The 288,358-nt window shown below is 42.4% G+C and overlaps 3 protein-coding genes across 6 annotated transcripts in view; 2 read left to right on the top strand and 1 right to left on the bottom strand.

Moving 5' to 3' along the window:
- Positions 1-292, top strand: part of LOC142761269 (uncharacterized) — a 3,789-nt gene extending 3,497 nt beyond the window's left edge. The window contains exon 3 of the mRNA XM_075864451.1: positions 1-292. This exon is cut by the window's left edge and continues 417 nt beyond it. Coding sequence (XP_075720566.1) covers positions 1-105 — 105 coding nt within the window. The 3' untranslated portion in view covers positions 106-292.
- Positions 293-27,563: 27,271 nt separating this feature from the next.
- On the top strand, positions 27,564-31,593 carry LOC142761270 (uncharacterized). Its single transcript, XM_075864452.1, has 3 exons — positions 27,564-27,740; positions 29,084-29,187; positions 30,960-31,593. Exons 1-3 carry the CDS (start codon positions 27,641-27,643, stop codon positions 31,479-31,481), a joined length of 726 nt encoding a protein of 241 aa, XP_075720567.1. The 5' UTR covers positions 27,564-27,640; the 3' UTR covers positions 31,482-31,593.
- A 76,125-nt stretch (positions 31,594-107,718) lies between these two features.
- Positions 107,719-219,757, bottom strand: RGS17 (regulator of G protein signaling 17). 4 transcript variants are annotated; one of them, XM_075864454.1, is made up of 5 exons: positions 219,476-219,756; positions 166,335-166,472; positions 148,416-148,493; positions 118,954-119,188; positions 107,719-109,672 (listed from the first exon to the last, which is right to left on the bottom strand). In XM_075864454.1, exons 2-5 carry the CDS (start codon positions 166,451-166,453, stop codon positions 109,484-109,486), a joined length of 621 nt encoding a protein of 206 aa, XP_075720569.1. In that variant the 5' UTR covers positions 166,454-166,472; positions 219,476-219,756; the 3' UTR covers positions 107,719-109,483. The 4 variants fall into 4 exon arrangements, with proteins under 4 accessions (XP_075720569.1, XP_075720568.1, XP_075720570.1 ...); XM_075864453.1 differs by having other exon boundaries at positions 148,416-148,505; positions 219,476-219,755; XM_075864455.1 differs by lacking the exon at positions 148,416-148,493 and having other exon boundaries at positions 219,476-219,757.
- Between the last annotated feature and the right edge of the window lie 68,601 nt (positions 219,758-288,358).

Here is a 288,358-nt window from a genome sequence, read left to right on the forward strand (position 1 = left end):
ACCAACCACAATGTACCATCATCAGCTACTACTTTGTTTGAACTATTAACTATCATAAGCCTTCAAAAACCAGCACTACCTGCCATCCGCCAACACCATTTGTAATCAGCTGCTATCAACTTCCAGCAGAAGCCATCACATACCAACAGTAACCATCAAATATCATCAGCTGCCACCACAAAATGCCAGTCAACAGCCGCCAGTCAGCCATCACCTGCTGCCTTTATTTTATTTTTTTGTTTATTTATTTTTGATATTTTTATCTATATATATTAATTTTTTTTATCATTTTTTTACATAGTTATATATTTATTTTATTATTTATTTAGTTAATTTTTATGTATTTATTTTGTTATTTTTTATAGGTATATATTTTTATCATTTATTTTTATGTATTTATTTGTATATAAATTTTTTTATATAGATATATATTTATTTTTAGCATTGATTTATATTTATTTTTATGTATATATTCAGAAATATTTTTTTATTTATTTTCTTATATAGTTCTATATTTATTTGTATTATTTATTTATATTTATTTTTTTGATGTATTTATTTTTTATCATGTATTTTTAATAGTTTTATATTTATTTGTTATGTATTTATTCATATATTTATTTTTTATAATTTATTTATTTTATATATTTATTTATATATATATATTTTTATATTTTTGTATATAATGTACATATTGTATATATTGTAAATAAGATTTATATATTTTTATACCAGCTCTGGAGTCCGCTGTGTTTATAATATTCCTGTATAAAGCTTATCTGGCCCAGGAGATGGTGATCCTGTTGTCTGATCCAGTAACAAGCTTTGATCTACTTCCTGACAAATTGTCATATTGTTTGCCTTCAGTCAACACTACGGGGAGCTTACTCTAAAAAGATTCAATGAAATAATAAAGTAACGTTAAAACCAAGCACACCATTATTTTTCTTGTGAAATTCTAGATAAGTTTGATGTGTCACATGACCCTCTTCCCATTGAAAAAACTAAAGTTGGATACAAAATGGCCGACTTCAAAATGGCCGCCATGGTCAACACCCAGCTTGAAAAGTTTCCCCCCTCCCATATACTAATGTGCCACAAACAGGAAGTTAATATCACCAACCATTCCCATTTTATTTAGGTGTATCCATATAAATGGCCCACCCTGTACTCACGGCAGTGTGGCTCTTACGATTTCATTTCGGTGAAAGGAACAGGTCCCATCACGAAGCAGGGGCCCGTTCCTTACATCAGAATAAAACTGTAAGGGCCCGCTGGAGAGTGAGATGTGCCCGCCCCTCCTCCACAACATCGTGTCAGCGTGTGGGGAGGAGACATCACAGCAGCGGGAGTTATGAGCTCAGCCTCGGAGGATACGTCCAGCAGCAGAAGCAGTCATCGCCTTCAGTGAGTACTAAGTTATGTCTGTGTCCGGCTGCTGCTGCCCGGAGCCTCCTGAAAAAATCTCCTCCTGCCCCCATAGAAAGTAAATATCTTACCCACGTCTGTATTATGTTAACACCGCAGCATAGGATTGTATCAGCTCTACGGCTCTTATCTCCCGTCCTGTGTAACATGTGACAATAAACCTGTCTTCTCCCTCTGTTTACACAGGACAGGAGAAAAGAGCCGTCATGGAGCTGATAGTGATACAATCCTATGCTGCAGTGTAAACTAATACAGACGTGGGGAAGATTTTTGCTTTCTATGGGGATGGGGTAGAGTTAGATGATAATGGGGGCAGGGAGATGATAATGGGGGCAGGGAGATGATAATGGGGGCAGGGAGATGATAATGGGGGCAGGGAGATGATAATGGGGCAGGGAGATGATAATGGGGGCAGGGAGATGATAATGGGGCAGGGAGATGATAATGGGGGCAGGGAGATGATAATGGGGCAGGGAGATGATAATGGGGGCAGGGAGATGATAATGGGGGCAGGGAGATGATAATGGGGCAGGGAGATGATAATGGGGCAGGGAGATGATAATGGGGGCAGGGAGATGATAATGGAGCAGGGAGATGGCATTGGGTAGGGAGGGAAATGATGCTAGAGTGGGAAGGAGATAATAATGGAGGGAGGATGGCACTTGAGTAGGGATGCACGATGCATCAAAACTTCGATACGTTTTCGATACCGTGCACCCCCAAACGGTTCGATACCGTTATTTCATGTATTTCGATACTAAGCTGTGCGGCCGCACAGCTCAATATTGTAATACATGAATGTATGAGAGCGGAGCTGCGGCTGTGTAATACAGTCACGGCCCCGCTCCGGAGTCCTGACATGTGCGCGCTGCCAGGATTATGTGATGCGGCCAGCGCTGCACTAATGAGCGGTGGCACTGAAAACAGAACATGGCGGGCGCACTACAAAACACCCCCACATGTTCTGCCTTCAGTGCCTGAACTGCCGCTCATTAGTGCAGCGCCGCCCACATCACCTCGTGCTGACCGCGTGCGGGGCGGGGCAATGGTTGTATTACACAGCCGCAGTCCCACTCTATAAAGGCAGAGATCAAAGAAACCTCTCATCTCCGCCGCTATTCCCCTGAATGCTGCGATCAAAGCTGACTGCAGCATTCAGGGGAAAATGAGAAGGGGGATGCCCTTTGGATCACGTCACAGGAATCCCTGTGACACGATTGAGGGACATACCATATATGGGCAGACAGCCCAAGGTCCAATGAAGGACCCCAGGGCTGTCTTACCATATTTCCTGTTAGGGCATACTGAGGTCTGTCCTAACAACTGCCTGTGTACTATCCGTATATAGATATATACCAGCAGGGCCGCCATCAGGGGGGTATTAGGGGTACTGGTGTGAGGGGCCCGGCCAAACCTAATTGAAAGGGGGACCCGGCAACTGCCGCGACTTGCCATTGGTAGAAAAAAACGGGCCCCTACAATGGGGCCCGTTTTTTTCACCACAGAATGTCGTGAGCTGCTGGGCCCCCCTCTCGTCATGGGGGCCGTCGAACCGCCCGCCCGCGCGACCGATTGCGCGCACAAGGAAACTACCGCGCGTGCGCACTCGCGAGCGTCCGCGAGCACGCACCCACGAAAGCCCGCACTCGAGACCGCCCGCCCGCAGCTGTCAAACGACGACGCGTAAATTACAGGTCGTCTGCACAATACGTCGGCAAACCCATTCAAATGAATAGGCAGATGTTTGCCGACGTATTGGAGCCTTATTTTCAGACGTAAAACGAGGCATAATACGCCTCTTTTACGTCTGAAAATAGGTTGTGTGAACCCAGCCTTAATCTGAAATCAATGGGAGCCAGTCGCGGAAAAAAGAAAAAGCAGCACGTCCTTTCTTGCCGCGGTTCTGCCTCTGACCTCCCATCGAAATCAATGGGAGGCAGAAAATGCATTTTTCGCTGGGTTTTTTGTCTGCTGTCCTCAATCGCCGCGGGCAAAAAACGCGGCAAGATAGTGTGGGCAGGTCAAGATCTGCCCAGAAAATTTAGCTGTAGGGGGCCTTGAAATTCCTGATGGCGGCCCTGTATACCAGTACATTAAAGTTTAAAAAATAAAGTAAAAACATAAAGTAATGTTAAATAAATAAAAAATACACATACACCTTTTTTACAAAACACATTAAAATAAGTCTCAATACATAAAATATACACATTCAGTATTGGCGCGGCCGTAATAACCTGCACAAAATTTTTTTTTGCATCATTTATGATGTGTATGCTGTAAAAAATAAAATAAAAACTTCTTTCACTTAATAATGTGGGGCACGAAGTGTGATGAATTTAACCTCCATGTGCCTCACATTAATAGTAATTAACCCCATCATGTACCTTACACATTAACCCATTATAATTGAGGAACATGATGGGGTTAATTACTATTAATGTGAGGCACATGGAGGTTACATTTACCATCACACCTCGCGCCTCACATAAGAAATGGAAGAACTGTTTTTTTTTATTATTACTGTTGGCAAAGTATCGCTTTGTTATCGAAATTGCAATACTACACAAAGCATCGGTACCGAAGTCCAAATTCTGGTATCGTGACATCCCTCCACTGGAGGAGGCATTATACAATGGGGGGGGGGGGGTAATAATTGGGTGAAAAGTGAGGATATCTGAAGGGAGGGGAGAAATTATACATGGGGAGGGGTAGAAGAATGAGAGAGTATACCTGGGTAGAGGGAGAAAGCTTATACCGGAGGCATAGTTAGCAACAGTCCTGAATCTGCAGGGACTGTCCTGAATCTACAGAGGCAGTCCCGGCAAATTACTGTCCCAGACGTGTCTCAGCCACTGCCATATTCAATTGTATCTGCGTCCACAGGATGCAGATACAATTGAATACTATGGCAGAGCAGGAAAGTATCAGCTTCCTGCTCTGCCATTCACCCATCCAGGAGCGGAATCCCCGGCCAGAGAGTTGCCGACACTCTGGCCGGGGATTCCTCTCCTAGAGGTAGCCCCTGAGGTCACTGTCCATATATGGACAGTGAGGTCAGGGTCTCCTCCTGGACTGGAATCCCCTGTAGTTAGCGCCGAACATACCCCCTGTAGATAGCGTGATTGCAAATAGAGAAAACTTGGACCAACGGCGCTGCTATATGAAGGTGTTGCACTATGAAGATTTAGACGACCATCTAAGTAAAAGTTTTCTCTATTCGCAATCACCCTCTCAACTGACAACAAACTTTGTTTGGCTGTGTTTCGGACCTGGCTGCAGCTTTCCATGCCTATATGACACCTATTGGTGTCCACCACCCGAGGTGAGCGTAATTGTCACATCCATCGTGGTCTTCTGGTCTACCCGTCTCTGATTTTGTACTTTGTGGCGCCGTGTCCTTTTTTCCATTATTTTAGTCTATTATCGGCTGGACGTGTACATGGAGTCCTTGAGTGTCTGTTCCTGGCAATCGAGAAGCTCTTCTATTGGACACAGTTTTTTTGACTGTTTAAGAGCCTCGGACACTGGCTGCCCATACAGCTCATCTTTATTCGTCTGCTCTTTCTTCACCTATCATCATGATGGAATCGATATTGGAGAGGGTCAAATCTCGTGATTCACTTCTGTTGCAAATGACTGATATGGACTCAGAAAATAACATTCCGGTTGTCCCCATCAATCCTTTTAATGAAGAGCAAACCAGGACTATGACTGCTCTGTTTTTACGTTTGGAGGATCTTCTGAAAGAGGAGGCTTTCCAAAGTATTGATTGCCATTTTTTAAATGTGTACATATCTTAAAAAATGGCCCCTAGAGGCCTCAGACTTTTGTTGGATTCCCCTTTTCCTACTGATTCTGATTTCAGTTCTAATTGGTTTAAATATTTGGAGCACTGTAATTTAGGCTTTATTGACCGTTTAGTCTATAAGAGGTCTAAGTTAATTTTATCCTCTGCATCTACTATTGAGGGTCTCATTGATCAATTTGTCCCTTTTTCTCTCCACCCTGATTTAAAAAAACTCGAAAAGTCAACGCTGGATCATCTTAAAGTATTTGAAAAAACAACTATTTCAAAAAAGATGCGCAAACTCACACGAGATAGGAATGACTATATGAACAATAAAATTTGAGATTGGACATCTATACAACCTCCAACTACTAACACCAATATCATCAACAAGAAAACTTTCCTCCCCCTATATCCCTCCAAATCATCAATCATGGTCAAATCGTCACCCAGGTCTAGTCCTGGCATTAAATTCAACATTCCCATCACTTCCTCCCGGTCATCAGTCCGGACTCTAGGTACCTCTTCTTTAAATATCTCTAACCAGTTAGTACCAATCATTAGTGATACATCTTCCATAGCCAAACCTGCTCCTATGCCCCTCACCCACAATAGTCCAATTAGTATCACTATAGATCCAAAATCCCCAGGTCCTATTCCACAATTTGCCTTCAAATCCTGTGATCTCGATGCACACCTCCTTCTCTTCAACCTCCTCCCTGCCACTCCTCTAGGTCCATCTCCCAATTCCTCCATGTCCAATTATTCTACCAATACCACTATCACCTCTGTTCTTTCACCATCCCTTTTAGACCTGACCACTCATTTTGTAGGTTCTTCTCCCATTATGGTTCCCCAAAATTTACCCTCCACCTCTGGCATGATCAATCCTATTGATCCCTCTTTTTTAGGCCTTCTCCCTGTTCCCACTATGCCTCCTATCACGCCCCTGTGCCAGTCCCGGGACGCTCAGGGAACCTCATTCCTATTTTCCGCTAGTACAGAGAGTACACTCAAAAATAAAGCTAGGGCTAGATATAGAGAGTGCAGAGGGGGGAGACATCATACCAAAAGTTCTACCACTGTCATTGAAAAAGAAACACAAACTAGTGCAGATGAAATTAGTCTGTTGTCAAAAGGGCTTTCTTTCTGTCCCACTTCATCTCCTGATGGTTTTGAACTTTTCATGGATCTAAACAAATTCATGCGTAAAATGACTTTGCTACGTCATTTTGCTATTTCCCCATCACCAATTGGGTCCAACCAGACTACAATGGATATCACTACACCAGTCAGGACCAATCTTCAACCAAAATCCTCATTCTATCTTCTATATCATAGGGGTCCGGCTTTGGAAACTTTTTCCAACCCGGTCAGTACTGATTTCAAATCTATCAAACAGCCTATTGCTTCTATGGATAATCTGTCTTTTTCCCAACGGAGAGCTCTTAAAAATTTACAGAAAAACCAGGACATCATAATTAGGTCCGCAGATAAAGGGGGAGGTATAGTTATACAAGATAGATCTGATTATTTAAATGAAGCCCTTAGATTACTTTCGGACGACCTGTATTATGAGAAACTAAAGTATAATCCTATTTCTGAATTTGAAATCGAATACAAATCTTTGATAGAAACTGCATTTAATAATAATTTTTTGTGTAAAAAAGAAAAAGTGTTCCTGACTGTTCCGTACCCAACCATTCCATTCATGTACCACCTTCCAAAAATCCATAAAGCTCTTCTCAATCCCCCGGGTCGACCAATAATTTCAGGAATAGGTTCTCTGACGAGTAATCTATCACATTTTATAGATATCCACCTTCAACCTTTAGTCTCTAAACTACCTTCCTTTCTTAAGGATTCAACACATCTTATAAGGGATTTATTCGAATTACAGTCTACATGCGATCTGTCTAACATCAGTTTTCTCACGGCCGACGTATCTTCACTTTACACTAATATCCCACATGTACAGGGTCTACAAGCCATTTCTGATCACCTTTCGACAGATTTACGATATTCAAATGCTCAGCTCAATTTCATCATGGAGTGTGTAGATTTTATCTTGACACAATGTTTTTAGTTCTGATGGCAACTTTTATAGACAATTAAAAGGGTGTGCGATGGGGACACGTTTTGCCCCTTCATACGCAAATTTATATATGGGGGCTTTCGAGGAAGCCCTTATATTTAGTGAGCATGTTTTTAGAGATAAAATTTTACTCTATAGACGTTTTATTGACGACCTGTTTTTTATCTGGAAAGGCGACTCCGCTACCGCCAGTGCTTCTATAGAATATTTGAACAACAACATCTTTGGTCTCACTTTCACTCACAATTTTTTCAGATATAAGTATTGATTTCCTTGATTTAACAATCGGAAAGAACAGTGGCCTTTTTACGACTAGGACTTATTTTAAAACGGTTGACGTGAATAGCTACCTTGATTTTAAAAGCGCGCATTATTCCCCATGGCTTAAAAATGTTCCTTTCGGTCAATACCGAAGGATTAGGAAAAATTGTTCCGATGAATCCATCTTTGATAGAGAGTGTGGGATTCTCAATCAAAGATTTTTGGAAAAAGGTTTTCCAAGAAGCCTTATTAGGGGTGCTGAGTCTAAAGCCAGGGCTATGACACAAAATGAATGCATCCAATTGAAGACTTCAGTTACAAATAGAAAATCAAATCATGAAGCATATAGAACCAACTTTATAACTTCATTCAATAAAGGAAGCAACATGATTACATCCATCCTCAGAAAACATTGGCATATCTTAACAAATGACCCTTTTTAAAAATCTCTGATACCCGATAAACCAAACATTATGTTTAGACGGGCCAAAACAATTAAGAATATAATAGCCCCTAGCAGAATGCGCAATATAAAAAAGAAAAACTGTGGTCTATTAACGGACCTAAAAAGCTCGTTCAGTTGTGGTCTAAATAGGTGCCTTTGTTGCAATAATATTACCAACAAATGCATGGAGTATCACTCCACATTAACGGGTGAAAAGTTCCCGATAAGAGATTTCCTTAATTGCGGGAGTTCCTTTGTTATTTATTTACTTCAGTGCACATGCGACCTTCAATATGTGGGTCGTACCACACAAACATTAAGGAACCGTATCAATAAGCACAGGTCCAATGTTAATAAGGGATTCTTGAAACAAAGTGTATCCCGTCACTGTACTTCCAAACACAATTGTAAATTTTTGGATATTAAGGTTACTCCAATTGAACAAATACCACCAGATATACCGGATAGATTCATTAGGCTCAAGCAGAGGGAGAACTTCTGGATCTATAAACTGGGAACCCTACATCCAAATGGCCTAAATGACCTTACAGAATCCTCCTTAGAATAAAAATGGTAGATAGCGCTACACACAGCCCCCTGTAGATAGCGCCACACACAGCCCCCTGTAGATAGCGCTACACACAGCCCCCTATAGATAGCGCCACACACAGTCTGTAGATAGCGCCACACACAGCCCTGTACATAGCGCCACACACACCCGCCTGTACATAGCGCCACACACACCCCAGTACATAGTGCCACACACCCCTGTAGATAGTGCCACACCCCCCCTGTAGATAGTGCCACACAACTCCCCTGTAGATAGAGACACACACAGCCCCCTGTAGATAGCGCCACACACAGCCCCCTGTAGATAGCGCCACACACAACCCCTATAAATAGCGCTCCACACCCCCTGTAGATAGCGCCACACACCCCCCCTGTAGATAGTGCCACACACCCCCCTGTAGATAGTGCAACACACAACCCCCTGTAAATAGCTCCACACACTGCCCCCTGTAGATAGCGCCACACACAACCCCTGTAAATAGCGCTCCACACCCACTGTAGATAGCGCCACACACACCCCCTTGTAGATAGTGCCACACAACCCCCCTGTAGATAGTTCCCCACACCCCCTGTAGATAGTGCCACACACACCCCCCTGTAGATAGTGTCACACCCCCCCTGTAGATAGTGCCACACCCCCCCTGTAGATAGTGCCACACACAACCCCCTGTAAATAGCTCCACACACAGCCCCCTGTAAATAGCTCCACACACTGCCCCCTGTAGATAGCGCCACACACACCCCCCTGTAGATAGTGCCACACACCCCCCCTGTAGATAGTGCCCCACACCCCCCTGTAGATAGTGCCACACACACCTCCCTGTAGATAGTGCCAAAGACCCCCCCCTGTAGATAGTGCCACACCCCCCCCTGTAGATAGTGCCACACACAACCCCCTGTAAATAGCTCCACACACAACCCCCTGTAAATAGCTCCACACACTGCCCCCTGTAGATAGCGCCACACACACTCCCCTGTAGATAAAAGTCTAAATGCTAAACTCTAGCCACAGGTAGGGTTCTGGTGGAAAGGTGTCTGAATTACCTAACAGGTCTGGTCTAGGATCTGAATTTTTTTCTGCTTTGGTGTCTGAATTAATTTTGTTGTGTGGTTTTTACACAGATAACGTGTGTGCAGCGTGTAAAGAGAATGCAAAAGCATCATCCAGGCATGCCCGTTGCGGTGGGAGATCTTAGGGACTACATTTTGGTGAGTGGCTCTGCTGTGTATAGGGCTTCAGTGCAATGATTTTTGTTTATATTGCCCTCCTACACCCTGACAGATTCTATGCACACACACACACACACACACACACACACACACACACACACACACACACACACACTCACTTTCCCTTTTTGCCCCCCACAGAGCCGCTGTCTCTTGTCTCTTCTCTGTCACTCCACAGAGCCCCAGTTAGGTTGCGTCTCCCTCCTGGCTACCACTGCTACCTTCAGTTCTCCCAGCCCTGGCACTTAGTCTCTCCCCTTTGCCCTCCGACACCCACCTCCTGTCTCTGCCCTGCTCCTCCAAAGAGTTTTCTTTTTAATGTGCCCTACCTCCCGCCCCTTTACATTTCACCCCCCCTCCTAATAACGAGGGGGGCCCAGACTCATTGGCAGTATGGGGCCCAGAAATTCCTGATGGCAGCCCTGCCTGCACCTATATCTAGAACTGACCGCAGAATCCAGGCATAGACTAGTGTAGTGAGGGTCGCGCGTGCCTTCAGATCTCATTATTCTGTTGTATGGTTGTTATGAAAACAGCCGAGCATCTCTCTCTGTGAAGGTGGTAATGTATGGCGGCTCTAACACTGCTAACAATCAGATTTGGACCACTCTAATGCCCATTCTACCTTCATCAGGTGGAAGAAGATATACCCCATGTCACACCTTTACTTCAAGCCATCACTAAGTCCTAGTGACACTTGTTTTTGGAACGTTTCATGGAGATGACACTACAAATATGCCACAGGTCATACTTAATGCCACACAAGTGGCACAGAATGAGACAACGGACTGCTTCAAATGTAAGTTCCAAGCCGCAGGGAAATATGATTGTTTATAGAACTGTCCAGTGATCAGATATTTCTGGAATAAAGTCATTGCCATTACTAACTCCTATTTGATCAGTTAATGCCCCCCCTCTATATGGCCCCGACCCATTGTGGACCATATCCGGCTACATTGACCCTGGCAATGTAAAGGATCTACCAGGCACAACTTCTGTGTATACGCCCATAGGTAATCAGTCTGCACCTGAGTCTATGTCTCTGAGACTGACTCCAGCTTCCACCACTCAGGATGGCAGGCTTAGGAGTGGAAGAGCCTATCGCAGCCTGGCCAGACTAAGCTAGCTCCCGCCCTCTGTCTATTTATACCTGCCTTTCCTGTTCCTCCTTTGCTTGTGATTCTTCTTGTGTGGTTTCCTGGCCCAGCTACAGCTTCTAACTATTTGATCCTGCTCCATACTGACCCTGGCTTTCTGACTACTCTCCTGCTCTGCGTTTGGTACCTCGTGCACTCCTGGTTTGACTCGGCTCGTTCACCACTCTTGTTGCTCACGGTGTTGCCGTGGGCAACTGCCCCATTTCCCTTTGCTTTGTGTTCCCTTGTCTGTTTGTCTCTTGCACTTACTGAGCGTAGGGACCGCCGCCCAGTTGTACCCCGTCGCCTAGGGCGGGTCGTTGCAAGTAGGCAGGGACAGAGTGGCGGGTAGATTAGGGCTCACTTGTCCGTTTCCCTACCCCCGTCATTACAGGCAATTTTATTTTCACACCGGTCTGCTGCCGTAAAGTACTGAATTTTATAACAGCTGCCAGAAACAAAGAAAATTTGCAAACGCGGCTTCACCCCACAGCCCCCCATTCAAACTCATTCCAGAAAAACTATATTACAGGCATAGACTGGGTGGAGGCATCATTGCTCAAAGGAAAAAGAGGAACCCCCCCCCAGTGCTTCCTGTTTTCCCGACAGCATATAGTGTATTCACTAATGCCCTGGGGGATATCCTCCTGTACCTCTCACATGTAAACACCTGATACATCTGTATATTTCTAAAATTTTGGATCTTGACAGATATTATCCTGTATCTAAGGTTTTCCGTGTTTATTGTAACATTTTCAGCACTTTCCTTATCCAATCCCAGGAAATCTTTCTCCAGGCCTCCAATCCGCTGTAATGTTCATAATTGCCACATTTGCCATTACCGGAAGTAGGCCGCACTTAGTTTGCATATGCGTTCCACCGACCGGAAGTTGTCATCGCAAAACCGGAAGTATCATTATCCAGCGGCTGGCGTCCCATACATGCAGAAAAAGCCTTGGGAATACGACTGGGGAGCTCATGGGGGACCGGAGCCAAAGTTTCTTTGGGACCATTCAGCTGAACCTCCGAAGAGGCGCAGGGGAACAGCCAACCCAAAGCAGCAGCGGAGAAGTAAGGATATCGTTCGACCTCTACTGCGTGGTAAGTGTACTAGACTGTTCCCAGAGCACATCTCTACTATGCCCCATAGGGACAGGAAAAACACTGGATTGAGTTAGGATGAAGAGGGGCTTTTAACCTCTCTGTGTTTCCTGTCCCTATTAGGGTGTGGAGTCAACCTCCTGTGGTGCTGTCATAGAGGATGACTGGAAAAACCTATGGTTTCTGTTTGTTTCAGTTTGGGTTCCGTTCATGGGTTCCCCTGAAAGAAAGCTCAGACGGAACACACGACCGGAGCTCTGACGCAGATGTGAACGAAGCCTAAAACAGGAGATAATTATTACAGATCTGAGTCCGGCGCTGTGGCACACTGCCCCCCTTCCTCTGTGCCCCATGCAGCTGCCCCAGAGCTGGCCCTGGTCATTATATATTATATAGTAATAGGAGTTTATAAACAGATGGATACAAGATCATACAGGGGTCTCTCAGTTTCCAATGGCCTCAGGTTATGATATTTTTAGGTTACATTGATTTAAAACCAGAAGTGAGCCATCTTTATTGACGTGTTTAAGGATTGAGGAGTGCCCTCTCATGCAGCAGGGCTTGGGTGGAGCTGCGACCTTCGCACCCCCTACAGCTGCACCCCTGACCAGAGACATGTGTTGTGTGGAAGACATTGCTGCAGGTTGGTTTTTTGCCACTTTTGCCAGTGTAGGACTTATTTAGAGAAGCTTATTAGACATCCGTGTGCAGTCCGTTAAAAATTCGGACGGCACATGGACCCATGCAATTCAATGAGACTATTCACAAGTCTGTGCTTTTTGACGCAGCGTGTCCGTTGCGTGACATTCTGTGCATGTCCTATTTTAGTCTGTTTTTTGCAGACCACTTCGTCTATTGAAGTCAATGTGTGCGTGAAAAACACGGACTGTACATGGATGACATCTGTGTGCTCTCCGTGTTTTTCACGCACCAGTTGCAAAAGAAATGATGAGAAAAAAAATAACAGGAACACTGATGCCCCACGGAAAGCACACGGATACGACGCAAAATGGAAAAAGATTAAATTCGGTCAGTTTTTTGCGGACGATCGCGTTCGTCTGAATCAGGCCTGATAGTGATAGCAGCCTCAGGTTTTTACTTACTGCACTTGCTCCTCAGCCATTTACATGACCATATTGCTCCTCTGGGTATTTAAGCCATCAGGGAGTGTATGAGACCCTCCACCGTCTAATTTCAATGGTGATGGTCCACGAGTCAGTATATGATTGGCCAATGCGGATAGAAAACACTGGTGACTCTGAAAATGAAACCTATGAAGAGAAGAATCCAGTGATGAAATATCCAGATCTACTGCTCCCTGCTCTAAGCTCTTCCCATAAAATCATTGTGTTCATTGTCATCTACTATTTGGCCACCACTGGTCTATACGGTCACAAAGAGTTTTCAAGCTACGATTTTGTGGTAGATAACAGCTGAAATAGGGGAGACAACTTCTTTTTTAATCACTTTGTTTTATTTTATCCTCATTCTGTGCTGCTTAATTTCATAATACATTTTTTATGTCTTATAGAAAATACAGTAGTGTATATTAAACTTTCAAAATACACAATATATTGATATTTTAATTATCTGCCAGTGTCTAGCTACTGTGGGAAAAAGTGAAATTATATGTGCTAAGATGGTCATACATAGTAATGAATGTTGTGTAATATTCTCTAGTGGATAGTAATGCTACACGGGAGATAAATTTTGCTTACATTTGTCCGCAATGGGACTAGTATTATGAAAGGTTAACTTGTTCTCGCACCATGACATAATAGCACATCGTGGTGCGGGGGATGAGTGGAGCTGAGCCTGCTCCGTACGCTGCAGGTGTCAGCTGTGTATTACAGCTGACACCCGGGACTAACGGCCAGGAACAGCAATCGCGCTGTTCCTGGTCCTTAAATGCAGCGATCAATCACAATCACAGCATCTAAGATGGTTTAAAAAATAGAGCATAGTAGACATGACTACTGAGAAACAGGCAATGGGCACCAGCATTTTTTTACACTACGTAGCCATATAGCAGAGATAATTCTGTGTGTCCTATATGCGGAAGTTATTATGTAGTTATAATTCTGACCTGGCTTGTGAACAACAGATTCTAGTTCAGTGTTCTCGTCATTCACGCCTTCTCTCGTGACAGGAAAAATCCTCTGGATGATCTTAAAATCTCTGCTATAATCCCAAGCAACAATGAAATTGGAATATTAATAAAATACATTTGTATTAAATTTTCAGTAGTGCAATGGTCGCACGCGCTTCTTGAGTCAGCAAGAGATACTGGGTGCACGTTCTGATCTCTACGCCTCATATGCAATTATAGAAAGTAGCTTTCATATAAACAAATCACATATATATCAAAACATCTACAGTTAGTCATTTCTTCAAGTGCACACTATAGGGTCCAAGGTGAAGGATAGGAGATGTGGAAGAGAGCTTATGGGGGGGGGGGGCTGAGCTTTTCTCTGTATGGGGCCCAGATATTTATCATGGCAGCCCTGCCTGGGTCAAGTGATATTACTAATAGTACTTATTAATTCTAGGTATTACAATGTAGCATGAGCGGTACAAGTTCTCAGTAACTTACCAATGACTAATAATGTAGTGGAGAATCAGGCAGAGAATCATGATGGCTATTCCGGGCAAGGTAACCTGTCTTGAACTGTTAAAGAAGAAAACAATTCACATGAAAGAACATTCAATTCCAAAGTCTTGTTATACAGATCAGACATAAGAGAGAATAATTGATTATATGTGTAAAGAGGTCTTCACTCCTCAGTGTCACCTATGACCGGTCTATGGGGTAAGATGGTGATGTTCACAGTCATGCTTTGGGTGGAGATCTGGGGTTCCTTGTATAAAATAATTGCAATATAGCACATGTATTGTCCAGCCCTGAGTCCATAATCCATAAATACACACTGCGCCGCATGTAGAAAATCTTCTAATAGATGTTGATGTTTATAAGGACCAATCAAAGTCCTCAGTTAATTTTTTGTTGGACAGTTATGAAAAACGCTTAGAAACTAGCACCGCAGGTTTTTCCTGCCTCCCATTGTTTTCAATGGGGTGTCAGAGGCGGAAACCACAGCAAGAAAGGACATGCCGCTTTTTTTCCCCCGTGAGCGGCTAAAGGCTGCCCGGGAAAAAAACAACAACTTTGCCTCCCATTAAAATCAATGGGGGGGGGGATTTCTGATGTTTTTTGGCGCTGATTCCGATGCAGTGTTCGCGTCAAAATCAGCACCAAAAAACTGTGTGAACTGGGCCAAATAAATTAGTCTAATTCTGTACTGACCTGATTTACATCACACACATATATGACATTATATTATCCATTCTGATGTAGGAGCATAACTACAGGAACATGAAATTTACGAGATGTTAAAATGGGAATTTTCTTTACGGAAGTTATAGATGTGGTTTCGCTATATGAGCCAAAGTGAGGAGTCGCTAACAAGCAGCAGCTCCGCTGGACCCAGTCAGTACATGTATTTAACATGGCTGCATGTAATAGGACTTCCCCGACCACTGCAGGAAAATGTATAGCTGGCTGTATAATCGCGTGGAAAATCAGCTGTTTGCCAGTGGTCTCAGGAGCTAGACCCATGGCGATCAGCTGATCACCACAGCAACTCTTAGATCAAGGGGTTGTTTGTGCTAAGGGACCCTTTAAGCTAACTTATCTAATTTCTGTATAGAACTTTTTTCTTGACCTACTGATGTGAGAAGCAAAGGAAAAAAACCAAAAACACAATTCATGTTGCATAATGTCACTTTATTAACTGTACAATGTGCACACAAAAAGACACAGTATTTCCTGCGTAGTTATTAGATATTGGTTACATAATTATACACCGAGAAGGAAGACAGATTGTCCATTATATAGATTGGAAAACACAGCATGACATTTTGCACAACAGCTGACACATGCCGTCCACTATCTCATAGGATATTTCAGAAAATCTAAGTCTATGTTCACACTGAGTTTTTTGCAGGCGGAATTTCCACCTGTAAAATCTGCTCCGATTTTTCCTGAGCGTTTTTTTTACAGGAGACGCGTTTTTTGAAGCGATTTGTGACGCGGTTTTCTGACGCGGTTTAGACACGGTTTTTTAAAACATCCCTCAGGAAGGCTGTACTTCCCAAGAGGGCAAAAACTCCTCCCAGCCTTCTTCCAGTCACCATTATACACATTACTGCTGGAGAAACTGCGATAGACCAAAATCCTGAAGAGCGTAGCAGTGTGGCATTACCACAGCCACGAATAAAGGTGAGGAGGCGTGAGATGCGCCTCCTCATGAAGGTGGTGATCAACGTTGTGCGCTGGCTGGCTTTCTGGCTTAATTCAGTACCTGGTTCTTTATACATTTTTTATCCCTATGAATTGTTTACCTTTATTTATACCACCATAGGATCCCATATATGATTCTCCAATAACATCATACCTAGGTTTTACCAATAGGGGTTTAAATTGTACTTTATGGCCAGTCTCTGAACTTTTATTAGGTTCATCCCATATTTACGATGGTCTGTTGATCATCGTTATATTAATCTCCCTGTGCATCTTTTCCATGTTTATGCATTGTCCCATAGTCTATCTGAGGTCCGCTTTAGGTCTCCATGGTTACTAGACGCTTTGTCGTCATACCTCAGCCCGATTGGTTGGGCTGTCTGGGGGCTTGCCACGGTCCCGATACGTCACTGCTGTGATGTGTCTACTTGTGATTGGTGGGGAGTTGACAGCTTCGTCGGTGCAGGGGGAGGGCTCTAGCCCTTCATATGCTCCCAGTATCGCCGGCTCGTGTGCGGCCATTTGTATCAGAGTCGTGCACGAGCCGGGTGAAACTATTTCAGCACAAAATTGTGCTTAAACCGGCATCCAACTCATTCATACAATCCCTGATGATGTGTCACGTCTATCAGTGACACTGAAACGCGTAGGGTTGTTATAATCATTGCAGTAGTGATCAGAGTGCTCTCTAAGAGTAGTCTTACAACCAGGACTGATTTCTTTCACTCTGATCTCGTACTGTGAGCCCGGTGGGCTGGAATCATTCATTTTTCTCAGCAAGTTACATCAGGGCTGTATACTATAAGAGGAGAGTGTCACTTTCTCCTATCCCTGACCACTTTGTCTGAGCCTGAACATATGTTGTAATTGGGCTATATGAGCCATATTTTTTATATATTCTACTATTAAAATTCTATTTTAATCGTTCTATTCAGGCAGTTAATCTATCTAGTAAGTGAACGGCATCTGTATTACTATCAATTGTATTCATCACATGTCGTAGGCTTAGTTTCACTTTCATGTGTGATACTGACTGTTATACCATGTATAGAAGCTTGCGGCAAAGTTGGCTTAGATACAGGGCGCCAGCAGACAGTATCATACATGGCCATACAGACATTTATACAAACAAACATACATACATGCAAACATACATGCACATATACACATACAAACATGACAACATACATACAAGCAAACATACATACAAGCAAACATACATACAAGCAAACAAACATACATACAAGCAAACATACATACAAGCAAACATACATACAAGCAAACATACATGCAAACATACATACATACAAGCAAACATACATACAAGCAAACATACATACATACAAGCAAACATACATACATGCAAACATACATACATGCAAACATACATACATACATGCAAACATACATACAAGCAAACATACATACAAGCAAACACATACATGCAAACATGCAAACAAACATACATACATGCAAACATACATACATGCAAACATACATAAATGCAAACATACATGCATACATACATGCAAACACCCATACATGAAAACATACATACATGCAAACATACATACATGCAAACATACATGCGCATATACACATACATGCACATATACACATACAAACATGACAACATACATACAAGAAAACATACATACAAGCAAACATACATATATGCAAACATACATACATGCAAACATACATACATGCAAACATGCAAACATAAATGCAAACATACATACATGAAAACATACATACATGCAAACATACATACATACATGCAAACATACATACAAGCAAACATACATACAAGCAAACACATACATGCAAACATACATACATGCAAACAAACATACATACATGCAAACATACATACATGCAAACATACATAAATGCAAACATACATGCATACATACATGCAAACACCCATACATGAAAACATACATACATGCAAACATACATACATGCAAACATACATGCGCATATACACATACATGCACATATACACATACAAACATGACAACATACATACAAGAAAACATACATACAAGCAAACATACATATATGCAAACATACATACATGCAAACATACATACATGCAAACATGCAAACATAAATGCAAACATACATACATGAAAACATACATACATGCAAACATACATACATGCAAACATACATGCACATATACACATACATGCACATATACACATACAAACATGACAACATGCATACAAGAAAACATACATACAAACATACATACAAGCAAACATACATACATAAAAACATAAAAACATGAAAACATACATACAAACATACATGCACATATACACATACATACATGACAACATACATACATGAAAACATACATACAAGCAAACATACATACATACATACATACATGCAAACATACATACATGAAAACATACATGCACATATACACATACATGCACATATACACATACAAACATGACAACATACATACAAGAAAACATACATACATACATACATACATGCAAACATACATGCACATATACACATACATGACAACATACATACAAAAATAAACTCACCTAAGACGTTCCCACGAAGAGCTGAACGGTCCCATCACTTTTCTTCTCCCATTCACAATAACATAGCGATGGGCGCAGATGACGTAATCACGTGGGCCTGATATGATTACGTCATCTGCGCCACAACGCATTGTTACTATGAATGCGAGCGGCGCCAAGAAGAAGGAAGATGGCAAGTGATGGGACCGTTCAGAGCGCCGTTAGAACGTCTTAGGTGAGTTTATTTTTTTTATATATTTTTAGTTGTTCGCCTGGTGCTGATGCAACACCGGTGCGGCGGATACAGAAATTACATGTAGTGACAGGGGGGGGAGAGAGAAGTTGTTTGCCGAAACAGGGTGAATGTAATGTAGTGTAGTGTAGTGTAGTGTAGTGTAGGGTTGATGACATTCACGGTAAGTTCGTCTCAATCGGGCTTACCATGCCCGCTTGAGACGAACATTCTCCCTATGTTGCTAGAACTACAGTATCTAGCAACTTCAGGAGCGCGCACACTGCAGAGCGTAGCGGCTTGATTGACATCAAGCCGCTCACGCCCCTTTTTAGAAAAGATAACCAGCAAGTGTAAAAAAAAGGCACTTAGGAAATGAATTTTTAAATTTTTTTAACAGCAAATGTTTTCAAATTAATTTCCTACTTAGAATGTGTAAAAAAAAAAATTTGCGTCAACTTGGGACAACCCCTTTAACTTTTGTTCAATTTGAACATTTGCTGTGTAATACTTTCCTCAGACATATCTGTAGTTTTTTTTCCCCAGGAGAGAAAGAAAAGGGAACCATTCGCAGTGCTTCTGCTCGGTGTCCAGCGAGATATCATAGCTTACACTTGTTCTCAGAGAGAGCATCGGATAAGTAAATAAATAGGCAGGAGTTTGAAGGTCAGAGGCCCACAGCAATTTCTTCTGGATGTATCCTCACTACGGGCGCGAGGACTGCATCCCCATCACCCTCTCGTAGAGTCAATCGGCTACAGGTCAGCCACAGGTCCCAGATAGAGCTTCTCCTTCAGAACATCATAGACCGCACGTGCTACGCCATCGGGCGTTTTCATTTTTTTTCTAATAATAAAGGACTTTTCTATTATTTGGAACTTTTACTATTTTATTTTTGTACAACATTTTTTTTAACTTTTTTTTAATGTTCTTTTTTTTTTGTTCCACTAGGGACTTGAAGATCCAACTATTTGATTGTTTTTATAATACCCTGCAATACTTTCACACTGACAGGCATCATATTAGGTCCTGCCTCTGGCCTTTGTTAAGCCTCCAGTTGTCATAGCAACCATCGGCAATCCGCAATCACTAGGGGACTTGAACCAGCGATCGTTGAATCGCTTGCACTATATATTGCAATACCAGGGCCATAGCTGTGTTATATCAAGTCCAGAGCCAGAGAATCTATGGGGTATTGTCAAGAAGAAGATGAGAGACACCAGACCCAACAATGCAGACGAGCTGAACGCCGCTATAAAAGCAACCTGGGCTTCCATAACACCTCAGCAGTGCCACAGGCTGATCGCCTCCATGCCACGCCGCATTGATGCAGTAATTCATGCAAAAGGACCCCCGACCAAGTATTGAGGGAATATACTGTACATACTTCTCAGTAGGCCAACAGTTCGGTATTAAAAATGATTTTTGAAATTGGGCTTATATAATATTCTAATTTTCTGAGAGACTAAATTTGGGCTTTTCATTAACTGTTAGCCATAATCATCAACATTAAAAGAAAAAAATGATGGAAATAGATCACTCTATGTGTAATGAATCTATATAATATATGAGTTCCACTTTTTGAATGGAATTATTAAAATAAATTAACTTTTTGATGATATTCTTAGTCATTGAGAAGGCACGCACGCACGCACGCACGCACATTTATACATATACACACACTGCCTCAATTTTTGATCTAGCACTCCTCCCATTCTGCCTTTTGTGATTTTAATTAGTTTAATGCTGGTTCCTACCATCCCCAGATATATGTAGGCTTATTCCCAGTTCTGGGTCTATGTGCAGCGTAGGTTCCCACCTTATAGAGGTCGCCTTGTCGTGGCAGGTGGGCTCACACAATTTGATCAAAATGTGCGCTAAGAACCTCGCTATTGTAAGTAGGTTTAGCAGTAATGCATATTTATTTATATTTAGCGGCTTAGGTGGCATTAGTGTTCGCAATGTGTTGTCACCATTTTCCTGTGTGCTGTATAAATTTGCAGTCACAGGCGTACTTGCACCCGTATACATGCTTTCTTTCATTTTGTTGGAATGTGCTATTCAAATTTTTGTGTTGTTTATGTGATTCATATATGTGGGGTTAGTGACTGCCTCCATTTTTGATCTTGCACTCCTCCCATTCTGCCCTGGGTGATTTTAATTAGTTTAATGCTGGTTCCTACCATCCCCAAGTATATGTAGGCTTAGCACCAGTTCTGGGTGTATGTGCAGCATAGGTTCCCACCTTATAGAGGTCGCCTTGTCATGGCAGGTGGGCTCACACAATTTGATCAAAATGTGCGCTAAGAACCTCCCTATTGTAAGTAGATTTAGCAATAATGTATATTTATTTATATTTAGCGGCTTAGGTGGCATTAGTGTTCGCAGTGTACTGTCACCATTTTCTTGTGTGCTATATATATATATATATATATATATATATATATATATATATATATATATATATATATATATAAAAGTCCCCAAGAGGTGCAGAATGTTACAAAAGGGGGATAAGAAAGAAAACTGTTTATCAGTGCGACACCAGCCTGTGCATAACGGATTGCTTCACAGCGTAACACACATCTATGGATAATTGTATTATTTACCCCATTATTATACCCTCTTATTATGCCCTGATGTACTTGGCACAGATTACATATGCCCTACATTATAAACTGTAATACCAGCAAAACTCAAACAAAACTACTAAGCAAAATCCATGCTCTTAGCCCTACCGAGTGCCCAAACAGCAATTTATGTCCACTAGTAAGGCATTACCATACCCGGGAGAAACCGCTTTACAATTTATGGGGTAAGATTCTCCAGTGGCACTAGCTGGGCACAACATATTGTGCGGTGAATTGGCATATCAGTGGAAAAATTGCAATTTTCACTTTGCACCATCCACTGCGTATTAATTTCTGAAAAACACCTGTGGAGTCTAAATTCTCACTACACGCCTTGATAAATGCCTTTAGGGGTGTAGTTTCTAAAATGGGGTCACTTTTGTTTGGTACATCAGGGGTTTTGCAAATGCAACATGCCGTCCGCAAACCATGCCAGCAAAGTCTATGCTCCAAAAGTTAAATACCGCTCCTTTTCTTCTGAATGCTCCCATATATTTAAACACCCGTTTATAACCACATATGGGGTGTTACTGTACTCGGGAGAAATTGCTTTACAAATGTTGGGGTGGTTTTTCTTCTCTATTCTTTGTAAAAAAGAAAAATGTTGATCTAAAACTACATCTTATTGGAAAAAAAATAAATTTTTCATTTTCATGGCTTAATTCTAATTAATTCAGCAAAAAACCTTTGGGATCAAAATTTTCACTATACCCCTAGATGATTCCTCAGGGGGTGGAGTTTCTCAAATAGAGTCACTTTTGGGGTGTTTCCACTGTACTAGTACTACAGGAGCTCAGCAAATGTGACATGGCGCCCAGAAACCGTTCCGAAATCCAAATGGTGCTCCTTCCGTTCTGAGCCCTAACTGTGTGTCCAAACAGCCGTTTATTACCACAAGTGGGTTATTGTTTTTTTCGGGAGAAATTGTTGCAGTGCTTTTTCTCCTTCAGTCCTTGTGGAAATGTAAAAAAATTAGCTAAACCTACATTTTCTTTGAAAAAATGTCGATTTTCATTTTTACGGCCTACTTCAATAAGTTCTTTAAAACACCTGTGGGGTCAAAATGCTCACTGTACCCCTAGATAATTTCCTCAAGGGGTGTAGTTTCCAAAATGGGGTCACTTGTTGGGGGGTTTCCACTGTTCTGTCCCCTCAGGGGCTTTGCAAATGCGACATGGCCTCTGCAAACCATTCCTGCTAAATTTGAGTTCCAAAAGCCAAATGGCGCTCTTTCCCTTCTAAACCCTGCCATGTGTCCAAACATCCGTTTATTACCACATGTGGGGTACTTTATAACTTAGGAGAAATTTCTTTACAAATTTTATGGTGCTTTTTCTCCTTTAGTCCTTGCAGAAATGAAAAAAAATTAGCTAAACCTACATTTTTTTTGAAAAAAATTACATTTTCATTTTCACAGCCTAATTTCAAAACTTTCTGCAAAAAACCTGTGGGGACAAAATGCTCACTATACCCAAAGATAATTTCCTCAAGGGGTATAGTTTCCAAAATGGGTTCACTTGTTGGGGGTTTCCACTGTCTTGTCCCCTAAGGGGCTTTGCAAATGTGACATGGCCACCGCAAACCATTCCTGCTAAATTTAAGCTCCAAAATCCAAATGGCGCTCTTTCCCTTCTCAGCCTCGCCGTGTGTCCAAACAGCCGTTCATGACCACATGTGGGGTATTGTTTTACTCGGGAGAAATTGTTCTACAAATGTTGTGGTGCTTTTTCTACTTTAGTCCTTTTGGAAATGTAAAAAAATTAGCTAAACCTACATTTTATTTGAAAAATGTAGATGGTGGGTCAAAATGCTTTCTACACCTCTAAATAAATTCCTAGAGGAATGTAGTTTCCCAAATTGGGTCACTTTTGGGGTGTTTCCACTATTTTAGTACCAGAAGACCTCTTCAAAGCTGACATGGTGCCTAAAATATATTCTAATAAAAAGAAAGCCCAAAATCCACTAGGTGCTTCTTTGCTTCTGAGGCCGGTGTTTCAGTCCATTAGCGCACTAGGGCCACATGTGGGATATTTTCTAAAACTGCAGAACCTGGGCAATAAATATTGAGTTGCATTTCTCTGGTAAAACCTTCTGTGGTACAAAAAACTTTTGATTCAAAATGAATTTCTGGAAAAAAAAATTAACTTTGTAAATTTCACCTCTACTTTGCTTTAATTCCTACGAAATGTCTAAAGGGTTAAAAAACTTTCTAAATGCTGTTTTGAATACTTTGAGGGGTGCAGTTTTTAAACTGGGGTGACTTATTGGGGGTTTCTAGTATATAAGGTCCTAAAAGCCACTTCACAACTGAACTGGTCCCTGAAAAAATAGCCTTTTGAAATTTTCTTGAAAATGTGAGAAATTGCAGCTAAAGTTCTAAGCCTTGTAACGTCCTAGAAAAATAAAAGGATGTTCAAAAAATATGCAAACATAAAGTAGACATATGGGAAATGTGAAATAGTAACTATTTGACATATGGGATATATGAAATAGTTACTATTTTATGTAGTATTACTATCTGTCGTACAAGTTGATACATTGAAATCTAGAAAAATGCTAATTTTTTAAATTTTTAGCTAAATTTTGGTGTTTTTCACAATTAAATACTGAATGTATCAACCAAATTTTACCACTGACTTAAAGTCCAATGTGTCACGAGAAAACATTCTCAGAATCGCTTGGATAGGTAAAAGCATTCCGACGTTATTACCACATAAAGTGAAACATGTCAGATATGAAAAATGAGGCTCTGTCAGGAAGGTCAAAAGTGGCCAAAGCGGGAAGGGGTTAACACCAAAAAGATAAACAAGTTAAAAACGTTGTATACACATGGAGCTCATCTCTGTTTTTTTAGTGAGCAGCCCCCCTGCAGGACTCTACTAAATGTTAAATTTTTGTGATGCTTTTGACTATGTGTTACTGTATTATATATCATGTTTTTTAAATGGTCTTGTCCTATTTTAGGAATTATTATATGTTCTGATGTTCTTATCCTATTTTAGACATTATTGTGCGCATTGAAGTGGGGCTCTTAGATGAGCTTCACAGATTATCTGGTAGGTCTGATTCAGTTTGGGGTTCGTGCACTTCACAGTGTATCCTATTGTGGATCACTGTTTGTTTATCCTTGTATACAATGTTTTTAACTTGTTTGTCTTTATGGTTTTTAATAAACATTTTGGCTATTTTTTATATCTTTTAGATATGCGTGCTTGTCTTCTTTCTATGGTAGTTTCATAGGGATCAGGCCGTTCAAACCTAAGGCCCTATTCACACGACAGGGATTCTTGGCCATGTGACGGCCGTTCTTTGAAATGGGGCTATTCACACGGCTGATTTTTTGACGGCCCAGTTCTCCCGGCCACACGGCACCTATAGAAGTTTATGGGGCCGTGTAAAGCACGGCCGTCACTCGGACGTGATCCGTGTGACGGCCGTGCATTCTGCCGATCGCTCTCTTCCCCTCCTCACAGTGCGAAGTGCATGTGAGGAGGAGGAGGAGGGTATTTTGTTGCTCCCTGTAGGAGCAGAATCCCTAATCCCCGGCCACAGCTTTGGCCGAAGCTGTGGCCGGGGATTCCGCTCCAGGAGAAGTCCGACTTCAATGTCCATATATGGACAGTGACGTCAGGGACTTCTCCTGATACGGTCCCCTACAGAAATGTAGGGGGGTGCCATCTATGGGGGGTGGTTATATACATGTAGTGCTGTGTAGCACTACATACAGGGTTCTGTGTGGCATTACCTAGAGGGGGGCTGTGTGGCATTACCTAAAGAGCAGCTGTGTGGCACTACCTACAAGGGGGTCTGTGTGGCACTACCTACAAGGGGGTCTATGTGGCCCTACCTACAAGGGGGGCTGTGTGGCACTACCTACAAAGGGGGCTGTGTGACACTACCTACAAAGGGGGCTGTGGCATTATCTACAGAGGGCAGTGTGTGGCATTATCTACAGAGGGCAGTGTTTGGAATTATCTACAGAGGGCAGAGTGTGACAATATCTACAGAGGGCAGAGTGTGGCATTATCTACAGAGGGCAGTGTGTGGCATTATCTACAGAGGGCAGGGTGTGGCATTATCTATAGACGGAAGTGTGTGGCAGAAAATTTACAATTTGAAATTCATCTGTTTTTAAAACGGACAGGGAAAAAAAATATGCAAAACAGGTCAAAATCGGCCATTAAAAACGGAAACTCGGCCCGGAACGGAAACAGCTGCAAAACAAACCTGAGAAAAACTGACCAAAACAGAAGTTTTGGTCCGCTTTTTTCGGCCATTTTGCATCCGTTCCGTTTCCTCTTTTAACGTCTAATTCCGACCCATTTTACATCAGTTTTTTTCCCTGCACCTCTACTCAATGAGATTGATAATGCAAGAGCATAGAGATTAATAGTCAGAATGTACAAAAAAAGGGTCACTTACATATTATCTACAGCTGTAATAGATAGATGTAGCAGAGCTGAATTTATCATTTAACTGTTCATTTTATAGACAGTGAAAACGGTTAATATAACTCTCTAAGTTTTACCTGCAGTCCTATGTAACACCACAGATGTGATATCACCTGTGACATCTGTATGTGACTGTTAACATAATCAATGTTACCTTCTATTATATTCTCATTGTTGTATTCAGATGCATGACATCTATTACAGTTTATCATGTCCTGTTGCGCTATTATCCAGGAAATTGCAATGCCCTGCCAACATTTGAAGACGGGTTATGTCACAGCTGGCAAGGAGAAGTATGGAGCAGGCTCACGGGCATACTAAGCGGGTTTCAGCTGTATGTTACTGCCGGCACTTCACAGCAATCCCTTTTTACACTGCAACCTCTGTTTAACCTCTTAAATGTTGTGGTCAAAAGCCATTAGAAAGAGGGGCGGACCCCTCTGACAGGCCATCGGCCTCCCGCGATGCGATTACGGAGTGCCAATGGTTGTCATAGCAGCCTGGGGCCTAATGAAGGTCCCCAGGTCTGCCATATTTCTACCCTTATTAATCCCTGACAGATGGCGTAAAAAAAAAATAAAAAAAATTCAAAATCCCAGAATTGCGTTTTTTTGGTCACCTCATATCCCACCAAAAAAATGTAATAAAAAGTAATCAAAGTCTCATGTACCCCAAACTTAGTATTCATAAAAATTAAAGCTCACCCTTTCTAGTTTCCCAGTACATTATATGGTACAATAAATGGTGCAGTGAAAGAGCTACAACTAGTTCCGTAAAAAACAAGCCCTCATATTGTTATATCAACTGAAAAATAAAAAAGTTATGGCTTTTGGAAAGTGGGAAGAAAAAAACAAGGGGTCAAGGGTTTAATTAAGCTCAAATTAGTCTAAGCGTTGTGTCTATGTCTGAATAAGTCTGGGCGGTAGAGCTCGTAGACTCCTTCTGAGAGGCTTTGACCAAACACATTCCCTGTTACTCAACACATTACATGATAGGCCAGTCAAGTGCAAGTACATAGTGGAATATACTATATTATACATTCTAGGGGGCACGGAAGGGGTGTGTCCTCTTATGAATATTTATGACAAGTCATTTTAATTTAGAAACTGGTGAAAATGAAGGGAATCCCCCTCACATTGTATAATATATAATTATCATATCTTGATTGGTTTTAAAACATCCAACAGTATTTTGATGACAAGGGCTCTTTAAATAAGAGAATACATCCCTGCAGAAAGTAGTTCTGGCCAGTAAGCGATGACATTACAAACAGTCTCTATGATGTAACTTTCTAAAAGTTCTATCTCTATGGAAACTAAACATTCCGCCAGTAACCAATATACTTACATAGTGACAGTTTATAATAGCATCACTTCATTTTTACGTCACTGTGAAGTGAGGAGCCAAATACCTACAGTCGCGATAATGACCGGACGTAGAGCTGCCAGACCTAACAAGGGAGCCAGATACCAGGATCTTGTATCCGATGGTTTATTGACCCTTGTATTGGAGAAGGAAAAAAAACGTAAGTGTAAAACATTTTTTAATCAGGTATGAATAGGACCAAAAGCGTAGCTGGCAGGGGGCCGGTGACCCTGGGCTCCTTTATATGGTAATGCCCACCCACCAAAGCTCTGAATAGCAATCAAAATGCTTTCCAATTGCAACAAATAGTTCTGCCTTGTCGCCCTTAGTAACTACCACCGCCGCCTCGTTGTTGCTTTACTACAAAACAAATTGTCCCTGCATCTAGCAGGCGCACCGCACACTAGGCACATCTGCTAGAAGACGTGGACCTGAGGCGCGCGCTACCTGCCAGAGAGGAGCAGGAGACAAGTAGGGGAATCCTGGCTGCTGCCAGCGGCGCGCTGCTCTGTAACTTCTGCCCCGACCAACATCCCAAAAATTTTGAAATATGCCAGTGGTGCTCTGAATGCGATTACTCTGGGGTGGGGGGGGGGGTGGTCCTGGAAACGCTGGATGTGATTATAACAGAGGGGGGGGGGGTTGCTGGATATGATGATAGTGATTACTCTGTGGGGCAGTTGGGGAAAACTGGGTGTGATTATATCAGGGAAGAGGGGTCCACTCAGGCCACAGATTTGTTTTGCCCCCCATGTGTTGAACCCTTAGCTGTGCCTTTGTGTGGAACTTAATATGTCTCAGATTATCAGATATTACGGACTACCAGGTGGTTATAGAAAAGTATATAGAACTCACTTATTAGGGTAGAGAAGAATTTCCGAATACTCTACATATTTTCCACTATTAGCTGCTCATCCTTATAAACTAAAATTCATAAAGAGAAGACGGAGGCTAAAGTATTATTTAGAAAGAGCCGCCATACTTCCAGAGATCGGTGAGCCAGGGCTAGACATAGAATTCCTCTATACATTATAATTCCCCAATAGTTGCCCGCCACACAGTATAATGCCCCCATAGCTGCCTCTACATAGTATAATGCCCCCATAACTGCCTCCACGCTGTATAATGCCTCATAAAATAATAATATACATATTCACTTAACTCCGTTCCAACGACGAGAAGAGGAGACCCCTATACTCCTCTGGTCTGTGTGGCATGGCGAAGATAGGCGCGGTGACATCACTGCCTAGTGTCTTGCGATACATAGTGAACGAGCATAGGAACCTTTCGGCTCCCTGCTCTATCATTGGATTTAACTGTTTCTGCGTCCTGAAGAGGCAGATACAGTTTAAAACCGAAATTCGCAAGATGACGTCGATTAATTGCGCTGAATTTTTTTCTTTTAATTGCCCAGCCCTATTTCACACTATAACATAACAAGGTCCTGAAATCCTATTTCTTGTCTATTATTCCTATAGAACATAAGGGTTTTTTCTTTTTCAGGCCTGAAAACCAAAAAGGAGAGAAAAAAGAGCCAGGGAGAGCAGCAAGTACCACCAGCGAGCTGCCCCCTGAGAAGAGGACAAAACGCCACTATTAATGATGAGGTCATACAGAGCACTAATAATGTCTTCACTTCTGTGCGGGGGAGGGGAGATGACGACCCCACTGTAAAAGCACACCTGGACAATTACTTGAGGGGATGTAGTCAGGAAACATTCACAAACAGCTCAGTGTATATATCAATAGGAGGAGAACGTCTCTTTGACCCAGGACTGAGTCATTTGTTTATTTTTCATTTCCGTTTTTCACTCCCGCCTTCCAAGAGCCATAACTTTTTTGTTTTTCCTTCAATAGAGTGGTGTGAGGGCTTATTTTTTTGCGAGAGGAGTTGCAATTTCTAATGGCACCATTTAAAGCACCATATGATGTATTGAAAAAACTGTCTTTGGGGGCTGAAATTAGAAAAAAAACTGCTGTTTCTAAAACATTTTTGTTATTCTGCAGCTCAATACGATTAGGTGATATCAAATTTATATATATATATTATATATGGTTTATTTTATAACTTTTTTTTTTCAACTTTTTGTTTCATCACATTCCGAGAGTCATAACTTTTTTGTTTTTCCGTGGATTGAGTAGCGTGAGGGCTTATTTTTTGCGGGACGAGCTGTAGTTTTTATTGGTAACACTTTTTTGTACATAGGATATTTTGATCACTTTTTATTACATTTTTGTTACAGTTAAGGTAACCAAAAAACAGCGATTTTGGCAGTTTACATTTTTTGTTTGTTACCGCATTCACCGTGCGAGTTAAATAATGGTATATTGTAACAGTTCGGACTTTTACGGACACATCGATACCAATTTTGTTTCTTTTTTACATTACTTTAGAAGAAAAATGGAAAAAGGAGTTATTTTTGAATGTTTAATAGTTTTATTTTTTTTCACTACTAAATAACTTTATTTTAAACATTTCATTAATCCCCCCAGTGGACTTGAACCAGCGATTGTGAGATCACTGGTACAATACACTGCAATACTAATGTACAGGGTTCTGTTAAGCCGTGCCAGAGGCAGGGGTTAGAAAGTGGCAAACGAAAGGCAGTCCTGGAGGCCTTCATTAGGCCCCTGGGCTGCCATAACAACCAACGATCGCATTGTGGGGGGGGGGGGGCGATCAGTGCAACATTTGAGGGGTTAAATGACCAGGCACAGCGCGAATGCTATTCCTTCCTGTTAGTCCCGAGTGTTAGCTGTAAGGGTATGTTCACACGCAAACTAAAAAACGTCTGAAAATACGGAGCTGTTTTCAAGGGAAAACAGCTCTTGATTTTTAGACGTTTTTTAAGCCACTCACGATTTTCCCAGCGTTTTTTACAGCAGTTTTTGGAGCTGTTTTCTATAGAGTCAATGAAAAACAGCTCCAAAAACGACTCACAATGGCCCCGTAACAAAACAGCCCATCGGAACAGAACGCCGTTTGTCCCATTGAAATCAATGGACAGATGTTTGGAGGTGTACTGCTTCCGATTTTTCGGCCATTTTTCGGGCGTTTACAGCCCGAGAAATGGCCGAAAATTGGCCGTGTGAACATACCCTACTACACAGCGGACACCTGCTGAGTATGGATCGTGCTCAGCCCGTGGGCACGCTCCATACTTCCCTGTGACGCTTATCACGTACATGTACGTGATAATGCATCACGGGGGTTAATAACAGGTTGTGTCTGATTGGATAAACATAAGACAGTGACATCTTATGCTGCATAGGTTAACAATGGCCGACATCAGAGGGGTCAGGATAGACAATCATAAATATAGATCTGCAGGGAATAAAGGTTTAAGTAAAGTGTCTGTAATATGTTTTCTTGTTCCAGGTGGTGACCTCCCCGGAACATCAGGGGAGAAAATCCAAAGTCACCTTAAGTCATACAAACCACCACCTATCACAATCAAAAACTACCAGATGCCACCAATTATCACCACCACTCAACATCAACTACCACCAAATGCCACCAATTACAACCGGTCACCATCAAAAGCTACCAGATGCCACCAATTATCACCACCACTCAACACCAACTACCACCAAATGCCACCAAATGCAACTTGTCACCATCAAAAACTACCAGATGCCACCAATTATCACCACCACTCAACACCAACTACCACCAAATGCCACCAATGTCAACCGGCGACCATCAAAAACTATCAGATGCCAACAATTTCCACCAGTCACCAAGAACTACCACCAGATGCCACCAATTTCAACCACCAGTAACCAACTTCGACAAACCAACCACAATGTACCATCATCAGCTACTACTATGTTTGAACTATTAACTATCATAAGCCTTCAAAAACCACCACTACCTGCCATCCGCCAACACCATTTGTAATCAGCTGCTATCAACTTCCAGCAGAAGCCATCACATACCAACAGGAAACATCAAATATCATCAGCTGCCACCACAAAATGCCAGTCAACAGCCGCCAGTCAGCCATCACCTGCTGCCTTTATTTTATTTTTTTGTTTATTTATTTTTGATATTTTTATCTATATATATATATATATATATATATATATATATATATATATATATATATATATTAATGTTTTTAATCATTTTTTTTACATAGTTATATAATTATTTTATTATTTATTTAGTTACATTTTTATGTATTTATTTTGTTATTTTTTATAGGTATATATTTTTATCATTTATTTTTATGTATTTATTTGTATATTCATTTTTTTATATAGTTATATATTTATTTTTTATAATTTATTTATTTTTATATTTATTTATATATATATATATTTTTATATTTTTGTATATAATGTACATATTGTATAGATTGTAAATAAGATTTATATATTTTTATACCAGCTCTGGAGTCGGCTGTGTTTATAATATTCCTGTATAAAGCTTATCTGGCCCAGGAGATGGTGATCCTGTTGTCTGATCCAGTAACAAGCATTGATCTACTTCCTGACAAATTGTCATATCGTTTGCCTTCAGTCAACACTACGGGGAGCTTACTCTAAAAAGATTCAATGAGAACTGAAAATATCCCTATGCAGTTAGCTCTCCCTACTGGTGTCTACTTTATCTGAAATCACAGTGAAATATTAATTTCAAATCCACATTAGGCCATGTTCACATCACATTTTGTAAACTCCACTCAGCGTGTGCGCCAGGAAGGTATTAGGTGTACAAGCTAAGCATATTGATCTGGCAACATTAGCCTGACAAAGGCCAAAAGAGTGCCCTTTTGGCCTCTGTCGAGCCTGTAAAACATAAAGTATGGAATAGTATAATAGACTGTGCTATTTCATGCAACAGTATCAAGTAATAAACATATATACCATGTACATAAAAAACGTATATACCATGCACATAAACGTTATGTGCCGAGCGGCACGGGCCCCCTCATGCCCGGTAGCGTCGCTAGCACCGGAGGGTGCCCCGTTGCTAGCAACTGAGACATTCATTTGTATCTGAATACTCAGAATGCAGATTCACCTTAATAATATAGGCTGCAGGCCACGTTAATCCTGCAGCCTATCAGACGCTGGGACGAAGTCCCTGTTCAGGCCGGCGTTATGACGTCATTGCATCACGCTGGCCTACGCAAGCATCACTTCTTAGACGGTAGAGCGACCCGTCCGTCGCTGGGCTAGGCAAGTAAAGACATTTTTTTTTGGGGGGGGGGGGGGGGCTGGCTGTGTGGCACTATCTACAAGGGGGGCAGTGTTGCACTATTTACTAGGGGGCTGTGTGGCACATTCTACTAATGGGGCTGTGTGGCACAATCTACTAGAGGGGCTGTGTGGCACAATCTACTAGAGGCGGGCTGTGTGCCACTACCTACTAGGGGGCTGTGTGGCGCTATCTAATAGGTGGCTGTGTGGCACTACACAGGGGAGGCTGTGTGGTGCTAACTACTAGAGGGGCTGTGTGGCACTATCTACGGGAGGGCTGTGTGGCACTATCTACGGGGGGTCTGTGGCACTATAAAGTAGGGGGCTGCGTGGCGCTATCTACTGTGGGGGCTGTGTGGTGCTATCTACTAGAGGGGCTGTGTGGCACTATCTACTAGGGGGGCTGTGTATTGCACTAAGAGGGGGGCTGTGTGTGGCACTATCTACAGGGGGCTGTGTGTGGCACTTTCTACAGGCGGCTGTGTGTGGCACTACTATTATTGTGGGGCCTAAAGGGGGTACTATTATAGCGTGTGGCATCGAGGGGGCATTATTTCCATCTGGGGCACTATAAATGGTGAGGTTTTTGTAGAGTATGGGGTGGTGCTAGAAAAGCGAGAAGCCAAAGATGTTTGTGTTGCAAATTCTGCAGAGGCGATTTGTAGTCGGGAGAAGGTGTCAGGGCAATCCGGGACGGATGAAGAAAAGGAAAAGTGAGCAACTCCAATCTGAGAAGACGTCAGTGGAGAGTCACTGGATTTCACTCTATTGTATTAAAGGAGTTTTCCCATCTTAGACATTTATAGCATATCCACAAGAAATGCCAAAAACTTCTGATAGATGCGGGTCCCAGCTCTGGGACCTGCACCTATATCTAGAACTGACCGCAGAATCCAGACGGAGACTAGTGTAGTGAGGGTCACGCGTGCACGCAGATCTCATTATTCTGTTGTATGGTTGTTATGAAAACAGCCGAGCAGCTCTCTCTGTGAAGGTGGTAATGTATGGCAGCTCTAACACCGCTAACAATCAGATTTGCACCACTCTAAAGCCCATTCTACCTTCATCAGGTGGAAGAAGATATACCCCAAGTCACACCTTTACTTCAAGCCATCACTAAATCCTAGTGACGCTTTTTTTTGGAACGTGTCATGGAGATGACGCTACAAATATGCCACAGGGTATAAATGAGACAACGGACTGCTTCAAATGTAAGTTCCAAGCTGCAGGGAAATATGATTGTTTATAGAACTGTCCAGTGATCAGATATTTCTGGAATATAGTCATTGCCATTACTAACTCCTATTTGATCAGTTAATGCCCCCCTCCCCTCTATATGGCCCCGACCCATTGTGGACCATATCCGGCTACATTGATCCTGGCAATTTTATTTTCACACCGGTCTGCTGCCATAAAGTACTGAATTTTATAACAGCAGACAGAAACAAAAAAATTTGCAAACGCGGCTTCACCCCACAGCCCCCCATTCAAACTCATTCCAGAAAAACTATATTACAGGCATAGCTTTCAGCTTAACCTCCGAAGAGGCGCAGGGGAACAGCCAACCCAAAGCAGCAGCGGAGAAGGAAGGATATCGTTCGACCTTTGCTGCGTGGTAAGTGTACTAGACTGTTCCCAGAGTACCTCTCTACTATGCACCATAGGGACAGGAAAAACACTGGATTGAGTTGAGATGAAGACGGGCTTTTAACCTCTCTGTGTTTCCTGTCCCTTTTAGGGTGTGGAGTCAACCTCCTGTGGTGCTGTCATGGAGGATGACTGGAGAAACCTATGCTTTCTGTTTGTTTCAGTTTGGGTACCGTTCATGGGTTCCCCTGACAGAAAGCTCAGACGGAGCACACGAGCGGAGCCCTGACGCAGATGTGAACGAAGCCTAAAACAGGAGATAATTATTACAGATCTGAGGCTGGTGCTGTGGCCCACTGCCCCCCTTCCTCTGTGCCCCATGCAGCTGCCCCAGAGCGGGCAGACAACATGTACTCTCACCTTCTAGTTCCTGCAGGGTACTGATGTCTACAGGTTCAGCGGAGGCATCAGTCTGAACCTGCAGTTCTGGTGGAGGACCCCACTGCTCCTTATTGGTGGAGTTCCCAGATGACCTCGCTTTATTCTGGCCCTGGTCATTATATACTATATAGTAATAGGAAAAAACACCAGCAGAAAAAATGGGACATAGATAACTTCAAAACCACAAAAAAGGCCATACTTACTAAGTGGGTGGGTGAAAACCCGTTCCCAGCAGGACGCAGACAGGTCAAAAAATGCTGCAGAAGGAGGGTGCATTAAATAGGGATAGCCCCTCCCACTAGTCTTTTTCTGCTGGTGTTTTTAAATTAGGAACGAAAAATTCTAGTTAGGGACTCGCAAGGCACTGGGGACCCTTGACGTTGGGTTGCGAGCTTTGCGTATTTTGGCCAAAATAACAACTAATACCCCATGTTTCATGGATATTTTTACTATGTATACTTTTTTTCAGGATGCGGCCAGGTCTTATATGCTGGGAGGGCATGATGTGCTGGCGTTTCGTTTGGCATGCAGAGCAGTCCGCCTTAGCTAACAGTAGCGGCGTTACAAATAGGCTGTGATTCGGCAAGATATGCTATGCCTGACGACCAGCACATTATCCCTCCACGTATTACACATAGTACTGACACCCCATGTACTATTCACAGCACTGACCCCCATTCATCACACATTTACTTTTTATTATATTATCACACAGTTCTGACACTTCCATTTACACACACATTTCCTTTTTACCATACATTCACACCCTAGCACTACACTGACACCCATTTATTGCACACTTGTGAGCACTTAGTTCGCCACTCCCCTCACTGCTAGTGGGAGTGACTATCACTATTTAATGCACCCTCCTGCAGCATTTTTTGACCTGTCTGCGTCCTGCTGGGAACGGGTTTTCACCCACCCACTTAGTAAGTATGGCCTTTTTTGTGGTTTTATAGTAATAGGAGGCTATAAACAGATGGATACAAGATCATACAGGGGTCTCTCAGGTTCCAATGGCCTCAGGTTATGATATTTTTAGGTTACATTGATTTAAAACCAGAAGTGAGCCATCTTTATTGACGTGTTTAAGGATTGAAGAGTGCCCTCTCATGCACCAGGGCCTGGGTGGGGCCGCGACCTTCGCACCCCCTACAGCTTCACCCCTGACCAGAGACATGTGTTGTGTGGAAGACATTGCTGCAGGTTGTTTTTTTGCCACTTTTGCCAGTGTAGGACTTATTTCGAGGAGCTTATTAGACATCCGTGTGCAGTCCGTTAAAAAACCGGACGGCACATGGACCTATGCAATTCAATGGAACTATTCACAAGTCTGTGCTTTTTCACGCAGCGTGTCCGTTGCGTGACATTTCCTGCATGTCCTATTTTAGTCTGTTTTTTGCAGACCACTTCGCCTGTTGAAGTCAATGTGTGCGTGAAAAACACGGACTGTACACGGACGACATCTGTGTGCTCTTCGTGTTTTTCACGCACCAGTTGCTAAAGAGATGATGAGAAAAAGAAATAACAGGAACACTGATGCCCCACGGAAAGCACACGGATACCACACGAAATGGAAAAACATAAAGATGGTGATGTTCGCAGTCACGCTTTGGATGGAGATCTGGGGTTCCTTGTATATAATAGGAAGCGATGGAGATTTTTTTCATTTATGGAACAAGAGGGAGAATAAAGGAAACTGACACTTACCTTACCTTATCTGCCATGTCCTTAGTCTTTCCTGCACCTATAGAATAATTGGAATATAGTACATGTATTGTCCAGCCCTGAGTCCATAATCCATAAATACACACTGCGCCGCATGTAGAAAATCTTCTAATAGATGTTGATGTTTATAAGGACCAATCAATCCTCAGTTAACTTTTTGCTGGACAGTTTTAAAAAACGCAGCGAAAAACGCTTGGAAACGCTTGATTTCAATGGGGTGTCAGAGGCGGAAACCACAGAAAGAAAGGACATGCCGCTTTTTTTCCCACGCGAGCGGCTAAAGTCTGCCCGGGAAAAAAAAACGCCTTTGCCTCCCATTAAAATCAATGGGGGGGGGGGGGGAGGGGCGATTTCTGATGTTTTTTGGCGCTGATTCCGACGCAGTGTCCGCGTCAAAATCAGCACCAAAAAACGGTGTGAACTGGGCCAAATAAATTAGGCCTAATTCTGCACTGCCCTGATTTACATCACACACGTATATGACATTATATTATCCATTCTGATGTAGGAGCATAACTACAGGAACATGAAATTTATGAGATGTTAAAATGCTAATTTTCTTTACGGAAGTCATAGACGTGATTCCGCTATATGACCCAAAATGAGGAGTCACTAAAAGGCAGCAGCTCCGCTGGACCCAGTTAGTACATGTATTTAACATGGCTGCATGTAATAGCACTTCCCCGACCACTGCAGGAAAATGTATAGCTGGCTGTATCATCGCGTGGAAAATCAGCTGTTTGCCAGTGGTCTCAGGAGCTAGACCCAATGGCGATCAGCTGATCACCGCAGCAACTCTTACATCAAGGGGTTGTTTGTGCTAAGGGACCCCTTTAAGTTAACTTATCTAATTTCTGTATAGAACTTTTTTCTTGACCTACTGATGTGAGAAGCAAAGGGAAAAAAAACAAACACAATTCATGTTGCATACTGTCACTTTATTAACGGTACAATGTGCACACAAAAAGACACAGTATTTCCTGCTTAGTTATTAGATATTGGTTACATAATTATACACCGAGAAGGAAGACAGATTGTCCATTATATAGGTTGGAAAACGCAGCATGACATTTTGCACAACAGCTGACACATGTCGTCCACTATCTCATAGTATATCCAGAAAATCTAAGGCTATGTTCACACTGAGTATTTGCAGGCGGAATTTCCGCCTGTAAAATCTGCTTCGATTTTTCCTGAATGGTTTATTACAGGAGACGCGGTTTTTGAAGCGGTTTGTGATGCGGTTTTCTGACGCGGTTTCGACACGGTTCAGTGCCATCTGATGCGCCAGGACACCACCATGAGGAGGGCCATCTCTCCCACGTACGTAAAGGCTGCTTATCACATTGTGGTGAGTTTATAAAAAAAAAAAAAGCCTTTTGTGTGTTTTGCCTTTTTGACCATCGATTAAATTTGTATGATATTAGTGGGTATGGTCAAGATAGGCTTGTATATACGTGCTAATTTTATTCTCTCTCTCTCTTTTACAGATTTTTGGCAACTGGGGAGAGTTAGGGCATGGCCCCACGTGGCGGTTTTCCTCCGCAGCTGTCCGCATCAATGCCGCACAGAATCTGCGTTGCAGATTCTGCGGCGGATCTGCCCAAAATGTGCAGTAAATTGATGCGGACTAGCTGCTGCGTACTGCGGTAAAAGTGCTTCCCTTCTCTCTATCAGTGCAGGAGAGAGAGAAGGGACAGCACTTTCCCTAGTGAAAGTAAAAGAATTTCATACTTACCGGCCGTTGTCTTGGTGACGCGTCCCTCTTTCGGCATCCAGCCCGACCTCCCTAGATGACGCGGCATTCCATGTGACCGCTGCAGCCTGTGATTGGCTGCAGCCGTCACTTAGACTGAAACGTCATCCTGGGAAGCCGGACTGGAGACAGAAGCAGGGAGTTCTCGGTAAGTATGAACTTCTATTTTTTTTACAGGTTGCTGTATATTGGGATCGGTAGTCACTGTCCAGGGTGCAGAAACAGTTATTGCCGATCGCTTAACTCTTTCAGCACCCTGGACAGTGACTATTTACTGACGTCTCCTAGCAACGCTCCCGTAATTACGGGAGCCCCATTGACTTCCTCAGTCTGGCTGTAGACCTAGAAATACATAGGTCCAGCCAGAATGAAGAAATGTCATGTCAAAAAAGCAAGACGCATCCGCAGCACACATAACATGTGCATGACATCTGCAGACTTCATTGCGGAATTTAGAATCTCTATTGAAGTCAATGGAGAACTTCCGCAATGAGTCCGCAACCAGTCCGCCACTGGTCCGCAACATCCATTGTATGCTGCGGACACCAAATTCCGCACCGCAGCCTATGCTCCGCAGCGGAATTTTCAGCCACGTCTAAACGAAGCCTACTAAAAAGAAGTGGAAAGCAATGGAGAAACGGCTCCGCTGCGGATTAACGCTGCGGAGTGTCCGCAGCGGAATTCAAGAGCAATTCCGCCACGTGGGGCTTTGCCCTTACGCATCTCTGCACCTCCAATTCCGGGTAGGTAAATCAACCATCTTCGGAATTGTGAGGAGTACATGCCACGTGATCTGGCAGCACTTACAGCCCATTTCGCTGCCCAGTCCGACCCAGGAGACTTGGTTGCGGGCAGCAGCAGGCTTTCAGTCTGTGGCCAATTTCCCGAACTGCATAGGCGCCGTCGACGGTAAGCACATACGTGTGCAGCAGCCACCGCACTCAGGATCACATTACATCAATTACAAGAAGTACTTTTCTGTGGTCCTGATGGCGGTGGCTGATGCCTCGTATAAGTTTGTTGCTATTGAAGTCGGCGCCTATGACACTAGTGAGGACTCCCGCGCGCTACTGACATCGACATTCGACCAGCGAGTGCTGGTAGATCAGGTGACTCTGCCCCCTCCAAGACCTCTTCCGTCGGGTGAACCCCGCAACGGAAAGTCAAACTGAAACCACTGAAAACGGAGTTCTGTTCCGACGGGATGTTTTATTACGCGGCCAATTTTCAAAACGTCCGCGTAAAAATACGGTCGCAAAAAAGTGCAGGTCACTTCTTGGGATGTTTTTGGAGCCATTTTTCATCTACTATATTGAAAACAGCTCCAAAAATGGCCTTAAAAAAAGCCGCGAAAAACGCGTGTGGTTTAAAAAACGTCTGAAAATCAGGAGCTGTTTTCCCTTGAAAACCGCTCCGTATTTTCAGACGTTTTTGGTTAAGCGTGTGAACATACCCATAATGTCTCTCTCCTAAAAAAGAAAATGAATCCAATATTCTTTCCACACTTATTAAATTATTATATTTTATGAGAGCTTATTGCGTGGTTTTCATAGATAGCCATAAAGTAATGTACACCGCACTGATAACGCATTTCCATTCGGGTCAAATACCCCTTGCGATTCCGTGTTTACACACCGCTTTTCTTTTTATATTCTTCAGGCTCCAGCATGGACAAGATAAGAACCATATTGTATCGTATCTTGCAGCTTCCTCCATGAACTCATTACGACGACAGTGTTAATTTTGGAGGGAAAACAGATGTTTAAAGAGACTCTGTTACCACAGTATAAGTGGCCTATATTGTGCATGATGTCAGAGGCGTAGCTAGGTTCTCCAGCACCCGGGGCAAAGATTTAGTTTGGCGCCCCCCCAACCTCTTTCCCGACATCTCCTTCCCCCTCGCCGTGTTTTGTTTTCTCTACCAATCAATGACGTGCCATTTCTTTTCCACAATTCTTTTTATGTAACTCGAGCATAAAAACATTTGTACATTTTACAAGCAATATAGTTCTATACACAACACCAGAACCAAGCTCAGTACATAAATACAGCACCAGTACAAATACAGCTCAATTTAGTGCAACCCCTGCCGAAAAGGTGTGTACGGCGTAAAACTACAGCTCCCGGCATGGCCCGAACAATGGTAAGGATATGCTGGGAAATGCTGTTTCACAAAAAATAAATCATATCTTAACCCCTTCCCGCTCCTTGACGTACTATTACGTCATGGCAGCTGTATCGTTCGCGCTCCATGACGTAATAGTACGTCACGGGAGTAACGGCCGTTTCGGCCGTCCTCCCGACACATACAGGAGCTGTGACGCTGCTGTCTTGTTCAGCAGCTGTCACAGCTCCTACAGCGGGGACCGATCGCTGTGTCCCCGCCGATTAACCCCTTAAAAGCCGCGTTCTATAGAGATCGCGGCTTTTTAGGGGTTAAGCTGCCATCGCCGGCCTGCTACGCGATAGCGGCCGGCGATGGTGACTATGGCAACCGGACACCAAACAATGGCGTCCGGCTATGCCATAGACGGAAGCCTAGTGGGTCCTGACAACGTCAGGACCCACTATGCTTGCTGTCAGTGAGTAGCTGACAGTTCTAATACACTGCACTACGCATGTAGTGCAGTGTATTAGAATAGCGATCAGAGCCTCCTGCTCTCATGTCCCCTAGTGGGACAAAGTAATAAAGTAAAAAAAAAGTTAAAAAAAGATGTGTAAAAATAAGAAAATAAAAGATTTAAAAGTAATAAAAGTAAAAATCCCCCTTTTTCCCTTATCAGTCCTTTATTATTAATAAAAATATATAAACAAACAAATTAACTATACATAATTGGTATCGCCGCGTCCGTAACGGCCTGAACTACAAAACTATTTCGTTATTTATCCCGCACGATGAACGCCGTAAAATAAAATAATAATAAACCGAACCACAATCACAATTCTTTGGTCACTTCACCTCCCAAAAAATGGAATAAAAAGAGATCAAAAAGTCGCATGTACCTAAAAATGGTACTGATCGAAACTACAGTTCGTTACGCAAAAAATAAGTCCTCGCACGTCTTGATTGATTGAAAAATAAAAACATTATGGCTCTTAGAATAAGGTAACACAAAAAGTGAATGATTGTTTACAAAACGTATTTTATTGTGCAAACGCCATAAGACATAAAAAAAAACTATAAACATCTGGTATCGCCGTAATCGTATCGCCCCGCAGAATAAAGTGAATGTGTCATTTATAGCGCACGGTGCACGCAGTAAAAAAAAAAGAATAAAAAAACAATAGTAGAATTGCTGTTTTTTAGTCACCACGCCACTTAAAAATAGAATAAAAACTGATCAAAAAGCCGCATGCACCCCAAGAAAACTACAATGGATTCCTCAAGGGGTCTAGTTTCCAAATTGGGGTCACTTTTGGGGGGTTCCCAATGTTTTGGCACCACAAGACCTCTTCAAACCGGACATGGTGCCTAATAAAAAAGAGGCCTCAAAATTCACTAGGTGCTCCTTTGCTTCGGAGGCCGGTGCTTCAGTCCATTACTGCCCGAGGGCCACATGTGGGATATTTCTCAAAACTGCAGAATCTGGGCAATACGTATTAAGTTGCGTTTCACTGATAAATCCTTTTGTGTTATAAAAAAAATGGTATAAAGAGGATTTTCTGACAAAAAAAAAAAAGTCAACTTCACCTCTACTTTGCTCTAAATTTTTGTGAAACACCTAAAGGGTTCATAAACTTTCTAAATGCTGTTGTGAATACTTTGAGGGGTCTAGTTTCTAAAATGGGGTATTTCATAGGGGTTTCTAATATATGGGCCCTTCAAAGCAACTTCAGAACTGAACTGGAACCTAAAAAAATAAATAAATGAGGCAATACTTCGCTTCTTACATTATACTGATAATGAGCCGTGCCCACCCCGAGATGACCCCAGTTTTGACCGTTTGTATAAACGGAGACCCCTATTAGACCGTTCCAGTGCCCGGTTTTCCCCAGCATACACCCCGAGAAGTGTATTTCTATTGATGAGTCCCGGGTACATTTTAAAGGGAGGGTTCAATTCCTCGAGTACCTGCCGGGTAAGAGGGCAAGGTATGGCGTGAAGATGTATAAGCTGCGAGAGTGCATCAGGGTATACCTACAGGTTTAGGATATATGAAGGAAAGGCCACCCCCAAACCAGACTGGACTACAATAGGTACATGGGAGGGATGGACTTGTCAGATCAAATCCTGAAGCCCTACAGCGCTATGCGGTGTGGTATAAGAAGCTGGCCGTGCACATCATACAGATGGCTTTGTACAATGCGTACGTGCTACGTCGATGTGCAGGCCAGACGGGAACTTTCCTGGAATTTCAAGAGGTGATTATCAAGAACCTAATCTTTAGTGACCAAGAAGGGGGGGCACCCAGTAGTTCTGGAAGCGGGGCCACACGCATCGTACCAGGGCTGCAACACTTTCCAGGGGAAGTTCCCCAAACTGGCAAGAAGGGAAAAAGTCAAAAGAGGTGCAAAGTCTGCTATAAGAGGGCGATAAGGGATGACACAATATATCAATGTGACACGTGTCCCGAATAACCAGAGCTCTGTATGAAAGAGTGTTTTAAAATTTATCATACATCCCTTGGTTTATAATTTACCCCAATTTTACTTACCCTGATGCACTCCACACAGCTTATCCCCCCTCGTCTTTCCCCTCTGAGCCCTGCTGTGTGCCCAGGCAGCTGATAACAGCCACATGTAGGGTATTGCCATACCCGGGAGAACCCACATTACAGTCTATGGGGTGTAGGTCTCCGGTCAAAATGCTCACTACACCTCTAGATGAATGCCTTAAGGGTGTAGTTTTTAAAACGGGGTCACTTCTTGCGGGTTTCAACTGTACTGGTACCTCAGGTGCTTCTGCATACATGACTTCGCACTAGAAAATCCCCAGTAGGCCAAATGGTGGTCCTTTCCTTCTGAGCCCTCCTATGGGCCCAAACGGCAGTTTATCACAACAAATGGGGTATTGCGGCCCTCAGAACAAATTGCGCAACAGAATGGGGTATTTTGTTTCTTGTGAAAATAAGAAATTTTCAGCCAAAACTACATATTATTTGAAAAAAATAATTTTGTTTTCATTCCGAGCCCAATTCAAATTAATTCAGTGAAAAAACTATGGGTCAAAATAGTCACAACACCCATAAATGAATTCCTTGAGGGGTGTAGTTTCCAAAATGGGGTCATTTGTGATTGGTTTCTATTGATTTGATACCTCTGGGGCTCTGCAAATGCGACATGGCACCCGAAAACCAATCCAGCAAAATCTGGACTCCAAAGAACACACAGCGCTCCTTTCCTTCTGAGCCCTCCCATGGGCCCAAACGGCAGTTTATCACCACAAATGGGGTATTGCCGCACTCAGGACAAATTGGGCAACAAAATGGAGTATTTTATTTCTTGTGAAAATAAGAATTTTTGAGCTAAAATGACATATTATTGGAAAAAATATTTTTTTTTTTAATTCCCAGCCCAATTCAAATAAGTTCTGTGAAGAAACTATGGGGTCTAAATGGTCACATTACCCATAAATGAATTCCTTGAGGGGTGTAGTTTCCAAAATGGGGTCACTTCTGGTGGGTTTCCATTGCTTTGATACCTCTGGGGCTCTGCAAATGCGACATGGCAGCCGAAAACTAATCCATCAAAATCTGGACTCCAAAGAACACACAGCGCTCCTTCCCTTCTGAGGCCTCCCATGGGCCCAAACGGCAGTTTATTGCCACAAATGGGGTATTGCTGCACTCAGGAGAAATTGGGCAACAAAATTGAGCATTTTGTTCCCTGTGAAAATAAGAAATTTTGCTAAAAAATTACATCTTATTGGAAAAAATGTCATTTTTTTAATGTCACAGCCCAATTGAAATAGGTGCTGTGAAAAAACTGTGTGCTCAAAATGCTAACAACAACCATAAATGAATTCCTTGAGGGGTGTAGTTTCCAAAATGGGGTCACTTTTGGTGGGTTTCTATTGCTTTGATACCCCTGAGGCTCTGCAAATGCGACATGGCACCCGAAAACCAATCCAGCAAAATCTGGACTCCAACAAACATATAGCGCTCCTTTCCTTCTGAGCCCTCCCATGGGCCCAAACGGCAGTTTATCACCACAAATGGGGTATTGCCACACTAAGGACAAATTGGGCAACCAAATGGGGTATTTTGTTCCCTGTGAAAATAAGAAATTTTGATCACAAATGACATTTTATTGGAAAAAATGACATTTTTTTCATTTCACAGCCCAATTCAAATAGGTGCTGTGAAAAAACTGTGCGGTCAAAATGGTAACAACAACCATAAATGAATTCCTTGAGGGGTGTAGTTTCCAAAATGGGGTCACTATTGGGGGATTCCTACTGTTTTGGCACCTCAACACCTCTTCAAACCCGGCATGCTGCCTAAAATATATTCTAATAAAAAAGAGGACTCAAAATGCACTAGGTGCTTCTTTGCTTCTAGGGCTTGTCTTTTAGTCCACGAGCGCAGTAGGGCCACATGTGGGAAATTTCTAAAAACTGCAGAATCTGGACAATACATATTTAGTAGTGTTTCTCTGGTAAAACCTTCTGTGTTACAGAAAAAAAAATGAATAAAATTGAAATTCCGCAAGAAAAATGAAATTTGCAAAGTTCACCTCCACTTTGCTTTAATTCCTGTGAAATGCCTGAAGGGTTAAAAAACTTTCTAAATGCTGTTTTGAATACTTTGAGGGGTCTAGTTTTTAAAATGGGGTGTTTTATCAGGGTTTCTAATACATAGGCCCCTCAAAGCCACTTCAGAGCTGAACAGGTACCTTAAATAAAAGGCATTTGACATTTTCTTAAAAATATGTGAAATTGCTGTTTATGTTCTAAGCCTTGTAACGTCCAAGAAAAATAAACAAATGTTCAAAAAACGATGCCAATCTAAAGTAGACATATGGGAAATGTGAACTAGTGACTATTGTGGGTGGTATAACCGTCTGTTTTACAAGCAGATGCATTTCAATTCTGAAAAATGCAATTTTTTCAAAATTTTCTCTAAATTTTGCAATTTTTCACCAATAAACACTGAATATATCGACCAAATTTTACCACGAACATGAAGCCCAATGTGTCACGAGAAAACAATCTCAGAATCGCTTGGGTAGGTTTAAGCATTCCCACGTTATTACCACATAAAGTGAAATATGTCAGATTTGAAAAATGGGCTCTGAGCCTTAAGGCCAAAACTAGGCTGCGTCCTTAAGGGGTTAATCGTGCTGCAGATCATACAGTGACTGCAGTGCTGATTAGAGGCAGAATAAACATTTACATTAAGTGCCTCACCGGTGACGTCTCAGATTCTAGTTCTTTTTCTCCATCCGGTCCAGACCTCTATGATGACTTCTCCCGGTCACAGCCCATTTCTGCAGTTTGCCGCTCAGATGTCTTCAGCTTCTCACTTTTCCAACATTTCTACACCTATAAACAAAGATAAAGTTCTCATTATACCACACACTATGCCCCTAAATATAATAGCGCCATACACTGCACCTCTAATTATAATAGCACCATACCCCATGTCCCACACACACACACACACACACACACACACACACACACACACACACACACACACACACACACACACACACACACACACACACACACACACACACACTATGCCCCCTGTAGATAGTGCCCCCATATAGCCCACCCCTGTATATAGTGTCCCACAAATAGCTCCCCCTATAGTGCTCCACATATGGTCCACTCCTGTATATAGTGCTCCACATATAGTCCACCCCTGTATATAGTGCTCCACAGATAGCCCACCCCTGTATATAGCCCCCCCTGTAGATATAGCCCAACCCTGTATATAGTGCTCCATAGATAACCCACCCCTGTATATAGCCCCCCCCTGTAGATATAGCCCACCCCTGTATATAGTGCTCCATAGATAGCCCACCCCTGTATATAGCCCCCTGTAGATATAGCCCACCCCTGTATATAGTGCTCCATAGATAGCCCACCCCTGTATATAGTGCTCCATAGATAGCCCACCCCTGTATATAGTGCTCCATAGATAGCCCACCCCTGTATATAGTGCTCCACAGATAGCCCACCCCTGTATATAGCCCCCTGTAGATATAACCCAACCCTGTATATATTGCTCCATAGATAACCCACCCCTGTGTATAGCCCCCCTGTATATATAGCCCACCCCTGTATATAGTGCTCCATAGATAGCCCACCCCTGCATATAGCCCCCTGTAGATATAGCCCCCCCTGTATATAGTGCTCCATAGATAGCCCACCCCTGTATATAGGCCCCCTGTAGATATAGCCCACCCCTGTATATAGCTTCCCTGTAGATATAGTCCACCCCTGTATATGGTGCTCCATAGATTGCCCAACCCAGTATATAGCCCCCCGTGTAGATAAAGCCGCCCCATGTAGATAAAGCCCCCTCTGTAGATAAAGCCCCACCCTGTAGATAAAGCCCCCCCCCATAGATAATGGCACACACTTTTTATTAGAATAAAATAAACAATTTAAACTCACCTTAATCCCGCTCCCACGCAGTTCGGCAGCCATGGAGACCTGCTCTCTTTTGCGCAGGTCTCCTGGGGGTTGAACGAAGCGTCTATGAAAGGCGCTGATTGGCTGGGCAGGATGACTTTCCCTGTCACTCAGCGCCTTTCATCGACAGAAGTGCGATAGCGCTTCTATGGTACAAAGGAGCTGAATAGCCGGGAACGGAACGTACCCGGCTATTCATTGCTTCTAATTGTACCTGTATCCTATAGACATAGGTACAATTATAGTGCAGGAGGAGGTGGCGTTGGCGCCCCCTCTAAGTTGCACCCGGGGCACATGCCCCGCCTGCCCTCCCTAGCTATGCCCCTGATGATGTGATCGGCGCTGTAATGTAGATTACAGCAGTGTTTTTTATTTAGAAAAACTATCATTTTTGACGGAGTTATGACCTATATTAGATTTATGCTAATGAGTTTCCTAATGGACAACTGGGCGTGTTTTACTTTTTGACCAAGTGGGCGTTGTACAGAGGAGTGTATGACGCTGACCAATCAGTGACCAATCAGCGTCATACACTTCTCCCCATTCATTTACACAGCAGCATCGTTTTCTTACTAGAACACGATGTGCAGCCACATACCCACACACACTAACGTTACTCAAGTGTCCTGACAATGAATACACGTTACCTCCAGCCAGGACGTGATTGATGTCTATTCAGAATCCTGACACTTCTGTAGCGTTTCTGTGAGATTTACAGCAAGGCAAGCGTAATCTTACGAGATTATGATGTAACCTGTCATTTAAAAGGAGATTACGCTTGCCTTGCTGTAAATCTCACACAGACACTACAAAAGTGTCAGGATTGAATAGACATCACGTCCTGGCTGGAGGTAATGTGTATTCATTGTCAGGACACTTGAGTAACGTTATAGTGTGTTTATGTGGCTGCACATAGTGATGTAAAAAGATCACTATATGCTGTGTAAATGAATGGGGAGAAGTTTATGACGCTGATTGGTCACTGATTGGTAAGCGTCATACACTTCTCTCCACAACGCCCACTTGGTCAAAAAGTAAAACACGCCCAGTTGTCCATTAAGAAACTCATTAACATAAAGCTAATATAGGTCAAAAAGTAAAACAAGCCCAGTTGTCCATTAAGAAACTAAAGCTAATATAGGTCATAACTCAAAAATGATAGTATTTCTAAATAAAAAAAACACTGCTGTTATCTACATTACAGCGCCGATCATATTATGTACAAGATAGGCCACTTATATTGTGGTGACAGAGCTTCTTTAAATAGAAAAGATCAAGATCAGAGTATAGTTTATAAATACAAATCGCTGTATATGCAGTTCCAGTATTTATTATTTCCTTTTTTCCACTCTTTTTTTCTTTCTATTTCTCTCCCTCTCCTAGACGCTGTATTTTATGTGACTTTGTTACAGGGATTACATATAAAGCCGTAAAATAGCAATATATAAGACCTGGTCAGATGCGTGTCTGCATTCCATTTTTCGCATAGCGATGGTTTTACTTTTAGCTTTAACTTTTGTTCAATTTGAACATTTGCTGTGTAATACTTTCCTCAGATATATGTGTAGTTTTTTTTCCCCCCAGGAGCGAAAGAAAAGGGAACCATTTGCAGTGCTTCCGCTCGGTGTCCAGCGAGATATCATTGCTTACAGCTGGTATCGTGGTCTTGTTCTCAGAGAGAGCATCGGATAAGTAAATAAATAGGTAGGAGTTTGAAGGTCAGAGGCCCACAGCAATTTAGTCTGGATGTATCCTCACTATGGGCGCGAGGACTGCATCCCCATCACCCTCTCGTAGAGTCAATCGGCTACAGGTCAGCCACAGGTCCCGGATAGAGCTTCTCCTTCAGCACATCATAGACCGCGCGTGCTACGCCATCGGGCGTTTTTCATATTTTTCTAATAATAAAGGACTTTTCTATTATTTGGAACTTTTACTTTTTTATTTTTGTTCAACATTTTTTTTTTACTTTTTTTTTTTGTTCCACTAGGGACTTGAAGATCCAACTATTTGATTGTTTTTATAATACCCTGCAATACTTTTACACTGACAGGCAGCATATTAGGTCCTGCCTCTGGTCTTTGTTAAACCTCCAGTTGCCATAGCAACCATCGGCAACCCGCAATCGCTAGGGGACTTGAACCAGCGATCGTTGAATCGCTTGCACTATATATTCCAATACCAGGGCCATAGCTGTGTTATATCAAGTCCAGAGTCAGCGCAGCCGTCTACCAGGGAATTTTAGAGCACTTCATGCTTCCCTCTGCTGACAAGCTTTATGGAGATGCTAATTTCATTTTCCAGCAGGACTTGGCACCTGCCCACATTGCCAAAAGTACCAATACTTGGTTTAATAACCGCAGTATCACTGCCCTTGATTGGCCAGCAAACTTGCCTGACCTAAACCCCACAGAGATGAGACACCAGACCCAACAATGCAAATGAGCTGAAGGCCGCTATCACAGCAACCTGGGCTTCCATAGCACCTCAGCAGTGCCACAGGCTGATCGCCTCCATGCCACGCCGCATTGATGCAATAATTCATGCAAAAGGAGCCCCGACAAAGTATTGAGGGCATATACTGTACATACTTCTCAGTAGGCCAACAGTTCGGTATTAAAAATCATCTTTGAAATTGAGCTTATATAATATTCTAATTTTCTGAGAGACTAAATTTTGGGTTTTCATTAACTGTTACCATAATTATCAACATTAAAAGAAAATAATGCTGGAAATAGATCACTCTGTGTGTAATGCATCTATATAATATAGGAGTTCTACTTTTTGAATGGAATTACTAAAATAAGTTAACTTTTTGATGATATTCTTATTCACTGAGAGGGACTAGTGTGTATATATATATATATATATATATATATATATATATATATACACACACACACACACACACACACACACACACACACACCCCTCCATTTTTTATCTTGCACTCCTCCCATTCTGCCCTGGGTGATTTCAATTAGTTTAATGCTGGTTCCTACCATCCCCAGATATATGTAGGCTTATTCCCAGTTCTGGGTGTATGTGCATCGTAGGTTCCCACCTTATAGAGGTCGCCTTGTCATGACAGGTGAGCTCACACAATTTGATCAAAATGTGCGCTAAGAACCTCCCTATTGTAAGTAGGTTTAGCAGTAATGCATATTTATTTATATTTAGCAGATTAGGCGGCATTAATGTTCGCAGTGTGCTGTCGCCAATTTCTTGTGTGCTATATATATATATATCTATCGGGAACAGCATATCTATAAGACTACAATCTGTATAGCCACTGGATAGGATTAGATACAGCGGCTCAGCAGACAGTATCACACACATTGTAGAATTAGATATAGCAGTCCAGCAGACAGTACCACACATGATAGGCTTAGGTCTAAAAAAAATCCACTCCATCAATGGGTCGATATATAATCGCCACAACCTATTTAGAGCAATGAATAAATCGTGAACAGATATCCCAAGGCAAGTGAACACTCCCCAGGATCGACATTGGCCACATCAAAATGGCTGTATACATAAAGGATGAAGATATCCTGAAAGTGAAAACAAGACTATAGTCATCATTTAAATACATTCAAGGGGTAATCAATATTAAGACCATTCGGGTGAAGTGAATTCAATTTATTGATCCACTGACCCCGCAATCTTAGGGACAGGCTTGTTATGACGGATGTCAGCTTAAATAATAGTCTCAGCAGGGGTGAACAGCCGGACTTGACACGTGGGGGATGTTTCCCCTGTCTGTCTTGTGAGAGTTGTGCTATAATACTCAAGGGCAATGCAGTTATACATCCTGCTACTGGTAAAGCCTACAAAATTAAATCCTACTATACCTGCAGAAGCGATTTTGTTATATATGTGCTACAGTGCCCATGTAATTTAATTTACGTGGGCGAAACTACAACTGAGTGTCGATTGGGGTTAAATAACCATAAATCCAGTATACGTATAAAGAAAATTGAACTCCCTGTACCACGACACTTTGTGGAGATGGGACATACTGTACAACAACTTAGATTTACTATTATTGACAGGGTTTCTTCCTCTGAAACGTGGAGGCAATAGGGAATTGATCCTTAAACAACGGGAAGTTCAGTGGATCAATAAATTGAATTCACTTCACCCGAATGGTCTTAATATTGATTACCCCTTGAATGTATTTAAATGATGACTATAGTCTTGTTTTCACTTTCAGGATATCTTCATCCTTTATGTATACAGCCATTTTGATGTGGCCAATGTCGATCCTGGGGAGTATTCCCTTGCCTTGGGATATCTGTACATGATTTATTCATTGCTCTACATAGGTTGTGGTGTAAGGAAATAGAGAGTAATAATTATACTGTAACAAATTTTAGTTTATTAACCTGACTCCTCTTTCTCTTTGAAAGATTGAAGTCTGGGTTTTGGTATTAAAGGACACTCACCAACTGGACTAAGGAACACTGAACACATGTGGTCGTTTTTTTCTGTCCATAGGATTGTTATTGTATAAAAAATTATTTCCGTGTAGTCTGCAATGCTGTATTGACTCTGCACAACTCTGTTATTTCTGCTATGATTCCAATAGCTTAATATTATATGGGATGATTCATGATCCCTCTGTCCTCTGATTCATGGATGTAGGTTCTGTATATAGGAGGTTTGATCTAATAATGTAGGACTTGTCTTCTTAGCCAAAGATCCTGGTATTGATTACCACCGTATACCTCTGTGCTGATTATATATCGACACATTGGTGGAGTGGATTTTTTGAGACCTGAGACTCCGGCATCTCTATATGTGGGTGATCTTTTGTCTCTAGGGACGTAAGACATTAAGTATAGCCAAGCCTACTGTTTAAAGAGGCTCTGTCACCAGATTTTGCAACCCCTATCTGCTATTGCAGCAGATAGGCGCTGCAATGTAGATTACAGTAACGTTTTTATTTTTAAAAAACGAGCATTTTTGGCCAAGTTATGACCATTTTTGTAGTTATGCAAATGAGGCTTGCAAAAGTCCAAGTGGGTGTGTTTAAAAGTAAAAGTCCAAGTGGGCGTGTATTATGTGCGTACATCGGGGCGTTTTTAATACTTTCACTAGCTGGGCGCTCTGATGAGAAGTAACATCCTCTTCTCTTCAGAACGCCCAGCTTGTGACAGTGCAGATCTGTGACGTCACTCACAGGTCCTGCATCGTGACGGCCACATCGGCACCAGAGGCTACAGTTGATTCTGCAGCAGCATCAGCGTTTGCAGGTAAGATCGACTTACCTGCAAACGCTGATGCTGCTGCAGAATCAACTGTAGCCTCTGCTGCCGATGTGGCAGTCACGATGCAGGACCTGTGAGTGACGTCACAGATCTGCACTGTCACAAGCTGGGCGTTCTGAAGAGAAGAGGATGTTACTTCTCTTCACAGCGCCCAGCTAGTAAAAGTATTAAAAACGCCCCGATGTACGCACCTAATACACGCCCACTTGGACTTTTACTTTTAAACACACCCACTTGGACTTTTGCAAGCCTCATTTGCATAATTACAAAAATGGTCATAACTTGGCCAAAAATGCTCGTTTTTTAAAAATAAAAACGTTACTGTAATCTACATTGCAGCGCCTATCTGCTGCAATAGCAGATAGGGGTTGCAAAATCTGGTGACAGAGCCTCTTTAAGTATGTTATACTCAGCTTTTACAAACTCCGCTATTACAGCAGAACACACTATCCATGACTTGGATATAATCTCTGTACTTATATATCCATTTAGATTATATATATTGGTAGTCTGCCCTAAATAAAGATAGCGCGATATAACACACTTACCTGAATACGACTGCGCGGCTGATCGGGCCTTTGATAGTGTTGAAGTTACGTCAGTCACCACAGTGTTGTGCATTGTCCTAGCAACCAAATAACATGTGTAGCCAGTGGCGTAACTACCGCCGTAGCAGCAGTAGCGGCTGCTACGGGGCCCGCAGCATGAGGGGGCCCGTGTCGCCCGCCGGCACGGGCCCCCACTATGGCCGGAGGCTCCGCTAGCAGCCGCTATGGCTGCTACAGCGGGACGCCACTGTACACTACGGCAGAGCAGGGAGGTATCTCCCCGCTCTGCCATTAACTGGTTCCCGACCGCTGGCTGTATTTTTACGGCCAGCGGTCAGAGACGGGTCCTTAAAACCCGAGCCATAGACTTTCTACGGCTCGGGTTTTAACTTGCTGCCCGCGCGATCGGGCAGCTGAATGTCGGGTCTCCGGCTGTCAGTGACTGCCGGGGACCCTGAGGAGAGGATAGAAGCAGCTTTCACTGCTTCTGTCTTCTCCGATCACTTGTACACAGCGCTCAATGCGCGCTGTGTACAGGAATAGAGACAGCAGCAGCGGCGCTGTCTCTATTCCTCCCGGTGATCATGTGACTGGTCACATGATCACCGGGTGCCGTTAGTGGCAGACTGCTGCTGGGTCTTACTAGACCCAGCACAGCCCAGTTAGTGACAATCGTCACTATGAGAGGGCTGATTTCCCCTGTAACTGGGGCTGCTGTGCAGCTCCAGTTACAGTGGAAAAACATGGTGTAAAAGAAAGAAAAAATATATATAAAGTTCCCCAAAGGTCTTCTTTGACCATTGGGGGACAGACCATAGTAATAAAAAAATAATAAAGTAAAGTGCAAAAAAAATTTAAATAATAAATACACATAAAATACCCACCCCCCAAAAAAAAAAACGTTCCCCCCCGCCAATCATTGTTGAATTCTAGCGCTGACCCAATTACCCTAATATAGACATGTAATATATAAAAATTTACGGTAGACAATGACGATCACAAATAAAAGGTCTATTTTAGGGTAAAACTATGTTATTACCAAAAAAAAAAATAGCTGAAATGTAAAAAAGCTTATTTTTTTACTATTATTTTCAAACTTTATGAATAAAAATTCTAAAATAGCAAAAAAGGTGTGTATAAAAACGATAAAAAATGAAACCTGCATTGTCTACGGAAAAAATGTCGCAAAAATCACGTCGTTAGCCCAACAAATAAAAAAGTTATAGCCATTTAACTAACACGTGCTAAAAATGGCTAAACGGTGTCTGGTCCTGAAGGCGCAAAATAGAGCAAAATACATGTATCCCCCCCCCTCTCCACAGGACATGTATCCCCTCTCCACAGGACATGTATCCCCTCTCCACAGGATCTCCACAGGACACGTATCCCCTCTCCACAGGACACGTACCCCCTCTCCACAGGACACGTATCCCCTCTCCACAGGACACGTATCCCCTCTCCACAGGACACGTATCCCTTCTCCACAGGATCTCCACAGGACAGGGGATACATGTGTGATCGCTGGCATTGATAGGGAGAACGGGGGAGTGAAAGTCCCCTGAAGTTCTCCATGACTAACCTCTGACTTCCGGCGTCTGCGCAGCTCAATAAAAATGAAAGGAGCGCAGGTCACGCATGCGCACAAGCACGACCGGCGCTCCATTCATTTCTACGGAGCTGCCGACACAGACCCCGGAAGTCCGAGGTTTGTGATGGAGAACTTCAGGGGACTTTCAGTCCCCCGTTCTCCCTATCGCTGCCAGCGATCGCACATGTATCCCCTATCCTGTGGAGATCCTGTGGAGAGGGGATACATGTATTTTGTAGGACACACTGTGGGTCGCATTTTTTTGGGAGGGGGGACGCTGTATGGCGTTCCCTACAGGGGGGGGTGGCTCTATGGCGTTCCCTACAGGGGGGGGGAGCTGTATGGCGTTCCCTACAGGGGGGAGCTGTATGGCGTTCCCTACAGGGGGGGGAGCTGTATGGCGTTCCCTACAGGGGGGGGGAGCTGTATGGCGTTCCCTACAGGGGGGGGAGCTGTATGGCGTTCCCTACGGGGGGGGGGGCTCTATGGCGTTCTCTACAGGGGGGGCTGTATGGCGTTCTCTACAGGGGGGGCTGTATGGCGTTCTCTACAGGGGGGGCTGTATGGCGTTCTCTACAGGGGGGCTGTATGGCGTTCTCTACAGGGGGGCTGTATGGCGTTCTCTACAGGGGGGGCTGTATGGCGTTCTCTACAGGGGGGGCTGTATGGCGTTCTCTACAGGGGGGGCTGTATGGCGTTCTCTACAGGGGGGGGCTGTATGGCGTTCTCTACAGGGGGCTGTATGGCGTTCTCTACAGGGGGATGTATGGCGCTATCTACAGAGGGGGGGCTGTATGGCGTTATCTACAGGGGGGGGGGGCTGTAAAAAAGGCACTATCTACAAGGGGGGGGGGGGTTGTGTGACACCCAGGGGAGGGGGGGCCCCAGTCAAAAGTTTGCTATGGGGCCCAGTCTTTCCTAGTTATGCCCCTGCGTGTAGCCCTTAACCAAGGGACAGCTAGGGCTTGGGCATGCGCAACTCGGCGCTTGAGACGCCGAGAATCTTGTAGTCGACACATGGGATATTTTGTTCAGGAAATCTTAGCTTGTTTGGATTGGTGAGTGCCAGCTCTTTTGAATTTTAATATTGATTACTGCTGATATCTAATTAACCCCTTCCCGACATTTGCCGTACATGTACGTCATGGAAAGCATTGACTTCCCGCAAAATGCCGTACATGTACGTCAAATGTTTGGCACCGGCTCAGAAGCTGAGTCGGTGCCATCATCACCGGATCTCAGCTGTATCTTACAGCTGACATCCGACTGTAACGGCGGGGACCGAAATTAGCTTCGATCCCCGCCATTAACCCCTTAAGTGCAGCGCTCAAACGCGATCGCTGCACTTAAGGTGTTTGCAGCTCATCGGAGCCCCAGCAATGAAATTGCCGGGGTTCCGGTGGCTGCAATGGCAACCGGAGGCCTAATACTGGCCTCCCGGTCTGCCTAGCACCGAAGCCGGTCAAGATCCGCCCGGCGGCAGAGCCTGATCGGCTTCCGTAGCTGCCGGCAAGATGGCGCCGGGTCAGGAGCTGATCCGGCGTCATCAGCGGTGGAAGTCAGCTGTACTGTACAGCTGACATCCACCTGTAACGGCAGGAACCGGAGCTAGCTCCGATCCCTGCCATTAACCCCTTCGATGCAGCAATCTAAAGCGATTGCTGCATCGTAGCGGTTACTAGCAGATCGCCAGCCCTGACAGGCAATCGGGACTGGCGACTGCTGTTATGGCAACAGGAGACACAATGGTCTCCTGCTCTGCCATTACGGAAGCCGATTTAGGCCCCGCCGGGAGGCGAAGCCTAATCGGCTTGCTGTCAGTGAATGACTGACAGATCTAATACATTGCACTACATAGGTAGTGCAATGTATTAGAAAAAAAATAAATCTGACCGTTGGACCTTCAAGTCCCCTAGTGGGACTTGAAGAAAAGTGTAAAAAAAAGTGTAAAAAAGTGTAAAAAAAAGTGCAAAAAATAAAAGTTTGAAAACAATAAAAGTTTCAAGTAATCAAATAAAACACAATCCCCCTTTTACTCTTATCAAGTCCTTTATTATTGAAAAATAATAATAAACCATATGTATTTGGTATCGCCACGACCGTAACGACCTGAGGTATCAAAATATTGTATTATTTATTGCACGCGGTGAACAGCGTAAAAAAAACCGTAAAAAACGTTACCAGAGTTTCTGTTTTTTAGTCACTTTGCCCTACAAATATTAGAATAAAAAGTGATCAAAAAGTCGCACGTATCCAAAAATGGTACCTATAAAAACTATAGCTCGTCCCGCAAAAAACAAGCCCTCATACACCTCCGTCGACAAAAAAATTAAAACGTTATGGTTCTCACAACTTGGCGACAGAAAAAAAATACATTCTTTTTAGAAAAGTAATTTTATTGTGAAAAAAGTTGTAAAACATAAAAAAGTGCTATAAATTAGGTATCGCCGGAATCGTACTGACCCACAGAATAAAGTTAACATGTAATTTATAACGCATGGTGAACGCTGTATAAAAAAAATGAAAAAAGCTGTGCCAGAATTGCATTTTTTTGTTTACCTGGCATCCCAAAAAATAGGATAAAAGGTGATCAAAAAGTCACATGTACCCCAAAATGGTACCAATAATAACTACAGCTCGTCCCACAACAAACCAGCCCTCATACCGCTACGTCTATGAAAAATAAAATTAGTTATGGCTCCAATAAGTCAGGAAATAAAAAAATATGCAGTTGTGCCCGAGGGGAAAATTTCTTCAGTTTGAAGAGGCGATTTATCAAGGACCTAAAATTAGGGAACCAGGAAAGGGAGGGCCCAAACATATCCGCTGGAAGCGACGGTGCCCGTATTATACCAGGACAACACTTACCAGCAAAATTCCTCAAACTACAAAGGTGCGGAGTGTGGACCAAAAGGGGGATAAGAAATGACACCATTTATCAGTGCGACACTGGCCTGTGCGGAAAGGATTGCTTCACAGCGTAACACACATCTATGGATTATTTTATTTTTTTCATACCACCTGACTATGCCCCTTATATACTCCGCCCCACTTACATGTACCCCCACATTATAAAACACCAGCAATACTCAAACAAATTTAGTACCAAGCAAAATCCGCTCTCCAAAAGCCAAATGGTGCTCCCTCGGCTCTGAACCCTACAGCGTCCCCAAACAGCAGTTTCCTTCAACATATATGGCATCGTCATACCCGGGAGAACCCTTTTAACAATTTTTGGGGTGTGTGTCTCCAGTGTCATAAGCTTGGCATGACATATTTGCCACTGAATGGCATATCTAGGGAAAAATATAAATTTTTAATTTGCACCATCCGCAGCGCATTCATTTATGGAAAAGACCTGTGGGGTGAAAATGCTCACTACACCTCTTAATAAATGCCTTGAGGGGTGCAGTTTCCATAATGGGGTCACTTCCCAGGGGTTTATTTGTATTATTTCACATCTGAGCCTCTGCAGTTGTGAACCAATACTTTGTAAATCGCCAAATTAGGCCTCCATTCCGCATGGTACTCTTCACTCCTGAGCCCTGTCATATGTCCAGGCAAAAGATTAGGGCCACATGTAGGGTGTTTCTAAAACCGGGAAACACCGCATAATAATTAGAGGGCTGTCTTGTTATGGTGGCACAAGCCGGGCACCACATATTGGCATATCTATGGAAGAAAATCCCATTTTCACTCTGCAACATCGAGTGAACATTAATTTCTACAAAACACCTGCAGGGTTAAAATGCTTACTACACCCCTTGGTAAATGCATTGAGGGGTGTCGTTTCCAAAATGGGGTCACTTCTGGGGGGGTTTCCACTGTTTTGGGCCCACAGGCGCCCAGAAACCAATCCAGCAACATCATCACTCCAAATGGCGGTCCTTTCCTTCTGAGCCCTGCCGTTTGCCCAAACAGCAGTTTATGACCACATATGGGGTATTGCCGTACTCGGGAGAAATTGCTTTACAAATTTTGGGTTCTTTTTTTCCTTTATTTGTTGAGAAAATGAAAAAATTTGCGCTAAAGCTACGTCTTATTGAAGAAAAAGGACTGTTTTTATTTTCACTGCCTAATTCTAATAAATTCTATGAAACATCTGTGGGGTCAAAATGCTTACTACACCTCTAGATGAATTCCTCAAGAGGTGTAGTTTCCTAAATGGAGTCCCTTTTGGGCGTTTTCATTGTTTTGTCCCCTCAGGGGCTTTGCAAATGTGACCTGGCCTCCGCAAACCATTCCTGCTAAATGTGATCTCAAAAAGCCAAATAGTGCTCTTTCCCTTCTAAGCCCTGCCGTGTGTCCAAACAGCCGTTTATGACCACATGTGGGGTATTGTTTTACTCGGGAGAAATTGCTTTACAAATTTTGTGGTGCTTTTTCTCCTTCAGTCCTTCTGGAAATGAGAAAATATTAGCTAAACCTAGATTTTTTTTGAAAAAATTTAGATCATTATTTTCAGGGCCTACTTCTAATATTTTCTGCAAAAAAACTGTGGGGTCAAATCGCTCACTATACCCCTAGATAATTTCCTCAATGGGTGTAGTCTCCAAAATGGGGTCACTTGTGGGGGGGTTTCCACTGTTTTGTCCCCTCAGGGGCTTCGTAAATGTGACATGGCCTCCGCAAACCATTCCTGCTAAATGTGGACTCCAAAAGCCAAATGGCGCTCTTTCCCTTCTAAGCCCTGCCGTGTGTCCAAACAGCCGTTTATTACCACATGTGGGGTATTGTTTTACTCGGGAGAAATTGCTTTACAAATTTTACGGTGCTTTTTCTCCTTCAGTCCTTGTGGAAATGAGAATAAATTAGCTAAACCTACATTTTCTTTGAAAAAATTTAGATTATCATTTTCACAGCCTACTTCCAATAATTTATGCAAAAAACCTGTGGTGTCAAAACGCTCACTATACCCCTAGATAATTTCCTCAATGGGTGTAGTTTCCGAAATGGGGTCACTTGTGGGGGGTTTCCACTGTTTTGTCCCCTCAGGGGCTTTGAAAATGTGACATGGCCTCTCAAACCATTCCTGCTAAATTTGAGCTCCAAAAGCCAAACGGCGCTCTTTCCCTTCTAAGCCCTGCCGTGTGTCCAAATATCCATTTATTACCACATGTGGGGTAGTGTTTTACTCGGGAGAAATTGCTTTACAAATTTTGCGGTGCTTTTTCTCCTTTAGTCCTTGTGGAAATGAGAAAAAAAATCGCTAAACCTACATTTTCTTTGAAGAAATGTTGATTTTAATTTCCTGGCCTACTTCCAATAATTTCTGTAAAAAACCTGTGCGGTCAAAATGCTCACTACACCCCTAGATAATTTCCTTGAGGTGTCTAGTTTCCCAGATGGGGTCACTTTTGGGGGATTTTCACTGTTTTGGCACCGCAAGAGCCCTTCAAACCTGACATGGTGCCTAAAATATATTCTAACAAAAATAAGGCCCCAAAATCCACTAGGTGTTCCTTTGCTTCTGAGGCCGGTGCTTCAGTCCAGTAGTACGCTACGGCCACATGTGGGATATTTCCTAAAACTGCAGAAACTGGGCAACAAATATTGAGTTGCATTTCTCTGGTAAAACCTTCTGTGTTATAAAAAAAATTGTATTAAAAATTTATTTCTGCAAAAAAATATGAAATTTGTAAATTTCACCTCTACTTTGCTTTAATTCCTGTGAAATGTGTAAAGGGTTAAGACATTTTCTAAATGCTGTTTTGAATACTTTGAGGGGTGAAGTTTTTAAAATGGGGTGACTTTTTGGGGGTTTCTAATATATAAGGCCCTCAAAACCACTTCACAACTGAACTGGCCCCTGTAAAAATAGCCTTTTGAAATTTTCTTGAAAATGTGAGAAATTGCTGCTAAAGTTCAAAGCCTTGTGAGGTCATAGAAAAATAAAAGGATGTTCAAAAAACGATGCCAATCTAAAGTAGACATATGGGGGATGTTAATTCGCAACAATTTTGTGTGGTATAACTGCCTGTCTTACAAGCAGATACATTTAAATTGAGAAAAATGCTAATTTTTGCAATTTTTCACTATATTTTCGTGTTTTTCACAATTAAATACTGAATGTATGGACCAAATTTTACCACTATCTTAGGCTGGGTTCACACGTGGCGGAATTTCACTTAAATTCCGCTGCGGACACTCCGCAGCGTTAATCCGCAGCGGAGCCGTTTCTCCATTGACTTCCACTTTAATTTAGCAGTGTTCGTTTAGACGATGCGTAAAATTCCGCTGCGGAGCATAGGCTGCGGAGCGGAATTTGGTGTCCGCAGCATGCTCTGTCTGTTGCGGAGCAGTGGCGGACTCATGGCGGAATTTCTCCATTGACTTCAATGGAGATTCTAATTTCCGCAATGAAGTCCGCAGCTGTCATGCACATGTTATGTGTGCTGCGGATGCGTCTTGCTTTTTTAACTTGACATTTCTTCATTCTGGCTGGACCTATGTATTTCTAGGTCTACAGCCAGACTGAGGAAGTCAATGGGGCTCCCGTAATGACGGGAGCGTTGCTAGGAGACGTCTGTAAATAGTCACTGTCCAGGGTGCTGAAAGAGTTAAGCGATCGGCAGTAACTGTTTCTGCACCCGGGACAGTGACTACCGATTCCAATATACAGCAACCTGTAAAAAAATATAAGTTCCTACTTACCGAGAACTCCCTGCTTCTGTCTCCAGTCCGGCCTCCCAGGATGACGTTTCAGTCTAAGTGACGGCTGCAGCCAATCACAGGCCAAGCACAGGCTGCAGCGGTCACATGGACTGGCGCTTCATCCAGGGAGGTCGGGCTGGATGCCGAAAGAGGGACGCGTCACCAAGACAACGGCCGGTAAGTATGAAATTCGTTTACTTTCACTAGGGAAAGTGCTGTCCCTTCTCTCTATCCTGCACTGATAGGGAGAAGGGAAGCACTTTTCCCGCAGTCCGCAGCAGCTAGTCCGCATCAATTTTCTGCACATTTTGGGCAGATCCGCAGCCGTAATCCGCAAACCCGGATTAGGTGCGGCATTGATGCGGACAGTTGCGGAGGAAATCCGCCACGTGTGGCCATGCCCTTAAAGTCCAATGTGTCACGAGAAAACAATCTCAGAATCGCCCGGATAGGTGAAAGCATTTCAACGTTATTACCACATAAAGTGAAACATATCAGATTTGAAAAATGAGACTCTGTCAGGAAGGTCAAAAGTGGCTAAAGAGGGAAGGGGTTAATGTATTACACTGATTTATATGCACATGTTTGATACAACATGATTTAACAGCTTCTTATACCTTATGTCAAGATTTTACTCTTAAACATATTTGTACTGTATTTTGATACACTGTTACACATTGCGACTTTTTGCATGATTTGTATAATTGCCAATATATATAGCACTTGTTAATTGAGCTATGTTCTCTCTCTATATATATACACCTGTGTGTTGTTTTCACAAATTGCTTGAAAATGCTTACATTGAGGAAGTAAAACGTTGCATTTGCTGGATGAATAAATTAGATTTTTTGCTTTGAGTGCTGCTTCCATGCTCTATTTTCTTATATCTTATATATATATTTCTATAGATATATATATATCTATGAATGTAGCCAAGTTTATCTTGACTGATAACTTTCTGCAGCGTGATATCACACAACAGGAGCCATTGAAAAAGTCAAGTTAAAGTTTCTTGTCACTGTATATTTAATGTGTTAAAAGTCAAGATACAGATGGCTACAGCTGTATATATATATATATATATATATATATATATATATTGTCCAGACACAAATGAACACAGCACTCCACAAAGCTAAATATTAGGCCATGTGCACGTTACTAGAGGATGATTCAACTCACCAACTTGAATATAGAAGAAACCATAGGAAAAGGAACAGCACCAAGACATCAATGAAGATGAAACTCGGTTGTTTTATTCACCTCAAGTGAGCGATTTTTCGGTTCACCACAGAACCTTTCTCAAGCTGCTACACCGTGCAAAATACCAGGTATAAATAGGAAGTACATACCGTGGTTTGCAAAAGCATGATTAATCTATAATTTGTATAAAATCAAATGCAAAATCTATCATCTCTCTCATTTAGGAGATTCGCTATTAGGTATATACAAATTTCACAGTGAGTTACTATTTAGATGAGACATTAGAGTATATAATATACAAACATACAAATAGTGTATAATTACCAATGTAACTATATTGGAGAGGTACAGAGGCCAATAAAAAATAAATATACATACATTGGATTAAATAATACAATACCAGGTCTAGAGGCATCACAATACCGGCTTCCGAACACATCTACTGCGTGGAAATCCGGTAAATGGAATGCATAGACCCATGGAGACACTACTACGCATGTGCCAATACTGTTCTTGCATTCCAACATTCCTGCGCTTGCGCCAGCTCCGCCGCTTGCATTCCGAGCAAAAATGCACTCCTAAATATATACACATAGACATATATGAAAAAATAGACACAAGATTCTAGTATTCGTTAGTAATGTTTCCATGATCTATAGTAAAGAGATAAAATAACATTCAAATATCTTCATATTCTGGCGCATTTATTAGTAGTGTTTCTACGTTCTAATAACAATTAAATCTCCTCATACTCTGGCAAAAAAGGACTAAGATTTAGTACAAAGCCCTATTTATTTTAAATCATTATGTAAACCATTAAGTCCAACAGGGCCTCTGTTCCTTTACAAAAAATGGCCATTCGCTTCACAACAAGTGTTTATCTGTGAAAAACGGAAACGAATGATTACTCCACACACTATATGGACAAGTCAATTCAAAATCAAAGATAAAAATACACATGGACTAAATCCAAATCAGATTTTAAATCCTACAAGTATAGGGACTGACTATAGCCAAGAGATCCAACACAAAACCATGGCGTTACCCCCTACTAGTCTAAATATGTGGAAAATATGAGTATTCAATATTTAATCCCCAACCTATAGATCCACTCCAGCTCCTTCCTTCTAAGGGCCAATTCTCTATTTCCACCCCATCTCTTTGGGGGTACTGGATCTATAATCCTAAACTGTAGTTGTGACACCCCATGTTTATGTTCAAGAAAATGTCTGGAAACTGGTAGGTTGTATCTTTTTGTGTTGATATTTGATTTATGATTCCTTATTCTAAGGGTCACTTCTGTGGTGGTTTCACCAACATAGTAAAGTCCACAGGGAAAACATATATGGGGATTTCACAGACCCTGACACTTCCATATATGGACAATGATGTCAGGGGATTCCATGGGGTCTCGGAGCAGAGCCTATATTAGCGGTCTTCCCAGGACTCTGGTTCTGGGGGAAGCCCCTGACAATACTGTCCATATATGGACAGGGATGTCAGGGGATTCCACAGAGTCCCGGAGCAGAGGCTATACTAGCGCTCTGCCTGGGACTCCGGCTCTAACCCCAGCACTGGAGTCCTTGTCAGAGCACTATTAGCAACTGGCTCCTGACATCACATAGATTCTTCTGATAGTTTTCGGTCCGCTGCTAGGGGGGAGAAAACTACGTACAGGCGCTGTGATAGCGCGGGAGTGGGCATGCGTGGTAAACACTGCTAGTGTGGGAACCACGCATGCTCAGATACCAGCAGTGTTTACCACACTAGCAGTGTTTCTCTCCCCTAGCAGCAGACCGGAAACTGTCAGAAGAAAGGGAGTATCCAGTCCACCACTTCCCTCAGTGTACAGTGATATCAGGAATGACGTACCCGTACATTGAGCCAGTCGGAAAACGGAACTCAGATCTTTGACGGGCTAGCGCCGGTAGTAAGGATTTTGCTACTGGAGACGCATCGCGTGACCAGCACTGGAATTGGGTGTTAGAAGATTAAATAAAAATGTAAGTATATTACAAATTACATTATTTTTATATGTGCAGTGAAATAGAAATTAGTTAATTGGTTCCGGAAAACCCCTTTAATCCTGACCAAATCCCCAACTCCATTTTCTGAAATGCAACCCTAAACTTGCAAGGAACCTCCAACATGCTTCATTGTTGCCTGCAGACACTCACTATTGTAACGCTCTCCAGCCCTTTGGTGAACAAACTGCCTTCTGTTATAGCCAAATATTTCACATTTTGACTCATCAGTTTCTATGTTTTCGTGCATAGTTGGGTCGCTTGGCCTTGTATGTCTTGTATGTCTTTTTGGCAATTTTTCCATGAAAACTACTTCTGGACGGACTTCTCCGAACAGTAGATGGGTGTACTTGGGTACCACTGGTTTCTGCCAGTTCTGAGCTGATGGCACTGCTGGACATCTTCCAATTTTGCATGCTGTGTCTTTGATCTCCTGCACTAAGTTTTCTTTGCTGACCACTGCGTCTACACTCCTTAACTTTGCTTGTTTCTTTGTGCTTCTTTAAAAGAGCTTGAACAGTACATCTTGAAACCCCAGTCTGCTTTGAAATCTTTGCCTGGGAGAGACCTTGCTGATGCAGTATAACTACTTCGAGTCTTATTGCTGTGCTCAGTCTTTCCACCTCTGACATGAACCTGTCTTCCACAACCTCACTTTTGTAGCAGAGTTTGGCTGTTCCTCACTCAGTTTTAAGCCTCCAACATATCTGTTTCTGTTACAGTTAATGACCATGTTTCAACCTACATATGAAAATTATGATCATTATCCTGATTATAGAAAAAAACTATTAACATTTCATACACACAGATTATAGTATGCTGAATTTGTTAAGGATCTGCCAGGCACAGCTTCTGTATACACGCCCATAGGTAATCAGTCTGCACCTGCTTCTATGTCTGTGAGACTGACTCCATCTTCCACCTGTAAAGGATCTGCCAGGCACAGCTTCGGGGTTAACTCCCATAGGTAATCAGCCTACACCTGAATCTACGTCTCTGAGACTGACTCCTTCTTCCACCACTCAGGATGGCAGGCTTAGGAGTGGGAGAGCCTATCGCAGACTGGCCAGACGGAGCTAGCTCCCGCCCTCTGTCTATTTATACCTGCCTTTCCTGTTCCTCCTTTGCTTGTGATTCTTTCCGTGTGGTTTCCTGGCCCAGCTACAGCTCCTAACTATTTGATCCTGCTCCATACTGACCCTGGCTTACTGACTACTCTTCTGCTCTGCGTTTGGTACCTCGTGCTCTCCTGGTTTGACTTGGCTCGTTCACCACTCTGTTGCTCACGGTGTTGCCGTGGGCAACTGCCCCTTTGCTTTGTATTCCCTTGTATGTTTGTCTCGTGCATTTACTGAGCGTAGGGACCGCCGCCCAGTTGTACCCCGTCGACTAGGGCGGGTCGTTGCAAGTAGGCAGGGACAGAGTGGCGGGTAGATTAGGGCTCACTTGTTCGTTTCCCTACCCCCGTCGTTACATAATCACAAGCCCATATACCTACTCTACCCTGGTCCCTCACACTACTATTGACCCCCTTGAGACCCTGGTTCAGCAAATGCAGGGTCTCTCCCTACAGGTCCAGGCCCTGGCTCAGAGGGTCAACCAGCTTGATGCTACCATGGTAGTGCCCCTCACCTCACCTCTTGAACCCCACCTCAAGTTGCCTGACCAGTTCTCAGGGGACCGGAAGACTTTTCTCTCCTTTCGGGAGAGTTGTAGGCTCTATTTTCGTTTAAAGCCCCACTCCTCAGGTTCTGAGAGCCAGCGGGTGGGTATAATTATGTCCCGGCTCCAGGAAGGGCCCCAAGAATGGGCCTTCTCCTTGGCTCCTGACGCCCCTGAACTTTCCTCCGTTGATCTTTTCTTTTCTGCTCTCGGACTCTTATGACGAGACTGACAGGACTGCCTTTGCCGAGAGTCAGCTGGTGACCTTACGTCAGGGTAAGAGACCTGTTGAGGAGTATTGCTCTGACTTTAGGAAGTGGTGCGTAGCTTCTCGGTGGAATGACCCTGCCTTAAGGTGCCAGTTTAGGTTGGGTCTGTCGAACGCCCTGAAAGACCTGCTAGTTAGCTATCCCTCTTCTGACTCCCTAGACCAGGTTATGGCTTTAGCGGTACGACTTGACCGAAGTCTCAGGGAACGACAACGTGAACGTTTTTGTGTTTTCTCCTCTGACTCCCCCATGATGCCTCCCGAGGTTCCGTTGCTTCGTTCTTCCACGGAAGACTCAGAGGTACCTATGCAACTCGGGGCCTCCGTGTCCCCCCAACAACGTAGAGAGTTCCGCAGGAAGAATGGTCTCTGCTTCTACTGTGGGGATGACAAGCATCAAGTGAACACCTGTCCTAGGCGTAAGAATAAGCAGCCGGAAAACATTCTGCGCCTAAGTCATCCGCGGGGAGGTCACTTGGGCGCTCAGGTATTTCCCGTAAATATGAAACGTAATAAAATCTTGCTTCCCTTTCAGGTCTCTTTTGGTGGTAGGTCTGCTACCGGCAGTGCCTTCGTGGATTCAGGGTCGTCTGCTAATATCATGTCTGTGGAATTTGCTATGTCTCTAGCTATGCCTTTGATTGATTTGCCTAAACCTGTCCCGGTAGTGGGTATCGACTCCACTCCTCTTGCTAATGGTTATTTTACACAGCATACCCCTGTTTTTGAACTCCTTGTTGGCTCCATGCATTTGGAGCAGTGCTCTGTACTGTTGATGCAGGGATTATCGTCCGATTTGGTTTTAGGCTTTCCCTGGTTGCAGTTGCATAATCCCACGTTTGACTGGAATACTGGGGATCTTACCAAATGGGGTAATGAATGCTTGACGCCATGTTTTTCTCTTAATTCTATTTCTCCCCCTGAGGAGGTGAACACGCTACCTGAGTTTGTTCAGGACTTCGCTGATGTTTTCTCTAAGGAGGCCTCTGAAGTGTTACCTCCTCATAGAGAATACGATTGCGCTATCGATTTGGTACCAGGAGCTAAGCTCCCTAAGGGTAGGATATTTATTCTCTCTTGTCCCGAACGTGAAGCCATGAGAGAGTATATCCAGGAATGCCTGGCCAAGGGTTACATTCGCCCCTCTACTTCTCCGGTAGGTGCTGGCTTCTTCTTTGTAGGGAAGAAGGATGGTGGTCTTAGGCCATGCATTGACTACCGTAACTTGAATAAGGTCACTGTAAGGAACCAGTATCCCCTTCCTTTGATTCCTGATCTCTTCAATCAGGTTCAGGGGGCCCAATGGTTCTCTAAGTTTGATCTACGGGGGGCGCATAACCTTATCCGCATCAAAGAGGGGGATGAGTGGAAGACTGCGTTTAACACGCCCGAAGGTCATTTCGAATACCTCGTCATGCCCTTTGGGTTGTGTAATGCTAGCGCGGTCTTCCAGAATTTCATTAATGAGATTTTAAGAGATTACCTGGGGGTATTTCTTGTAGTGTACCTTGATGACATACTTGTGTTTTCCAAGGACTGGTCCTCCCACATTGAGCATGTCAGGAAGGTGCTCCAGGTCCTTCGGGAAAACAAACTGTTTGCGAAGACCGAAAAATGTGTGTTTGGGGTGCAGGAGATACCATTTTTGGGTCAAATCCTCACTCCTCATGAATTCCGCATGGACCCCACCAAGGTCCAGGCTGTGGCGGAATGGGTCCAACCTGCCTCCCTGAAGGCGTTACAGTGCTTCTTGGGGTTCACTAATTATTACAGGAGATTTATTGCTAACTTCTCGGTCATCGCTAAGCCTCTTACGGACCTCACTCGCAAGGGTGCTGATCTCCTCCGCTGGCCTCCTGAGGCTGTCCAGGCTTTTGAGGTCCTTAAGAAGTGGTTTATCTAGGCCCCGGTGTTGGTTCAGCCCAACCAAATGGAGCCATTTATCGTGGAGGTTGACGCGTCCGAGGTGGGAGTGGGGGCGGTCTTGTCCCAGGGTACCAGGTCCCTCACCCATCTACGTCCCTGTGCCTACTTCTCCAGGAAGTTTTCGCCAACTGAGAGTAACTATGATATTGGCAACTCTTAGCCATTAAATGGGCATTTGAAGAGTGGCGCCACTTCCTGGAGGGGGCTAGGCACCAGGTAACGGTCCTTACTGACCACAAGAATCTGGTTTTCCTAGAATCTGCCCGGAGGCTAAACCCGAGACAAGCTCGATGGGCGTTACTTTTTACCAGATTCAATTTTTTGGTTACCTATAGGGCTGGGTCTAAAAATATTAAGGCTGATGCACTGTCGCATAGCTTCATGGCCAGCCCTCCTTCGGAGGAAGATCCTGCTTGTATTTTGCCTCCAGGTATAATCATTTCCTCTATTGATTCTGATTTAGGCTCTGAAATTGCTGCTGATCAAGGTTCTGCTCCCGGGAACCTTCCTGAGAACAAGCTGTTTGTTCCCCTGCAATTCCGGATAAGGGTACTTAGGGAAAATCATGACTCCGCACTATCTGGTCATCCAGGCATCCTGGGTACCAAGCACCTCATTGCCAGAAACTTTTGGTGGCCTGGGTTGCCTAAAGACGTTAAGGCCTGCGTCGCCGCTTGTGAGGTTTGTGCTAGGTCCAAGACTCCCAGGTCCCGACCAGCGGGCTTACTACATTCTTTGCCCATTCCCCAGAGACCTTGGACCCATATCTCCATGGATTTTATCACCGATTTTCCTCCATCTCAAGGCAAGTCGGTGGTGTGGGTTGTACCCAATGCTAAGACGTTAGCTACCTTGTTTGTCAAACACATCCTGCGTCTCCATGGGGTCCCTGTCAATATTGTTTCTGACAGAGGGGTACAATTTGTTTCTTTGTTTTGGAGAACCTTCTGTAAAAAGTTGGAGATTCATCTGTCCTTCTCCTCTGCCTTCCATCCTGAAACTAATGGCCAAACCGAGAGGACTAATCAGTCTCTAGAACAATATTTAAGGTGTTTTATCTCTGACTGTCAATATGATTGGGTCTCATTCATTCCCCTCGCTGAATTTTCCCTTAATAACCGGGTCAGTAACTCATCAGGGGTCTCCCCCTTTTTCTGTAATTTTGGGTTTAATCCAGGGGTTCTCCTGCGTTTCACCTGGTAGTTCCAACAATCCCGAGGTAGAGGTCGTTCATTGGGAACTGTGCACAGTCTGGGCCCAGGTTCAGAAGAACCTAGAGGCGTCCCAGAGCATAAAAAAAACTCAGGCAGATAGAAGACGTTCTGCTAACCCCTTGTTTATGGTCGGGGATCTGGTGTGGCTATCGTCAAAGAACTTGCGCCTTAAAGTCCCGTCCAAGAAGTTTGCTCCCCGGTTTATAGGGCCGTACAAGGTCATTGAAGTCCTCAATCCTGTCTCCTTCCGACTGGAGTTGCCCCCATCTTTTTGAGTACACAACGTGTTTCATGCCTCCCTTCTTAAACGCTGCTCCCCGTCCTTGGCTCCCTCGAGGAAACCTCCTGTCCCCGTTCTCACCCCTGAGGGGGTAGAATTCGAGGTGGCCAAGATTGTGGACAGCAAGATGGTCCAAGGCTCCCTCCAGTACCTGGTCCATTGGAGAGGATACGGGCCTGAGGAGAGGACTTGGGTACCCGCCCGGGATGTTCACGCTGGGGTATTGGTCAGGAGGTTCCACCTTCGTTTCCCCAATAAACCAGGTCCATCTAGAAAGGGTCCGGTGGCCCCGCATAAAAGGGGGGGTACTGTTAAGGATCTGCCAGGCACAGCTTCTGTATCCACGCCCATAGGTAATCAGTCTGCACCTGCTTCTATGTCTCTGAGACTGACTCTATCTTCCACCACTCAGAATGGCAGGCTTAGGAGTGGGAGAGCCTATCACAGCCTGGCCAGACGGAGCTAGCTCCCGCCCTCTGTCTATTTATACCTGCCTTTCCTGTTCCTCCTTGCTTGTGATTCTTCTCGTTTTGTTTCCTGGCCCTGCTGCAGCTTCTTGCACCATTTGACCCTGCTTCATATTGACCCTGGCTTACTGACTACTCTCCTGCTCTGCGTTTGGTACCTCGTACACTCCTGGTTTGACTCGGCTTGTTCACTACTCTCCTGCTCTGCGTTTGGTACCTCGTACACTCCTGGTTTGACTCGGCTCGTTCACCACTCTTGTTGCTCACGGTGTTGCCGTGGGCAACTGCCCCTTTTCCCTTGCTTCTGTGTACCCTTGTCTGTTTGTCTGTAGGGCACTTATTGAGCGTAGGGACCGTCGCCCAGTTGTACCCCGTCGCTTAGGGCGGGTCGTTGCAAGAAGGCAGGGACTGAGTGGCGGGTAGATTAGGGCTCACTTGTCTGTTTCCTTACCCCCACCATTACAGAATTGCTAAAGTTTCGATTCAATGGAAAGCTACATTTTAACATATTTAAACGTTTCTATCCCTTTTACCACTTCACTCATCTAGACTAGATGTTTAGCTTTTTAAGTCTTTCAAAATGTATATTCATATAGAGTAGCTTGTTTTTTCAGTTTACTTAATTCAGAATATGGGAGCAGATTAATATTTACTTACTGAAATAGGTCAGGCTGACATCTCTGCTGTGTGTCATTCAGTTTCCCTCACAGGTGAAGGAAATGAGTATTGTTCGCTTGCTTACACAGGCTGGTATGTGTACTCATTTCTCTAGAATTCCTACCTAACTGATTAATTGTAACTTAGGAGTTAAGGGAAGGAAAAGGCTTGTTTACAACAAATAAGTAAGCAAAGGCCATGACAATTTTGTACATTTATTTAATTCTTAGGCTTCGTTCACATCTGCATCAGGACTCCGTTCATGGGTTCCGTCGGACCTTTCCATCAGGGGAACCCATGAATGGAATCCAAACTGAAACAAATGGAAACCATGGGTTTCCGTTTGCATCACCATTGATTTCAATAGTGACGGATCCAGTGCCAATAGTTTCCGTTTGCCACCGTTGTTTAAGCGTTCCGTCGTTTTCACGGAATCGATACCGTAGTCGACTGCGCTATTCATTTAGTCAAAACCACGGAACCCTTAAACAACGGTGACAAACGGAAACCATTTGCACCGGATCCGTCACCATTGAAATCACTTGTGATGCAAATAGAAACCTATGGTTTCCGTTTGTTTCAGTTTGAATTCCGTTCATGGGTTCCCATGTGAACGAAGCCTTACAGAGGTTTTCTTTGACCTTTTTTTTTTAAACAGCGTAATATGTTTAACAACCGAGGGGGTTAAGGCAGGAATAATGTATAGGACATGTTGATATGAGTAGAGGACAAACTTAGTGGGAGCAAGACCTACTGTGTATGGAAATAAAATGTCAACCAAGTGGAGTGGCCAGTGGAACCACCAACTTTAGGGTGAAGCAAGGAGTGGGAAAACACGCATTCAAGCTTTTGTTTTTGCTTGGTAGGGGACAGGGCCCTAATAGGGTATATGGACATTCTTTTTTACTCTGATGTTTTCACTCAGGGGTTCTTGCTGGTCAGACGGCCATCGATCAAACATTTATGGCATATCCTAAAAAAAAACCTTTAATGAGCATTTAAAATACTTTTGTTAATATCTGGATAAATAGTGACCAGGGGCCACAGAGCAGTGTGATATAGCAGACTTAGGCTACATGCACACGACTGTTTCTATTTTGCAGCCCGTAAACAACTAATCCATTGTCCGTTTTTTTGTGGTCCGTGTGTCATCAGTGTGTCCTCCGCATCCATTCCATACGAGACCGAGCCGCAAACACGGGCAGCAATAGGACATTCTCTGAGTTTTGCGGCCCTGTCCCATGGCCCCCACACAGATCCGTAAAAACACGGTAGTGTGCATGAGGCCATCGAAATTAATCAGTGTGCTATCCGTTAACAAAACGGATAGCCCACTAACGAAAACAACAGTTCTGTGCATGTAGCCTAAGTGGAGGAATTATTTTGGATAAATTATGTATGTGAAATAAAAAGGTGGAGGGCATGGTCAGCCTTAAGGGTGTGCGACCGATGCAGTCGAACGGGGTGCATCATCTGTCATTGCTGAAGGGGGCACCACTGGCCCTGCACACCAGGAGCTTGTACCCCCAAAACCATACTTGGTTACTAAACACATATAAAAGCAGATGCAACGGATTCAGCTACATTCTCTAGTTGATTGATTTGGTAGTTGGATTTGGGCACTGTATGATTGTATAATACAGTACCGCACATGTTGCCAGCGAACCTAAGTTCTGTCCAGGTGGAGGGGGAATATTTATTAGGGTTCTGAATAAATGGTCTCACATCTGTTCAATAAGATGCATCAATGAGAACTTTTTGCCATTTGTGTACAGAATCAGACAGATTTTAAAGGGCTTTTAACAGATGAAAGATGAATTCAATTGAGAGAAATGGGAAACAGGACATGTGTGGGATTTTTCTAAATTGTTTGCTTGTATTTTATTCAAGTTGTCAATTTAATACAAGGCCAGCAGGTGGCACTCATGTGCCATGGTTGAATCTGACCTCCATGAAATGAAATCAATGTGCAGCAAGTGTTCTTATGTAGGCAGTATATGAAAACATTCATTTATTCACAAACAACAGCTAACCGATAGTCAGTGATTTCCCATGAGCCATGAAATAGATTTATTGTAGTTTTGAGAAAAGCGATTTGGCAGCGATCATGGATGAATGTTATACCTACTATATGCCTTCAGGATAGTCAAGCTTAATAAGCAATGCAAACTTGTAAAATACCTGTGTATGAACTGCACTTACATCTTGACATCTGCACCTATCCTATAAGTTACACATTGAGTGCTATGATTTACGCATTTTAAAGCCATACTCCAGGTGAGGTAAGTGTGTAAGTGTGTGTGTGTGTGTGTGTGTGGGGGGGGGGGGGGGGGGGGGCTTAAATCAAATTGAATAGTTAAACTCAGTTATTGACCTTAACCCCTTAAGGACGCAGCCTAGTTTTGGCCTTAAGGCTCAGAGCCCATTTTTCAAATCTGACATATTTCAATTTATGTGGTAACAACGTCAGAATGCTTAATCCTATCCAAGCGATTCTGAGATTGTTTTCTCGTGACACATTGGGCTTCATGTTCGTGGTAAAATTTGGTCGATATATTCAGTATTTATTGGTGAAAAATTGCAAAATGTAGAGAAAATTTTGAAAAAATAGCATTTTTCAGAATTTAAATGCATCTGCTTGTAAAACAGACGGTTATACCACCAAAAATAGTTACTAGTTCACATTTCCCATATGTCTACTTTAGATTGGCATCGTTTTTTGAACATTCTTTTATTTTTCTTGGACGTTACAAGGCTTAGAACATAAACAGCAATTTCTCATATTTTTAAGAAAATTTCAAAAGCCTTTTTTTTAAGGTACTTCTTGAGTTCTGAAGTGGCTTTGTGGGGCCTATGTATTAGAAACGCTGATAAAACACCACATTTTAAAAACTAGACCCCTCGAAGTATTCAAAACAGCATTTAGAAAGTTTTTTAACCCTTCAGGCATTTCACAGGAATTAAAGCAAAGTGGAGGTGAAATTTGCAAATTTCATTTTTCTTGCTGAATTTCAATTGTATTCATTTTTTTTTCTGTAACACAGAAGGTTTTACCAGAGAAACACTACTAAATATGTATTGTCCAGATTCTGCAGTTTTTAGAAATGTCCCACATGTGGCTCTACTGCGCTCGTGGACTAAAACACAAGCCCTAGAAGCAAAGAAGCACCTAGTGCATTTGGAGTCCTCTTTTTTATTAGAATATATTTTAGGCAGCATGCCGGGTTTGAAGAGGTGCTGAGGTGTCAAAACAGTAGGAATCCCCCAATAGTGACCCCATTTTGGAAACTACACCCCTCAAGGAATTCATTTAGGGTTGTTGTTACCATTTTGACCACACAGTTTTTTCACAGCACGTATTTGAATTGGGCTCTGAAATGAAAATAATGTCATTTTTTCCAATAAAATGTCATTTGTGATCAAAATTTCTTATTTTCACAGGGAACAAAATACCCCATTTTGTTGCCCAATTTGTCCTTAGTGTGGCAATACCCTATTTGTGGTGATAACCTGCCGTTTGGGCCCATGGGAGGGCTCAGAAGGAAAGGAGCGCTATATGTTTGTTGGAGTCCAGATTTTGTTGGATTGGTTTTCGGGTGCCATGTCGCATTTGCAGAGCCTCAGAGGTATCAAAGCAATGGAAACCCACCAAAAGTGACCCCATTTTGGAAACTACACCCCTCAAGGAATTCATTTATGGTTGTTGTTAGCATTTTGACCACACAGTTTTTTCACAGCACCTATTTCAATTGGGCTGTGACATAAAAAAAATGAAATTTTTTCCAATAAGATGTAATTTTTTACCAAAATTTCTTATTTTCACAGGGAACAAAATACTCAATTTTGTTGCCCAATTTCTCCTGAGTGCATCAATACCCCATTTGTGGCAATAAACTGCCGTTTGGGCCCATGGGAGGCCTCAGAAGGGAAGGAGCGCTGTGTGTTCTTTGGAGTACAGATTTTGCTGGTTTGGTTTTCGGGTGCCATGTCGCATTTGCAGAGCCCCAGAGGTATCAAAGCAATGGAAACACACCAGAAGTGACCCCATTTTGGAAACTACACCCCTCAAGGAATTCATTTATGGGTGTTGTGACCATTTTGACCCCATAGTTTTTTCACAGAACTTATTTGAATTGGGCTGGGAATGAAAACAAAATTATTTTTTTCAAATAATATGTAGTTTTGGCTGAAAATTTCTTATTTTCACAAGAAACAAAATACCCCATTCTGTTGCGCAATTTGTTCTGAGTGCCGCAATACCCCATTTGTTGTGATAAACTGCCGTTTGGGCCCATGGGAGGGCTCAGAGGGAAAGGACCACCATTTGGCCTACTGGGGATTTTCTAGTGCGAAGTCATGTATGCAGAAGCCCCTGAGGTACCAGTACAGTTGAAACCCGCAAGAAGTGACCCCGTTTTAAAAACTACACCCTTAAGGCATTCATCTAGAGGTGTAGTGAGCATTTTGACCGGAGACCTACACCCCATAAACTGTAATGTGGGTTCTCCCGGGTATGGGAATACCCTACATGTGGCTGTTATCAGCTGCCTGGACACACAGCAGGGCCCAGAGGGGAAAGACGAGGGGGGATAATCTGTGTGGAGTGCATCAGGGTAAGTAAAATTGGGGTAAATTATAAACCAAGGGATGTATGATAAATTTTAAAACACTTTCATACAGAGCTCTGGTTATTCGGGACACGTGTCACATTGATATATTGTGTCATCCCTTATCCCCCTCTTATAGCAGACTTTGCACCTCTTTTGACTTTTTCCCTTCTTGCCAATTTGGGGAACTTCTCCTGGAAAGTGTTGCCCTGGTACGATGCGTGTGGGCTCGCTTCCAGAAGTACTGGGTGCCCCCCCTTCTTGGACCCTAAAGATTAGGTTCTTGATAATCACCTCTTGAAATTCCAGGAAAGTTCCCGTCTGGCCTGCACATCGACGTAGCATGTACGCATTGTACAATGCCATCTGTATGATGTGCCCGGCCAGCTTCTTATACCACACCGCATGGCGATGTAGGGCTTCAGGGCTTGATCTTACAAGTCCATCCCTCCCATGTACCTATTGTAGTCCAGGATGCAGTCTGGTTTGGGGGTGGCCTTTCCTTCATATATCCTAAACCTGTAGGTATACCCTGATGCACTCTCGCACAGCTTAGACATCTTCACGCCATACCTTGCCCTCTTACCCAGCAGGTACTCGCGGAATTGAACCCTCCCTTTAAAATGTACCAGGGACTCATCATTAGAAATACACTTCTCGGGGGTGTATGCTTGGGAAAACCGGGCACTGGAACGGTCTAATAGGGGTCTCCGTTTATACAAACGGTCAAAACTGGGGTCATCTCGGGGTGGCCACGGCTCATTATCAGTATAATGTAAGAAGCGAAGTATTGCCTCATTTATTTATTTTTTTAGGTTCCAGTTCAGTTCTGAAGTTGCTTTGAGGGGCCCATATATTAGAAACCCCTATCAAATACCCCATTTTAGAAACTAGACCCCTCAAAGTATTCACAACAGCATGTAGAAAGTTTATGAACCCTTTAGGTGTTTCACAAAAATTTAGAGCAAAGTAGAGGTGAAATTTACATTTTTTTTTTGTCAGAAAATCCTCTTTATACCATTTTTTTTATAACACAAAAGGATTTATCAGTGAAACGCCACTTAATACGTATTGCCCAGATTGTGCAGTTTAGAGAAATATCCCACATGTGGCCCTAGTGCGGTAATGGACTGAAGCACCGGCCTCCGAAGCAAAGGAGCACCTAGTGGATTTTGAGGCCTCTTTTTTATTAGGCACCATGTCCGGTTTGAAGAGGTCTTGTGGTGCCAAAACATTGGGAACCCCCCAAAAGTGACCCCAATTTGGAAACTAGAGACCTTGAGGAATTCATTGTAGTTTTCATGGGGTGCATGCGGCTTTTTGATCAGTTTTTATTCTATTTTTTAGGTGGCGTGGTGACTAAAAAACAGCAATTCTACTATTGGTTTTTTTTTCTTTTTTTTTTACAGTGTTCACCGTGCGCTATAAATGACATATTCACTTTATTCTGCGGGGCGATACGATTACGGCGATACCAGATGTTTATAGTTTTTTTTTATGTCTTATGGCGTTTGCACAATAAAATACGTTTTGTAAACAATCATTCACTTTTTGTGTTCCCTTATTCTAAGAGCCATAACGTTTTTATTTTTCAATCAATAAAGCCGTGCGAGGACTTATTTTTTGCGTAACGAACTGTAGTTTCGATCAGTACCATTTTTAGGGACATGCGACTTTTTGATCTCTTTTTATTCCATTTTTTGGGAGGTGAAGTGACCAAAGAATTGTGATTGTGGTTCGGTTTATTATTATTTTATTTTACGGCGTTCACCGTGCGGGATAAATAATGAAATAATTTTGTAGTTCAGGCCGTTACGGACGCGGCGATACCAATTATGTATAGTTTATTTGTTTGTTTATATATTTTTATTAATAATAAAGGATTGATAAGGGAAAAGGTGGGATTTTTACTTTTAATACTTTTAAATCTTTTATTTTCTTATTTTTACACATCTTTTTTTAATTTTTTTTAACTTTATTACTTTGTCCCACTAGGGGACTTGAGGGCAGGAGGCCCTGATCGCTATTCTAATACACTGCACTACATGCGTAGTGCAGTGTATTAGAACTGTCAGCTACTCACTGACAGCAAGCATAGTGGGTCCTGACGTTGTCAGGACCCACTAGGCTTCCGTCTATGGCATAGCCGGACGCCATTGTTTGGTGTCCGGTTGCCATAGTCACCATCGCCGGCCGCTATCGCGTAGCAGGCCGGCGATGGCAGCTTAACCCCTAAAAAGCCGCGATCTCTATAGAACGCGGCTTTTAAGGGGTTAATCAGCGGGGACACAGCGATCGGTCCCCGCTGTAGGAACTGCGGCAGCTGCTGAACAAGACAGCAGCGTCACAGCTCCTGTATGTGTTGGGAGGACGGCCGAAACGGCCGTTACTCCCGAGACGTACTATTACGGCATGGCGCGCGAACGATACAGCTGCCATGACGTAATAGTACGTCAAGGAGCGGGAAGGGGTTAAAGGGGCTCTGTCACCAGATTTTCAAACCCCTATCTCGTATTGCAGCAGATCGGCGCTGCAATGTAAATAACAGTAACGTGTTTGTTTGTTTTTTCAAAAACGAGCATTTTTGGCCAAGTTATGAGCATTTTTAGAATTATGCAAATGAGCCTTTCTTAAAGAGGCTCTGTCACCAGATTTTGCAACCCCTATCTGCTATTGCAGCAGATCGGCGCTGCAGTGTAGATAAGAGTAACGTTTTTATTTTTTAAAAACGAGCATTTTTGGTCAAGTTATGACCATTTTTGTATTTATGCAAATGAGGCTTGCAAAAGTACAACTGGGCGTGTTTACAGTAAAAGTACAACTGGGCGTGTATTATGTGTGTACATCGGGGCGTTTTTACTTCTTTTACTAGCTGGGCGTTGTGAATAGAAGTGTATGATGCTGACGAATCAGCATCATCCACTTCTGTTCGTTAACACCCAGCTTCTGGCAGTGCACAGACACAGTGTGTTCTCGAGAGATCATGCTGTGACGTCACTTCCTGCCCCAGGTCCTGCATCGTGTCGGACGAGCGAGGACACATCGGCACCCTGTAGAAATCCCAGGATGGCGTACCTATCTAAATATCGGCCCCAAGTTGGTAGACAGAGCACTTAAATAATAAAGGATCGGTAGAGTGGTGAACAGTTCATAAACATATTCCAATTATGTCTCCTTGGCAGTCTGTTTTAGTCTTGAGAGAGACAGACACCTCTATATGTATTGTCCTGCTAAGCCCTTTCACACTCCTCTCCAAATTAATTTTTCTCTTAATAGGGGTAGCTTACTAGCATCCACCAGGGAAACATTAGGGTGAGAAACAACCCCGCTTGGACACGGTTTTTCATTTCAATTTTGGTTAATAATAGTGTTGATTTATTACATCTAATAGCTGTATTTCAAGGAAGTCTGTTACCTCCTCCTGAAACTCATGGACCATAATATTGTAGTGAAGTGGATTTAGTTTACCTGATACCCAAAGAGAACTGTGTCTAATATGTGTCATGTTAGTGCTGCACTTTTAGATCTGATGGTTTATGTATAATTTTGATTTTAAAGTGGAAAAGAGCATTAAACGTGTCAATGAGTTATGTACCCTCCTCCATACCTCCTAACCATCCCGGATTCGGCGGGACAGTTCTGGATTTCGGGCGGTGTCCCGCTGTCCCGGGTGGTCGGTGGTATGTCCCGGACTCCCGGTGTCAACTGTATCTGTATGCTGAAGCAGGGAACGGTCAACTCCCTGCTTCAGCATTAGTACAGAGGACTCCCCGGGGACAGCGCTACTCTAAGTGCTGAGCCCAGGGAAGCCCTTGACGTCACTGTCTATACATGGACAGGGATGTCAGTAGCTCCTCCTGGAACGAAATCCCCTGCCAAAGCGTTGCCGACGCTCTGGCCTGGGATTCCAATCATAGAGGGAATTCCTGACGTAACTGTCCATATATGGAGAGTGAAGAAGGGGCTCCTCCTGGAGCAGAATTGCCTGGTGTGGCCGATGCTCTGGCTGGAGATTCCGCCCCTAGAGGGAGTCCCAATGGCTACAGGGGGTATCACTCTCTTCATGGACATTATGGCACTATCAACGTGGGTACTGCCACTTTATATGTGGGCACTGGCACTAGGGGCAGTTCAGGGGACATTATACTGTGTGGGGGCAGCTAAGGTGGCATTATAGTGTATGGGGAAGCTAAGGGGGCATTATACAGTATAGTGGCAGCTAAAGGGGCATTATACTGTATGGGGGAAGCTATGGGGGCATTATACTGTATAGGGACATTATACTGTATGGGGAAAGCTATAGAGACATTATACTGTATGGGCAGCTGAGGGGACATTATAATGTATGGTGGCAGCTGAGGGGGCATTATAGTGTATGGGGAAGCTATGGGGCATTATACTGTATGGGGCAGCAATGGGGTCATTATACTGTATCGGGCATTATACTGTGTGGGGGAAGCTATGGGGCATTATACTGTATAGGGACATTATACTGTATGGGGAAAGCTATAGAGACATTATACTGTATGGGCAGCTGAGGGGACATTATAATGTATGGTGGCAGCTGAGGGGGCATTATAGTGTATGGGGCAGCTATGGGGCATTATACTGTATGGGGCAGCTATGGGGTCATTATACTGTATTGGGGCATTATACTGTGTGGGGGAAGCTATAGGGGCATTATACTGTATGGGCAGCTGTGGGGGCATTATAGTGTATGGTGGCAGCTAAGGGGCCATTAAACTGTATGGGGGCAACTATGGGGACATTATACTGTATGGTGACAGCTAGAGGTCACTATAATGTATGGTGGCAGCTAGAGGGCATTATACTGTGTTGCTATGCGTGCCACATATGTTGTCCCTCTTTGTGATACTTGAAAGTTCGGAGGGATGGAGGAATCCCCGGCAAAAGTGTTTCCAATGCTCTTCCCGGGGATTCCACTCCGGGAGAAGCACCTGACATCACTATCCATATATGGACAGTGACGTAAGGGGCCATCCTAGGGAGTTCCAGTGGCGGTATGTACAGGGAGGGGAGGTGTGGCACTATCTACAGGGTGGCTGTCAGTACCTACAAGGGGGCGGGTGTGGCACTATCTACAAGGGGGCGTGTGTGGCACTATCTACAAGGAGCTTGTTTGTGGTACTATCTACAAGGGGGCAGTGTGTGGCACTATCTACAAGGGGCGGTGTGTGGCACTATCTACAAGGGGAGGTGTATGGCACTTTCTACAGGGGGTTGTGTGGCACTATCTACAAGAGGGGGCCTGTTCATTATGTCACCATATATTCTCATTAGCCTCAGTTATACAATCTGTTTTAGTCAGGTAATTACCTCTCTGATTGATTGGTAGAGAAGGCAAACATGGCTAGGGGGAATTTAATGCCAGGAAAGAGGTTCAGGGGGGAGGAAATGGAATCTTTGCCCTGGTGCTGGAGGACCTAGCTACGCCTCTGGTTGAGCTAAAGTAGGAGAGCCGGGCAAAGACACTATCATTTTGCTTTAGCCAGTGAAAAATCTTTTTACAGCCGCTTAACCTAGGTTGCGAGAAGACAAGCTGCTGATTGGCTGGAGTGACTGCTAGTAAGCACTTCGCTGCTGTGTAGGAAGAGACACAAGTCATGAAGTAAACAGACCTCGCCCCAGGTAACGTGACTGTCAGATCCCACAGTACTGCTTCTCATATATGACGTGTCTCGTGGATATAATGATGCTTTGTTTGGAGATGAAATACATGTTTCCAGACTGTACTGATCATCGATGTTTTCAGTGAAAATCATTAACTTTCTTTATTAGTTAAAAGATGTTAGAAAATGCGACCTTGCTCACCTCTTCCCTTTTGGCAACATCGTTTTTGACCCTGGTGGGATTAAGTGTTCACTTCAAAGTCAGCTCTGCTACATTACCTGTTTTGCCTACATCCCCCTCCAGCAGCTAAACAATCATTAACCCCTCCTGTGCTTTGCAATTTCTTGCTGTTCCATTGGATGCTGCTGATGAACTCTGCTATTTAAATCCTGTCTGTCCTATCAGCTTTTGCTTGAGGATCATGTATTGTTCGCAGTATTCTGTCTGATTGTGAATCTGTCCAGTGTTGTGGATTCTGCCCCTCGCCTCTACGGTAGTTCCTAGTCTAATCGTGATCGTGTTCCTGGTACCTGTGCTCCTGGTATTGACTCTTGGCTTCTGTGTTTGATCTTCTGATCTGCTGGTGTGATCGTGCTCCAGTCCTGCAGCTGTCTATGTACCAGTATGTGACCCGTACCTGCCTGTGCCATAACTTGAACCCTATGATGTGATACCACCTCCTCCTGGGCACTGCTCCTGATATCTCCTGGTTCCGACAATGGCTTCTCCTGAACTCTGGCATCTCCTAGTTCCAAGTCTAGTGCCTATGCCTGGTTTCTTCTCTGGGTGTTTCGTGGTTCCTTACTAGGTGTGCTCCTGGTTCCGCTTCTCTTTGCCACTCTGGAGTTTGCCACGTCTTATTTTTGTTTATGAACTGTTCGGTTACCCCATTGTGCATTTCCATCCTTGTGTTGTTATCACTGCTGCTTCCATCTGCCAACTGGTTGCCGTCCAAAGATCCACTACCCAAGTTAATTACTTTGCTTTATCCTGAAATCTGTTTATGTATTCCTGTAGCCTGTCTGTTGTCAATAAAGCATTGTTACAACAGACATGTTCAACAAGCGACATCATTCAGCAGAGCAAGCGGAGGACAATTTGTCAACGACATGGAGGAGTTTCCTGTCAGGTTATCTGGCTACAAGTCTTATCAGACACTGTGTGCTGCAATTCATCATCAGGAGGTCAGAGTCGCCATAGTCTCTGTGGGGTGGAGGGAGTGGGGGGGGGGTGTACCAGACACGCGTCTGACCTCTAACCAGCTGAGTGACGCTATCTATTGGATTTTTATTGTCTTTAGATAATAACCGAAAACCCTCTCCCAGACTATTTTTGAAGTGCAACTGATACTAGAGGTTACAGTTATTAACAGTGGCTGTACACAGTTAAGGTATAAACCCATATATAATACACATAAGTACAGTATATACCTATATTTAATACACACAGGCACAGTACAAACCTATTTATAATACACACAGGTACAGTACAAACCTATTTATAATACACACAGGCACAGTACAAACCTATTTATAATACACACAGGTACAGTGCAAACCCATATATTATACACATAGGTACAGTATATACACATATACAGGGTGGGCCATTTATATGGATACACCTAAATAAAATGGGAATGGTTTGTGATATCAACTTCCTGTTTGTGGCACATTAGTATATGGGAGGGGGGAAACTTTTCAAGCTGGGTGTTGACCATGGCGGCCATTTTGAAGTCGGCCATTTTGTATCTAACTTTAGTTTTTTCAATAAGAGAGTCATGTGACACATCAAACTTATCGAGAATTTCACAAGAAAAACAATGGTGTGCTTGGTTTTAACGTTACTTTATTCTTTCATGAGTTATTTACAAGTTTCTGACCACTTATAAAATGTGTTCAAAGTGCTGCCCATTGTGTTGGATTGTCAATGCAACCCTCTTCTCCCACTCTTCACACACCGCAGAAGAAATGCTAGCACAGGCTTCCAGTATCCGTAGTTTCAGTTGCTGCACATCTCGTATCTTCACAGCATAGACAATTGCCTTCAGATGACCCCAAAGATAAAAGTCTAAGGGGGTCAGATCGGGAGACCTAGGGGGCCATGCAACTGGCCCACGACAACCAATCCACTTTCCAGGAAACTGTTCATCTAGGAATGCTCGGACCTGACACCCATGAAGAATGGCCCCACTATCTTTGTACCCCATATACCACACCATACCATCAATTTTTGTGCTCCAACAGTCTTGGAGGGATCTATCCAATGTGGGTTAGTGTCAGACCAATAGCGGTGGTTTCGTTTGTTAACTTCACCATTCACATAAAAGTTTGCCTCATCACTCAACAAAATGTTCTGTGTAAACTGAGGGTCCTGTTCCAATTTTTGTTTTGCCCATTCTGCAAATTCAGTGTGCCGATCTGGGTCATCCTCGTTGAGATGCTGCAGCAGCTGGAGTTTGTAAGGGTGCCATTTGTGAGTAGCTAATATCCGCCGAAGGGATGTTCGACTGATGCCACTCTCCAGTGACATGCGGCGAGTGCTACGCTGTGGGCTCTTGCTGAATGAAGCTAGGACAGCCACTGATGTTTCTTCATTAGTGACAGTTTTCATGCGTCCACATTTGGTCAAATCCAACACTGAACCAGTTTCACGAAACTTGGCAAGCAGTTTGCAAACTGTAGCATGGGAGATGGGTGGTCTCGTAGGGTGTCTTGCATTGAAATCTGCTGCAATGACCCGGGTACTGCGTTCACCAGACATCAACACAATTTCTATCCGCTTCTCACGTGTTAACCTCTGCGACATGTCAATGGCTGTAAACAAAGAGAAACTTGTAAATAACTCATGAAAGAATAAAGTAACATTAAAACCAAGCCCACCATTGTTTTTCTTGTGAAATTCTCGATAAGTTTGATGTCACATGACCCTCTTCCCATTGAAAAAACTAAAGTTGGATACAAAATGGCCGACTTCAAAATGGCCGCCATGGTCAACACCCAGCTTGAAAAGTTTCCCCCCTCCCATATACTAATGTGCCACAAACAGGAAGTTAATATCACCAACCATTCCCATTTTATTTAGGTGTATCCATATAAATGGCCCACTCTGTATAATACACAGACACAGTAAATACCCATATATAATACACACAGGTACAGTATAAAAAGCATACATAATACACACAGGTACAATATATACCCATATATAACACACATAGGTACAGTATATACCCATATATAACACACATAGGTACAGTATATGCCCACATATAATACACACAGGTACAGTATATATTCATATGTAACACAAACAGGTCCAATATATACAGGTACAGTATATACCTATATATAATACATAAAGGTACAGTGTGTATTATACATGGGTATATACTGTAACTATAGGTATATACTGTACCAGTGTTTATTATATATGGCTACATACTGTATCAGTGTGTATTATATTTGGGTATCCTGTCTGTTGGGCTGCAACAGACATGATTATATCTGATCGCTTGACCGTAGACAATGAACTTTCTGATCAGGGTTGCCAACCGTCCGTAAATTTACGGCTAATCCGCAAAAAACAGTTGCTTTTTTCTGCCATCCGCAGTGTCCGGCAGAAAAAAATCACTGTCTCGGATTTAGCCTTATTCTCCCGGAACATTGCACTGTGCATACGCCAAAAAGGACATGCACAGTGCAAAGGGAAGAGTAGGCCGCAAGCATATTTTCAATCTGAGTGAGTAAGCGGTCTGAGTGAGGTTGGTGCCGGGAGTGGACCAATCCAGTCACCTGACTTGTCATCTGACCTTATGTCAGTGACGTGAGGTCAGGTGATTGGACTGGTCCACTCCCGGGCTGCACCGACCTCACTTAGACCGCCGCCGCGTGACCTTCTCCTAAATGTGTCACGTCAGCGAGAGCGGTAGCGGTAAGCTACCGCTCTCCACTCTGGGGCCTATGTGCCACTATCTACAAGAGGGGGACTGTGTGGCTGTGGCACTATCTACAAGGGGGTAGTGTGGCACGATCTACATGGGGGGCAGTGTGGCACTCTCTACAAGGGGCAGACTGTGTGGCACTCTATAAGGGGGGGCTGTGTGGCACTCTCTACAAGGGGGGGCTGTGTGGCCCTCTCTACAAGTGGGACTGTGTGGCACTCTCTACAAGTGGGACTGTGTGGCACTCTCTACAAGGGGGGGCTGTGTGGCAATCCTTACCAGGGGGGCTGTGTGGCACTATTTACAAGAGAGGCTGTGTGGCACTATCTACAAGAGGGTGTGTGTGGCGATATCTACAGGAGGCTGTGTGTGGTACTATCTACACGGGGCTGAGTGTGGTGCTATCTACAGGGGGCTGTGTGTGGCCTTATCTACACGGGGCTGAGTGTGGCGCTATCTACAGGGGGCTGTGTGTGGCCCTATCTACAGGTTACACAACTGGGGCATTATTACTGTGTGGTAGCATGGTTACTGAGGGAACACTTTTATTGTGTCGAGCTCTGAGGGATCATTATTACCATCTGGGGCACTGTGGATTACGAGTTTGTTTAGAGGATGGGGTATAGGTGAGGAGGATGCTAGAAAAGCGAGAAACCAACATGTCTGTGTGTCAAATTATGCAGAGACGAGTCGTGGCTGGAATACATCGAAACACAGTGGTTTGGGCCGAATGGAGAAAAATAGGGAAAGTGAAGGACTCAAATCAGAGAAAATATCACCTGTGAGTCACGGGATATAAATGTGCTGTAATAGCTTATATCGTCTGCAGAGCTCCTGTGTATAACTGGCATCTACAACCATATGGTGGTAATCTTATATGGTCTGCAGAGCTCCTATGTATAACTGGCATCTACCTGTAATGTCAGGATAGGGAGACAGACAGGTGAGCCCTAATCTACCCGCCACTCAGTCCCTGCCTACTTGCACAGCCCATCCTAGGCGACGGCATACAACTGGGCGACGGTCCCTACGCTCAATATGTACACGACAGACAAACAAGACGAGGGAACACAAAAGCAAAGAATGTGGGGCAGTTGCCCACGGCAACACCGTGAGCAACAGAGTACTGAACGAGCTGAGTCAAACCTGGAGTGTACGTGGTAACAAATGCAGAGCAGGAGAATAGTCAGTCAAGCCAGTGTCAATATGAAGCAGAGGTCAATGGTAACAGCAGAGCCAGGAAACAGTAGAATCACAGGCAAAGAACAAGCAGCAAATGAAGGTATAAGTGGACCAAGGGCGGGAGCTAGAATCGTCTGGCCAGGCTGCGATAGGCTCTCCCACTCCTCAGCCTACCAGCCTGAGTGGTAGCAGATCGAGTCACTCTAGCAGACCTAGGAACAGATGCAGGCTGATTAAACACGGGCGTCGACACAGAAGCTGTGTCAGGCAAATCCTTCACACTACCACTATATGTTCACTATATGGTGGTAATATTGGTCTTTGCATGCTGTTTTTTATTCAGCAACAACATGGGGGTATTTTTCAGTCACAATGAGGTTATGGTATGGCGGTATTATTCAGTAACAGTATGGGGGCATTATTCAGTCACTATGTGGTTATGGTGTGGTGGCATTATTCAGTAACAGTATGGGGGTATTATTCAGTCACTATGTGGTTATGGTGTGGCGGTATTATTAGGACGTTATATTGTGTTATTGGTAATATTGGTCTTATAATAGTGAGTTGTGCTCAGTTACAGGATGCAGGTAATATTTCATCTGATATAGTGGTATGATTTAATAACTGTATATGTGTAAAAATTTTTGTGGGTGAGGGGGGACATATGTTTTGGGACTTACAACACTCCTGGATGTGCTAGAAATCAGCGATGCAGTTCTCTGCACACCGCCTTCTGAATTGATACAATAATTCAGTATTTGTGGCCCCGCTTTTAACTTTGCCCAGGGCCACACTTTGTCTATAAACAGGCTTTGGCGGTAGCTGTGGTGGGAGTGAGGGTGTGGAGTGAGTGGTGAGTTACTCAACAATCACAGCCCTTCTTGCAGCTAAGTTGGCGTGGGAAAGCTACAAGCGGAGCTGTGATTAGTGAGTCACTCCTAGCACACTGCACAGTGCTCAGGCAATGATTTTGTAATGTTTCCATAACAATTTTGGTCTGTTCATGATTTTTAGATCAGTTGTCCAGAAATTACTGAAGTGGAGGTTGGCAACCCTGTTTCTGATGTGTATGGGGTTTGAAGCTGTCCTATTTGAGGTATGTGCCCCATAGCACTCATGCACACAACTATATTACAGATTTGTATGGTACGGATTGGTAAAATGGTGCTCATAGATCCACACTATACCACCATGTGTCTCCGATTTTTTTTCGTCATGGGTTTTGTATGAATCTGCATAAAAATTAATGCAGAATTCTGTATCATGTTGGTATTCTCTTCTAGAAGGCACCTCAGGGAGGCACTAAAGCAGGTTTGCGGGTGTCACAGCTATGGATGTTCTGCGGAGGGAGCTTCATGTTATCATATTCATATTACAGGCTTGGCTACATTGGAACAGAAAATCACTGTAAAACAAGGAGAGATTGTGGCAGAATTTTTGTGTAATATAATGGCTTATGCTGCGTGCCGGTGATTCGTGAAGTATTTGCACCCAAAAGAATAACTATTTGTGCCGGATGTGCCACTTTGTATTTTATGTTAGCCAAGTGGTTGTGGTTACAGGCAGAGCAACAGTTTAGTCACATTACAGCGCATCTGCACGCCACCAACAGTCTGGCATAAGATCTAAGCCAAAGCTTAACTAAATGCATCACATATTCTCCTATATGGCGTGCAACATTTGTGAAATTGATCGTAAAACAAAGTCCAAAGCTCTCCTAAATAAAATGACTGACACAACATTGATACATGTGGGTCTTTGTTCTTTCGCCTGTAATTCGCCGGCTTGTCAGATGCTAACAAATCCTGACACTTCTGACTCTTTTCTTTGAGATTTCTAGCAAGGGAAACGAAATCTCGCGAGATTACGGAGGTAAACGAGATTTCGTTTCACTTGCTGGAAATCTCACAGAAAAGATTCAGAAGTGTCAGGATTCTGAGTACACATGACGTCCAGGCTGGATTTCATGTGTATTCATTATCAGGACACTTGATTAACGTTAATCTCTGTTTATGTGGCTGCAGATCGCTGCTGTGTAAATTAATGGAGATGAGTGTATGATGCTGACTGGTCACTGATTGGTCAATGTCATACACGTAAACACGCCCAGTTAAGAACACAATACACGCCCAGTTGGACATAACGAAAAAAAAAAACGCCCAGTTGTCCATTTCAAACCTCATTTGCATATATATATAAAATAGCTCATAACTTGGCCAAAAATGAACGTTTTAAAAAAATAAAAAAACTTTACTGTTATCTACATTGCAGCGCCGATCACATGCAATAGGAGATAGGGATTTGAGAATCTGGTGACAGAGCCTCTTTAAGGGGGGATTCACACGAGCGTGTATTCGGTCCGTGCGGGCCGCGTGGTTTTCACGCGGCACGCATGGACCAATACAAGTCTATGGGGCAGTACAGACAGTCCGTGCTTTTTGCGCAGCGTTTGTCTGCTGCGCAAAAAGCGCGACAGGTTCAATAACTCTGCGTATTTCGCGCATCACGCACCCATTGAAGTCAATGGGTGCGTGAAAATCACGCGCACCACACGGAAGCACTTCCGAGGGACGAGCGTGATTCGCGCAACAGCAGTGAAAAGGATGAATGAAAACCGAAAAGCACCACGTGCTTTTCTGTTTCCGAACATCCAAACGGAGTGTCTTTGCGATTAGCGAAGCCGGACAAGCGTACCGAACTTCACCGGGTTCGGCCAAAGTCGTTTTGGCCGATCCCGGCAAAAAAATTATCGGTACGCGACGTCAGGAGATAGTCACTGTCCATGGTGCTGAAAGAGTTAAACTGTTTCAGCACCATGGACAGTGACTTGCGATCCCAAAATACATTAACCTGTAAAAAAAACCGAAGTTCTAACTTACCGATTACTCCTGTCTCCTTCCTGCAGTCCGACCTCCCGGGATGACACTTCAGTTCAAGTGACAGCTCCAGCCAATCACAGGCCAAGCACAGGCTGCAGCCAATCACAGGCTGCAGCAGTCACTTGGACTGCTGCGTCATCCAGGGAGGTGGGGCCCGATGTCAAGAGAGGCGCGTCACCAAGGACGCGTCACCAAGGACGCGTCACCAAGGCAACGGCCGGGAAGTTCTCGGTAAGTAGGAACTTTATCTTTTTTTTTTACAGGTTTTTCGCTGTTGTGTTCGGCATTCACTGTCGAGGGTGCTGAAAGATTTAGCTCTTTCAGCACCTTGGACAGTGACGGGCGTTGACAAGCCTCATCTCTATGATGCCGGCTGCGCGAAAATCACGCAGCCGCGCATCAGACACGCATGACACACGCAGCTGTCAAATGGTTTTTGCGCTCGCAAAACGCTGCGTTGTTTGCGCGCGCAAAAACGCAACGTTCGTGTGAATCTCCCCTAAGGTTGCCCAATGAGGAGGAATCTTAGTCCTCATGTAGCATGTTGTGGTGAAGTGTATTTATAGGAATGAAAATGTATTGTTCTCTGCAGTCTTATTTTCTAGAAAACAGTTTATGGTTTGTGGGCTTTCCATTGATTTATTTTTCAGATATTTTACACATTTTCTTGCCCTTCTCCATTGCCCTTATTATTCCCTTGGAAAATTCAATTTTTCCACCTTACTGATTGCTTACATGAACCCATTAGTTAGAAATCTTTTCCTATCTCCAGAGACATGCGTACTGAGGATTGATGTGAATTACCAGTAAATGGGATCAGTAGAGTGATACCATGCTGATGACAGCATGTTATCTAAAAGTAAAATCTGGGCTTCATCACAATGTAGTCTGGTTCGGTGCTTGCACACATTTTACATTGTATTTAGCATGCACTAAAAATGTCATTAATATACAAAGTTATTAGGGCAAACAAGGGATTTAATATTGGCTCAGACTTGCCTTTATTTCAAGCTCATACATCTCACAATGCAGGGGTGATTCTCTACAGAACACCACATTTTTTACATAATATTCAAGCAAAATAATAAACAGTTTCATTTAAGGCCCTGTTTACACAGAGTTTTTTTGCAGGCAGGAAAATCTGCCTCAAAATTCCTTCAGGAATTTCTTTGACCTGCCTGCACACCGCTGTGAAAAATCCTTTCTCTGCCTTCCATTGATTTCAATTGGAGGTCGGTGGCGGACCCGCGGCAAGAAAAAGCATGGCGCTTTTTTTATCGCGAGCAGCTAAAAAACACAGCAGAGAAAAAAAGTTAATAGGAGGCAGTTTCGGACATTTTTTGCCACTGATTTCGACATGGTTTCCGCGTCACAATCAGCGTAAAAAAAAAACTGTGTGAACTGGGCCTAAAGACGAACTGTCAGCTTTCCTTAAACGTCTGTTTTAGTGAATACTACCCTATATTACCCATGAAGTTACAATTCTGCAGCATATTTTCTTAGAACACTGAATTATGCTGTTCCTCTGTTATTCCTTCAGAAAAAAATATGAATAAATTGATTACTAGGTATTACCATTCCCCTTGCCAATAAGATGTGTCCTTATACACCATGACACGGTCATCAATGATTAGATAGTGGTGGAATGTATAGAGACATGTCCCATTGACAAGACAAATAGATACACCTAATTGTTAGTCTATTCATACACTTCCAGGAGGAATAACAGAGGAACGGAACAATGCTGAGTTCTAAGACAAGATACATCATCATGAAATAAAAATTCTGGAGCAAGTAGAGCGCTGACAGGTCCTCTTTAACAAATGCTCTACTAAATAAACACATTACTAATTTGCCTTTACGTACAACACTAAGCAGTGGAACAATTGGAAAAGTTTTCTTTAGTGAATAGAAAATTAAAAAAATGGTTGAGATTTGTATATTAATGTGTGTTGTTATTGGTTTTGCTCAGAATCAGATTTTTATTTTAATCTGTGTTTATTACAGAACTTTATGAAAAAAGAAAATTAACTAAACCGGTAAATGTATCTGATGTGTGTCATAGATACATCGACAATAGCACATAAGAGACACCATTATGTTAGCTATAAGACACTTTGGTATATATCAAGTTTTTTGAAAACTTAAATCTATTGTCCATGGGCTGTATCTGGTATTAGGCTGGGTTCACACGACCACATTAACGTCCGTAATGGACGGACGTATTTCGGCCGGATGTCCCGGACCGAACTCAGTGCAGGGAGCCGGGCTCCTAGCATCATAGTTATGTACGATGCTAGGAGTCCCTGCCTCTCCGTGGAACTACTGTCCCGTACTGAAAACATGATTACAGTACGGGACAGTTGTCCTGCAGAGAGGCAGGGACTCCTAGCATCGTAGATAACTATGATGCTAGGAGCCCGGCTCCCTGCACTGAGTTCGGTCCGGGACTTCCGGCCGAAATACGTCCGTCCATATATAAAAGTATATATATATATATATATATATATATATATATACACACACATACACACACACACACACACACACACACATATATATATATATTTAGCTAGCTTTACTAATTAGTGGTCCCTTCTACAGTGTACAACAGGTCTGATCTGGCATGGGCTGTGTGCACTTTATACATTTGGTATATATTTGCAACAACTTGGACTTTCTTTCCAAATTAAAGGTAATACAAAAAAGTACCGCTAGATTCTTTATCAACATGGCACACGTGCTTGCAGCATTTTGAACTGAACGTGTTCTGTGAAAAATTTGGGGCTGTTTTTTTAATAAATGTGTCCCTTTGTTAGAGGTGCAAAATCTGTAAAAGGGTTCCCCACCTTTCATATTCCATTTATACTGGTGTCGTCTTATGTGGCAGAGGGGCCCCTCAGATAACAGGGTGACCGCTGCTTCTGCACCCGCTATAGCTATACCTCTGCCCTTTGTATTTATATGAGGTTGACCTCCCTAAAAGATACAAGGAAGAAGTGGCATTAATGATGTTATTAATAAACACTCTCATAATAAGTAATCATTTTAACTGCCTCTTATAATAAAATATATTTTCAGACTAGGATGCAAAGGGAAAATTCCAAACTACACAAGGCTTTAAAATTATATCTGAGCTCGCGTACATTTTTTTTTTTACTGTTTGTACTGACTGGGCGAGCATCAGTGAAGAAGCCAGGCAGAACAAGTCATTTGTAGGGCCTGTCCAGCACCACTGTTTTCAAAATGATGATGTGCATTGCGTTTATGATATCACCTGCTTTCCAGAGCAACATTTTTGTCTGTCTCTAAATTTGTAGAATCTCCAAACCTTCCCAAAATAGAGCTCATTCTACTTACCCCTTCTACTAAAATTTCAACACCTTAAATGTTTTTTAGCAGTGCAATGATACCATTACTCCTGCAGTCTTGCGGTCATAAAAACTCAACCCTGTCCTTTATTTTTAACAATCAATAACTCGCCAGTCATTCCTGTCCATCCTCAGAATATACTTTCCTTCCTAATGACACTTCTAAAACCCTTCTTCATGCCCTTATCGCCTCTTACCTTGACTATTTCAACACCCTACAATTTGGTCCCAACTTCTATTCTACTGCATCTTCCTCTATTTTATACTACTATCCAGAATGCACTTTATGCCTGTGCTGACGTAGTTAACAGTTGGGTCATTGATTCTCTCAGTATTATTTTTATCTACCTTGTTGTCACCATCAAGACTCATGAGAGTAGCGCAGATTCATTGTGTCACTATTAGATTTGGCTATGGCTAAATCGGGGGGCGGAATCTAAGGTATTTTAAAACGCCTTTCATGGGGTTATGAACTTTGTGTAGGGAATTATAAGGTCATGACCCCCAGAGTAGTCTCCAATAACATCTACTAACAGATTGCAGGTGGTATTTCCAAAGCCATGTACCAGAATCAACAAACAGCAACGTGGTTGTACAAAATGGAGGTCAGGGCTGGCAGAGTTCATGCAACATGATAAGGCAAAAAACAGGTCAGGGCAGACACCGATCCAAAGGCAGATACAGTAAACAGTCTGGGTCAAATACAAGATAGCAAATAATAAACACCTCAATGGACAGAATCCAAAGAACCTTGTTGGTCAGTAAAGGTTTGAAAGTTCTGAGCAGGTTTATATAATCAGAAGTGATCAGCCACAGGCTGAGCAATGACCTGCTGATGTAGGCCTGTCCCTTTAAGATGTAGCAGAGTTCGCATGCACATGAGACAAGGAGAGGGACGTCAGCAAAATATAGGTATGTCACCTCCAGTTGTCCATTGAGAAACTCATTAGCATAAATCTAAACTAGCTCATAACTTGCTCAAAAATGATCGTTTTTCAAAATAAAAACCACTGCTGTTATCTACATTCCAGCGCCGATCAGATTATGTAGGAGATAGGGCACTTATAATCTGATGACAGAGCCTCTTTAAAGGAACAGTGTCACCAAAATTTTTTTTTTATATACACACACACACACACACACACACACACACACACACACACACACACACACACACACACTGCAGCAACATGGAGGAGATTATACATCAGTAAGTAGAAGTGGAGCTGAGAATCCAGCACTGGGGTGAGATATAACTTACCAGGTAGCTGCTACAGTGTCTGTCTGTGTCACCTTCTCTCTGCTCCCCTCTCCATGGACTTACAGTGAAGGAAATAAGTATTTGATCCCTTGCCGATTTTGTAAGTTTGCCCACTGTCAAAGACATGAACAGTCTAGAATTTTTAGGCTAGGTTAATTTTATCAGCGAGAGATAGATTATATTAAAAAAAAAACTGTAAATCACATTGTCAAAATTATATATATTTGTTTGCATTGTGCACAGAGAAATAACTATTTGATCCCTTTGGCAAACAAGACTTAATACTTGGTGGCAAAACCCTTGTTGGCAAGCACAGCAGTCAGACGTTTTTTTTTGAGTTGATGATGAGGTTTGCACACATGTTAGATAGAATTTTGGCCCACTCATCTTTGCAGATCATCTGTAAATCATCAAGATTTCGAGGCTGTCGCTTGGCAACTCGGATCCTCAGCTCCCTCCATAAGTTTTCGATGGGATTAAGGTCTGGAGACTGGCTAGGCCACAACATGACCTTAATGTGCTTCTTTTTGAGCCACTCCTTTGTTGCCTTGGCTGTATGTTTCGTGTCATTGTCGTGCTGGAAGACCCAGCCACGAGCCATTTTTAATGTCCTGGTGGACAGAAGGAGGTTGTCACTCAGGATTTGATGGTACATGGCTCCATCCATTCTCCCATTGATGCGGTGAAGTAGTCCTGTGCCCTTAGCAGAGAAACACCCCCAAAACATAATGTTTCCACCTCCATGCTTGACAGTGGGGACGGTGTTCTTTGGGTCATAGGCAGCATTTCTCTACCTCCAAACACGGGAAGTTGAGTTAATGCCAAAGAGCTCAATTTTAGTCTCATCTGACCACAGCACCTTCTCCCAATCACTCTCAGAATCATCCAGATGTTCATTTGCAAACTTCAGACGGGCCTGTACATGTGCCTTCTTGAGCAGGTGGACCTTGCGGGCACTGCAGGATTTTAATCCATTACGGCGTAATGTGTTACCAATGGTTTTCTTGGTGACTGTGGTCCCAGCTGCCTTAAGATCATTAACAAGTTCCCCCCGTGTAGTTTTCGGCTGAGCTCTCACCTTCCTCAGAATCAAGGATACCCCACGGGGTGAGATTTTTCATGGAGCCCCAGATCGATGTTGATTGACAGTCATTTTGTATGTGTTCCATTTTCTTACTATTGCACCAACAGTTGTCTCCTTCTCACCCAGCGTCTTACTTATGGTTTTGTAGCCCATTCCAGCCTTGTGCAGGTCTATGATCTTGTCCCTGACATCCTTAGAAAGCTCTTTGGTCTTGCCCATGTTGTAGAGGTTAGAGTCAGACTGATTAATTGAGTCTGTGGACAGGAGTCTTTTATACAGGTGACCATGTAAGACAGCTGTCTTTAATGCAGGCACCAAGTTGATTTGGAGCGTGTAACAGGTCTGGAGGAGGCTGAACTCTTAATGGTTGGTAGGGGATCAAATACTTATTTCTCTGTGCACAATGCAAATAAATATATATAATTTTGACTATGTGATTTTCTTCTTTTTTTTAAATATAATCTATCTCTCACTGGTAAAATTAACCTAGCCTAAAAATTCTAGACTGTTCATGACTTTGACAGTGGACAAACTTACAAAATCGGCAAGGGATCAAATACTTATTTCCTTCACTGTATATATATATATATGTATATATTGTGATAGATAGAGATAGGAGAGCAGGATTAACCTCTTCTATGTGTGCAGTGTATAGAAGACATGATAACAGTTAGGCTCTGCCCACTAGCTCAGAGACAACTGAGAATTAGAGAGAGCCTGCAGAGGGGAGAACAGCTAAAAAAAAAATGCCACATACAAGTACTATAATGTCCAGACATACTGTTATTCTTCATGTACACACATATGGCAGTTATTCTCAGTTATTCTGAAAAGTCCCCTGAACATTTAGGTATGCATTTATCAGCTACTAAACTACTCTAGCTCTTCAGATGATGAGTATAATTGGGGAGAAGGGGTAATTTTGTCATCCCTTCTGTGGACACATTGCAATTGACAACTACCTTTGAAATATCCTGTGTTTGCCCCTGGATAAGGTACAGATCCATGCCAGGGCCGGCATCAGCACCTGGCGAATCTGGGCCAGTGCCGGGGTCCACTACCCTTGGGGGGCCCACTCAGCTGCCGGGTGCTGTAGCTACTGTCGTCACGGCATCACTCTCCGTATATAGTATATATGGACAGTGATGTCAGAGGGAGAGAAGGAGACCCAGGCAGAGCGCTAGCGGCTCTGCTCCGGTACTCCGTCTCTGATCCATGTGATAGCATTTTTGGTTTATAGACATGTTAGGCTTCGGTTAGGGCTCCGTTCTGACATTCCATCTGAGATTTCCATTGGAACGGAGCCCTGATAGACACAAACAGAAACCATAGGTTTCCATTTCCATCACCATTGATTTCAACGGTGACAAATCCAGTACCAATGGTTTCAGTTTGTCTCCATTGTGCAAGGGTTCCGTCATTTTGATGGAATCAATAGCGTAGTTGACCATAAGTTTCCGTTTCCATTACTATTGATTTTAATGGTGATGGAAAAGGAAATCTATGGTTGTCGTTTGTGTCTGTCAGGGCACCATTCCGATGGAAAGCTCAGACGTAACGTCGGAACGGAGCCCTAGCGCATATGTGAACGAAGCCTAATATCTTAAAAATCACTGCAACCCCTTAAGCCATTGTCTTCAGAATCAGAAGTCAACCTAAGCTAAGGCGGGATTCACACGACCGGGTCGCGTCCGAGCAGGGCCGGGCAGATCCGGACAGTGACATCAGCGGCAACTCCTGAAGGGGAATCCCCATGTGTTCGGGGATTCCGCTTCAGGAGTTTCCCCTGATGTCACTGCCCAGATATGGACAGAGACATCAAGCGCTCTGTCCAGGAGCGGAATCCCCGAACACACGGGGATTCCGCTCCTTCAAGGAGCTAAAGTGCGGCTAGCACATAGCAGAGCGGGGAGATACCTCCCCGCTCTGCTATAGTGGCGTCGCTACAGTAGTAGTAGCAGCAGCAGCAGCAGCTGCTGCAGCTGCTAGCGGCGCCATCAAAGGTGTCGCCGGGCCAGGGCGCTTTTAAAACAAGCAGGAGAAGGGAGCCAGCGCAGCGCTCCCTTCCACCTGCTGTACACCCCGGCCCTGCCACACCGTGTACAGCGATGCCATTCGTCAGAATGGCATCAACTCCTCCTCCTCACATGCACTCTGCGCTGTGAGGAGGAGGAGATAGAGCGCAAGAGCCGGAAAACCCGGCCGTCACTCGGGACACATCCCGGTGATGGCCGGGTATTACCCGGCCCCATAGACTTCTATGGGAGCCGGGCGGCCGGGTACCCGGGCGAAAATAGAGCATGTCCTATTTTTTGACGGGCGGTTTTCCCGGCCGTCAAAAAATCGGTCGTGTGAATAGCCCCATTAGGGGTCTATTATTCCTAATGCAGCCGGGTGCCGGCCGATTTATGAACGGCCGGCACCCGGCCGGGAAACCCTGCCGTGTGAATGAGGCCTTAGGCTCTGTTTAATTTGTCTTTTTTCCTGGAGAATTCCTTGAATGTATATTTTTTTTATATATCATCAGTATAGTGAAGTGTAGAAACCAATGTGATATCATGGTTTGAACCACTGAGATCTTAGGTTCAAATGTAAGTGCAACATCTGAATTTATTCCCCGTGTTTAAGGCACTCCGGTTTTACTCCCTCACTCCAAAAACATAATGAAAGGCGAATTATTCCTGTGTGTGTGAGATAGGAAAATTATATTGTGATCTCCATTGGGGACAGTGAACAATGCAGAATAAGAAAGCATTTTATAAGTAACAGGAAATAAATATTAGAATCATTCCCAAACCATTAATAGGCTAAGTAGGAGATTGGTTATCTTTTTGTTTATCAGGGACATTCTTCTCCTCATCAGAATGAAACATAACACTTTCAAGTTACTAACTGACCTAAATCAGTGAACATATGTTTTAAGAAGACAGATTAATAAAAGAGTAGCTAGGTATTTCGGAAAGATGTTTTGGCGCCAGCAGCTGTCAGTAAAAGCATTAATTAAAAGTTAACATATTTTACATGCTCTGTGTGCATCTCATGTTTACTTTGTTGACCAAACCTTGTCAAATTAAGGAAAGTCTTACAGGGAAAAGCAATCTCCACCATCTTTAATTTGTTGCTCTTTAATCCAAAAAATTGACATCACTTTTTTTTTTTTCTGGCATTTTTTTCTTTGTTTTGTTTTTCTTCTGCTCAAGATGGAAAATTGTGGATGATTATACCAGATAGTAAATAATTGATTTTAAGAGCAAATGCAGGTGCAGAACGGAATTTGTCATTTATCACAACAGTTATCTGTAGTTTTCTGTAACTGCTGGCAATCCTACCAATATAAATCTTAAAGGGGCTGTTTCCTATAAACAACCCCTCCTGTAAAGATAGCCGCCCCAACAATCAGTTGATCGCCAAAAAAACTGGGTCCACGGACCCCCGGTAATTAGATGGGGAAGCTCTGGCTGTCCAAACAGTTTCCCTGTTGCGTAATACATGGACAGACCTGGTTGAGCAGAGCAGGAGCCAATTTTATTTAGGGTCTCCCCACTCTAGCTCATTAAGGGAGGTCCTGATTAGGAGACCCTCCTAACATTTGTATGCCCAAATAGGTAATATGGACAGGGCTGTCTTAATGAGATGACTGCTTTAAAAAAAAACAGTACAACTTTAGAACTACACGACTTTATCCATACTTTATGCCATTGATGTCAATATATAAATAAAATTGGGGGAAGTTCTGTCATTATTCAAAAAACTGAGGTGACATATGATCCATCGAATCCATATTTAAACCTATTGTACCATTGGCTTCAATTTTTTTAAAAAATGGTATAACCTACGTTTTCTCCTGACATACCAAACAAAGTATGCAGGCATATATCATAAGAGTGACTACCATCTTTAAAAACAAGATTACAATACTCAAGGGTCCCACATACTGTTTCTGAATAGTGGTCCTTTGCTGTCTATGTCCACCTTTTATCTACAATTTATATAAATTTTTATTTCTGGATCAAACCCGATTTAGTAGTAATCATAATTGGGCACTTACACTGTTCAGCCATAACATTAAAATTACCTGCCTATTGTCTGGGTCCCCATTGTGCCGCCAAAACAGCTCTGACTCATTGAGGCATTGACTACACAGACCTCTGAAGGTTTCCTGTGGTATCTGGCACCAAGACGTTAGCAGCAGATACTTTAAGTCCTGTAAATTGTGAGGTGGGTCCTCCATGGATCAGACTTGTTATTCCAGCACATCTCATGGATGTTTTATTGGATTGAGATCTGGGGAATTTGCAGGCCAAGTCAACACCTTGATCTCTGTCATGTTTCTCAAACAATTCCTGAATGATTTTTGCAATATTTCAGGGCACATTATCCAGCTTAAAAAGACCACTTCTTCCATTAGGGAATACTATTATCCATAAAGGGGGTGAACTTGGTCTGCAACAATGTTTAGGTACATGGTACGTGTCAAAGTAACATCCACATAAATGCCAGGACTCAAGGTTTCACAGCAAAACATTGCCCAGAGTATTACACTGCCTCCGCTAGATTGCCTTCCCCTTATAGAGCATCCTGATGCCATCTCTTCCACAGGTAAGTAATTTACCTGGCCATCCACATGATGTAAAATAAAATAATGACCAGGCCACCTTCTTTCATTGTTTCATGGTCCTGTTCTGATGTTCACAAGCCCATTGAAGGTGCTTTCGGTGGTAGACAGGGGTCCACATGGGCACTCTGTGTGTTCTAACATCTTTCTATCATAGCCATCATTAACTTTTTCTGCAATTTGTGCTATGCTACAGTAGAATTGGACCAGATGGGGTAGGCTTTGCTTCTCAGGTGCACCAATGAGCTGTCGGTGCCCATGACCCTGTCACCAGTTCACTGGTTATCCTTTATTAGACGGCTTTTGGTGGGTATTAACCACTGCATATTGGGAATCACTTGCTGCCTAACTAATCCCCCCCCCCCTTGACCGACGTCATTGTAACGAGATAATGTTATTTACTTCACCTGTCAGTGGTTTTAATGTTATGGCTGAACTTAATGGTTCTGATAAATGATGTGTCTCAGATCATCATATCTGCTTGGAGTTTCACAGCAGAAAATGAGAAGTAGCCTATATTGCATTTGCTGAGCTATATACAGCAATTAGGTCTAACCATATCTGAGACAGAAATTAGGGGATAATGTCTAGTAATGTTAGACTTTAAAGGGACTGTCCGGTGAAGCAGGGAGCTCACTTAGATTTGATCGTTATTAGCTGGATCCTGCATGTCAGTGTCACACAGGACCAGCTTTTAGCTGAGCCGTCAGTCCAGCTGACCTGACGGAATGTCTTTGAAGACAAGATACAGCTTCTATGTATACAGGATCCATAAAATCTGTATGTTAAAAAGTAAAAAAAATAAAATGTATCCAAGTCAATTGTAAAGTTGTGTAAAATCACCTAAAACAATGTTTTATTAAAAATATAATAATTTGGAGTTCAAAGCCTTTCATTCTATTTTGTCAGAAAGACAACCAGCAATGCAAATAATGTTATAGCACAATGACAGTAGAGGCCGAGGAGAGGCCGAGGAACCCATAAAGTGATAATCTGCAGGGAGCAGAAGAAAAACCAGAGGAGCTGTACAGAACTGAGGTGTGGATCCTCTTTGTCACAAAGGATTAGCCAAGCCTAATATAATATAGGATACTAAGTCCTTCTACAAGTAGATTTGGGATTTGGTTCAATAATTATTTCCTCTTTTATGACAGCTAATAAGAACTCATGCACAAAATAAGATTGGACAGAAGATCTTTGAAATTAGAGTCAAACATGGCTGTGAGCCCGTACAAGGGATGCAATATACTAGATAAATGCAAAAAATAAAAGAAGGCAAAGCAGACTGACAAGAAAGAAAATATGGACAAAGAAGCCACGGGGCTAAAAGATATAGAAGCCACAGGAGAAATAAACTCAGTAATAGCGGTCAGACAAACCTAAGACATTGGACTTCTGGGGAACTCAGTGGCAAAGGGGGAGGGTCCAACGCTGTAAGAATCATAAAAAGAGTAAAATATGTAGTAACTATAATATCTAATTAGCGACCACGTATTGCGTATCTCCGAATGGCTCCTCCCCATTAATTGCTTGCATTGCCCAGTAAGAATAATACAATCTTAATGTCACCCTACCATATGTCCTGTTCTGCTGCGTCTGTTACTCTGAACCCAGAGAGAGCCTATTCGTATAAGGCTGTGGCCAGAAATGTCACAAGATTTAGTTGGCCTGCTTAGTGACTATTTTATCCACGCTGTGTGCCCCCTGTAGATAGTGCCCCTGTAGATAGTGCCCATGTAGATAGAGCTACAGTGCCTATGTACACAGTGGTGCTTGAAAGTTTGTGAACCCATACATTTGACCTAAAACTACAGCAGATTTTCACACAAGTCCTAAAAGTAGATCAAGAGAACCAAATCAAACAAATGAGTCAAAAATATTAGATTTGGTCATTTATCTATTGAGGAAAATGATCCAATATCACATATCTGTAAGTGGCAAAAGTATGTGTACCTTTGCTTTCAGTATCGGGCGTGACCCAGTTGTGCAGCAATAACTGCATCTAAGAGTTTCCAGCAATTGTTGATTGGTCCTGCACATCGGCTTGGAGGAATTTTAGCATCAACAACTCTTCTTCTGAAGTCCTCAGAAATCTCATTTGTTCGTGCCATGATACACTTCCACAAACGTGTTGTGACTTTGATAGATTCCTGTTCTTTAGATAGAAATGGTCTCCCACTCGCACCTGATTGTCATACTATTGATTGAAACATCTGACTCTAATCTCACTTTCAAATTATCTGCTAATCCTAAATGTTCACATACTTTTGCAACTCACAGATATGTGATAGTGGATCATTTTCCTCAATAAATAAATAACCAAGTCTAAATTATTTATTACTCATTTGTTTGATTTGGTTCTCTTTATCTACTTGTGTGAAAATCTGATTTCGTTTCAGGTCAAATTTATGCAGAAATCTAGAAAATTCTGAAGGGTTCCTGAGCTTTCAAGCACCACTGTAGATAATGCACCTGTAGGTAGTGGCACACTCACCTGTCCCCATTCTTGCAACATCCTCTCCTCCAGCGGTGCCGGTTTGGTCTCTTCTGACCAGGCCTGTTCCAGTGGAACGATGACATCATCGCACTGCCTGCATCCCAAAAAAGCGTTGAATGGTGGCGAAGGGAACCAATTAAGATAGTTTTGCTTAATTCTAGGGGCCTTAACACCCCTTAAAACACAGCCAGGTGTTTTCCATTATATGTAAAGCAAATTCTGATATCCTGTTTTTACGGGAGACATATTTCAGACATTCCCATATACCAACCCTATCCCATACTTCTTTTTCTGTATGGTTCTACACTAATTCCTCTGTTTCTATATGTACTGTTTTAGCCATTAGTAAACACATTACTTTTACCACCCTAGTTCACCAATCAGACCCAGAGGCCAGGTATATTTTTGTGAAGAGAAAATTGGCAACTCCCTGGTTACCGCAGCTAACTTGTATGCCCCTAGTAGATACCAGAACCTAGGGGGGGAAACTGCAATCCTTTGTTGAGGGGTCGTGAAAGTGAGAGGTGATTTACATTGCATTTTAAACACGAACCTTGATGCCACTTCTATATCTATGTCTGTATCACAAAGCTGTCAGGAAAGTAAAGCAAGCTTAATCTGATCTCCACGTTGTAGACCCTTGGAGAGTTCTTTACCCTGATATCAAGGATTCTACATATTATTCTCATGTCCATGACAACTACCACTAGATAGCTCAGCTTTTCATATCAGACAGACACTTCCCTGAGGTTACAGCAACAGAAATTGTCTCAATTTTTGTTTCTGAATACGCCTGGAGTCAATGACTTTCTCCACACCCTATCTTGCACAAAACTTTTGGTCCTGGTCTCTAAATGAAACTTTATTGGGTGATCCCAGTCATATCTCTCTTCTGGAGGGCAAACTTAGGGAGTACTTTTGCTCCAATGACATTCTGTAAACCCCCTTACTCATTGTCTGGGAAGTGTAAAATTCTCAGAGGGGAGCTTACTGCATTAGGCAACAGGGTCAATAAATTGCTGTCAGTGAAAAGAGCTATTTAGAGGCCAAAATTTAGAGACTAGTGCTGCTCCCAGCTGGGAGTTTGTTCTTATATATCTCTGATATATGATACAATTAACCTAGAGTCCAAGAAAGCATACTTACCCTTCTGCTGCTTTGTTAAGAAGATTGTTGTCAATGATACACTGTAACAAACCCTTAGCTATGAACGGGACTAGGTCAGGATAGTGTTCTTCAGAACATGTTTTCTACTTTTATGGTTGTATTAAATGTCTATCGTTAGCAACAAACAGAATTTAAAATAAATGGTGTGTAACTGTAAAATAATTAGATGAAAACATGTGTGTATATATATATATATATATATATATATATAAACATATATATCTATCTATATATATATCTATATATATATATATATATATCTATATATGTGTATTCACATTGGAATGCCATTTTAAGTTCATATATAGACCTACATAAAAAGTTGAGTGAATTTGTAAATACATTTCATTACTTATTTTGTACTGATCCTTACGGTCTGTATTGCAGTCCAGAGCTGCTTTCAAATTTCTGTTGCTTGCTATTGGAAACAGTCAACAAGCTTGTTAGCAGACATACCCCTAACAGCTGAGCTAAGATCCTATATTGTAGTGGGACAGATTCCTGTACATTTCCTGGTTTAAAAACTACACTTACCAGAATGCAAATCACAAGCGCATGTGGAGTCCGAAAGGAAAACTGGGATATTTCAGCTATAAAGCTTGAGGAATTGTGAATGCAGTTTAGTATTATAAAGCAACCTATAACTGAGGCTATAACTTTAAATCAGTGGAAGACAAGTAACGCAATGTATTTATAAAGTTACTGAACTTTTTATGTAGATTAATTCAATATTTGTAAACTGTAAAATGGTGTTAAAAAATTGAGATATTAATTGCATGAACCATTGTCAAGTACAAAACATGTCACCCCATCTGTGCAATTGAGCCATTATTTCTCTCAGCACACAATCTGTAACACTAAGAACGTGAGCAGTTTAAAGAAATATACTTTATTATATTATAAAAGGTGCAAAACTGTTTTTAAGCATAACATTTCAGAACGTAATATAATATGGTTTATATACTTTTCTATATCTGTTTTTCTTTTTCGCTTGTTTCACATCTTAATTAAATTTACAACAATAGTGACAAATCCACTTTTACAGCGCAACAAAGTACATCCATTTGTGATAATAAAACAAAAATCTTGCTAAGGTTATAATGCTGAACTTCCTAGCAGTGAAAATTAGATGGCTAGACTAATGTCACAAAGCCCTTACATCATTTTAAGTACTGTACTCATTTTATTGTTTGACATACATTTAAAGGGAAATACAACTCATATTTCCATTGTAATAAAAGCACCAGCAATTCCCATCATGAAAAATTCCAAAACCAAAGTGCTATCAAATAAATAAATATAATGGAAATTGCTAGAATACTGTAAGTTATTTGGTTTGCAGATATAAATGTTTGGTTGAAGAAAGTGCACAGTATATGCCAAATGCTAAACTGAAACAATGTAGGATAAAGTAGGCCTACCTTTTGCTCCGCCAACTTTTGTCTTTCCCAACTTTATTCGGTTTCAGTAAAAAGTCAATTCCAATTACAGTGGTCTTTTGGTAAAGTCTCTAATATATAGACTACTACAAGACTAAATAGAATCATCAGATCTCCGAGTGTTGTGGCATATGACAAAACTTCAGATCTTACTGATCCAGTTCTTCACTGCAAACTGCACCAACACTGAGTTTATTCTGTTTGGGTTCAACCAAACCTTCTGTTCTACTATTTAAACGGGCTGTTATTTTTAGGGGCCCACTCAATATGATGTTCGAATCATTAATTTTACATCCTGCCATTAAAAAATTAGGATATGCACATGTACATGTCTGGTTGTATCAATATAGCATCCTTGGCATAACTGGCACACCAACCAATTACCTTATTGTGTTGAGACATCAAAATAGCCACAGTGCAAAGGCAAATGGCTTAAATCTAGCACCATCTGAATGCGGAGCTTTGTTTTAAAAAAATGAGATTGTTGGCCTCAATTTTACAAGGATAGACAGGTAAGAATGCACACATACACACATATATACACCCACTTTATAAACATTTCAGCATATTTCAGGTACTGCCCTTCTTTCTGTTAGGACTTTTTAAACTGAAAATGTTGTCAAAACAAAAATAGTAATGGCTTGAATGTGGCCTGAGACACAAGAAAAACATTTGTTCTTCTGAAGCTCATGAACAAAAGTAGAGATAAATTGCGTACCTAGTAGCACAATTGAGGTCAACTAATCTCTAGAATACAAAGGTGCAGTCATACTTACAAAAAAGTGCAAAAAGGTTTAAAACATAAATAATAAAATCAAACAGTGATCTCACCAACCTATCATTTTAAGTAAAATTTTTAGAGTAGGCTGCAGGTGATTGGACAGTGCAATCACGTAGTAAAAAACATTAGTAGTAAACAGAACAAATAAGGCAATAGAATATTCATATTATGACCACAGTAAATAGCAAAGGTGGTCTGTTCATTCAACCAACATGGGCCACGACCCCTTATATAAGTGTCAGTTGATTCATACAGTATAAGAGTTAACTATGTAAATCACATGGTCTTATTATCAGGCCAGGGTTATTCAACCAGAATATAAAGAGCCTATATATCACATTATTATTTATAGTGGTACCCACTTTTGCATGCACAAACTTGCTATAAATTTTTGCAAGCAGACTTAAAAAAAATTAATATTTAAAATATAAATGTTCACGTTTGCCAAAAAGGTATTAAAAAGGCAAAAAAATAATAATGCCCTTATCACATTGGTGCTGTATTTCTTTGCATCAGGCATTTTAATATTTTCGATGGCAAGCATAGTGTAGTGAAAGACTGAAACCCACCTGGAAATCAGACAGAACTAAATATGACTCAATAGTATCCATCAGGATTCATTTTGTATATCATACCGTTATGATTCAATAAAAATGGAAGCTACAATGGTAGTGTGAACAGATATTTGTTTATCATTTTTGCCATAGAATTTATTGGGTCAACTATAGATAACTGACTTACTATAGGGATTGAAAAATACTACTTAATTTTTCCTTTTGACAGTCCCTACTTGTTAGAAACTTCGTAATAATCTGATTGTAAAGTGTCTCCCTACTGAGACCCCCCCCAGCGATCAGCTGTAATCTGTTGGGAAACATGGAATTAACTCTTCATTTACCCAGCAGCACCACCATAGGGGAAACTAAGCATTACACAGTGCCCATTCAAATCAATGGGTTGTCTTTGCAGTGCAAGACAGGTCCTCCAGATCCAGAGACACTCTTTGTAACCACTCTTCACTCTGGCCAAGAGATGAGGACCCTAAACAGAGGACCCCCCTCTATTACCTCAGAATTTACAAATAGGGTGTTTGAAAACGGGTTTTCTGAAGTAGACAATTTATCATTTAGGAGTTGTTGTTTTTTTTTTTCTCTATTTTTGTTTACGATAACATTTTTACAGTAAATTGTTGATCTAAATGATCCACTAAAAAAAATAATATACCAATACATATACGACCAGTGTCATAAAAAAGTAATTCTCAAATTAAATGAAAGAAAATAAGTTTGACTGCACCTTTTAATATATGTTCTTAAAAAGATGTGCCCTTTTACTTAAATACTTTAAGGTCGGACACCGCAACATAACACATGTGCATTTTCATAACCAGTAAAGAATACTCTGGTACAAGCACAACCCATGCAGTTTTACTTTCCTCAGCAGTAATAATAAATGCCTTGTAATAAATAGAAATATCATGCATTCAAAGCTCTTAAAAGTATTAGGATTTAGAAATTATGAATGAAATGTTAAGCCATTAACATTATCATTTATTTTGTCAAAAAGGAAGGGACAAATTCAACGCCGAGCTCATGCCCAGATTTTATCATTCCTCTTTGGAACAACGTTGAATGTTTCAGCTGGTTAAAAATGGGAAACTTTGCAGGTCCCATCATATGGCACAGTAAAGCTTTCCTTATTATTCCTTTTAAAGGGAACCTGTCACCCACATTATACTGCCCTCACTGAGCACAGCATAATGTAGTGACAGACACGTTGATTTTAACGGTCTGAAACTGATGTGCTAATGAGAACCCTTTTATGAGAACTTAAATTCAGAGAACAGGCAATGAACCCGGCATATTCTTGAGCTGTCGCTAGCTCCACCCACTATCCGCTTATTGACTGATGTCTTCCTATTACTGGGCATAGGGACAAATCTGTCAATCAGTAAAGAATGGGAAGAGCGAGCGGAAAGTGGGCAGAGCTAGCGGCAGCTCATGAATACGCCAGACTCATCTTTGGTAGCTCTACCCAGCAGAGGGCAGCAGAATGTGGATGAAAGTTTCCTTTTAAATGTAAGGTCCAGTACTGTAAATAAATGCCTTTACTAACTACTTCCATTAGTAAGTATAAATTCTGCCATCATTTCTGCACATATTTTCTAATGTCTATACAGATTTCATACCTGTAATTTGTTATTGCGCACTGAGCAGCATAACATCTGACACCAAAAAACAGAAACACACAGCAAATACAAGTTCATTTAGGAAAAAAATAATTACACTACAGTATTGTATCTGTAGTTAATATAATCAAAGAATTAAAAAAAATACTAGGAAAATTTCTATTTTTCACATTCTTGGAAAAAATTAAAAATATATTTTTTGCTACGTACATATATATTTTAACTGAGTTCATTTCACCATCATCTAGTGCCCAGATAAAATCCTTATGAATATAATATTGAATAGCACAATAAAATTTTCAGTCAAAACTTTTTATACTAAAGAAATGATTGTAATAAATATATTTTTCACGTATCTACAACTGTATAAATAATAACATTTTAAAAGTACTGAATATTAAATTCTGAATATTCAATAGTCTCAGTGTAAACAGAATCTATTCTTTATCTTCTTTTCATTTATTGTTTCTTTAAATGCTAGCTTTTTTATTTTCAATACTAATATAAGTAAAATATTTGCATAGGGAGCATATAATAGCCCTTTATATTCATTTCTCCTGATTTCTGTACAAGATACAAATGTAAAGTATTTATGGTACACATTGTCCTATATGTGAAATCATGCAAACGAATATATAATGCTTCAAGTAATATTGCTAAACCTGTATGAATAAAATAAAAAAAAACAAACCATAAAAATAAAATAAAAAAATAGAGGTAGTAACATGTAAATAACAGTAACATGTTAAACAATGTGAAGCCCAGTCTGCTACTTAGATTCATGCAATGAATTTTTTCGTTTTCCTTAATTTTCTTTCCACTATTGTTGATAGTAGAAATTGAAACATGAATAACTGTATTATATCTATGCTTTATGTTTTACTAATGTCAGAAAGTAAATCTCAGCAGTCAAGTGTCTATGTGTGTATACCTATAAAAATAGATAGATACGCACACATTTAACTATAAAAGGCAGGATAAATAGACAGTCGAAAAACCAGTGAAAAAAACGTTAATTCGACAGTACAAGAAAAAACACTGGTTTCTGTATTTAAATTCAGAGTGAAAAAAAAAGTTACATTTGGTTTTCTTGCTGACCTCTACAGCTTCACTTGTTAGAGGAGAGGTACAATAAACGAAAAAGCTGAAAGACTAACTTTAACTTTTACGTTTATGTAACTGTCAAAAAGGTAACGCTTTTGTCAAACTTAAACCAAGCATTCAAAGCATTTTTCACACAATATTAATTTAAAAGAGATTTTTTTTTTCATTAAAATGTTTCAATTGCTACATATAGGTAAACATTTTATTATATTTTATTCAAAATATTAAAGTATCAAGCTCTTTGTTATTTCATTTTTTTCTTTTTCCGCTGAAATACATTGTTAGACAACGCTGTTAAAACTGGATGACCAGTTTTATTAAATCATTTTATGTATGTGACATCTGAAATGTACATAAATGTTATTTTTTTATAACAACAATAAATAATGTCAGCTCAGAAATTTGGTCATCCAGATATATATCCTTTATATGGTTTGTGCTTCTTTGACATTGCAAACTCTGTAACAAAAATAAAAAAAAGCCACATTTGGCAGTGAATATCTGTGAGTAATCCAACTTCTATCTCCTTTATTTTCAGCACGCGTTATAAGATTTCTTGTGTATTGGCTTGACAATATCCCTTGTCTTACACCGCTAAAAATAATATCACTTAATTTTATAATACACATCTGTCAAGTAGGGAAATGCATAACAAGCCAAGGTCTGTTTCCGCTTTCAATGGAGTTTCACAGAAAATAGTGCTAAGTACATGTTTAATGTAATTGCCTATATATTGCAATGTGTGTGTGTGTGTGTGTGTGTGTGCGTGTGATTTAACACATGCAGTATGAGATAAAACAATTTGTATTTTCATAGTCCGTCAAATAGATCATGATGTCTTATGCTCAAGTGAATTGTGTATAAAACAAACGTGGCAATTCCAGTGTTTTTTTTTTTCTTCCTCACAAAATCAAGCGTGAAAGACCTTGGGGAAATGGAGACAAAAATCAGTTTTCTTGTTTATTCTTCACAGTAGCCTGAGTAGTGCACAACTGGAGTTCTCCAGGAACTTAGCGTCTGATGTTATTAAACTACATATTTGTTCTGTTGAGACAAAACCCCGTATAGTTTGTCCAAAGATTTCAGCTAAGAGTCAATGGTAGAACCTTCTGTACTCTCAAGAATAGTCTTAAATACTTGTGAGTTCAAAAACCTTGGAAATGAGTCTCTGTGCATCAGTGTATAAATCTGAAGTTGGGCATCTTCATACATGTGAGGTGTTGGGTCTAGCAAATTCCTGTTGATCACTTCCCGAACTCTGGAGTCAAGACTGACCTGTGGATACAAAATCGAAGTAATACAAGAATGATAGTCTTGTAAGTGGGTTGAAGATGTAGAAAAACAGAGGTAGAACTGTTAGAAAAACATAAGGTAAATCTCTACACAGTTGTTTATCAGTCACATGACCCACTTTGAAAGTGTTCTGTAATAAAATGTATAAGGCCCGGCTGCCATACAAGGCCTGGATCACGATGGTTGTGTAACACAAGCCTCCTGCTTAAAGGCTATGTACACCTTTTGAATGTATTTTTTTTTGTAATTTAATGTTTGTGTTTTAGATCACATCTAAGTTCATAACTTAGATGTGATCGATATTAGCTGGATCCTGTGTGTCAGAGACGCGAATGACCAGCTCTAGGCCGAACCGCCAGTTCAGCTGAACTGAAGGAATTGGCTAAGAGAGAATGATACATATACAGGGTGGGCCATTTATATGGATACACCTAAATAAAATGGGAATGGTTGGTGATATTAACTTCCTGTTTGTGGCACATTAGTATATGGGAGGGGGGAAACTTTTCAAGCTGGGTGTTGACCATGGCGGCCATTTTGAAGTCGGCCATTTTGTATCCAACTTTAGTTTTTTCAATGGGAAGAGGGTCATGTGACACATCAAACTTATCGAGAATTTCACAAGAAAAACAATGGTGTGCTTGGTTCTAACGTTACTTTATTCTTTCATTAGTTATTTACAAGTTTCTGACCACTTATAAAATGTGTTCAAAGTGCTGCCCATTGTGTTGGATTGTCAATGCAACCCTCTTCTCCCACTCTTCACACACTGATAGCAACACTACAGAAGAAATGCTAGCACAGGCTTCCAGTATCCGTAGTTTCAGTTGCTGCACATCTCGTATCTTCACAGCATAGACAATTGCCTTCAGATGACCCCAAAGATAAAAGTCTAAGGGGGTCAGATCGGGAGGCATTTCTTCTGCGGTGTTGCTATCAGTGTGTGAAGAGTGGGAGAAGAGGGTTGCATTGACAATCCAACACAATGGGCAGCACTTTGAACACATTTTATAAGTGGTCAGAAACTTGTAAATAACTCATGAAACAATAAAGTAACGTTAAAACCAAGCACACCATTGTTTTTCTTGTGAAATTCTCGATAAGTTTGATGTGTCACATGACCCTCTTCCCATTGAAAAAACTAAAGTTGGATACAAAATGGCCGACTTCAAAATGGCCGCCATGGTCAACACCCAGCTTGAAAAGTTTCCCCCCTCCCATATACTAATGTGCCACAAACACGAAGTTAATATCACCAACCATTCCCATTTTATTTAGGTGTATCCATATAAATGGCCCACCCTGTATATACAGGACACATAAAATCTGTATCGTAAAAAAATAATATTTAATTAAAGTAAATTACAGAAGGTCTTAAAAACACAAAAAAAGAACATTCAAAAGTGTACATAGTCTTTAAGTGTTAGTGTTGATTATAGTAGCAAATCAGATCACCTCTTTAATTTTCTGACTTGTCCTGAAAAAAAGCCAAAATCTGATTGGTTGCTATGGGCAAGACCAATACTTTTTGTTACAACAATTTTTATGCATAAAGCTCATTGAGTACTTCCACAACCATTTTGCCATGATTCATTTCGGATGTAACGTAAGTGTTTGGCCAAGTCCTAAGGGGCAGTACATGTAAAACAAGGATCTCTTCATACAGGCAATTTGCTTTGTGTAAAATGTAATCCCATTGTGAGAAATAAATTGCAAAAACATAAATAAATGCTAAACATATATTATACAAGGAATTATAATAAAGGTGTCATTAATATTACCCCCTGTGACTTCACTAATCAAAAAGGCAATTATTTTTAGGATAGGATATGCCATAAATGTCTGATAGGTGTAACTCCCAAAGAAAGCCATGTGCTGTTTCCGTAACTCGGGAGCTAAGGAAGCAGTGTAGCTCTCTGTGCTACGCGATTTTATTAACTTAAATTGACTTCTATGGGAGTTAGGGAAACATAGGTCAGCGAGCTTGGCCTTTTCTGGGACCCTGGGCAACTCTGCATTCTATGGATATGCCATAATTGTCTGAGATGGGAATACCCCTTTAAACTCATAATATATCTGTCTCTTAAACTTTCCCTAATTGTGGCTGTAGGCAACCAAAATGTTATTTAGATTAAAAAACTCTATACTATGTATATTTTAAACTGACAAATATTGGTGACATGAGGCCTACTTGAGATGGGTTGCTAACAGATTTGACGTGGGGCTAAACTGGGGACCAAAGTCTTAGGGATCCCCTGGAATTCACCCTTTAAACTCTGTATGGAGATGTGGACTTTACTGCAGCTAATCCCCAGGACACTACCCCCGGAGTAGTCTCTGTTAGCAACAGTTAGTGATTAGATGAATTGGAGCCACAAATTTGCAACGTCAAGGCAGCAGACAGAAAACTTAGTCAGATGGGCACAGGTCAGGGCAGGCAACATTCAGTCAAATTCGAGAGTTGGGCAAATGTTAAGTTGGGCAGCAGACAATAGACGTGGTCAAATAACAAGCCGGGTCAAAGGCCAATGCACAGTGTAGGAACCAAATTAACCTTATTGCTCAGGCACTGGGCAATGTTGGAAGGGTCCATAAGAAGTCTGTGAGGACTGGCCATTGGCATCATTTTGGGGCACACACACTTGAAACAGCAACAGGAGAGCAGTGTGGGTGAGCGATATACCACGCATAGAGGCCCCAGGCTGGAAAGTGGCAGAGGAGAGGAGGATACCAGGCATGTAGGCCACGAGAAGGAGGACGGCAGAGAAGGTAATGGCGGGACGGAACAGTTGGAAATTTGTTGGATTTTTGGATTGATGGACGCAGACTTCCAGGTATGATTTCTTATACACAAACAAGTGCATTATGTGGAAATGTTTAACAATGTTTGATACATTCTCTAGTAAAATTCATAAGTAACTAAAAGTAGTAAACATGTATTTTCATGAAATTTTAGATGAGCTCAAAATAGTTGTCCCAATAAAGCCGTTTTACTTATAGACATTCATGGTGTATCTATAGGACACGCCAAAAATATCTGATGGGTCTGATGACTCACTTGGCTGTTTCCATATCTTCTATTCACCATAATGGCAGATGACCACTCATCTCTCGCCTGAAACGGATCAGACACTTATGGCATATTCTATCGACATAATAGAATGATAGAATAAAAATGATAGAAAAACCCCTTGAAATCCAATAAAATATTGCTTGCTGTGCGATGTTCTAAAAAACTTTCTGAAAGGCTCATAGTTTTTAGGAAATAATAATAAAACACAACAGATTTGCAGAATTTTGGGTAGGAGCCAGCATTGAAGGAGGAGTGAATGAGAGGCTTTTAGGATTGGTAATTTTCAGAAACTTTGAACTTTAATGTCAGCTCTTTCATATCCAGGTATATCATCTGGAGTTAGTTCTGAAACAACTTTGATAACTTTAGTTCTGTAGCTGTCTATAGAAGCTCTAGGAGGAGCATTATACAGGGCATATCACAATGCCCGTAATTACGAGTCGTAATTACGGGCACGGTCGTGTGCATGGGGCCTAACAGCATTGCAGGGAGGAAGCACGTGGCAACACTGTGTGCAGGAGGAATGCGATGAGAGAATGTGTGGATGTGGATTAACTAAAATATTCAACTGCAATATTCACCTAAGAATGTTTGTACTGCCATATCAATTATAGGGAGGTTGTCCCCATGTTCCTATCTTTCAGTAGCACTACAGTGTACTATTTATCCACGGGTATCGCCACCAGTTACTGCACACATATAATCGCAAGAATCTCAGCTCTCCTGTTTCAGCGCGCTTCGATTGCATTTTTCTGCTGCCTTCTCAGGGCAGTCACAGGAGTTAGCAGGAGACGTATCGTATATATTCAATAAGAAATGGCATTGCTATCTTGTTATGAAATCACTAGCTCGGGCAATTGGGCTTACAATTGAAATAGCATGGGCTCAGTCAGAGAAAATCATGCTGATTTGCATTTTGCCGCTTTCTTCTTGATGCCCTAGGAAATAGCCAGAAAACCAGCGAAACACGCATCGGCACACATTTGCTTCTTTTTGACGTGCTGCATCAAAACACAAGAGCTCAGCGGTCAGGGATAGATAATTCTCTCTTAGTATTTATCAGGACAGCGCCTCATTTTAATTCACATAGTGATAACACATTAAAGTACATCCAATATAGGTTATATTTGAGCTAATCAACATTTCTTGTTCTCTGATTCCATTCCCCTTACCCATGGCTATTTACTTATACTAAGAAGGTGGAGAACAAGGTGGAGCATTTCATCTGGTGATCTTACGCTTTTTGAACAGTATCCATGTGCAAAAAGTGTTGTCATTTAGCAATACGCAGAGGTGGTAAGGAATATGATATGATGATGATATGTCACTATTAGTTTATATGTCATCCTGTATTTCAAGAAAAGATTGCTGTCGGTTCCAGATGTATTAGATATATAAAGAGTGCACAGCAAATGTTCTTTTTTTTATAAGGATGGGGAGTCAAAAAAAATAAAGTTTTTTGACAGTACAACAGGAAGGGTACACTCCTACATACCGGATTTGCTTAGGAAAATATACGCAGCAAATCCAGAGGAAGCCACAGGGAAATCCAAAGCGACAAATCTGTACCAAAACTTGGAGATTTTGCTGTAGATTTGCTGCTGCAGATCAATTAAAAAACAATCTGTATACTCTTCCGAATCTTCTGCCGCTCCCATGGTAACTATAGTCTGGTCCCCCATTGATCTCTTTATCTTGACCGCCTTTGCATGTGGTTGGCTGCATCGCTCACGTGTCTACATAAAACTTCATCACTGGAGGCCAGGATACAGAGATCGGCAAGGGAGCAGGCTAGAATTACCATGGAAGTGGCAGAAGACTGGGAAGGTCAGTATAGTGTTTTTATTTAACTAGGGCAGCATATTATAAGTGACAGCTCCGCATTAAAATGAATGTTCACACTTTATTATCATGACGTTTTTGGTCCGAAATTTTGTGCTGGATAATTTCTTAATATACCTTTATAGTGGTTGGAACTTTTTTTTTTTTTTTAATGATACAGAATTTTAAATGCTCTGCATAAACACAAAATGAAAAGTTGCCAAGCTGGTTACCTGCAGTCGCTACTAAAGGGGGCATGGGAGCTTACTGCATACTGTCTTATTATTGAGTTTAATGCTTAACAGTTTGTAGTAAATTCCCCCCCCAAAGTGTATAAATAAAAAAATCCCTTATAGGACTAAAAAACAAACAAAAATTGAAAAAAAAAAACGGCTTAAGAAAAACACTTGAAAAACATACAACTGTAATGCATATAAAGTTTATTTAATGTCGTACATTGACATGAAATAAAATAATATACACATTTTCCTCTAGTGGTGGCTGCAGGTATTTAGCATGCTGTTTTTTTAACCCCTTAATGACCAGCCTATTTTAAACCTTAATGACAAAGCCATTTTTTAAGTTTTTCCATCGTCGCATTGCAAGAGCTATAACCTTTTTATTTTTGCGTCGACATAGCTGTATAAGGTCTTGTTTTTTGCGGGACAAGTTGTATTTTTTAATAGCACCATTTTGGGGGACATATTATTTATTGATTAACTTTTATTAACTTTTATTTGGGGGGAAATAGAAAAAAACCTGAAATTTCGCCACTTTTTTTCGCGTCTTAAATCTACGCCGTTTACCGTGTGATATAAATAACACAATATCTTTATTCAGCGGGTTGTTGCAATTGCAACGATACCAAATTTGTATAGTTTTTGTATGTTTTACTACTTTTACACAGTAAAAACGCTTTTTTTTTAAAATTCTTTGTTTTTGTGTCTCCATATTTGAAGAGCCGTAACGTTTTTTATTTTTTCGCCGATGCGGTTGTATGAGGGCTTTTTTTTGCGGGAAGACTTGTAGTTTTTATTGGTACCATTTTGTAGTAGATGCGACTTTTTGATCACTTTTTATCACATTTTTTTAAAGTCAGGATTCACAGAAAACAGCAATTTTTCCATAGTTTTTTATTACATTTTTTACGGCGTTCACCATGCGGGTTAAATAATGTAATAGATTTATAGTCGGGGTCGTTACGGACGCGGCGACACCAAATATGTGTAACTTTTTAACTTGATTTTGTTTTTTTAATAGTAAAGCATTTTGTAAGGGGAAAAAGTGGGTTTTTCATTTTTTTTTCACATTTTTTTTTTAATTAACTTTATTAAACTTTTTTTTAACTTTTTTACTAGTCCCACTAGGGGACTATAATATGCGATTCTGCGATCGCAATTATAATACACTGCAATACTTTTGTATTGCAGTGTATTACTGCCTGTCCGTTTAAAACGGACAGGCATCTGCTAGGTCATGCCTCCGGCATGATCTAGCAGGCATTCGCTCCAGGCAGACCTGGGGGCATTTATTAGGCCCCCGGCTGCCATGGGAGACACAGACACCCAGTGATCATATCGCCGGGTGTCGGTGGGGGAGAGAGGGAGCTCCCTCCCTCTCTCCAAAACAACTCAGATGCGGTGCACGCTATTGTGTACCGCATTTGAGGGGTTAAACGTGTGAGATCGATACTAATATCGATCTCACACGGCAGAGCAGGGACGCCCCCAGCCCTCAGCTACCTCTGGCAGGGAGATTTGCTCTGTTTACTTATTCCGATGCCGCGACGTAAAAAGTCTATGGCATCGGAATAAGGCCCGTTAGTGGCCGCCGTGAAAAGACTATGGGCCGGTCACTAACGGGTTAAATCTATGTCTTTGCAGGGATTTGGTGGTTTGTATCAGAAAAACTCTGACTGCTATAAATATCCATTAAAAAATTAATCAGCACAAAATTTTAAGTATTTGTGGATTTAAAAGGGTTGTCCGTTTTCATCAAATTAATGTAATTTTTTGTATAGATAAAAGCTACACAATTTTTCAATATACGTTCTGTATCAATTCTTCACAGTTTTCAAGATCTCTGCTTGTTGTTATCCAGTAGGAACCTCCATTGTTTACTTCCAGTGGATACAATTCTGTCCATGGTCATGTGATGGACACACAGGTGCTGGGATCGTTAGAAGACACAGCTCTGATACACAACTGTAACGAGCCATTCACCTGTGTGTCCATCACATGACCATGGACAGAATTTTATCCACTGCAAGTAAACAATGAATGTTCTTACTGAATACCAACATGGCGTATACGGTGGCTATAAAAATTAGAACAAGGACGGAGAATAAAAAGGCGCTACATAGGGTGAATACGTCAGATTAAAGATGGCTTTCTCTGTTGACCGTGGTAAATGGAGGCTCATCTTAAGTTGTTGTGAATGGATGGGCGCAACACTATTGCAGAACGAGGTAATAGGAAGAATGCTATCGATGTCATTTTCCCTACGTCGTCAGGTGCCAGCCTCGCCGGGAAGTAAATGCACACTATCTCATGCTTACTTGATGAAGGAGTTCTGTTTCCCTGAGACTCCTGTTTTATTGTGTTTTATGCAATAATTATCTTTTACCAAACATCCTACTGAGTGGTGGAAGTTTTGCACCTGGATGGCGTCTATTTCTTACAGTGGATCTCCATCTGGTCTCCATTCCTTTCACCTACCTACTAAATAACATCAAGCAGAGATTCTGAAAACGTAATTATTACAGAAAGAATATTGGAAAATTGTGTAGCTTTTAATTATACAAAAAATTAAATTAATTTGCTAAAACCGGACATCTTTAATATTAAATTGTTGTTCCAGGGTGGACATTCACTTTAAGGTCAGCTGCTTATGGTTTACACTTGGTGGGTGAATGTAGTGAACATATGGACAAATTTGTCTAATATCTTTCAAAAGAGTATTACCTTTATTAGATTGAGCATGTTCACTAGTTATTTCTTATTCTGCTGTATTAGTATAATTTCTGTATTTATACCAGATTCTGTGTTTTTCAAAATAAAGACAATAGCCATATTATTGGCATCTAAAATTTACTTTATTGATCCAGTTCATCATATTTCATGGCCTTCCATTTCAGACCTTATCAAAAAGCAATAGTTATATAACGCATATTCTACTTTTAAACATTTTCACTAGAATTGTTCTAGATACTGTTATGAATTGAACCGTTTCAAAGTAGAATAGAAAATGTGCGTAAGCAAGGCATAGGAGGCATATTATTCAGGCCATCTACTCACCATCATCTTCAATGAACATACATTGAGATATCTTTCGCCTACTATTACTTTCATGCAAAAAAAAGGCATTATTTGATTAAAGGGGTTGCCCAGTAGTGGACGTAGCGGCGATTCACAGGTATTTCAGCCTTCTTCTCCCATTCACTTCAATGGGAGAAGGCTGCAATACCTGTGAATTGCCACTACATCCGTGTCGATGCTTCACAATGAGCAAGTAGAATTGAAAGGGAAGCAGCGCTTGTACGAGCGCTGCACCCTCTTCAAAGCAGCTGATCGGTGGGGTCCCAAGAGTCGGACCCCGACCCATCAGATATTGATGGCCTATTCTGAGGATAGGCCATCAATTTTTAGGGACTGGACAACCCCTTTAACCCCTTTGGGATGAAGCCATATTTTGATTTTCGTTTTTCACTCCCCGCATTCCAAGAGCCATAACTTCTTTCTTTTTTCGTCACTAGAGTGGTGTGGGGGCTTATGTTTTGCAGGAGGAGTTGTAGTTTCTTCTGGTACCATTTATAGTTCCAAATAATGTACTGGAAAGCTGAAACAAAATTGTTTGCGGGCTGAAGTTGGTAAAAACGGTGATTCCTCAATTGTTTTTTGGGTTTTGTTTGTACGGCTTTCTCCGTGTGATTAGATGGTTGGAAATTACGAAAACAGCCTAGCTCGCTGAGCCATGCTGTTTTCGTAACTCCCATAGAAGTCAGTTACGGAAATAGTGTAGCTCGCGTGCTACACTGCTGTGGGGAGTTACGGAAACATGGTCGGAAATTAGGAAGTGGCCTGGGAGGCAGCGGGAGCCAAGAAAGGTAGGACAGGGTTTAGGGGGCCCCGTTCTAGAGATAGGTGCGGGTCACAGTGGTGGGACTCGTATCTATTTGACATTCATGGCATATCCTATGGATATGCCATAAATGTTCCTGATGGGCAAACCCCTTTAAGTACAAAAAAGTTTTTTTCTAAAAATCTACTTTACGCATCCAAAAACATTTTTATATCACAACTTTATTTATTCATTATGCATCATAAAAGTTGCAAAGGACATAACTAACTTACTAACAGAAAGAACTTACCTCCTTAGGTGAAAGTATAGAGATATAATCTTCGTATATATTCCTAGCCTTTTCTTCAACAAGTTTCTTGTTTTCTTCATTCTTTAAGTCTTCACATGCCAGCCAGAAAAGTAGATTTTCTTCACTGTATTCTGTGCGTAAAAATTCTCGGAAGAGATTTCTTCCTGCAGGACTCTTCATCATCTTGTCAAAATTGTGGGACCAAGATACAATTTCTTCAGTGGTTGGAATTTGGCTGAAAGTCAAAATGTCTTATTAATATATTCTTGTATGCACTGTGAACATTTACAGTGATTATACTGAGTGTACTATCAGTGCTGCTAAATTGCATCATACACAGATATCTATTGTAATCATGTAGGCTAGTTTATCTGAACGTCACAGATTCTTGAGTGATAATAAAATATTACAGTATGTTTTTGCAGCCTCGATTTAAAAAAAAGAATATTAGCGTACATGCCATAGAGGCAGCCCATGCAGCTGCTATGGAGCCTAATCGAAGGGGCCTTCTGGTCTAGTTTAGGCTAGCCTTATCTATCCACTTTATGGATTGTGTGAACCTTCACATTAGGACAAGTCCTTTTTATATGCCCATTTAGAACATATAGACATCACAGAGGAATTCTTCTACTTTTCACTCCCTCCCGCTTTGAAGGACTGTATTACATGGATAACCACTCATTTCCCACGCCATGTAATATCACGGTTGCCAACACCTAATTTTTCTACTTCACCTTTTGCTTCAGTGAACTCATAATATATTACGTTATTTATGATACACATAATCATCTAAAAAATAACCGCTGGATTCTTTGATATTTAAGAGATAATTTCTTTACACAGATGACAATGATGTATAGATGTAAATGTCCAAAGTCAGGGAATTAAACGTTTCCACACATTCTCAGTAACATAGATATTGGTAGTAAGACATCACGGCTAATATGAGTAAAAAGTCACTTCTATTTTTATTTTTTTGCATTTCTCTCAAGGTTATACATTGTGATGACTCGAAGAAAGAGTTGTTATTTACATTGCCTACTCACAGAGCAAAAAGCTATGATATATATATATATATATATATATATTTATATTTATTTTAGTTATGTTATTTAAATGATGCTAACATATTCTGCAGTGCTGTACAGAGATTGTAGTCACACACATTAGTCCCGGTCTTCAATGGGTCCCACAATCATTCCTAGTCCTCAATGGGGCTCACAATTTAAATTCCCGATCTCAAACACAAACTAACTTCCAATTTAATGAGTTGCCACTTAACCTACATACAATATCCATGCAGATGCTGTAGTTCCTAGAGAGAAATTAATGTTTTAGAATAGAAACACAACATAAAGTGTATAAACAAAGAAAATCCCTTATGGCACTAGAAATATATAATTTATTTTTTTTTAAAAAAAGCAGCTAAATAACATGAAAAATATTATGTATTGCATATAAAGTTAATTAGTCATATGTCAAAATGAAATTGTAATTTAAAATTTTTCGTTAACAATAATGTAAAAGGGAAATGTAACAGCTTATTTGTGTTATATATTTTATTATATGTGCATCAAGAAATGATAACTTGCACCAAGGAATAAAAGCTGAAGTATAACTTAACAGCCATCTTAACAGGGTTAACCTTAAAGTTATCCTAGCCACTAAAACTGGTTGTTATGCCCCAAAGTCATGTATGCTTCTTTACTCAATCCTTTATGTGTCTCGGATATGTCTCAATGTCTCTCTCAATGACATAGAGACTCTCTATGTCATTGAGAGAGTCATTGAGACATATCGTCCTTGGACTGGGAACTCTCCAAATCAGTAGAACAAACTGGTCCTCACTTCTTTTTCTTGCCCTTTCGTATTCTAGTTTTAAGATCTACGGTTATCCATGCTAAAGTTAATGAACTGGACATAGGACGTATTGCATGCACATTAAAATAGGTTGTGTGAACCCAGCCTATGTCTCATCACCATTGGATTTGTTTTGTATGGATTGATAGTTTTGTATTGTACTTGTTCTCCAATAAAAATCTATGGGTGCTCCAAATTTATAGAAGCACTCCAGCAAAAACACATTTTTGCATAACTGTACCTTCCACCTGATTGTCTATCAAGCTGTGAACTTTTTTTTATGTATATTGTACTCACTTCCTCGCAGTTCAGCCTCCTGCCCATGTAATTTAATCATATAGGAAGTTCTGATGACTGAGATGGTAACCCATGGAGTGAACAGAAAGACATGTAATGCACAGGGGGTCAATATAAAATCATGTGACCCAATGGAAGAGAAGGATTCCATGAATTTTCATAGTAAGGAATAACTAAATAGGGTAATACTAGCGGAGTTATTTATATTGTGTGAATAGTTACATAATAATTTTTTATTATTTTTTACCCGGAGTGTTTCTTTAATCTGTAGATCATTCAGCTAAGGCTTCATTCACATCTGCGTCGGGACTCCCATTCATGGGTTTCGTCTGAGCTTTTCCGTCAGGGGAACCCATGAACGGAATCCAAATGGTTTCTGTTGGTCACCGTTCTTTAAGGGTTCGACTACGGTATTCATTCCATTGATTCCAATGGATTCCAGATCCATCACCATTGAAATCAATGGTATTGCAAAAGGAAATCTATAGTTTCCGTTTGTTTCAGTTTGGATTCCGTTCATAGGTTCCCCTGAAGGAAAGCTCAGACGGAAGACATGAACGGAATCCCTATGCAGAAGTGAACGAAGCCTTACACTTGTAAGAGGATGGAATTTCTAAGAGCACTGGGGGCTCGGTGGGCATTGCATCTCAAGGACCCTGAATAATGTAAACTGATGATATTATATGTAAGAAGTTTTATAAAACCAAAGGTACGCGTTAAATTCTACCGAAGGAACAGAAAATAATCCTCCCATAAAATTAAAAAACAAACATTTTTTAAAGGGGGCACCCAGCTGGGGGCACATTATGTGTGTCCATCTGTCATTTCATCAAAACCTCATTTACGTAGGTCTAACAAAGGTCCATTTCTGTATATAATTTTTTTTAATTATTTTCTATTTTGCAGAACAAGATATTTTGAAAGCTATTAAGTATTTTTTAGGACTGTGTAAGAAATTTTAAAGTACTGCTTTTCAATATAATTCTCCTTAGGCTGGAATCACACATTCAGTTTTTGTGGTAGTATTTTTATGCATTTTTTGGAGCCAAACACAGGAGTGGATACAAAAGAGAGAAGAAATATCACTTTTTCCTTTATACTTTTTCCTTCTTTTTGCAACCATTCCTGGTTTGGCCCCAAAAACTGCATGTGTGATTTCCCCCTTAGGAGAATGTTATTAAAAAGTAGTACTTTATAATTTCATACATAAAAATTACACAGTAAAATTGCATTGTTTATAGAAAATAGTAAAAAATACTTTTCAATAGCTCTCAAAATATCTTGCTGTTCTGCAATGTTTTCCATGAAACAACAATCTTTATTCAACTTTATGCTTTCTCTTAGACAGTTCACTACATACATTAATAAGACAAAAACTTTTAACATTTTGAATTTCCACGCTGTCATACGTTGCTCAGATATCAACACTTCTCCCAAAAGTGAAATATTGAGTCACGATTTTCAGAATTGCTGCAAGCGTTTTTCTTGTGTAATTACATACATGTGCATGCAGTTAGCTGGTATACATTGCGCTCTGCTTCAAGAGAATGTTTTCCAAATGATAATTTACTGTCAGTGGGCACATACCGGTAGTTTAAGATCTTGCTTTGTAAACATATATTTGATTCCCAAGAAACACTAAGTTTAAAATAGCTGTTTTTAAACAGTCTGATCTCTGAATTTTGGCTGCCTTTCTATATGAGGTTAAACTGTAATTTGGTTATAGGCCAAAATAAAGAAGTGCTCTACCTTCCCAGAGCATGAGGATTTCCCAGACTCAGATGCTGTGGGAACTTTGTGGAATCCAGAAGCATAACGCGTGCCTCCGTGAATTCCACAGAAAGTGCAATATCCCAGGACGTACAATGTTTTATTCAAAAGTGCATGTTTTCACATGAGAACAGGTGAGGATGTTGTTGATAGATTAATATCACAGGCGGAACGTTTAAAAAAAAACCTTTAAAAAGACATTTAAAAGCTCTAAGAGTCTATTCACTTTGCGTTTGCAGTGTCCGTTTAGCGTATGTGTATGCCTATACAGTGGCATACATTGGAGGCTTACATTGGAATATCCTTCCAATGTACGGTATAGCTCTGATGTACACAGCGAACACACTGTGAATAGAGCTTAATTTCGAGGTGAACTCTAATTATCGCTAGTATGCAAAATTTATATTGTAAACAATTAAAGACATAATTATAATAAATTATTGATAATAAATAATAAATGTATATGTAGAACAAAATGTAATGTTATGAGTTGCTTTTTTAAAAGTTATAATACAAAAATAAATCCAGCTCATATCAACAATGCTCTAGAGTTTAAAAAAAGTACAAAAAAAAAGAGCAACTAAATTGATGAGACATGCTGAATCTGTTATGAGGAAAGATTAAAATAATTACATTTATTTAGTCTTGAGAACAGATGTCTATGGGGAGACATGCTAAATTTGTACAAATATATAAATGTTTGTATGGTGTGGACAGTTAGAAGTGTTGACTTGTAAACAATAAACCACCAATGGAGCTGTTTTATTTAGGAAACAGTAACTAGTAACTTCATAGCGGTACTGGGGATGTTGACAATGCAGAAGTCACCCTTGAGCTAAGTGTGCCAGTGAGTCTGTGCCGAGATGAGCTCGGCTCTGTAGCTAAGAGTGCCACCATGGGTCATAAAAAATGTTCCAGACGAACTGCTCCAGGCGGCAAGGGGCACAGGGGACAACTACGGTTATACTACCTGTAGCAGGGTGACACGGCGGCAATGAGCACAACTATGGTTACACTACCTGTAGCAGCGTGTGACATGGCAGAAATCGGCACAGGGGACAACTACGGTTATACTACCTGTAGTAGGGTGTGACATGGCAGCAATGGGCACAGTGGACAACTACGGTCATACTACCTATGGCAGGGTGACATGGCGGCAATGGGCAAAGTGGACAACTACAGTTATACTACCTGTAGCAGGGTGAGATAGCAGCAACGGGTACAGGGGACAACTACGGTTATACTACCAAGGTGATCCCGGGATGGAGGTCAGCAGATGGCCAAAGCTGGAGATCGACATGCGGCAGAAGTTGTGAAACTTCTCCAGTTGCTGCCGCAGGTCAGCGTAGAGTGAGGAAATGCCCCTTCCTGGGCCGTTGGGAGACAATGGGGTGAACCCAGTACCTCCTCCTCTTCCTCAACGACTCTTCATCCAGCATAGCTTGTGTAATGACGGGGTAGGGAAGCAGACAGGTGAGCCCTAATCTACCCGCCACTCAGTCCCTGCCTACTTGCAACGGTCCATCCTAGGCGATGGCGTACAACTGGGCGACGGTCCCTACGCTCAATAAGTGCACGACAGACAAACAGACAAGGGTACACAGAAGCTAAGGGAAATGGGGCAGTTGCCCACGGCAACACAGTGAGCAACAAGGGTAGTGAACGAGCCGAGTCAAACCAGGAGTGCACGAGGTACAAATCGCAGAGCAGGAGTGAAGTCAGTAAAGCCAGGGTCAAAAATGAAGCAAGGTCAATAATCATAGCAGGAGCAGCAGAGCCAGGAAACAGAAAAGAATCACAGGCAAAGGATGAGCAGGAAATGCAGGTATAAATAGACAGAGGGCGGGAGCTAGCTCCGTCTGGCCAGGCTGCGATAGGCTCTCCCACTCCTAAGCCTGCCATCCTGAGTGGTGGAAGATGGAGTCAGTCTCAGAGACATAGACTCAGGTGCAGACTGATTACCTATGGGAGTATCCACAGAAGTTGTGCCTGGCAGATCCTTTACAGTACCCCCCCTTTTATGAGGGGCCACCGGACCCTTTCTAAGTGGACCTGGTTTATTGAGGAAACGAAGGTGGAACTTCCTGACCAATACCCCAGCGTGAACATCCCGGGCGGGTACCCAAGTCCTCTCCTCAGGCCCGTATCCTCTCCAATGGACCAGATACTGGAGGGAGCCTTGGACCATCTTGCTGTCCACAATCTTGGCCACCTCGAACTCCACCCCCTCAGGGGTGAGAACGGGAACAGGAGGTTTCCTCGAGGGAGCCAAGGACGGGGAGCAGCGGTAGAAGTGTCACTCTCTCAGACTTAGGAGCAGGTGCAGACTGATTACCCACGGGCGTCGACACAGAAGCTGTGTCTGGCAGATCCTTTACAGCTTGCTGTCTGAATCGCAGAGAAAGGTGCCAGTCCAAAAGAGCTTGATCCACACATCTGTAGGGCATCCTTGCAATGAAAGTAACGCCAGAAATCAAAGCCATATCAGCCGATAAATCCCACAGAGCTCTGACAAAGCACAAATGCCAGAGATAATGGCACCAGAGCGATCATGTGGCCCTTTTAAGATGTTGGGACATGTTTGTGACATCATTTGCAGGCTCCCTCTTTTTTTGCGGATCCGTATATACGAATGCACTACGGACCATATTTGCGGACAATGGGCCGTATATCCGGATAATTTGCTGATGACTGCGGATCCGTATTTGCGGGTAATTAAAACAATTATAGTTGTGTACATGAGGCCTAAGCTTAAGACTCAATTCACACAGCAGTTGCAGTAACTAAAGAAACTTAAACAGTTTACAATTTAACAGTACTTTACAATCTAATTATAATAAATACCAGCACAACCTTGAGAGAGGTTGGAAGAATTTAAAGTTACTGATGTCTGTCGGGAATGATGGCCGCTGATGCTGCTACCATCACAGATGGACACACAGGGCTTGTTCAACTTTAGGCTACATTCACACAAACGTAGCTCTCCCGGGACGTGAAAAACTGCAGTTTTCCACGTCCGAGGTGGACCTGTGCGGGATGCATTGTCAGGGATCCCCCACAGACTAGTCTATGGAGGGAGGCGTGACACGAAGTAAAATAGGACATGTCCTATTTTTCAACATATGCTTCACACGGTCCGTTGAAACAACGGACGTGTGAACGGTCCCATGGAAATACATGAGACAAGATTCACGCTCATGTGAATGAGCCCTAAGCCACCCAGTGGATATACATTGCCTCTTAAGGGACCAACAGTTTTCCTTTTCTCTACATGAGGCAACTTCTGCTTCCCCTTCCCTTTTTCATTTTCTCCCCGTTGGCATTGGACTAATCACACTTGTCGGTGCGGTCACCTCCCAACAGGTCAGTGTAAAGCTCTCATGAGATCTCACACTCATGTACTGCTCCTCCTACTCCTAACCTTTAGGCCATGTGGCAACCTGGTCCTATAGCAATCGAGAGATGCAGCCAGAGGCAAATAGCCATGCCTATCTCAGGTGCTGCATTGGCAGAGATTGATAGAGGACCCACACACAGACAACAAAAACACACACTGACAGTCACACATACAACTGATACCTGACACACACAGGTAGCTATCTGATTACTGCTGCAGCGACCTTTTACATGCCTGTACAAAAAAATATGGTGAAAAGCTGCTCCATGTGAAACCCCCTCAAAAGACAAGGGGTCACTCCTTTCATCTGAAGAGAAAAAGGTTAAATCTTCAATGACAATAAGCCATCTTATCTATGAGAGCTGTGAATCCGCCGACCTCAGAAGCTGGTTTGAGCAGTACCAGTTGTTGTTGTTGAGAAAGGCTTAGATAATTTCTTAGAACAGATCAATATCAACGCTTCCTTAAAGCGACTCTGCAGGTTTCCCCTTACTATTTATCTTAGTATATGTGTGCCGATTACCTAATCACTGGTGGTTTTGTAATCTGTACTTATAAATATTCTGTCCTTGCTTTAATAGAAATCAGCTCTATATGCACTGACTTTCTGGGGTGCTTGTGATGGATTAGTGTTTATACACAACAGTCAATCAGTAGAGGCAGAGCTGCAGTGTGGAGGGAGAGATCAGCAGCCTCAACCAATCATGAGACAGGAGGTGATTTTTTAGACTACCTCAAACTCCCAGTAAGCACTATAGTTCTATTTAGAGAACACAACTCTGCACTAGCAGAGCAGAACTAAAGAGAAGCCAACCAGCAAGCACTGAGGAAAACAAACAAGAATTACCTATAGGTGACAGTCACTTTCCATTTATTCCTGTATTTTAGCTAAAATATACCTCACTTTTCAAGTGACTCTACAGAATAAACTGTTATATATGTGTACATGAGGAATAACACTAATTTAGCTGTTTTCTCCCTGCAGGTTTTAGCTCTAATTCTCAGTTTTCCCTCAGCTAGTGGGTGGAGCCTAACTGCTATCATGTCTCCCATACATTCCACACATAAAGATGAGAACATGCTGCTCCCCAATCTCTCTGTAGCACACCCACAGAAATAACAGCAGCAAGGAGGACATCAGACAGCAGTACTTAGCAGTGTAGCTGTGAATCAAGCACTGGGGTGAGATATAACACTTACTAGAATTAGCAGCAGCTTTGGGTGTCTCTCTGCCTCTCTTTATCTCGTCTCCTTTTCCTTCTACTCTTCATAGACTTCTATTCGCAGTATGTAGCCTGATCTCTCAGTGAACTGATAGTCCATCTCCTCTCTCAAGACAAATTTTAGCAGTAAATAAAGAGTGAATATTCAGTGAACAGGGAGGGGGAGAAGTTGCTGATGAGTGCAGTAAGAGGCATTTTTCTCTAATAAGATATATTACACATTTTCTTATATTTGATTGTACTATTGGTTTATGCAAAGGATTGTTGAAAGGCTAGTGACCATTTAAATCATTCCTACCTTGGTCAGAACTTAGGCTGTTACATGATTGCACCTCCCAACTGATACATGTGTATGGGATGGCAATTTTCACATGAATGACACATTTCCTGTTGTGGGAACAACATATGTCATGAAGCTAACAGCCACCAGCTGCAACAATGTTGAAATCCTACTGTAGTAGTGAACAAAGGGAACAAAAAGCATTTACAACTAGAAAACACATACAAACAGTATGTAATAGCTGATAATATTTTGACCCCTGATGTGACTTGGTAGCTCCTGCTACCTTAAAAAATATAGTGTAGGGTTGGGCCAGAGGTTCATAACTTTTCCCATGTAAGGCTATGTTCACACGGGGTCTTTTGCCGAGTTTTTTGACGCGGAAACCGCGTCGCAAAACTCGGCAGAAACGGCCCGAGAACGCCTCCCATTGATTTCAATGGGAGGCGTCGGCGTCTTTTTCCCGCGAGCAGTAAAACTGCCTCGCGGGAAAAAGAAGCGACATGCCCTATCTTCGGGCGCTTCCGCCTCCGACCTCCCATTGACTTCAATGGGAGGCAGGAGAAAGCGTGTTTTCTGCCCGCGGCGCTCAATGGCCGCGGGCGAAAAACGGCGCGATCATTGCTATTCACACGGAGTATTTTGGGGGAGGAATATCTGCCTCAAAATTCAGTTTGGAGCTTTGAGGCAGATATTCCTCCCCCAAAATACTCCGTGTGAACATAGCCTAAGAGCCCCTGTTTTTCCTTAAAAAGGAGGGACACACCGAACCAGAAACACCTTCCTATTTTCCTTCTTATTGTATTTCTATTTATTATTTCAGTGCTTTACTCCTGCCCCCCCCCCTTCCTTGGTTGCTACTAGTTCTTACCAGTAAATACAGGTCAGCTGTGCCGCTGGCTCGAACATCTTCTGGAACCTTCTACACCAGCACAAGATCTGTCTGATTGGTAGGTTGAGCTTTGGTGGAAATCTACTGTATATTTACTATAAATACCACTGCCAGCAACAGTTTAATCAGTTTGCCTTAGAGTCACTTCAAGAAGAAGGGTCTACTCAATGATGGAAAACCTCCTCAGAAAGCTGATTGAGAAAGCGTAGGGCTCAGAAGGGGAAGAATGGCTGAGGAGGTGCCTGGAAGATACAGCTGTCCATTCATCTACTTCCACGGAAGTTCAGAGCCAGTGAAGACGCCTCGGAGGCGAACCATTCTGATGAAGAGATGACGAGGGCCACTAAGAGGTCGACCCCAAAAAGATATGGACGACATTTTGTGACCATCAACATCCGATGACGACATCAACGACATTGAGAAGCTGTTGCAAGACGTGCACCTGCATGATAAGATGTAAGTGCCCGAGGAGCCGTCTAGTGCATGCCACTCCACTGATCCGTGCCATGTTCACATACGCAATGGCAGTCAGAATTCGTTAAGACAGATTCTTTGAATCGGTCTACTGACGCCGCTGGATATGTTGGATATTTATATCGTAGGCCGATAACGTTGGATGTACAGTCCCGGCCAAAAGTTTTGAGATTGAAACAAATTTTGGTTTTCCTAAAGTTTGCAGCTTCAGTGTTTTTAGTTCTTTTAGTCAATGTTTCTATGGTTCACTGAAGTACAATTATAAGCATTTCATAAGATTTAAACTTTTATTTACAAATACATCAAGTTTATGCAAAGACAGTGTTGACCCTTCCTTTTCAAGACTTCTGCAATTCGCCCTGGAAAGTCGCCCTGGCATGCTGGATATCAGCTTCTGGCCCAAATCCTGACTGATAGCAACCCAGTCTTGCCTAATCAGTGCTGGGAGTTTATCATCATTTCTGTCTTTTTGTTTGTCCACTCATTATTTGACTATTAACCACAAATTCTCAATGGGATTGAGATCTGGGGAGTTTCCTGGCCATGGACCCCAAATTGAAATGCTTTGTTCACCGAGCCATTTAGTTATTACTTTTGCCTTGAAACATGGTACTGCATCATGCTGTAAAAAGCATTGTTCATCGCCAAATTGGTCCTGGATCGTTGGGAGAAGTTGCTCTTGGAGGATGTTAAGATACCATTCTTTATTCATGGAAGTATTCTTAGGCAACATTGTGACTGAGCCCACTCCCTTGGATGAAAAGCAACCCCACACATAAATGGTCTCAGGAGGCTTTACTGTTGGCATGACACTGGACTCATGGTAGCGCTCACCTTTTCTTGCCCGGACAAACATTTTTCTAGTTGTCCCAAACAGTCTGAAAGGGGGCTACAGCAGAGAAAATAAGTTTACCCCAGTCCTCTGCAGTCTAATCCCTGTACTTCCTGCAGAATGTCAGTCTGTCCTTGGATGTTTTTCCTGGAGAGAAGTGGCTTCTTTGCTGTCCTTTTTGACACCAGGCCAGCCTCCAAAAAGCATTCGCCTCACTGTGCATGCAAATGCACTGACACTTGCCTGCTGTCATTCCTGAACAAGATTTGCATTGGTGTTGAACCGATCCTGTAGCTGAATCCTCTTTAGGAGATGGTTCTGACACTTGCTGGACTTTCTTGGGCACCCTGAAGCCTTCTTCACAGCAATTGAACCTTTCTCCTTGAAGTTCTTGATGATCTGATAAATGGTTGATTTAGGGGCAATCTTACAAGCAGCAATGTCCTTGCCTGTAAAGCCCTTTTGATGCAAAGCAATGATGACTGCACATGTTTTCTTTGAGGTAACCATGGTAAACAGAAGAAGACAATGATTTCAAGCACCATCCCCCTTTTAAAGCAACCAGTCTGCTCTTATAATTCAATCAGCATGACTGAGTGATATCAGCTGCCTTATCCTCATTAACATTTTCTCCTGGGCTAACGAGAAGATCACTGAAATTATGTTATCAGGTCATTTTGTGGCAGGGCTGAAATGCAGTGGAAATGGGATTTTTGTGATGAAGTTAATTTTCATAGCAAGGAATAACTTTGCAATTAATTGCAATTCATCAGATTACTCCTCATAACAATCTATAGTTAAAGTGTAGCTAAACGCTTGACAAGCTTCTGACATGTCATAGTGACATGTCAGAAGGTTTGATTGGTGGGGGTCTGAGCACTGAGCACTTCTGACATGTCACTATGAAATGTCATGTCATGTCAGAAGTTTGTTAAACGTTTAGCTACACTTAAATGCTAATTGCCACTATAAAAAACCGAAGCAGCAAACTTTGTGAAAACCAAAATTCAAAACTTTTGGCCAGGACTGCACTATTGCAACTGTGGAATTGTTTACCAATAATTAGCTTTTCATCATTTGAATTGTCTTTATTTAGAATATTGTTTATATTGGCCTTTTTGCGGCTCTTAGAATTGGCAAAATAGTTGCACATAGTAAGGCCTTTTTGTTTTCTATTTTCAGACATTGTTCCTCAAATTATGTTAAGATTTTTATTAGGAGATCTAAAACGGATCAAATTGATAAGGGTTCTTGGAATAAAATTAATGAATTTGTTGGTTCGGTTTTATGCTCTGTTAGAGCTTTTCAGAGTTATTTGTCCGTTAAATTGTGTTTTAAAGAGGCTCTGTCACCAGATTTTGCAACCCCTATCTGCTATTGCAGCAGATAGGCGCTGCAATGTAGATTACAGTAACGTTTTTATTTTTAAAAAAAACGAGCATTTTTGGCCAAGTTATGACCGTTTTTGTAGTTATGCAAATGAGGCTTGCAAAAGTCCAAGTGGGTGTGTTTAAAAGTAAAAGTCCAAGTGGGCGTGTATTATGTGCGTACATCGGGGCGTTTTTAATACTTTCACTAGCTGGGCGCTCTGAAGAGAAGTAACATCCTCTTCCCTTCAGAACGCCCAGCTTCTGACAGTGCAGATCTGTGACGTCACTCACAGGTCCTGCATCGTGACGGCCACATCGGCACCAGAGGCTACAGTTGATTCTGCAGCAGCATCAGCGTTTGCAGGTAAGTCGATCTTACCTGCAAACGCTGATGCTGCTGCAGAATCAACTGTAGCCTCTGGTGCCGATGTGGCCGTCACGATGCAGGACCTGTGAGTGACGTCACAGATCTGCACTGTCAGAAGCTGGGCGTTCTGAAGAGAAGAGGATGTTACTTCTCTTCAGAGCGCCCAGCTAGTGAAAGTATTAAAAACGCCCCGATGTACGCACATAATACACGCCCACTTGGACTTTTACTTTTAAACACACCCACTTGGACTTTTGCAAGCCTCATTTGCATAACTACAAAAATGGTCATAACTTGGCCAAAAATGCTAGTTTTTTTAAAATAAAAACGTTACTGTAATCTACATTGCAGCGCCTATCTGCTGCAATAGCAGATAGGGGTTGCAAAATCTGGTGACAGAGCCTCTTTAACCCCTTCCCTCTTTAGCCACTTTTGACCTTCCTGACAGAGCCTCATTTTTCATATCTGACATGTTTCACTTTATGTGGTAATAACGTCGGAATGCTTTTACCTATCCAAGCGATTCTGAGATTGTTTTCTCGAGACACATTTGACTTTATGATACTGGCAAAATTTGCTCGATATGTTCAGTATTTAATTGTGAAAAACACCAAAATTTAGCGAAAAATTTCAAAAGTTAGCATTTTTCTCAACTTAAATGTATCTGCTTGTAAGACAGGCAGTTAAAACACACAAAATTGTTGCTAACTAACATCCCCCATATGTCTACTTTAGATTGGCATCGTTTTTTGAACATCCTTTTATTTTTCTAGGACGTTACAAGGCTTTGAACTTTAGCAGCAATTTCTCACATTTTCAAGAAAATTTCAAAAGGCTATTTTTGCAGGGGCCAGTTCAGTGGTGAAGTGGCTTTGAGGGCCTTATATATTAGAACCCCCAAAAAGTCACCCTATTTTAAAAACTTCACCCCTCAAAGTATTCAAAACAGCATTTAGAAAATTTCTTAACCCTTTCGACGTTTCACAGGAATTAAAGCAAAGTAGAGGTGAAATGTACAAATTTCATATTTTTTTGCAGAAATTAATTTATAATCCAATTTTCTTTATAACACAGAAAGATTTACCAGAGAATAGCAACTCAATATTTATTGCCCAGGTTCTGCAGTTTTAGGAAATATCCCACATGTGGCCGTAGCGTGCTACTGGACTGAAGCACTGGCCTCAGAAGCAAAGGAGCACCTAGTGGGTTTTGGGGCCTTATTTTTATTACAATATATTTTAGGCACCATGTCAGGTTTGAAGGGCTCTTGTGGTGCCAAAACAGTGGAAATCCCCCAAAAGTGACCCCATTTGGGAAACTACACACCTCAAGGAAATTATCTAGTGGTATAGTGAGCATTTTGACCCCACAGGTTTTTTACAGAAATTATTGGAAGTAGGCCGTGAAAATTAAAATCTACATTTTTTAAAAGAAAATGTAGGTTTAGCGATTTTTTTTCTCATTTCCACAAGGACCAAATTTGTAAACCAATTTCTCCCGAGTAAAACAATACCCCACATGTGGTCATAAACGGCTGTTTGGACACACGGCAGGGCTTAGAAGGAAAAGAGCACCATTTGGCTTTTGGAGTTCACATTTAGCAGGAATGGTTTGCGGGGGCCATGTCATATTTACAAAGCCCCTGAGGGGATAAAACAGTGGAAACCCCCCACAAGTGACCCCATTTTGGAAACTACACCCATTGAGGAAATTATCTAGGGTATAGTGAGCATTTTGACCCCATAGATGTTTCATAGAATTTATTAGAATTGGGCAGTGAAAATAAAAACAATCCTTTTTCTTCAATAAGACGTAGTTTTAGCGCAAAATTTTTCATTTTCTCAACAAATAAAGGAAAAAAAGAACCCAACATTTTTAAAGCATTTTCTCCCGAGTACAGCAATACCCCATATGTGGTCATAAACTGTTGTTTGGGCACACGGCAGTGCTCAGAAGGGAAGGAGCGCCATTTGGAGTGCAGATTTTGCTGGATTGGTTTCTGGGCGCCTGTAGGACCAAAACAGTGGAAACCCCCCAGAAGTGACCCCATTTTGGAAACTACACCCCTCAATGCATTTACCTAGTAGTGTAGTAAGCATGTTAACCCTGCAGGTGTTTTGTAGAAATTAGTGGGCACTCGATGTTGCAGAGTGAAAATGGGATTTTTTTCCATAGATATGCCAATATGTGGTGCCCAGCTTGTGCCACCATTATAAGACAGCTCTCTAATTATTGTGCGGTGTTTCCCGGTTTTAGAAACACCCTACATATGGCACTAATCTTTTGTCTGGACATTTGTCCAGGCTCAGGGGTGAAAGAGCACCATGTAAAATTGAGGCCTAATTTGGCGATTTACAAAGTATTGGTTCACAATTGCAGAGGCTCTGATGTGAAATAATAAAGAAACCCATGAGAAGTTACCACATTTGGAAACTACACCCCTCAAGGCATTTATTAAGGGGTGTAGTGAGCATTTTCACCCCACAGGTCTTTTCCATAAATGAATGCGCTGTGGATGGTGCAAATTAAAAATTTTATATTTTTCCCTAGATATGCAATTTCAGTGGCAAATATGTTATGCCCAGCTTATGCCACTGGAGACACATACCCCAAAAAATGTTGAAAAGGGTTCTCCCGGGTATGACGATGCCGTATATGTGGAAGGAAACTGCGGTTTGGGCACGAAGTAGGGTTTAGAGCTGAGGGAGCACCATTTGGCTTTTGGAGAGCGGATTTTGCTTGGTAGCAGATTTGTTTTTGAGTATTGCTGGTGTTTCCGTTTATAATGTGGGGGTACATGTAAGCTGGGCAGAATACATCAGGGGCATAGTCAGGTGGTATAATAATGGGGTAAAAAAACAATAAAATGATCCATAGATGTGTGTTACGCTGTGAAGCAATCCTTTCTGCACAGGCTGGTGTCTCACTGATATATGGCGTCCTTTCTTATGGCCCTTTTGGTCCACACTCCGCACCTTTGCAGTTTGGGGAACTTTGCTGGGAAAGTGTTGTCCTGGTATAATACGGGCAGCCTCGCTTCCAGCGGATATGTTTGGGCCCTCCCCTTCCTGGTTCGCTAATTTTAGGTCCTTGATAAATCGCCTCTTGAAACAGAAGAAATGTTCCCCTCGGGCCGGCACAACTGCATATTTTTTATTTCCTGACTTATTGGAGCCATAACTAATTTAATTTTTTCATAGACATTGTGGTATGAAGGCTGTTTTTTTGTGGGATGAGCTGTAGTTATTATTGGTACCATTTTGGGGTACATGTGACTTTTTGATCACTTTTTATCCTATTTTTTGGGAGGCCAGGTAAACAAAAAAACGCAATTCTGGCATAGTTTTTTTTTGTTTTTTTTATACAGCATTCACCATGAGTTATAAATTACATGTTAACTTTATTCTGCGGTTCAGTACGATTCGGGCGATACCTAATTTATATAACTTTTTTATGTTTTACAACTTTTCGCACAATAAAATTACTTTTGTAAAAAGAATGTATTTTTTCTGTCGCCAAGTTGTGAGAACCATAACTTTTTAACTTTTTTGTCGACGGCGCTGTATGAGGGCTTGTTCTTTGCGAGACGAGCTATAGTTTTTATAGGTACCATTTTTGGATACGTGCGACTTTTTGATCACTTTTTATTCTAATATTTGTAGGGCAAAGTGACCAAAAAACAGAAACTCTGGTATAGTTTTTACGTTTTTTATACGCTGTTCACCGCGTGCAATAAATAATATAATATTTTGATACCTCAGGTCGTTACGGTCACGGCGATACCAAATACGTATGGTTTATTATTATTTTTCAATAATATAGGACTTGATAAGAGAAAAAGAGCGATTGTGTTTTATTTTAGTACTTGAAACTTTTATTGTCTTCAATATTTTATTTTTTTCACATTTTTTTTACACTTTTTTATACTTTTTTTTTAAACTTTTTTTCAAGTACCACTAGGGGGCTTGAAGGTCCAACTGTCCAATGTTTTTTTTCTAATACATTGCAGTACCTACGTAGTGCAATGTATTAGATCTGTCAGTTATTCACTGACAGCAAGCCGATTAGGCTGGGTTCACACGAGCACATTAACGTCCGTAATGGACGGACGTATTTCGGCCGGAAGTCCCGGACCGAACTCAGTGTAGGGAGCCGGGCTCCTAGCATCATAGTTATGTACGATGCTAGGAGTCCCTGCCTCTCTGCAGGACAACTGTCCCGTACTGAAAACATGATTACAGTACGGGACATTTGTCCTGCAGAGAGGCAGGGACTCCTAGCATCGTACATAACTATGATGCTAGGAGCCCGGCTCCCTGCACTGAGTTCGGTCCGGGACTTCCGGCCGAAATACGTGCGTCCATTACGGACGTTAATGTGCTCGTGTGAACCCAGCCTTAGGCTTCGCCTCCCGGCGGGGCCTAATCGGCTTCCGTAATGGCAGAGCAGGAGGCCATTGTGTCTCCTGTTGCCATAGCAGCAGTCGCCAGTCCTGATTGCCTGTCAGGGCTGGCGATCTGCTAGCAACCGCTAAGATGCAGCGATCGCTTTCGATTGCTGCATCGAAGGGGTTAATGACAGGGATCGGAACTAGCTCCGGTTCCTGCCGTTACAGGTGCATGTCAGCTGTAACATACAGCTGACTTCCACCGCTGATGACGCCGGATCAGCTCCTGAGTCGGCGGCATCTTGCCGGCGGCTACGGAAGCCAATCAGGCTCCGCCGCCGGGCGAGTCCTGACCGGCTTCCATGCTAGGCAGACCGGGAGGCCAGTATTAGGCCTCCAGTCGCCATTGCAGCCACCGAAACCCCGGCAATTTCATTGCTGGGGTTCCGATGAGCTGCAAACACCTCAAGTGTAGCGATCGCACTTCAGCGCTGCACTTAAGGGATTAATGGTGGGGATCGAAAGCTAATTTTGGTCCCCGCCATTACAGCCGGATGTCAGCTGTAAGATACCGCTGAGATTCGGCGATGATGGCACCGGCTCAGCTTCTGAGCTGGTGCCAAACATTTGGCGTATGGATACCGCAATTTGCGGGAAGTCATGGCTTTCCATGGCGTACTCATACGGCAAATGTCGGGAAGGGGTTAAAGAAAGGTTTTGCTTATTTGAAGTTTGATGGTTTAAATTTGTCTTCCCATTCATTTAGAATAGGTGCAGCATTGGAGGCAGCTCGTATGGGTTTAAATGACGAGTTAATTAAAAAGATAGGTAGATGGGAATCGGACAGATTTAAGATCTATGTCAGACCACATCAGATTGACAGTTAATTAATTCTGTTTTTTCTTAGGCAAGAAGAATACGTTTATCTGAATCCTAGGACACTCTTTCATATTCTGGGCTCAAAAAAGAGCTATGGTACTATCTTATTCACAAAATCATGAATTTGATGATTCTGTAATAGTTAACTCTTGGTTTGGAGTTAAGAGGTTATACCTCTTGTTAAATCTAAGGTTGGTGTGATTAATCATCCAGATTATATGAATAATTCATTGTGGAGGTAATGATGGGGGTAGAGTCAGAATCTTAGGCTACACTACATTCAGACGAGCGTGGGTGACCTCGGACGTCAAAAACTGTCGTTTTTCCTGACCGAGGTGCGCCCATGCAGGATCCCCCATAGACTAGAGTCTAGGGAGGGATGCATAATATGGAAGAAACTAGGACATGTCCTTTTTTTTCACGGCCCATTCACACGCTCTGTTGAAACAATGGTCGTGTGAACGGCCCCATTGAAATACATGTGGCCGGGTGACGGCCGTAGTTATAACGGCCGTCACACGGACGACTTATACACTTGTTTGAATGAGCCTTTAGACTTGCTACATGAGATGAAACATGATTTCTTGGTGCTTAAGTGTGTATTTTCTGATTGATTTTTTATCTTCTCAGAGACTGTGCCCAGATTGGTATGGGCTGCAAAGGACACTACATTTTTGGATAGGATCAGGAAGAGATTGAATCATAATATTGAGAAATTCTTACCTGATTTGGGTGGCTTCTCCTACCATCATAGAGTATTGGAGGGATTTACCAGTGGTTTATATCGTTCAGATGCATTACATCTGTAAAGTAGGTCAGGACATTTTTAATGTCGGACTTCAAAACATGATTGAAAAAAGGCTTGCGGTTTTGTGGGGGGCCATGTCACATTTGTTCCATGGCTTCTGGGGTTTAGTCTCTCAGTTAATACTGGGTGAACCAGGTTTAGAATATTGGGCTGGCCATGCTGTTCATATTATTTTTAACATGATCGTTATGTTTGTGTTAAGATTGTGTTAAAGTTGAGATTCTTTTACCCCTTCAAACTCCATTGTAGTTACCCTTAATAAAGCACTGCGGCATATTTTACCATCAATAGTTATATGTGTCTTATTCATTTAACTCCTTAACGCCGAAGGACGGATATATCCGTCCTCAGCAGCTGCTAGTTCGCGCAGGAGGACGGATATATCCGTCCTGTGATGGCGCGGGTACTGAGACTGTACCCACGCGATCAGCGGCAGGAGCACGGCTGTTATACACAGCCTGGCTCCTGCTGCAACTGCCGGAATCGAAGCGCGCTTCGATTCCGGCAGTTTAACCCATTAAATGCCGCTGTCAATAGTGACAGCGGCATCTAATGTGTTTGACAGAGGGAGGGAGCTCCCTCTATCACCCGATCGGCGCCCCCGCAAACAAATCGCGGGTCGCCGTCGGGTTTCCATGACAGCCGGGGGTCTAACAAAGACCCCCAGGTCTGCCTTCAGCATCTGCCTGTTAGGTGATGTCGGAGGCATGACCTAACAGATTGCCTGTCAGTTTTACACTGACAGGCAATAATGCTTTGGTATACTAAGTATACCAAAGCATTATATATGCGATCGGCCCATCGCATAGTGAAGTCCCCTGATGGGACTTTAAAAAAAAAAATGTCAATCAGTTAAATAAAGTTTGTAGAAAAAAATAATAATAATTACAGTCAAAATCAAATAAAACTACTTTTTTTGCCCAAAAAGTGGTTTTATTCAGTAAAAGTGTCAAAACAAATCACACACACACACATATATGGTATCCCCACGATCGTAACAACTTGACCAATAAAATTAACACATTAATTAAACCGCCGGATGAACGGCGTCCAAAAAAACCGCAAAAAACAACGGCAAAATTCTCTCTGTTCTCCCATTCCCCCCATAAAAAATAAAATAAAAGTTAATCTATAAGTCCTATGTACTCCAAAATAGTACTAATGAAAACTACACATTGGCCCGCAAAAATCAAGCCCACATACGGCCACATCGACGGAAAAATAAAAAAATGACGGCTCTTGGAACGCGGCGATGCAAAAACAAGTAATTTTTTTCTAAAAGGGTTTTTATTGTGCAAACGTAGGAAAAACATATAAAACCTTTACATATTTGGTATCCCCGTAATCGTGCTGACCCATAGAATAAAGTGAACATGTTATTTACGCTGCATAGTACACGGCGTAAATTTATAACGTGAAAATTAATGCTGGAATAGCTGCTTATTTTCAATTCTCTCCTAAAATAAAGTTAATAAAAGTTAATCAATATATTGTAAGCATCTAAAAATGGTGCAATTACAAAATACAACTTGTCCCGCAAAAAACAAGCCCTTATACGGCTATGTCGACAGAATAAAAAAAAAGTTACGACTCTTGGAATGCAACCGTGAAAAAACAAAAAATAATCCTTGGTCATTAACGTGCAAAATGGCCCGGTCATTAAGGGGTTAATTAATTTTATTGTTTATTTATTATTACGCCAATCAGCTGAGTTCTCTGGTTCCGTGTGGTATGCCAATGAATGACAATATGTAAGACTAAAACAAGGGGTTACATATTTGCATATGGTATAGTCAGGGCCGGCCTTGATTCCGCTCCTGGACTGAGCACTTGATGTTTCTGTCCATATATGGACAGTGACATCAGAGGTAACTCCTGAAGCGGAATCCCCATCCACAGAGTTGCCGATGCTGTGACCGGGGATTCCACTCCAGGAGAAGTAAGTTATGTCACTGTCCATAAATGGACACAGATGACAGGGGCTTCTTGTGCAGTGGAATCCCCGGTCACAGCGTCGGCAACGCTGTGGATGGGTATTCCGCTTTAGGAGTTGCCCCTGATGTCACTGTCCATTATATGGACAGAGACATCAAGCGCTCTGTCCAGGAACAGAATCCCTGACCACAGGGGGATTCCGCTCCTTCAGGGAGCTACAGTGGCGCTATCTACAGGAAGGGGGTGCTATCTACAGGGGGACTGTGGTCTGTGTGGTACTACCTACATGGGGGCTGTGTGGCACAACCTACAAGGAGCTGTGTGGCACTACCTACAAGGGGGTTGTGTGGCACTACCTACAAGGGGGCTGTGTGGCACTACCTACAAAGGGACTATGTGGCACTACCTACAAGCGGGCTGTGTGGCCCTACCTACAGGAGGCTGTGTGGCACTACCTACAAGTGGACTGTGTGGCACTACCTGCAAGGGGGCTGTGTGGCGCTATCTAAAAGGGGGCTGTGTGGCACTACCTACAGGAAGGCTGTGTGGCACTACCTATAGGGGGCTGTGTTGCACTACATACAAGGGGCTGTGAGGCACTGCCTACAAGGGGATTGTGTGGCACTATATACAGTGGGAATCTGTGAGTGGCGGGCTGATGGTCATTTTAGTGAGAGTGGCGGGCTGATGGTCATTTTACTGTGAGTGGCGGGCTGATGGTCATTTTACTTTCAGTGAGGGGGGGGGGCTGATGGTTATTTTACTGCGAGAGGCGGGCTGATAGTCTCCAAGTGGTTTCCATCTCTGAGCTCCAATTGAAATTAATAGGAGGCAGAAAATACCTGCGGCGCCCGTTTGGAGTTCTTTTTTGCCTGCGTCTTTTGAAATATCTTCAGCAGCTTAAAAAAAACGCAAAAAAAACAACCCGTCAAATAACGGTGTCGAACATTTTCTTTCTTTCCTGCTCTAAACTATTTTTGGTAGGCGTGCCCTGAGGAAATTTAATTTTTCCAGTGGTGCCTCGAGTCCAAAAAGGTTGGGAAACTCTGTACTAGGCTAAAGGATCATGCGGGCCTATGCAAGGATCCTGTCGTGGAGCAGCTCAGTTCATCGTGGGACAATTTTTTTTTTTTGAGCACTGTCTACAAGCGTGAGGTGGGGGCTGTATGGCACTGTTTACCAGGAGGAGGTGGGGGATTATGGCACTGTCTACAGGGAGGCTGTATGGCACAATCTACAGGGGGGCATTATCTACAGGGGGGGCTAGGTGTGGCAGCCAGGGGATGGGGCATTATACTGTGTGGGGGCCACTAAGCGGACATTATGCTGTGTAGGGGTACTACAGGGGGCAATATACTGTGTGTGGCACTTAGGGGGCATAATACTGTGTGGGCAAAATTAGAGGACAAAATACTGTGTCCTTGAGGGGTTATAATATATTATATTATTAAATATTATTATTATACTGTATGGGGCACTAAAGGGGCATTATACTGTGTGGGGGCACTATATAGGGAATTATACTGTGGGGGGCATTATACTTTTTTTCTGGGGCATTTTTTTATGATGGGATGGGGTGCTGAAAGATAATTTTGCACGGGGGCCATCTGTCCTAAGGCCGGCCCTGGGTATAGTTAATGATTTTTTGTGACAAACTCGTTTTTAAAGGGGATTAAAGCTAAGAAAAGCCACTTATTACCAATAAAACATACACAGACCTATACTTTTATTGTGCAGTTGCATGTCAAAAGTGTGTCCTTCTGCACAAAAGCATGATACAAAAATAGCTATGAAAATATTCGGCTTAAGTTATTAAAAATCTCTAATAGTATACCAAAGCAATCAATTACAGCTTAGCTTTAATTTTTCCAGAGCAGTTAAAAGAGGCTCTGTCCCCACATTATAAGTGCCCTATCTTCTACATAATGTGATTGGCGCTGTAATGTAGATTACAGCAGTGTTTTTTTTATTTAGAAAAACAATCAATTTTGACAGAGTTATGACCTATTTTAGATTTATGCTAATTAGTTTCCTAATGCCCAATTGGGCGTGTTTTTACTTTTTGACCAAGTGGGCGTTGTGGAGAGAAGTGTATGACGCTGACCAATCAGCGTCATACACTTCTCTCCATTCACTTACTCTGCACATAGTGATCTTGCTAGATCATGATGTGCAGTCACATACTCACACATTAACATTACTGAAGTGTCTTGAGAGTGAATAGACATCGCGTCCAGCCAGGAAGCGATGTCTATTCACAATCCAGACACTTCGGTAACGTTTGTGTGGGATTTACAGCAAAGCAAGCGTAATCTCGCGAGATCACGCTGTAAACTGTCCTTTACAGCATGATCTCGCGAGATTCCGCTTGCTGTTCCGTAAGTTCCCCACAAACGTTACCGAAGTGTCGAGATTGTGAATAGACATTGCGTCCTGGCTGGAAGCGATGTCTATTAACTCTCAAGACACTTCAGTAACGTTAATGTCTGAGTATGTGACTGTACATCATGATCTAGAAAGATCACTATGTGCTGAGTAAATGAATGGAGAGAAGTGTATGAGGCTGATTGGTCAAAAAGTAAAAACACGCCCAGTTGGGCATTAGGAAAGTCATTAGAATAAATCTAAAATAGGTCATAACTCTGTAATCTACATTACAGCGCCGATCACATTATGTAGAAGATAGGGAACTTATAATGTGGTGACAGAGCCTCTTTAAGAGATAAAATTTGCGCTCTGATTGGTTGCTATGGTTAAAACCATTAGAATGGGCCTTATTTATAAAACCGTCTAACAGTAAAACCATCTTTGTTACCTGTAGCAACCAATTCAGAGCTCAGGTTTCATTTTTTAAGAGCAGTTTATGAATTGAAAGCGGAGCTCTAATTGGCTGCCACGAGCAGCAAAGACAGTTTTACTGTTTGCAAATTTTGATACATGTGTTTAAATCTAACTTTTCCAGCCTTTGATAACGTTGTAAATTATTGCTGGCCTTTGTTCTATGCCCTATAACTCAATTTACTTTTTTCTGCACTATGTGCCTCAGCACTTGTCGACCCCGCTCTGTAACTTTAGGCCTTGTTCACGCGGCGTGTATTAAACGCGTTTTTGCCGTATTTCACTGTGCTTTTGAATAAACCGGAACTCAGGCTCTCAATGCATTCCTATGGGAGCCAGAACGAGGAGAGCCTTGCTTCCGATTTTCAGAAAAGCAGCGATTCCAGACCAGGTCAGGTAATACAACCATTACCACGCTCCTGACAACAAGCGTGTGTGCGCGGTCAGCATGAGGTGATGCGGCCGGCGCTGCACTAATGAGTGGCGGCGCCGGCACTGAAGACAGAACATGGGGGTGTTTTGTAGTGTGCCCGCCATGTTCAGATCATTAGTGCAGCGCTGGTCGCATCACATCATGCTGACTACGTGCGTGCACTTGTCAGGACTTAGGAGCGAAGCAATGGCTGTATCACACGGCCGCAGCCCCGCTCTAACTGCATTCAAGTGTTACTATACTAGGCTGTGCAGCTGCACAGCTTAGTATGGAAATAAATGAATTAATGGTATTGAACCGTTTGAGGGTGCACAGTATCGAAACAGTATCAAAGTTTCGATGCATCATGCAACACTAGTACATACAGTGCCAAGTTATTGCCTTACATTGCAAAAATGCCATGCAGTGGACAGTCACCTATCAAGCTACTCACCTCTTACATAGTTGACTGCTCTTCCCAGCAGGGTCTATACACTCTCTGCTTCTTCACAGCTAACCGTGGGACTGAGTTCATGACATCATGTCACATAATTCTGCTTGCAGATGGGAGTTTCCGGGCACCTGGAGATCCCCCAAGTATGTCTTGTCAGAGCCTGGCCTCCTAGCTTATGAAATAAAAAGCCTCAATCTTACTACACTAGTTGCTTTCCTTTATCATGGGTGGGTAATCTATACAGGAGGACATTGACAGCTGGATAGAAGCAAGCATCAGACCATGCAGAAGAGAGGTCTTGGATGGAAACAAACAGTAGCAAGGAGCAAAGTATTTTATTACTATTAGATTATAGTAACAGTGGATTGCAAGTGGAGTTAGACTTTAAAGATCCATCTTAAAGCCATTATTTGAAGATTGCACAATCAGAAATTTTCTAACATACATTAAATCCAGCCCTTTACAAACATGGGTGGGTGATTCCAGTGATAAAGCAGGAATTAAAATTCAGCTGTTAACCAAATCCAGAAATGTTATCCTGCAATGTTGTAGTCTGTGTACGCCACTCTGTGCAGGAGCCGTATATTTAGAGTCAAAGATGAGATCAGAACCTGTCTTGTTATATCAGAAAAGGTTTTCCTCATACCAAAGGACTAGATCTGATACTGTCCTCAGCTCTAAATATACGGCTCATGCATTGAGTCTTAATATGGCTATGTGACTAAGCTTTTATACATCATCAAAGACAAACCAAGGAAGGAGAAAGTTGGTGTTAATTACTGCACGCTTTTCCAAATTTGATATGGCCAGTAATAGCACGAGGATTACATAAAATATTCCCACACTTGGATATTAAGAAATGTGTGATTCCCTTTTGTCTTGCTTTGATCAAGCCAAACCACATGATGCTATTTCCACAACTTTCTCACATCACTCACCTCCTTCCAGGGGCGTAGCTAAAGGCTCATGGGCCCTGGTGCAAAAGTTCTTCTTGGGCCCCCCAAATTTCTTCTCATAGCTGAGGGCCCGCAGCTTTCAGCTGCATCAATGGGTCTCCTAAGTGACTCAATGATGCAACACTAGCAGCGAGGGGCATCACTAAGGTCTTAAAACGTCAGGGGCAATAGCCCCAATGTATAAACCCACCCAAAAAAAATGAAATGTGTGTGTATATATATATATATATATATATATATATATATATGAGACAGCATATCTATAGCACTACGACCCTATAGCTATTGATAGGATTAGATACATTGGCTCAGCAGACAGTATCACACATGATAGGCTTAGATACAGGGCCCATTCACTGACATTGCGGCTCCAGCGCTGGACCCCGGAAACGTAAGTATAAGAATTGTTTTGCTTTTTTATGTGTTACAAATTCTTTTTGGGTTTGTGTTTTTTTACAGGTGCGGATGTTGGACTACTTCAGATGTTGGACTACTTTGATGGCGCCGTTTTTTTATTCTCAATAAAATGGTTAATGAGGGTTCTGTGTTTTTTTTTTTTATTTCAATAAAATATTTTTTCTGTGTATTTGTATTTTTTTAAAAACTTTATCATTACCGCCTTAGTAATTGTCGACTCCACACAACCCTCATTAACCATTTTATTTGAAATAAAAAAAGCCGTCATCGAAGTAGTCCTCGAATCCGAAGTAGTACAATGACCGAACCTGTAAGAAAACACAAGCAAACAAAAAACACATTGTAGGCTTAGATACAGGGCCCATGTGTGATACTGTCTGTTGGACTCTGTGTCTAACCTAACACGAGCTAGGCTTAGATACAGGGTCCAGCAGACAGGATCACACATGGGCCATGTATCTAGGCCTACCATGTGGTTGGCTTAGATACAGTGCCCAGCAGACACCCGCCAGGACCCCCGCTAATCAGCTATTTTGAAGGGGGAGCAGTGCTCGTACGAGCATTGCTTCCCCTTCATTCCGGTCACTTGTTCACTCTGTGAAACGCCGACACACCGCGATTGGCTAAGAGAAAGATATGATAGATAAGATAGATAGATTTTCTTAGATAGATTTTTAGATAGATAGATATGAGATAGATAGATAGATAGATAGATAGATATGAGATGGATGGATGGATGGACGGACGGACGGACGGACGGACAGACGGACAGACAGATAGATAGATAGATAAATATGAGATAGATAGATAGATACTGGATAGATAGATAGATAGATAGATAGATACTAGATAGATAGATAGATACTAGATAGATAGATACTAGGTAGATAGATACTAGATAGATAGATAGATACTAGATAGATAGATAGATACTAGATAGATAGATACTAGGTAGATAGATACTAGATAGATAGATACTAGATGATAGATAGATAGATAGATAGATAGATAGATAGATAGATAGATAGATAGATAGATAGATAGATAGATAGATAGATAGATAGATAGATAGATACTAGATAGATAGATAGATAGATAGATAGATAGATAGATAGATAGATAGATAGATAGATAGATAGATAGATAGATACTAGATAGATAGATAGATAGATAGATAGATAGATAGATAGATAGATACTAGATAGATACTAGATAGATAGATAGATATACTTTGTCTGTTATGCTAAACAGCCAGCCCTGAAGTGTGACTGCTCAGCATGACAGACTTACACACAGTGAAGGGGTTAATAGTTGCATTACTAGTTGCTACTTACATCTGGTGTGGGGTCAGAGAGCAGCAGGAGTCAGAATTCCTAAGCTGTGTAACAGCGGACACTGAGGCTCGTACTGCCAGGCAGGAGCCGGTGTGCACATCATCTTCTTGCTGAAGCCATTCCTTTCCCTCTACACAGGCCACGAGGAAGAGGGAAGCAGCTAGAAGCGAGCTGATTGGTTGGATAGCATAGTGGGCGGGCAAGAGTCTTCCCCCTCCATGCAATGACTATTTCACCGCCTACTGGGTCTCTTTTGTACCCCAGCGGGGACCCAGCAATGCAGAGGAATCATTGTAGCACTACTGTGCTAGTGTGGTGAGGGGGGCCTGCGGGCCTCCCTAGCTGTGGGGCCCGGTCGCAGTTGCGACCGCTGTGACCCCTATAGCTACGCCACTGCCTCCTTCTGTTTTTCAAGTATTCCCAATTTTGATAAAGAAAGCATCAATGCATACTTAATGCCTTGTTGAACAGAAAGTTTATATACAGTATACTGTTATATTACAAAGAGCCATATATTTCTTGAAAAGTATTATTGGTCAATTCCCTTGTTTTTTCCCCCATAACTATATACATAACTGTCTCTTTCAACCTGTGTCAACCTTTGTTATCAACACGGTTCATGTAGCAGCCACAGGCAACATCCAATATTTAGTGAAATTCGATAGAAAGCCTGTTACTGGGGGCTATGGATGAACCATACAAGACATGTGAGGCCATTACTCAGGACTGGGCAATTATGACCTAAATCAAAATCATGATTAATTGAACATGTAACCTTCATGATTAATGAATGATTATTTAGACCACACCCCTTTTGCATGTCACACCCCTTATTTGCATGCTACACCACCCAATAGTTACCCCCCCCACAGAATAATGCCCCTATAACTGCCCCACACAGTATAATGCCTCTATAGCTGCCCTCTACACAGTATATTTCCCACCATAACTGCCATCCACGGTATAATGCCCCAATAACTGCCCCCCCCAGTATAATGCCTCTATAACTGCCCTTCACACAGTATAATGCCCCTATAACTGCCCTCCACACAGTATAATGCCCCCTATAGCTGACCTCCACAAAGTACAATGCCCCCTATAGCTGCCCTCCACACTGTATAATGCCCCCTTAGCTGCCCCCACACAGTATAATGCCCCCCGTGACTGCCCCCACACAGTATAATGCCCCCCGTGACTGCCCCCACACACTATAATACTCCATAACTGTCCTCCACACAGTATAAAGTCCCGCTCAGCTGCCCCACGCTGTATAATGCCCCCATGACTGCCCCCACACACTATAATACCCCATAACTGTCCTCCACACAGTATAAAGTCCCACTCAGCTTCCCCACACCGTATAATGCCCCCATAGCTGCCCCCACACAGTATAATGCCCCCCATGACTGCTCCCACACACTATAATACCCCATAACTGTCCTCCACACAGTATAAAGTCCCCCTCAGCTGCCCCACGCTGTATAATGCCCCACAGCTACCCCATGCAGTATAATGGCCCCATAGCTGCTCCCACACAGCCCCAATAGTGCCCAATAGAAAACATACTCACCTAACCCCGTTCCAACGATGAGTTGAGGAGATCCCTCTGCACCTCGAGTCTGTGTGGCTCGACGCAAACAGGTGCAATAACATCACTACCTCGTGCCTGCCTGCGCCTAGCCATGAGGACTGGCGCTACATAGTATATGGTAGCGTAGAGACCTTACGACTCTCTGCTCTTCCGTTGGATTCAACTGTATCTGTGTCCTGAGGACGCAGATACATTTGAAACTGGGGGAAAAAAACGTAAGAAACGGAATGAAATGCACAAAATGACGTTGGTTAATTGCGCTGAATTTCGGTTTAGTTGTTTCTTATATTAATTGCTCAGCCCTACCATTACTGCATAGTTATTAGGCAAATAGCTTTATTATGATGACAATATTAAAATAAGTAGATACTAATATATATATATATATATATATATATATATATATATATATATATATATATGTTTTTCTATGATTATACTTGTATTGGCTTGTCATTATAAATACACATCATATGAGTTAGTAGACGCCTGTAACCAAGAGCATGTAGTTGGTTCAGCAGAGAACACTGCTGAATGCTGAGGCTGAGAACAGATTTAAAAGTCTTTCATCCCCCTCTATATGCCTAGAGGTTAACCTAAAAAAAGAACTGCACAGGAAAATTCCCATTAAGACTTAAATCATCTGAATTGTTAATATACTGCATAGTAGCATTAAAATAGAAACTCACCATTCTTCTATAACTTGTATATTTTCCATCTTTGTCGTGTGGGGTGTTCTTCCTGAATTTTCACCTCTATCTTCATTCCTAACAGTGAGGCTGCAATGTAGTACAACACTTTATTTTGTCTAGAGAAAGTTAAGCAATTTAAACAAAATCATTAAATGCACGTGTATTCAATATATACCCAAAGGATTATATTTCACCAATTTAGCTCACCAGATAGTAAAACCAAATAAAAAAAAAAAAGAAGTAAAACAGGGCTGAAAAAAACCCCAAAATTCTGTTGAACGGATTGTTTGAGACTATATAATCATGGTTCATGTATGTAGTATTAGCGATGCAGGTTTTGATTTCAATTTATATATCCTCCAGGATACAGTATATAACATGTTGTATGTGAAAAAGAGTTCATGCCCATGGCCGTATATATGGAGTTAGTCGGAGCCTGTATGGCAGCGCACGGATTCTGTACAGCTCCGTGTTCAGGGCTCTGTGGCTCAACTATCAGGCTTCTTTTCTATACATCTTTTGTGACAAATCATTGTATAGAAATGGACGTAAGAACAGATTGATGATTTCAGTGGCGCTTTTGTGTCTGTTGCGATATAAAAGAAAAAAAATTCCGATGGACAGGAAAACGCTTCATGCAACATTTTCCTACATGGCAAAAAAGTCTGAATTTCTATATAAAGAGGAAATGGATGTTACGTATGTCAACCAGCACTTCTGTTTCTTGAACCTATTTCTCCTGCAGAATATACACAAATAACAGTTACAAATAAGTAGACACAAAACTAAATCTGTCTATAATACCAAGGCACCATAAAGATGGCAGAATTATCAGTGTGAATGGTAAAGGACAAATCACATGAATAAGAAATGACCACAAATGTTTTTTCATAACCAAAAACGTTTAAACAACAAGCACACACTACAAGTATCGCACAACTACATAAATAACAAGATGCCAATAACTTATAGAAATTCACTTCAAAAACAAGGCTGGCAATAAATCTGTTGTCTGTACAGTATATTCCGACAAATGTTGTGGGATGGTTTCTGCACGAAAAATGGATGACATTATGGTTCCTCTGAGCACAATATTATGTCAAATACCACTTATTTACTACTGGTGAATCATTGTGTCAAAGTATACCACATGCGAGTGTATTATTGCAAATGGCGACTCACTAAGCGAGGGTTTCCTCTATGACATCTATATGCCATCATTTTGACACAACCCCTTTATGTGTAGCTTCAAACCAAACCGACATTTTAAAGCATTTTAAGAATTTGTGGCTGCGGATGCCACAAATGGTAGTACACTAGTGGCTAGCAGTGCCATTGTTAGACTGTATAAGTTAGTTAGTCAGTGGGTATCAGGCTCAGCCAGTGTGTCGGTATCTATCAATCTGAGTGTCAGCGTGAGACTTTATGTCACTGTGAGCAGAGGAGTAACTTGGAGCTCCTGGGCCCCAAAGCATAATCTGTAAATGGTCCCCCACCTATAATGTGGCATTTATACTATTTATGTCAGCTTATGTGGCAGTGGCCTTTGGGCCCCCTCATACACCAAGGCTTGAGTGTGACTGCTACTTCTGCATCCCCTATAGCTACTCCCTTGTGTATCTTGTCTTATATCTACTTTTGTTATCTGTTTGAAATGGTAATAGCAGCAGGTGTATCTCCATTCCCTTAATAATTCCTACAAGTGTACTCAGCAGGCAGCCATGGCAACTATTATTATTATTATATATTATCATACATTGGTACAGCACAGTTTAATTTCACTGCAGAAAAACCTTTGTAGCTGCTAGGAAACAGCAAATAACTGTAATATCAGCAGGAAGATGTCAATTTAAACAGATATATCTAAGTTTGCATTACGTTAATAACGGTGGTGTAAATTGCAGCCTTCAATCAGAAGTATACCTCAGGAAATCCTTTAGACATACACCTCGGATGGTAGGCTGAAAGATGATGTGAACAGAGCCTAACAGTGCAGCTTTCATTTTACCAGAGTTTAAAAAACGAAATCTTAGACCTCATTCATTGCTGTGGGCAACAAGGCCAGTTTTTTTCTTAAATAGTTTTGATAAATAAGGCCTACCTTAACCCCTTAAGGACGCAGCCTTGTTTCGGCCTTAAGGCTCAGAGCCCATTTTTTAAATCGGACATATTTCACTTTATGTGGTAATAACGTCGGAATACTTAAACCTATCCAAGCGATTCTGAGACTGTTTTCTCGTGAGACATTGTGCTTTATGTTATTGGTAAAATGTGGTCGATATATTTAGTGTTTATTTGTGAAAAATTGCAAAATTTAGAGAAAATTTAGAAAAAATAGTCTCTGAATTTAATTGCATCTGCTTGTAAAACAGATGGTTATACCACCCAAAATAGTTACTAGTTCACATTTCCCATATGTCTACTTTAGATTGGCATTGTTTTTTGAACATTCTTTTATTTTTCATGGACGTTACAAGGCTTAGAACATAAACAGCAATTTCTCATATTTTTAAGAAAATTTCAAAAGCCTTTTTTTTAAGGTACCTGTTCAGTTTTGAAGTGGCTTTGAGGGGCCAATGTATTAGAAACCCCCATAAAACACCCAATTTTAACAACTAGACCCCTCAAAGTATTCAAAACAGCATTTAGAAAGTTTTTTTTAACCCTTTAGGCATTTCAGAGGAATTAAAGCAAAGTGGAGGTGAAATTTGCAAATTTCCTTTTTCTTGCTGAATTTAAATTTTATTCCATTTTCTTTTCTGTAACACAGAAGGTTTTACCAGAGAAACACTACTAATTATTTATTGTCCAGATTCTGCAGTTTTTAGAAATGTCCCACATGTGGCTCTAGTTTGCTCATGGACTAAAACACAACAAAAGTGACCACATTTTGGAAACTACACCCCTCAAGGAATTCATGTATGGTTGTTTTTACTATTTTGACCACACAGTTTTTTCACAGCACGTATTAGAATTGGGCTGTGAAATTTAAAAAAATGATTTTTTTTCCAATAAGATGTCATTTTTGATCAAAATTTCTTATTTTCAAAAGAAATAAAATACTAAATTTTGTTGCCCAATTTCTCCTGAGTGCAGCAATACCCCATTTGTGGTGATAAACTACCGTTTGGGCCCATGGAAGGGCTCAGAAGAAAAGGAGCGCTATGTGTTCTTTGAAGTCCAGATTTTGCTGGATTGGTTTTCGGGTGCCATGTTGCATTTGTGGAAAACCAGAAGTATCATAGCAATGGAAACCCACCAGAAGTGACCCCATTTTAAAATCTACACCCCTTAAAGAGGCTCTGTCACTACATTATAAGTGCCCTATCTCCTACATAATGTCAATTTTGACCAAGATATTACCTATTTTAGATTTATGCTAATGACTTTCTTAATGCCCAACTGGGCGTTTTTTAGCTTTTCACCAAGTGGGAGTTGTAATAGACAACTGGGCGTGTTTTTAGTTTTTACCAACTGGGCGTTGTGAAGAGAAGTGTATGACACTGACCAACCAGTGACCATTCAGTGTCATACACTTCTCATTGTTCCAGCGCAGTGTGATTGTGCAGTGAAAGAAGCTGGGCTCGAACAATGAGAAGTGTATGACGGTGATTGGTCAGTGTCATACACTTCTCTTTACAACGCCCACTTGGTCAAAAGCTAAAAAACGCCCAGTTGGGCATTAAGAAAGTAATTAGCATAAATCTAAAATAGGTCATAAGTTTGTCAAAATTGATAGTTTTGCGAAATAAAAAACACTGCTGTAATAACTTATAATGTGGTGACAGATCCTCTTTAAGGCATTCATCTAGAGGTGTAGTGAGCATTTTTATCCCACAGGTATTTATCCCACAGGTATTGTCTAAAAGGTAATGCGCAGCAGATGGTGCAGTGTGAGATTTGCAATTTTCTATATATGTATGCCATTTCAGTGCCCAATATATTGTGCCCAGCATGCGCCACCGCAGATATACACCCTATAAATTGTAATGTGGGTTCTCTTGGGTACGGCAATACCCTACATGTGGCTGTTATCTGCTGCCTGGGCACACGGCGGGGCTTAGAACTGAAGGACCACCATTTGGCCTACTGGAGCTTTTCTGGTGCTAAGTCGTGAATGCAGAAGCCCCTGAGGTACCATTACAGTTGAAACCCCCAAGAAGTGACCCCATTTTAAAATCTACACCCCTTAAGGCATTCATCTAGAGGTGTAGTGAGCATTTTGACCCCATAGGTATTGTCTGAAAGGTAATGCACAGCAGATGGTGCAGTGTGAGATTTGCAATTTTCTATATATCTATGCCATTTCAGTGTCCAATATATTGTGCCCAAAATGCGCCATCGGAGATATACACCCTATAAACTGTAATGTGGGTTCTCCTGGGTACGGCAATACCCTACATGTGGCTGTTATCAGGTGCCTGGGCACACAGCAGGGCTCAGAAGGGAAAGGTGAGGGGGATAAGCTGTGTGGAGTGCATCAGGGTAGAAATCTAAGGGATGTATGATAAATTTTAAAACACTCTTTCATATAGAGTTTTTCGGGACACGTGTCACATTGATATATTGTGTCCTCCCTTATCCCCCTCTTTGAGCAGACTTTGCACCTCTTTTGACTTTTTCTCTTCTTGCCAGTTTGGGGAACTTCTAGTGGAAAGTGTTGCCCTGGAATGATGCGTGTGGCTTCGCTTCCAGAAGTACTGGATGCCCCTTCTTCTTGGTCCCTAAAGATTAGGTTCTTGATAACCACCTCTTGAAATTCCAGGAAAGTTCCACTCTGGCCTGCACATCGACGTAGCACGTACGCATTTTACAATGCCATCTGTATGATGTGCATGGCCAGCTTCTTATACCACACCGCATGGCGCTGTAGGGCTTCAGGACTTGATCTGACAAGTCCACCCCTCCCATGTACCTATTGTAGTCCAGGATGCCGTCTGGTTTGGGGGTCTCTGTACTGGTACCTCGTACAGGTACATGGGTACTGGTGTGGCCATGTATTGTTGTCAATACAAGGACATCTCTCTTGTCCTTGTACGTGGCACACAATATGTTGCTGCTAGAATGTGCCCTGCTCTCGCCCCTTCTATTTTGCCCAAGCAGAGTCTTAGGGAGGCCTCTCAGATTTTTTCTAGCAGTGCCGCATGCCACAGTACTTCTGGAACCGAGGCACTTGAAGAGTGAGACGCTGGTATAAAAATTATCCAGGTAGAGTTGGTAACCCTGGTACAGCAGTGGGTGCACCAAATCCCACGCAATTTTTGCATAACTCCCAGTATGGGGGGGGGGGGCATTCTTGGGGCTGAATACAGGTGTCCTTCCCTTCATATGTCCTAAATTTGTAGGTATACCCTGATGCACTCTTGCACAGCTTATACATCTTCACGCCGTACCTTGCCCTCTTATCTGCAGGTACTGGCGGAATTGAAGCCTCCCATTAAAATGTACCAAGGACTCATCAATAGAAATACACTTCTCGGGGGTGTATGCTTGGGAAAACGTGCACTGAAATTATCTAATAGGGGTCTCAGTTTATACAAACGGTCAAAACTGGGGTAATCTAGGGGTGGGCACTTCTCATTATCGGTATAATGTAAGAAGCAAAGTATTTCCTAATTCTTTTTTTTTTAGGTTCCAGTTCAGTTCTGATGTTGCTTTGAGGGGCCTATATATTATAAACCCCTATCAAACACCCCATTTTAGAAACTAGACCCCTCAAAGTATTCACAACAGCATTTAGAAGGAAAGTAGAGGTGAAATTGACATATTTCTTTTTTTTTTTGTCAGAAAATCCTTTTTATTCAATTTTTTTCTGTAAAACAGAAGGTTTTACCAGAGAAACACAACTTAATACTTATTGCCCAGATTCTGCAGTTTTGAGAAATATCCCACATGTGGCCCTAGTGTGGTAATGGACTGAAGCACCGGCCTCCGAATAAAAGGACCACCTAGAGGATTATGAGGCCTCATTTTTATTAGGCACCATGTCCAGTTTGAAGAGGTCTTGTGGTGCCAAAACAGTGGAAACCCCCCAAAAGTGACCCTATTTTGGAAACTAGACACATTGAGGAATTCATTGTAGTTTTCTTGGGGTGCATGTGGCTTTTTGATCAGTTTTTATTCTATTTATAAGTGGCGTGGTGACTAAAAAACAGCAATTCTACTATTGTTTTTTTATTCTATTTTTTTTACAGCATTAACCGTGCACTATAAATGACATTCACTTTATTTTGCAGGTCGATACGATTACGGCGATACCATATGTTTATAGTTTTGTTATCTCTTATGGTGTTTTCACAATAAAATACATTTTGTAAAAAATTATTTTCTTTTTGTGTTGCCATATTCTAAGAGCCATAACTTTTTTATTTTTCCATCACGAAAGCCGTATCAGGACTTGATTTTTGCGTAACGAACTATAGTTTCGATCAGAACCATTTTTAGGTACATGCGACTTTTTGATCTCTTTTTATTCCATTTTTTGGGAGGTGAAGTGACCAAACAATTGTGATTCTGGTATGTTTTTTTGTAGTGCAGTGTATTAGAGCTGTCAGCTACTCACTGACAGCAAGCATAGTGGGTCCTGACTTTGTCAGGAACCACTAGGCTTCCGTAGATGACATAGCCGGAAGCCATTATTAGGCGTCCGGTTGCCATAGCAACCATCGCTGCCCGCTATCATGTAGCGGGCCATTGATGGTGGTTTAACCCCTAAAAAGCCGTGATTGCTATTGAACGCGGCTTTTAAGGGGTTAATCAGCGGGGACACAGCGATCGGTCCCCGCAATAGGAGCTGTAGCAACTGCTGTACGAGACAACAGCTGTTATAGCTCCTGCATATGTCGTGAAGACGGATGAAATGGCTGTTATTCCCGTGATGTACTATTAGGTCATGGAGCGCGAAAGATACAGTTACCATTACCTAATAGTACGTCCAGGAGTGGGAAGGGGTTAAAGGGTTATTCCCAAGTTGAGTCTTTTATTTTTTATTTTTTTTATAATGAATCCTAATCAGAAATTGAATTATAAATCTATTCATGTTAACATTTTTATAAAATTCCTTCACTAAAGACCTTTTTTTTCTAACTTGATAACTCAGTTAGTGCTGGTTATCTTTTATAAAAGTGGGCGTGAGCGGCTCGATGTCAATCAAGCCGCTCTGCACTGTGCACGCTCCCGTCGTTGCTAGATAATGTAGTTCTAGCAGCATCCGGAGAACGATCGTCTCAACCAGGCATGGTGAGCATGGATGAGACCGAACCCCCCTCAATTCACTACATAGTTTTATCTAGTAACACCTTTACTTTCAAGGCACCCATGCCACTCCTCACTGCAACCCCCGCCATCCTTCTCTCTAACCCACGTCCCCCCTCGCAATAAGCTGTATACCCACCCCTCACAGCAACACTTCCCCCACACCTGTAATAACTCTAGCGGTGGCACCACCGCCCCCCCCTCTTCATCAGCTGCTTACACCCCCTTTGCTGCAACATGCAGTACCTGGAGCCGACCGCTGATATATCCGGATGAGCGGTGGCTGGGCCGGCATCTAATGCTCATGCGCTGATATGCACGTTCAAGATTAGAATGATATCCTCTCCTAAGGATGGAGAGGATATCATTGCGCATGCGCGGCCACCGCCATCTGAAAACAGCGATGGCCGGATCCCTAGACAACGAGCAATAAACAAAGAGGGACATGGACAGCGATATGGAGGACGGATAGCACGAAAACGACATCATTTTCATAAATTGCTCAACTTATGAAGATGGGAATAACCCTTTAAGTGAAATATACAACCTATAAGAACACTGGAAACCACAAGACAGCTATCTGGCAGTAACATCCCAGGAAACCATGAATTGCATAGATGCCGGAAACATCACAAATGCTAAATTATTTCTTGTGGAGAGTTAAAGGGGTCAAATTCAGACCCTTTTAAAGGAAATTTATAAACAGAGATAAGACAAAATATAAATATTTAGACAGCAGGGCCAACTGAATGGAGCAGACATTGTAATAACTGTATACAAGTGGTATGTATTTTTTTTATTTTTAAGCCAACTAATCTGATCCTTACATTTCATTGTACTAGTGAAGTATAAGGGTTCCAAACTAATCCTAAAAAAGCCTTAAATGATGTGGGCATAAAATTCACAAGTTCACATTTTCTATTATACACATTGTCAAAATGTTGGTGATTACAACTCTAGGGTACCAGAGAACGAGAAGGCAGTGATGGCTTACAGTCTACCTCATGGATTTAAGTCGAAAAAAGAAAGAGAAAAAATATTTGTGGAGGCTGATATGGAATCACATCCCCAATCCCTTAAAACTTATTTCTCACCATAGATGTTGTGTAGGTCCAACACCAAACTATAAGGTCACATTTGTTGGCCCCACGACCTGATATCCATACAGTGTTTCATACGGCAGTCTTAACAATAAGAAAGTCTCTTAATAAATGTGTCACATCTTCAAACCGGGCCGTGCGCCAGAATTGTGGCACATCGACCGTGGCCATACGCTATCAATTCCCCATATAGGCGATAAAAAAACACATACTCACCTCTGTGCTCCTCTTCTCCCCGCCGGCTCCTTCATCACTCCATTTGCACTCGTACAAGGCTCTGACTCCGAGCAGCGTCAGGGCCTTATATGCAATGCAGCACTTCAACATTATCAGTGCTATGTCGCATACAACGGCCTGACACTGCCTGGCATCATTACGTTGTATGAGCAGCGCTGGAAGATGAGGGAGAAGGGAGGGGGGAGAAGAGGAACAGAGAGGTGAGTATATTTTTATCAATGTAATTTTTTTAAAATGTATTTAATTTATTCAATGGGGGTCAGGGGGTAGTCTGATAAGGGGAAGTCCAGCGTGGGCCCCAGCTTGATAGACTGCATAGAGTGAAATCCAAGCCAGCTTGGGGCTGGCATAGATTTCCATTATAATTTACCAGTTTTCTGGACTAAATTATAATAAATTATAATTATAATACATTTTAATACATTTGGCAGAAAACTGGCGAAGAAAGCTTGATAAATTACCCCCAAAGTTTGGTTGCTGTGAACCAAACATTCTCCTGTGCACAAATAATTCTATTTCTTTTCTGGATATTGATTATGGGATCGCTATTTTTCCAAAGCTGACGGTATATATATAAACATTGTAGATAACGTATACTTCTTCAAAGTTTCATTTAACTCAACAGAGCGATTTCAAAGATCAAAGTTCCCTCTAAGCATTTATAGCTAGTGAAGGACATGAGTACTGGCGATACAGAACATCAAACAATTAATTTTAAATGAACACTGCCCTTCTTTGTTTATTTTTATTTATTTTCTCTCGGTAGTTTTCATGTTTTTCTTTTGCAGCGGATGGGGAGGGGGGAAGGGAGAGGATCTTTATGTCCTGTAATATATATATATATATATATATATATCAGATAGATAGATAGATAGTTATATATATAGATAGATAGATAGATAAATAGATAGATAGGTGTCACGGAGCGGGTTAGTGGACCCACTAGGCCGTACCGCCGCAGCGGGGAGGCAGCTGGCCAAACAACAGGACACCCCAGAAATACAATGTCCCGCACAAGGGTACCTGAATAGTCCAGCTGGTGGCCGCAGCTCTGGCACAGATGAGATGGGTGCAGCAGATGGCGCTAAACGTGGCGGATGACACAGGAGACGCAAGTTGTGCCAGACGTGGCGGATTCCTCCGGACGTGGCAGATAACACAGGACGTGGCGGATTCCTCCGGACGTGGCAGATGACACAGGACGTGGCAGATGACACAGGACGTGGCGGATTCCTCCGGACGTGGCAGATGACACAGGACGTGGCGGATTTCTCCAGATGTGGCAGACAACACAGGACGTGGCGGATTCCTCCAGACGTGGCAGATGATGCAGGACGTGGCAGATTCCTCTGGACGTGGCAGATTCCTCTGGACATGGCAGATGACACAGGACGTGGCACGACTTGATACTAGGGCAAAGCACGGGAAACAGGAACGGGGAACAAGGTATGGGTAACAACAGGAACGGGAAACACTAAGGGACCATTTGCAAGACAGACTGGGAAAACTAACAACGCTCAGGCATCGAACTAGGGGGCTGGACCCCTCTTATAGCCCAGGGTACTCACGGGTCAAAGGTCGTTCACGATGTCCGGTGCGCGCTGCCCCTTTAAGAGCGGGGGCCAGCGCTTGCCGACTCGTGGCTGCGGCTGTCAGCGGGAGACTGGAGCTGACAGCCCGCAGCCACGGACATTACAGTATCCCCCCTCTTACGCCCCCTCTTCTTGGGACCGGAGCGAGAGAGAAACTTCTTTAGAAGAGTAGGGGCATTGAGGTTCTCCTCTGGCTCCCAGGACCTCTCTTCGGGACCAAACCCCCTCCAATCCACCAAATACAAGGTCTTTCCTCTCACTCTCTTGGTGTCCAAGATCTCCTTTACCTCAAAGATGTCGCTGGGAGCAACCGCAGGGCTGGGAGTCTTGGAATAGCGGTTTAGGATCACAGGCTTCAGGAGGGAGACGTGGAAGGAGTTGGGAATCCTGAGGGTAGGAGGCAGCCGAAGCTTGTAGGCAACAGGGTTGATCTGCTGCAGGACCTCGAATAGTCCAAGGAACCTGGGAGCGAACTTGTATCAGGGCACCTTCAAGCGAATGTTCCGAGAGGACAGCCAGACTTTAGTCCCCGGAAGATACTGAGGCGGCTCTCTTCTTCTCTTAGTATCTGCCTTTCGCTTCATGCGATCTACTGCCAGCAAAATAGAGGACCGGGTCTGTTGCCAGATTTGCAGGAAGTCCCCATATGCAGAGTCAGCAGAGGGAACTTGAGATGAAGTCGACACAGGAAGAGGGACTCTGGGATGTTGACTGTACACGATGTGAAACGGAGTGGAAGTGGTGGACTCACTTGTGTGGTTGTTGTAAGAAAATTCGGCCCATGGTAGAAGCTGTACCCAGTTATCGTGCTGTGAAGAGATGAAATGGCGGAGATAATTTTCCATGATCTGGTTGATCCTCTCAACTTGCCCATTGGACTGGGGGTGATAGGCAGAGGAAAAGTCCAATCTCACATCCAGGAGTTTACAGAGGGCTCTCCAGAACTTAGAGGTAAACTGAACCCCCCGGTCGGACACAATGTGAAGAGGCAAGCCATGCAAGCGGAAGATGTGCTGAATGAAGAGACTTGCCAGGCGAGGAGCAGAAGGTAGGCCGGTCAACGGGATAAAATGAGCCATCTTAGAGAACCGGTCCACCACCACCCAGACAGTGTTACATCCTGCTGAGGGGGGAAGGTCTGTGACGAAGTCCATCGCAATGTGCTGCCAGGGGGCATTGGGTACAGGCAGAGGTTGAAGCAGGCCGGCAGGCTTGGAGTGAGTCACTTTGTTAGAGGCACACACCGTGCAAGCAGAGACAAAGTCCAGAACATCCTTAGGTAGCGTGGACCACCAAAAGTGACGAGCAATCAGGTCTCGCTTTTTACGGACACCGGCGTGCCCAGCAAGTTTAGAACTATGTCCCCAGCGGAGAATTCTTCTCCTGTCCGCCAACCGAACAAATGTCCTCCCAGGAGAGATGTCTCTAACCTGCAGAGGATTAGCAGTAACGATGAAGGACGGGTCTATGATGGTCTGGAGGGACTCCACCGTGTCTTCCGTCTCAAACGATCTGGACAGGGCATCGGCCCTCACATTCTTGTCCACGGGACGGTAGTGGAGCGCAAACAGAAAACGGGTGAAGAACAGCGACCACCTGGCTTGACGAGGATTAAGTCTTTGAGCGGACTGAAGGTGAGGTTCTTGTGGTCGGTGAAGATCAGGATGGGGTGAGCAGCGCCCTCCAGAAGATGTCTCCACTCCTCCAGAGCCAATTTGATGGCCAGCAGCTCCCGATCTCCAAAGGAGTAATTGCGCTCAGCAGAAGAAAACAGTCTAGAGTAGTAGCCACATACTACAGCCTTTCCTTTGGAGCTCCTCTGGAACAGAAGTGCACCTGCACCGACAGAGGAAGCGTCCACTTCCAGTGAGAACTGCCGAGATACGTCAGGATGATGGAGGATCGAGGCTGAAGTGAAGGGACTCTTCAGGCTATTAAATGCAGACTCTGCCTCTGGAGTCCACACTTTGGCGTTCACACCCTTCTTGGTAAGGGTCGAGATGGGAGACGTCAGAGAAGAGAAGTTAGGAATAAACTGTCGGTAGAAATTGGCGAATGCCAGGAACCGCTGTATGGCCCTTAAGCCTTGGGGACGTGGCCACTCCAGGACAGCCTTCACTTTCTCAGGATCCATCTTGAGGCCTTGATTCGAGATGATGTAGCCCAGGAAGGGCAGAGAACTCTTCTCAAAGACGCACTTCTCCAGCTTGGCGTATAAATGATTCTCCCTCAATCGTAGCAGAACCTGACGAACATGCCTCCGATGAGTCGTCTGATCTGGGGAGAAAATCAAAATATCATCGAGATAAACAACAACACAGACATAGAGTAGATCTCGGAAGATGTCGTTAACGAACTCCTGAAACACTGCTGGAGCGTTACACAGTCCGAAGGGCATCACCAGGTATTCGTAGTGCCCGTCCCGGGTGTTAAATGCCGTCTTCCATTCGTCACCTCGGCGAATCCGGACTAGATTGTAAGCCCCACGCAGGTCTAGCTTAGAAAAAATTTTGGCCCCTCGTATGCGATCAAATAGCTCAGAGATGAGTGCCAACGGGTATTTGTTCTTGACTGTGATCAGGTTGAGGCCCCTGTAGTCAATGCAGGGACGAAGGGATCCATCCTTCTTTTTAACGAAGAAGAATCCGGGGAGGAGGATTTTCGTATAAAACCCCTCTCCAGATTCTCCTTTATATAGGCCGACATGGATAGAGACTCAGGCAAGGAGAGAGGATATACCCGTCCACGGGGAAGAGAGGCATTAGGAACCAGTTCAATGGGGCAGTCATAGGTGCGATGTGGAGGCAGCGTCTCAGCCTCCTTTTTGCTGAAAACATCTGCATACTGAGCAAAGGGGGGAGGCAGTCCCGACAGCGACTGAGGCAGAGAAGGCTTGACAGGATGGATCTGCAACAGACAACGACCATGGCACTTGGAGCCCCATTGGAGAACCTCTCCAGAATTCCAGTCCAGGACTGGGGCATGTAGTCGAAGCCAAGGCAGGCCCAGCAGAACAGGATTGATGGCCTTGGGCAAAACAAGGAACTAAATAAATTCAGAATGAAGTACTCCAACCTGGAGCTTCAACGGCTTGGTTTTAGAGATAATGGGATCAGGCAGAGGCAGTCCATTAACTGAGGCAACAGCCAAAGATGTCTCCAGGGGAACTGTGGGCAGCTGAAGATGATCCACAAGCTCTTTCTGGATGAAATTTGCAGCAGAGCCAGAGTCAAGATAGGCAGAGACTTGATGCGTCCTGTCGCCGGATACCAAGGTCACAGGAATAGTCAATTTGGAAGCGAATTCTCTGTTAGATTCTGTTCCACCTAGTGTTGTCTCTCCAACCAATCCTAGGCAATGGGGTCTCTCCGGCCTCTGGGGGCACAGACGCACAATATGGCCTCCATGGCCGCAATACAAACAAAGTCCAGAAGTGCGTCTGCGTTGTTTCTCCAGGGTAGACAATTTAACATAATTACTCTGCATCGGGTACTCTGGTGGGACGACTGAGGAGGATTGCGGGACAGCAGAATCCAGCATGGGAAGTTCTCTCCCCCGGAGAACCTCTTGGGAACGTTCCCGGATCCTCATGTCGACACGGGAGGCGAGTAGGATAAGGTCGTCTAGGGTAGATGGCAGATCGCGAGCAGACAGCTCGTCCTTGATCCCTGAAGACAGTCCCTGCCAGAATGTAGCCACCAAAGCCTCGTTGTTCCAGGTCCATTCAGCAGCCAGGATACGGAACTAAATGGCATACTCGCCCACAGAGAGGTCTCCCTGGTGTAGGGTCAGCAAGGATGCAGCAGCCGAAGAAACTCTCCCAGGTTCCTCAAAGATCGCGCGGAAGGTCTGTAAGAAGCACTGTAAGTCCCGGGTCTCTGGTCCCTGATGTTCCCACAGAGCATTGGCCCATGCCAGGGCTTTGCCGGTAAGGAGAGAGATGATAAAGGCGATCCTGACGTCATCCGAACAGAAGGACCTGGCATGTAGTCTGAAATGGATCAGGCACTGATTCAAAAATCCCCTGCAGGACCTCGGATCTCCGTCATAGCGTGGAGGTAGCGGCAAGAAACACAGCGGGTTGGTACCGGTACAGACAGGAAGTGTAGCAGGCGGAACCGCAGGAACGGATGCGGTGATGACTGTGGACGGAGCAAGCAGCCGATGGCCTATGGCGTTCACCGACAGGAGGAGCTGGTCTTGTCGTGACTGGAGATCCTCCATCTCAGCCAGCATGGCTTGTGTAGTCAATGTCTCAGGTTGACCAGTGGGGGCCATGGCCTGAACGTACTGTCACAGAACGGGTTAGTGGACCCACTAGGCCGTACCGCCGCAGCGGGGAGGCAGCTGGCCAAACAACAGGACACCCCAGAAATACAATGTCCCGCACAAGGGTACCTGAATAGTCCAGATGGTGGCCGCAGCTCTGGCACAGATGAGATGGGTGCAGCAGATGGCGCCAAACGTGGCGGATGACACAGGAGCCGCAAGTTGCGCCAGACGTGGCGGATTCCTCCGGACGTGGCAGATAACACAGGACGTGGCGGATTCCTCCGGACGTGGCAGATGACACAGGACGTGGCGGATTCCTCCGGACGTGGCAGATGACACAGGACGTGGGGGATTCCTCCAGACGTGGCAGACGACACAGGACGTGGCGGATTCCTCCAGACGTGGCAGATGACACAGGACGTGGCAGATTCCTCTGGACATGGCAGATTCCTCTGGACGTGGCAGATGACACAGGACGTGGCACGACTTGATACTAGGGCAAAGCACGGGAAACAGGAACGGGGAACAAGGTACGGGTAACAACAGGAACGGGAAACACTAAGGGACCATTTGCAAGACAGACTGGGAAAACTAACAACGCTCATGCATCGAACTAGGGGGCTGGACCCCTCTTATAGCCCAGGCTACTCACGGGTCAAAGGTCGTTCAAGATGTCCGGTGCGCGCGCTGCCCCTTTAAGAGCGGGGACGAGCGTGCGCGCGCACCCTGCGGGCTCCGGCGGAGGTGAGTGGATGCAAGCGCTGGCGTCTCCTGAGGAAGAGGCTGGGGCCAGCGCTTGCCGACTCGTGGCTGCGGCTGTCAGCGGGAGGCTGGAGCTGACAGCCCGCAGCCACGGACATTACAATAGGTATAGATATCTATCTATATCTATATATATATCTATCTCTCTCTCTCTCTCTCTCTCTCTCTCTCTATATGTATATATATATACTTTCTATAATGATGAACTGTATGATTGTGTATTGAGCATATAATCTTAATAAAGTACAGGGTGGGCCATTTATATGGATACACCTAAATAAAATGGGAATGGTTGGTGATATTAAATTCCTGTTTGTGGCACATTAGTATATGGGAGGGGGGAAACTTGTCAAGCTGGGTGTTGACCATGGCGGCCATTTTGAAGTCAGCCATTTTGTATCCAACTTTAGTTTTTTCAATGGGAAGAGGGTCATGTGAGACATCAAACTTATCGAGAATTTCACAAGAAAAACAATGGTGTGCTTGGTTTTAACGTTACTTTATTCTTTATTCAACACCCAGCTTGAAAAGTTTCCCCCCTCCCATATACTAATGTGCCACAAACAGGAAGTTAATATCACCAACCATTCCCATTTTATTTAGGTGTATCCATATAAATGGCCCACCCTGTATATATTTAAAAATGCAAAAAAGGACACTGCCCTAATAATCATCCATACATCAACCAGACACACGGGGCCATATAGCATCCAGATGAATATTATTATACAGCGGTTAATGTCTGTATCCCAAGTGGTCTAGGCAATGTAGTGGTTAATGCAAGACTACCCAGTGGTCTATGGCAATGTAGAGGTTAGTGTCAGTATTCCTGATGGTCTATGGCATCGTTGCGGTTCTTGTCAATATCCCTGGTGGTCTCAGACAGTGAAAAGATTAGGGGTTAATGTCAGTTTAGAAGGTTGGTTATGTTGGCGAAAAGATTAACAGCAGAATACCTGGTGTTCTAGGGCTTTAAAAGGGTAAATCTCAGCATACCTTGTGGTTTAGCTCAGTAAAGGGTTTAATTTTAGGATCCCTGGTGATCTACGACAAAGAATGGGTTCATTTTATGATCCCTAGTGGTCTGGGGCATTGAAGGGGTTAATTTTAAGATCCCTGGTGTAGGGCAGTGAAGGGATTGATCATTGGGATTCAGTGGTTACTCATATCTCCAGGTTGCAGCATTGTCCATGCTGTAACAGGAAGCGGAAAACTGATTGTCCAGTTTCCATTTCTGTCCCCACACTGATCATAGAGATAAGTGCAGGGAGAAGATAGAGAGGAAGGAGCAGCTACACAGTTCTCTCTATGATCAATCAGAGCATTTCAGGAGTGCTCTGCATGATCATTAAGGGGAGCTCAGGAAGTCTGTGCGGAAACAGAGCTGGGGTAGCTTCTGAGAAGCGTATATGTCCTGCCATGCAGCTTAAACTTTTAGGGTATGTGCACACACACTAATTACGTCCGTAATTGACGGACGTATTTCGGCCGCAAGTCCCGGACCGAACACGGTGCAGGGAGCCTGGCTCCTAGCATCATACTTATGTACGATGCTAGGAGTCCCTGCCTCTCCGTGGAACTACTGTCCTGTACTGAAAACATGATTACAGTACGAGACAGTTGTCCTGCAGCGAAGCAGAGACTCCTAGCATCGTACATAACTATGATGCTAGGAGCCCGGCTCCCTGCACTGTGTTGGGTCCGGGACTTACGGCCGAAATACGTCCGTCAATTACGGACGTAATTAGTGTGTGTGCACATACCCTTATTGACTGCCCACTGTCTGTTGATGGCGGGTGGTGCAAGTCCTCAGTCTACAGCGACATCTCTTGTCGTCGCTGTAAAAGATAATAAGTGCTCCAGTAAGCGCTCATTCTCTAAGTAGGGGCTGTTACTAACAGCTCTTGTTCTTAAAGCTGCCTCCTCAATACACCCTGATCAGAGGAACCTCCAATCCTGGATGCTTAACCCTTTGAGCACCACGGTCCGTGACTGCGGCATGATCAAAGGGGACTGCTCCTGTCGATCGCAAAAATAAATAAATGAAAAAAGTGATTATTTAGTATCAAATAAAGTTTATTGTGAATATTATACAGAAGAAAACAAACCTACACATATTAGGTATAACCTGAGTAATTAATTACCCGGTTATTTAGTGTAAAACATCAGTAGTGTAAAAAAAAAACAACAAAGAAAACAATGTCGAAATTGCTATATTCACGTCGAAAAACAAATTATATAAATTTTACGGTAATTTGTAAGTACCCCCAAACTGCGCCGAAAATAAATAAATCCTCCCACATAAAACAAAGCCCCATACAGCCACGTCAATGAAATAATAAAAAAGTTATGGCTGCTGAAACGCGAAGAGGCAAAAACGAAAAAATGAAGCTGGTCATTAACGCCCTTTCTGGCCTCGTCATTAAGGGGTGAGAGAGTACAGTGCTGGAGAACTCCACTTTCCTCTGCTAGGTCGTAGACTAAGGCAATTTCAAACCTTGCAGCATGCTTAAAAGTGACTAATTTCACTTGAATATATATATAATTTATGTGTGATAGGTGGGGACCCCGCAATTATGAGGACAAAGGGGCCCAGGTACTTTCATCCATGTATTGTAGCTCAGCTAAGTGATTCCATTTCGTAAATGGCGGGGGCACCAATGGGCCAGATAAGTTATCAAATATCCTGAAGGACTTACCATGAGCAGCTGCAACAACAGCACCAGCAAAAGCAGCAAGTATTCGGCCTTTGGTTCTCACCAGGAGCTTGTGGTACCGTAGAGGTTTCTTCATTTTGTGATTGCTGCCTCTTTCTCATTTCAGCAATTCCTCTGTGTCTGTGAAGAACAAAAGGAGATTAAAGCATTAAACCACAAAAAGTATAGAAGAAGGCTCCAAATCTGTAATGGCAGGAAGGAGGAGGGAAAGTGAGCCCTAATCTACCCACCGCCCTGTCCCTGCCTACTTGCAACGACCCGCCCTAGGCGACGAGGTACAACTGGGCGGCGGTCCCTACGCTGGCTAAGTGCACTGGAAGACAAACGGGGAACACGCAAGGGAAGGGGCAGTAGCCACGGAACGCCACGAGGAAACGGGGCGGTGAACGAACAGTCAGGACCAGGACGAAGTGAGTACACCCGAGCGGGCACGGAGACAGAAGCAAGCCAGGGCAAGCAAAGCAGGTCAAGCAGAACTGCAGCAAGGCAGAAGCACGGCAGAAGCAGGGTGGAGCAAGCAGCAGTGGGGCCAGGAATCCAAAAGAATTACAAGCACTGAGGGAGAGCACAGGGCAGGTAATAAAGGGCAGGGGGCGGAGCTAACTCCGAGAGACCAGGCCGCGATAGGCTCTCCCACTCCTGAGCCTGCCACCCTGGTTGGTGGGAGATGGTGTCAGTCGAACAGGTCTGGCCTCAGGTGTGGATTGATTAATCCCAGGAGTATAGCTAGATGAAGTACCTGGCAGATCCCTAACAAAATCATTTTTGCAGTTTATTCTTTCGAAGTGTGTCTAAACAATTTAAAAATAGTCATATGATTGCTTGTAAAATTCAAGAACTCTGAAGTTTCCACTATCTGAGTTTACTGCAGTCTGTAGTCTGCTAATCAGACATTAACAATACATTATACTCACATACAGTTATACATACATATACAGTCAGACAAACTGGAGCTACACTATCTAAAGATATCACTTGATCAATGCATTTGGCAAGATTTTAAATCCCTAAGGACGAAGCCAATATTTGGACTGTGGATCACAGGAATATTTTTTATTTTTGTCGTTTTATTTTTAGCTTTTGTGTTTTGCAAAAAGAGAATTTTCTTTAGACTCCACTTTGTGTGCATACATACTTACTTTGGCATTTTTTTTTAAAATCAATTGTGCCCTTACACACATACCAGACACAATGCCTAAATAAGCATAACATAGTGACCATAGTCATAGTGCCCATATAAACAATCCAGCAAGTGTGTGCATATAAACATAACAGCCATAGCACCCACAAAGTACTATCGATAGTGTCCAAAAAATTTAGCCATTTTACATATATACCAATCACAGAGCCCAAATAATGGCAGACAAAAAAATATAGAATTACAGCCAGTATACCATGATAATTTTGTTATACAACTAAGCGTATTGTCCAAATAATGCTAGCACAGTCACCTATGAGAGGCCAGTTAGAAGCTGCTCATGTGTCACTTCCACTTACGATCATTACAGTTCAGCACAAAAGAATGGAGTATTCCCCAGGTGACCATGGAAAATGCCTAGTAAATGTAAATGGTCACTTACTTTTCAAACAATTTATGTTAGTCTAATAGTATACCTGATATAGATCAACTTTGTAATTTACTTACTGTTAAAATTTCGTTGTTTAATACATGCAAATTCTGTGTGAATTTACTGCCACTAGGTGTCTCCCTTCCTTTAATCTGTTGCCCACCCCCTGCCATCCATAGTTACAGGGAAGAATTGATGAACTGCAGAAAGGGGGGGTGTGTGTCTTTGCTGCTTGCCAATAGAAGTCTATGGAGAGGGGGTTGGAGCAGGAAGAGGGAGCAGAGTGCGAAAGAGACAAACACGCTGCCTATATAAGTCTATTGAGAAGGGAGGGGCAGCAGGAGAAGGGAGCAGAGAGAGGAGACACAGACAGATACTGGAGCTTCCTGGTAAATTATATCTCACCCTTGTGCTGAATTCTCAGCTACACTGCTTAATACTGCTGCATAATATCTTCCATGCTGTTGCAGCTTCTATATATATGCGATGTATAGAAGACATGATAGCCGTTAGGTCAGAGACAACTTAAAATTAGAGACAGAGCCTGCAGAGAGCAAAATTGCTAACAATTTCACAATACAAGTCATATAATGGCCAGAAATAGTGTCATTCCTCATGTACACACGAGAGCTTTTTCTGTAAAGTTAGGTACGCTTTAAGGAATCACCTATGGTACTGCCTTTTCCTGTATAATTTTACTTAGGCTTTATCTTGGGTCACACAAAGAACAAGAAAAGAGGGCAGGACGTAGCTCTAAGCTTTGGGCCAGAAAACAAAGTTAAAAATCAAGGTAAATTCACATGCAGCAAACATTTCTGCAACTAGGGTTTGTTTCTGCAGCATGTGCATGGATTTATGCAAGGCCGAGTCTGACATTTATACAACAAATCTTCCGCGTGTAACACCAATACATAGTATACTTGTTTGACAGCGAAATGGAGACTTTTATAGAATTTATAAATTTTGAAGTGAGCAGCTTTACATAAGTGCCACTTTGTTTCAATAATTATTTATTATGTTTTTTTATTTTGTTTTTTATGCGCAATACAAGTACTGACTCTAGTCACTTTACCCTTTTAGATCATCACCAGCCAATTGCCTTAATTTAAAAGCCAATATTCTTTATTTAAAGGGGTTGTCCACTTTGAATAATCCCTTTTTTTAAGGGTCCCCCAGTGATAAGCTGTCCTACCGCCGGGCCCCCCATATGATTAGATGTATTCTGTGGGGTATTGTAGCAGCAAGTGCTCAGCTCAAGTCCAATTTGCTTGAACTGCATTGAGCTTACCATACAGTAGCTCTAGGACATGCGTTTAGCAGACAGTTTTAAATGGTCTCACCAAACGCAATATCTGAATGTGGTGTTAAGCTAGAATTACTTTTGTTCCAGAAATTTACTTTGAAAACAGAAAAAAGAAAACATTATTACATCATGTGTTTATTTTTGTGAAAGGAATATAGACCTATTGTAAATATATGTGTACACAAATACATTTTACCAATCAAAGGCAAATTACCAGAAAGCGGTGTAATATTCTAGGTTTTATTTTGGCACTTCAGTTGGCAGCACTTTATTTCCCACACGCGATGCATCCAAATATTAATTATAAGAACACAACAAACGATTATGTCATTATGGAAATTTGATTCAATGTGTTGGGTTTCATACAAAAAGAATCGAAGTACAGTAAAAAATAGTGTAGTACCGTGTTAGCCAGAGACAATACCCCATACCTACTATACTTTTGTCTTTTTTGACACAAAAGTATTTAACATTTCATACAAAAAGAATAAATGATGGGACATTGCAGGGAAAGAAATATGCCTCGCAGACTTGATTCATTGCCTCCAAATTTCAGCTGCTAATTACATCATTTCTTCTAGTATCAAAATGCTCCTTCACTTCAAAAGAAACATTTGTTGATCTGTTGTGTGTTTTTTTTTTTTTTTTTTATAAATAATGATCTGGGGTTTAATTATGATGATTTATAGCGAAGACGAAATGCAATACTGTCACGGTACCGTTAAACTCAAAAATTATATTGCAGTCAGACTTGGCGCAAGCTATCTAGTAAGCAACTGATGAGGTCTGCAGGGCAAACCATAAAATGACCCTAACTGTAGAGGAACCCTACCTACAGCTGGACTGCCACCCTGATAAGAGCGATCTCACTATCAGGAACCTCCTATTAACACTGAGCGTTCCTTGTTAGATGGTCCGAAATAAGAGAATGACCACTGGGCAGCTGCTGAGTGGCAACATGAGTAAAACAGTACCTGAAAAATAAAAGATAAACCAGAAAGCAGGTAATAAATCCAGAAGGACAATAACAGTAAAAGGTTAACCAGAAAGCACATAATATATCCAGCAGTACAAGTAATAGGTAAATTAGAAAGTGTGTTACAAATCCTACAGGATATTATGCACTCCGCACTAAACCAAGGAGAACCCGGGTTTAAAAAAAAAATAACAAGCAGTACACTGAAGTACACAGATAAAAGTAGTAAAATGTAATTGCTGGGTCTGAACACGCAGAACAACACAGAGAAATCCATATGCAACCCAGTCTGCACACAGGAAAGACAGTAAGGCCATGGCCAGACGTGGCGGAATTGCTCTGTAATTGTGCTGCGGCCAGTCCGCTGCGGAAATCCGCAGCGGACATTTTCTCCATTGGTTTCCATACCTTTTTAGTTAGGTTCGTGCACACGTGGCGGAAAACTCCGCTGTGGACCATAGGCTGCGGTGCGGAATTTGGTGTCCGCAGCATACACTGGCTGTTGCGGACGTGTAGCGGACTTATTGCGGAATTTCTCCATTGACTTCAATGGAGATTAAAAATTCCGCAATGAAATCCGCAGATGTTATGTGTGTTGCGTTGCAGATTGGTTTTACGAACAGGATATTTCATCATTCTGGCTGGACCTATGTGTTTCGAGGTCTATAGCCAGACTGAGATGGAATGTTTTAAAAGACAGCAGGATGTACTCTTCACCTGAATACGCAACGGCTAATCCGCATCAATTTACTGCACATTTTAGGCAAAGGCACAACGGAATCTGCAACGCAGATTATGTGCGGCATTGATGCGGACAGTTTCTGCAGAAATACGCCACGTCTGGCCATGCCCTAAGGGTAGTCAGAGTGACTTCAAACTGAGGTCCAAACACTGAAATGCTTAGAGAGTTGCAGCAGCATAAACCAGGTAGAATAAACAATTACTGGCACACGAGGAGGCACATTAAATAGGGTGCTGCCTAATATGAGTGAACGCTCGGCCTGATAGCTGATTGATCCGGCTTCTCAGTACTCTAGCATGCTGGTCAGATCGATCAGCTGGAAGCAGGTCAGACTGTGAAAAATACATATATTTTTAGTAAATTCTATGCTTGTACATAGATCATAAAGCCCACAATTCTTTCTTTTCCTATCATTTGATGAGTAACAAGCATATGCATCCATCATTAGCAGTCATCTGTTCAGGATCTCCTGCGGGGCTTTACAATTTGTTCCCTGGATGGCATACATGTTCTAGGCTCTGTTTACATCTGCATTGGCAATGCCATTGTATTTGCAGATTTGAAGGTAGTCGTTCTTGCTGCTGGAAACTTTAGTGTCAGAAAAAGAAAAAGGTGTCGCCCATAGCAACCAGATCAATTCAATTCCATCTTTAATTTTTCTAGTACTGGTTAAAGAAAGAAAGAAGTGACCTGATTGGTTGTCATGGGTAACAGCTTCACTTTCTCCATTAGACCACGTTCACACGTGGCAGAATTTTTCAGCTGCAAATATTGGTGCAGATTTGGGGCAATTACACAACGAATCTGCACCAACGTGCAATTACACAACGAATCTTCACCAACATTTGCATATTTGACAGGTAATTCAGACGTTGCAGATATCACAGCGGACTTGCCACAGATTTCAGTTTTTGCATTGCAAAGGCTAAAATCCGCAGTGAAATTCCGCTGCTTCTCTGCAACATCATGTGCATGCCTATGGAGGGGAAATTCTGCACCGCAGCCTAATTTCCACACAGTTATTTTCCGCAACGTCTGAAGTAAGTTTCCTAAAAATGTATAGAAACAAATGTAAAAAACGGCTGCTGCAGAATTCCAATGTGGACTGTCCGCAAATTAATATATCAACCATATTTAAGAAGAAATCTTAAAGGGATTGTTTCAAGACAACTCCTTCTTATATGACCTATTAGGGTATATGGATGTCATGGATGTAGGGTGGTCCCTCTTGGGTTCCACCTCTATGAGTCTTAGTGTAAAGCCGTTAATAAGAGTATCTCTGGCTCTTGTGGACCCAGTTCATCCATGTATTGCATCGTTGGCCTTTTATTTGGCTGTGCAATAATAATAGATTGGCACCCGCAGCTTTCCGGAACAGCTATCACTGGGGATTCTAGGAACCAGGCCTGCGGTGATTAGATGATCGCTGGGACATCTCATTTAAAGAAGCGTTTGTCTTTATGAAAAAACTATTTAAACACTTTTAAATAAAGAACACGTAGTGTGTACATGAGTATTTACATGGGGCGGAATAATGCGTCATATAGCCGCACTGTTAATGCACCAAGGAAAAAGTAATTAAGAACTGCATGTAAATACATGCGTTGTCTAAAACTGTAATTGCAATTCGTGAACATGCAGTTCTGACCCAATGCAGTTATGGCGCAGCTCACTGCCCTTGTGCATACACGCTGAGTAAACCAATACAATTATATAGATGATAATAAGTGCAGGAAGGAATCCTGCATAGAATTTCTAGTGAAATATTTGAAAATGTAATGACACGTATAAACATATAAGGTCAGGATTTGAGATTCCTCAGTGGATCTGTGGAACTCCCAGCTCTCTAAACCCTTGAATAGCATTAAGGCAAATATGATTCAGATCTTTTAACACAGATGTAAAATATTGCAGACCATTAAGCTTTTATTTTAAACTGTTATAAATTCAGACATCTAAAAATGATGTTGATTTCTGTTATTTGCATTGCAGAACTGCTCATCTAGTTAAGTACTATGAGAATGTAATATGTAGAAGTGTACATAAAAAAAACACTGGAGAGTTACTATGCAATAAAGAGGGAATATCTCTCAAAATGACTATATACAAGGGTGAGTCAAAAATTAGAATCAATAGAATCAGTTCACTTGCACGCTCAATATTGTCATCAGTCATCATCAGACAGGCTTTCGGCTCCTTCCTCATGGCTGACACTTGTGCGACCTTCCTTGAACTTCTCTATCCATACATACACACTTCTACACAACAAAACACTTTCTCCATACTGTGCACAAAGTCTTCGATATATATCGGCACTAGACACACCCTCAGACCTCAAAAAACAAATCACTGCATGCTGGTCTTCTTTAGTGCAAATCACAAGTGGGGCAGCCATTGTTTCTCGCACCGAAGTCACAAACAAACAAACAGACGTAACATGTGACAGGGGAGACAGCGACCTCGTACCAAAAGCGCTGATAAGACATTGCGCCCAACAGAAGCGTTAATATATTCGGAGTGTGGATAATTTTTTACTCACCCTCGTATTTCCTCCATCGGGCTGTAGTGTAGTAAACATACATTTAGAGGATGACTTATCCAGTTGTATTCAGGCAGATGAACGATCTATTATCGTTTTCAATGCACATTTAAGACCTTACAATTGCAAAAACATGTTTTGCTTGATCAAATGATTTCATTTTAGTGGATCCTGACAATTTTGATAGGTTATACCAACAATCCGATTTCTTTGGGGAATGGTCAATGAGTACCTGACATCTCACGTTGGGTGAAACTAGGAATCGGCAGGTTATCTTAGTGACAACTAATATGGCCATTATTACAACTTTCACAGGGACTGTCATCCAGCTTTAAAGGGGTTGTCCATTACTGGATAGGTCATCAGTATATCATCGGTGCAAGTCCGGACGCCGCACCGATCAGCCACTCCGGTGGCCTGCAGGCACCGGATGTTATTTATGCAATGTACGGAGCCGGAAGAAGTTGGCTCCGTACATAGCATAGTGGCCGTGCTGCCGAACTCAGTCGCTATTCCGTGGCCGGAGCCAACTGCTTCCGGCATGTACATCCGGTGCCCAAAATCAGCCGGACCGGCTTAACGGTGCGGGGTCTGGGTGTCGGGCCCCCACAGACACCTACTGATAACCTATCCGGTGGATAGGTCATCACTTGTCTGGTAGTGGACAACCCCTTTCTTAATTAAACAGATATAACTGCCAATCTCAAGGAATGCTGAAGGACTTTAAATGTAGTTTAAAAAAAAACAAAAACTCTTAAAGGGTTGTTTGAGCACCACAACAGAATATATTTATCTTATGACACACCTTTTAATCATAGAAAGAAGGTGTTTCATTCAGTCAAATTGCCACATGTGTATAAGATCAAGTGCCTAGCCATGGAGTCCTCCTTTACAAACATTTGTGAAAGAATGGGTTATTCTAAAGAGCTCACTGAATTCCAGCGTGGTACTGTAATAGGATATCACCGTTGCAAAAATCAGTTTATGAAATTTCTTCAATCCTAGATATTCCATTATCAAGTGTGATAAAGCAAGGTGAAAGCATTTAGGAAAGAACACTGAAAGTTACAGAGCGGGGTCGATGAGTGCTGAAGCACATAGTGCATAAATATTGTTAACGCTCTGCTGACTCAATAACTGCAGAGTTCCAAACCTGGCATTAGCATCTACAATGCACAGCGCCGGTAGAATTATGGCATGGCATGGGCTTCCATGGCCGAGCAGCTGCATGCAAGCCTTACATCACCAAGCACAATGCCAAGCGTCAGATGGAGTGGTGTAAAGCATGCCGCCACTAGACTCTGGAGCAGCAGAAACGTTTTCTGTGGAGTGACGAATCACGCTTCTCTATGTGGCAGTCTTATGGACGCGTCTGTGTTTGCCGAATGCCAGGCGAACATTACCTGCTTGACTGCATTGTGCCAACTGTAACGTTTGGTGAAGGAATAAGGCTATGGGGTTGTTTTTCAGGGGTTGGTCTAGGCCTCTTAATTCCAGTTTATGGAAATCCTTATTCTTCAGCATACTAAGACATTTTGGACAAATGTATGTTTCCAACTTTGTGGGAACAGTTTGGCGAATGCTTTTTTCTGTTCTAGCATGACTGTGCCCAGTGCACAAAGCAAGGTTCATAAAGGCATGGTGTGCTGAATTTGGTGTGGAAGAACTTGACTAAAGCATAGTGGTGTTAACATTATACGCTAAGGCTTCTTCACTCTCATATGAGACACAATATTAGCACAAAGACTGCTGGCTTCTGTCAAAAAGATAAATATGCAGCTATGAAAATTTCAAGAAGGGCAACCCAATTAATTAGAGGTATGGAAGATATGAAGAAAAATTGTCAAAACGACATATATTTACACTAGAGAAGAAGAGGCTAAGGGTGAACACTATGACGTCCATATGTCCTAATAGGCCAAATTGACAGGGGTTGACTTCATGAGACAACACCAGAAAAGGGTTAGACATCTTCCTTGAGATACACAATATACAATGTTAGGGGTATTAATGTAGAATGTTGATTCAAGTATCTGTCCAATTGCCTGTAGGGGGTAGGGAAGAAATTTTTCCCCTCTATGTCAAATTTATGCTTTTTATCGTCATCTGGATCAACTGTAAATATGTACATGTAATATGAATTTACATTCAATCATGATAAGTAACCGAAGAAAAAAATCTAAGCAAAGAATATATTAGCGTTCCCAAATGCAATACAAATGAGTCCTACAGACAATATTTGAGAAACTGGGATATGTACTAGAACATTATTCTGTGTTACAAACAGTTTGAAAGAATATCGAAACAATAGCTGATAAGCTCAGTACATTTGGGGTAAAAATTGGAACCCCTTTGTCTATTAGGGTGGATATACCCTATACATTTTTTTACGGCTATTCTGTAGGACTGTGTTTCAAGTTAAATTTTGAAGCTCATACTAAAAAAAAGAACATTTTTATCCTCTTTGTTTTTCTTCTACCTTCATACCAGATGAAAGTGGGGACCGAACAAATTTCAACAATGTTTCTTGCAAAATTAGTTTTCAAAGGAATACAACTGAAATTGTTCCCCACAAATTTGTAATGCATATTAAATGTTGTCTCCCCCATCCCACCATACAATAATTAAAATCTATGCCAGTATTTTTAAAATAAATATATATTAAAACCCAGTTTAATAAAGTGAGAAGACACTAGGTGGCAATGTTATCAAAGTACGATTCCAAGATCTACAGGTTTTTACCTCTGCATTAGACTGTCCGAAGAAAGATGCTTCTCCTTTATAGTAGGTGAACATGACTTTATCTATGATCAGAGTATATTAGCAAGCTGTGTGCAATTTTCTAAGAGTGCAAGTATAGTGTATGTATGTTGTATGTACTGTATTTTTCAGTTTTTTTTTCGTAAGGATAAAAAAATGTCTCCAAATCCTATTGTCAATTTGTCTATTATGAAATATTGAGGCATCTGCAAAACCTGCGATAGTTTTATATAATTAATTACAATTCTCTCACGAAATTATTGAGAAATGTAGGGTAAATTAAAATAAATTCTACTATTTATACATGGGCAAAACAATGCCTTTTCAATGGTCTATTAAGAATTTAATTTGGGACCATGATGCTTTGTGGCAATATGCAAAAATCAAATACCTCCTAGCTTTTCAGTTCCCACTCAAACTTGTACGGAGGATTGGAAGATAGACGCATCTAGATGCCTGTCAAATTTTTGGCCCTTGGTTGTAACTACATTGTAGTTAAAGGAGTTATCTTGTAATGGCATATGGGCATCAGAGAGGCTCTATTAGCTGAAGCAGAGAGCCGAGGCCCAAAGTAGCTCTTGTTCTGGAGGACTCAGCATGACCATGTATTACATGGGCGCATAATGACTTCAAAGGGAATTGACATGCCAATACTACTAGCTGATCTCTGGGGCCACCAGCAGCTGAGCATCTAGCAATCAGCTCATGTTCAGGGGAATTGCCTCAAGAAACGGTGTTGCCTTTTTAAATTATGCTTAATGATTAACTTATATAAATATATGACTGCCACATACAAAACATATAGTGAAATCCTGTTCAATGTAAAACCCCCTCAATAATCAAGGGGGCACTCCCTCCGTCTGGAGAAAAAAGGTTCAACCTGCAGAAGCGACAAGTCTTCTTTACTGTGAGAACTGTGAATCTATGGAATAATCTACCGCAGGAGCTGGTCACAGCAGGGACAGTAGATGACTTTAAAAAAGGGTTAGATAATTTCCTAGAACAAAAAAATATTAGCTCCTAAGCTCCTATGTGAATGTGTACAAATGTTTCCCTTTCCTTTCCCATCCCTTGGTTGAACTTGATGGACATGTGTCTTTTTTTCAACCGTACTAACTATGTAATTCTGAAAATATAACTTTTTTTATTTTATTTTTTATACTTTTCAGTTGTTTTGACATTAGGTAGCATAACCAATATTTTTTTTAATAGACAACTAGATAGATTTTTTAGTTATTTGGTAATATATGCAATTTATATCCTATAAATAAATGTATAAGCGTATCGTATGACAGATACAAAAGGTGACTGATGGACCCCATTAACATATAGTTATATTCCAGTTATAGTTATATAGTTATAGTTATATTCCACTTCTGTTGTTTTAAAAGCAAGAATAGAACTGCATGCTGTGCCATTGTTGCTATCAAACCTGACACAAACCTCCACAACATCTCAGACGGAGAGGAATCCTAGTTCTGCTTGACACATGAATTTGTTCAGCCAATGACATGAAAAGAAAAGCAGATTCAGGTTCTTCTCTTCCTGGAACCAGCTTAGAAAATAGAAAAAGGTAGCAGTTAGTATTGCTTGGTAACAAAACTAATTGCACCCTTTTATTAAATTTACATGACTAGGGTATAGTAGATGTGACCAATTGATACTCCATATGCTTATGGTGGGTTTAGGCGCACAGATATATCTCATACTGTTCCCATGCCAATCTCTATCAAGCAGTGGTAGACAGGGGTGTAGCTAAAGGCTCATGGGCCCGGGTGCAAGAATTCAGCTTGGGCTCCCTTACCCCTCCGCAACACCACCATCATCAGACGCCTGTGCTCGCCTATGCCCAGACGCCTTGCCCACCAGCCCCCATAGTATAATGCCCCCACACAGTATAATGCTCCCATAGCTGCCCCACACAATATAATGCCCCATAACGTATAATTCCCCCCCATAAAAGCCCCATACCGTATAATGCTCCTCATATCAGCCCTCACAGTATAATGCCCCACATAGCTGCCCCATACATTATAATGCCCCCCATATCAGCTCCCCACACAGTACAATGCCCCATATGAGCTTCCCATACAGTATAATGCCCCCCATATGAGCTCCCCATACAGTATAATGCCCCCCATATGAGCTCCCATACAGTATAATGCCCCTCCATATCAGCTCCCCATACAGTACAATGCCTCCCATATCAGCTCCCCATATGAGCTCCACATACAGTATAATGCCCCCCATACGAGTTTCCCATACAGTATAATGCCCCCCATATGAGCTCCCCATACAGTAAAATGCCCCCCATATGATCTCCCCATACAGTATAATGCCCCCCATATGAGCTCCCCATACAGTATAATGCCCCCCATATGAGCTACCCATACAGTATAATGCCCCCATATCAGCCCCCCATACAGTATAATTCCCCCATATCAGCGCCCATGCAGTATAATGCCCCCCATATCAGCCCCCCATACAGTATAATGCCCCCATATCAGCCCCCATGCAGTATAATGCCCCCCATCTTATCAGCCCCCATGCCATATCAGCCCCCAGGCAGTGTAATGCCCCCCCCCACAATATCAGCCCCCCATACATTATAATGCCCCCATATGTGCATAATAGAAAAATAGCATAATTACTTACCTATCCTCGTTTCCACGCCAGGTGGAGGATCCTTTGCCTCCTCCGATGTGTGCTATGAGTGACTCGGCGCAGACAGGCGCGATGATGTTGCTACATCCCGCCAGCCTGCGTCGAGCCGCTCAGGGCACAGTGAATGCTGGATCAAGGAGACGTCAGCTCCTTGCTCCAGCATTGAATGGAACCGGGACCTCGGTGAGTGACTCGCAACCCCCCGGAGGTCTTCACACGAATCCCCAGGGGGACGCGACCCACAGTGTGTAATGTATTGTGCAGTTTGCGGTGGAGAGGAGGGGGGGCTGTCATTTAACAGGCCCCCCCTCTCCACCGCAAACAGCACAATACAACGCAATACATTACAAGGCAACACAATACATTACAATACATTACAATACATTACAAGCCAACACAACACAATACATCACAATACAGACTCTGCAGCTCACCTGGAGTCCTCCGCACCGACTCTTCCACTGCACTGGCTGGAAGACGTGTCACGTGAAAACACGGTCACATGGTACACTAAGTACCGTAACCAGGAAGTGCCGGCTTCACGGCACAGAAAATTAATTTAACAAGCATGCTGTATGCCAACGTGGGCCCATGGGCCTCCCAGGCTTAGGGGCCCGGTCGCAACTGCGACCGCTGCGACCCCTATAGCTACTCCACTGGTGGTAGATGAAGAGATTATGATGTACTTATCTATAGGCCAAAAATAGCTATTTATACTCAAGAATGAATCAAAAGATATTAATATACAACAAAACACATAAAAAATGCATATGCATTTTTTACAAAGTCAATCACATTTTTATTCAGATGAGCAATGGCATATTTTTTTCTGACTCTAAACTGAGTCTTATTTATCCTGAAGGTGTTTTTTTTTTTAAATAACAGCTTTTTGTATACATTAAGTCGAGTATCTATCAACATGATAATTCAATCATTTATATGCTCTTACAAGGAAAATTAGGGATTAAGACGCCTCATACTGCTTGATTTGGACTAGAGGACCACTAATAGATGGATTTTTTTTTTTTGTCTAAATCTGACTACTCCTGAAACGGGGGTTTCTATTGCTAGTCTTTCAATTGTTGAAGTGCTATTGATTTTAATAATGACACCAGGTTGTATGTTGCACTGCTTTATCCTTTGGCCCATGTAATGTTTCTACTCTATACACTGCAAAATTATTCCAGATTATCAACAAAATTTGTTCATATCATAACTCTATATATAGGACAATTTCTAGGCACTACAAAGAGTCATATAACTCATGACTATAATTTTAAAGAGGTTCTCCACTTACCATATTTTTTTTTATTTAAGTAGTCCAGTTACGAGATAAATGCATGTTTAAAGTTCTGTCAAGCATTCTTGTCCTTTCTCTACTCTCAGTGGCAATTCTGCCTTGAGTACGTTTTTTTGCACACAGATCCTGAAAACGGCCACCATTACTTTCATACAGTGATGTTATTTATGTGGAGTCTGCATAAACAAAATCTCAGAATGCAGATACTGTAACCTACACCATACATAAACATTTTTTTTCGTAAGGATAAAAAATTTCTGCAAATCCTATTGTGCAATTTGTCTATTATGAAATATTGAGGCATCTGCAAAACCTGCGATAGTTTTATATAATTAATATAGAAACGGTGTTGCCTTTTTAACCTATGCTTAATGATTAACTTCTATAAATATATGACTGCCACATACAAAACATATAGTGAAATCCTGTTCCATGTAAAACCCCCTCAAAAAACAAGGGGGCACTCCCTCCGTCTGGAGAAAAAAGGTTCAACCTGTAGAGGCGACAAGCCTTCTTTACTGTGAGAACTGTAAATCTATGGAATAGCCTACCGCAGGAGCTGTCACAGCAGGGACAGTAGATAGCTTTAAAAAAGGCTTAGATAATTTCCTAGAACAAAAAAGTATTAGCTCCTAAGCTCCTATGTGAATGTGTAGAAATGTTTGCTTTTCCTTTCCCATCCCTTGGTTGAACTTCATGGACATGTGTCTTTTTTCAACCGTACTAACTATGTAATTCTGAAAATATAACTTTTTTATTTTATTTTTTATACTTTTCAGTAGTTTTGACATTAGGTAGCATAACCAATATTTTTTTTAACTCTATATATAGGACAATTTCTAGGCACTACAAAGAGTCATATAACTCATGACTATAATTTTAAAGAGGTTCTCCACTTACCACATTTTTTTTATTTAAGTAGTCCAGTTACGAGATAGTTAAATGCATGTTTAAAGTTCTGTCAAGCATTCTTGTCCTTTCTCTACTCTCAGTGGCAATTCTGCCTTGAGTACGTTTTTTTGCACACAGATCCTGAAAACGGCCACCATTACTTTCATACAGTGATGTTTTTTATGAGGAGTCTGCATAAACAAAATCTCAGAATGCTCCATCGGATACTGTAAACTACACCATACACTAGATGTAAGCAGTAAGGAATATTACTGTCCACAATCTGACAAAGTATGGTTACTAGGGCAATACTATCTGGCAACACCACTCAAAACATTCTAGTTGTTACCATTGTATCTCTATAAAACTATTAAAAAATTGGACTAGTACTATACATAAAGCAGGGGAAATGAAAAACAGTTTGGCTTTGAATCAATAGATTCCCCATCTGATATAGCAGTATTCAGCAAAACAAAATGTACGGACTTTTATAAAATTTGAAAACTATCTTACCTAACAATTTAACAGAGGCTCTATAGTGCAAACAATTTTCTTTATCTAAAGTGATAAAGAAATTAATGAACAGCCTGTTTTTGTATTAAATATCTACTACCACATGACAGTTTTAGTATGATGTCAGATGACACCACTGCAATAAAGATTTGGAATCTGATGAATGTGCAGTCTTTTTCCTAATCTATATTTAGCTAGTGTCATATTAACCGGAAAACTATGAGCTGATTCGAACCATTCCCAAATCCAGAAAAAAACAAAAAACATTCAGTATATTGTTAATAATGGGCTTGAGCTAAACATAAAGGGAAAAGTATTATTTTTTTTGTCTATGTTTTGTGTACTTGTCACACTTATCGTATTTTCAGACTATAAGACGCAGTTTTTAGCAAGAATAAATCCTCCTAAAAACTCGCTGCGCCTTATAGTCGGCAGTCAAGGGACCTGGCTGCACCAGACCCCCTGGCCGCTTCCTTAATTAACCCCTTCCTGGGTGATGTTTGGAGCAGCCTCACGCGATGAGCCCGCTCGATACACTGCAGGTGTCAGCTGTGTTTTACAGCTGACACGTTGCTCTAACGGCCGGGAACATCGATCGTGCTGTTCCTGTCCATTTAACTAGTTAAATGCCATGGTCAACAGCGACCACTGCATTTTTACGGGTTTTCCCATGAAGGTCATTTATGTTAGATAGATGCGGGTCCCACATATGGGATCCGCACCTATCTCTAGAACGGGGCCCCCTAAATCCCGTTCTAACTTTTTGTGCTCTTCTGGCCACTGAATTATTACATGGTCGAGTTACGGAAATAGCGTAACTCGCTGAGCTACGCTGTTTTCGTAACTCCCATGAAACTGAATAGTAGTTATGGAAATAGCGTAGCTCGCATGCTACGCTGCTTCCGTAACTGCTATTCATTACTATGGGAGTTACAGAAACAGCGTTGATCAGTGAGATACGCTGTTTCCGGAACTCGACCATGTAATCATTCAGTGCCCGGGAGAGCACAAAAAGGTAGAACGGAGGTTAGGAGGCCCCGTTCTAGAGATAGGTGTGGGTCCCAGAGGTGGGACCCGCATCAATCTAACATTTATGACATATCCTGTGGATATGTCATAAATGTCCTTCATGGGAAAACCCAAGGGGAATGCCCCCTCCAACAGCCCAATGCCCCCCTGCAACTCGTCCCACAAAAAAAAGCTCTCACACCGCTTAATCGATGAAAAAATATAAAAGTTATGACTCTCTAAATATGATGAACAGTACAATTTTTTTTTTAATAAAATGTTTTTTTCTTTGTAAAAGTAGTAAAATATTAAATAATTTTTTCCTATTTTCAGTTGTCTAAAACCTGGGTGCGTCTTATAGTCAGGTGTGTCTTATTGTCTGAGAAATACGTAATTATTTCACATCTTTAATCAAAATTTAATATAAGACAAAGACAGCCTGAGTAAACTTCTAACAGTTTCTAAATGATTATTTCATTTATTGAGGGGAAAAACACCTATTTTACTCATGTGAAAAAGTAACTGCCCCCTAAAACATAATACCTGGTTATTCTGAGCTGTGCCCCCTCTAGGAACAATTGAGCAATTGAACTCTCACTGAATAAACTGACGAATGTCAACATAAACTAAAATAAAACTCATGGCAAATAAATAAAAAATGTACTTATCAACTGATAGGGAATGAATAAGGCTGGATTCACACGAGCATGTTCGGTTCGTAAAGGACGGAACGTATTTCGGCCGCAAGTCCCGGACCGAACACGCTGCAGGGAGCCGGGCTCCTAGCATCATAATTATGTACGATGCTAGGAGTCCCTGCCTTTCTATGGAACTACTGTCCCATACTGAAAACATGATTACAGTACGGGACAGTTGTCCCACAGCGAGACATGGACTCCTAGCGTTGTACACAACTATGATGCTAGGAGCTCGGCTCCCTGCAGTATGTTTGCTCAGGGACATGCGGCCGAATTATGTTCCGTCCTTTACGGACCGAACATGCTCGTGTGAATCCAGCCTTACTGTAATTAAATTCCAGTATATTCTAAATTATCTCTCATACTGATCTCTACAACAGAGTAAAGGCCCTTTTACTTGGGCTGATAATCAGGCGAACTAGCGCACTTTCTGATCACTGCCTTATGTAAACATGCTATCAGCCGACAAAAAGCAAACACTCATTTGTCCGCTGATCGCATTTACGGGCATAAAAATCATTGGATGTTGGCAGCACATGTTCCCGTGTAAACAGGGGATGTGCTGCTGACAATAATGAAACTGTATGTGCCCAAAGGCTGGGTTCACACACACTATTTACGGACGTAATTCGGGCGTTTTAGCCCCGAATTACGTCCGAAAATGCGGCTCAAAAGCGTTGGCAAACATCTGCCCATTCATTTGAATGGGTCTTACGATGTTCTGTGCCGACGGTCATTTTTTTTACGCGCCGCTGTCAAAAGGCGGCGCGTAAAAGTGCCTGTCACTTCTTCAGACGTAAATGGAGCCATTTTCTATGGACTCCATGGAAAAACAGCTGCAATTACATCCGTAATGGACGCAGTGAAAGACGCCTGCACATGCCATTACGGCTGAAATTACGGTGCTTTTTTCTCCTGAAAACAGCACCGTAATGTCAGCCGTAACGGACGCTGCCGTGTGAACATACCCAAACAATCGCATTAAGGCTGGGTTCACACGACCTATTTTCAAGTGTAAACGAGGCGTATTATGCCTCGATTTACGCCTGAAAATACGGCTACAATACGTCGGCAAACATCTGCCCATTCATTTGAATGGGTTTGCTGACGTACTGTGCTGACGACCAGTAATTTACGCGATGTCGTTTGACAGCTGTCAAACGACGACGTGTAAAATGACTGCCTCGTCAAAGAAGTGCAGGACACTTCTTTGAAACGTAATTTGAGCTGTTTTTAATTGAAGTCAATGAAGAACAGCTCAAGATTACGGGCGTCAAAGACGCCTCGCAAAATGCGAGGAGGAACTTTTACGTCTGAAACGACGCAGCTATTTTCTCCTGAAAACAGTCTGTCTTTTCAGACGTAAAAAGCCAGTTCTCGTGTGCACATACCCTTACAATCATTTCGTCACATACAAGTACTAATGATTGCTCCATGTAAATCTAATTAAACGAGCGCCGATCGGCCTGCTATATCGTTGATCGCCACTAGTTACTGGAAGAAAATTTGCCTGTGTAAAAACACTCAGAGTAGTAATAAATAGATTGACAGAGGAGAAACTATCATAAAGATGAAGACAGCTGACCCTATTGGTCAGCCATCTTTGATATCCAATTATCGATTGCAGTTGGCGACAGACTGATCTCAAGTTATAGGTGGCAGTTGTTGCTAGTCTTTCACAATTCTGAGGAATCCAGGCCTTCTCAATTGTAGTAAATTAGCCACATTAAAGAGGTTTTGAGCATGAACTGCCTATTTAAGGTTTCTGGTACCGTGCAGAATTTATGGTTTGATCTATTATGGCAAGTTGCCCAGGCATTGAAGACACATAGGCATCCCTCACCATCACACTACCTCCACCATGATTACCTGTAAGTATAATGTTCTTATTGTGAAATGCTGATGCAGATGTAGTGGGATCCATGTTTTCAAAAATACTGTCCCAAAAGTCTTTGGTTATCAATATGATTTTGTCTTGTAGATCTCTCATGGATATCATTTTTGTCTAGTCTGGTTTTGGTTATATGATGAAAGCTGACCTTTTGCGACTTCCTTGATTTTGTGATTACGACGTGGTGTGCTGCTTGTTGCCACATTTTAGCCTACTACACTTTGCTGGAAAGGTACTACTTACATTCAATACGAGTGCCAGTAATAAACACTGGTTGTGTCTGGTCCCCTTAGTGACCAGCCCATTTTAGGCCCTAATGACCAAGCAATTTTATTCGTTTTTCATAGTTGCATTCAAAGAGCTATACCGTTTTTATTTTTTCGTCTACATAGCTGTATGAGGACTTGTTTTTTGCGGGATTAGTTGTGCTTTTTAATAGCACCATTTTTGGGTACATATAATTTTTATATTCACTTTTATTAACCTTTTTGGGGGGGATTATAAAAAAAAACTGAAATTCCGCCATTGTTCTATGCGTTTTTAAATTGACGCCGTTCACTATGCGATGTAAATAACATGTTACCTTTATTCTATGGGTCGGTACGATTACGGCGATACCACATATTTAGAGGTTTTTTTATGTTTTACGACTTTTGCACAATAAAAACACTTTTGAACTAAAATTATTTGCTTTTGCATCGTCGCTTTCCAAGAGCCGTAATTTTTTTTATTTTTCCATCAATGTAGTGACTTTTTGGGCTTGTTTTCTGCGGGACAAGAGGGAGCGCACTCCCTCTGTAAACAAAGTTAAATGCCGCGGTCGCTATTGACGGCGGCATTTAACCGGTTAAACGGCTGCGATCGAAGTAAACTTTGATCGCGGGCGTTGGAGCAGGAGCTCAGCTGTCATCAGACAGCAGAGCCCCGGCTCCTGCCTGCACGGGAGACCCGTGCAGGACTTAGACTAGGCTGACGTGAAAAGGCGTCAGCCTAGCCTAAAGCCCATTAGTGACCGACGTAAAAAGGCGTATTAGTGGTCACTAAGGGGTTAATTGAACCCAATTATCAACTACTTATATTAAATGGTTACTAAGTAAATAAAGGGATAAATTACTTTTTCAGGCCATGTTCAGACGTGGTAGAATTGTTGTTGAATTCCGCTGCGGACAGCCCACTGTGGAATTCTGCAGCAGCCGGTTTTTACATTTGTTTCTATACATTTTAAGGAAACATTGTTCAGACATTGCGGAAAATAACTGTGGGGAAATTAGGCTGCAGTGCAGAATTGTCCCTCCACAGCATGCACATTATGTTGCAGAGAAGCAGCGGAATATCTCTGCGGATTTCAGCCTTTGCAATGCAAAAACTGAAATCTGTGGCAAGTCCGCTGTGATATCTGCAACGTCTGAATTACCGGTCAAATATGCAAATGTTAGTGCAGATTCATTGCGTAATTCCCCCAACATTTTCAGCGGAAAAATTCTGCCACGTGTGTACGTGGCCTCACACAGGGCCAGTTGGTGTTGGATAACTTTTTTCCTTCAATAAATACAAGCATCTTTTAAGAACTTTATTTTGTTTTATATTGTCCCCTTAAAGACATGGACAATTTTCGTTTGTTCATTTTCATTTTTTCCTCCTCGCCTTCCAAAAGTCATAACTTTTTTAGTTTTTTGCGGGACAAGTTGTAGATTTTCATGTCACCATTTATTGTACCATATAACGTACTAGGACATGGGGAAAAAATATTTATGAAGTGAAACAGAAAAAAACAGAGATTATCCCATTTTTTTGTGGGGTTTAGTTTTTCCATCAGGCGGTATAAATTCGGGGGTTGATCTACGGGTTGATACCATTATGGCGATAACAAATTTATATGGTTTTTCTTTTTGTTTTAACACTTTTATTTAAAAAAACTACTTGCTAAAAAAATTGTTTTGTGTCACCACATTCTGAGAGCCATAACTTTTTTATTTTTCTGTCGATTGAGCAATGTAAGAGCTTTTTTTTGGAGGGCGAGCTGTAGTTTTTATTGGTACTATTTTGGGATGCATGTGACTTTTTGTTCACTTTTTATTACATTTTTTGGGGAGCTAAGGTGACCAAAAAACATCAATTTGGGCGTTTTACAATTTTTTACTTATTTCTATGGCGTTTACCGAGTGGGTTAATCAATGCTATATTCTAATAGTTTAGACTTTTACAGACATGGCAATACCAGTTATGTTAACTTTTATACATTTTTTAACAGTTTTGGAACATTTAAAAAAACTTTTATTTAATTGTTTTTTATTTGTCGGCCTAGGGGACATTAACCAGCAATCGTTGGGTTGCTGACATGATATGTTGCAATACTAAACTATTGCAGTATATCGTTTCTAACAGTGTCATATGAAGCCGGAGGCAGGGCTTCATAGGAGTACAAAGATGGCAGATCTTGGGGCCTTCATTAGGCCCGGGCTGCCATGACAACCATCGGCACCCCCCGATCGGGTCGCAGTAGGGCCGATGACACATCGGAGGGGACCGTTACCGTATTCTAATGCTTTAGATGCTGCGGTCACGATTGACTGCGGCATCTAAGGGGTTAAATGGGCGAAATCAAAGTGATCTCTGATTCCGCCACTTGAGTTGAGGTTTCGGCTGTATTACACAGCCGTCACCTGCTAAGTATGGAGAAAGCTCAGCGCGTGAGTCCGCTCCATACATTACATTAACGGCTGCCACATACATGTACATGACTTGTAATTAAGGGGTTAAATTTGTTTGAAGATATGAAACAATGACGTATGACGAATATGCAAAAGTAGAAGAAATACTTTATCATGGTACTGTAATACTATACTTTTTCTAAAACTATAATACTAGAAGCATGAATAGGTGTTGCCATGTGTCTAATGGCATTATGCTTTTTTGTTTCATAAATAGAGCGGGTGAAACTTTGGAAATTTGCCTTGTTGGTATTTGGCTAATGGGCGAATTTTATACTATGGAGCCCTCTTTACCACATATAAGGCAATTGACGCGGAAATACAAATATTCTAGTATTTCCGCCTCCATTGAACTTTATACGACTTTGTAATAAGTTTGAAAAAATCTAAACTTCAAATATTGTAGTTTAGGAAAGGTGGAGTTAAAACAAAGGAATTTCTCTTTATGCATCACGATGTCTACATTACTTAAATGGGCAGTATAACGTTTGACAACATTGAGGGTATATTCACACAGCCTATTTTCAGCCGTTTCTCGGGCCGTACATGCCCCAAAAAATGGCTGAAAATACGGGGGCTAAACGCCTCCAAACATCTGCCCATTGATTTCAATGGGAAAAACGGTGTATGGTTCCCAAGGGGCGCTTGTTACTCAGCCGTTTTTAAAGACGGCGCATAAAATAACGCCCCGTAAAAAAGAAGTGCATGTGACTTATTGAGCCATTTTTCATTGTGTCAATAGAAAAACAGCTCCAAAAACGGCCGTAAAAAACGCATAAAAAAACGCTTGATGCATAAAAAACGTCTGAAAATCAGAGGTTGTTTTCCCTTGAAAACAGCTCCGGATTTTACAGCCGTTTTTTGTTAAGCGTGTGAACATAGCCTGACAGGGCACATGTAAATCCCTGTGTATATTTATGAAATCCATGGATGAAACACATCTAAAAAAGAATCCTACGTTCCATTGCTGTGGTTTCCATGATGAGCACTGTGGCACTAGAATGAAAAAAACTAATAAATATTTCACACAATTAGAGATACTTTTATTTCATGACATCTAATCACTTATCGTTACATACTTTACATGCAGACTTTATAGTATTCTTTAAACTTTAAACATAATCATACTAATAACCAATACCTCTGTCAGCAGTCACATAATTACACATCAATTTATACTTAACAAGTATTAGAAAAACGTATGAATAAAAAGCACCCACACACCAGCAAATCCATATCTAACATATTCTTCTGTTACTCTTAGTTTTCACAGTGGGACTCCTGTCACAAGAGGTACATACACCCTCACTTTTTGTGCTACTCTCTAATTTTTAGTCCATCATCATAGCACCGAATACAAAAGGTAAATTGCTGCATATAGTTATTTTTCTTTAAAAATCAAGTATATTCTATTTAAAGAATGACCTTATTTTTACTTCACAGTGAGTTTGATTTTGTATAATTTTACCTATTCATTAACTTTGTCCATAACAAAGCTACACATTCTGCCCCTGTAAAATGTATAATAAAAATAATTTTGTTACTTTACAGTACTAGTTGGCATGTAGCATAGCAAGGATATTTCTTCAAAGAACTATCCATTCCCAGCAAAGCTTAACCACCTTCATTGTCTTCTGACAGATACTGGAGCAGTTTTATGACTGTGTCTGGGTCTAGAAAGTGTAGAAAACAATGCAAAATTTTGGTGCAAGTTTGTTGTCTCCCCCTCCCTAGACACGTTTTAAAAGTGTTGCTAATAGGGGGCGTGGCTTATCGGGAAAAAAGTGTGGTTTTTCTGGGAAAAAGAGGCCTTGGCTTTAAATGCGCCGAAGTGCACAAAAAAACTGGCGTAAAATTCTGGCTCATGGTAACCAAAATCAAAAGTGGTATAAGGAAGAGAAAAGTGTCTAACAGGTCATGCAAGATGCGCCAATATTACCATGCAGCATGCACCACTGTGATAACTGTAACGCATATTATGCCAAAGTTTACACTGTCTAGCTATTAGACAGTGTTAGTAAATGTGGGCTACTGCCTATGAATCAAAGCGATAGTAGCTAAGTAAACTGAATAGAAGTGGGTATTCCCAGGAGGTTTTGTGTATATTTCCGGGGGGGGGGGGGGGGGGGGGGGTCAGGGCAGGGTTTTAAAAGTGTCTGGCAAATGGGAATGCAAATGTTGGGAGCTGTGAAAATTGAAAAAACCGTCTGGAAAATGTAATTCTTTTTATTGTAGATTTTGAATTTATGCCTCATGTTAAAATAATTGCCGCATATATCGGTGCCTTAAGTGCATTTTAACCCTTTTAGCTTTAAAGTGGTAATGTATGGCATATCCAGTGGATATGCCATAAATATCTGATAGATGCGAGTCCCACTCTGGGACCTGCACCCATCTCTAAAACGGTGCCTCCTGACCCACGTCCTACTTTCTCTTGTTCTCCAGACATTGACTGATGAGGTGGTGGGGAGTACAGAAACAGCCGAGCTGGCTGAGCTGCACTGTTTCTGCAACTCCCATAGGAGTGACAGGGAGTTATGGAGACAGCATAGCAAAATGAGCTACACTGTTTGCAGAGTTTCCAAGTTCCGTGCTACGCTGTTTTCGTAACTCTTATTCACTTCTATGGGAGTTATGGAAACAGCATATCTCATCAAGCTCTGCTGTTTCTGTTCTCCCAACCACCTTATCAGTGGCCGGAGAGCAGTGGGAACAACAAAAGGTGGGTCAATGGCCATTCTAAAAATAGGTGTGGGTCCCCTGTAAATATGCAATAAATATTAAAAATGGGAAAACCCCTTTAAGGACCTGTAAACAAAATTTGTTTCAGTGGTCATTACTCTTTTATTTTTTCTTCATGAGACTTTGTATTTTGAAAGATACATACATATAATGTATTAAAGTACTTTTGTCAATTTTTGGGTGGGGGAATAGATAAAAAAAACAGCATTTTCACCAATGTTCTTTGGGATGTATTTATTATTATTCTTGATCTTCTCTTAAACATTGTTTGGAAATATTAAGTAGAAACATGAGAAATTCAAGAATGGATAAAAAGTGTGGCTTTTAATATACGACTACAATTCACGTTGGGTTCGTGGACCCACTGGGCTGTACCGTCTTGGCGGTAAGGCAGCAGGCCAACAGGACGCAGGTCAAAGTCTATAGTTCGTATAGGTACCTGTGGCAGCTCGGACAGTAGCACGGCAGGCTTGGCAGGAACTTGGCAGCAGGTGAACATCAGGCATGGAGAAGCAGGACAGGCGTGGTATACAGCACAGCACGGCACTAGATCAGGATACAACTATAGGATACATGAGCAGGAACACTGGGAGCAGGAAACACTAGGAGGCCATATGCAAGTAAGCCTAGGAATACACAACAAGCTCAGGCAAAGAACTAGGGGGCTGGACCCCTCTTATAGTCCAGAGTACTCACAGGTCAAGGGTCATGAATGAGGTCTGGTGCGCGCGCTGCCCCGTTAAGAGTGGGCACGAGCGTGCGTGCGTGCGCACCCTACGGGATCCGGCTGTGGTGAGTAGCACTGACTTCTTCTGAGGAGGCTGGGGCCAGCGCTTGCCGACTCGTGGCTGCGGCTGTCAGGGGGAGAACGGAGCTGACAGCCCGTAGCCACGGACATTACAGTATCTCCCCTTTTACGCCCCTTCTTCTTGGGACCAGAGCGAGAGAGAAACTTTTTCAGAAGAGCAAGAGCATTGAGGTTCTCCTCTGGCTCCCAAGACCTCTATTCAGGACCAAATCCCCTCCAATCCACCAAATAAAAGGTCTTTCCTCTCACTCTTTTGGAGTCTAGGATCTCTTGAACCTCAAAGGTGTCTGAAGGGCCGCTGGCGACAACCACAGGGCTGAGTCTTGGTGTAGCGGTTCAGGACCACTGGCTTCAGAGGGATACATGGAAGGAGTTGGGGATCTTGTGGGTAGGAGGCAGCCGAAGCTTATAGGCGACAGGGTTGATCTGTTGTAGGATCTCGAATGGTCCGAGGAACCTGGGAGTAAACTTGCATGACGGCACCCTTAGTCGAATGTTCCTGGAGGACAGCCAGAACTTTGTGCCAGGAAGAAACTGAGGCGGTTCTCTTCTCCTTGTGTCCGCCCTCCGTTTCATACGGTCAACTGCCAGCAGGATGGAGGATCGAGTCTGCCGCCAAATCTGTAGAAAGTCCCTAAAGGCCGCGTCAGCAGCTGGTACCTTGGATGAATCAGGAACCGGAAGAGGTATTCGTGAGTGTTGGCCAAGGACTATGGAGAACGCAGTGTTCCTTGTGGACTCACTGGTATGATTGTTGTATGAGAATTCAGCCCACGGAAGCAACTGCACCCAATCATCATGCTGCCTAGAGATGAAGTGACGCAGGTAGTTCTCCAAGATTTAATTGATCCTCTCGACCTGTCCATTGGACTGAGGATGGTAGGCCGAGGAAAAGTCCAACTTCACACCTAGAAGTCCGCAGAGGGCTCTCCAGAACCTCGAGGTGAACTGAACCCCCCGATCAGACACAATATGCTGCGGCAAGCCGTGCAGGCATAAGATGTGTTGGATAAACAGCTTGGCCAGTTGAGGAGCAGACGGAAGGCCGGTCAGAGGAACGAAAGGCGCCATTTTCGAAAATCGATCCACCACCATCCAGACACTACTGCATCCAGCAGAGAGGGGCAGGTCAGTAACAAAGTCCATAGCTATATGCTGCCAGGGAGCATCGGGCACAGGCAATGGCTGGAGCATACCAGCGGGTATGGATTGAGCGACCTTCTTAGCTGCACACACAAAGTCCATAGCATCTTTGAGCAGCGTGGGCAACCAGAAATGATGGGCAATCAAATCCCGGGTCTTACGGATCCCCGCGTGACCTGCCAGTCTAGAGGCGTGTCCCCAGCGGAGGACTCTCCTTCGGTCAGCCATGCGCACAAAAGTCCTCCCTCGAGGGACGTGCCCAACTTGCAGTGGATTGACTGAGACAATACAGGACGGGTCGACAGTGGCGGATTAAGAAGACCATGGGCCCTGGGTTATTACCCAAACTTGGGCCCCCCTTCTCCACCGCCGCCCTGCCTTGCCGTAACTATTGCTAACACTACCTTTTTGTACAAGCATTAACAAATGGGTGTTACGATTCCCCTTTCACAGGGCTGTGTCCCTACATACTGACAGTATCACACTGTGCAGGGACACGTCCTTCTGACAAGGGGAATGGTAACACCAATATTTCTATCGTCCTGGGCTGCACAAAGACGTTATGTGGAATACAAGGATTTCCTATAATAAACATGTCAGGAGAGGGGACAGATGCTGTACAAATCCAGTGACTCACAGGTGACGACGTCTCAGATGCTAGTAGTTTTTTTTCCTCTTTTCTTCTCCATCCGATCCAGAGCTCATGACGACTTCTCCCGGCCATGACCCATTTCTGCAGCCCTTAAATATAATATCACCATGCACTGCGCCCCTGAATATAACTGTGTTACACACTGTAAAGTAAACCACCTCATACACAGTGTCCCCTGTAGATAGCGCCAACCCCCCATGTAGACAGCGCCACACACACACACACACACACACACACACACACACACACACACACACACACACACCTGTAGATAGCGCCACACACACAACTCCCTGTAGAGAGCGCCACACACACAACCCCCTGTAGAGAGCGTCACACAGTCCCCTATAGATAGCATCACACCGCCCCCTATAGATAGAGCCACACAGCCCCCTATAGATAGAACCACACAGCACTCCCCCTTGTATATATAGAGCCACACAGCCCCCTATATATAGAGCCACACAGCGCTCCCCCCTTGTATATAGTGCCACACAGCGCTCCCCCCTTGTATATAGTGCCACATAGCACCCCCCTTGTATATAGAGCCACACAGCCCCCTATAGATAGAGCCACACAGCGCTACCCCATTGTATATAGTGCCACACAGCGCTCCCCCCTTGTATATAGTGCCACACAGCGCTCCCCCCTTGTATATAGTGCCACATAGCGCTCCCCCCTTGTATATAGTGCTACACAGTGTCGCTACAGTGCAGCCCTGGGATGACATTTTATCCCATATGTCTGCTGCAGTCTGTGATTGGCTGCAGCGGTCACATGGGCTGAAACGTCATCCCAGGAGGCCAGCACGGACAAAGAAACTGAATTCTGGGCAAGTATAAGATTTTTATTTTTTCTAAATTACGCTTTTATATAACATCTGTTATTTGTTGCGGGTTTTACCTCCCCATTGAATTAAATGGGGAAAATCCGAAACAAATGAGCAGCGTTTACGCAAATACAATTGACATGCTGCAGAATAAAAAACCGCTCCGCAGGTCAATTTCTGAGCCTTTTTCCCCACTTATCATTTACGCAGCGTGTGATGAGAATTGCTCACATCTAATCTACTCTGCTGCTACTGTATTAGGGCTTGTCCACACTTAACGGAGTTGCTGCATATTTTCCGCCCGGAAAATACGCAGAATACACCGTGTTCCAAATTATTATGCACATTGGATTTAAGTGTCATAAACATTTAATTATTAGTTTTCAATTAAACTCATGGATAGTATTGTGTCTTAGGGCTCTTTGGATCATTGTAATCAATCTCAGACACCTGTGATAATTAGTTTGCCAGATGTGCCCAATCAAAGGAAAACTACTTAAGAAGGATGTTCCACATTATTAAGCAGGCCACAGGTTTCAAGCAATATGGGAAAGAAAAAGGATCTCTCTGCTGCCGAAAAGCGTGAAATAGTGCAATACTGTAAAGGATCTGCCAGGCACAGCTTCGGGGTTAACTCCCATAATTAATCAGTCAGCACCTGAATCTACATCCCTGAGACTGACTCCAGCTTCCACCACTCAGGCTGGCAGGCTTAGGAGTGGGAGAGCCTATCGCAACCTGGCCAGACTCAGCTAGCTCCCGCCCTCGGTCTATTTAAGCCTGCCCTTCCTTTCCCTCGGTGCTTGTGATTCTTTTCGTGTGGTTTCCTGGCCCAGCTACAGCTCCTTCTATTTTGATCCTGCTCCATACAGACCCTGGCTTACTGACTACTCTTCTGCTCTTCGTTTGGTACCTCGCACACTCCTGGCTTGACTCGGCTCGATCACCACTCTGGTTGCTCACGGTGTTGCCGTGGGCAACTGCCCCTTTCCCTTGCTTGTATTCCCTTGTATGTTTGTCGTGTTTGTCGTGCACTTACTGAGCGCAGGGACCACCGCCCAGTTGTATCCCGTCGCCTAGGGCGGGTCGTTGCAAGTAGACAGGGACAGAGTGGCGGGTAGACTAGGGCTCACTTGTCCGTTTCCCTACCCCCCGTCATTACAAATACCTTGGACAAGGTATGAAAACATTGGATATTTCAAGAAAACTTAAGCGTGATCATCGTACTGTGAAAAGATTTGTGGCTGATTCAGAGCACAGATGGGTTCGTTCAGATAAAAGGCATTTTGAGGAAGGTTTCTGCCAGACAAATTAATATGATTAGGAGAGCAGCTGCTAAAATGCCATTGCAAAGCAGCAAACAGGTATTTAAAGCCGCTGGTGCCTCTGGAGTCCCGCGAACCTCAAGGTGTAGGATCCTCCAGAGTTTTGCAAGTGTGCATAAAGCTATTATTCGGCCACCCCTAAACAATGCTCACAAGCAGAAACGGTTGCAGTGGGCTCAGAAATACATGAAGACTAATTTTCAAACCGTGTTGTTTACTGATGAGTGCCGTGCAACCCTGGATGGTCCAGATGGATGGAGTAGTGGATGGTTGGTGAATGGCCACCATGTCCCAACAAGGCTGCGACGTCAGCAAGGAGGTGGCGGAGTCATGTTTTGGGCTGGAATCATGGGGAGACAGCTGGTAGGCCCCTTTAGGGTCCCTGACGGTGTGAAAATGACCTCTGCAAAGTACGTAGAGTTTATGACTGACCACTTTCTTCCGTGGTACAAAAAGAAGAACCGTGCCTTCCGTAGCAAAATTATCTTCATGCATGACAATGCACCATCTCATGCTGCAAAGAATACCTCTGTGTCATTGTAGTTTCATCAAGGAAGCCGCTGCAGATGAGACCCGTCCAGGCTCCTCAAACACCATTCGAAAAGTCCGGAGAAAGGCTTGGAAGTCACGGGTCTCTGGTCCTTGTCTCTCCCAGATAGGGTTCGCCCATGCAAGAGCCTTGCCATTGAGGAGAGAGATGATGAAAGCGACCCTTGCGTCCTAGTATACAGGCTGAAATGGATCTGGCACTGGTTCAAAAATTCACGACAGGAACCTGCATCTCCATCATAGCGGTCCGGAAGAGGCAAAGAAAAACGTGGGTCGACACTGCCAGGTGGTGTAGCCTGAGGATCAACACTGCCAGGAGGTGTAGTAGGAGGAATGGCAGCTTGTGCCTCCTGCTGACGAACGAGAATGTTCAAAGCCTGGAGGAGTTGGTCCTGTCGAGAATGGAGGTCCAGCAAATCCACCCGCATCTCCTGTGACGTCGTCATGGTCTTGGATCGACCAGCGGGGTCCATGGCCTGAGCTTACTGTCACGTTGGGTTCGTGGACCCACTGGGCCGTACCGTCTTGGCGGTAAGGCAGCTGGCCAACAGCACGCAGGTCAAAGTCTATAGTTCATATAGGTACCTGTGGCAGCTCGGACAGTAGCAAGGCAGGCTTGGCAGGAACTTGGCAGCAGGTGAACGTCAGGCATGGAGAAGCAGGACAGGCGTGGTATACAGCACAGCACGGAACTAGATCAGGATACAAGGATAGGATACAGGAACAGGAACACTGGGAGCAGGAAACACTCGGATGCCATATGCAAGACAGACTAGGAATACACAACAAGCTCAGGCAAAGAACTAGGGGGCTGGACCCCTCTTATAGTCCAGAGTACTCACGGGTCAAGGGTCGTGAACGAGGTCCGGTGCGCACGCTGCCCCTTTGAGAGCGGGCACGAGCGTGCGTGCGCACCCTATGGGATCCGGCTGTGGTGAGAAGACGAGGAGGTGGCTGGGGCCAGCGCTGGCCGACTCATGGCTGCGGGAGAACGGAGCTGACAGCCACGGACATTACAAAGATTGATCTCTTTCCTATTTGAATTGATGACTATAACCTGCACAGGGATATAGTCTACACAGGTGTTGAACTGGAAGCAAACAAGTGGGTATTGTACAAGTCATGAAATTGTGATGGGGGCACCAAGACCTCCTTTCCCGAGTGGTTAGGAGTGTGATGATATCAAGCAGCACCTGAAAGGGGTCTAATTTTTATCTTTGCTATGGGGCCCCACTGATTAGACTATGTTCCTGTATATTTTATAACTAGATATAAAAACTCTCTATGGAGTAGATCAGACAGCATTCAAGAAGCCTCTACAATCAGTTGTTCTTCAAATACAAAATACAATGTACACAAGGGAGAAACTGTAAAACCACTTAACTATATCAGCCCTAATTGTTGCCTCGTTTGTCTGTTTTTTGTTGACCCAACTCTCTCTCTCTCTTTGGGATTTTTAGATTCAAAGAATAACAACTGCAAAAAAAAATTCTGGTATGTAACTACACATCTAAAAATATGACTGAGTTTTGCAAACACAGAAAACTAATACCATAAGCGGCTTTTTTCAATGAATCTTCAAGTCTTAAAGCGTACCTAACTTTACAGGTGACTTTTTAGAATAATCTGTATTATGTGGATACATGAGAAACAAGACTAATTCTAGCCATTATATGACTTGTATATGACATTTCTTTTAACAGTTTTCCCCTCTGCAGACTCTATATCTAATTCTCAGATTTCTCTGAGCTGGTGGGAGGAGCCTAACTGCTATCATGTCTTCTATAAACAGCACACAGAAAAGAGGAGAATCCTGCTCTCCTATCTCTATCTGTCACATATATAGAAGCAGCAGCATGGAGGAGATTATACAGCAGTACAGACATTCCACGGGATGTCTATTCACAATCCCTGCACTTCGTTACTCTGTCTGTGGTAGTTACAGCAGAGGAAGCGTGATCTCGCTGTAAATGACAGGTTACAACGAGATTACTCTTCCTCTGCTGTAACTACAATAGAAACAGTAACGAAGTGCAGAGATTGTGAATAGACATCCCGTGGAATGTCTATTCACTGTCTAAACACTTCAGTATTGTTAATGTGTTAGTATAAGACAGCACATAAGGATCTAGCAGGATCCCTATGCGCTGACTAAATGAATGGAGAGGAGTGCATGATGCTGATTGGATAGCGTCATACACTCCCCTGTACAACGCCCACTTGGTCTAAAGTAAAAATATGCCCACTTGGGCATTAAGCAGCTCATTAGCATAAATCTAAAATCACTAATAAAGTGGTAAAAATAGATAATTTTTTTAAATAAAAAGCACTGCTGTCGCCTACATTATAACGCCAATCTCCTTATGTAGGAGATAGGGCACTTATAATGTGGTGACAGAGTCTCTTTAAAGCACTTTGACCTACTGCGTTATAAATCCATTTCTGACACTACTAATCAAACATTTTTGAGGTATACTTTTTCCTTATCCAAACCTTATCTAACTATTGGTTCATTGTTGTGCTTGTAAGAATTTTAGCTCTAAAGACATTAGATTAGGCTTAAAAACTCAGAGATCATGTAAGGGATTAAAAATACTTTAAAATGGATAAACATGATTTCCAAGCAAATAAAAATTCGATACGATCAGTTTGGTTTGAAGAAAGCTGATTTAAAGTGTGTTGGTAGTTGTCTTATGTTTAATGTGATATTGCCTGGAAGAAAGACAGAAGTTTCTATCTCATTGAAGAGGACCTGTCACATCCTCTAACATATAAAACAAACTGGATACCTAACCAGCCGCTGAGGTACTGAGTGAAGCACAGTTTTTTTTCTTGCTCGCATTTCACATTTCCCTGCAATCGGGCCCGTTATTTTCGGTGACCTGTAAGAGTAGACTGTCAAGACTATCAAACGCATGAAAATTCATCATGTGTAGCCTCTCCCATTGCTATTCCATGCAAAAATAGGTAAAATCAGTGCTGCCACACAGAGGTTTTCCAACAAGTTAGAAACACTTTCTGTGCATTAAATATATGCTAATAAATGTCCCTGAGAAAAGATCCATTTGATCTAATTCTTGCCATTGATTCAGGGTAAAGTTGGGCCCATTATAGCCAGTTTGACTTTGCCATCTAAAATTGGAACACTTCTCGCCTAGACACTTATTTTATGTAATAATTAATTATTATTAGATTACCAATGTACTTGAAATTGGGTTTGTCGATTCCTTCCATTCTACAGCCCATCCCCAAACATCCTCATAAATAATGATACAAATACTGAATGGAATGAATAGCTAAAGCAGCCATTTTATTAAATAAACAACATAGAAGTTAACACATTACCTCTACTCCATGAGATCTTAACACCCCAACCACAATCCCAACATATCCCAAAGATCAAATAACATTGCCAGGAGTGATAGTTGTGGCGCTGAATGGGTGCCCGACAGGGGCCCCTGACCTCTGGAGGCCCAAAGCAATTGTGTTGCTTGGGCAGTGGTAAAGACCGACACTGCTTGTCCCTCCATGTTACACAATTCTGCACCATTTTTTCTGTGCATTATTATTTAATATCATTTTCTTACTTAGATTTAAAATAGACAATAGTGAAGACAAAACTAAAATGATCAGCTATTTCATTATGTGGCCACAACAGTAATATGGTGTTTAAGAATACTGATGAATAGTCACATTACTGAGGAGAAGTGCAATTAGAGCATATACTGTATAGTTGTGGTTACTTTAATTATAAATGACATTCTGTTCACATAAATATATAAAGTAGACATGCCAAAAAAACATCTCAAGAGAATTATTAAAAACTATCGCCTACAGGTTTGAAAGAAGCTTTACAATCAATTTGTACTATTTTTTGGATGGTCAATTTTTGCTTTCACTTTTTGTCACCCATAAATATTGTTATTAATTTTGGTTGTTTTTGGCCTTTCACATAGTATTAGTTAATATATTCATTATAAAAATTTGTTTTGTTTCTAATAAACCCCATGAGTGTCATAGAGGGGAGTGTCCCACTTAGCAGAGAGAATTCTACAAACCGCAATGAAAAACTTAGTATATCTGTGTATTGCACAGATAGTCTATTGGTTTCAATAGGTACTCATTGGCCAGAGGTGGCCCTACAGAGGTTCATTACTTCTTGATTCACCCATAGATCACATCTGAATGCTGAGGGTGCCAGCAGCAGTACACCCTGTGATCGTCTTAACAGGGAACCCTTCCTACAAAAAGCGATTGTCCAAAGTGGACAACCCCTTTAACCTAATGTAATAGCAATAAAAGGGATACATAGAAAAAGTCCACACACTACAGATTACTTAGAGACTCAGTGTTTTCAAGAACGCAAAGCAAAACAGAATACTCCAAAATACAAACATATAAGTTATAACAAGGAAAGTGGTTCACAAGGGTTTTTTCGGGGGCTGACCCAGATTGGACACAGCATGGAGTCCAGGAAAAGATGTGGATCCACATAATATAAAATGAAGACATGGGACACTGAAGAAAAACAGAATTTATAATGTATATCAGAAAACTGTATGATTTCATAATCTATAAATAAATTAATAAAAAAAATAAAAAAAGCTGATTATTTTTAAATTGACAGTCTTATTGAAAGCTATGGAGGGCTGTATTCATGGGACATGTCTGATTAGAAAGGTTGTACTCATTAATGTCTATTATTCCTACAGTCAAGGATAAAAGAATTAGAAAAGTTATTCATGTACTGTTTCAGTTGGGAAAAGTTATGTTTGATATGCTGCGCTAATGGAAGAGTTGACCTGTGCAGAGACGTCCTGAGGAGCTAGCGAAAAAAAATACCAGAAATATCAACTTGAAAATGCCGTGCTGAGCCATCAAAATAGATTCAAAGGGTTATCTCAAGATCAACATGTATCACCTAACTACAGGGTAAATTTTAAATGTGTGATCGCTTGGGGCCGCACCGCTGGAATCTCCACAGATCACTAGAATGATGGTTCCTGAGACCCCTAATCCCCCTCACTGCACGACTGCAGTGAGGAGGAGTTTAAATGGAGCGGTGGCCGAGCAAAAGTATTAATGTTGTTTTATTTAAAGCTTCAAGGACAAATGATAAATGTATTGCTGATACTGGCTTGTTCTTATTCTTTTTATGTTCTCTACAGGCAGAAGAGCATTCATATTAATTGGAATAAGTGATCACAATAAAATAAATCCTTTAATCTACTCATAAACACTAAGGTCCTATTGATATGGATAATGCAGGGACAATTGCAGAATGGATATGAATGGGGTTGTGACAATGTGGATCATACATAGGAAGAACACCTCTGTTTAAATTGGTGTACAAGTGGAAGGCCTGAGACTGGACTTATGTGTTCTGGGTTATAAGAATGTGGTTAGGGTATTGTTCTTACTTATAAACTTGTGTAAAAAATGAAAAAGCCATGGCAAAGGTAATAAGATTTATGTTATAGTGTTTATTAAAAAAATAAAAAAATATATATGTATATATATATATATATATATATATATATATATATATATATATATATATATATATATATGTTAGGTCCAGAATTATTTGGACAGTGACACAATCTTCATGATTTGGGCTCTGCATGCCACCGCATTGGATTTGAAATGAAACAAATGAGATGCAATTGTAGTATAGACTTTCAGGTATTAATTCAAGAGGTTGAACAAAAATATCCTGTGAAACGTTTAGGAATTGCAACCATTTTTCTACTCAGCCTCCTCATCTCAGGGGCTCAAAAGTAATTGGACAAATTAACATTACCAGAAATAAATAGTTTTTTTAGTACTTTGTAGAGAATCCTTTGCAGGCAATGACTGCCTGAAGTCTGGGACCCATGGACATCACTGGATGCTGGGTTTCCTCCTTTGTGATGCTTTGCCAGGCCTTTACTGCAGCTGTCTTCAGTTGTTGCTTGTTTGTGGGTTAAGTTTCTGCCTGCAAGAGGCTCTGTCACCAGATTTTGCAACCCCTATCTGCTATTGTAGCAGATCGGCGCTGCAATGTAGATTACAGTAACGTTTTTATTTTTAAAAAACGAGCATTTTTGGCCAAGTTATGACCATTTTCGTATTTATGCAAATGAGGCTTGCAGAAGTACAACTGGGCGTGTATAAAGTAAAAGTCCAAGTGGGCGTGTATTATGTGCGTACATCGGGGCGTTTTTACTTCTTTTACTAGCTGGGCGTTCTGACGAGAAGTATCATCCACTTCTCTTCAGGACGCCCAGCTTCTGGCAGTGCAGACAGCGTGTTCTCGAGAGATCACGCTGTGTCGTCACTCAAAATGGTCATAACTTGGCCAAAAATGCTCGTTTTTTAAAAATAAAAACGTTACTGTAATCTACATTGCAGCGCCTATCTGCTGCAATAGCAGATAGGGGTTGCAAAATCTGGTGACAGAGCCTCTTTAAGTTTTGTCTTAACAAGTGAAATGCATGCTCGATCGAGTGGAGATCTGGTGATTGACTTGGCCATTGCAGAATATTCCACTTCTTTGCCTTAAAAAACTCCTGGGTTGCCTTCACAGTATGTTTTGGGTCATTGTCCATCTGTACTGTGAAGCGACGTCCAATCAACCTTGCTGCATTTGGTTGAATCTGAGCAGAAAGTATATCTCTGAACACTTCAGAATTCATCCGGCTGCTTCTTTCTTCAGTCACATCATCAATAAACACTAGTAACCCAGTTCCTTTGGCAGCCATGCATGCCCATGCCATCACACTGCCTCCACCATGTTTTACAGAGGATGTGGAAGGTAAAGGGAGGGAGAAAAAACTGGACCCCAAATTGGCGCTACTAAAGAAGGCAATTGTCCGGCATAATATGAAGTAATAAATTAGATTTAATATTGGCTAAGCGTAGCCACATTATACAAAATATATTACTTCATATTATGCCGGACAATTGCCTTCTTTAGTAGCGCCAATTTGGGGCACAGTTTTTTCCCCTCTTTTTACCTTCAAAATTTTGTGGCAACAGTTCCCTGTTGCTGCTTTTGTCCTTAGCTGCAGCTATCTCCACGTGGATTATCGTTCATGCTTACACCAGAGTTGTGGCTGGGATCGCACAACACCCATAGGTGAGCACATCCTGTTTTCACCTTATTCCATCCCTCCCTGGGTTACCTGCACTATGTGGTGCAGTGCATTGTTTTTTTTCTCTCTCCTCTAGTTTTACAGAGGATGTGGTGTGCTTTGGATCATGAGCCGTTCCAAGCCTTCTCCATACTTTCTTCCTCCCATCATTCTGGTACAGATTGATCGTAGTTTCATCTGTCCATAGAATGCTTTTTAACCTTAAGCAACGATTGTTGCATTGATATGTAACAGGTGTTCGTTCACTAAATGGGTTAAATAGTATCACTGCCTGAATGAACGATTAAAATACGATTTTTATTGTAGAAAACCTTACTAAAATTAGGGCTAGATAGCCAATTGTACTATAAAGGCGTAAGCACGGTAGACCATACAGAGGAGGAACGGTATTGATACTGTTGTTAGCACAATGCTGCCAAACAACGATTCCCCCTATCTGTATTATAATATAACACCTGGTCAATCCGTGCCACTAACACGTGTCCCTACGCATTTCCGCACCGCTATTGGTCACAGTGCTTCATCAGGGGTCACACTGATGTGATATTCAACACATCTAAATTAGATTGTATGGCCGGGAGACACCTATTGCGTGTCTCATGACATTCACCCGGCTCGTGCATGACACTAGTCAGCTGGTCGAACACGAGCCGAGTGAGATGCCAGACATATGTAGTACTGGCCCCTCCCTCCCCGGAGTGACGCGGCGGCCAGGCAGCCAACCCGTGGCGAGCCACGCACACGACGCGGCCCGATCAGGGCCGGCCCCCGGGCGTTCGCTGTCACCACAGGGGGGAGGACCACAAAAGCGTCCCTGGTAACCAGGGATCACAAGGCGGCCATGTATCACTGACCTGAGATAAGTGGCCAAGGAGAGGACCCAAGACAGGAACGCAGCGATCGAGAGCCAAATAAATGGCATACTCGATCGCCGCGTGTGCCATCCAAGAAATGGGAGACACAGCGGTCCTTGAACCAATGAAAACGGCACACTCGATCGCCGTATGTGTCTTAGGGGAAACCAGGGTGAGGGGGGGGGGGAGAGGTTTTTCCCATTCACTACAAATAATCGAGAGGGGACACACACACGGCGTCCTCTAGCGGTACAGGTCACCGCGAGGGGTCTCGCAAGGAGAGAAAGACGCAAGATGAGGGTAGATGTGAAGAAGTGACAGAGGGGCAATGTACCACTAGAGGACGCCGTGTGTGTGTCCCCTCTTGATTGTTTCTAGTGAATGGGCAAAACCTCCCCCCCCCCTCACCCTGGTTTCCCCTAAGACACATACGGCGATCGAGTGTGCCATTTTCATTGGTTCAAGGACCGCTGTGTCTCCCATTTATTGGATGGCACACGCGGCGATCGAGTATGCCATTTATTTGCTATCGATCGCTGCGTTCCTGTCTTGGGTCCTCTCCTTGGCCACTTATCTCAGGTCAGTGATACATGGCCGCCTTGTGATCCCTGGTTACCAGGGACGCTTTTGTGGTCCTCCCCCCTGTGGTGACAGCGAACGCCCGTCATGTGCGTGGCTCGCCACGGGTTGGCTGCCTGGCCGCCGCGTCACTCCGGGGAGGGAGGGGCCAGTACTACATATGTCCGGCATCTCACTCGGCTCGTGTTCGACCAGCTGACTAGTGTCGTGCACGAGCCGGGTGAATGTTATGAGACACGCAATAGGTGTCTCCCGGCAATACAATCTAATTTAGATGTTTTGAATATCACATCAGTGTGACCCCTGATGAAGCACTGTGACCAATAGCGGTGCGGAAACGCGTAGGGACACGTGTTAGTGGCACGGATTGACCAGGTGTTATATTATAATACAGATAGGGGGAATCGTTGTTTGGCAGCATTGTGCTAACAACAGTATCAATACAGTATCAATACCGTTCCTCCTCTGTATGGTCTACCGTGCTTACGCCTTTTATAGTACAATTGGCTATCTAGCCCTAATTTTAGTAAGGTTTTCTACAATAAAAATCGTATTTTAATCGTTCATTCAGGCAGTGATACTATTTGTCCATAGAATGCTGTTCCAGAACTGGGCTGGTCTCTTTAGATGTTGTTTGGCAAAGTCTAATCTGGCCTTTCTATTTTTGAGGCTGAAGTATGGTTTGCACCTTGTGGTGAACCCTCTGTATTTGCTCTCTTGAAGTCTTCTCTTTATGATAGACTTAGATACTGATACACCTACTTCAAGGAGAGTGTTCTTCACTTGGGTAGATGTTGTGAAGGGGATTTTCTTCACCATGGAAAGGATTCTGCGATTATCCACCACTGTTGTTTTCCATGGACGTCCCGGCCTTTTGGAGTTCACGAGATCACCAGTGAGCTCTTTTTTTTTTTCAAGAATGTACCAAACTGTTGATTTGGCCACTCCTAACATTTGTGCTATCTCTCTGATGGTCTGTTTCACTTGCATTGAGAGCTCCTTTGACCTCATGTTGTGGGTTCACAGCAACAACTTCCAAATGCAAATGCCACACCTGGAATCAACTCCAGACCTTTTACCTGCTTAATTGATGATGGATTAACGAGGGAATAGCCCCTGCAGCACATTAAATGGCTTTTGAGATAATTGTCCAATTTCCTTCTGGTCCCTTGAAAAAGGAGCAGCTACATATTAAAGAGTTGTAATTCCTAAACCCATCCTCAAATTAGGATGTGAATACCCTCAAATTAAAGCTGAGAGACTGCACTTTAAACCAATATTAATGATATAACTGTATATTCAATATGTTTTGGTAAACAGCTAAAATGCCAAAACTTGTATCACTGTCCAAATAATTCTGGACCTAACTGTATGTATGTATGTATATATATATATATATATATATATATGTGTATATATATATATATATATATATATATATATATATACAGGGAACTAATACCTATTTGACGCACTAGTGGAATAGCTCATTTAACAATTGAAATAAAAGAAGGTTGGGCAGATTGCCAAATAATATAACTATATTTTACTAGAAATGTATTATATGTTAGTTAGTAGGGGCAAAGTTTAGTGTTAAATTGGCTTATCAACTGGTTAAAATGAAAGTTATTAAATTAGCTCTTTGGGGATAATTATTAGAATTTTTGGGAAGAAAATATTTGAAATATATTATCTCATGTGTTGGTTGCTCATGTGTAATAGATGTCTATAAAGTGAATATTTAGCTTTCACACAAGGACTAAATAAAAACTTCTGCTCTACAGGATATCCTTCTCACCCAATATCCATCATAATAGTGATAGAAGTTATAATTTTTCAGATGCAGAAAAGGTGAGCGGATGGTTTCTACATGTGTGGTTCCCATCATGAAGAAAAGAGGAGGAGGAGGAGGTGTGATGGTGCCTTACTGGTGACACTGTTGGTGATTTATTCAAAATTCAAGGAGTATGTAACTAGTATGACAACCACAGGCTTCTGCAACAACATGCCATCCCATCTGCCATCATTTGTTTTTCAACAGGATAATGAGCCCAAATACACCTCCAAGCCATGTAAGGGCTATTTAACCAAGAAGGAGAGTGATGGAGTACTGCGTCAGATGACATGGCCTCCACCATCACCCGACCTAAGCCAATTTGAGATGATTTAGGAGAAGTTGGATCGCAGAGTGAAGGAAAAGCAGTAAATAAGTGCTCAGCACCTCTGGGGACTTCTTTAAGACTGTTGGCAAACCATTCCAAGTGACTAACTCATGAAGCTGATTGAGAGAATGCCAGGAGTGTGCAAAGCTGTCATCAAAGCAAAAGGGGACAACTTTAAAGAATCTTAAATATAAAACACATTCTGGTTTATTTAACACTTTTATGTTTACAACTTAATTCCATATGTGCTTATTCATAGTTATCATGTCTTCAATATGGTTCCACAATGTAGAAAAATACCAAAAAATCATGGAATGAAAACGTGTGTCCATACTTTTGACTGATACTGTTCATATAGTTGTAAGTAAATGAACCATTTGGAGTTACCAGGATATCTGCATTGATTACTAATAAAATTACAATCTCAAAACTTTTGCCATTCATCGTGCCAAACAAGCCTATTTCACCTCCGTCATTTCCATACTATCTAATTGTAATGACGGGGAAGGGAGACAGACAGGTGAGCCCTAATCTACCCGCCACTCAGTCCCGGCAACACCGTGAGCAACAAGAGAAGTGAACGAGCCGAGTCAAACCAGGAGTGTACGAGGTACCAAACGCAGAGCAGGAGAGTAGTGAACGAGCCGAGTCAAACTAGGAGTGTACGAGGTACCAAACGCAGAGCGGGAGAGTAGTCAGTAAGCCAGGGTCAATATGAAGCAGGGACAAACAGTTCAAGCAGCAGCAGCAGAGCCAGGAAACAGGAGAATCACAGGCAAAGGAGGAGCAGGAAGTGAAGGTATAAATAGACAGAGGGCGGGAGCTAGCTCCGTCTGGCCAGGCTGTGATAGGCTCTCCCACTCCTCAGCCTCCCAGCCTGATTGGTAGAAGGAGGGGTCACTCGATCAGACTTAGGAGCAGGTGCAGACTGACTAACCACGGGCGTCGACACAGAAGCTGTGTCTGGCAGATCCTTTACACTAATAATCCAAGACGACTCCTTCATACTTTCACCCCCTCCTTAGTCCTAAACTGCAGATGTCTATTACAGATCTCAGTGCTGAAGACCTGGTCATTTATTTTAGAGATACATTTTGTAAAACATCCGACATTATATTAGCTTATAGTCCCCTAGTAGCATCGATCCACTTCCCTCCCACACTCCCTCTACTTCACTTTCAGCATTTGACCAAACAGAAGAAGAAGTCTCTCATCTCCTCTCTTCTTCTCGTTCTACTACTTGCATTAGTGGTCCTATTCCATCACAACTCCTCCAGTTTCACTTCCCGGCTGCCACTAGTCACCTAACTAAAATATTTAATCTTTCTCTTTCTTCTGGGATCTTTCCCTCCTCGTTTAAACATGCCGTTATAACCCCATTGCAACTACTGCTGACTACTGACCTGTCTCTAATTTACCTTGATCTCTAAACTCCTGGAATGCTTGGTCTACTCTTGCCTATTCTGCTCTCTCTACTAACTCTTTTCTCGACTTACAATCTGGTTTCCGCACTCTACAGAAAATGCCCTTACTAAAGTCGCTAATGATCTCCTGACAGGTAAGTCTAAAATGAATTACTCTCTACTGATTCCTTTGGATCTCTCTGCAGCGTTTCACACTGTAGACTACCACCTCCTACTCAATATGCTCCACTCTATTGGCCTTAAGGACACTGCTCTCCTTTGGCTTTCTTCCTATCTCTCTGACAGCTCGTTCAGTGTATCATTTGCTAGTTCTTCTTCTTCTATAACCCCATTACTGAAAATAACATCTCTTGACCTGTCCTGCTAACTACCGACCTGTCTCTAGTTTCCCCTTAATCTCTAAACTCCTGGAATACTTGGTTTACTCTTGTCCAATCAGCTATCACTCTTCTAATTATTTTCTCAACCCCTTAGACTCTGCACTCTACAGAAAATGCCCTTAATAAAGCTGCTAATGATCTCTGACAGCTAAATCTAATGGTGATTACTCTCTACTGATTCTTCGGGATCTCTCTGCAACGTTTGACACTGTAGGCCACCAAATCCTGCTCAATACACTCAACTCTATTGGCCTCAGGGACACTGGCCTCTCTTGGTTTTCTATCTCTCTGACCGCTCGTTCAGTGTATAATTTGCAAGTTCTTCTTCTTCTTCTCTTCTACACGCTGTTGGGGTCCCTCAGGGTTCAGTCCTAGGTCTGCTCATCAGTTCTCCCTACATAGCTCCTATTGGACAAACTATCATCAGATTTGGCTTCCAGTACCATCTCTACGCTGATTACACCCAATTATATATCTCTTCCTGTGACATCACCCCCAATCTATTACAAAACACCAGCGATTGTCTGTCCGCTGTCTTTAACAACATGTCCTCTCTATATATGAAATTGAAGCTTTCTAAAACTGAGCTCCTTATGTTTCCATTATCTACTAACCTACCTGAAGCTGCTGTCTCCATCTCAGTGTGTGGTACCACCATAACTCCTAGACAGCATGCCCACTGTCTTGGGGTTATGTTTGACTCAGATCTTTCCTTTACTACTTATATTCAATCACTTGCACGCTTCAGTCACCTTTTTCTCAAATACAACTTCAGAATTCACCATTTTCTTACTGTGGAAATTGCCAAAGTTCTCATTGTCACTCTTATTCACTCTCGCCTTGACTACTGTAACTTATTAGTAATCGGTCTTCCCCTCACTAAATTCTCCCCTCTCTAATCTATCCTGAATGCAGCAGCCAGGATCATCTTTCTGGCCAATCGCTACACCAATGCTTCTACCCTTTGCCAGTCACTGCACTGGTTGCCCATTCCATTCAGAATAAAATTGTAACTTATTACTGTCACCCACAAAGCTCTTAACAGAGCTGCACCTTCTTACATCTCCTCCCTCATCTCTGCCTACCACCCTACCCGTGCTCTATGTTATGCCAACGACTTGAGATTACCATGCTCCAGATTCCGAACCTCCCACTCCTTTCTCTAAGATTTTTCTTGTGCTGCACCAGTCCTCTGGAATGCAATACCCCAGACAATCAGATTAGTTCCCAACATTCCCACTTTTAAGTGTGTCCTAAAAACACATATATTTAGACATGCCTATCACATTCCCTAATATGACTCCTTTCCTCCCCCCCCCCCCCAATTACATTAGTGATCAGAACCTGACCCCTTCATTCAACAATATCCTCATACTCCTTGCCTTATAATGCACTTCATATCTGTCACACACAGATACTGGCTGGTGACGGGCTCATGCAGTTTATGTGTAGTACCCTATGATAATTTTAAAAAAAATCGCTGGACCATTGTACTAAGCAATTTTTACATTTTGTGTCTTCCCTTTTTCATCATAGATTGTAAGCTCTTGTGAGAACGGCCCTCACTCCTCTTGTTTGAATTGTTAAATGGTAACTAAACGTTTGCAAACTTCAGACATGTGATAGTGACATGTCAGAAGTTTTGATAAATGGGGGTCCGAGTACTAAGATCCCCACCAATCCCTAAAACGAAGCGGCTGAAGCGCTCGTGTGAGCGCTCAGCCACTATGTGTCTGTTCGGCTCTTTCCTGAAATCAATGTATCATAGTACGGACGCAATAGAATGTCTATGAGCCCATACACCGCTACATCGGCTTTCCAGAAGAAGCCGAACAGAAAAAAAGCAGCTGATAGCTTACATGAGCGCTTCAGCCGCTTAGTTTTAGCGATTGGTGGGGTCCCAGTGCTCGGACCCCCTCCAATCAAAACTTCTGACATGTCACTATGAGTAACTAAGCAACTAAGTAACTAAGTTTGTCAAACGTTTAGTTACCCTTTAATTCATTTTGTCACTATGTAATGTCTGATATTGTCTGTACATGCTCCCTCTTAATTGTAAAATGCGGCGGAATATAATGGCACTATATAAAAATTATTATTATAATAAAATGTTGTCTAATTGTTTTTGAAGTCACAACTATAGACAAACACAATCTAATTGGCAAAAGGTGTTTCAATTAAAGAGGAGATATGAGGTGTGGGTTTCACAGGTGCTTTGCCTATTAAATAAAGGCACACAAAGCCTGGTTACTGAAAAATATGTTAGTGTGAACCATGCCTTCAGGCATATAGCTTTCAGAATACCTCAGGAGACATGTTCCAAAGACGCATGAAGCTGGAAAACGCGAAAAAAGCTTTGCTGAAGACCTGTGTGTACATCGATCCATGGTTACAAAAATTGTACACAAAACGTTGCTACTCTCCCTAGAAGTGGGCATACTGTTTAGATCCCTCCAAGAGCACCATGGACAATCCTGAAAGTGGTAAGAACAATCCTCTGAATAAAGTTAACATGTCATTTATACCACACGGTGAATGACGCAAAAAAAAAAAAAAATGGAATTAATGGTTTTTTTCCAATCCCCACAAAAAAAGAAAAAAAGTTTAGCAAAACATTATATGTACTCCAATTGTGTCATTAAATAAATACGACTCGTCCCGCAAAAAAACAAGACCTTATACTTCTACGTCGATGGAGAAGTTAAAAAGTTATGGCACTCGGAATGCAGTGATGAAAAAACAGAAAAATCTCTGTGTCCGCAAGGCCCAAAATAGCATGCTTGAAAGAGGTCCCAAGGTGGGACAGAAACGTTGCATTGTACCTGCCATGTTGGCATAATAAACCACTTTTTCTTCATTTTTGAACATCGGAGTGCTGCTGGATTTACTTTTGGGATATATATATATATATATATATATATATATATATATATACAGTGGAGGAAATAAGTATTTGATCCCTTGCTGATTTTGTAAGTTTGCCCACTGTCAAAGACATGAACAGTCTAGAATTTTTAGGCTAGGTTAATTTTACCAGTTTGAGATAGATTATATAAAAAAAAATAAAAAAAATCACGTAGTCAAAATTATATATATTTATTTGCATTGTGCACAGAGAAATAAGTATTTGATCCCCTACCAACCACTAAGAGTTCAGCCTCCTCCAGACCAGTTACACGCTCCAAATCAACTTGGTGCCTGCATTAAAGACAGCTGTCTTAAATGGTCACCTGTATAAAAGACTCCTGTCCACAGACTCAATTAGTCAGTCTGACTCTAACCTCTACAACATGGGCAAGACCAAAGAGCTTTCTAAGGATGTCAAGGACAAGATCATAGACCTGCACAAGGCTGGAATGGGCTACAAAACCATAAGTAAGACGCTGGGTGAGAAGGAGACAACTGTTGGTGCAATAGTAAGAAAATGGAAGACATACAAAATGACTGTCAATCGACATCGATCTGGGGCTCCATGCAAAATCTCACCTCGTGGGGTATCCTTGATCCTGAGGAAGGTGAGAGCTCAGCCGAAAACTACATGGGGGGGACTTGGTAATGAAATCAAGGCAGCTGGGACCACAGTCAGCAAGAAAACCATTGGTAACACATTACGCCGTAATGGATTAAAATCCTGCAGTGCCCGCAAGGTCCCCCTGCTCAAGAAGGCACATGTACAGGCCCGTCTGAAGTTTGCAAATGCACATCTGGATGATTCTGAGAGTGATTGGGAGAAGGTGCTGTGGTCAGATGAGACTAAAATTGAGCTCTTTAGCATTAAGTCAACTCGCCGTGTTTGGAGGAAGAGAAATGCTGCCTATGACCCAAAGAACACCGTCCCCACTGTCAAGCATGGAGGTGGAAACATTATGTTTTGGGGGTGTTTCTCTGCTAAGGGCACAGGACTACTTCACCGCATCAATGGGAGAATGGATAGAGCCATGTACCGTCAACGTCTGAGTGACAACCTCCTTCCCTCCACCAGGACATTAAAAATGGCTTGTGGCTGGGTCTTCCAGCACGACAATGACCCGAAACATACAGCCAAGGCAACAAAGGAGTGGCTCAAAAAGAAGCACATTAAGGTCATGGAGTGGCCTAGCCAGTCTCCAGACCTTAATCCCATCGAAAACTTATGGAGGGAGCTGAAGATCCGAGTTGCCAAGCGACAGCCTCGAAATCTTAATGATTTACAGATGATCTGCAAAGAGGAGTGGGCCAAAATTCCATCTAACATGTGTGCAAACCTCATCATCAACTACAAAAACCGTCTGACTGTTGTGCTTGCCAACAAGGGTTTTGCCACCAAATATTAAGTCTTGTTTACCAAAGGGATCAAATACTTATTTCTCTGTGCACAATGCAAATAAATATATATAATTTTGACAATGTGATGTTCTGTTTTTTTTTTAAATATAATCTATCTCTCACTGGTAAAATTAACCTAGCCTAAAAATTCTAGACTGTTCATGTCTTTGACAGTGGGCAAACTTACAAAATCAGCAAGGGATCAAATACTTATTTCCTTCACTGTATATATATATATATATATATATATATATATATATATATATATTTGATTGTACAGCTGTCAGCTATCACCTCTCGACTTTACCATTAACTATTTTAATAAAACAGGGAGATAAGCACCTGCCAGACAATATTTTGCCTCCTGTCTCAAGGAAACTATAGGATCATACAGGTGAAAATACAACCTGTCATATCTCTGATTGTCTTCCAGGCCCCATAGACATTAGATTGTCAGTGAATCCCACAGAAAATGATAGGGAGTGCAGACTAAAATCTAATATTTATGGCAAGCTGAAGAAGAGAAAAATTGTTTGACTGTGTGACTGCTCAGAGCAGTCTGCTGCAGGCTGTATGAATATGCATATGGTGTTGGCACCATGGACAGGGCGGGTTATAATAGATGTAAAATGAATAATTGTACCAGCATTTAGGGGCACCCATATGCTGTTCCCCATTACTGCTTGTCATGGACTTCTCTCATGATTAAGTGGTGTGGTACTATTTCCGAATTGTATAGAAGTATTATTTGCATATAGCACTGTTATACGAGCAGTGTATGGCACGTTTATGTAAGCATAAAAAATGTTTTGTCTCAAAATAATTTGGCCTGGCCCATCGTTTTATTGCATTATCCATAATAATTCAAAACTATAATTTATTTCTTTAATTTTACAATGGCATAATTCTTTCCTAGAAAATAATTTAAAAAACAATAGTTGCAAATTTTCTGCCTGGTTTTTATTTATTGTCAGTGGAGGAGGAATACAAATCTTGATCAGTCGTGTCCGATCCCACATGTAGGCACATGCACACACACACACACACACACACACACACACACACACACACACACACAAACACAAAACTGTATACCAATTTTGCATGAATATATCAAGAAGATTGTGTAGTTGTACAGTTGCATAACCTTCTTATATCTCGTATATCGTAGGTTTTATTTTTGCTTTTCTGGGCAAGCAGGTCTCATTTTGTTCATAGGTATGTATGTTGTGATTTGATGTTTTTTTCCCCCATTTTTAACAATATGTGAAAGACAGCTTGTACGCTGTAGGGGCAATAACACATCTATCAATAGACCCCAGTCAGTATTCACACTGGGTTGTTGGTAAAAGTAAAACATTTGTACAGGAAATAGCAAGTGCTGGTATTTTTGCATAATAATGTTTCTTCCTATTTGGATTCCAAGGAACATATTGAGTTACAGGAGGTCGTTTTCTGTTGAAGGTCCCGAGGCCTAAGCGGCACTGGTGGTTTTGTGGTGTTCGGGATTTTTTTCGCGATTAAAAAAACTCCACAAAGATGGCCTGTGTAAACACACCCTGAACCTTACCAGTATTTTGGGGTGAAAAAGGTGGGCACCTTACTTACAGGGTAAGGCCCATTTTATAACACAGTTTTTTGTATGTGATAAAACTACAACAGATCTAGCCTGTCAACAGCTTGTCCTGTTTTTTATATTGTAAAGACATCACATTGTTGTGCTATACTCCTTTCAAATAAAAAAATCAACCATTATTTGCTCCAAACTATAAAGTGTGATATGGCGCCAACTTTTCTGGCTTAAAGTGATTGTGTGTGTAAAGTAAAGAGCATATTTAAGATCCTCATAGTAAAGTACTAAAAGGGGTTCTTCAGTTTAGAAAAAACATTTTCATTCACCCTATTAGGATATTCTGTGTTAATATTCGGGATCCTCATCTCTTGGTCAGAGTGGAAAGCGGTTACAAAGAGAATCTCTCATTCTAGAGGACCTGACCTGTCTTGCATTACACCGACAACCCATTGAAATGAATTGGCACTGTGTAATACTGAATTTCAATTTATTAAGACTGGCGTTTCATATGCCAGCCTCAATGGAAAGAAATGTTGAAGTAAAATGTGACACATTTATTAAGAGTTGCATCTTTCGGTCGGGCTGTGCGCCATAACTGCAACCGTGACCATGTGCCATCCATTCCTCCCACATCTGCCATAAAATTAAAAAAACACAAACTCACCTCACTGCTCCTCTTCTCCCCCTCCAGGTCACTTCAGTATTCAAGCGTGGCTCATACAATTTCTTGACGCTGAGCAACGTCAGGGCCTTATATGCGACGCAGCACTTTAACGTCATCAGTGTTGTATCACATACAACGTCCTGACTCTGTTCGACATCAGTAGGTTGTATAAAACGTGCACCATGCTCAGAGGACCCAGAAGGGAGAAGAGGAGCAGTGAGGTGAGCATAATGTTTTTATTTTATTTAACTTAATGTCAATGTTCGTGAATACCTCGGTAAGAGTGATCTCAATATAGTTCTATTTTACCTATACTGTAAAAAACAAACACAGGCTGGGAGGGCAAAACCATTTAATTTTAAGAAGGCCAATTTCCCCAGGATGAGGGCTGCAATTCAGGATATAGACTGGGAAGATCTAATGTCAAATAATGGTACAAATGATAAATGGGAGATTTTAAAATCTACTTTGGGTAATTATAGTGCAAAATGTATTCCTACAGGTAACAAGTATAAACGACTAAAATTAAATCCCACATGGCTTACACCTTCTGTAAAAATGGCAATACATGACAAAAAAAGGGCAATTGAAAAATACAAATCTGCGGGTACAGCTGTAGCCTTTTTAAATGGTAAAGAGCATCATAAAATCTGTAAAAATTTAATAAAATCAGCAAAAATACAAAATGAGACAGGTGGCCAAGGATAGTAAAACAAAGCCCCAAAAATTATTCAAGTATATATATATGCAAAGAAGCCAAGGTCTGAACATGTAGGACCCCTAGATAGTGGTAATGGGGAGTTGGTCACAGGGGATCAAGAGAAGGCAGAGTTACTAAATGGGTTCTTCCACTCTGTATACACAACAGAAGAAAGAGCAGCTGATGTAGCCGCTGCCAGTGCTGTTAATATATCAGTTGATATACTGAATTGGCTGAATGTAGATATGGTCCAAGCTAAATTAAATAAAATAAATGTACACAAGGCCCCGGGACCAGATGGGTTACACCCTAGAGTTCTTAAAGAGCTTAGTTCAGTTATTTCTGTCCCCCTCTTCATAATATTTAGAGATTCTCTAGTGACTGTTATAGTGGCAGGGGATTGACGCAGGGCAAATGTGGTGCCTATTTTCAAAAAGGGCTCTAGGTCGTCCCCGGGTAATTATAGACCAGTAAGTTTAACATCCATCGTGGGGAAAATGTTTGAGGGGCTTTTGAGGGACTATATGCAGGATTATGTGACAAAAAATAGTATTAGAAGTGACAGCCAGCATGGTTTTACTAAGGACAGAAGTTGTCAAACCAACCTGATTTGTTCTTATGAAGCGTTGAGCAGAAGCCTAGACAGAGGGGCCGCTGTGGATATAGTGTTTTTGGACTTTGCAAAGGCATTTGACACTGTCCCTCATAGACGTCTAATGAGTAAATTAAGGACTATAGGTTTAGAAAGTATAGTTTGTAATTGGATTGAGAATTGGCTCAAGGACCATATCCAGAGAGTTGTGGTCAATGATTCCAACTCTGAATGGTCCCCAGTTATAAGTGGTGTACCACAGGGTTCAGTGCTGGGACCACTATTATTCAACTTATTTATAAATGATATAGAGGATGGGATTAATAGCACTATTTCTATTTTTGCAGATGACACCAATCTATGTAGTATTGTTGAGTCTATGGAAAATGTTTGTAAATTGCAAGCTGATTTGAACACACTAAGTGTTTGGGCATCCACTTGGCAAATGAAGTTTAATTTAGATAAATGTAAAGTTATGCATCTGGGTACTAACAATCTGCATGCATCATATGTCCTAGGGGGAGCTACACTGGGGGAGTCACTTGTTGAGAAGGATCTGGGTGTACTTGTAAATCATAAACTAAATAGCAGCATGCAATGTCAATCAGCTGCTTCAAAGGCCAGCAAGATATTGTTGTGTATGGCATGGACTCGCAGGGCAAGGATATATTATTACCACTTTACAAAGCAGTAGTGCGGCCTCATCTAGAATATGCAGTTAAGTTCTGGGCTCCAGTTCATAGGGGTTTGAAAAAATACAAACAAGAGCAATGAAGCTAATAAGGGGCATGGAGAATCTAAGTTATGAGGAAAGATTAAAAGAATTAAACCAATTTAGCCTTGAAAAGAGACGACTAAAGGGGGACACGATTAACTTGTGTAAATATATTAATAGCACATACAAAAAATATGGTGAAATCCTGTCCCATGTAAAACCCCCTCAAAAAACAAGGGGGCACTCCCTCCGTCTGGAGAATAAAAAGGTTCAATCTGCAGAGTCGACAAGCCTTCTTTACTGTGAGAACAGTGAATCTATGGAATAGTCACCGCAGGAGCTGGTCACGGCAGGGACAGTAGATGGCTTTAAAAAAGGCTTCGATAATTTCATAGAATGAAAAAATATTAGCTCCTATGTGTAGAGGTTTTTCCCTTACCTTTTCCCATCCCTTGGTTGAACTTGATGGACATGTGTCTTTTTTCAACCTTAATATGTAACTGTGTAACTATTGTGTAACTATGTAGCTGTCCGATGGAGGGTGGTGTGGGAGCTAGTCTGATCAGAGAGGGGAGGGCAAGGTAGGGGCCTTTACCAGCAGGGAGACACTTTGTAATCTGCTTATTGTCAAGGACCCTTCTAACAAGTAAGGATTGTACAAAGTGACAAACTCCTTTAAGTTCTCCAGTTTGTGGCACTGCTTAAAACTGCATTTCATAACGTAATTATGTATGTGACAAAACCACGAGGTGCCATGACCACGAGGTGCCATGACCACGAGGTGCCATGACCACGGGGTGCCTTGCGGCCAATCAGAGTCGGGGGCACTGTAATTAACATACACAATGCTTTTGAACGACCCCTTGAGCATTTGTATTTGCTGATACACATTACTTTAAGCATCATATAGAGATGTTCTTTATTAAACTACGGTACAGTTCATCCAGCCATAAAATCAAAACACTAAATTCATTTCCAGGGATATTTACAATTTATTCAATCAACTGGAGCTGGAGATTGTGATTATCAGTAGAGACGATCTGCTGAAGTCGCCATTCTGCCGATTTGCCCAATCTGCCATCCCATAGAACGTCATGGGAGAATCAGTCCTTTGATTGTTGGCTTTCATATGTCAAAGGCGACCCTCAAATAATCACATTGTTTGCCCTAATGGCAGCAAACCACAAAACATCAAAAAGCGAACTGTTGAATACATTTACTCCCCTCTAGTAATTATTTTCATGGCATGTTATATATGCAATAATACATTCGGTATGTAACTTGTAATTATCTCTGGCTATATGTATATAGTTAACGCATTTCATCCTGATCCTTATAACAGATCTACGTACAATCCTCAGCGAAAAATGTTGTTTTTTTTTCATTGGCTTTCATTTATAATGTAGCCCTGATAAAATGAGACAACCTGCCAGGAATCAAACTGTTCTTTCTATGTATGAAATGTCTGTGGTGTAGCAGGGAGGTACAATAGATGTAGCGCTCATTCCTGTAGAGGATGCTGCATACGTATTACACAAATCACTGTGTATTTAGTAAACATCTCTCAATATTTACATAAATACTGTATTCTCAATGTGTAAAGCTCATACAGGGATTTGCCAACATAGTCTAGTAGATCCTGTGGGCGTCCCTTTAGTTTAATTGCAATGAATTACAGAAGACATAAATACTATGCATCCCTCCTCCCCCAGCTCACTAGGAAATCGACAATGACCTTAATTCACCGTGCGAGCGGTTCATATACAGATTATTGATCGCCCTATAATTACAATATTAGTTTAAAAAAAAAAAAAGGAGACCTTTCTAGTCCTATAGTGTTGAAATATAAAATGTATCTTATATATGTAGATATTATTTCCTATATTTTCCACCTCGATCCCCTCCTCCTCCTCCATTCCCTGCTTCTTTTCCCGTCTCCCTTCTCCTCCACTGCCTACAGTTCTCACATTTTGATAATGTTTCCTGATGATGGGGATTCTTAACCCCCTCTCTCTCCCCTCCCATATCTGTTGCAGCTGCTGCTAGTATCTACTCTTCATCCATCCCTAGCTGCTGGTGTGATGCTGGAAAGGCAAATCCAGCTACTGCACCACCAGACAAGTGCACAATCCAGATGTCACAGTGAATACACACATAGCCATGAATCCGTAGGGCTGTGTTGTGGTGGAGATACCTGTTAGAATGGCATAGCTGTGTATTACATGCCATATAATGGGGTGCATGCTACTCTAATAAGACTGCAGTAAAGAAGGACATGCTGCCATTTGCTGCCTCCACACTGTGACTCCATGCACTTTGCATTAGTGGATCTGCTGTGATTCTTGGATTTCTTGATGCCAGCTTTCTAGAATGAGGAGATAAAGAAGTGATGGTAAAGGTGGAGGAGAATAAGAAGGGAGATCTTACCCACTGTCTGTGGATGGAGGCTGCTGCAGCTGCTGCCTGCTTGTTAGCTGTCCTGGAGAGGCTCTTCTGCTCTCTAGCAGAGATGTATTGTTGCCATCCGCCCAACTTCAGCACCCAGCCGGCAGAAATAGAGGAAGAAAGAAAAGAGAGAAGCAAAGAAGATAGAGGGAGTGATAGAGTGTGAGAGAGAAGCCAAGGGAGGGGGAAGAGAGGACCAGTTACGTTCTGCGCCTGCGTGACCAAACAGCAGGGGAGCAACAGAACATCCTTTGCTAGAAGGTTACAACCATTTCTACACATCCTCTGCCATTGAAAACACTTCTGCAGTGCTGCTGCTGCAGGTTTATTTCTAGGCCCCCTGGAGTTAGGTAGCAAATATGGGAGGGCTTTGTTGCTATCGTCTATTCATCAGCGATCCCTTCAACTCCAAAAAAGAAGACTGGATCAGAGTTTAGACTGAGAAGAAGCAACAGGAACAAGGATGGAGAGGGTTAACCCTTTCATTGCCAGAACAGTTTTTGTTGGTTTTTTTTTCTTTTTTTTTTTCCAATTCATCTTTGTTGTGGCTCAATAAAAAAGGGAGGTGGGCACAACTAGTTTTAGAATGTGTAAATCACGATAGATAGATAGATAGATAGATAGATAGATAGATAGATAGATAGATAGATAGATAGATAGATAGATAGATAGATAGATAGATAGATGATAGATATGAGAGAGATAGATAGATAGATAGATAGATAGATAGATAGATAGATAGATAGATAGATAGATAGATAGATAGATAGATATGAGAGATATAGATAGATAGATAGATAGAGAGAGAGAGAGAGAGAGAGAGAGAGAGAGAGAGAGAGAGAGATAGATAGATAGATAGATAGATAGATAGATAGATAGATACAGGGGCGTAACTAGGAAAGACTGGGCCCCATAGCAAACTTTTGACTGGGGCCCCCCCTCCCCTGGGTGTCACACAACCCCCCCCCCTTGTAGATAGTGCCTTTTTTACAGCCCCCCCTGTAGATAACGCCATACAGCCCCCCTGTAGATAACACCATACAGCCCCCTGCAGATAACGCCATACAGCCCCCCCTGTAGAGAACGCCATACAGCTCCCCCCTGTAGAGAACGCCATACAGCCCCCCCCTGTAGGGAACGCCATACAGCCCCCCCTGTAGAGAACGCCATACAGCCCCCCCCCTGTAGGGAACGCCATACAGCTCCCCCCCTGTAGGGAACGCCATACAGCCACCCCCCCCTATAGGGAACGCCATACAGCCACGCCCCCCTGTAGGGAACGCCATACAGCGTCCCCCCTCCCAAAAAAATACGACCTACGGTGTGTCCTACAAAATACATGTATCCCCTCTCCACAGGATCTCCACAGGTTAAGGGATACATGTGTGATCGCTGGCATTGATAGGGAGAACGGGGGACTGAAAGTCCCCTGAACTTCTCCATGACAAACCTCTGACTTCCGGCGTCTGCTCAATACAAATGAAAGGAGCGCTGGTCTCGCATGCGCACAAGCACGACCGGCGCTCCATTCATTTCTACGGAGCTGCCGACACAGACCCCGGAAGTCCGAGGTTTGTGATGGAAAACTTCAGGGGACTTTCAGTCCCCCGTTCTCCCTATCAATGCCAGCGATCACACATGTATCCCTTATCCTGTGGAGATCCTGTGGAGAAGGGATACATGTCCTGTGGAGATCCTGTGGAGAGGGGATACATGTCCTGTGGAGAGGGGATACATGTCCTGTGGAGAGGGGATACATGTCCTGTGGAGAGGGGGGGATACATGTATTTTGCTCTATTTTGCGCCTTCAGGACCAGACACAGTTTAGCCATTTTTAGCACGTGTTAGTTAAATGGCTATAACTTTTTCATTTGTTGGGCTAACGACGTGATTTTTGCGACGTTTTTTCCGTAGACAATGCAGGTTTCATTTTTTATCGTTTTTATACACGCCTTTTTTGCTATTTTAGAATTTTTATTCATAAAGTTTGAAAATAATAGTAAAAAAATAAGCTTTTTTACATTTCAGCTATTTTTTTTTTGGGTAATAACATAGTTTTACCCTAAAATAGACCTTTTATTTGTGATCGTCATTGTCTACCGTAAATTTTTATATAGACCAAAAGAATACCAACAGACAGAATATGATAATGATAATAGTGCTCGAAGCATCAACATTTACACTGTAAAGCACTGTTGCTAGTTATGTGAGCGGCACGTTATCATATCCTAAGTATTGACCAAGATACACTTGGTGCGTCGATCAAAAGATTTAGCATGAGAGACTGACAAAGAAAAAATGATCGACTTGAAGCACGTGAAATACAAAAAATATATATACAATTTTTATTGAATAGAGACATGAGACAAGTAAAAAGATGGAATAAGGATAAGTCACACAATAAAAAAGGACGTCACATCAATCATAAATCAGATGTGCTAATATGGTCAACATGTTGGAAACAATAAGGTATTATGGCAGCAAATAGATAAATAACAGCATACCTGGCTAAAACACATATATGCATATATTTCGTACAGTAGTGGCGATTTGAGTAAAAAAGAAAATGTATAAACAACGCCAACAGGATACAATAGTATAGAGCAGTGTTTAGGTGTGCAAAAGCTGGTTTTGAAGTGTAATCAAAGAGTTATAAGCAAAGTTTTGTGCAAGCTGCTGAAGATGGCAAGTATTTGTTCAACATACCAGTAGACATTGTGATGCAAAGATGGGACGTAAATTTTTATATATTACATTTCTATATTAGGGTAATTGGGTCAGCGCTAGCGTTACAACTATGATTGGCGGGGGGGAACGTTTTTTTTGGGGGTGGGTATTTTATGTGTATTTATTATTTACATTTTTTTTGCACTTTACTTTATTATTTTTTTATTACTATGGTCTGTCCCCCAAAGGTCAAAGAAGACCTTTGGGGAACTTTATATATTTTTTTTCTTTCTTTTACACCATGTTTTTCCACTGTAACTGGGGCTGCACAGCAGCCCCAGTTACAGTGGAAATCAGCCCTCTCATAGTGACGATTGTCACTAACTGGGCTGTGCTGGGTCTAGTAAGACCCAGCAGCAGTCTGCCACTAACGGCACCCGGCGATCATGTGACCAGTCACATGATCACCGGGAGGAATAGAGACAGCGCCGCTGCTGCTGTCTCTATTCCTGTACACAGCGCGCAAGTGATCAGAGAAGACAGAAGCAGCGAAAGCTGCTTCTATCCTCTCCTCAGGGTCCCCGGCAGTCACTGACAGCCGGAGACCCGACATTCAGCTGCCCGATCGCGCGGGCCGCAAGTTAAAACCCGAGCAGTAGAAAGTCTATGGCTCGGGTTTTAAGGACCCGTCCCTGACCGCTGGCCGTAAAAATACAGCCAGCGGTCGGGAACCAGTTAATGGCAGAGCGGGGAGATACCTCCCTGCTCTGCCGTAGTGTTCAGTGGCGTCCCGCTGTAGCAGCCATATTGGCTGCTAGCGGAGCCTCCGGCCATGGTGGGGGCCCGTGCCGGCGGGCGACACGGGCCCCCTCATGCCGCGGGCCCCGTAGCAGCCGCTACTGCTGCTACGGCGGTAGTTACGCCACTGGATAGATAGATAGATAGATAGATAGATAGATAGATAGATAGATAGATAGATGATAGATAGATAGATAGATCGATATATCGATAGATAGATATAAGGAAAATTAGGGCTCATTCAGACGAGCGTGATTCTCGTCCTTGTGCTGGGCGTTGAAACAACGCACAGCACATGGAGCCATTAATATCAATGGGGCTATTCACACACACGTGAGTTTTCAAACAGCGAATGCTTGCAAGTGCAAGAAAATTACATGCCACACGAAAAGCACACTGATGCTAAACGCAACGCACGTGGACAGATTTACGCGTGTTTTTTTACGCACATAGATCTGTCACGTTCGTCTAAATGTAGCCTTAGATACAGGCCCCATCAGTAAGTATCCTTGTACTAAACCTCAGGGGCAAATTTGGCATTTCTGGGGCCCCAAGCAAAGTTATGTCTTGGGGCTCTAATCAAAGACACCTGTAGAGCGTTCCCCACACAATGCCACCTGTATATAGTGTCACAAACCCCCCTGTATGGTTCCACACACAGTCCCCCTGTCATATATCCCCCTTGTAGACAGTACTATGCAGTCACCTGCAGTGCCGCCATGAGGAATTTTTGTGCCCCCCCCCTCCATTACCGGGGTTGGGCAACGGAAAGTGTGGCGCTCACGTTTGTACGTTATACGCATTAACTGATTTTGGTGCTGATGTCAATTACAGTGAATGAAACTAAGAAGCAGTCAGTGACCAGTTAATGCCCTAGATTTTGTTCTATTTAGCCAAAACTCATCGCACTATATGGCATAAAGTGGGATACGTCGCACGTGGAATGGCCCTGGGGAAAATCCTGAAGTCACTGTCCATAAATGGACAGTGTTGTCTGGAGCTTTCCCATGGCTGGAGTCCCTTGGCAGAGCTTCTACTAGTGCTCTGCCCAGGCATTCTGGCTTTGCAAAGCCTGAGTCCACGGCCAGAGAGTTGGCAAGGCTCTGGCCAGGGATTCTGACCCTGGAGAATCCCCTGACATCATTTTACATATATGGACACTTATGTCAGGAGCTTCCCCAGGGACAAAGTCCATTTGCAAAGCACTTGTGATGCTCTGTTTGGAGATTCCGGCATTGGGAAGCTCCTGACGTCACTGTCCACATAGTAATGTCAGCAGTGGTATACGTTTTTTTGTGGGATCTCTCAGTATGGAATAGCATAGTCTACTATCTATTCCATCCTTCAAAAAAAAGGTTTACCGACATATATCAGCCCGACGTAGGCTAAATGGACATAATTGAGTCCTGTGAATTATCGTCTACGTTGTTTATAGTGTACGTTAGGAGATTTTCTCTATGATAAACGTAGGGCAATAACACGATGTGAAGGGGGCTTTAACCCCTTCGCGCACCCTAACGTGCCATTACGTTCGGGTGCGGGGGTTGATGTTTGGAGTGTGCTCATGCGCTGAGCGTGCTCCAAATCCTGCAGGTGTCGGCTGTATTTTACAGTGGCCACCCGGGACTAACAGCCGGGAGCAGAGATCACGCTGTTTCTGGCTGTCTAATCCCTCAAATGCTGCGGTCAATCGCGACCGCAGCATCTGAGGCGTTGAAAAGGGGGGGGATGGCCCCCTCCGACAGCTCATCGCCCCCTGCGGTTGATATGGCAGTCCAGGGGCCTAATGAAGGTCCCCAGGGCTGCCTTCACTCTGCCTCTGCTAAGCCCTGCCTGTAAAAATGACGATATACTGCAATATGTTAGTATTGCAGTATATTGTACCAGCCATCTAATGATCACTGGTTCAAGTCCCCTAGTGGGGGCTAATAAAGTGTGTGAAAAAGAGGGGAAAAAAGTTTTTAGTAGTAAAGAAAAAAATAAATAAATATTAAAAGTTCAAAAACCCCCCTTTTCCCATTTTCCCCCTAAAGTAATTTAAAAAATAAAAAAGTAAACAAAATTGGTATCGCTGCGTCTATAAAAGTCTGAACTATTACAATATAGCATTATTTAACAAGCACGGTGAACGCCGTAAAAAAAAAAAAAAGTAAGATGCCAAAATCACTGTTTTTTGGTTAAATTAGCTCTTAAAAAAACATGTAATAAAAAGTGGTCAAAACGTACCAAATAATTGTACCAATAAAAACCACAGCTTGTCCCGCAAAAAATAAGCCCTCACACTGCTCAATCGGTGAAAAAATAAAAAAGTTATGGCTCTCAGAATATGGCGACACAAAACATTTTGTTTTAACAAAGAGTTTATTATCAATAAAAGTAGTCAAATATAAAAAAAAACGATATACATTTGGTATCACCATAATCGTATTGACCCAGAGAATAAAGATAAGTTGTCATTTTTACCACATGGTGAAAGCCGTAAAAACGAAACTTAAAAAACTATTGAGGAATTGCAGTTTTTTCCAACTTCAGCCCGCAAATAATTTTCTTTCAGTTTCCCAGTAAATTATATGGAACTATAAATGGTACCAAAAGAAACTGCAACTCCTCCCGCAAAAAATAAGCCCTGACACCACTCTATTGACAGTAAATTAAAAAAGTTATGGCTCTTGGAATGCGGGGAGTGAAAAAAGAAAATTAAAAATCAAAAAAATGGCTTCGTCACGAAGGGGCTAAGAGATGGGGAAGCACTTGCGAGGATATAAGGAGCACTAACTTATTTACGTTGCCATTAAAGTTCAATGTGATTTTACGCAGCAAAAATCTGAGGCTTACCCTTTGATTTCTGCCGCAGATGTGCCCCAAGTGTGTAGCAGATCTGCACGAAAACGAGTCCCATTGTCATTCAAAGGGGCTTATCCTCAGCTTTTCCGTGCAAAATAAAAAGCATGCAACTTATTGATGTGGTGGATTTCTTTTCATGGTGCGGACAAAGATACACGTGGAAATTTTTTTGTAGAATGTGAACTGGGTTGCGGAAACCTCATATGTATGGGATGCAGATTGTCATTGAAATCTAACACATGCAGGGTGTTAAAAAAAACTCGATGCGTATTACGTGCAAATTTGCCGCATGTATTTTCGTGTGGCAAATCCGCAGCGTAATACAGTACCAGCAAAGTAAATGAGATCTCCAGAAATCTCATCTACACGTCGCAGATTTTTTCTGAATATAAATTGACCTGCGGTGCGTATTTTAAAATCTGCAGCATGTCAATTTATTTTGCGTTTCCGCTTGCAAATTGTATCTGACCAGTTTAAAAAAAATCAAGAATAACACATACGCAGCATAAAACCTGCACCTATTGTATTTCCACATCAAAATGTAAAAACCGCACCTTAGAATGCACTATTAGGGCTCGTCCACATGTTGTGGAATTGCTACGTTTTTTCCATCCGGAATTACGGACGGAAAAAACGCATCAGAACATAGTAGCAGCTAAGTGTGTGAGATTTAACAAATCTCATCCACACGCTACATAAAAATTCAGACCAGAATTTGACCTGCGGTGCGTATTTTTCGGACCGCAGCATGTCAATTCCTGCTGCGGAAAGTGGACTGAATTGCTGCGTTTTTCAGAGGCGATGTCACCATCTCCCAGCATTGAGAAAAACACAGCAAAATACACACCATATTCTATAGTAAAAAAACGCAGGAAATGGTGCGTTTTTTCTGCAGCAGAACGTCTGCTACATTCAATGGAATTGCTGCACAAATTTTCTACAGCAATTCCGTTCTGTGTGGACAAGACCTTAGGTGCGGATTTTACCTGCAGCTTTACCTGCAGATTTTCTGCACCAAATTCCTCAACGTGTGCATGTAGCCTTAAAGATTTTGCTAGGAATTTGCAGCAAATTAACCCTTTGCATTGTAAAGGGTAAAATACGTTCCGATTCTGCAACATAATAGGCATACTGCTGATTTAATAATCAGCACCACGTCCTAAATTCCATGCAGATTTTTTTCTGCTGCATGTGCATGCGGTTTTGAAAACACCATTCACATGAATTAGGGCTTATTCAGACAAAAGTGTTAAACGTCCGTGTAACGGCCACTGTTTTAACGGCCGTCACATGGTTGCATGTATTTCTATGGGGCTATTTACAATGCCGTTGTTTTAACGGACCGTGTGAAGGACCCTGAAAAAATAGGACATGTCCTATTTATGTCCGTTTTTACGGATCCCTCAATAGATTCAAGTCTATGAGGGATCCGTGAGAACGGGTCCCACACGGGTGCAAATTGGCAATTATTAAGGGTCGATTTCGCACACGTCCGTGAACTTTTGTAGTGAATTAGGAGATAGAAATAGGAGACACATCCGCCACTTCTGAAGTGGCCTTATTGAAACATTCGTGTTCGTTCTGTGATATACGGACCGTATGTCGGCAGTATTTCCCGGACCGACCACAGTTCAGGGAGTCGGGCTCCTAGCATCATAGTTATCTATGACGCTAGGAGTCCCTGTCTCTCCATGGGAATTCTGTCCCCGGTTCCATACTGAAAACATGATTACATACCACCCAAGTTTTAAGTTCGGAAAAGAGGGACATTTTAAGCCACGCCCCCTAACCTCACCCAATATCCCGCATAAACACATCAAATCACGGCCAGATCCGTCTTCAAATAACAAGAGCATATTCTCACTGCGGATCTCTAGACTTACAAAAAAACAACAACTATGGATATCACCAATTTTATGGATCAGGTTATGTCTTCTTTATGTTAAGTTTCCTAACTTGGGTATAAGGCCGGATTCACATGAGCACATTACATCCGTAATGGACGGAACGTATTTCGGCCGCAAGTCCCGGACCGAACACACTGCAGGGAGCCGGGCTCCTAGCATCATACTTATGTACGATGCTAGGAGTCCCTGCCTCTCCATGGAACTACTGTCCTGTACTGAAAACATGATTACAGTATGGGACAGCTGTCCGGCAGCGAGGCAGGGACTCCTAGCATCGTACATAACTATGAATTATTTTTCATTGACATCTAGTTTCTATTGCAGCGCAGGGAATTTTAATCTTCATATTACTAACTTTATTTTTTGGTTTTGCAGGTTCCGCTGGACCGTTTGGACTACGCTGTAGATTAGTTGGATTACTTTGATGAGCTCATTTTTTTTAAAAATAAAATGGTCAAAGAGGATTGTGTGAGGGAGTTTTTATTTCAATAAAAAATATTTTCTTATGTCTCTGTGTTTTTTTAAAATACTTTATTAGCTCCTTGGTAATGGCAGTTGTCTGATTGCCAACGTCTATTACTAAGGCTGGGCCTAGTGTCAGTAAGTAAAAAGGCTGCAACTAACCCCCATTATTACCCCGGTACCCACCACCACCAGGGGTGCTGTGAAGAGCCGGGCACGATCCAGTACCTGACCATCTGTAGTGATGGTCAGGTACTAGGGCGGCCGCAGGCTGGTATTATGAGGCTGGGAAGAGGCAAAAACAGTGGCCCTTCCCACCCTGGTAATGCTGGCCTGCTGCTGCTGCTGTGTTGTATCTGGCTGGTTATGAAAATGGGGGGGACGCAATGTCGCTTTCTTCATTTGTTTTTTTTTTTTTTAAAAACGACGTGGGGTCCCTCTCATTTTTCATAACCAGCCAGATACAACATAGCAGCAGAGTAGCATTACCAGGGTGGTAGGGGCCACGGTTTTTGGCCCTTTCCAGCCTCATAATACCAGCCTGCTGCCGCCCCAGTGCTCAACCAGCACTAGGTAGATAGCACCACACACCCTGTAGATAGCGGCACATATTGTCCCCCTGTAGACAGCGCCACACACAGCCCCCTGTAGATAGTACCACACACAGCCCCCCTTGTAAATAGCGCCACACAGCCTCCGTTGTAAATAGCACCACACACCCTTTGTAAATAGCGCCACACACAGCCCCCCTGGTAAATAGCACTACACACAGCCCTCCTTGTAAATAGTGCCATACACACCCCTTGTAAAAAGGGCCACCCCCCTTGTAGATAGCACTACACACAGCCCACCTTGTACATAGCGCCATACAAGGCCCCCCTTGTACATAGTGCCACACATGGCCCACCTTGTACATAGCGCCACACAACCCCCTTCCCTCTTGTGCATAGTGCCACACAACCCCCCTCCCCCTTCTACATAGTGTCATACAACCCCCCTCCCCCCTTGTACATAGTGCCACAAAACCCCCCTCCCCCTTGTACATAGTGCCACATAACCCCCCTCCCCTTATACATAGTGAAACAAAACTCCCCTACCCCCTTTTACATAGTGCCACATAACCCCCCTCCCCCTTGTACATAGTACCACGCAACCCCCTGAGGCCTCCCCGTTGTACTTTGTGCCAATCTGCTGTCAGTGCAGATAGTGGTAACGGTAGCCTACTGTTACTACTCTCCGCTCCGCCTGACGTCACTCACCGTTAGGAGAAGGCAGGAGGTCTTGTAGCGGCATTCTGACTGGGGTCGATGCCGGCCGGGAGTGGACCAGTCCAGTCACCAGACTTGTCACCTGACCGGTGAGGTGTTTTGATACAGCTGCTCTGCGCCCCCCTCTCTTCTCTACCTCCAAGTTGCGCCCGTGGCACCGCGGTGCCCAGCGGGACATTTTTCAGATGGCCCGGAATGGTGGGACAGCGGTGAGAAACCGGGACTGTCCGGCCGGATTCGGGACAGTTGGGAGTGATGTGATTACAATACGGTACAGTTTTCCCGCGGAGAGACAGGGACACCTGGCGTTATGGATAACTATGTTGCTAGGAGCCCGGCTCCCTGAACTGTAGTCGGTCCGGGAAATATGGCCGATACATGGTCCATATAAAATGGACCGAGCACGACCGTCTGAATAAGGCCTTAGTCTATTTACACAGTGTGGTCAAATCACATTTTTTGCAAAATCGCAACAAAAACGTGATTTTACCGCACTTTGACTATAGCCTAACAGCACTGTATTACCATCTTTTGCACCCTTTTTTTATACAATTTTCGTAATCGTGGCACATTTGACATGGTTTTGCCACAATTTTAAAAAAATCGCAGCAAAACTGCACCATTTTTGCCACGATTACCAAAAAACCCTAGGGAAACAAGATTTTTTTTAACATACTGTTTAACATTTTCTTCAAGTCGGGTAAGGAGGAATGTGAATCAGGATGGAAAGGGGGAATCACTCACCAGCCTGCAGGTCCAGTCGGCAGTGTAGAGAAGGACCTGTCTGGTGGGCGGCTCTCTCCACACAGAGCTTCTGCTTCCATGCTGCATCTTCCCCTTATGTAAGTCCACTCAGGGCCCCAGCGTTAGTTACTTCAGAGTAAGGAACAGGCCCTATTACATTGCAGGGCCCATTCATTTTTCCAAGTAACTAATGCTGGGGACCTCAATGAAATGTGTAAAGTTGCTGAGAAGCGGGCGGGCCACTTTTTTCATCATTGTGGCCGGGCCCCTGACGGCAGTACTAGCTGTACTGCCCTGATGGCGGCCCTGGTCCCCTGTAGGTAGTCCCACATACCCTCCTTGTCTTAGCAGACAGTATCATACATGAAAGGCTTAGATACATGGCCCCAGCAGACCGTATCACACATAATAGGCTTAGATACGGGCCCCAGCAGACAGTATCATTTTTATTTTTTTATTTTTTAAAACATATATTTAGTTTATTACAGATTCCAGTTGTATATATAATCAACAAGCAATAAATTAATTCTTTTTTAATCCCACCCTCTAAGACCGGCCTAGTTTCAACTCCTTCAAACTCATTTTCCCCACAATGTATTATTATTCTGATTCCCCATACTGTTATAATATAATTTCTCATATTTCCTTATACTTTCAACATTGTTTTTCCATAATTTAACTTCTAAGGGACTATTTGAGAGCCACTTTCTTACAATTTGCAGTTTAGCAACAAACAGGAGTTTTCTTAAACCGTTTTTTTTCCCCCTTGACATATTTACTTCCGAGTCATCTCCTAATATCACCAACTGTGGTGAAAAATAAATATCGACTTCGAAACATTCAGAAATTTCACATAAAATTGCATACCAAAACCTAACTATTACCACACATTTCCAAAGAATATGAGTATAATCCGCCCTTTCTTCTCCACATCTGGGACAAATATCTTTCTTACTATTATAAATTTTACCCAGCGAGTGAGGAGTATAATAGAGTCTCAACTGGTGGTTAAGGTTAATTGACATTTTCTTAATGTTTTTATAAACAGTTTCCAATTCAATCTCCCCAATTGCGTTCAACTCCTCCCAGTTAGGAGCACTTTTAAATTTGAACTGTTCTATCTTTCTTTCTATTAAATATTTATATATACTTGACAGGGTTTTTTCCCCCCAATCTCCTGTTCTCGTAAACAATTTATAAATTACATTCGTAGAGTCTTTATTAAAAATCTCCTTTTTTTTTTTCAGTATGTGTAATTGCATGTTCCAATTGAGCATATGAAAATCTCTCTTTTTCTGATAAACCAAATTCCTCAACCAATCATTCCCATGACTTTATTGTACCCCCCTCTGCAACATCCAATATCATTCTTATTCCTTTTAACTTCAAAGGGGGTAACTCTTGAATATCTTTAAATTCATTGAGGTTCATGTTATGCCATAACAGAGAAAAAACCAACGACCCCCTAGGATCCAACTACTTCCCCAATAGTATCCAACATTTATGTAAATGTAAAGCAGTTGGAATTTGCTTAAAATTCCCAGAATTTAATTGTCCTGATTACAAAACCTCATATATATCTGCGCAATACCCCTTAGCTTTCTTAGTTAACCACTGTAAAAAATCCTCATTCCTCCAATCCTTTATATACCGGAGTTGCGCTACTAAGTAGTGCGCTCTAATGTTAGGAAATGCTAATCCCCCCTTTAATCTTAGGAGGCTTAGATATTCTTGATTCATGCAAACTCTCTTCCTTCCCCAGACTAAACTGTTTAGCAATGTTATAATTATTTTAAACTTTTTATCTTGGTTCCAAATGGGAGCTACCACGAAAACACATAAAAGCTTCGGAACCAAAACTGATTTGATCTGCTCTGGATATAGGGAGTTCACTCCAAATTTTGACTTTTCTTTCTACCTCCCTTATCAATGGGTAAAGATTCAATGCTGCAAATTGTTTAATCTCATTTGAGATTTTTATACCCAAATACTTAAATATACCTCCTGGATAAACTACTCATGTCTCTATTTATTTTTACTCCCATGTTGTCAAGGGGGAGAATTGTTGATTTCTCCCATTTTATTTTTAGACCCGAGAAGTATCCAAACTCCTGAATCTTAACAATTAAATATTCTAGCTTCTCCTCAGGATCAGGTAAAAATAATAAAAGATCGTCTGCATAAAGAACTATATTGTCCTCTCTCCCCCTAGCTCCAAATTCTATGATGTTACTATAATTTCTTATCAAACTAGCCAACGGTTCAATAGCTAATTCAAATAGCAGGGGGGAGAGAAAACAACCTTGCCTAGTACCCCTGGTTAAATAAAATAAAAAAACTCTGAATTCTTAATATTTATATTAATATTCGCCCTAGACACAGTATATAATAATTTGACTAGGTTAATAAAAGAATGTCCAAAACCTTGTTTCCTCAGAACGGCCCATAGGTAGCCCCACTCCACCCTGTCAAACGCAGTTTCCACATCTAGGGACAGGATGGAGCGGGAAGCCACCCCTGATACCACCTGGATATTTCCATACACCCTACGAATACATTGTCTGGCCGATCTACCTGGAATGAACCCCTTTTGATCATTATCACTGTGGAAATTATCCTGGCCAATCTCCTCGACGACACTTTCGCCAAGAGTTTAGTGTTAGTGTTCAGCAGTGAAATCGGCCTGTATGATTCCACTGCCAGAGGATTTTTTTTATCAGGTTTTAAAATCAAAGTAATATTGGCTTCTGTCATGGTAGCAGGTAATTTACCTACCTCTACTGCAGAGTTTATTTCCCTTAGCAGAGCAGGCAATAGTTCTTTTCTAAATTCCCTATATAGTTCAAACGGGAATCCGTCCAATCCAGGAGCTGTAGTCTCTTTTAAATTTTTGAATGAACTTTTCAGTTCCTCCAGCGTAATTAATTGATCCAGGCTTTCTCTCTGTGCATCAGACTGAGTTTCAAATGGAATTAAATTCAGGTATTCTGTAAGCAGCAGACAGTATCATACATGATAGGCTTAGATACAGGGCCCCAGCAGAAAGTATCATACATTATAGGCTTAGATAAATGGCCTCAGCAGACAGTATCACACATGATAGGCTTAGATACATGGACCGCTGGACCCAAGAAAGATAAGTGTAATAATAGCTTTGCTTTTTTATGTGTTACTAAAAAATATTGTTTTTGTTTTTTTACAGGTTCTGTTGTTGGACTACGTCGGATTTGAGGACTACTTCGATTACGGCTTTTTTTTATTCTCCATAAAGTGGTTAATGAGGATTGTGTGGGCGTTTTTAATTTCAATAAAATATTTTTTCTATGTCCTTGTATTTTTTAAACTTTATTTCTCCCGCCTTATTAATAGCTGCTGGCTGATTGACAGTGTCCATTACTAAAGCGGGGCTTAATGTTAGCCGGTGAAAAGACTAATATTAACCGCCATTATTACCCCGGGACCTGCTGCCACCAGGGGTACCGTGAAGAGCTGAGTACGATCAAGTACCCAACCATCTGTAATAATGGACGGTTACTGGAGTGGCCGCAGGCTGGTACTATTAGCCTAGGAAAGGCCGGAAACCTTGATCCTTCCCAGCCTGGTAATGCTAGCCTACTGCTGCTATGTTATATCTGGCTGGTTATCAAAAATGGGGGGGGGGGCCATTTAAAAAAAAAATGACGGGTCCCCCCATTTTTGATAATTAGCCAGATACAATACAGCATCAAGTTAGATATTACCAGGGAAGAGTCACTGTTTTTGGCCTTTCCCAGCCTAATAATACCAGCCTGTGGCCACCCCAATACTACAGTTGGTCAGGTACTGGATCGTACCCAGATCTTCCCGGTACCCTTGGTGGCAGTGGGTACCAGGGTAATTATGGCGGGTTAGTGTTAGCCTTTTTACCGGCTAACATTAAGCCAGAAAATGGCGACAGCACACTGCGAAAACTAATGCCACCTAAGCCACTTAAAATAAATAAATATGCACTTCTGCTAAATCTACTTACAATAGGGAGGTTCTTAGTGCACATTTTGATTAAATTATGTGATTCCACCTGCCTCGACAAGGCGACCTCTATGAGGTGGGAACCTACGCTGCAAATACACCCAGACCTGGAACTAAACCTACATATTCTTGGGGATGGTAGGATCCAGCATTAAACAAATTAAAATCCCCCAGGGCAGAATGGTAGGAGTCCAAGATCAAAAATGGAGGCAGTCACTAACCCCACATATATGAATCACATAAACAAAACAAAAGTTTTAACAGAACATTCGAACAAAATGAAACAAAACGTGTATAGAGGTGCAAGAACACCTGTGACTGCAAATTTATACAGCACACAAGAAAATGGCGACAGCACACTCTGTGAAAACTATTGAACAGACCGTATCATACATGGTCATGTATCTAAGCCACAATATGGTAGGCTTAGATACAGGGTCCATGTGTAATAATGTCTGTTATACCCTGTATCTAAGTAGGCTTAGATATAGGACCCCAGCAGGCAATACTGTTACACTTACCCTCCACTTCGGCTCTGGGTGCAGCGGATCTCTCGACACCAACCAGCGTCGTTACATCATGCGACCACTGCCTAATCGCAAGTACGACTGCTGTAGCGGCACTTGCCCGGGGATCCGGGGCACCAGGCTACAGATCCGGGGCTTGGGCCCGGAGGTTCGGTGCTAGCGACGCCCCTGATAAAGATTGATAGAGAGAAGATAGAGAGTAGATTGACAGACAGATAGATGGATGGATGGATAAATGAATGGATAGAAAAAAAAATACAGAGATAGATAGATAGATAGATAGATAGATAGATAGATAGATAGATAGATAGATAGATAGATAGATAGATAGATAGATAGATAGATGAATAGACAAAAAAATTTCAGCTGCACAGTTAATAAATAATAGAAGGGTGCAAGCCTGCCAGGGTCACGATCAAAACGACCCAAATGAATAGATCCAAAAATCAGGCAGCACTCCAGAGATATGTAGTAAAAACGTGAAGGTGCTTTATTAATCCATCAGTCAGGTGCAACGTTTCAGCTCTACAATAAAGCCTTTCTCAAGCTGAAAAAGGCTCTATTGTAGAGCTGAAATGTTGCACCTGACTGATAGATTAATAAAGTACCTTCACGTTTTTGCTACAGATCTTTGTAGTGCTGCCTGATTTTTGGAGATAGATAGATAGATAGATAGATAGATAGATAGATAGATAGATAGATAGATAGATAGATAGATAGATAGATAGATATACAGATAGATATAGGAAGATAGAGATAGATAGATAGATAGATAGATAGATAGATAGATAGATAGATAGATAGATAGATAGATAGATAGATAGATAGATAGATAGATAGATAGATAGATAGATACAGGGGCGTAGCTAGGAAAGACAGGGTCCCATAGCAAACTTTGACTGGGCCCCCCCCCTAGGTGCCACACACAGCCCCCCTTATAGATAGTGCCCCCTGTAGATACTGCCCCCTGCAGATTGTGCTATACAGCTCCCCTGTAGACAGTATCACACCCCAGTTGTAGCTAGCGCTCCCACCTCCCCCTTTAGGTATCGCCATATAGCCCCCCTGCAGATAGCGCCATACAGCTCCCCCTGTATATAGTGCCACACAGCCCTCCTCCCTTGTATAAATCGTCACATAGCCCCCCACCCTTTTAAATAGTGCCACACAGCCCCCCTGTAGATTCTGCCACACACAGACCCCTGTAGATTGCGCCACACACAGCCCCCTGTAGATAGCGCCACACAGCCCTCCCCCTTGTAAATAGTGCCACACAGACCCCCCTTAGTAGTGCCACACAGCCCCCTTTGTATATGCCACACAGCCCTCCTCTTACATATAGTGCCACACAGCCTCCCCTTGTACAGTATATAGTGACAAAAGTGACACACAGCCCTCCTCCCTGGTAGATAGTGCCACACAGCCCCCTGTAGATAGTGCCAGACGCAAAGCCCTGTAGATTGTGCCACACACAGCCCCCTGAAGATAGTGCCACACACAGACCCTTGTAGATTGCGCAACATACAGACCCCTGTAGATTGCGCCACACAGCCCTCCCCATTGTAAAGTGCCATACAGTACCCCTAGTAGATAGTGCCACCATGTTTCCCCCTTGTATATAGTGCCATCCTGTTCCCCCCTTGTACATAATGTCACCCTGATCCCCCTTGTATATAATGCCACTCTGCTCCCCCTTGTAGATAATGCCACCATGCTCCCCCCTTGTATATAGTGCCACCCTGCTCCCCCCTGTATATTGCCACACTGCCCCCCCCCCCAAATATATATATTGCACTTTCTTTGCCCCGAACCCATGACGGATGGAGCTCTTCACATCCTCTGTGCGGGACGCATGCGCAGACCAGCGTGATGCAATGACATCATTCCGCCGGCCTGCGTAGGTTGTCTTCCCAGCACCTTATAGGCTGCAGGCCTAATGTGGCCTGCATCCTATAGTATTCATTTGTATCTGTAAGGACGAAGATACAAATAAATGTGGCTGCCTCTAGCACCGGGGCCCTCACTATGACATGTCAGAAGTTTGTTAAACATTTAGCTACACTTTAAATGTTAGGGCCGGGCGGCGCGGGCCCCGTAGTGGCCATTACAGCTGCTAGCGGCGCCACAGGGCATGGGGGGACCAATGTCGGCGGGCGGCACGGGCCCCCTCATGCCACGGGCCCCGTAGCAGCCGCTAGTTACGCAACTGGAAAGATAGATAGATAGATGGATAGATATGCGTTAGACCCGGTTGATATGCTCAGGCGTCTGCCAGATGCTCTAGAATGACGTTTTATCAACCAGGTCTGACATCTTTACTCTCTACAGAGCCCTTGACAAAGGCCAAGGTTTGGCTGAAATGTCCGGGCATGAAAAAAATGTATGAATAAAATCCACTTTTTGAACATCAAAAATCTCTACGTCTTACTCAATCCTGAGTGCTGAGGTTATTTTCACATAGCGTCCATTACTAAGGTGGGGCTTAGTGTTAGTCTATGAAAAGGCTAACACTAACCCCCCATTATTACCCTGGTACCCACTGCCAAAAACAGTGGGCCTTCCCATTCTGGTAATGCTAGCCTACTGCTGCTATGTTGAATCTGGCTGGTTATGAAAAATGGGGGGGAAACCCACGTTATTTAAAAGAAAAAAACAATAATAACAAATGGAAAAATTGATGTGGGGTCCCCCCATTTTTCATAACCAGCCAGATACAACATAGCAGCAGCAGGCTAACATTAACAGGGTGGGAAGGGCCAAGGTTTCTGGCTTTTGCCAGCCTAATAATACCAGCCTGCGGCCACCCCAGTACCCGAACATCACTACAGATGGTCGTGTACTGGATCATACCTAGCTCTTCCTAGTACCGCTGGTGGTGGTGGGTACCAAGGTAATAATGGGGGTTAGTGTTAGCATTTTTACCGGCTAACGCTAAGCCCCACCTAAGTAATGGACGCTATGTGAAAATAACCTCAGCACTCAGGATTGAGTAAAGCATAGAGATTTTTGATGTTCAAAAAGTGGATCTTACTCATACGTACATTTTCTGCAGGACCTACAAATTCAGAAGGACCACCGAAATTCGGATAAGGTCTTGCCTCCATTCCTGCAGGTAATTACAGGTGCACCACTTCTTGTTGAGTATAGATTATTTACTTTGTAATGACCAACTAGCTGGAAGGGTTATTGATTCTGAAGTATCGGAGATGGTTATTTCAGATCACTCCCCGATTTACTTGTCTCTCTTTGATTCCCAACCGAGGGGAACTGATTATATATAGAGGTTTCCATGGTTCTTAACCAAAGACGACACCTTTGTGGAATCTTTAAGGGGGTGGTGGTTAGGATTTGAAAGTACTAATAAGGATCACAGGGACAACCCATCGTTATTTTGGACGGCGGATAAAGTGGTGCTAAGAGGTAGGATCATAGCTTATTTATGCTCACATAAGAAGATTGTGAACCTTCAATATCAGCAATCTACTTTACGGGCCGCTTATACCACCTACCAGGGGACACCTGCGGACCTTGATTAGGAGGCATGGAACACAGCAAGGAGAGACTTTGAACTCTGGTTAGACAGGTGAGAAAAGATGCATAGAGCACATTTTGAAAATTAGCTGTTCTGCTTTGGGAGTAAGTCAGGCAGATTATTGCCTAGAGTTACTAAAGGCAGAATTCCTGTCTCTCACATCACGGACATAAAATATCATAGTGGGCAGATATAGAGTGATTCCAAGTGCATTAATTCCATACTTTATGACTATTACAAAACATATCATCAGCTCTAGCGTTCTAGCGATCGGTGGGGGTCTCAGTGCTTGGACCCCCACCGATCAAAACTTCTGACATCTCACCTCTCTGGGTACAAGATCAACATTTCAAGGAGCGATCTATTGGAATATGGACACTCTCACTCCAGTGATTATTGGTCTAATTTAGGAGTTCCCATAAAGTCGATTGGGAACAACATCACTTACTTAGGTATCAAAATTGGAAAGGCTCCAGGCACTCTGTATTTACTAAATTATACTGCTCTCATACATAAAATAATCTCGGAACTTCACAAGTAGCAACTTCTACCGCTACTCTCCTAGGCCATTGTCATCTGGTAAATATGATACGTTTTTCGAAGCAATTATATCCTCTACAGATGCTTTCACTATTAGTGAAACACATAGACATGGGGCGGTTGAACTCTGCTTTTCCCCATTATATCTGGAATGGGAAATGCCCCAGAATTGCATTCACCAAACCGGTGTATTGCAGAGCTGAAGGGGGGTGAATTAGAGGTTACAATTTAGCGTGTCTATTTCGACATATTCCGTATTGGTTATATGAAAGGAGTCACTTTTCTAATTGGGATCTGGAAAAGCATTTAGCGGCTCTGTGGATCCCATTTTCTCTCTTACACACTAGGCTCCCTAAGCTTCCACGTTACATAAAACTTTCAACCCTCCTTAGGTGTACTATAATAACGTGGAAGTTAATGAGGAAACAATTTCAGCTACCTTTCCTACTGACTAAAAGCATGCCTCTTTGGGATTACCCTGAATTCACCCAAGGCAGGGAACTTAGTCTATTCAGGGAATGGATAGATCTAGAGATTTTATCGGCCCAACATCTTATGCACTAGGTCAGAATTTAAATCGAAATATAACTTGGCCGATTCGCATAATTTTCCTATCATGCAAATTATGGCGTTATGTAAGAGTCGGTTGCGGTCACTAAACAAGAAAGCTACTATCACCACATTTGATGATATTACGGGTCCTGGACTGGAGAGAGACACTATTTCCTCCCTGTATAATATTTTTAGGAATAAGGTAAAAAAAATACTGCTGACTAACTGCTTTAAAGCTTGGGAAATAATGACGGGAGATTCGAATATAGCTAATATCATACTGAAGGGCTGCGAGATTGTGCGTAAGGAAATTATGAATGAGAGATGGCACGAATCTTAATTTAAACTTATGCATAGAGCAATTTACGGATTTAATATACCGGTTTCGGCCATCATGTCCTGATAGGATTATTGCCTGCCTACATGCAAAAAACTGACCTGTGGCATGGTATTTGGGCCTGTCCTGCTTCTCAATCCTAGGAACTTACTGGCCAGTTTGTTGCCTCTTATTGGTCACTTACTTTACCGATATCTCCGCAATGTATGCTGTTCCACCAAGTGAGACCTCCAGAAGAGGAGGCATCCATAATGACAAGGGGGTGTACCCTCGATTTTCCATATTATCTTTAAGGTGGCAAAACGTTGTTTGTTAAATCAATGGCTACGACTGGATGCTCCAACAATCTCAGAGATTATCGCTCAGCTGAAACTACTTTTGGGAATAGATTGACTATGCACGGAGAGACATAGGGAGAAGGGGACTGACCATTTAAAAAAAAAATAGAAACAATTTATCATAACCCACCTATCTAGACAAGAGATCATTGGCTTGGTTTCCCCTTTTCGACATACGTCTTAGTATGTGAGGGAGATATTGAGTGGTTTGCTTGAACTGTGTTAGGAAACGTCCGTCACTTTTAGGTTGTCATGACTACTAGCCAAGCTTCTGGGTGGCCCTCGATTGAGATGCAGAGCCAATCTTATTTCTCTGTCTGCAACCTATTAGGGCCAAGGGTGGAGTATTTGTGTCTGTTCAGTTTTCTCTTTGTTGCTTGTGATTTTATTGTGAATGCATGTGTCTGATCAAGCTCCTTGTTACACCCTGAATCACCTTGACTACTTGGACTCTTTGAACTGGACTTCGGCTTTGTCTTTGGAATTACCCTCTGCTCACTGATTTGGATATTCTGCTTACGGCTGGTTTTGACCTCTGCAACTCCTGGTATTCTTCTGTTTTGCGATTTGGACTTTTAGTCTCTCAAGGTTTGACCACCCCTCTGGATTTCTTGTTTTCCTTTCCCGAATTGCCTGCAAGTGCACCTCCTGTAAAAGCAACCTGGGTTCTATGCAGCCAAATCCAACCTGCCTTGCGACAGTCTCTGATGAAGACCATAGAGTAGCCCTAGACTCTGCTGACCAGAGTGATGGACTTGAGGTAGCTGATTTACTTTTTTTTTTCTTTATCAAAGATTTTTATTTTGAAAATATAACAATATATAAACATTTCACATTTTTTGCAAAAAAAATTGAAATTTGCACGCAGTGCAATACATTAAGTGAAGTTTCATAGTATAACAACAATATCTAATATATATATATATACATGTATAAGAACATCAGTAGGAGGTAGCCTCCCACCTATCAGAATTGAGTGATAAGAGGGATATAACGGCAATAACTGTACCATGTTCGCATCAAAACAGTGCAATAGTCAGGGAGACCGCCCCCCCCCCCAGTAAAATGAGAAGTGGCACATATAAGAGCACTTTTAAATGTATGGACACACAACACATAACATCAGACAACAAAGGGGAAACACATACAGACAAAGCGCCTCAGTTAGGCTATATAATTCGTTCAGAACATTCCATCCAGCCAGAGAGGTAGATCAGCACCAACCCGGAATCCAGACCACACCGCCCAAGTTTGGACAAAGAGCACTGATTTGCCCCTATCAGCGGACAGCAACTCCTCCATCCTCATAATCCCGTTCACCTCCGTCACCCATTCCGTCAGGGACGGTACAGTATGCGACTTCCAGTGACGAGGTATCACCGTTCTCGCCGCGGTCAAGAAATGTCGAAAGATCCCCTTTTTGAGGTGTGGGAGTGATCCAGGAACCATAGAAAGCAAGCTTATGGAAGCCGAGGTCGGAACCTCAGTATGGAAAAGCTTGTTGCCTAGATCAAAAATCTTTCCCCAAAAGGGACGTAGCATGGAACAGTCCCACCAAATATGCAACATAGTTCCAGGAGCTCCCCCACACCTCCAACAATCAGCAGACACATCAGGCTATATCCTATGTAACAGGGTCGGACAACGGTACCACCTGGTAAGTATTTTGTAGTTCTTTTCCTGGGCAAAACAAGACATGAGTAACTTATGGGCTAAAAAGAAAGCGGTACCCCACTCCTCTTCAGAGTGTCTAAGCCCCATTTCCTCGTCCCATGCAGCAGTGAAGGACAATTGAGAAAAATAAAATTTGGGCAGAAGGATCCCATGTAAGTAGGACAACACATGAGAAGGGGCTGTGGGCAAGGACAAGTAGAGTTCCAGAGGAGTCTTATCCTGTAGTAATACCAGGCAGGCACCCATGGAAGAGAAATAGGACTGCTACTGCAAATAGGACCACCAGATTGACCGTCTCCCCGGGCAGGCAGCAGATACAGCAGTCATTGGCAAAATGGCACCGTCCGGAGTAAGGGTCTCAGGCAAACATCCACCGTCCCCTCTCTCCCAACAGAGGAATGTATCAACACCCTCCGCCGGAGGGAAGGAAGGGTTATCGAATAGAGGAGTCAAGGGACCCGGGCGATGAACAAGGCCCGTAGTACCAATGATCCATTCCCATACCATGAGAAACTGACGTGTGAGGAAAGGTAGAGAAAGAGTTTGTCTCTGAAGGACTGACAGCCACGGCAGAGAGGATAATGCAAGAGGAGACATATCCCTTTCAATGCGCACCCATTGCTTACCTGTTTCCGAACTGAACCAATCCACTACTCTCATAATCATCACAGCTTGATGGTATCGTTTAAAGTCTGCGTGACCCGCGCCCCCGTCTACTTTTGGCCGGCTAAGGACAGCAAACCGGATACGAGGCTTAGAGGAGCCCCACACAAACTTGGTTATGGCCCTATGTAAAACCTGGAAAAAACTGGATGGTACGGCAATAGGGACGGTCTATAAGATATATAGAAATTTGGGCAAGATATCCATTTTAACCGCATTGATACGCCCAAACCACGACATGCGGTTCCTGCCGTATTCCGCCAATTCCCTCAGGTTACGCTGTAGAATGGGCGTATAATTCAAAGCATACAGATCTGACTGTTGCGTGGGGACATGTACCCCTAGGTATTTTAAGGACATAGATTGCCACTTGAACGGAAAAACCCGAGCGAGATGGGCAGCCAGAGGGGGATCCAAAGAGATATTCAAGGCCTCCGATTTAGAGTAACTGACTTAAAAATTACTTAAATGACCAAAGCGCTCAAACTCCTCTGTCAAAGATGGCAAAGAAATCATGGGAGTTGTGATGTATACCAGGAGGTCATCCGCGTATAACGCCAATTTATGATGCTGTGAGCCAACGCTTATACCATTAATATTAGGGTTGTTCCGCAGTGCCACGGCCAGGTCTTCCATGACCAAAATATACAAAAGAGGCGAAAGTGGGCAACCCTGTCTCGTGCCATTAGCAATAGACAGAGGATCAGATAACAGTCCGTTGACACAAACTCGAGCTGTAGGTCTATGGTATAACGCCATTATCCTATCCATCGTAGTGGTGCCAAGGCCAACCTGCATCAGAACACTGCGGAGGAACACCCAATGCACTCTGTCAAAAGCCTTTTCGGCATCTATCGAGAGTAAGCACATCGGTATCTTACGGGTTTGGCAGAATGACGTCAAAAGGAGGGTTTTGTTAGTGTTATCCCGCGCTTCCCGACCACATACAAACCCCACCTGATCATCCATGATCAAGCCAGGCAGTACCGGGGATAAACGAGAGGCAAGCAACTTTGCGAAAAGCTTCACATCTACATTGATTAGCGATATGGGCCTTAAGTTTGCGCACAATGTTGGATCCTTGCCTGGTTTTGGTAGGAGAGTTATATGAGCCTCGAGGGATTGAGGTGGAAAGGGACACGAGGAGGACACCGAGTTAAAGACTTTCGTCAGAAAAGGAGCCAGTTGATCTTTAAATGCCTTATAAAATTTGTTATTAAACCCATCGGGCCCCAGGCTCTTGCCCAAGGGTGACTCTCCAATAGCACGCTCCACTTCGGATTCCAAAAAATCCTCCTCAAGCTCCAAAGCCACCCCCTCCTCCAAGGACGGCAACGCAGTATCATGAACATAACGGTCGATTTTATCACGTAACGCCTCTGCCTGCATATCATGAAATTGGCCTTTAATATTGTATAGCGCCGAGTAATAGTGTTTAAAGCAGTCAGTTATACCAACCGGGTGATGAACCTCACCGCCCGAGGGAGATGAAACTTTAGGGATATACAGTGAAGGAAATAAGTATTTGATCCCTTGCTGATTTTGTAAGTTTGCCCACTGTCAAAGACATGAACAGTCTAGAATTTTTAGGCTAGGTTAATTTTACCAGTAGAGATAGATTATATAAAAAAAAAACTGAAAATCACATTGTCAAAATTATATATATTTATTTGCATTGTGCACAGAGAAATAATTATTTGATCCCTTTGGCAAACAAGAATTAATACTTGGTGGCAAAACCCTTGTTGGCAAGCACAGCAGTCAGATGTTTTTAGTAGTTAATGATGAGGTTTGCACACATGTTAGATCGAATTTTGGCCCACTCCTCTTTGCAGCTCATCTGTAAATCATTAAGATTTCGAGGCTGTCGCTTGGCAACTCGGATCTTCAGCTCCCTCCATAAGTTTTCGATGGGATTAAGGTCTGGAGACTGGCTAGGCCACTCCATGACCTTAATGTGCTTCTTTTTGAGCCACTCCTTTGTTGCCTTGGCTGTATGTTTCGGGTCATTGTCGTGCTGGAAGACCCAGCCACGAGCCATTTTTAATATCCTGGTGGAGGGAAGGAGGTTGTCACTCAGGATTTGACGGTACATGCCGCCATCCATTCTCCCATTGATGCGGTGAAGTAGTCCTGTGCCCTTAGCAGAGAAACACCCCCAAAACATAATGTTTCCACCTACATGCTTGACAGTGGGACGGTGTTCTTTGGGTCATAGGCAGCATTTCTCTTCCTCCAAAAACGGCGAGTTGAGTTAATGCCAAAGAGCTCAATTTTAGTCTCATCTGACCACAGCACCTTCTCCCAATCACTCTCAGAATCATCCAGATGTTCATTTGCAAACTTCAGACGGGCCTGTACATGTGCCTTCTTGAGCAGGTGGACCACAGTCACTGCAGGATTTTAATCCATTACGGCGTAATGTGTTACCAATGGTTTTCTTGGTGACTGTGGTCCCAGCTGCCTTGAGATCATTAACAAGTTCCCCCCCGTGTAGTTTTCGGCTGAGCTCTCACCTTCCTCAGGATCAAGGATACCCCACGAGGTGAGATTTTGCATGGAGGCCCAGATCGATGTCAATTGACAGTCATTTTGTATGTCTTCCATTTTCTTACTATTGCACCAAAAGTTGTCTCCTTCTCACCCAGCGTCTTACTTATGGTTTTGTAGCCCATTCCAGCCTTGTGCAGGTCTATGATCTTGTCCCTGACATCCTTAGAAAGCTCTTTGGTCTTGCCCATGTTGTAGAGGTTAGAGTCAGACTGATTATTTGAGTCTGTGGACAGGAGTCTTTTATACAGGTGACCATGTAAGACAGCTGTCTTTAATGCAGGCACCAAGTTGATTTGGAGCGTGTAACTGGTCTGGAGGAGGCTGAACTCTTAATGGTTGGTAGGGGATCAAATACTTATTTCTCTGTGCACAATGCAAATAAATATATATAATTTTGTCTATGTGATTTTTATTTTTATTTTTATATAATCTATCTCTCACTGGTAAAATTAACCTAGCCTAAAAATTCTAGACTGTTCATGACTTTGACAGTGGGCAAACTTACAAAATCAGCAAGGGATCAAGTATTTATTTCCTCGACTGTATGACGCTTGTGTACGGGGATGCAGCATCCGTGCCAGAGACCTACCGCATTTATCCGCATATTCATAGGAGTGCTTGCGCATCCAATCACTGAATCGAGCGTGTGACTGATCTATCAAAGAACGTAAGGATTCTCTCGCTGTAGTGGGCTCTGCAAAAATCTGCGAGGATGGAACCTGTTTATGACAGGATTCCAGATCCCGTATCTGAGTCAAGAGACGTGCAATAGCAAACCCCTTTTCGCGCTTCAATCGTGCCCCATTTTGTATCAGTACCCCTCGAATGACACACTTCAGTGGCTCCCACTGGAGTGGCAAGGGAGTAGCTTCATGTTCATGAACCTCAAAGAAACCGGTAAGTGAATCTTTAATGGCCGCCACGCATACTGCATCCCGTAGCAAATTGTCATTAAGTTTCCAGGATTGGAAATTAGGCAACGAGTTAGGAAATGTAAGGGTCAGAAACACAGGAGCATGATCCGACCAAACCATAGGGCCCACTTCAGAGGTAGGATGCCAGGTAAGCAAGTGGTGGCTAACCAAAAAAGCGTCTATCCTACTGTACATGTTATGCAGTGGGCAGAAATAAGTGTATTCTCTTACCTGAGGGTGTAGAATCCTCCACACGTCAATCAATTGCATGGAATGCATCACAGTTTTCAGTGCCCCCAAATGCGACTTAGGGACAGCAGACCTGCCCGAGGAGGTGTCAAGTCTGGAATCGAAAGTCAGATTAAAACCACCTCCAACAATTAAAACGCCCTCAGTGAACTCCTCCAATTTCCTTAAATACAATCGGCCCACTCGTGCCTGGTCCTGATTGGGGAGGTACAAATTAGCCAGAGTAAAGATCTTATTACGTATATATAGCTTGAGAAAAACGTATCGACCATCCAGGTCAACCAGAACATGAAGAATTTTATGAGAGAGTGACTTATGAATACATATACTGGCACCCTTGAACTTGGATTCCGGGTTGGCACCTGATTTACTTCTATGCTTGATCCAGACAGTCTCCAGCTGCCTTTGGGGGATTGCTCGTATTGCAATTCCATAAACTTTAACTTCAGGGAATTGCTTAAGTAGTAATTCCTTGACAGACTGCTTACATTTTGAGGGCTTTTAGGGTATCGCTAAATGGGGAATAATTGCATACTACGGTTGTAGTCAACCCAAGTCAATCTCTGGGATTGTCGCAGTGTCCAAGGGTTTTCAAGTTTGATATGCTGTTAACTGTAAGGGACTTTCATCATATGTCTGGCCTGTAAACATCAATTTTGGGAGTGAAGTATTTTATCAAACATTTCTTCTGTCTTCAGGAAAATGTTTTGGGCTGCGTCCCGAAAGCAAAACAATAATGTCTGTACACCACTTGTTTGTCTGCCTATTTTATTTTTAAAAGTCTGTTTTTGTACTGTATGTTCACAGAAAACTTCAATAAAAGTATGCTTTTTAAAAAAATAAAAAAAAAAAAATCAATTGATCAAATTTTTTGTGGATCAGTTTTAGTGTTAATACATGTTAGAATAGGAATATCGAGTGATATAAGCGAATTCATACAAGGCATGGTCATTGGTGCTGAACTAGCCGGGGCCAATATTTCAAAAACTGCCAACCTTGTGGGGTGGCCACGGTGTCAAGAGTATACAGAGAATGGTGGGATCAAGGAAAAACATCCAGTGAAAAATGAACCCGAAGGTTGCCATGACCGCGACCCGACAGTCGCAACGAGACCAGCAGGTTTGGTTTGTCAGTTCTCGGTTGAAGCAACCTGCGGCTCACAATGCAGCTCCATTCCATTTATTTATGTGTGATGCACGCAGGAGCACACACCGAACTTTGGCCGCGCAACCTGCTTAGCAGCTGTGTAGCCCTGGCCTTAAAGTGTAGCTAAACGTTTGACAAACTTCTGACATGTCATAGTGACATGTCAGAAGTTTGGATTGGTGGGCGTCCGAGCACTGAGACCCCCACCAATCGCTAGAATGAAGTAGCTGAAGTGCTCATGTGAGCGCTCAGCCGCTTCGTGTATATTTGGCTTTTTCTGGAAATAAATGTATCCGTGTATGGACTCAATAGGAAGTCTATGAGCCCGTACTCCGATACATCGTTTTTCCGGAAAAAGCTGAACAGACACGAAGCGTCTGAGCGCTCACACAAACACTTCAGCTGCTTTGTTCTAGCAATTGGTGGGGTCTCAGTGCTTGGACCCCCATCAATCCAAACTTCTGACATGTAACTATAGCATGTCAGAAGTTTGTCAAACGTTTTGCTACACTTTAAGCTGCAAATCTGTAATTTTCAACAAGTCAGTGAAATCACGTACAGTATAACATTGAGAACAAGCATTTCTTATTATCTGCAATATTTAAGACCTTGCTTATTGTTCCAACAAACCTAATTGTATTTAATGACTGTTTACTTAAATTGTATTACTTATTAATTTGATGTGCACTTACTACTACACCATTCCTTTTAGTCCTTAATAGTTAGTTATACATTCATCTTTAAATATTGTTTTGTAGATTTTACAATAATACATGTATTACTGCATCTCCAACAATTAAAGACAAAATTAAAATAAGAAAGTTTGAGTGCTTCACATGTTCTTAACCCTTTGATAGCAATGTGCATTTTATATGTAGGGTATAGTGTTCCCATACACTTTGGCTCTCAGGCCCTAGTATCATATCTGGAGTTAGTGGCTGAAACACTTCTTTATGGGGGCACTCTTTAACATGCCCTTTTTTTGGAGCCACTCTCTAGCTGGGGCACAATCTATGGAAGCACTCTCTGGCTGGGGCACATTTTATGGAGGCACTCTCTGACAAATTATATGGAGGTAGTCTCAGGTAGGGTCAGTGTATGGGTGCACTCTTTGGCTGATATATGTATATGGAGATCCTCTCTAACAAGCTCTGTATATGGACTTATTCTATGGATGGGACACTATTTTTGGTGGCGGTTTCAGGTAGACACTGTGATTAGAGGAACCTTGCAGGCGCTACTTAATAGGGTAGGGGGGCGGACAATGTTATTGTGACACTGTGTCTATTACAGGAACCTAGAGTTGCTATTTCAATACGTTACAAAGCCATCTAAAACACCTGCATGTATATGTACTACCAGGGAAGAGGAATGATGTGCTGCTGAAGAGGGACAAAAGAGAGTAACCAAAGATGTCCATAAGGCAAGCTCTGTAACTGTAAGGATTCTTCTACTACAAGCAGAAAGAACAAGGAAAGTGAGCCATTGAATTTCAATGTTTAATGTACCTTTCAGGGCCAGTTAAAGGGGATAAGAAATAAAAGGAAAAAACACGCCGCCACATAGTGTGAGTAAGCCCAAAAATTGACAAACTGTTTCTGACAGATGGATGCTTACCACAGTTCGATAGGTCGTAAGCTTGAAATAGGTGAACAGGTGAGTGCTGCTGCCGAGATCCCAGCCGGTTGGGCCTGAAAGGCCACCGCAATGTGGTACTGTAAAGGTTCTTCAAAAAATGGGACTACGTGAGGCGCTGCTACTCAATGATGATTCAGTTGTAATGGATAATGATATTTATTAATAAAGGCTACGCGTTTCAATGCCGCACCGGCATCTTCCTCAGGCCATATGAATTGCAGTTTAAACACCAGCCCTTTTAAATACACCACGCTGGAAAAAGTGCACCAATGACGTAATCGCTGAAGGCAGTTATACTTAAAAATACATCAACATTTGTACATACCAAATACATCATTAATTAGGACGGGAAAAGTGAAAAGTTAGAAAAAGCATAAAATATAATATAAAATAGTGACATTTAGTAACAGTTGAAAGACAGTCTAATAAATTCAGTAGTATACATGCCGATTAGTTAAACGTGAGTTCAACCTCAAACGATCATCTGGATGTGCAGAAATTTACCTATATCACATTTGCAATGTTTTACAGTACTGGACATTCAATTAGAAAGAAAACGAAATTAAAAGAAATAAAAATAATAGATAAAAAGATTAAAACTACTGTTGAACTAAAACCAAGAGGAACTCAACTGGGCGAAGAGAACAAACCTCATGATGTCTAAAATAATAAGAAATAATACTAATAATGACCATCCATTTGGATGATCTTATTGATATTCTCAATAGTAACCATTTGGACATAAATGCGATGTTTAAGGCTTCCAAATACGTCCCCAGTGGAGACATCAATCATAAATGAGTGGGAATATCAAGCTTACTATTTGATGCAAATGAAGTTAACAGAATATATGAAATACTGAAAATTAAAAGCAAAAAAGAAGGAAGCCACCTAGTAGATATATAAATTGATCAACCTGATTACAAGCACCAATTTCACCTACTGTATAGGTTATATAATGAGTAAAATTACGCGGATACAAATTAAGAATGAACTATGACAAACCGTATTTATCAATAATGAAGATTATAAGGGTAACCACGGCAACCAGAACCCTTCCCTGGAAAGAAACAGGCAGCCACAGAAAACTCAGAACCCCGAGGAATAACCTTACTCAAGTAAGGATGAATAAATATATATAAAACGAGTATATATATATTTAAATATACAACAATAACCCCTTCAGCGTATTCAAAAAACATTATAAAAATATACACTTATTTATATATAAAAAAATGCACATTAAAGGATAAGAAGAAATAACACCAGTCTATTAAGATCCAGATCATATGTATGTATAAACCCTAAATCATTAATCAAGTGATGTTTCCGAAATATCATTCAAACCGTTTGGATGCAGGGTCAACAGCTTAAAAATCCAAAAATGTTCTCTTTGTTTGAGTTTTTGGAACCGGTTGGGAATATCACAAGAAATTTGTTCAATGGGGGTAATGGTAATTCTATTGAATTGGCAGTTATGGGAAGAAGCAGAGTGTCTCGAAACACTATGTTTTAAAAACCCTTTTAGAACATTATATCTATGTTTATTAATTCTGCTCCGCAGGCATTGGATAGTCCTCCCAATGTACTGTAGCCGACATGAACATTCAAGGAGGTAAATAACAAAACTGTTGCCACAATTGAGGAAAGCCCTAATTGGGAAAATTTCATTGGTTATGTTGGAACAGAAGGTATCTTTTTTATGTGAAATATTATTACAACATAAACAGCGCCCTTGGCTGCATTTGTAGGAACCATTTAAAACTGGGAGAATTTTTGGGATAAAAGACTTAGAATTATTAATCCGACTGGGGGCTAATATATTTTTCAAATTTGCTGACCGTCTAAAGGTGATACCTGGTTTATCTGGCAGGGAATTTTTGAGAAAAGGATCATTTTTCAAGATATGCCAGTGTTTGGACAGAATAGATCTCACAAATTTGTGTCCACTATTATATGCTGTGATGAAATTATTTGTATATTTAATCTTATTTGTATCTATTTTTCCATTTGCGTTTGTGCAGTCAGTGGTAACCTCCATCTTTTTTATTGGGTTTACACAGGACTTTTGGGTTAGTTCAGCCGCTTTGGAGCGCGCCCCTTTAATCAATTGTATAGGAAAATTTTTTTCTTTAAATCTACCTTCAAGAATATCACATTCCTTTAGAAAATTATGTTCAGAGGAGCAATTCTTCCTCACTCTCCTGAATTGCCCAAAGGGTAAATTTTTGATCCACGGAGGGTAATGGGCACTTCTAAAATCGATATAGCTATTAACATCAACGGTTTTAAAATGTGTTCTAGTATAAAAATTGCTAGTAATTTCATCATAACCGATGGTTAGATTTAAAAAGTCGATGCAGGTAGTGGAAAAGGTGTAAGTGAAAGTTATTCCAAAATCATTAATATTTAACGCTTCCATAAAATCAGTAGCTTCTTTTTCATTACCTTTGCATACAATAAATAAATCGTCGATAAAACGTCTATAAAGTAAAATGTTATCTTTAAAATTGTGACCATTAAAAATATGCTTATCCTCAAATTCACCCATATATAGATTGGCATATGCCGGGGCAAACCTAGAGCCCATCGCACAGCCCTTTACTTGGTTGTAAAAGTTGTTTCCAAAACTAAACACATTGTGCTTGAGAATGTATTCCACACAATTAGTTAAAAATAGAATTTGTGCAGTCGGAATGTTGGGGTTCGAGGCTAAAACTGATTCCATCACTTCAAGACCTCTGTCATGGGGAATGTTGCTATATAAGGCTGTGACATCAGCTGTCAAAAAGCACACCGTAGGTAAGGGGGGCTCAAACACCAGATTTTGTAAATCTTTAATGAGCTGAGTAGAGTCCCTCAAATAAGAGGGTAGTTGTAGCACAAATGGCTGGAGATGTAAATCAATATAATGAGACAGATTACTAGTGAGAGACCCAATGCCGGAGATAATGGGACGGCCAGGTTAAAGGGGATGGCACCCAAGTAATATGCCACTGGGCCTCCACCACCCAGGGGGGACTAAGGGGCTTCCACCGGAGGAACATTACCAGTCCTGCATGGTTTTATATAACGTGAGTGTGCATAAATTTTCTCCCAGGTGACATAAAAGTGATCAGGGGACATAAAAGTGTTCATTACGGCGCTGCATCAGAATAAATAAGCACCACCAGGAGCAGTTAAATCTCCCTGCTGTCAGCTACCAGAGGTAGCTGAGGGCTGGGAGCAGACCAGATCAAGCGACCGTGATCGATATCAGTATCGATCCCACTCGTTTAACACCTCAGATGCGGCGCTTAATAGCGAGTGCCGCATCTGAGTGGTTTTAGAGGGAGGGTACCACCTCTCTCATCCCACCAGCACCCCGCTTTGCGATCGCAGGGTGCCGGTGTCTTCTATGGCAGTGGGGGGCCTAACAAAGGCTCCCAGGACTTCCTCTAGTTGATGCCTGTCCGTAATGACAGGCAGTAATAAACTGCAATACAGAAGTACTCGTATTGCAGTGTTTTTACTGTGTAAAAGTATTAAAACATAAGAAAACTATATACATTTGGTATTGCCGCAATCGTATCGACCCGCTGAATAATATTCTTATGTTATTTATACCACACGGTAAACAGCCTAAATTTAGGATGCAAAAAAGTGTGGCAAAATTCCTGTTTTTTTTCTATTCCCCCCCAAAAAAAAGTTAACAAAAGTCAATCAATAAATTATATGTACCCCAAAATGGGTCTATTAAAAAATACAACTTTTCCCACAAAAACAAGACTTTATACAGCTATGTCGATGCAAAATTAAAGAAGTTATAGCTCTTTGAATGCGACGATGGAAAAACTTAAAATATAGCTTGTCATTAAGGTCTAAAATAGGCTGCTTATTAAGGGGTTAAGTAAGGCCAGATAGAAAATAAGCTGCAGAATATACACTAAATAATGCAGCCTACACCTTAATTATGACAGGTAATAATAACCAGCTTACGATAGAGCCGCTCACTCAGACCTGCGTCAAGGTGGAAGTGTTCCTAGTGTATGTTGTGTGTAGTGTGTGTATAATGTATGGTATGGGTGTGTATGTTGTGTGTGTGTAGTGTCTGTGTGTAGCAGGGCTGGACTTGCCATCTGGCAGTATTGGCAAATCCTCAGTTGGCAGAGTCGGCTGCTGAAACAATTATACCTGCCCACTACTGATTTGCATAAGTGAAGCAAATCAGATCCAATAAATAACGAACGCAATGCCATACACAAGGTCCTGATGCTAGGAGGCATCAGCATCTAGTGTGGCGACGCCTGGAGGGGAAGAACACACAGGAGCAAGAATTGCAAAGTAAATAAAGTAGTCTGTGGTCTAACTTGTTTTTAGCTCTGGTCTGGGGTCTGAATAAATTTCGGGGTCTGGTCTGGGATCTGCATTGACTTTAGGGTCTGTGGTCTGAATTTATGTAGGGGTCTGAATTAATTTTGTGGTCTAAATAAATATTTGGGTTAGGTCTGGATTGATTTTGGTGTCGGACCTAACCTGATTCTGGGGTTTGGTCTGGAGTCTGAACTAATTTTGGGCTCTGGTGTTTGAATTAATTTAAGAGTCCGGTATGGGGTCTGAATTATCTTGTAGTCGGGTCTGAAGTCTGAATTATTTTGACATCTGGTCTGGGCTCTGAATTAATTGTGGGGTCTAGGGCTGGATTCATTTTAGGGTCTGTTCTGTGGTATGAATTTATTTAGGAGTCTGGGGTCTAAATTAATATCAGTGTCTGGTCTGGTCTCTGAATTTATTAAGGCGTTTTAAGTGTGAATTTATTTCAATGTCTGGTCTGAGGTCAACATTTATCTTGGGGTCTGGTGTCTGAATTCATTTTAGGGTTCTCATAGTGAAAATCCCCAGGCAATAATGATCTATTTGTGTGATGCTGTTGCCTTTAGTAAGAATTAAAATTAGGGTGGGCCCTCACTAGATTTTTTTGCCATGGGGAAACTACCAACCGTAATCTGTCCCTCCTGCCATTGACTGCGCTTCATCAGTGTATGGTGGTATTATTCCGTCACGGTGTGGTAATATAATTCATTCACTGTATGGTGGAATGATTTGTTCATTGTGTTATTTTAAGGTACTCTAAAAACCCTATTGTATATGTATTGTATTTATGTGTCCTTCCTTTGTTACAAATCTGTCAGCCATCCATCAGCAATGCATCCCCCATAGACTCCCATGTTAAAAAAAAAAATGTGTACAGTATAAATACATTTCTTTATTTTTTGCAAGTAAAATATTTTTATCCATATCAGCACAAGATTTGGCAGTAGAGAAAATAACATGCCAAAGCATCTTTCCCAAAGACCGCCGCTTAAGCATGCCCTAAAAATTCACTTTAGCGTGTTAAACGCTTGTTTCTGTCAAGCAACGTCTCTCCATGTGAATTATGGACTATATCTGTTAAAAGCGATACAAACAACTTCTGGGACCATTACACTAATGCTCAATATTATATGCCATGTTATTTTTGTACTGCCAAATCTTGTAAGATTTTTACTTGCAAAAAACAAAGAGCTGAAATCTTGCATTTATAAATGGGTTTGTATAAGCTTCTGGCCAGACTGCCAAAGGTAATAACAAATATTTTACATGTAGGCCAGATGGGTTTTATGTCTAACAAATCAACTAGACTTAATATTAGAAGAGTTTTTGCAAATCTTTAGGCTCTAGGCTCACTCTTCCCTGTCGGGGCTTGGAGGCAGCCTCTCTTTAGATGCCTCATAGGCATTTAATATTGTAGAATGAGACTTTATACATCAAACAATGGTTATATTGGGATTTGGCCCCAATATTTCAAAATGGATTAGTCTGTTGTTTGCCAACCCCTGGGTGAGAATTAAGGTTAATAGAGATATTTCTGAATATTTTTCATTGCAAACAGGAACTAGAGAGGGATGCTCCCGTCTCCCCTACTATTTTCAATTATTATGGAGCCCTGCATCAATCTGTTAGAATTGACCCTATGATGCAGACGATGTGCTGTTATTTTTAGATGATTGCACATCTATTTATATTTATTTTTTTATAAAGTACCGTTCTCGATTTATGGGGAAAGATTCTAAGTTCAAAAACATACTCTCAATAAATGCTCACAATGTTCGAGGATTAACCTCAAAACTCTTTAGGTTTTTGTAAAAACCAGAGGTAGTTTGTAACCCCTTGCCAGCTAGGGAGAAATGGCAGTCGGACATAGGAACCTGTGAACAAAATTAGTGGAAATTAAGGCTAGGGAATATTCTTGATGTGTCTCTTAATTCATTGCTTAAAATCTCTCAATAGTTCATAATTATCAGGCTCCACTACTATCCTGACAGACTCTATAAGATGGGCTGCTGAGGACTGTTCCAAATGTTCAAGGGAACATGCAAATTTGATCCATCTCTACTGGCGGTGCCATAAACTCCACAGATGCTGGCAGAGGTTTGTGGATGAGTTTACCCAGACGTTCTAAGCTGAGGTACCTTTCTACTCAAAACATTGTACACTGGGGGCTAAGTAAGGACTAAAAGGAAATAGAAACATATTTACTGCTATATATAGAGCTCTCCTTTGCATAAGACTTGTGTTGTTACTGGTCTGGATTACTCCAAACGAACCTTCTATTGTGGCCTAGAGAAATAAGCTCTCTCAGTCAGTGTTGTTTGAAAGTACAATCTATAATAATATAAATCAATCTCTGAAATGTCAATATATTTGGGGTATGTGGATAGAAGGGTCTGGTTTGCCAGTTTGAATCTGTAGGTACTGTATGTATACCGGAATAAGAAGGACATTATTTAAGTTTTTTATTATTTTTCTTTTCTTCTCTTTTTCTCCGAGATGGGGAAAGTGAATGGGTGGTTTGGTGTAGGGACTTTGTTTAATTGTATATTTGTATGATTACATTTAGATATTGAGACAAAGGAAAAAAAATCCAAGATATATAAAGTCTATGGGACATTGAATAGAGTGGCAGGCACATGCTCGACCACTGCTCCATTCCAGCTCCTCTTCACTGTGGATAGGGGATAAATGTCCATTTTGGTACAACCCCTTTAATGCAATTGAAGAAAAAGTAAGGGTGGACATCTGTAAGTCTAGATCCAAGTATCTGTAAATATGGGGCTTGTTTTCGCATAGTTTCCCAGGTATTTTTGTAGATTCTAGCAATTACCCTAATTATTTTATAATTTATTTATTTTGTGGTTAAGGATCATGAAATGGGGGATATGAAATCACAGACAGCTCTGTACAAGCAGAATATCAATGACACAACATTGCCCCCTGTAAAAACGACAATGACCTTATTACAAGAACATTCACATTGCCCCTAGTGTCAGTCTCAACAGTTCCATAACAATGACAGCCATCATACCTCCAGAGTCAGCCACATTGTCCCCAAAGTCAGCCACAAAGTGTCCAGCGTCTGCCATGTTACTCCTACTCAGCCACAGTGCAACCAGAGACAGCCACAGTGCCCCCAGTGTCATCTCCACATTCCTGCATGCAATTATGAATACACCTGTGCACTTACCTTGTATGATGATCAGGTTTGACCAATTGAAGCAATCTCTGAACGATCGCTCTACTACTGCAAAATGATGGTATCTCAGGACAGTGGGAGAAGGCCAGTAATGCAGAACATTTGAGAGGTCTACAAATATATTTCTCATATAACTGCTATTTGTGCCACTCCCTAATATTTTATGGAGGACAGACGTCCTCAGTAAGAAGCATTACTTTTGTGCTGAATTTTAGAAGTTTTATTTTCAAAAATCAAAATTGTATTTTTACTAATATCAAAGATAAAATATTTTGAGATGTTATTAATAAGAGTTTGAACATGTTTTGTCTGTTTGCCTCCTGTTTGATGTAAAAGGGGTAAAAAATCCACCAGCCATTGGGAGCATCAGAATTATTACAATGGCAGGATTATTGTTATTTTTTTTCTGTTTATATACTGGTATAAGAGGTGTATCTATAGGAGATGCAGGAGTAGCAGTACTACGCAGGCCCTGGTGTCTAAGGGGTCTCAAATACCCCTTTGCCACATAATAAGACACCAGCATTTTAAATGGAATGTTGTATCCTTGTGGTCCATGTTACACACTTTGCATTGGGGCCCATGTGCATCAGGTTATCCCTCTCACTAGTATTCATGGTGTAAACATAGTCAATGAAATTTTATGATTATATTTAGTCTTTTTTGATTACTAAGTAATGTTAACTTGGGTACCCACACTATTATTGATTTCCTTTTTTCTTATTTGTACTTTACATTTGTTATTGATATGTTTAAAGGCTTTTTTTTTTACAAATAGTAGTTATAAAATATCACAATACTAGTGTCACAGCGCGGGGTGTGAACTCACTGGGCCGTACCGTGTATTGGGATAGCAGCTGGCCAAACAGGTATATATGCAATGTCTATAGTTCTGAAAGGGTACCTGAGGCAATGTAGACAGTAGTGGTGGTTTCAGGGTAAAGTGAGGCTCCAGCAGTAGACAGACACCTGGCGGGGTGCGGCACAGTAGATGCAGCGGATCACACAACACGACTCCAACTCTTGAAGGCACAGAGGCACGGTAGCACGGGATACAGGGTACATGCGGCGGGAACGGGAAACACTGGGAACTGCAAAACACTTAGGAGACCATTTGCAAGGACAAACTAGGGTAACATAGAAATACTCAGGAAATGATCGAGAGAGCAGAGCCCATTTTATAGCCCAGAGGCATTCTGGTCTAATTGCAGCTATTCTGCAAATGTGCGCGTACTGGCCCTTTAAGGCCCTGCGGGATACAGTGTCCGAACGAGGAAGTGAGTGCTGGCGTCTCCCAGGAGGAGGATGCCGTCCGGAACTCACTCGTCTATGGCCGTGGTCATCAGAGGGTGTCAGGACGACGGTCTGCGGCCATAGACATTACAACTAGGATATGATATAACTTGCTGATTGTGGGTGTCTGACTACACGGAGCCCCACAATGAAGTTGTTTCAGTGCTGATGGGCTGTAATGGCAGTCATGGACAATTGCGGATCATCATATGGGCGGTTCGGGTGGCCGTCCGGGGCCCGAGGCTCCCATGGGGCCCATGGCCATCCGAACCGCACATAATCTTAAAAAACGATGCAGCGCTCTAGAGCTGCTAACTGCCACTGTGAAGAGTGGCATAGCTAGAGGGGTCGCAATGGTCACGATTGCGACCGGACCCCTAAGCCTGTGGGCCCACAGGGCCCCCGTTGTCACACAGTGCAGACCGCACTGGTTCCGCTACCAACTGTACCTGCATCCGCAGGATGCAGATTCAGCTGGGTTGAATGCTCACTCTGCTGTGAGCGGCTCGGCACAGGCAGGCGCGATGTAGTGACGCCATCGCACCTGTCTGCACCGAGTCACTCACGGGACAGTGCAGAGGAGGAGATGCATCCTCCACCCGTCATGGGAACGGGGATAGGTAAGTAATTATGTTATTATTTTTCTATTAGGTACATACATATGGGGGCATTATACTGTATAGGACAGCTAAGGGGAACATTATACTGTATGGGGCAGCTATGGAGGGCATTATACTGTGTGGCAGCTATGGAGGCATTATACTGTATGGGGTAGCTATAGGGGGCATTATACTGTATGGGGCAGCTATGGGGGCATTACACTGTATGGGGCAGCTATAGGGGCATTATATTGTATGGGGCAGCTATAGGGGGCGTTATACTGTATGGGGCAGCTATAAGGGGCATTATATTGTATGGGGCAGCTATAGGGAGCATTATACTGTATGGGGCAGCTATGGAGAGCATTATACAGTATGGTGCAGCGAAGGGGGACATTATAGTGTATGGGGCATTATAGTGTATGGGGCAGCTATGTTGGACATTATATTGTATGGGGGGCATTATAGTTTATGGGGAAGCTATGGGGGACATTATACTGTGGGGGCAGCTATAGGGGACATTATACTGAGCAATTACAAGAGCTGCAGGTCCAAGGGGGGGAGGCGCTGTGTAGCAATATATACAAAGGGGGTAGCGCTGTGTGGTTCTTTATACAAGGAGGGATTGTTGTATACAACTATATAGAAGGGGGAAACGCTGTGTATCACTATATCTAAGGGGGGATTTCTGTGTAGCACTACATACGGCGCTATTTAATGAGGATCAGGGCTGTGTAGCGCTATTTACAGGGGTCTGTGTGTAGCGCTATCTACAGGGGGCAGTGTGTGAAGCTATCTACAGGGGACTGTGTGTAATGCTATCTACAGGGGGTCTGTGTGGCGCTATCTACATGGGGCTGTGTGTGACACTATCTACAGGGGCTGCATGTGGTGCTATCTGCAGGGGGTGTGGCGCTATCTGCAGGGGGGTGGCGCTATCTACAGGGTGGTGTGTGGCGCCATCTACAGGGGGTTGTATGTGGCGCTATCTATAGGTAGGACTGTGTGTAATGCTTTCTACAGGGACTGCATGTGGCGCTATCTACAGGGTGGTGTGTGGCTCTATCTACAGGGGGTTGTGTGTGGTTCTATCTATAGGTAGGGCTGTGTATAATTCTATCTACAGGGGGATGTGTGTTGCGCTACCCACAGGGGGGGTGTGGCGCTATCCACAGGGGGGTGGTGCTATCCACAGGGGGATGTGTGTGGCGCTCTCTACAGGGGGTGTGTGGCGCTATCCACAGGGGGGGTGTGGCACTATCTATAGGGGAGGAGTGTGTGGCACGATCTACAGGGGGATGTGTGTGTGATGCTATCTACAGGGGCTGTGTGTGGCGCTATGTTCAGGGGGCTGTGTGTGGCGCTATCTACTGAGGCTGTGTATATGTTGTGCTTTACTTTACAGTGTTTGAGACAATTATATTCAGGGGCGCAGTCTATGGTGCTATAATATTTAGGGGCACAGTGTTTGGTACTATTTCATTCAGGGGTTCAGTGTTTGGTGCTGTTATATTTAGGGGCACAGTGTGTGGCACCATGATAATTTAATCTTTGTTTATAGGTGGGGAAATGTTAGAAAAGTGAGGAGCCGAATTGTGCAGAAATGGGTCATGGCTGGGAGAAGTCGTCATGAAGTCTGGACCGGATGGAGTAGAAAAGAGGAAAAAAACGACGTAGTCACCTGTGAGTCACTAGATTTATATCTCTCCTGACATGTTTATTATAGGAAATCCTTGTATTTCACTAAAAGTCTTTGTGCAGTCAAGGACTGATAGACAAATGAGTGTTATTATTCCCCTTGTCAGGAGGATGTGTCCCTACACGGTGCGATACTGTCAGCAATGTTTGGAGACTGTCAGTATTTAGGGACACATCCTTTTGACAAGGGGAGTCGTAACACCCATTTGTTAATGCCTGGACAAAAATGAAGTGTTAACAATAGTTACAGGCCGGCGGAGGAGAAGGGGGACCCAACTTTGGGTAGCAGCCCAGGGCCTATGTCTACTTAATCCGCCACTGGTCGGGGACCTAAGAAAGAAAGGTCCCCGTGTCTGCTATCTGTATTTGCCTATTAGGCCCTGCAGGCCCTAGTAAGTTACATAGTTACAAGTTACATAGTTACATAGTTTGTACGGTTGAAGAAAGGCACATGTCCATCAAGTTCAACCAAGGGATGGGAAAGGGGAAATGTGGTAACGCGGGCGCCGAGTCGCGGTGGGCGAGGCTCTCTGAGCTGAAGTTGGTATTCACGCCCTTTGGTCACGGTGGCGCACTTTCATTCACCCGCTCCTCGGGCCGCAAAACCAGTGAAATAAGTGGTGCTTGTGGGATACACTGTTCTCTGTCCCCTGGGATGTTATGTGGTGTACCCCGAATAAGGATGTTCCAGGAGACAGGGTTCAATAAACTTTCACAGTAGTTTTACTGGGCACAATATGCTTGGTGGTTACTTTTGTTACAGAGGCAATGTCTTTAAGTAGTATAAACATATCACAGGGTATTGCAAATTGTGGTACCTGCTTCACCTCCATGACTCTGTCTGTAAATCCTCCAAGTGTGCTGTGAGTTCTGGTCCTCTTTCTTTTCTATACTGTGCTGGAAGGTGCGCTGCTGACTGTCCCAATCCAGTTGCACTATCACAGAGGAATGGTGTCCCTTGGGGATTCTAGGCTGTGTGCAAGCTCCTTGCTTTGCTCTAAGCACTCTCAGTGCTATTAATCCCATCCTCTATATCATTAATAAATAAGTTGAATAATAGTGGTCCCAGCACTGAAGCCTGTGGTACACCACTTATAACCAGGGACCATTCAGAGTAGGAATCATTTACCACAACTCTCTGGATACGGTCCTTGAGCCAATTCTCAATCCAATTACAAACCATACTTTCTAAGCCTATAGTCCTTAATTTACCCATTAGACGTCTATGAGGGACAGTGTGAAATTCCTTTGCAAAGTCCAAAAACACTATATCCACAGCGGCCCCTCTGTCTAGGCTTCTGCTCACCTCTTCATAAAAACAAATCAGGTTGGTTTGACAGCTTCTGTCCTTAGTAAAACCGTGCAGGCTGTCACTTGTAATACTATTTTTTGGTCACATAATCCTGTATATAGTCCCTCAATAGCCCCTCAAACATTTTCCCCATGATGGATGTTAAGCTTACTGGTCTATAATTACCCGGGGAAGACCTAGAACCCATTTTGAAAATAGGCATCACATTTGCCCTGCGCCAGTCCATTGGCACTATACCAGTCACTAGAGAATCTCTAAATATTATGAAGAGGGGGACAGAAATAACTGAACTAAGCTCCTTAAGAACTCTAGGGTGTAACCCATCTGGTCCCGGGGCCTTGTGTACGTTTATTTTATTTTATTTAGCTTGCACCATATCTACATTCATCCAATTCAGTATATCAACTGATATATTAACAGCACTGGCACCAGCTACATCAGCTGCTCTTTCTTCTGTTGTATATACAGAGCTGAAGAACCCATTTAGTAACTCTGCCTTCTCTTGATCCCCTGTGACCAACTCTCCATTACCACTATCTAGGGGTCCCACATGTTCAGACCTTGGCTTTTTTGCATGTATATACTTGAAGAATTTTTTGGGATTTGTTTTACTATCCTTGGCCAACTGCCTTTCATTTTGTATTTTTGCTGATTTTATTACCTTTTTACAGATTATATTAAGCTCTTTATATATTACAAAGGCTACAGCTGTACCCTCAGATTGGTATTTTTTTGTCATGTATTGCCCTTCTTACAGAAGGTGTAAGCCATGTGGGGTTTAATTTTAGTCGTTTAAATTTTGCACTATAATTACCCAAAGCAGATTTGAAAATCTTCCATTTATCATTTGTACCATTATTTGACATTAGTTCTTCCCAGTCTATATCCTGAATTGCAGCCCTCATCCTGGGGAATTTGGCCTTCTTAAAAGTAAGTGTATTTGTCCTCCCAGCCTGTGTTTGTTTTTTACAGTATATGTAAAATATAACTATATTATGATTACTGTTACCGAGGTTTTCACGAACATTGACGTTCCCAACAAGCTCTGCATTATTAGAAACGACCAGATCCAACAGAGCTTCACCTTTAGTCGGGTCTTCCACAAAATGGCCCATAAAATTTTCCTGCAACAGGTTGAGGAAATGTCTCCCCTTTGCAGTTGAAGCTGAACCATGACACCAATTACTATCCCGGTAATTAAAATCTCCAATTATCACTACAGTACCAGCCTGTGCAGCCCACTCCATCTGTATGTATAGCTGACCTTCCATCTCCTCAGTTATATTGGGGGTTCTATAGAATACACCAAAAGTCATTTTTTCAGTGTTTGTAATTCAACCCACAAGGTTTCAACCTCCTCACAATCTTCAACCTGTAATGTCTCATTCACACTCACCTTCATATCACTTCTCACATACAGGACATACACCACCATCTTTCCTATTTGTCCTGTCTTTCCGAAACAGTGTAAAACCCTGTAGATTTACAGCCCAATCATGTGAAGAGTCTAGCCATGTTTCAGCAACACCAACTATATCTATATTTTCTTCCAGTACCAAGGCCTCCTGCTCCCACATTTTGCTTGCTAGACTTCTGCCATTTGTGAGCATACACTTTAACTTGCCTTTAAATGTTTCACTTTCAGTATCAGAAATGTGATTATTTGACAATATTTGGGCATTTTTATTTTCACTGCTGTTTTGTAACGAAAGGATATCCTTATCTTGTTGCCTAGTTCTCTCCCCACAGTCTGATTCTCCCCCCACCAATATAGTCTGACCCCTCTCCAACCTAACTATCCCTTTATTTTCTACATTGGCCTCCCTCCTCAGCCCTAGTTTAAATACTCTTCCAACCCAGCTAGAATTCTCTCCCCCAGCACAGCGGACCCCCTTCCATTTAGGTGCAAATCATCTGCAGAATACAGTTTGTACTCCAATGAAAACTCAGCCCAGTGCTCTAGGAACCCAAAGCCTTCTCCTCTACACCAAGACTTAAGCCATGAATTTAACTCCCTGAGCTCCCGCTGTCTTTCCTGTGATGCGCATGGCACAAGCAGTATTCCTGAGAATACTACCTTGGAGGTCCTTCCCTTCAGCTTGTAGCCTAGTTCTTTAAAATTATTCTTAAGACTCCTAAACCTACCATTTATTCTGTCGTTGTAACCCACATGGACCACGACAGCTGGATCATCACCAGCCCCTCCCAGCAATTTGTCCACCAGTTCCACCACATGCCGAACCCTGGCACCAGGGAGACAGCAAACCATTTGCTTGAGGTGGTCTTGGCGACAAATTATTCTATCCGTCTTCCTATTTATAGAATCCCCTACAACTATCAATTGTCTTGCCTTACCTGCATTACCATCCCGCCGACTACTAGCTGGGCTGTTCTCCCAGCTGTTAAGGAGTTCAGTATCCACTAGGGCTGCCATTTCTGAGACCGACACCCTTGCATCATCACCCAACTTGGCAATTTATCTGTCAATAAAGCACTAACAGGTAATAAGAAGGATTGCAATGTATTACTGAAAGCGATCAAAATATCACATAAGGTTTAGAGTAATAAATCAATAAAATCCATGCTAAAACAGTAAAGTAAAAAATATATACATATTTAATATCACCATGTTCGTAAAGATATACTAAGTAAATTACAATAAAAATACTTAAAAACTGCTTTTTTCCCCCATTATTTCTTATTAAAAAAAAATAATAAAAGCTAATCAATAGATTATGTGTAGCCCAAAATGGTACTATTTAAAAATATGACGGGTTCAGGGAGAGCGGGTCCACGCAGGATCTGCCGCTAATCGATCACATCTAAGTTATGAACTTAGATCTGATCGATAACACCTCGATCCTGCGTACCACTGGACCCGTCAGTCCAGGTTTCAGAGCACGATACAGCTGCTGTGTATCCAGGATACAAAGAAGCTGTATCTGAAAAAATAAACATTATTTTAAATAAAATGTTATTACAAAGTTGCACCAAACACACCGATACACTGTTTTATATATATATATATATATATATATATATAAAAAATATATATAATAATAATAATTTTCAAAGGTTTGCATAGCCTTTAACTGGTTGCCGACTCAGGACGAGAATACACGTCCTGAGCGGCGGGTACTTGGCGGGTACTTCTCGTCCTGTGTGACAGCCAGTGTCCGCGCGCCACGATGAGCGGGGCAGCGACTGTGACGGCTGTAACACACAGCCGCAGCTCCGGTCTATCGGCGAAGTGAAGAGAAACCTCTTCTCTCCGCCATTAACCACTTGAAAGCTGATCGCGGCATTCAAAGCTAAAGTGAGAAGGGGTCTCCCCTTTGAACGCGTCACAGGAAATCCCTCTGACACGATTAATGCCTCTAACTGGTATGGGCAGACAGCCCACGGTCCATTGAAGGACCCCAAGGCTGTCTGACCATATTTCCTGTTGTTAGGGCATACTTAGGTAAGCCATAACAACTGCCTGTGTACAATCAGCACACAGGCTAATGTACTCGCATATAGATATATGCCAGTACTAGTGATGAGCGAACCGGGACAACCGAACCCGGTTTCGGTCCGAACATCGGGAAAAGTTCGGTCCGCAGCGAATCCGAACTTCGCCAGGTTCGGCCGAACCCGATTTGACCGAACCCGGTCAAAAATATTATACAAATCGGCAGCCACTTGTCTCTATCAATCACTGATAGAGAAAAGAGGCTGTTGATTAAAAATAAAATAAAAAGCATTTCATACGTACCCGGTCGTTGTCTTGGTGACGAGTCCCTCTTCTTCCTCCAGTCCGACCTTCTTTTCTGACGCGGCAGCCTGTGATTGGCTGCAGAGGCCTCTGCAGCCTGTGATTGGCTGCAGAGGCCGCGGCAGCCTGTGATTGGCTGCAGCGGTCACATGGGCTGTATCGTCATCCAAGAATGTCGGGCCGGATGTCGAGAGGGACGCATCACCAAGGCAACGGACAGGAGACCGGACTGGAGGAAGCAGAAAGTTCTCGGTAAGTATGAACGTCTTTTTTTTTTACAGGTTGATGTATATTCCGATCGGAATTCACTGTCCAGGGTGCTGAAACAGTTACTGCCGATCAGTTAACTCTTTCAGCACCCTGGACATTGACTATTTACTGACGTCGCCTAGCAACGCTGCCGTAATGACGGGTGCACACATGTAGCCACCCGTCATTACGGGGCCTCATGCACACGACCGTAAAAACACCCGTTATTACGGGTCGTAATTACGACCCGAAATAGCGGGCCCATAGACTTCTGTTAGCCACGGGTACCTTCCCGTTTTCTCACGGGAAGGTGCCCGTGCCGTTAAAAAGATAGAACATGTTCTATTTTTTTATTTTACGGGCCGTGCTCCTATACTTTATAATGGGAGCACGGCTCGGAAAAACGAACGGCTGCCCGTGGCCGGCCGTGCCCGGCCATGCTCATCTCCTGAAATACTTTGTGCTGCCTTAAACTCTGTGGACAGGTCAGGATCCTGTTTCTTTTAAATGCTGCTGGGGAACCCGCTCGATCCACTATATAAGGCTGCGCTACAGTGCAGCATTTAAAAGAAACAGGATCCTGACCTGTCCACAGAGTTTAAGGCAGCACAGAGTATTTCAGGAGATGAGCGTGCGGATCTTGTGCGGGGTGGTGACTTGCCAATCATGTTAAGGTGTTATTGAGGACAGGAGTGGAGGAGAGGTAACAGACTGAGCTACGTAATGGTAAGAGCAGAGTTCACAGCAGCACAGAGTATTTCAGGAGAGGAGCGTGCCGATTCAGTGCTGCTGTGAACTCTGCTCTTACCATTACGTAGCTCTCAGTCTGTTACCTCTCCTCCACTCCTGTCCTCAATCACACCTTCACATGATTGGCAAGTCACCACGTAATGGTAAGAGCAGAGTTCACAGCAGCACAGAGTATTTCAGGGGATGAGCGTGCGGATCTTGTGCGGGGTGGTGACTTGCCAATCATGTGAATGTGTTATTGAGGACAGGAGTGGAGGAGAGGTAACAGACTGAGAGCTACGTAATGGTAAGAGCAGAGTTCACAGCAGCACTGAATCTGCACGCTCATCTCCTGAAATACTCTGTGCTGCCTTAAACTCTGTGGACAGGTCAGGATCCTGTTTCTTTTAAATGCTGCACTGTAGCGCAGCTTTATATAGTGGATCGAGCGGGTACCCCAGCAGCATTTAAAAGAAACAGGATCCTGACCTGTCCACAGAGTTTAAGGCAGCACAGAGTATTTCAGGAGAGGAGCGTGTGATTGGCTGCAGAGGCCGCTGCAGCCTGTGATTGGCTGCAGAGGCCGCTGCAGCCTGTGATTGGCTGCCGAGGCGGTCACGTGGGATGAAGCGTCATCCCTGGAGGCCGGCCTTCTGACGTCATCCTGACGTGCGTGACCACCACTACAGCCTGTGATTGGCTGCAGCGGCGACATGGATGAAACATCATCGCTGGAGGCCGGACAGGAGGAATGTAAGTATGAACGTATTTATATATTTTTTTTATTACATTAAAATTGTATTTTCCGCGCGCCGAGCATGTACTGTCAAGGTTGCTGAAAGAGATAGTGCAGCCCATTAACTCTTTCAGCACCCTGGACAGTACCATGCTTGGTGCACGGAAATTACAGGTTCGGTCAGAACTAGTTCGGTGTTAATATATGTAGTAATAACTTGGGAATGCTCTTACCTGTCCAAGCGATTCTGAAATTGTTTTCTCCTGACATATTGTATTTTATGTTAGGGTATGTTAACACGATGAGAGGTATTTACGTGTGAAAAGACAGACTGTTAACAGATGCCTCGTTTCACACGTAAATGCTCCTCCTCGCATTTTGTGAGCCGTCTGAGACGCTCGTAAATCTTGAGCTGTGCTTCATTGAGTTCAATGAAGAACAGCTCAAATTACATTGCAAAGAAGTGCCCTGCACTTCTTTGCCGAGGCAGTCAATTTACGCGTCGTCGTTTGACAGCTGTCAAACGACGACGCGTAAATTACAGGTCGTCTGCACAGTACGTCGGCAAACCCATTCATATGAATGGGCAGATGTTTGCCGACGTATTGTAGCCCTATTTTCAGGCGTAAAACTAGGCATAATACGCCTCGTTTACGCCTGAAAATAGGTCGTGTGAACCCAGCCTTAGTGGAAAAATTTGGTCGGTAAATTGAACATTTATTAGTGACAAACACCCAAATTTAGGGAACATTTGCATAAATGGGCATTTTTCTAAATTTAAATAGATCTGCTTGTGAAACCGATAGCAATACCACACAAAATAGCTAATAGTTAACATTTCCTATATGTCTATTTTATGTTGGCATCGTTTTTTGAGCGTCCTTTTATTTTTCTAGGATGTTACAAGGTTTAGATCTTTAGCAGCAATTTCTGACATTTTCAAGAAAATTTCAAAAGGCTATTTTTACGGGGAGCAGTTCAGTTCTGAACTGGTTTTGAGGGCCTTATATACTAGAAATCCCCAATAAATTACCCCATTTTAAAAACTGCACCCTCAAAGTATTCAAAACAGCATTCAGAAAGTTTCTTAACCCTTCAGGCGTTTCACAGGAAATAAAGCAAAGTAGGGGGGAAATGTACAGACAAACCCATAGTGTTGTCGGTGGCGTAGTGAGGAGTAGCGCGCATCTTCCTTCCTTCCTCCTTCCGGATCTTTGATGACTGACGACTTCTGGTCGTTTCTCGGCGTCTCGCAGATGCCGATACTGACAGTGTGAGAACGTCTGGATCCGAGCCCTAAATTTGAGCACCTGCTTCCTCCCATTGTTCCGTACCCGGTTCCTTGTTGTGCTGTGTTGCCGGGTCTGTGACGTCATTTGCTGTCCCCTACCCTGCCTGTACCCACCAGTGTCCATTAGCACCATCAGTACCCATCAGTCTCTGGTTGTATCCATTAGTACCTGTGCCTGTGTCGGTGACACACACCGGAGCGATTGGAGTGGATGAACATGGTCTCCGGAGGTGAGGGGGCACAGTTTTGCGCTGTATTGTTCTGACAACTAGCACTCTCAACATGGGAAATGAAAAAAAAGTGGTAAGAGAACTGCTGTATACCTTGTATGTTCCTAGATGGGGGAACAAAAAAAAGGGATGCTATCCCCTTCCTATTAAGTCTGAAAAAGTTGTATTTATTTGAAAGATAAATGGAAAGATAAATGTTTTTACATTTTGAAGAAAAAAAAAGGGCGGACCATATTCACCGGATTTATTGACATTTGACAAATTTGCTGGCTTCTCTTGAGCTCTTGCTTCCATTGTTATTTTGATGTATACAAAGGGTAATATGGTGGGACGAAATCAAACTTTATCTGCAAAGGAGGAAGCATCTGCGGGCAGACAGTGTTCTGGCGTGACAAGTGTGGTGACCCCAAGTAAAGCAGGATTGGCACAGGAAGAAGGCAAACAGAAAGATAAAAATAGCAATCAAGGCAAAATGGAGAAGTATCTTAAAAATCCAGATTGTGGAACGGACAATGGAAAAGAAGGGCAGGAGGAAGGTGTAGGAGAAGGATTGCCTAGTGGGGAGGAGGCCCCAAAAGAAGGTCCCTTAGTTATAGAACGGACAGAATGCTCTCCCCAGGATATAAATAATCCATTGCTGGAGCAAATTCTAAAGGTGGGATTGGATTCAAAATAGACGCTAGAGACTCTCCAAAAGGAGATAAATGGAGAAACATCTGATATCACTTTAATAAGAGAAGACATAAAACAGATGCAGGAAAGAGTGGCAGAAGTGGAACATATAGTTGGGGAAGTTGAAGATTCTACCATAAATATATCTAAAGATCTGAAAAGCTTGTCTATATCTAATCAACAGCTGATGCAAAAAGTAACGGACTTGGAAGACAGATCCAGGCGTAATAATGTAAAGGCCATGGGGTTTCCTGAGAAGGCAGAAAGAGGAGACTGTATAAACTTTTTATTGGAATGGATCGCAAGGACTATGGGAAAATAAGGTTTTTCTAACCTATATGGGATCGAAAGAGCTCCGAATTTCGCTACGCTCTGCCCCTCGGCCCATTCATTTTAAATTTGTCTGTTCATTAGATAGGAATTGTTTACTTAAAAAAAGCCAGATATTTGCAGTAAATAGAATACAATGGGAGAAAAATCTTCTGTACCCAGACTATTCGAGGAAGACGCAATTACGTAGAGCAAAATTTATTGAGGTTAAAAAAAAGCTGAGGGGTGTCACAGTGTATCTGTCACTGCGCGGGGTGTGGACCCACTGGGCCGAAACCGTGGATGCAGCGGGAAGGCACGACTTGACTTTCACTTGTAGATACAATAGCACGGGATACAGGGTACAGGCAGCAGGAACGGGTAACACTGGGAACTGGAAAACACTGGGAGACCTTTTGCAAGACAAACGAGTGTATACAACAACGCTCATGCAAGTAACCAGTGGGCAGGTCCCCTTATTATAGTCCAGCAGCCATTTGGGCTGATAATTGATGTTAGACAGCTGGACACGTACTGGCCCTTTAAGGCCGTGCACGCGCCGGCGCGCGCGCCCTGCTGGAAACAGTCCGAGGACCCGGAAGAGAGTGCCAGCGTCTCCCTGGGGGGAGCGAACGCCGAGAAGAGAGATGTCCATGGCTGGGATCGTCATGGGGTAAGTCTGAACGACGACCCCCGGCCATAGACATAAGAGTATCCCCCCTCTTACACCCCCTCTTCTTGGGACCAGAGCGGGAAAGAAATCTCTTCAGGAGGACAGGAGTATCGATGTTCTCCTCTGGCTCCCAAGACCTCTCCTCTGGAACAAATCCCCTCCAATCCACCAAGTAAAACGTCCTGCCTCCTACTTTCTTGGTGGCCAGGATCTCCCTCACTTCGAAAGTTCCGGATGAACCGTCAGGAGCCACTGCGGAACTAGAAGTCCTGGAGTAGCGGTTCAGAGCCACGGGTTTTAGCAAGGAGACGTGGAAGGAGTTAGGGATCTTGAGGGTGGGAGGTAGTCGAAGCTTGTACGACACAGGATTGATCTGTAGTAGAATCTCGAAGAGTCCAAGGAACCTGGGAGCAAATTTGCAAGATGGCACCCTGAGCCGGATATTCCTGGAAGACAGCCAGACCCTTGTACCTGGAAGAAACTGGGGAGGTTCTCGTCTTCTAGTGTCTGCCTTTCTCTTCATGTGGTCCACCGCCAGCAGAATAGAAGATCGTGTCTGCTGCCATATTTGCAGAAAGTTCCTGAAGGTAGAGTCGGCTGCAGGCACCTGAGACATAGTAGAGCCGGGCAAGGGTATTCGAGGATGTTGGCCGTAGACTATGAAGAACGGACTGGAGGTGGTGGACTCACTGGTATGGTTATTATAAGAGAACTCCGCCCACGGGAACAACTGCACCCAGTCATGTCTTCTGGAGACAAAGTGCCGCAAGTAGTTCTCCATAATTTATTTAATCCTCTCAACTTGTCCATTGGATTGAGGGTGGTAAGCTGAGAAGTCCAACTTTACACTGAGTAGGCCGCAGAGTGCTCTCCAGAACTTTGAGGTGAACTGAACCCCTCGATCTGAGACAATATGCAGGGGTAATCCGGAAGATGTGTTGCATGAAGAGATCAGCCAGTCAAGCGGCAGAAGGCAGACCAGTCAGGTGATCAAAATGAGCCATTTTAGAAAAACGATCCACCACCACCCAGATCACACTGCATCCCGCTGAGAGAGGCAGATCTGTAACAAAATCCATAGCAATATGCCGCCAGGGGGCATCGGGCACAGGCAGTGGTTGGAGCAGACCGGCTTGTCTGGAATGGGCAACTTTGTTGGCTGCACACACCGTACAGGAGGAGAAAAAGTCCATGACGTCTTTGGGCAGCGTGGGCCACCAGAACTGACGGGCAATTAGGTCTCGGGTCTTACGGGCACCCTCGTGTCCTGCCAACTTGGAACTATGACCCCAGCGAAGGATTCTTCTGCCAGCCATACCAAAATTTTTCCTGGGGGAATGTCTCTAACCTGCAGATGGTTAACAGAGTAGATGCAGGAAGGATCGATAATTTTCTGTGGGGGCTCCACAGTGTCCTCACATGACCTAGACAAGACATCGGCCATCAAATTCTTGTCGGCAGGTCGGTAGTGGAGTTCGAACCGGAACCGTGCAAAAGACAATGACCATCTGGCTTGACGAGGGTTCAGCCGTTGAGCCGTCTGTAGGTAGGTCAAGTTCTTGTGGTCCGTAAAGACCAGGATAGGATGAGCTGCGCCCTCCAGTAGGTGTCTCCACTCCTGCTTGATGGCCAGTAACTCCCGATCTCCAATCGAGTAGTTGCGCTCTGCAGAAGAAAACAGTTTGGAGTAGTAACCACATACCACCGCCTTGCCTTTCGAAACCCTCTGGAACAATGGTGCACCAGCACCAACAGAGGAGGCGTCCACCTCTAATGAATACTGTTGGGATACATCAGGATGGTGCAGAATGGAGGCCGACGTGAAGGCCTTTTTTAAGGTTTCAAATGTGATTTCCGCCTCTGGAGTCCATACCTTGGCATTCATACCATCTTAGAGAGGGTGGAGATGGGGGCTGTCAGAGAAGAGAAGTTGGGAATGAACAGTCTGTAGAAGTTGGCGAATCCCAGGAAGCATTGTATGGCCCTTAAGCCTTGGGGACGTGGCCACTCCAGGACAGCCTTGACCTTTTCAGGGTCCATCTTGAGACCTTGATCAGAGATGATGTAGCCCAGGAAGGGTAGAGACTTCTCTTGGAACACGCACGTCTCCAACTTGGCGTAAAGATGATTCTCTCTTAATCTAAGCAATACCTGGCGTACATGGCACTGATGAGTCACAAGATCTGGGGAAAAAAATCAAGATATCATCGAGATACACCACAACACAGACATAGAGGAGGTCACGAAAAATGTAATTCACAAATTCTTTACAAACTGTTACACAGGCCGAAGGGCATGACCAAATATTTGTAGTGTGCATCACGTGTGTTAAATGCAGTCTTCCACTCGTCTCCCTGACGGATTAGATTGTAAGCCCCCCTGCAGGTCAAACTTTGAAAAAAAATTTGCACCCCCGTATACGATCAAAGAGCTCAGAAATCAATGGCAAAGGGTACCTGTTCTTCACCGTGATCTGATTGAGACCCCGGTAGTCAATGCAGGGTCGAAGTGATCCATCCTTCTTTTTGACAAAGAGAAACCCGGCTCCGGCCGGGGATGAAGACTTTCGTATGAAGCCCCTCTCCAGATTCTCTTTAATGTAGGCCGACATAGACTGGGTCTCTGGCAAGGAGAGAGGGTATACTCTACCGCGAGGGGGGGACGAATCAGGAACCAAGTCGATAGGATAGTCGTATTCTCAATGTGGTGGCAATATCTCTGCCTCCTTTTTGTCTAAAACATCAGCAAACTGAGAGTAACAAGGAGGCAACCCTGTCAATGACTGATGCGGAGAAGGCTGGAATGGATGGACATGACCCAGACAGCGGTCTAGACACTTGGGGCCCCACTGAAGAACCTCTCCGGAGTTCCAATCCAGGACTGGGGCGTGAAGACGGAGCCAAGGCAAACCCAGCAGCACGAGGTTGACGGCCTTGGACAGGACATACAGGGAGATGAGCTCGGAATGAAGGCTTGGTCACAGACAATACTGGGTCAGGCAAAGGCAGTCCATCTACCGAGGCAACGATCAATGGTCTCTCCAACAAAACAGTAGGCAATTGAAGAAGATCCACGAGGTCTTGACAGATGAAATTGGTTGCGGAGCCAGAGTCCAGGTAGGCAGAGACTGGATGAGGTCTCTCGCCAGCGACGATGGTCACAGGAATAAACAGCTTGGAAGAGAGTTCTCTATTAAGTGCAGTAGCGCCTAGGGTTGTCTCTCCAACCAATCCCAGGCATTGGGGTTTCTTTGGCCTCTGGAGACACAGACGCACGACATGGCCAGCAAGGCCGCAATATAGGCAGAGTCCAGAGGTGCGCCTGTGCTGTTTTTCTTGATCGGACAGTTTAAGCCGATCCACCTGCAACGGAACCTCAGGCGCAGCAGAAGAACAAGGCAAGAGGGGTTGCTGGAAGTTGGACGCCAGTCTAGGAAGCCGTTTCTCCTGAAGAATCTCTTGGGATCTCTCTCTGAGCCTTATGTCCACACGGGTAGCCAGTAGAATCAGGTCGTCCAGGACAGCTGGGAGATCTTGAGTAGCCAGTTCGTCTTTGATGACAGGCGATAGGTCATGCCAGAAGGATGATACCAAGGCCTCATTGTTCCAGGACAATTCTCCTGCCAGAGTCCGGAACTGGATGGTGTATTCGCCCACGGAGGCATCCTCTTGACGTAGGTTAAAGATAGAAGTGGCTGCCGATGAGACTCGTCCAGGCTCCTCAAATACGGAACGGAACAACAGCACAAACCCCTGGAAGCCTCTGGTCTCGGGTCCCTGTCGTTCCCACGAACTTGCGTCTCCATGAAACCGAGGTGGCAATGGCAGCGAAAACCGAGAGTATGAACTGGGGCTGCCAGGAGGTGTAGCAGGAGGGTCAATCGGAGGAGCTTGAATTGGAGTGGTGACGGAAGTAACTAACGCACCAAGATGCTGTGCCATGGAGTCTACTGCCACAATGAGTTGATCCTGTCATGCTTGCAGATCCTGCAGGTCCACCTGCATGGTTTGTGAGGATGACAGGCTCTTGACTTGGTCAGCGGGGTCCATGGCCTGAGCGTACTGTCACGGGAAGGCACGACTTGACTTTCACTTGTAGATACAATAGCACGGGATACAGGGTACAGGCAGCAGGAACGGGTAACACTGGGAACTGGAAAACACTGGGAGACCTTTTGCAAGACAAACTAGGGTATACAACAATGCTCAGGCAAGGAACCAGTGGGCAGGGCCCCTTATTATAATCCAGCAGCCATTTCGGCTGATAATTGATGTTAGACAGCTGGACGCACAGGTGAGCCCTAATCTACCCTCCACTCAGTCCCTGCCTACTTGCACGGCCCGTCCTAGGTGACGGCGTACAACTGGGCGACGGTCCCTACGCTCAATAAGTGCACGACAGACAAACAGACAAGGGTACACAGAAGCTAAGTGAAATGGGGCAGTTGCTCACGGCAACATCGTGAGCAACAAGAGTAGTGAACGAGCCGAGTCAAAACAGGAGTGTACGAGGTACCAAACGCAGAGCAGGGGAGTAGTCAGTAAAGCCAGGGTCAATTTGAAGCAGAGGTCAATAGTACTAGCAGGAACAGCAGAGCCAGAAAACCAGACAGAATCACAGGCAAAGGAAGAGCAGGAAATGAAGGTATAAATAGACCGAGGACGGGAGCTAGCTCCGTCTGGCCAGGCTGTGATAGGTTCTCCCACTCCTCAGCCTACCAGCCTGAGTGGTAGCAGATCGAGTCACTCTATCAGACCTAGGAGCAGATGCAGACTGATTAACCACGGGCGTCGACACAGAGGCTGTGTTTGGCAGATCCTTTACAGTTCTAGTGTATTGTACCTTATGTACAGTACGTCTCCATCTATTATAACAGTAGACTATCTTTGGTCCAACCATCTCATCATTCACTGGTGTTGAGCAGCATGTCTCAGGCATCATGACTGAATTCCATATGTGTAATAAGTGCCTGGAATAAATTCAGATCCGTTGCATCTTAGCTCATGTAAAATTGATTATTACACCAGTGGAAACAGAGACTAAATAAGCAAAAAATATTGCTATTTAAAAAGTAGCCCATAATTCTGTCTAATATGTATCTATAATACGACAACTCTGGCCATGCCATTATAACCTCTTATATGTAAAGAGGGAGTTTAATAAAACAAAAACTCAGAATACTGGATAACCGTTTTTGCTACTGACAAATGTATGAAGATGCATAATCTAATCCCTATAGTCATGTAAGTAATATAATATGGAATATTATGTATTAACTTCATCATGGTGACTCAGCGGTTTACAGTATTGCCTTGCAGTACTAGGGTTTGAATCCGACCATGGGCAACATCTGAATGGACTTTGTATATTTTCCCCGTGTTCCTCCGAAACTCAAATAACAGTTGGATTAATTTATAGATTAATTGCCCTTCTATGAAATTAGCCCTGGTGTGTGTGAGATAGAGAAAATTAGATTGTGAGGATAGGCAGGGCCGGCTTCTGATTTATGTGGGCCCTTTGGCGACACAGACTTAGTGGGCCCCGTTGTGAAGGAACTCACGGCGGCAGCAAAATGGCAGAAGACGACAGTTTGTGCCCCCTTATAAAAGTTAGGCCCTGTTTATGTCCCCATATAGAAGATAGGTCCCCAGTTTGTGCCCCTATATAAAAGTTAGGCCCCCTTTATGTCCCCATATAGAAGTTAGGCCCCCAGTTTGTGCCCCCATAAATACAGTGCCCACTGTAAATAATGTCACAGTGTCCTCTGTACATAATACCACAATGCCCTCTGTAGATAATGCCACAGTGCTCTCTGTAGATAATGCCACAGAGTCCTCTATAGATAGTGTCATAGTACCACACAGACCCGCTGTAGATAATGCCACAGTGCCCTCTGTAGATAGTGCCACACAGCCCCCTGTAGATAGTGCCACACAGCCCCATAAAGATAGTGCCACACAGCCCCCTGCAGATAGTATCACACACAGACCCCTGTAAATAGTATCACACACAGTCCCTTGTGGATAGTGCCACAAAGCCCCCTGTAGATAGTGCCACACACAACTCCTTGTAGATAGTACCATACACACCCTCTTGCAGATAGGGCCACACACCACCCTTTTGTATATAGTGCCACCCCCCCCCTGTATATAGTGCCACACACCCCCACCACACACCCCCTTGTAGATAGTGCCACACACACCCGCTTGTAGATAGTGCCACACACCCCCCGTTGATAGTACCACACACGCCCTGTAGACAGTGCCACACACACCCTTGTAGATAGTGACACATACCCCCTTGTAGACAGTGTCACAACCCACTGTAAATAGTGCCACACATCCCCTCCCTGTAGATAGCACTACACACACCCCCTTGCTGTAGATAATGCTTTGGGGCTCCCTCTAGTCGTGGAATCCCAAGCCAGAGCATTGCTGACGCTCTGTCCGGGGATTCCTCTCCTAGAGGAGCCCCTGACGTCACTGTCTATATATGGACAGTGACGTCAAGGGGCTTATCCGGGACCCGAATCCCCGGCCAGAGCATTGACAGCACGCTGGCCATGGATTCCGCTCCTTGAGGAGCCCCTGATGTCACTGGTTATATATGTATAATGGCATCAGGGGCTTCTCCAGAAGCGCAATCCCTGTCCAGAGTGTTAACAAGGCTCTGGCCGGAGACTCTGGTCTAGGAGGAGCCCTTGACGTCACCATCACGTCTATATATGGACAGGGATTTCAGGGGGGTCCCTCTAGGGGCTCCCATTGGCTGCAGATTCTGGTCCTGGAGGAGTAATGATGGCAGCGTAAAGCACAAGATAAGTGGGCCCCAGCACTTGCTCGGGTTCGCCGGGTGCTGACGCCGGCCCTGAAGACAGGGAATAATATGCATGATTAAAATCCCTGTACAGCACTGTGGAGTATGCTGGTACTAGATAAGCAAAAGGAAATTAATACGTACATATTTAATGTCTTCTATTTGTTCCAATGTTGGAAAATCTAGTGCAAGAGGTTAATATATTAATGCCTCTTTTCCAATCACACCAAAAGGAAGAAATAGGGCCAAGATTTTGAGAATTACAATACATGTAGGATACGAAGCTCACGCCTAGTGGAGTGTACTGTAGACTTCAGCCGGACCTGGGTAGGTTCCCCCAATCCAATCAACATTCAGATATTTCTCATACAGTACATTCATATTTTTGAGTTGTCTTGTTAACAATTATTGTTTAATTTATAGGCATTTATGCTTCATTTTTGATCTCCCCTGCAATAGAAGGTACATTTTGTTATGTTTCTTGCCTTTAAAATGATGTATGATATACCTCAATGTATGTTTTGGTTTACAAGTAGTACAAAGTCTTCCAGTCATGTTTTAAACTTGGCACTAATATATTTCTTTGGGTATGTGAACTAAAAATCTTGACAATGGATTTGTGGTAAACACATTTGCTGAATAAATTGTATTGGAAAGCAAGGCTTTCTTTAAAGTTCCTTGTTCTGTAGACTATTTTTCTAGCTTGACTGTGCATATTTTACAGCTGTACACATTTCTTCCTAAGGGTTATTGATTATGAAGTTAGTTAAGAAAAAACAAGTATTTGTTAGAACTATATGTGATAGAACTGCAATTCCAGTCTGTACTTTCTGCTATTCCGCTGAAAACAAGTTAAGTAGTCATTGTTAGATTCACTTGTTAGTTTAAAAATATTTCTCACTTCCTAAAATGAAAAGTTCCTTTTGAAATTGTAAAACTTTTGTGTTGCACTAAAGATAATAACCGACTATTCACAGTCGTTTTTTTAAGCTGTGAAGAAAGATACAAAGACAGACGAATAAATGTAATATTGATGAATTCCAAACAAAGCAGAACATCCATTGATTTTTATCAAAAATTCATTATGCTTGTGGTGTTGTGCTTGACACTACCGTATTAATGTAAAAGTCATAAAAAAACGCTGACTACTGACATATATATACAAAGTAGTACAAAAGGAACTTATGCCATTTTTTCTTCTAGTAGTTTTTATTTAACTAACTGTGCAAATACACGTTATTCCCTGTTATTGCCTTACTGAGCAAGAGGAGCGCCACATTTGTATACAAGCCAAGGAGAAGTATATTGACCTTCAACTTAGAAATATTTCAGATACCCCCAAAGAATAAATAAGTGGTGTTTATATCCCTGGAAACAACACCCGATAGGGTTGAACCTTTTATGTGCTTTAGTACACATGATGGTATAACGTTAAGAGGGGTAACTGTAAAACGGTGTACATGAGATTTGGGGCTAACTTCAGATACTTTTAATAGGGTCACATGTTGGGTACTGGGCATTGAAGCTATAAGGAAGACCGTATATGTGGTTTTATTGTACCAAACTTAGAGTAACCTATGGTGATCTGAATCTGGATTAGCAGATGAGCGGTTGTTGCACCCGTAATACAGACTCTAACATGTGGCGGTATTATGATGTTCAAAATTGTTCTATTTCAGAGGCCTTCTTTAAACAAATTTTCTGCAGTCTTATTGTTGCAATTGCAGGAAAAAAAATCACAGTGAAGCCCTAGCCTAAATGTCAGTTAATGCAATAATATGCAAAAATCAACTTGAAAGAAAATAAAAGGTGTTCATATCTGAAAATCAGTAGAATAGAAGCACAATAATTATTTCCTGCATATAAAGTCATGTATATCTCCAACTATGAGAGGTTACGGCACTCTAAAACATTCCATAGCCCTTACAGTTTGAGAATTGTTCATAAACTTCCTCTGATAGCATCTGCCATTAAAGACAACAGAGGAAAGACATGATTATCCTCATTTCATCTGACTGAATGCATGAGCACTTTAATACTGGTTTTACTTTTTATGGTTTTGTTGTAAGTGACTTTTTTTCTGCATTATTCGTTTTTGCTGTCATTAATAGTATAAATTTGAAGTGAATTTTATAATAATACAGCCATTTACATATATCTTATTCTGTTAAAAACGACAATTAACTGTGTTTCATTATGAATTATTAAATTGCTATACTATACCTACCATTCCCACATCCTGCACTTGAGTTTCACTTAGAAAACTTGAGAAGACTTTTTCTTCAAAGTGTTTACAAGTTCCGATCACAGCTTATGTGGTGTTGTTTATTTGATGAATAACTTGGACTTCACAGTGCCTCTTTAACCCCTTAAGGGCACGGACAATTTTGGTCTTGAGGACAGAACAATTTTTTTATATCTCCCTCTTTGCATCCTGATGCTCATAACTTTTTTATTTTTTGTACGACGTAGTTGCAGTTGCATGAGACTTTGTTTTTTTGCGGGACAAGTTGTATTTTATGTAGGTACTATTTTTTGTTACAAATACATTATCATTTAATTTACGTAAATTTTTATTTTGGTGAAAAGGCAGAAAAAAAGCAGTTCCGCTGCAGTTTTATTATTTAATTTATTTTTTACAATAACATGTCAATTTTAGTAAATAATTGTAATCCCCACGAAATAACATTTCTGGAGCATCATATCTTTTAACTCTACGTTGTGCTGTTTCTCTGTTATTCCTTATAGAAATGGATGAATAACTTGACTACTGGGTGTTACCAATTGGGAGTGTGTCCCTACACAGACTGACACTGTCCAATCAGTGCTGACAGAGTGACACTGTGAAGAGACACACCCTTTTGACAAAGAAATTGTAACACCCAATTGTCAATTTAGTCATACATTTCTAAGAGAAATAAACTTACGTTATGTAATGGGGAATACAAGTATATACAAAAATAGACGTGTCAGGAGAGGTGACCAATGTAACTTAAAGATATTGCTTCTGACACTATAGAAAACTCGTAACTGGTTTCAAAGCACTACCAATAACAACCCAATTAAGAAGGAGCTACTTCAGGGTCCTGTGTACATTAAAAATAAAATGGAGCCACCCTCACCTGGTGTCCAAAGGAGCAATTCATCCTGGCACACGTGAAGAACATTTACTATAGCACTGTACTGTACTGTAGAGAGCCACTACTTGCCTTTTATGTGATGTCCTCATTCACAGGCGTCTTACCAGTGAAATGCCTAAACTGATTGGGTAGGTTTTCCAGCCAATCGCATGCACCAGAGATTGACACTATCTGCTGTATTGTATGTTAAACATGGTTTCTGGTTGTGATGGCCCTGGAAAGACTATGTTAAAAAAATTGTAACCAAAGGCCATTGTAAAATTACTGAACAGGCCATACTTACTCATGAGGGCAGGTACACACACCACCTCCCAACAGGAGGCAGAAAAAACACAATGCTATTTACAGGAAAATTACACAGGTGCCATATAATGCTGAACACCCACTCACATGCCTACTATTCATGAGGGGGTGACTGCTTAGTATTATCATTGCACACAAATGTAGCTTTTGTAAGAGTGTCAGTCACATGGATATCGTATATCATGGATATCTTTTCAGGATGCAGCCAGGTCTAGTGCTGGGGGAGAATGGTATGTCAGTATATTGGAAGGTGCTGGGCAGCCCGTCTTGTCTAATATTATGGGTGTGACTAATAGGCAGTAAGCCAGCATGGTGCACTACATGCACCCATGTTACAGACACTCTTATAAAAGCTACATATGTGTGCAATGATAATACTAAGCAGCCACCCCCCTCATGAATAATAGGCATGTGAGGGGGTGTTCGCCAGTGTATTACACCTGTGTAATTTCCCTGTATATAGCATTGTGTTTTGTCTGCGTCCTGTTGGGAGGGTGTGTGTGTACCTCACTCATGAGTAAGTATGGCCTGTTCAGTGATTATAAATTGATATAGTTCTTTTTCAGTGATTTGTTTGTAATATTAGTGTAGGGACTCGCAAATACGATGGAGACCCTTGACGTGGGTTGCGAGCTTGCATATTTTGGCCAAAATATTACCAATACCTCATGTTTATCATTGATATTTATCGTGTATCATGGATATCTTTTCAGGATGCAGCCAGGTCTAGTGCTGGGGGAGAATGGTGTGTCAGTATATTGGCAGGTGCTGGGCAGCCCGCCTTGTCTAATATTATGTGTGTGACTAATAGGCTGTAAGCCAGCATGGTGTACTACATGCACCCATGTGACAGATACTCTTATAAAAGCTACATATGTGTGCAGTGATAATACTAAGCAGCCACCCCCCTCATGAATAGTAGGCATGTGAGTGTTTGTTCATTAGTATATTGCACCTGTGTAATCTCCCTCTATGTAGCATTGTGTTTTGTCTTCATCCGGTTGGGAGGGGGTGTGTGTAACTGCCCTCATGAGTAAGTATGGCCTGTTCAGTCATTTTAAATTAATATAGTTCTTTTTCAGTGATTTGTTTCTAAGGCCATTGTAGATATAGGAAATACGGTTTTGTGTATCTTTTCTACTTTCCTCATATTTCACTGCATCCCTCTCTTTAATTCTAAAATGAGTCCTATAAGACCAATAATCAGGAATCGTCACAGACAATACTGCCAAAGGTGACGATGGCACACGCTGTACCAAATTTCTCAACATGGTGCACATGGCATAATATAATTGGTTCAATTTCCTAAGCATGTACGACAAACATCCGCTTCTTCCACTACCTCATGGTATTTTGTGCCAAACAGTATGCTTACCTTGAATAAATTTGCCTTATTTTACCTCTCCGGTTAGCCTCGTCACTTTCACCACTTACCTATACTGTCAAAGTAGGTTTAAAAAGGTCAATGAATTACATTTAGCACACACAATTTTTATTTATTTTTGTCAAGCAATTTCTATTAGAATTCTGCCCCATTTTACTTAGTAAATCTACTCCCAATGTTTCTCATTGGGTGGAATAAATTCTTGTCAAATGGCTACAGCGATGCTATGGTTCATTGTTATACACAATTACTTTTCATTTAAGCTGTTACTGCTACTACAAGAGATGTATGTCCCAATGGGGTTGTTATTTATGCATACCAAGAGTGGCTCCTTCTGTATGTGTAACCAAAACTATAGTCTTCCCCTGCTATATTGATGTAATTCTAATAAACTGTACAGCAGTAGAGTACATTCTGACATTTTAAAAACACTACATAAGTTATACAACTCAAAATGAATAAATCACTGCAGTACCACAAATAAAACCATTTAGAGTTTTTGCTGCCTTAGGTAAAATGTGAAATGCATTTACATGCCTTACTTTTTAAAGGACATATCTACATTTGTAACCATTGTTTTATTACTCCAATGCATCTAAATGGATCTTTATTAAAATAATATCCTATGATTCTTCGGTCATGTATTATCCATGTAACATGCTACTGTTAGTATTATTTGTAAACACAAGAGAAACAAGGAGTCATGCACTATTTAGTGTAAATATGAAAAATATCAAATCTTTTATTATACAAAACATACTGGATAAAATAACAAAGAGGATTCCATTAATATACAGCTATACAAGGGCTACACGTAGATGTTGAATACAATGCGAAACAGTCACGGCACGGGGTGTGGACCCACTGGGCCGTACCGCATAGGGGATAGCAGCTGGCCAACTAGGTACAATACAATGTCTATAGTCCAGAATGGGTACCTGAGGCAATGTAGACAGTAGCGGTGACGCAACTTGACTTTCACTGTAGATGGCACAGAAGATGCAGCGGAAGACACAACTCGACTTTCACTGTAGATGGCACAGAGGCACGGTAGCATGGGATACAGGGTCCAGGCAGCAGGAACGGGTAACACTGGGAACTGGAAAACACTAGGAGACCATTTGCAAGATAAACTTTAGGTATACAAAAACGCTCAGGCAAAGATCAAGTGGGCTGAGCCCTTTTTATAGTCCAGCAGCATTCTGGGCTAACTACTGATTTTTAACAACTGGACGTGAACTGGCACTTTAAGGCCGTGCAAGTGCGCGCGTGTCCTGCGGGGAAACAGTCTTAGAACCCGGAAGTAAGTGCCGGCGTCTCCCTGGAGGGAGATGCTGCCGAGAACACAAACGTCCATGGCCGCAGAGGGTAAGTCTGAACGACCGCAGCAATAGACGTTACAGAAACAATGGTGTATTCCATGTCAGCAAAAGAATGCACAATGTGATTTGGATTAGCACAGTTAATGAATTTTGATATACAGGGTGGGCCATTTATATGGATACACCTAAATAAAATGGGAATGGTTGGTGATATTAACTTCCTGTTTGTGGCACATTAGTATATGGGAGGGGGGAAACTTTTCAAGCTGGGTGTTGACCATGGTGGCCATTTTGAAGTCGGCCATTTTGTATCCAACTTTAGTTTTTTCAATGGGAAGAGGGTCATGTGACACATCAAACTCATCGAGAATTTCACAAGAAAAACAATGGTGTGCTTGGTTTTAACGTTACTTTATTCTTTCATGAGTTATTTACAAGTTTCTGACCACTTATAAAATGTGTTCAAAGTGCTGCCCATTGTGTTGGATTGTCAATGCAACCCTCTTCTCCTACTCTTCACACACTGATAGCAACACCGCAGAAGAAATGCTAGCACAGGCTTCCAGTATCCGTAGTTTCAGTTGCTGCACATCTCGTATCTTCACAGCATAGACAATTGCCTTCAGATGACCCCAAAGATAAAAGTCTAAGGGGGTCAGGTTGGGAGGCATTTCTTCTGCGGTGTTGCTATCAGTGTGTGAAGAGTGGGAGAAGAGGGTTGCATTGACAATCCAACACAATGGGCAGCACTTTGAACACATTTTATAAGTGGTCAGAAACTTGTAAATAACTCATGAAAGAATAAAGTAACGTTAAAACCAAGCACACCATTGTTTTTCTTGTGAAATTCTCGATAAGTTTGATGTGTCACATGACCCTCTTCCCATTGAAAAAACTAAAGTTGGATACAAAATGGCCGACTTCAAAATGGCCACCATGGTCAACACCCAGCTTGAAAAGTTTCCCCCCTCCCATATACTAATGTGCCACAAACAGGAAGTTAATATCACCAACCATTCCCATTTTATTTAGGTGTATCCATATAAATGGCCCACCCTGTATATCCACATGGAAAAAATGGCATCAAAGGAGTGAATATAATAGAACAGGCAGCATTTACTGCTATAGTCTAGTATCCTATCAAAAGAAATAAATATATGTATATATGTATATATATATATATATATATATATATATATAATAGGTAACGAATGGGCACTATCTTCAGGGGCACTGTATCGCTGTCTATACAACACTGTGTGTGGCACTATCTACCTGGGCACTGTGGCACTATCTGTTGGCACTGGTACTTTATATCTTGGCACTGGAACTAGGGGCAGCTAAGGGGGCATTATACTGTATGGGGAAGCTAGGGTGGCATTATACTGTATAGTGGCATCTATTGGGGTATTATATTATATGGTGCGGCTAAGCAGACATTCTACTTTATGGTGGCAGCTAAGGAAGCTTTATACTGTATGGGGCAGTTGTGTAATAGAGGGGGATGCCATCTGGGCACACCGTCTATTAACCTGAATAAAAGATGACCAAGCTCCTCTATGCATTACATGGTCCGTTGGTTTTAATAGGTGATTTGTAATGCTTTATTTATCCTGCAAAAATCTATCTATCTATCTATCTATCTATCTATCTATCTATCTATCTATCTATCTATCTATCTATCTATCTATCTATCTATCTATCTATCTATCTATCTATCTATCATCTATCTATCTATCTATCTATCTATCTATCTATCTATCTATCTATCTATCTATCTATCTATCTATCTATCTATCTATCTATCTATCTATCTATCTATCTATCTATCTATCTATCTATCTATCTCTCTAATCAGTAAATGGATTTAATGAAGTTTACAGACAAGCTAATAGTGGCATTATGCATTTCTTCATTGTGACCCAAATGTGTTGAAAGGGTTGTACTACTAGGGCATGTTCAGATGTGGCAGAATTCTGCAGACACTGTCCGCATCAATGCCGCACATAATCTGCGTTGCAGATTCCGTTGCGCCTTTGCCTAAAATGTGAAGTAAAATGCTGCGGATTAGTCGTTGCGGATTCAGGTGAAGAGTTCATCCTGCTCTCTTTTAAAACATTCCATCTCAGTCTGGCTATAGACCTCGAAACACATAAGTCCAGCCAGAATGATGAAATATCCTGTTCGCGAAAGCAATCCGCAACGCAACACACATAACATCTGCGGATTTCATTGCGTAATTATGAAACTCCATTGAAGTCAAGGGAGAAATTCTGCCACAAGTACGCATCAAGTCCGCAACATCCAGTGCATGCTGCGGACACCAAATTCCGCACCGCAGCCTATGGTCCGCAGCGGAGTTTTCCGCAACGTCTGCACGAAGATAACTAAAAATGTGTGGAAACCAATTGACAAACTGTCTGCTGCGGATTTCCACTGCGGACTGTCCGCAGCGGAATTCCACAGTTATTCCGCCACGTCTGAACATGCCCTAACTAGTAAATGAAGTTTAATAGTTAGTACTTATTTCGCCTCAGCACTCCTGAATAGATGATAGTTAAAGGGGTTCTCCACTATGGAAAATCCCTACTTGGTACAAGGGTCTCTTGACAATAAGCTGACTACAAAGTGCACTCCTGCTTTGGCCCCCAAAGATTAGATGTAATCTGAGCTTAAACATGGCAGTAAGTGTTCCATTTCTTTTCAGCGCCACCACAGGGCAAATGAAGCATTACACTGTGCCCATTTAATTTAATATGGTTTGCTATTTAATGCAGGACAGGACAGGTTCTCCAGAGCGAGAGACGCTCTTTATAACAGTGCACCACTCTGTCCAAGAAATAAGGATCCCGAACAGAGGACTATCTAAAGTAGACAACCCCTTTAATAGTTCCCCTTATATTAAAGCCAAACACATCCATATTGGATATACACTTTATGTCATACAGAACCACTACACACATATTTATAATACAAATTGTGTTATTCTTTTTAGCAAGTAAACCATTACCGCCATAATAAATATTTTTTATGTATTTTTTTTTTAATTAAAAAAATCCCCATGATATTGTCTGAATTTATTTATCATGGTTAATAAGAAAATCCTGCTAAAGTTTATTTTTTTCTAAATGAATTTCATGTGTTGTTTGGCTTTTTTTTCCCCCATATTAAACTCTTGTTATTAAGGTCAAAGCGGCACAAAAGGCTTCATCCGAATGCGACCAAATTGTTAATTTCTACCATTAGTTGCTGCTGTTGTGAAGAATCTACAGCCCTGAACCTAGTGCAGAGTATTAGATGGTTCAGAAATGAAGCTCTTACATACACGCACTGCTCTCTTTTTCTCGGAACGGCATTACTGAAGTGTCATTTAATGGCATTGCTTTCCAGTCTCATATATATATTAACGCTATGATTGCTTGATTTCCTATACCAGGTATTACAGCAGCCAACAGAACAGCCTATACACAGGACTGATATTGCTTTCTTATGTAAGGTAGTCTGGAAGAAGAGATTTTTGATCTTACCTTCTAAAACAAATGATGCATTGAAACATAGATAGCGATTAGTGACATCCCCTGGAAAATGATGTCGAACATTCAGCAATATTTATGAATTCATTATGTAATTACGTTTCCGTTAAAGGGCCATTTTATTGGCACACGTAATTAAGCACGCTGGCATGAACGTTTGCCGCTGAATAATTTATTACCAAGAATTAAGGTGCTAATGAGAAGGGCAGATCAATGTCTTCTTCTGTTTAATTATATGTATTCATCACTCTCAATAATAATATGCTGGACTGCTGGACACAGCTTTTTTAACTTTAGATATTCTTCTAGGAAAATGTCCTGGATTATTGGCATTTGGTTTCCCATTAGGGCGTTAACCTGTTGCTCCCCAGCATTGTAAAACTGCTCAGCAGCTTTAGGGTATGTTCACACGCTTAACAAAAAAACGTCTGAAAATACGGAGCTGTTTTCAGAGAAAACAGCCTCTGATTTTCAGGCGTTTTTGAAGCTGAAATTGAAGCTTCTTTTAGGGTATGTTCACACGCAGTGGTTTCAGACGTAAGTCGGGCGTTTTACGCCTCGAATTACGCATGAAAAAACGCCCCTAATTCGCCTACAAGCATCTGCCCATTGCTTTCAATGGGAATTACGATGTTCTGTTCCCACGAGCCTTTATTTTACGCGTCGCTGTCGAAATACGTCACGTAAAATGACGGCTTGTCAAAAGAAGTGCAGGACAATTCTTGGGACAGTTTTGGAGGCGTTTTTCATTGACTCCATTGAAAAACAGTTAAAAAAACGGCCGTAAAAAAAGCAGCGAAAAACGCGAGCAGTTAAAAAACCGTCTGAAAATCATGGAGCTGTTTTCGCCTGAAAACAGCTCCGTGTTTTCAGACGCTTCTGGTCACTGCGTGTGAACATACCCTTCATTTGGAGCTTCTTTTGAGGCTTCTTTTCAGGCTTCTATTGGTCCCTGTTCACACTAAGTTTTTCAGTGGGAGTTGGACGAGTTTTTTTACCACGAGTATAAAAAAATGCGTCACGGTAAAAAGAAGCGTCATGACCCATCTTGAGGCGGTTTCCGCCTCCAAAACCCCATTTCAATTAGTCAGAAAGAGGAAAAAAACGCCTCGACGAGTGTTTTGACGAGTTTTTGTCAAACCACTGTGCAAAAACTGTCTGGAGCAGTTTTTGCAGGAGGAACTTTCCTCCTGCAAAAAACTCTGTGTGAATATAGCCTTGAGGTGTTTTTTTGAGGCGTTTTTCTCATAGTGTTCAATGGAAAATCAGCTCCAAAAAACGCCTCAAGAAGTGACATGCTACTTCTTTTTACGGAGCGTCTTTTTACGCTCCGTTTTTTAAAACAGAGGCGTAAAAAGACACCCCATATAAACTAAATGCTGTTTTTCCCATTGATTTTAATGGGCAGATGTTTGTAGGCATTTTTCGAGGCGTAAATCCCCCGAAATACGCCTGAAAACACTGTGTGTGAACATACCCTTACAGCCTCGGGTTGCAGACCATAACTGCAGTGCAGGCTGGGAGTTTCACGACTGCTGTAGAGCTACAATTTGTAGACCACTTCATAAAGTATAATACAGGCTATTACTGCACTGCATATTTGTTACTCGTCATGTATTACAAGTTAATACATGTCCAGGATTTCAAAATAGGGTCTGCTCATTCTCCACAAACAGCGCCACATTTGTCCATAGGCTGTGTCTGGTATTGCAGCGCAATCCCATTCAAGTGTATCAGGCTGGCTGCAGTACCAGACACAGCTCATGAACAAGTGTGGCGCTATTTCTAAAATATAGTAGATACTTTTTTTTTACTTATCTTTTTAAGAGTTAAAGGGCACTATAAAATAATTTACAAAATTGATATTAACTTATTGACATAATTGATATAATGTATGCATATATGC

The sequence above is a fragment of the Rhinoderma darwinii genome, chromosome 4 (genome assembly GCF_050947455.1).
Source record: "Rhinoderma darwinii isolate aRhiDar2 chromosome 4, aRhiDar2.hap1, whole genome shotgun sequence".
NCBI lineage: Eukaryota > Metazoa > Chordata > Amphibia > Anura > Rhinodermatidae > Rhinoderma > Rhinoderma darwinii.

What these genes read in the sequence shown, in the direction of transcription:
- LOC142761270 (XM_075864452.1), top strand. Translation starts at nt 27,641, where the DNA reads ATGACCGGACGTAGAGCTGCCAGACCTAACAAGGGAGCCAGATACCAG. An exon ending in ATTGGAGAAGGAAAAAAAAC is followed by an intron (nt 27,741 to 29,083) that starts GTAAGTGTAAAA and finishes TTTCTTTTTCAG; the next exon opens with GCCTGAAAACCAAAAAGGAG. An exon ending in ACGCCACTATTAATGATGAG is followed by an intron (nt 29,188 to 30,959) that starts GTCATACAGAGC and finishes TTCTTGTTCCAG; the next exon opens with GTGGTGACCTCCCCGGAACA.
- RGS17 (XM_075864453.1), bottom strand. Translation starts at nt 166,453, where the DNA reads ATGAGAAAGAGGCAGCAATCACAAAATGAAGAAACCTCTACGGTACCA. An exon ending in TGTTGTTGCAGCTGCTCATG is followed by an intron (nt 148,506 to 166,334) that starts GTAAGTCCTTCA and finishes ACTACATTGCAG; the next exon opens with CCTCACTGTTAGGAATGAAG. An exon ending in ATACAAGTTATAGAAGAATG is followed by an intron (nt 119,189 to 148,415) that starts GTGAGTTTCTAT and finishes TTTGACTTTCAG; the next exon opens with CCAAATTCCAACCACTGAAG.